The sequence below is a fragment of the Papaver somniferum genome, chromosome 4 (genome assembly GCF_003573695.1).
Source record: "Papaver somniferum cultivar HN1 chromosome 4, ASM357369v1, whole genome shotgun sequence".
NCBI lineage: Eukaryota > Viridiplantae > Streptophyta > Magnoliopsida > Ranunculales > Papaveraceae > Papaver > Papaver somniferum.
In genome coordinates, this window is record NC_039361.1 from 7,550,573 (window position 1) to 7,838,930 (window position 288,358).

Consider the following 288,358-nt stretch of genomic DNA (forward strand, 5'->3'; position numbering starts at 1 on the left):
ATGACCACGAGGTTTGGCGAGATGGATCAAAAAGTGGCCACAACTGCGATCCTTGGATGGTTGTGATCACGATCCTTGAAAGGGAGGGGTGTGGTGGCTACGGGAACGAAATTTGGAAGGAAGGAGTGTGGCGTTGAAGCGGCTTCGGCTCTTGGAGAGAACGTTGAAGCTTATGGAGCAAAACGCTAAAGCTTCGGCTTCGGATCCTGGGGCAGCTTATGGAGAGGATGCTGAAGCATATCGACATATGGCTCTGGAAGCGGAGAGGCTTCCCGAGAGAATGTTGAAGCGGAGCGGCTTCTGGATTTGAAAGCGGAGGCGGCTTCCCGAGAGAATTTTGAAGCGGTTTCTAGAGCGAAACATTGAAGCAGAGCGACTTCTGGCTCTGGAAGCGGAGGTGGCTTCCCGAGAGAATGTTGAAGCAGCTTCTGTAGAAAACTCCAGTGAGGGTGCCATTAACCCTTGACTTCGAAAAAACGAATTTATATGATATGGCATTGGAAGACGTCACATATAGTGCTGGTTTGCAAGTAGTGTTTTTCTCCTTATGGGAAAAAATACGCTTCTTCTGTTTGATTTTCCCTTGCAACTCTCATAGCCTTGACGACTACAATGTTGAAGTCGGAGGCCGCGTCAATCAGCGTGTTGTCAAACTCCACATCCTTCAAGTGAACAATGGTTAGGAGTCCTCAGTTTCGTCTATCAATCGTGCTTCCCAGGAGAGGTTGGGGTTTCGGAATGGTTTCCCTGGCTGCAAACAGCTGCTTTCCTGAAGCAGTGCGGTTGAGGGATGCAAGTATGTCTTGACGATGCGCCTTGTAGAAATACAGAATCTCACAAAAATGTTTCATCATGGATGATAAGCACGAAAGTGCGATGCTTTTTCACCCACAATTACATTAGCTAGGCCTTATTTTATTGTTAATAAACTTGTTTTAAGTCTTTTGAAGGGAATAAGCTCTTGTGGAGAAAGTTTCTCAAAAAGTGTTATTTGGTCCCATAAAAGTACTAAAGGCACCCAAAACTTGGATAAGGGCACTCCAGAAATGTGATAAAGGCACCCGGAGGAGTTGGTAAAGGCACCCCAGGAGTTTTCACTATTTACAGCCCAAAATTACGCTTTGTACCCCAAAAATTACTATTCGCACCCCAGGATTTACTATTTACACTCCAAATTGTTAAAGGGACGCTGGATATGGATAAGGGGCAGTCGTCTTCTTCATTTGAATTTTGAATTTTGGCGGGAATATGGTTGCAGAATTAGGGTTTGATAATTGAAGTGGTTTCACTGAGACTAAAGCGCTGAAATTTAATAGGCATCTTCCTTAAGCCTAAACAGGCCTGGTATGATCGCTAGATTGGATCAAAATTGTCTAGAATGGTGATTTGAAGCAAACAGATTGAAAAGCAAATTGGCGAGAAAACTGGTTTTTGAACTGCCGGAGTTAGGTTTTCGATTTTGGAGGTGTTTGAGTGAGACTAGATGGCTGAAATCCAATGGGTTTGTTCCTAGAGCCTAAGCAGAGATGGTAATATGCTCTGATTCAGTTATAAATGGATGGATAATCACCGATTGATGAAAACACAAAGAACAGAATTTCGCAGGAAAATAGTTCTTCATCTGCGATATACTCTGGATTGATTTCGGTTAGATTCTGTTGAGATTCTCTCATTTCTTTTGGTTAGAAATTAGTTGCCAAACAAGACTGGTAATCGCCTCTGGTTCGAAAAAAAGAAAGATTTTCTGACGCTTGGACGAAAACAGGGAAAATAAGGTCTGTAAGGATAGTCAAGGGAATTGTTATGCTATCCCGAGTATAACTGAAGTTGGTTTGGGTTTTAATCAGTCTTCGATGTGTTGGAAACGTGATGTAAGCATGAAGGAGATAAAAAAGGACATTATGGATGCTGCAGTTGCGTGACAAACTTAAACAAGGAATAAACATTTGCGAAAGATACGTGCAGTAAGAATATATATTGACTGGGATTCTATAATATTCATGAGGAGAGATTTTACAGATCATTCAAGCGTACAGAAGTGAAGAAAAAAAGGAATTATTCCATATCCTGCCTGTGAAAAATAATACCGAGTTATGGCGAGATTATGGGAGTTATTGCAAAAGATTTGAGAGAAGGGAGCTGGGATCACATAGAAAGGAGATCGAGTGATAGGGGTGAAGAACAGAGGGTTGCAGAGCAGATTTCTCTGCTGCTGCAGAGAAGAAGAATAAGAAGAACATTTGACGCCTACTGACTGTCGCAGAGAATTGTCGTTTATAAACAACACTCGTAACGGTCAGTTTGGCACGCTTGTTTTGTATTTGCAACATCTCTTGTAACAGTGACTTCTGTAACGCCAATACAACGTTGCAGATTCATTGTATTATTAGTTATTAGTTTTCTTCAATAAAAACACCATTTGAGCTATGAATTATATTTTTGAGTGTGTTTTCATCACGAAAAGCTAAACCCCAACACTGGGTTGACGGAGGAAGTCGAACTTCGTACATGGGTGAATTTATTTTATTTTCTATATGACTTTTTCACTAATTAAAATAGGATTATGATTTGAATTAATTAGTTATTCTTTTATTTGATGGGTCATGCTTGCTTAGATGTTTGATGTCCCATGCTTACGATTTAGAACTAATATTTTGAGAATCTACTTTGGCGATATAAGAGTCGGTGTTATTTTATTTACTAAGCGATAATTGTTGAAAATAATTATTAACCCTTATGATATGAATTCGGTGGAATCCTAGACCCAGTAACTCTCCCTTTTTTTTAATTAAATCTTTAAATTTAATCTTCACAAGTCTTAGAGTTCGAATCTTTATTACTACAACAATCAAAAATTATATCAATGGACAACATGATTTTGTGGATGGAGTCCCCAGAAATTATGCAGCTACTGATGGGAAGAGGGTCTCTGTGAACCCAGGAGGGTTGTTGATTTTCTTTTCCTTGATTTTGAAGAAGTCGTTCCTGATCTCCACATGTGATGAAATTGGATTGCTGATTTTTCTACTGGGCGTTTAGGAGCAACGCGAGCCTCTTCATTTTTAAAGGTGCGTCCTGCTAAAGTTCTTAGGCCGAATGTTAAAAGTATTCCTTTTCAGTTCCATGTGGGGTTGACGTGACTCTTGTGGTAACCGCTCCGTTAATGTTTTGAGGAAAATAGGTATCTCTTTCTGAGTTGTGGCCATGTCTGTCTGAGCCTTACGAGAACCTTTATCTTTCCATCAAATCAACAGTGGTAAGAGGATATCGGCTTCTTCTGGCTCCTCTAGTCTCTCGTCCTGATGGAGGAGTAGCAGCGGTTCTGGCGACGGTTGGAGCTGTCACACTTGAAGAAACGTTGGGAGCGGCGGCAGCGGCTCTGGTTCTGGTGATCGACGGTGGAACACCTGAAGGAACGTTTTCCGCGTCGTTGGTCTTGGCAGGTGGCGTATTAACACCACTAGAAGGAACGTTAACACCGGGAATAATTCCAGTGCCAGTGTTCTCAGGGTTTGTTGCTGATCCGGACCTGAGTTCTACCATCCTGAGATAAGGGTTGAAAAATGAAATTGGGATTTGGAAATCGATATTGTAACCGAGAGATTAATCTCCCACTGTGGTCGCCAATTGTTTGTGGGTGAAAACCGTTTCTGCTGATTTCGGTAATTTCGTGTGAGCGCGGATAATAAACAAATCTAAACCCAAAACAATGTACTGCACGTGAGTACATTTGATTCGAGAGATCAATTTATACAATCCTGGCCTAAACCAAGAAATGGTCGTTCCAGGCTTGCTTCGGTCACAAAGTGAAGGAGAAGGGTTGGTCTTAGGGAGGGAAGCGAAGAAAGTGTTGAGGTCAGAATAGTTGATTATGGAAGTGTGGGTGTTTTGCGAATTTTATCCGAAAGTTGAACTGGAGAGTTGAATGGAAAGCTACCAGGTTATTTCTGGATGTATATTGTTCTCCTGACCAAAACCTGTCGTCTGGTGGAAAATAGGCGAGATATACAAGTCGCAATGAAACGTACCCTGGCCTCGTAAGAAGTGGAAGCGATTGAGTGGTGGAAGAGAATGATAACGGTTAACGCCTGGAATTGATGTTTCCATAATGAGGATACGTTTCACAATTATCTCTTGTCATTACTAACCGCCTCACTATCATGACACTTTCTTGTAACGGGCGTTTTGCACACCGCACGCTGTAAACCGCCAGAGCAATACCCAGATGAGCATCCCCCATTTTGTGACATGTTTTGATCTCTCGAGTGTTTTCATGGAAAACGTGTAGGATGTTGTTGTTTTCTTGGTGGTGCGGCCAAGGATTTGGAGTTGTTGCCAAATTAGGGTTTGGCGCCGTGACCAAAGAATTGGCATCGTAGCCAAGTTGGTGTCGTGATCAAAGAGTTGGGATTGTAGCCAAGTTGGTACTGTGACCAAAGAGTTAGGTTTTGGCACAAACCGTGAAATTTGGCATTGCGGCCAAAAGTTGCCACAAGTTTGGTGGCGAACTTGTATGGCTGAGATCTGCATCTAAGGAGGAAGGGTAGCCGTTGAACGTGGCTACCTTTCGTTTAGCGTCCAGCGACATGGTGGCATGGCCAGCATGGCTCGTGCATGCTTTAGGCACGACCAAATTAGGGTTTGGCACAAACCGTGGAATTCGGCATTGCGGCCAAAAGTTGCCACAAGTTTGGTGGCGAACTATTACGGCTGAGATCTGCATCTCAGGAGGAAGGGTAGCTGTTGATCGTGGCTACCTTTCGTCGGTAACCTCGCAACTTTGTCTAAATTGGCATGCGGAAACCCTAATTAGCGTCTTTTACTAGAATCGTTGTAGAATTCTCGTATGGACTCGGATTTTGACGGTCCACCGTCCATTCTGATCGGAAACAAATTTCCTATCTCTCTACGAGTGAATATTTAGGTTTTGAGATCGTTCTGGAGGTGAAACTAGCCCGACAGTAAAACTCATGAAGAATTCAGGAGGAATGTCGCGGGCCCGAGGTGGCATAGCCGCGCCTGTATCATGGCGGCATGGCTTGCGCATGCCTTTGGGAACGGCCAAATTAGGGTTTGACGGCACAAACCAAAGGATTTGGCGTTGTGGCCAAAAGTTGCCACAAGTCTTGCGGTTTGGTGGCAAAATTGGACGACTGAGATTTGCACCTCAGGAGGAAGGGTAGCCATTGATTATGGATACCTTCCGTTGGTGGCCAGAGGCATGGCTCATGCGTGTACAACATGTGTGCCTGGCAAGCGCGTCTGGCGTGCGCGTCTTGGGAAGCTGGCGCGTTTTTGGAAGCTGGCGCGTTTTGGGCGCGTTTTGGGAAGTTGGCGTGTACTTGGAAGCCAACATAGTATGACGACCTCTTTTGAGGCTGTGGAAGGTTTGGAGCAACCTGATTGGTCGATGGGAAGAGGGCTGGCATTCTAGGGCGTGGCCGCACTTTTAGTGCTCTGTGGCGGGTTTGAAGCAACCTGATTGGTCGATGGAAAGGGGGGCCGGCAAGCAACATGGCGACGTCCTTGTTCGGAATGCGCGTGGAACATTTAGGGCGACCTGATTGGTCGATGGGAAGTGGGACCGGAAATCTAGGGTGTGGACACCCTTCCAGCGCGCTGTGACGAATTTAATTAATTTTGACAAGCATGGTCTGGTATATTGCGCGAGGCGGGAAACCCCAACTTCTGCAAGTTAGTCAGGTTGACTGAATTCTATGTGTCGACACAGAGCTCTTTTAAGTTCGTTGCCAGAGAGCAGCATGCTTTTCTGATTGAATACCTTATGAAATTATCTTATTCTTGATACTTGGAGATTCATGCTACTCTGCTGCGAGTGAACAAAAATCGTCATGTCGTATCAAAATTAAGAGTTCAGCCGGAGAACATAGCATAGAAGGCATCCAGAGGAAATTATATTAAGTGAATATACGTGTGGTGCTGAAATTCACAGAACATCTGGGATTCGCCAGTCTGGATAAATTTCATGTAAATATATTGAACGGCTCAATAATTTTGCCAGTGGAGAGGTTAGACACGTGGCTCTGTTTCCTTGCAGGGTGACGTCACATCCGATGCAAGTTTTTACGATTTTAACCCTAAGTTAAAAACCACCATCAACATGAAGATAATATGCCTTTTCTTTCAATCTCCATACTTGCGTCTTATTATTTTGCTGGAAAGAAACGTGAATTAATTTTGGATATCTCTTACATAACCTGCAAAATAATGTTAGCGCGAGTTTTTTTTTCCTCATGAGGTCTTATCGTGCCTTCCTAAGTAAATGTCTTATTTTGCCTAGTATATTATATTTTTGTTGTGCGACGAGATCGCATGACGTTTTTACGCTTTCACGCAATGACCCATTGATCTCCCCTTATCATCTTCTTGTATTATTGCCTCTTTAGGTTTTATTGTTGTGCAAATATGATAAGTCTTAATGCTCCCGTGAGTAAAGAGTCTTATGATATTTGCGTCTTTTGACACGATTCAGCTCCCTAATGGAGGGTGTCGTCCTTATATTTCCCCTGATTGCCCCTTCAAGGAGGCATACCCCTACCGGGTTAGGGTAGGCTCCTCCCATCCAATAATGCAACAATCAGTTGTTTTCGCGGACTCTTATCCCTCCACAGATATGGATTATGGTTACAAGACCGCACCCTAAGTGGGGTTTCTTCGGACCGAGTGCATCATAGTCAAGACTTGTCAAGAGCGGCCAGGTACGCTCCAGACGCCCCAGGAACCCTTGACTCAACCGTGTACCTCGGCACCTTGATCGAGTTTATGCACTATTTAGGAGAGACCTTGTCACCTTAATCTTTCGATTTAGGCGCCTCTCCTGGATGGGCTTTTATTTCACCCCAAATCTCCATGACTCAAGCTTCAGGGTCGGTGTAGCTTTCATTTGAACCATGCTAACTAGCATCCGAATTATGAGCGTGTTAGGTCTTATTGTTGCCTCTTGCTTTATGCGAACTAGGGTGCACGCCACAATCAGATAACTAGGCTCCTTAATTGGAATCTTTATTTTTGATGCATTATATGAAGGTCTTATTATAAGGTCTTAGTTTTGCCTTTTTCTTGTATAATATCATCATAACGAAATCTTCATATTCATTCATTTGAATAGTACTTCCTTATTGAATATTTAGGAATTCACAGCTTCATTTTCGCTCTCTTCACTTTCACATACATGTTTTTGCTTCTTATATGTATGCGATCATCATCGCATGATCTATGGTTAATATTTCTTCACATATAATCTGTTCCACGGACGTTCCAATTTTCAACCTGTGTTATTTCCCTCAAGATCCATCAATTCATAAGCTCCATTTCCAATTATTCTCTTAATTATGTAGGGTCCATCACATCTTTTCTCCAACTTTCCATCACTTCCTCTCTGATAAGGCGGTATCTCTCGCAACACTAATTCTCCTGGCTGAAAGTTTCTTATTTTTACGCGCTTGTTATATTCTCGAGCTATCCTCTGCTGGTAATTTTCCATAACACTACAAGAAAACATGGCTTTAGTGACGATAATTTTTGCGGCGAAGAAGATTTCATTGCTAAAGCTTAGTTATTGTGATCAAAATAATTTTTGCCACTATTGTTAAGTTTTCTGCGACAGGACTCGGGTTTCGTCACTCATACGTTTTTAGTGACCTCATTTAGAGACAAAATAATGTCTAGTCACTGATAAGTTTTTTGTGATTAGATATTTTTGTCACCATTTAATTTTATTGTGATGATGCTAAAAAATTGACATAGAATATTTTTGGTGATAATCTATATATTTCGTTGCAAAAGAAAAGTTTATACTAACAAAATTAATTTGTCACTAATTAATTTTATAGTGACGAAACTAAATATTTGACACTATATTTATTTTTAGTGACCACCAGCTTGTTTGTTTGCAAATATTTATATAGTAATAACTTCTAATCGTCACAGGAAAGAATATCTGCAACGAACTAGATTTTGCCGCTTTAGTCATTTTCAGTGACACTATAATTTCCCCGCAATTCGTGGTTTCAGTGATTACTGAAATACTGTCACAAAGAATTCTTTATGGTGGCGGAAGAATACATAGTTGCTAAAGAATAAGTTTTTGGTAACAATATCTTTTATCATGTAAAACATACTCCCTCCGTTACTTTTTAATATGCCAGTTTCTTTTTTTGAGAAAATTAAGGAAATTAAGAGAACTAATTATTGAAAGTGGTCCTCTAGACACTTGTCAATAAAAGAAGTGAAGTGAAATGGTCCCCATGACACTTGTCAGCCAAAGAAATACGTGAAATGGTCTACATAAAAGTTGTCATCAAAAGAAGTTAAAAGAAAAGTGGTACCAAAAAATTAAAGTAACATTTGACTTTCCAAATTAAGAAACTGACCTATTTTTTTGAAATTTTTATTTATAGAAACTGGCCTATTAAAAAATTATGGAGGGAGTAACATTTAACAATAACTTATAAATTAGAGAAAATCAATTTACTTGTCAACATAATTTATTTTTCGTAAAGGTTTGTTTACGTCATTTAAGGGGAAAAGAATGCTCTATAGACTTGGTGCTCGAGTAGTACCACATTTACACTACTCAAAATTTGATTTTATAAGGTTACTTCGGCGACCTTACATTTTTGCTCGGTTCACTCATTATATAATTTGTAAGTGATAGTTGCAATGCATTTCTTAAAATAACTGATTGTACCAAATATGATGTAGACTCATGATAATTAATCTTGAACTACACAACCCTGGAGTCAAAGAAAAACAAAAAAAATTATGGTGACAAAAAACTATATATTTGCTTAAGAATAGACTTCTGCTAAAATCCAATCCTTTGGAGTCGACGCAATTGCATGATTTGCATTAAATTGATTGAGTTTAGTATAGAGTTCATAATATGCGTCCTTTGTTGATTAACAGGCATGAGATGATAAATTGGTTCCCTGACAAAGCGACAACAACCGCCACTGCAAAGGATTCTTCTCAGCAAGTCCATCAAAACCAGGAGCCACAAACACCTCTGTGGATTCTAAGGTGATAGCCTGATAGGTGCTGGAATTCAGAATATGCCCGGACTTCACACCCTCAGGGTGTCTCTTTCTCGCATTGACTACGCACCTGGTGCAATAAATTTGGTTAAACACAGAGTTGTTTAATCCCTTCCCACCAGGTTATTGATGAGCTTGACATTTTCTGACATGTAGGGTGTAAGAAAAGAAAAAGAAACAAAGTGACTAACACAGTTACTATCCAAAGAATCTATCCACTATATAAGGGGAAAAGATGACCTCGTTAAAACATCTTACTACTATACTCTAAGATAACATTTCCTCTAACTATTACGATCATACATTTCAGCAAATCATTCCTATCGTTATTATTATTACTGATGAGTAGGTAAAACAGAACAACAACTAGCCTTACCAGAAACAGATTAAAGCCATTAAATCCATGTCGTTTCCCAAACTAAGCCTTGACCATCTCTGTACATAAGAAAGAGAATACTCAGCATCGACTTAGTTACAGTAAACTCAACATAGATCGACACAAAAGAACATAAACAACACTTCCGCAACAGATAAACATACATAACAGTTGATCAGAAATGATACTTCGACATGCATCAAGAACATTCATATCATTGTTCAACTCAAACTAGTATCACAAATCAGCCAAATGAGCTCTGGAATCATTCCAAATCCAATGTATCAAGAACAATCTAAGTAAGTTTTAAACCATCATCCCAATTCATGCAATAGAAAATCAAATACAGGTTAAACCATCATCCCATGTACCAATATTACTCAAATTAGCTTAGAGTACAGTTTGGCACAATAAAAAATCAACCCAAACCACAAGTATATACCTAACTGTTCAGTATAAATTTTTAAATCATCATCCCAACTATCAATTTACAAAAGCACCGGTCGTCATAACATAAGAAACACAAGCACACAGACTGGTTATTTGTTTACAGATCTCAGAGGTGACGTATGTGAAATGCTAACCAGCCAGACTGGTTTTGTAAACAGATCTCAGAGGTGACGTATGTGAAATGCTAACCACACGTACTACACTGAAGCAACTCGACGTTATTCTGAACACAGATAATCGTTCAGTCCTTATTGATACTTCCATATGATCTGATACAACATATCAGTTTTTGTGCCTAAAAGAAAGAGAATAAAACCCAAATATCAAAATACATGAAAGAACAAAAAAGGCAGTGTCACCAACTACTCACAGCATTGAAATACTGGCACCATAATGCATCTAAAACAACTCTAATCCGGAATATACTGGCAATTCAACCTTCTTTATTCTTTCATTATGTTTTCCCAGTCTATTGCATTCAAATTGAATTCAATATTATGCGCATTCTTTTTAAAGAGTGCTAATTTGACATTCTTGTTTAGTTAAGTAAATAGCCAACGACAAATTTCGATGCAGCATCCTGAGAGAATGTCGCATAAAATTAGATCAAATGACGAAATTAAGATGTTCAGTGAGCACTCGTTAGAGAGTGCACAAAATCAAACTCAAAGTAGCCAATGACTGGGCCAAGGTAATACAGAGGTATGCCCAACCGCGGGAGTGAGCAATTCGGTATATACAGATCCAATCGACGCACCAATGCAATAGCTCTAGATTCTCAAATCCTTCAATCAAATCAAATCAATGGGTTTGAACATATTAACAAATTAATTTAAATCAAAGAACTATACTTCAATTCAGTTTACAAAGTTTTTTCTTTCCTCAAATAGCGAAGTAATGACAGTAGAACTCACCATCAGTGCAGGAAGAAGGTGGATTTCTTTCGAGGTCCTTTAATTCCCTCCAAATTCATTTCATGCCGCGCGCAATCATGCCATAGTGCTTCGATGCATTGTATCGTTTTTTATATTTTGAGCCCATTATGATATTGGTACTTGATATGGTACATGAATCATGTTTGGCAATCGTTAAATTTGTTGTTTTTTTATTAAAACACCCATTTCAAAAAAATTGGCTGGCAATCGCTAAATTGAAATCACTGACAAGAGTGATCCCGTTTTAATTCAACATTTATGAAAGAATATATTAAAGCATATATTTACAATTTGATGCAACGGCCTCAACATTTATCTATAATTAAATTTTTTTCTGTGACTTGAAAATTACATCAAATTCAAAATTAAATACAAGAATAAATATAGTATTGTGCCAAAAATTTATCTTGTAACCCAAAAATATACATCCCAACTCCAATTTTTCCAATGTGACAAACACTGAGTAATTAACTAGGTTTGAAATATCCTTGTTATCTTCTCATGTCTTTCAATAATTCTACAATCTCACTATAATCGATCTTTTTCATAGGTCTCTCTGATTTATCAAAATTTCTCCTTGTTGAGAAGTTGGGTTCTTCATTGGCTTCCAACCATAAAAGTGGTCATACAATATACAAATAGAACAAAAAGATAATATATGCATAAAATTTCCTCAGATTTCACTCTAGTTTTTCCAAAGTTCTTTTGATTTAGAAATTGAGTACTTCATCTGCCTCTCATCATGAAAGTGTTCATTATGCATATATATGCACACAAAGTATATTCCTATTTATTTGTAATACTTTGTGACTCGATTGTTTTCATCAATATGATTACCTTGAAAGACTTGGATTCAATTTCACCTTAAGCCGTCCAGAGAAAAAAAAGATGTTACGAATTTGTGATTAAAGCATGCATATGCATACAAAATACTATTATTATCTATGAATAATTTTTCTCGGTGACTCGAAATTTTCATCAAGTTCAAATTAAGTTCAAGAATAAATGTATTATTGTACAAAATTTTTATCTTGTAAGTCAAGAATCTAAATCCCAATACATCCCAAGTCCAATGTTTCTAGTGAAGCAAAAACTTGTCAACTCTTTTTGAAATATCCTCGGTATCTTCTCGTCTCTTTCCATAAATTTACAACATCATTTTAATTAATGTTTTCCAAGCTCTCTTTAATTTTTTTTCCAAATTTCTTCCTATTAAGAAGTTGAGTTATTGGCTTCCAACTGTAAAAGTGATCATCAAGTAGATAAATTGTATATGTATATATAAACACCATTATATGGTAAAAAGAAAGTGAATTAGAAGAATGTTTACTGTGTAAAAAAGTTACCTTGTGACACAAAATTTTACATCTCAATTTTCTTTTGTGACAAAAATTTGTTTGCTCGGCTTGAAATTTGCTCCATATCTTTTTAGTTATTTGTATAATATCCTACATTCTCACTAGGATTTCCTCAAATTTCACTCTAATTTGTCCAAATTTCTTTTGATTGAGAAGTTGAGTACTTCATCAGCCTCCCATCGTTTAAGTGGTCATTATGCATATATACGAAGTATATTGTTATTTGTAATCAAAATTTATTTTGTGATTCGATTTTTCATCAAATTCAAATTTAAATACAAGCATAAATGTACTACTACGTTAAAAATTTATCTTGTGAACCAAGAACTTAAATACCAACCTTAAAATTTCCAATGTAACTAAAATTTGTTATCCCAACATTAAATTTGTGTGGTATCTTTTCATTTGTTTCAATAATCTTCCAACCTTACATTAAGTAACTGAGTTGTAAGGCTATAGAGGTTCATTTTTGCTTATCCTCTATACTTTACAAATAAAAAGGAATTAATGAAGGTAAAGACTGGATCTCAAGATTTCTTGAACAAATTTTCTTTTGTGATTTCGCCACTTAATTCAAATGTCAACCACAAGTGCAATATAATCTACTTGTGATTTAAAAATTTGCATTCCAACTCGAGATTTACCAATGCGCACTTGAAATTTGTTAGCACGTCCTAAAATACACCGGGTAACCTTAAAATCCTTGTACAAACTCATTTGCTCAGTATTAAAATGCATTCTCCTTAAGAGCTAGCGATCGTCGAGGTTACTTCGAGGATAAACTTAAATACATCTTCGACGGAGACGCTCCGAAGGCGCGCTGGCGGGTCCCAGGTACAATGCCGGGCGGGGTTTGACCTCTTTGGATGAACAAAGCCAGTCTTTACTACCAAAAACAAAATTATTTGCTTAAAAAAGGAACAAACATTGATATTTGGTTTTTGAATAATGCCTGTCAAGTTCCCATTGGATGAACATTTTGTTGTATCTTAATTTAGTACATCGTGAAGTATATGATAAAACTTCTCTAGAATATAGTTTCAGCTACGTATTGTACCTCTTTTCTATCGAAAATCTCAGAGAAATTTTCTTCTTCTTCCATAAAATAAAGAAGCCGAATTTTTTCTTTTTTGTTATTGATTACCTAAAATATAGAGATTGTGTAGAAGGGATATTTGACTAGAAATCAGGATTTGATTGGCTGAAGTTTTTCTCAGATTTTCTAGATACTTTTTTTTGAGGGATGAATGGTTGAATCATAGGTAGATGGGCAGATCATATGGTTGGCAGTGAATCTTAAATTCGTTCCATATATACAGGTAAATCTTCCCTGTTAAGAATTATTTTGGATGAGAATTTTCTATTTTTGAGGAGAAGAATATTCACCCATTTGGAAAGAAGATATGGATAAACAGAAAAACCCTAGTTTTATCTCAAAATCAGAGAAAATCAGAGAAAAAAAGCTAAGGAACCATTTCGATTTTGGTTAATCTTCAATTTTTTGGCGCCATGTAAATCAAAAGGGGAAAAAGCTGGGCGGGATATCTTTTTCTCTCGTATAAATACCCCCATAGTTATCAAGTTTTGCTCACAGGATACTGAGTGAAGGTATTTTCTCTCTAGATTACACATTACTCTTCAATTTCATATGTTAAATCATATATGCAAACCCTAATTTTGTAATTGTTTGATCTCCTAATTTCAGGCTGATTCTACCCCTTGGTTATCCTAACTTCAAGGATTTTAAGAACTCTAACTTAAAGTTTGTTCTTCCCCTTTATGTTCCTATCATGTTTTCGCCTGTCGTTTCTTAGTTGTTCTTTTAATCATGGTGTTGTTTCATTGCCCAGGTGGAAAATGTCTAACAAAAATGAACAACCAGCTCCAGCAACTTCATCTTCTAAGGGTACCTATCACATTTTCCTTTTCTTTTCTTTTTGGTATTTTACTTCTGTAGCATTTCTATTGCATCAATTGAGAATAATATTGTTTGTCTAGATTGAGAGAAAGTGGGTTGCGCACACGGTGTTTGAAAAATTGTCTTAATATGAATATGCTAATTGAAGTCACCATGAATGGGTGTAATGGATATTTGGGTTTTTCTCTAATTTTACATGATATGTATGAATTGGGGGTTTTGATTTATGAAAAGAATTTTCAAAATCTATAATCTGCTTTCAAAAGTTTTAATTCACAATCATTGTCTAGTGGATGTCCAATTTATGTAGTTTCTGAAATATAGTCTATGGATTGCACTTAACTATAGATGGGTCTTTGTTGTATTTCCTTTTAAATGACACTTTCGTGGTTATTTCTCCATTTTGTGCAAAGCTTGTTGATGCTTGTCCTTTGTTGTTTCATTTTGTAGGTATGACTCTTTACTGTGTGTTTGTTTGCGCCCATGGTTGGTTATGCAAAAGTGAAAATTAATTGTTTTATAAGTACTGGTATATATCATGAACAGGTTTACTTATATCATGCATTAAACTCTAAAAGTATATATGTAGCTGATGTTAATTAGGTGAGATTAGACCAATTAAACCTAGATAAGTTTCAATATGTGTCGTGCAAGCTAGTGCCAGTCTGTTCCCCTGGTATCTATGTATTGTTCTTGATAACATGAATATGTAGTACGCATCCCAGGAAAAATAAAAAAAAAAGTACAAAATGATCAGCAGTCACAAGTGACCATGCGTAGTTTAGAGTTAATGTAATATTTCTTTTTTCTGGCATTAGGGCTGTTTGACAACCATTAATATTGATCCTAAGGCATGTACTTTATATCAGTCTGTTCCCCTGGTATCATTTTGCTTTTCACCACCCTTCTGATTATTTATTAGTCGCTATCGTTTCAGTAATTCCTTGCTTGTTTGATATTTATTTAACTGAGTTAGTTTACATGAATATCGATGATCTGCATTGGAAATTAGTCTCTTAAAATCCATTGTTATCTGAGACTCTTCCTTCCAAATCTTGTGAACTCTAGTCTAGTGATTGGTGGGCACACTTCGATACTTTGTTGTTTTTTGGACTAAAATTATTTTGTCTTATAGTATACTGGATTCCGTTAAACCAATTGTATCATCTATAGGCTCTCACAGACACATGTGCTTCTTAGTGTTTGTTTCTGGAACTTCTTCAGCTTATGGATTGTTATGGCATCTCAGACCTATGGCGTTATACTCCCATGGACTTTCTGTTGGGCTAGTGTAGTATGCCTTGGACATTCAGTTCTGTTAAGTAGAAAACAAGCCTGTCTACCAACAGTGAAGGATAATTTGGATATTATTTATATTTATTTTAGCACAGTTAAGTAGAAACCGATGATGTCTAAAGTTGAAAGATAATTAGGAGGGTTATCTTTCTTTTTATATTTATTGTATTAACCAGGCACATCTATATTCTCTACATAAAAGATGTGGGCAGGCTGGATCATATATTTATTGAGGTTGGTTGTGTAATTTGAATGTACAATAGGTGTCTCCATTTAATTTGAGATAGGATGTTGCATTGGTAAATGGCTTCTAGGGGTTGTTGGTATATTAGTTGCTTCTGTCCTCATTGGTTCTGCTATGTGGATTTAAGATCCCAGTATGTATTTGAATTATTTATGAACTACCGCAATATAATTCCTTTGCATTAACTGTATTTTCTCATTCCTTCCTGATGTATGGTTTTTCTATGGCATATAAAGAGATGTTTGTTCACATGTATAAATATTTTAATAATATTAGAAGCCTAGGATATAACATGTGTTGTCTAATGTTTACTCTATTTCTGTTGCGACATCAACTCTCCTTTGCAAAACAGAAACGGAAATCTGGATCCGAGCAACCAATAAGATCCATAAACACATCCAATCAATATTGTAATCTTCTCTTAGTCATTCAATTTTATATCATTAGACTTAACCTACATGTTTGACATCCTGGTGCATTTGCTTATTATTCTCTCTATTATGTATCTCTGTACAGGACATAATAAATGAGCTAATGCAGCAAGGCAATGAATCAGGAGCTACACCATCGACTGAGGCATAAGTATTTGCTCAAGTTTTGAAGAAAAAGCAAAGACGACGTCGTGCTACAACCACTGATTCTAACACTGAAGGACTTCCTGCAAAGTTACAAGAGCAGGCTGATGATAGAGTTCAAGTTCAGGATGACCAAATATGCGCTCAGAATGAGGTTATCAAAACGTTGAAAGAACATAACAAAAAACTCACAAGAAACATGCAGATTTTGATGGGTACTCTCGGGCAAAACAACATTACCGCTAGCGGAACCAATGGAAGTTGAATGTTGCGCCACAAAGTCAATTGTTACATTACTGTATTAGTTTTAGTATTTTTTTAACTAGTAGCAGTGATTATCCTATTTATTGGTAGTTTATTTATCAATTTTTTTTGGTTTGGATCTTGTTTAAATAATTTATTTTAAAGGTTAATTATTTTTCATCCGACTAATATAACTTGTTTAAATGCTTATTTATATATATTTATTTTATGTGCAATAAATCTCTTTAGAATCATCGGTATATAACTTGTTTAAATGCTTATTTATATATATATTTATTTTATGTGCAATAAATCTCTTTAGAATCATCGGTGGTAATAAAGGATAGTCACTAAAGAAAATATCGTGACGAGATTGGCATGTTGAGAATAGTTACGGTGAGGGCAGTTTTGAGTCTCTAATAATTTTTGAGACGAATGACTTCGTTGGAAAAATTGATTCGGAGACGACTATATTTGCAGGTAAAGTGTTTTGGAGATGATGATATTCGTTATTGAAATGGCCATACAGAGACAATCCTAATTGGTCGTTATACATAATTTTAGAGACGACTAAATTTTGTTATTGATTTTTTATTTTGAGACGAAAGTTATTTCGCTGCTAAACTATTATTTTTTCTGAAATGAAAAAATTTTGTGGCTAAAACTATTTAGGTAACGAATTTGTTTCTTCACCATAAATATATTTTGAGATGAACAAATTTCGCGGCTGAAACTATTTAGGTGACGAATTTTTTCTTCACTATAAGTATATTTTGAGACGAACAAATTTCGCGACTAAAACTATTTTATGAGACGAATTTGTTTCTTCACTATAAATATATTTTGAGACGAACGAATTTCGCGGCTAAAACTATTTTAAGTGATAAAATATTTTCCTCACCAAAAATACCTTGAGTGGCAAAATTCTTCGTCACAAAAATTAGTAAACAACGTCAATTTTATTTGCTCACGAAAAGGTAGTTTTGGAGGCAAAAAGACTTATGTCGTTAATTAAAAAATTCGGTGGAGATTTCTAAAGGACGTCACAGAACACTTTCAACGACTCACTATAGGTGATGAAATTTTTTGTGCCGCTGAATTCTTTTTGCAACGAAGTAATTGGTTTTCGTGACACAATGTTTTGCCACTAAAAGCAACTTTTCTTGTAGTGTAAGTAGCAAAGCAACTTATCTTCGCTCTTCTAGATCATCCAGTTTTGTTAGGATTAAATCCGTAATTAAATTCTTTTCCCATGCTACTCGCTTAGTTGTAGGAATTATTACCTCAGTTGGCAATACCGCTTCAACTCCATATGTCAGGCAAAAAGGTGACATTCATGTAGCCTCTCTTCTAGTTGTTATGTATGCCCATACTGCATTGTGTACTTGTTCGCACCATATTTTATTATATCCCTACAATTTCTTTTTCAATATATCTGCAATTGTGTTATTGGTTGCTTCAGCTTGACCATTGCTTTGTGGATACAATGGAGTGAACTTCCCGCTCTGGATTTTGAAAGAATTAAGTAACATTTCTATATTTTCTCCTTCAAATTGTTTTCTATTGTCAGAAACCAGTTGTGCTTGGATTCCGAACCTGCAAATGATATTCTCAAATATGAATGTGAAAACATCTTTATCTCGAATGTGCTGCACCGCTTTCACTTCTGCCCACTTTGTAAAGTAGTCTGTCACTACTATTAAATATCTTTTTTGCCCTGTTCCTGGTATGAATGGACCCACAATATCTAGCCCCCATTTTCCAAATGGCCATTCACTTGTTGATGAGTTGAGCATCTCCCTGGGTGCGTGTATTTTCTTTCCATGACGCTGGCACTCTTCGCACCGCCTTGACACCTCTTTCGCGTCTTCATGAATGTATGCCAATAATAACCTTGTATTTTCATTATATACTCTAAAGAACTTCCTCCGCTATGATTTCCTGCATCTCCGTAGTGTAATTATTTCAAGATTTTTATTCCTTCTTTTCTCGTTAAACATCTAAGCGATGGTCCCATGAATGATCTTCGGTAAAGTACACCATCTCTCAAATCATAATTTGTTGCTCTGCTCTTTAACTTGTGTTCCTCCAACCTGTTTCTTGGGACTTCTCCTTTTTCTAAATACAAATGGAGTTGGGTTCTCCAATCTGCGGCTTTGTTCACCTGCTCTTCTTCTTCACTGTCTACTAGCATTACATCTACATCTTCACATTCTTCTTTATTAATGGAGGGTAAAAAGAGTGTTTGTATCTTTATGTCCCTCGCAGTCGGATCCACCATCATAGATGGAATAAAAGCAAGCGCGTCTGCGAACCGATTATCTTTCGTCGAAATGTGCCTCCAACTTATTTTTGGAATTTGTGCTGATAACTCTCCGACAAGCTTCTTGTATTTTTGCAAGGATGACTCATTTGTGCTATATACCCCTTCTATTTGGCGAATAACCAACTGTAAGTCACTAGTTATTCGCGCATCTTCTATTTTCATTTCAATGGCCAAACGTAATGCGTGCGCAACCGCTTCATACTCAGTTTCATTATTTGTGGATGTGATTCCAATCTAAATGAATATGCAATTCTTGTTCCTGCTGGTGAGATGAAAACTATTCCAATCCTATTACCCTCTCCATTTGATGATCCATCCACTAATATCTCCCATCTAGTGTTATCTATCAACAAGTCTTTAGGGATCCCACGCTCTTCATCTATATCCATCATCTCTTCCACACTTTCATCGTCTTCTAAAGGGAATTCTGCCAAGAAATCTGCGATTACTTGCGACTTTGGGTAAATATTATTTCATACTTGATCTCAAAATTCCCTATTTGTGCATTCCACCTCTCGATCCTTCCTGATCGTTTTGAATTTTTTATTGCTGACTCAATTGGTATTTTTGTTAACACTTTGATCTTGTGAGCTTGAAAATAAATACGAAGCTTTTGTGTTGCATACACCAGTGCGAGTATTAGTTTTTCTATCTTTGAATAATTCATCTCTACGGCATTGTAAGTTTTGCTTATGTAATATATCGGTTTTTCCACCCCTTCATCCAAACGTAGCAGTACGACACTTAATGCGTGCGGTGTTGATGCTAAATATATCAATAACTCCTCTCCTTTTTCTGCCTTTTGCAGGATGGAAAAATTCATTAGATGGTTCTTTATATTTTGCAGCGCTTTATCGCATTCATCCGTCCACTTGAACTTAGTTTCCCTTTTTCAGAATATTAAAGAAGTGTTTGTACTTGTCTGATGATCGCGAAATAAATTGCCCCAGTGAAGTTAGCAATCCATTTAGTTTTTGTACATCTTTTACAGTCGCGGGTGATAGCATTTCTCGAACCGCTTGTACCTTCTATGGGTCAACTTCTATTCCCTTATTTGATACAATATAGCCTAACAATTTTCCCGATGCTACCCCGAAAATGCACTTTTCAGGATTTACCTTAATATTGAATTGTCGCATCTGCTCAAAGATTTCCCTTAAGTTGTCTACATGATCTTCATATTTCTTATTATTCACTAGCATATCATCAACATACACTTCTAATGTGGTATGTATCCACTGTGCGAACTCCTTCTCCACCATTCTTTGATATGTCGCACCTACGTTTTTCAAACCGAAAGACATTTTTGTCTAACAATATAATCCTCTAGGAGTGAAAAAAATAGTATGCTCTTGGTATTCTTCAGCTAAAGGAATTTGATTGTAACCCTTGTATCCATCCATCAATGATACTCTGTCATTCCCTGCTGCCGACTTAACCATCTGTGGTATGTCTGGTAATGGAAAGCTGTCCTTTGGGCATGCTTTGTTTAAATCACTAAAGTCAATACAAATCCTTATTCCATTATTCTTCTTTGGCACCACCACCATGTTTTCCATCCACTCTGGGTATTTCACTGGTCTTATTATTCCGGCTTCAAGCATCTGATGTAGCTATGCTTCTATCTGATGTAGCTATGCTTCTATCTGAGGATGATATGTTGTTGTTGCTATCTTCCTTATCCTTTGCTTGAATGGTTTTGCGTTCTTGTTAATATCCAACTTATGACATGCAACATCGGGATCTATTCATGGCATTTCTTCCATGCTCCATGCGAAGATGTCTTTATATTCTCGTAAGAGGTTTATTGTTTTTTATTCTTCTTCTTTTCCCATCTTAGTTCCAATTTTTAGTATATTTGGTTCCTATGTTGTTCCAACATTTATTTCTTTTTTCGGTTTTGATGCGATAAAATTCGCTTTAGGTTCTCCTAGTGGTGTTGGCTCTTTTATTACATGCATTGGTTCGCCTTCTTTTTCTGGAACTTCGCTGGGTATCCCTCTTCCTGTTTGCGCTCTTATCATGTATATTCACAACACCTATCCTTTCCTTAATTATCTTGCTCTTCTCCAGCGATCGTTTCGCTTCTTTGGGCGACCTTCATAGTTTTTTACATCTATCTGGCTGAGGATCTTCGCACTCTCGATATCTCCTTTGATTTCTCCTATTCCACTTGGTATGGGGAATCAGATGCATTGGTGAAGAGTTGATGCTACGGCTTTTATCGCATGTATCCATGGTCGTCCGAAGAGATTATTGTATGGTGATTCCACATCAACCACGCACAATGTCACTTGTGTTTCTATTTCTCTCAACATTATTCGCGTTGTTACTTCTCCTTTTGGCTTTATTGTTGCTTTATTAAAACCATGAATATTGTAACTTGAGTGATCAATATCTGTATCCTTATATCCCAATCCTTTGAACATGGGATAAAATAAGATGTCCACCGAACTCCCTGTATCTACTAAGGTTCTATCCATCGCCCATTCATCTTGTACTTCCGCTCCTGCATTTTTTTCTTTGCACTCTACAGCCACTGTAACCACCAAAGGATCTGTTCGTCTTAAATTCTCTACAGGTATCTCTTCCGCCGTGAATGTTATACTCTGTTTTTCCCAATCTTTCAGTGGAGAATTTTTTTCTACCGTCATAATTTTCTTTCCTTCGAAATCACGCTTGTGTATTTTTCCTGTAATTCTTGCATGGAAGTCATCGATAGTAGTTTTGGTTATTAAGTTGCATTGTAATTTCCTACTGCCTTCTTTTGCTTCGATGATTCTTATCATTTTTTTCTTGTTTCAATTAAGAGAAGTACTTCTCTGTAAAGAACTAAAAATTTGAACAATGAAGATGAAATTTCTGAGGCTATCCTTCTGAACTTTTAGGTTTAACCTTCTAAACTTTCACCATCACAGTATATCACTCCAAGCTGATTTCTAGCGCCAAAATGTAGTTGCAGGAAATCCTACAACCACACCCTTAATGAAATCCTAATAACAATTCAAGTAATCATCTTAAAATTCATAAATTCATTCATAGAATCTTCAATATGGTTACAAGAGTTGAAATGAACTCTAACTTGGAGAATAAATAATATTTCTCTCTCCTAAATTCCAAGTCTAAGCTCTCAAAAAGATCTCTTCCTTTACATGGTCGCTCGGTCCCTTATATAAGGATTTTAAATAGTGGGTGACAGCTAATAAAATCCTTATTTTCGGATCTGGAGTGCGTCATTAACGCACGTTTACTTTGACTCTTCTCGCACGAACTCTATAACTTCGCACGATCATCACACTTTACTCGTGATCCTTCTGACGTCATCTGATGTGTCATACTTGATATACTGAACGCGATAATCTTCGCCCGTTTATTGAATCATTACTTCGCATGCTTAGTGGGTGTGCGGTATTTTGTATCTACAATATGAGTGAGTCTAGACCCATCGAAATTCTCACTTAAATTTCGACCGAGAGAGGATCGCACGGATAATACTCTGCGTGCTTAGCATCAAGATATGTGAGGATCGCCACCTGTGTTTGTATGTGATAGGGCCCATAGGGGCGAAGTCAATCTAGACTTATTGCTACAATATAACTAGATAAATCAATCCCATACAGGCCTCAGCATATGAATCTATGTGGGTTGAAGTATAGAATAGTAAGATAGAAAGCATAATCACAATATCGGGCATCAATATCGACAAGCCATAAACAATCACCAGGAACCAAGTAGATCAACAAATTAGGACGGTGAAAAAATAAATCATTTGATACTTGAGAGTCTTAACTAAATCTTATTAAATTTACTTCCACAAGGCAATATCATGAGTTCTAGTTTCATGTCAAATGATTAGGTTTTCATTCAATTGCAAGTTAAAATTATTCCTAAATATGATTTAATGAAGAGTCTAAAGAAAACTTGCCTTAGTTTCGTTCCCGCATCTCCGGTATCCAATTTTCTCAAGAAGAAACCATTATACGAGATTGATTCCTAAGCCATAGTAAGAATGAAATCACAAATTAAACCTTATTTAACAAATAGAAAATGAAAGACAAGGAAACCCCACCCATACTTACAATCCGTTGCTTTCCTATTCACCCTAATGTTTTAGGTATTGCTAAATCTCCAGTTCTGCGGCTCTGCCCCTTCTCTTTTTTTCTTTCAACTGGTACTTTTAAGAAGAGAGATCCCTTTTCTTATAAACCTAAGAGAAATACTATGTAGCCACGTATACTTGTTAAGGGACAACTACCTTCAAGGAATGGCCCATAGTTTCTTAGATTTTTTTTTTTTGTCTTTGTGTTTAAGTTGTAATTAAATTCTGAAAAAGGTATCATATTACATATTCCCACCCACCCCCACACCATCCCCGACCAGGTTGATCTTTCCGTAGCCAGGTCTTAGCTCAAACATTTCTGCTTGCCCAAATATGGCCTTACCTTACGAATGCTCAATGACCACTCTCAGAGGGCGCTGTTTTTCCATCATGCTTACGTCTTACGGCATAGAAGGAGGTAGTCATTGAGGTAGAAATCCATCCCTACCTTGAACCTTAGCTTTGAGATTTTTTATAAAGTCGTGCTTGTGTAAGTTGAATTGAATGGAACAATTAGATCACAACACATAATCATAGCTTAGGTAACCTTATTCGTTAACACAGAAGGAAACACCAAGCATACACATATGAAGTCTTTTCAGTTCATAATGTATTGCAGAAAATGCAAACCAATCGACATGTACAAGAATACAATGAACAATGGTTCTCTAGCTACTAGTTTATCGCCCGTGCTATGCACGGGCCTGTTTGTTCCTACTGAATCCATTTTTTTTTTTTTGCTCGGTAAATAAATTTATCAAGAAAAGAGAAAGATATTCACAAAGCATGAACACCAGATAAAAACTTACTCGATCAAAAGGAAAGAAACTACCCAAAAGCATGAACCAAAAGAAAAAATAAACCACGCACAACAACCACAAATTTCTCGCTACTAGACCAAATTGAACTGAACTAAACTAAAAAGGAAAGATCAGGGAGGTTCGAACACGACATCTTTTCACTTTAGCATGAAATGTTTCAGCGACACCCCTTTGAAAGCAGGTTGAAGGTACAACCAATAAGCAATGGTGAATCTGATTTTTTTCAATGACTTTAGGAATCACCCGCGACTTGTTTTTGAATACTCGATTGTTTCTTTCATTCCACACGGTCCAAATGATTGCAGCTGGAAAGCTTTCACTACAAGAGCTTTTCTTGACTTGTTGTTGGGTCTAGGCCAAGAGTTGAGAGCAATGTTAATCGAAGGGGGAAAATCCGTATGATCTTAAACTCAACTTTGAAAAAAATTCTATACATGACTGGCTATGTCGCAATGGAGGAGAAGATGTGTGGAGGTTTCCTCATCTCTGATGCACATATAACAGTGATTAGCCCACGGTCTCCACTTTCTCTTGCATAACTTGTCTTGAGTAAGGACCTTATCTTTAGAGGCCACCCAAAGAAAAAAGCTTACTTTCGAGGGCCACAACTTCGACCAAATTCTTTTGGGGTGGACAGTAATTACATCTGTAGAAGGTGGATTATTTTCGGAAACTAACCAATTATAGCAGTTTCTGACTGAAAAAGGACCCTCCAAGTTGTTGCTCATACACTCCCTATGATCGACGCCATTGTTGATGTTGGGATAAACATTGTTAGTATCCAGCAAAAATAAATAATAAGCCTGCGATGTCACTGATGACATGATCTTGCACTCTTCGAGATATACCCAAGTCCCAGTAGTTGTTTTGAATATTGTAAACTTGAGATACTGAGCTTGACTTTGCGGTTGGCGCCTGAAAAGCGTTTGGAAATTGATCTGCCAGTGGCGTTCTTCCCACCCAAATATCGGTCCAGAAATTGACCCTAGTGCCATCGCCCAACACAAATTTGCAGTTAGAATTAAAGTTTGTAGTGAGATTGTGAATACCTCTCCAGATGTTTCACCCGTATGCTTGTTTAGGAGGATTAGAATTCCAATCAAACTTAGCCAGACCATACTTTCCTGCAATGAGATTCTTCCACAGAGGGTTATCTTCTTCACCAAGTTTTCCAAAGCCATATTTTAATACTAACTTCAGCAAAAAGAATATTATCAAAAATGCTGATAAAAAAACCAATAAGCTAATATAATCCAAACTAGTACCCGAGTTAGTGTGCAAGAAGGTGACATAAAACAAAAAGGGTTAAAACAGATATGAACTACATGAACAATGCAATAGAAAAGGACTTCATGTTAGCATTCTTCCACATGCTCTCTGTCATGGTCGTAAAACATTCTTCCACCACCTCTCAGTGCTCGTAAATAGTACTCTTTGTCCTGGTTGTAAAGCATTCTTGCATTTGTCTCTGTCTTGGTGAATAACTACCTCCGTTCCGGTGCGCTGCATATATGCATGCTTATTAACCTTCAAAACCATGTACCAGTTCAGTCCATTTTCCATATTGGACCAAAAGAGCAACACATCGAAAAAATATAAATTGTCCATCAAATCGTCAAAAAGTTGAAAGTGTTTTCAGGATTATTCCCTCGACATAATTATGCAAGTGTAATAGTGTATCAGTATATTTTTTTTAAAATATTGAATAATTAATAATTGATATCGAATACTTTTTAACATAGCTCCTTGTATTTGCTTTCATGCAATTCAGTCTTTGTTCTTTGGCTGCTGACCTTGTATTTGCTTTCATCGCATCTGTGGGAAGCCAGCAACCAAGTCACAATAACTTAAATCTTGCCTATGAAAATTCCTTGAAACAATAACAGTATCGCCAAAGAAGAACTACTCACTACAAAGCTGGAATAGCTCAGCTGCAGGTTAGAGCGTGTGGCTGTTAACCACAAGGTCACAGGTTCAATTCTCCCTGTTTCTTCTGTCATATCTCACTTCTTTTTTACATCTACTACTAGTTCAATATAAATGGTCTCTGACTCTCTATCCCTTCTTTCCTTGTCTTCCTATCATCCAGTGAAGACTTTTTCTTGGGTTGACATTTGTAGTGACAGTTACTAGGACAGTACTAAATGAAACATGACTTTGACTATCAATCCAAGGCTACATCTGGCAATAATAATTCTCACCTGTCTTGTGAAGAGAGTTTACGCTGTGTCTCTGTTGACCCAAGCTGGAGTTCGAATACTTCTTTATAATATGAGTAAATTTTCCTAACCATATATGGTGAGGCTCAACAAGACTTGACTCATTCATCTGTGTGCAACTTGATGAAATAGAGAAATACAGGCTTAAAATATCCTAACTTCCAAGGGCCATATTTGTGCCCCAGGATTGGTCAGATATAGTGGTGTACAATTACATTCTTTCTTCTCTTCCCATCTCATCTCATTTCATTCCTCTTATGGAATAATATTCTCTTTATGCATCATTTTATCTCTATTCGCAGGCACTCTTCGTTTCCTAACTTGTCATTCTGCTAGTCGAAGGGTCCGAATCAACCAGGTTATGGTGGTACTGCATTGGTGTGATCAATTGATGCTGCTTTGTCAATATCATTGATAGAAATAATCATTTCCATGATAGTTTTGTCTACATGAATTTTAAAAATGCAGCTTCCAGTTTGAGTTTCGGTAATGACTATTACACCCAACAGATTACTGAGATTAACTAACAATACACATCAAATTGGTCATGCTTTTCGTTCTTGTCCACTGCGTTTCAAGAACAATACCAAACAAAATTCATCGTCGGAAACTAATAATAGTTTGGATAGAATATGGCGGTGTAGGAATGGAACTTAGCATAACGTTAGCTCCAATTACAATACCTAAACCAGATATTCTTCTCTATTCTCTTACAAGCACGATCTTTCTGAGATGCTCTTATTTTCGATGTACGCTGGCTTCTCATCATCCACATGATATGGCGCTCCCTAATTGGGCGGGACAGAACGAAATAGTCGCAAAGGATTACTTGCCTGTTTGGTTTTAGACGTCCGGTTGGATTTTATATTTTCCATATATATTGATCGAACTTAAAATGGAAAGAGTATATAGTGGAACCTCGATAAATGAATGTTCTCGGGACCAAGAAAAAATATTCGGGGTTATTTATTTATCGATAAATGAATATTCATTTAGCCAATATTTTCTTAATTAAGAAGTTCAATTATATAGGAGAAAATGTACAAGTATACCTAGGAAATATTGGTCAAAATTCCTATCAATAATTCAATTAACATTCATTTTCTTTTGAATTAAGTGGTGTCATTTCTAATTTACGTTATAAAAATGTGATGGACGTCGAACATCTTTTGAACTATCCTAACGAGAATGATGCAGTTATAGAGTCTCTAACAGACGAAGAAATTATTGAGCCAGTAATGAATAATGAGAATGATCCTGAACCAGATGATGGTAGCGTCGTACCAAATGTGTCATCTAAAGATGCTTTTCAAGCGATGGCCACTTTAAAAAATTACTTGCTACTACCCGAGCAAAATATTCTAGAAATTGTGCAAGCATTAAACTTAAGGATACGGTGCATTTTGGTTTGGGTGGAAGAAAAATACAATCAACCATAGATGAATTTTTTGAGTTCATTCCTACATATATTTTTATGTAAAATTTTCTGATTATGTATTTTGGCTTATTTTTATACATATTTTTTTATATATAATTCAGTGGTTATTCGTTTATATTTCTATAGGACTTTAAGGATCCAATTTTTTTATTCATTAATGCATTAAGCGAGGTTATTCATTTATCATCTTGGTCCAAGTCGGGATCGGAGAAATTTTTTCATTTGGCGAGGTTATTCATTTATCGAGGTTCGACTGTATATATGTAACTTATTCTTCTGCTTTCTTCAATAAATTGTTGTGTTTTTGTTCAAACTAATAGCATCCAAAACATAGAGATTAATGTCGATTAGACCTAATGTGCTCCGCTCTCTAATTGGGATTCTCGGAGATATGTGTGCGTTAGCTTTGTTTGTTTCTCATATACCTACTTCATATTGCGAAAAGCTTGTCAAGAGAAAAAGAAAAGCAACGGATGAATCTGATGAGAATTCATGGAGTTGCACTTCTTCCCACTTAGTTTCGTTATTCCGTTTCGCACTTTGGATTCTGTATGGTTTACCATTCATTACCAATGGAAGTTATCTGTTCGTCATAAGCATGGCAACTGGTGGTTTCCTTATGGAACTCACTTACATCATCGTATATCTCGTCTACGCTGACAAGAAACAGAGATTTTATGTGTATATAGTTTTGATGGGTGAAATTATTGCATACGCTGGTTTTGTGATTGGTCTCCCCGTCGGTGGTCTCCCACAAGCTTTTATTGCAGGTGCGTGCGTAGTTTTTGAGGTGCTCGCAAGTTCACTTTATTCCAAGTTTCAGTCATTGTGTAATTGGTTGACCGTACAAAGAGCTTCCAAGAGTATGCATCATCTTGGCCGCCTAAAACTAAAAGAAGACTGATTCTCATATGGTCTGTGATCAGTCTGTTGTTTGCACTGACAGTTTGGAAGAAAATCATCCCTTTGTTTTCTGGAAGGCAATGGGTGTTGCCTGCTACGTGCATTTACCTCTTTAGTGGAAGAATCGAATAAGTTGAAGTTGAAGGGTTTTGGTTGTTCATCTAGGGTTTTCCCGGTTTAAAGTTTCCTAACTGGATTGGGTTATCTTAATGTCTTCCTAATTTAGTGGATTTATATTTCTTTTATGAGCTGCATGTAGACATGTAGGCGTGGGTCAGTTCATATGCCCTAATTAGACCCTAAAGTTACGACCCCTTTAGGAAATATCTCATTTCATTACCAGCAAGAAGAAGAAGCAAAGGTTCTTTAAAATCTACAACAACGTAACGATTATGGTCTTCTCCGGCATTTAAAAGTCTCCGGATGCAACAAGTTGGATCATCTAGCTCTGCTACAATTCATATTATCGATCCAACACCCACAGCATGTCCCTTCTCATTCTCTCTCTCCCCCTCTGTATTATTTTTAATTTGTATTCATTAAATGAACTATTTAATTTAATTTTCCTAAATTTGGGTTTAATTCAGTATGTGCTTCGACCAAGTAATTACAAGTTCTTAGTTCAATAGTAATACTTTGCTTATGCTTGATATTAATCGTGGCTGGGATTTTCAAAAGTCAACAGAACTGGTGATGAATGCTTGAATGTATAAATGGCTGATTGGGAATTTTGAGAGGTAAAAGATGAGAGACCATAGAACAACATGAAGAAGCAGACATGCATATTGTCAGGCCTTTGACAAGATGGAAATATTATAATTTGACTATCAATACTTCTTAATATAAAGGAGAATGTTGCCGCTGATGTGTCCCAACCAAATTTGATGTTGAGTTTTCTTAAAATTTAGAACGCCACGTGAGCAGCATTGTCTGCAATTAACTCCACAAAAGGATATGTCTTTTCGTTACAAACTCATTATTACCTAACAGAATATATGAAGAGACTCGACCATATATAACTGTCAGTTTGCAGAGTATACGACTCTTCATAATGCATAACGCGACTCTTCATGGTGCATAAATATGCTTCCTGAACGAACACTAAACGATCAAACTGATACCATTCAATAAAAAATAAACAGTTCTTCTTCACTTCCACAGGGGAAGTACTACTTCAATGATTTGTTTTGTTGCAATAATAATCGAATGAATTGATGGAATCTTAAAGTTTCAAAGATCTCTGTGAAGAATATATTCAGAATAGATATCTTTTTGTTCTTTACATGTAATATATATAGAGAGTTATGAATACAGAATATCTAAAAGATATTTTTCCTAATCTAAACAAACTCTGACTAGAATACAGGGATGTTTTAACAACAACATAAGACTCGGACTGTGAGTTGAAGACTTGTTCTGGTGGTTGTGTTGCCACTGCCGTGGCACACAATGTGTACACGTCCAATACCCCCCCTCAAGTTGGAGCGGGAGGATCGTGAGGCCGAACGCCCAACTTGCTGACAAGATGTCTAAAATGATCCACACCAAGCGGTTTAGTAAAGAGATCGGATAATTTGGATGCAGAAGGAATGTGAGTTGGTTTGATAAGTCCAGAGATGACTTTTTCGCGAACAAAATAACAATCGATTTCAATACGTTTAGTCCGTTCATGAAATACCGGATTTTCAGAGATGTGAATAGCAGCCTGAATAGACTGGAATTAGCTTCGGAATATTGACACGAAGATCAGTGAATAAATAATGTAACCATTGTAACTCAGAAGTTACCCTAGCTAGAGCTCTATATTCTGCCTCAGCAGAAGAAAGGGAAATAGTGGGTTGTTTCTTGGATTTCCAAGAAAGAGGACTAGTACCCAACATAATGAAATAACCTGCCGTAGAGCGACGAGTGATTGGACAACCTGCCCAATCTGAATCAGTGTAACCAGCAAGAGAAAGTGAGCTAGTAGCAGAAAGAAAAATGTCGTGAGCAACCGTACCTTTTAGGTAACGAACAACGCGATAAGTAGCATCCAGGTGACCAGAACAAGGATGTTGCAAGAATTGACTTAAATAATTCACAGAACAAGTAATATCAAGACGAGTTACATGAAGATATAGAAGAAGACCAATTAAGCGACGATAAATACTTGGATCAGAGAGAGGATCACCTGAGTTTGGTAATAATTTTAGGTGTTGCTCCATAGGAGAGGCTGTAGGTTTAGCACCTAAAAGACCAGAATCCTGAATAATGTCTAGAATATATTTACGTTGTCCAAGAAAAATGCCATTTGGAGAACGAGAAACTTCAGTGCCCAGAAAATATTGCAAACGCCCTAGATTTTTGAGTGAAAATTTGGCTTCGAGTTTTTGTATGAGCTGCTGGATAGCCAAATGATTATTTCCTGTAATAATGATATCTTCGACATAGACCAAAAGATAAATAGAGATGGCGTCGGAATGAAAAAGAAAAAGTGAATAATCAGCACGAGACTGGATAAATCCTTCCTCCAGTAAAGCATTAGAAAATTTAGCAAACCATTGACGAGACGCTTGCTTAAGACCGTATAGAGATTTATTTAGTTTATAAACACGAGTTTCACCCTTTGTTTGAAAACCAGGGGGAAGTTTCATATATATTTCCTCATGAAGATCCCCTTGTAAAAAAGCATTATTGACATCGAGTTGATGGAGAGGCCAATTGAAAATGGCAGCAACAGATAATAAAACACGAACAATAACTAATTTAGCAACAGGAGCAAAAGTGTCATGATAGTCGATACCTTCCTGTTGTGTGTATCCTTTGGCAACGAGACGCGCCTTACGACGATCAATATCACCATTCGACTTATATTTAATCTTGAATACCCATTTACAGCCAATAGCAGATTTTCCAGGTGGAAGAGTGGTCATAGTAAAGGTATCATTATTAAGTAAAGCAGTATGCTCTTTGACGATGGCATCACGCCATTCTGGATGTTTAATGGCTTCCGTAAAAGAGCGTGGTTCATCATTAGAAATAACCGAAGATAGAAAGGCACGATGTTGCGGAGTAAATTTATCAAAAGAAATGTAATTTGTGAGAGGATACAGAGAATTAGACATACCTTTAGAAACAGAACAAACATAATCTTTCAGGTGAGATGGACGAGTATGTGTTCTAGTTGACCTTCGTAAATTAGTATCGATGGTAGAAGTCACTTCAGGAGAACAGATGTCCGGAGAAGTAGATTCAAGAGGAGGTCCAGTTGTATGAGAAGTATGATCATCCAGAATGTGCGTGGGAGAAGTCGAGTCAGCAACTTGCAAAGAAAGTAAATTAGGTGAATGAATATCAATGACAAAATTTGAAGGAGAAACAGACATGGAGTCTTCATAGAAAAAATCAGTATCTGTAGAGAGTGGAAGCACAGTGTCAGAAGTGAATTTAGCATCTTTGAAGGGAAACAAATGCTCATGAAAAACAACATCTCTAGATACAAAAGTTGTTTTTGTGGAAATACCCAAAATGATGTAACCCTTTTGGTTATGAGGATATCCTAAAAAAACACCAGGCTTAGCCTGCGGGTCAAATTTAGAATGAATCTTTGTGTTTCTAGCATAACAGAGACAACCAAAAACACGGAGATGACGATAATTAGGGACAGTACCAAGAAGAACTTCATGTGGAGTTTTATTTTTCAAAATAGGAGTTGGCATTTTATTAATAAGATAACATGCCGTGAGTAAACATTCGCCCCAATAAGTAAGTGGTAAATGAGATTGAAAACGAAGAGCACGAGCTACGCTGAGAAGATGACGATGTTTGCGTTCCACAACACCATTTTGTTGAGGGGTGGAAACACAACTTCGTTGGTGATGGATGCCATGGGCTTTGAACCAGGATTGCATGTCTTGAGATAAAAACTCAGAACCATTATCAGATTGTACTCTTTGCAATATGGAAAGAAATGGAATGGAATTACCAGTTGATATTGTATCTATTTTGTGAGAATATTGGGTGATAACAAAATTAAAAAAATATTTGAGAAATTTAAAAGTTTCACTCTTGATGTGCATGAGATAAACCCACGTACAACGGGAATAGTCATCGACTATTGTTAAAAAATACTTTGCACCAGTGAGTGAAGGTGTCATAAATGGACCCCAGATATCACAATGAATAAGTTCAAAACAGCGTTTTGAAGACACTGAATTTTTATTAAAAGACAAACGGCTTTGTTTAGCCAATGGACAGACATCACAAAAGGGAGTAGAACTAGATTTAATGTAATCAAAAGTACGACAAATAAATTTAAAACGATCAAAACTAGGATGACCTAGTCTGCAGTGCCAAACATCGGAAGTTGTTTTATTACATAAGACTCTATTGAATGACTTGTGCGGATGGGCTTGGAGATGATACAAGCCAGAGATAAAATCAGCCCGACCAATCACTACTTTCGTTACACGGTCCTGAAAGAAACAAACATGTTCGAAGAAATAAGCAATGCAATTAGTTTGGCGAGTTAATTGACTCACAGAGATGAGATTGAACTTGAAATTAGAAATGTGATGTACATTCGACAGTTTTAGTGTAGGCGAAAAAACAACCTCGCCAATATGCTTAACCACGGAGAATGAGCCATCCGGGAGTTGCATGAGAATGGATGATTGAACAGGTATGTAAGATGTAAAGTAATGCAGTGAGTTGCATATGTGGTGCGTTGCACCACTGTCCACAAACCATGGGTCAACAATGGAGGTGGATAGAATGTTACCTGCAAAATTGGCACGAGCATCAGGTTGTGTAGAGTCTGGTGCAGGGTTGATCAAGGACAAAAGGCGAGCATACTGATCAGCAGACAGGGAGGGAAGAGCGTGTGGTGCAGCAGATGTGTCAGTTGACAGAGCTGCAGCAGCAGCAGTCATGTGCATATTTGCATTAGCCAAAGGCTGCTGTGGAGAACTGTTGGAAGGGGGAAAACCATGGAGCCTATAGCACTTGTCTCGAACATGGCCTATTCTGTTACAATAGTCGCAAAAGGGACGCTGACGCTTGTTCTGATTGGATGGCGGACGAGAGATGGACTGGAAATTTCGAGTCGAAGCAAGAGCAGCAGCATCAACAGTTGGCAGAGGATTATGGGTTATATGCTGTTGTTCCTCTTCCTGCTGAACAAGATTGAAGATACGAAGTGCACTTGGGAAGGGATCCATAGTGAGTATCTGACTACGAAGGTTGGAAAACCTGTCGTGTAATCCCTGCAGAAACTCTATGGCACGTTCTCTTTCGAGTCTTTCAAGCATGTGCTTGCCAGCACCACAGATACATGCTTCCGTAGAAGCAACTAGGGAGTCATATTGATCCCAAAGAGTTTTTATTTTGGTATAATAAAGAGACACATGCATTGATTCCTGTTTGATTGAAGCAATTGAAGATTTTAAACGAAAAAGAATAGGGGCATTGGAGACACAAAACCTGATTTGCAGATCTTTCCATATAGCATGAGAGTTGGCAGCATAGAGGCAGCTAGCCCTGATATCTGGTTGACAAGAGTTTAGAAGCCAACTTCCCACGAGATCATCACATCTCTTCCAGCATTGAAACTGCAACGGATCTGTTGGAGGAGGAAGGGAGCCATCAACGAAACCAAGCTTGACCTTGGAATTCAGAGACTTGGTGATTCCCCTAACCCATGAACCGTAGTTTTCTCCTTGTAAAAGAGGAGAGGATAGCACAGTTGCAGGGTTATCACTGGGATGAATGATATAAGGGTCTAGAGTTCTAGGAAGAGCTGAAGAATTGAGAAGAGGTTCAGTGTTTTGGGAAGAGATGTTGTCATGCACTGGAGAGTTGGGAGAAGATGGATTAGAGCCAGACATGATGAAAAAAATATGAAGGATAAAAGGAGACGGCGACAGAGATGAAGCGGAAGGGAAGATATGTTTCCTAGGATCTACAAGGATACCATCTTAAAGTTTCAAAGATCTCTGTGAAGAATATATTCAGAATAGATATCTTTTTGTTCTTTACATGTGATATATATAGAGAGTTATGAATACAAAATATCTAAAAGATATGTTTCCTAATCTAAACAAACTCTGACTAGAATACAGGGAAGTTTTAACAACAACATAAAACTCGGACTGTGAGTTGAAGACTTGTTCTGGTGGTTTTTTTGCCACTGCCGTGACACACAATGTGTACACGTCCAATGTGGAATTCCAGAAGTAGGTGGTAGAAGAAAAAAATGCAACTTTGAAATGAAATTTCATGCACAGGCTCTTTTGAAGCGCTGATTCTCTCAAACACGGACATTTAAAAGTCATCATGATCAAAGAGGTAATAACTTCAAATTTAAGTCTCCTTTTGATCAGATTCTTTTCTTACCCCAAATTCGAAAACACGTTTTCTTTTGGCTTTTAGTTTTTGCTCTTTTAAAATGTCATTCCTGTTCACTCGCAGAATCATCCGTTGGAAAGACGAAAGTCAAATACGTGGTGTAAAACATAAGGAGTACCTTATGTAGCAGCAGCTACAAAAAAATAGCAGACACGACATTGTTGGGTCCTTGGTAGGCAAAACAACAGGTCTTCAGGAGAAAATTCAGATACCAATTCACGACATTGTTGCATTAACTATGGCTTTTGAACTGCTTTAGAAAGAACAGCACCATCGTGTATATTAGATACAATATCATGATTTGGCGCAAATATTTGTTTGTATTTTGTAATGATGAAGAATGCCCCAGTATGCTTAGAAGAACGGAATGTTCTTCATCTGTTTATTGAGATATCTGCAGAGACAGGTGAAAATTTTCAATGAACTCTTACAGGTGTAGTTCTTTATATGATCTGCATGGGTAAGTAAGAGTAATTTAAAGATGGCTGACGTTGTTTTCTCCATTGTTAGAACACGGGCATCCAACTCAAAACCAATTGGCAGGATCTTAATTGCTCATACAATATGGGACTAATAATCTCAACACGCCCCCTCACGTGTAGCCTCGTGGGGTCTAACACGTGGGCAATAAATCGGGTGACGCGGAGTATAGGTGCGGTCAATGACTCTACACAAATAGCCTGCTCTGATACCATGTTAAAGTTTGCGGGCATCCAACTCAAAACCAATTGGCAATAAGTGGAGCGGCCCTAAGAGATTATAAACCGCAGGATCTTAATTTCCCATACAATATGGGACTAATAATCTCAACATCCATTACCGTCTCTCTATTATTTCCGCAGGAAATCGCTAAGAATCTAACAAGGGTCACTTCAATTTCAGAGTTTCTGATGGCAAAGCAGTTGTTATTTGTAAAGGTACGTCTCTTGGTTAAAGGTTGTTACCTGATGAGAAGATGCGTCTTTTCAAACCTAGGTTGTGCAATAAAATTGAAAAATTTACAAAAAAAAAAAGAACAAAAAAGGCATTGATGGTTACTTTTGCGCCTCTCAGAGGAAGTTTATCTTCCAATAGGTTTCTTCAAGTTTGGCTAATTACGGGTGATTTACCGAATCAGGAAGAACAACACGAAATGATGCGTTTAAGGAAAGTGAACTAAGGAACTGAAGTTTGCGATGAACTATCTACAAACGTTTGCGTTTAAGGGAAGTCAAAAAATCAGGGTTTGGAATTGCACTCTGATACGTGGTTAAGCATTCGGTTATAGCTTTGTTTGTTTTTTTTTTTGCGTAAGTTTGAAGAAAATTCCTCTCAAGGTATAGATATTTTTCGCTCCTATGATTCCACGAGAGTATCTAAATTTCCGTTGGAATTAGTTCAAATGGGTAGGAAATTAGTGGTCACTGTTTGAGAAGCAAACAAATTGTTTCATCAAATTCTTAATTATCAAGCCATGCTTCACCAACAGTTGTCTCTGTTAAGCAAATGGCTCAGTCTTCCTAAGCGTCAGCTATCAGTTCAGTTCAGTCTTCCTCAAGACTAGCTACCAAGTCTCTTTGAATGCATGTAACTCGTTCCACTCTTTGTTAGCTATTTTATCGGTTGTTAAACTCTATCTCTGTAACATCTTCAAGTATAAATAATGAATGAGTCTCCACAGTTCAGGTGTGGAAGATATTAAACCAAAAACCTTGTTCTAACTTGGTATCAGCTTTTGATCCGAGCCACCTTGCGCTTATCAAACAAAAAAAAAACACAAGCAAAAAACAAAATCAGTTCTGCACCATCAACAATGGCAGATACTACAACCTCCCTTAGACAAGTACAAATTCACCATCTAGTTACCTTGAAACACACCGAAACAAATCATCTGCTGTGGAAGGCTCAATTTAAACCTATTCTTAAGGGTCATGATCTCACAGGTTTCATTGATGGAACTAAACCAAAACCAGCAAAAACACTTCCAGATGGTGAAACCATAAATCCTAGTTTTGTTGCATATGAATCTCAAGACTCACTGATAGTCGGATGACTGAATTCAACCTTGAATCCTGAAGTCTTGAGCAAGGTAGCAAGACTAGACACTGCTAAAGAAATATGGGACAAGCTAGAATCAGAATATGCACCCAAAACCTTTGTTCATCAAATGAATCTCAAGAAGCAGCTTCACAACCTCTCAAAAGGTAATAAGACTCTGAAATCTTATTTATCTGAAGCTAAAACTCTGTTTGCTCAGTTAGCAGAATCAGGTTATACAGTATCTAGTGATGAAAAGAATCAAGCCATCTGCAATGGCTTAAACCAAAGCTATGATCCGATTGTCACTTCTCTCACTACAATAGAGGGTATGGACATTGATCTCTTTTACTCCCATCTTTTAACTTATGATATGAGGCTAGAATCACATCTAGCCTTGCTGCAGTCACCAATAGCCAATGTTGCAGTGTCTACCTCAGCCACATCTGGCAATAGGCAGGACCAAAGGAGATATGCAGGTCCAACATCTCAGTATCAGCACAATCCAAATTTGTCATTCAGGAGGAACAACAACAACAATAATGCACAGCGCAATCACCAGCAGCAGCCACAAAATGATGCCGGCACAGGACCAAAGTGCCAAATCTGAAAAAAAAGAAATCATCTTGCAGACAGATGTTGGTTTCGTTATGAGAAACCTAATACCAATCAACAGCGTCAACCAGCTGCTTACATAGCTTTACCTGGTGGCCACCATGACACACAATGGGTTACAGACACAGGAGCTACAAATCATCTGACAGCAGACATGAGAAATCTGACTATTCCTCATGAGTATGATGGCACTGAACAAGTGCAGGTGGGTAATGGTAATTCATTGAGTATTTCTCACGTTGGTAACAGTTCTTTTACAAAAAATTCAATATATTTTTATTTGAATAATGTTTTTCATGTGCCTGAAATCAAGTGTAATTTATTGTCAGTATCTAAATTCTGTAAAGACAATGTAGTCTTCTTTGAATTTCACACTTCTTTTTTTGTTGTGAAGGACAAGCACACGGGGCTTCCACTGCTGAGGGGACTTGAAAGGAATGGTATGTATGTTCTAGATGGAGTCAGTTCGCAGAATTTTTCAATAAAACCGCAGGCACATGTTGCTTCTAGTTTACCATTATGGCACCAGAGACTAGGTCATCCCATGTTGCGCATAGTCTCCAGAATATGCCAACAATTTTCTCTTCCTATTGCTAATAAAAACTTTGATTTTTGTCACTCTTGCCATATCAGTAAGAGCAAGAAATTGTCTTTCTCTCCTAGTTCAACTGTTTATAACAAGCCCTTGAGCTTGGTTGTTTCTGATATTGGGGTCTCTCCGCACTTGTCAAGATCTGGTTTTCGTTATTTCCTATTGATAATGGATGTCTATTCTCATTTTACCTGGGTTTTTCCACTTGTGCAAAGGTCTGATGCTCTTAAAACTTTCATAATTTTTCACAAACAGGTTGAAAATCTAACTGACCACAAAATCAAAATATTTCAGTCAGATAATGCCTTAGAGTTTAAGAAGTTCACTTTTTATCTCAATGAATCATGCATTCAACATAGATTTTCTTGTCCTCACACGTCACCTCAAAATGGCCTGGCAGAACGTAGAATTCGTCATGTGACTGAATTTGGTTTGGTACTTTTGTTTCATGCACACATGCCTCATTCCTTCTAGGCTGATGCCTTTACCAAAGAATGGTTTTTTATCAACATGCTCCCAAAGTCTAACTCAGAGTCTATAACTCCTTTAGAACTTCTTTTTCAAAAGTCTCCAGACTACTCTTCCTTACGAGTTTTTGGTTGTCTAGCTTACCCCTGCCTTAGGCCTTATAATGCAAATAAACTTGAACCAAGGTCACTTCCATGTGTATTCATAGGATATAGCAGTGCACACAAAGGTTATTTGTGTTTGCATCAGAAAACAAACAGGCTTTACATATCTCGTCATGCTAGGTTTGAAGAAACGACATTTCCATTCAAGTCTTCTCGGCAGCGCCACACTCCATTGTCTTGTTCAGGTAATGAGCCATCAAGCAATAGTGTTTTACTTTCTCCTCCTTTTAATCAATGTAACTCACTAGTACATCAGGAGGCTGCTACATTATCTCCAATGGTCCTTGCTCCATCACCAACTGCATCTTATGCTCCAGATTCACCTGCTCTGGAGAATTCTCCTGCACAATCACAGGCTGCATCTGAACAGATTTCAGCTTCTGATTCAGAGTTATCTAACACTAGTGCAGCTTCATCAAGGGATATTTCTGCGGAAACGACAGTTGTGGCCCACCCTATGACGACTCGAGCTAAATCTGGTATTAGGAAACCCATTCAGAAGCTATGTTTGACCGCCACGAAACATCCTCTATTGGAAGAGGACTTCATGGAGCCGACTTGCTACTCTATGGCCTGCAAACATCCTAAGTGGAGAAAAGCTATGGACGTCCAGATTAATGCCCTGATTAAAAATGGTACATTCTCATTGGTGCCTTTAAAAGATGGTATGAATGTTGTAGGTTCGAAGTGTGTCTTTCGTGTAAAACAAAATCCAGATGGCAGTATCAGTCAGCATAAATCCCGTCTGGTTGCCAAAGGGTTCAATCAACAAGCCGGGATTGATTATGGTGAAACTTTAAGTCCTGTGATAAAACTATGTACTATATGTCTTGGCTTATCTATTGTTGTGATGCACAGTTGGCCACTAAAGCAATTGGATGTCGAAAATGCATTCCTACATAGGAATTTGGAGGAGGAGGTTTACATGAAGCAGCCTGCTGGGTATGTTGATCCAAACTATCCAAATCATGTCTGTAAGCTGCATATATCTTTATATAGTCTCAAACAAGCCCCCCGTGCTTGGTTTTCAAGGCTAAGCAACTATCTGGTTAAGCTTGGGTTCACAGGTTCTATTTCTGATAGCTCCTTGTTCATATTAAAAACTCCTGAGCATGTAACCTATGTTCTCATTTATGTGGATGACATCATTGTCACGGGTTCTAATGCCTTAAAGATACAGCAGCTGATTGAGTCCCTTGGTTATGAGTTTGCTCTGAAGGATATGGGGGATTTATCATTCTTCTTGGGTGTTGAGGTCATCAGGAGTTCCAATTCCCTGATACTTACTCAGAGAAAGTATGTAACTGATCTTTTGAGACGTACGAAAATGGATGGTGTGAAGCCTGTGTCCACTCCTCTAGCTGCAAATGAAAAGATTCAGAAAGGAGGTAGTGAGAGATTCAAGGATACTACTCTCTACCGTAGTGTAGTAGGTGCGCTGCAATACCTACATCTTACCAGACCTGACATTTCTGTTGCTGTCAACAAGGTGTGTCAGTATATGCATGACCCGTATATTGAGCATTGGGATATTTTCAAACGGATTCTTAGATATTTGAAAACCACCATAGACTATGGCCTTTATCTTGGTGGTTCTCGTGATTACTCTCTCCATGCGTATTCTGATGCAGACTGGGCTGGCAGTCTAGATGATCGACGTTCGACGAGTGGTTATTGTATTTATTTTGGTGGAAATCTTATCTCATGGAGTGCAAGGAAGCAGAAAACGGTCTCTAAGTCTAGTACAAAGGCAGAATATCGAGGCATGGCTATTGCCACTTCAGAAGTTATCTGGATCCAATCTTTGCTTCAGGAACTTGGCTTCAACATTGCACCACCATTGCTCTGGTGTGACAACCTAGGGGCAACATATCTTGCAGCAAATCCAGTTTTCCATGCCCGTACCAAACACATTGAGATTGATTACCATTTTGTCCGTGAAAGATTTGCTAGCAAGCAGTTGCTAGTTAGGTTCATCAGCTCAAAGGATCAGTTGGCAGATATTTTCACCAAGGGCCTTTCTGCGCCAAGGTTTAATCTTTTGCGAGCCAAGTTGCACATTCGTCAACTCACGTACAACTTGAGGGGAGGTGTTAAGCAAATGGCTCAGTCTTCCTAAGCGTCAGCTATCAGTTCAGTTCAGTTCAGTCTTCCTCAAGACTAGCTACCAAGTCTCGTTGAATGCATGTAACTCGTTCCACTCTTTGTTAGCTATTTTATCGGTTGTTAAACTCTATCTCTGTAACATCTTCAAGTATAAATAATGAATGAGTCTCCATAGTTCAGGTGTAGAATATATTAAACCAAAAACCTTGTTCTAACTGTCTCCATTATTTGGTGAACTAATTTGAGTTTCTTATACAGGAGAAACTGAGAGAAATGTGGGAATATATGTTCAGTAACAGATTAACATGAGATGATGTCAACGAAGGAGGGCCCTTTGAATTAGTTGAAATTCTTGGAAGTGGTTCCAGACTTTTGTACGTTTATTTTTGCATCGCGGGGGGTGGTCTCCTTTCTACTCCACCGAATTTACAAAAATCTTAGAAGTTCTTCTGCGTTGTTTTGTTAAAATAATTGTTTTATGCTTGATTTTCATCAGAAAAGACGAGACCAATGGATTGGATTTCATCAGCAGCCACAACTCTTAATTACAGAAATACTTTATTTCTCAAGGAAAATCGTTTCACAGATGTTGTTAAAATCTTAGAAGTTCTTCTGCTTTGTTTTGTTAAAATAATCGTTTTATGCTTGATTTTCATCAGAAAAGACGCGACCAATGGATTGGATTTCATCGGCAAACACAACTCTTAATTACATAAATACTTTATTTCTCAAGGAAAATCCTCTCACATATGTTGTGATTATTTGTTAACATTAATGCAGTTTTTTTTTTTTGTGCAACGTCAAAAGTTGGAATCGTTTTATGGAAATCACGTTTTCGGACGTGAGTCTCAAGAATGGGAAAAGTAAAATTTTATTTGAATGCACGCTAAGAATGTAAAGGGAGACAAAAATGGTGACTGACTGAGTATGTTCGAATTGTAATGAACTAAGAACGTCGGCTCTTGAAGCTTCTGAAAAGTGGTAAGAATTGGATCATAAACCGTATTATCTCTTCCTATTTCTTTTCCTTTCTTTCCCTTTCTTGGTGGTGGAAGCTATTGGTCGTCCATTTTCCAAAGTGATTGTTGATTTTATCTAATTTCTTCCAACAAAGAAAGTGAACTCATGCCTGACGGTAGTTTTCGTAATCTTCTTGATGGTTGTTGGCGGGTTGTGCTTTAAGCTATAAAGCTGACATGCACACCAAGTTACTTCCTTTTGATTATTGTCTATGTGTTACATTTCCATTATGGTCTCATTTCACACTTTTCAGAAGTCTTATTATTAGAAAGGCGGAGAGAAACAAAAGGCTCCGTAGCAATCTAAGAAAACATTAAGATATGATTTGTAAGTCAAGCCAACAATCTATTATAATTGGGCATCAATGTACATTAAGAAATATTTTACGAGTAACGTATAGTTTTCATCCTCTTTTAGCAATTGACATCAATCATATCTTCTTTTGATTCAGTTAATTAACTTTTTTGTTTCATTCCGTTAATGAACTAGCCCGTCCATTTGGACGGGTTTACAGAACTTGTTTTCTTGTATAATGGCAATTGTTCTCTTTCGCACACCTTATCTCCTTTTATGAAGCACGCTACTAATGAATAATGTAGATATTTTAACATTTATTCTGCGCACGCTGCAGTATCTTACAATTAATTGCCTACATGCACCATTTCTATATGGATTACATGCACCACTTTCGTGTGTCACAAATCAAGATTCAAACTTCAAACCTCGATCTCTTTCAATAGATGCTTCAATAAAATGCACATTCAGACCCAAGTTTCTATACCTGCCAAAAAGGATTGGCATTGCCATAACAAAGCAAACAATGGGTAACTGCCAGTGTACATATGTTGTCCTTGTTCTGGGACCTGATGTAGCAAATGAAAGTGTCGCCTTTTTTTTGATCTTAGGCCTTGCCGGCAGAACAATTTTTAGTAAAACCTGATTCAGTGCAAGAATATGAAAATTGTTTGGTTAATAAAAAGGAACGTCCTGTATCATGCACTCCAAGGTTTTAAAAGATTGTAATTTGCTATAAAAGCAGGAACACTGCATCTAAGAACAAGAACATTTGGAAGATCTTATATAAACTTATTCATAAATGTTGTTCCAAATCGTTTATAAGCTGCTGAGCTGCTGTAAATGCAGGAACACTGCTTCTAAGAAGAACAACATTTGGAAGATCTTGTATTTTCTGAAAATATTTGTGTTTAAGGTTCGAGTAAATTAATGAATGCAGGATTATGGAGTGATAGAATCTTGGACATAATGTTACACCACTACAGTTGATACATGCATCATATGTATCATTAATTAAACCGCGTGTAGCAACTTAATTTTCAAGATTTTTTAATTAAGAATCTGTACAATCACGTAAAGATTTTCCTACTCCCAAATTGAAATGGTTATTTATACGTCAATTCTTGTTTACATCGGAATGCAATCCGTCACTCCGTGCATCTTGGCATTTTAGTCGTTTACTATAGCATTACTTTCCGTTAGAGACTCTAATAGAAATACTACCTCTATAAATGTGGTCTCTAGAACCTAATCGCAACATGTTCAACATCACTCTGAAAACCTAGCCTCCTTCTGCTCAGCAAGTAAGAAGATGCAACTATGTCGAGCCTTCTGAAGGATATCCTCGAAGACATCTTTCAAAAGTGAAGAAATTATTAAGATGCAGGTGTATGCATCTCTTGGTATACTGTAATCCATATACTCCTAATTTTAGTTATAAACATATCAATATCAGTATCAAAGAATACAATAGCTTCCTCATGAACAATGTCATATGAATTGAGGCTGTTATTACTACCCATTAATTTCTGCAAATAGTATATTCATAGTTGAGACCATGAAATGGTTTGCTTTGCGTGCACACATGGATATGGTTTTGGCAATGGAAGGCTTGTAGGAGCAGCGAATAATGTGTGAGCACAAATGCTGGAATGAGTGAGGCGGAACGTAGAAATACCGGATGTGTGCTTGCAAGTTTTCGCGAGGTACTATATTCAAGATTTTGCTTATGTTAATTCCTGTGACTTGATTTGCAGAACACTTATTTCTATTCTTACATCAGTTAGATCTTTAATTTTATTTAAGTTGATAATTTGAGTCTAAATTAGATTCGTTCTGCCTTTCCTAGTTCTCTATCTTTTTTTTGCTATCTCTACTCAAAGACTAGTTTTAACAAGAAAAATGCAAACCATACCGTTACAACAACACAAAGCACGAGTACTCTCTCTTATTATTGAACCAAGGAATTATCAGTGTTGAAAAGAATGACACCGTTCTGAAAGTCACAAATTACCCTTAAATGTGAAACGTTTCGACAATAGAATAAAGGACGAAATGTTTCATATAGAAGAGTCTGTTGCCGAAACTAGTGCTTTGAGGGGAATACGACTTTCAAACTGCTACTCTTCTTTGGGGGGAATACGACTTTCAAACTGCTACTCTTCTTTGAGGGGAATAGGACTTTCAAACTGCTACTCTTCTTTCGAGCTTAACCAAACTATTGAAATACTAGAAGAACCCTTGTTACATGGGGAAGTCTATGACACTGGATAAGAAACTATAATGTAGGAGTATGGAGGGTCCCTAATTTATTACTTGATAAGACTTTACATAAGGCTAACAAGGTAATGCAGGAGTATGGAGTAAAAGAATCATGTAAGATACGTTTCACATTTATAAAGTTTCACATTTTGATAAGATCGTCCATCAATCTTTTACTCCGTAATCCTGCATTGCTCATATGCCAACTTTATCAAAAGTTTTAGCAAGTAAAATAAGGCACCCACTTAATCCTCCCACATTATTGTTTTCATATTTAGTGCCGGAAACTTCCCCATATAACAAGGGTTAACATTCTAGTATTGCAACATTTTGAATATGTCGTCCCTAAAATCGAAAAACATTGTGGTTTGCAACGGTCAGTTCAATGAATAGCCCATCAATGACGAGTGCCATTCACTACCACCCGATATTTTTGTTCACCAGGAAAATAGTATGACATTGGTTGACATTTTTTCCACGAATTGGAACTTAGTGAGTAGATCTCAAAAACAGAACATCATCTTCTTGTAGAGACCTCAGCTTGACTAGAATTTTGTTTGGATGTATAAGCCTCCTCAATTTCAAACCAATCACTAATATCACTATCAAAACGTGAATCAATTTCACTGACTCGTGCGACTTTGAAATCATTAATTTTATCATCATAATTGAGCCCGCCTCCGGATATGATGCTACATTTAGTGATTTCAGAATTGCACGAGGCGTTGAAATTGATTTATGTTTTGATAGTTTGAAATACTGGTATGAAATTGATCAGAGGAGGTTTACACATTCAGACTAAGTCCAAATCAAGCTGAGGTCTATACAAAAAAATCATGTTTTGTTTTTAAGATCTGCTCACTTAGGGCTATTCACCATAACCCCAGATTTTAATTCACTAGGAAAATAATATGGCATTGGTTGACATTTTTAATTATTAGTGATTATAACTCACCAAGAAGCTAACTGACTCACTGAACCATTTCAGCCGGTCGACTAAAGGTATCTATATCTGAAATTGATTCGTTGAGTTTGGTGAGTCAGGTAGCTTCTTTTATTTTCTGGTTGACGGGATTCCAAAGGCAAATGGAATCCTTATCAGCTGGTTCACTAGTTCGTAGGTACACTATACCATAATAGGATCCCAAAAGTTCCACATAATATGAAGGAACTGACAGGTAATCCATCTCAATAGAATCACGAAGATCGACGATGATGATGATCTTGAAGATAACGAAGTACAATTGACTACATTCCCTGACATTCTTGTAGGCATGTAATGCTGAAACATTAGAAAACTCGATGTTCCTTTCTAATAACAGATTCTCTATACATTTCACAAAGACAGGATAATGAAACAGACTATAAAGAAAAAGAATGATGGATACCTGTGAATGCACAGGGTTCATGGGGGGAAATTAACACTGATTCTGTTAGTGGTACATCCCACTATGGAAGCAAAAATTTATTTTCTCTTACAGTTACCATTGTGGAAAATCGGTTGTCTCTCCAAAATTAGACTTGCCATATTAAACAATTTATTGAACCTATAACCACCGCTTCAGATTTTTGAAATTTTGAATGGGCAGGAGAGAATCTTTATCTACTCTCATCTCAGATTCGTAATGATTTAAAATATAAATGGGTTGTTTAAACATTTAATGACTGTATTGTTTTCTTAAAATGACTTGTTTTCTCAAGGAGTATGTGCCGGCCGGCATTGGAGATGAGAGTCTCAACTGTTAGAAATTATTTTCGAAACAGTTGTGTTTTGCATGTTAGATTTAAATATCTGTCCAGGAACATATGTGCCTATTAGCAACCATTGGAACTGATTTACTTTAGTAACCACCTGATCATATTAAGCAGCATGAAGCTCTTAATGATTAGACCTGTCTTTTAAGTTCCAAATTCAAACTTGTTTAATCTAACATGCAAAACACAACTATTTACAACATAAATGGGTTGTTTACGCATTTAATGAGTGTATTGTTTTCTTCGATTACGAATCTGAGATAACAGTAGGTAAAGATTCTCTCCCGCCCATTTAAAATTTCAAAAATTTGGAGCCGTGGCTATAGGTTCATTGAATTGTTCAATATGGCAAGTCTAATTTTGGAGAGACAATAAATTTTCCACAATGATATTTGTAAGAGAAATAAAATTTTGTATTTGTGAATCTCTCTTATCACGTCTTTCTGTCTCAAAGTTAGGATTTCTCTATATTGTATTTGTGATAGTTCACGTCCTTGATGATATTAATTTGAGAATTTCTCTTACACCTCAGACTCAAAACCATTGTGTATACTGGTTTCGGTTCTGGTTCACCTACGTAACCGACCTGAACCAGACCCACTCACAACCTAACGTTCTTTTTACTGTATACACCCCAAGGTTGGTAAAGGGGGTTACCACATTCAGTTGGGTTTCCAAATGCCCGTCCAAGATGACGGCCTTTTCTTTGAGTTGTGGTGGTTTAGTTAACTACCAGGACATCGTACCTTGTTGATTTGTTTCCTAATATTCAATCTGCAAAGCTTTAAATCCAATGAAAACCCAGACTAAATCATTCAAAACAAATAAAAATAAAGAAGGAGACAGCGCAGCAACAATGGGTACAATTTTTCCCGAAAGCATACTCATGGATATCTTGATGAGGTTACCAGTGAAGCCTCTCTTAAGATTTAACTGTGTCAGTAAGTCTTTTGCTGCCTTAATTTCTAGTCCTTATTTCATTAGAACACATCTAAATTATGGCATACAGAAAAACAATTTGGGCATCATATTTTATGATTGTCAGAAAAAACAAGGAAGCTATGAGTATGATGTTAGGTCAATGTTATCTTGGTTATGGTTGTCTCTTTCATCATCAACTGTTTGTGAATTTGATAGGGTTCTTAACCGAACGGCTGATTCTTTTGTATACCCAAATTATTCGATTGGTTCATTGTGTTGTTGCCATGGTATGGTTTGCGTTTCTTTTGTTCAAACTAGTTTTGCTCATGCAGAAACTTTAGCTGGTGGTGCGAAAGAAGAACTATTTTTTATTTGGAATCCTGCAACCAATGAACATAAGAAAATTCCTTCTAGTGGATTTTTAAGCACTGATGTAGGTTTATTTGGGTTTGGTTATGGAGCGACAGCTGACGATTACAAATTGGTTAGAGTTGCTGACATTAACAATGACAAAACCTGCTCTGAAGGTGAGATCTATACATTAAAATCCAATTCATGGAAAACCATCCAAAACGTAACTTACCGGCCGTCTGAACGTGGAAAACAGCCTCCAGGGGTGCCTGTTAATGGAGCTCTTCATTGGATTGCAGATAATATATGGTACTCTAAAGTCATTGTCAGATTCCACATTGATGATGAAAGTTTTATGGAGGAACCATTGCCGAATGTCTGCATCCGACACAAAAAAGTATCTATGGAGGAGGATAATGATGAGTTTAGTGCCAGTTTGGGGGTGGTGGAAGGGCGTCTTTGTTTACTTGCTCATGTTTTTAATGTCCAGGCAGATCTATGGGTAATGGATGAATATGGAGTGAGCGATTCGTGGACCAAATATTTCTCCATTAACACAACGAGTGTAACAGCGAACTGGTCGTTGAGGCTAATAAGGAGTTTCAACAGCTATGAAATATTATTGCAGGGTGATGGGTGTTTAGTTATATATGACCCAAATAGCAAACAAGGTAGAAAAGTGAGCATCAATTGTAATGGTGAAAACAAAACTAGAGAGCTTGAAAGATTGATTGCAGCAGAGAGTTACGTTCCTAGCTTAGTATCACCAAATTGTAAGTCTTCATGATTTTGGTTATGTTCTTGCCGTTCCCTATAACTTTGAGAACCTTGTTGTTATTTATGCTTTTCCAGAACAATCGCAAGAAAACCACAATCGAATGTACGTAAGTACATATCAATTAGTTTGCATTTTCTTTTGTGTAATAAATTGGGAAGTGAGAAAATTTTGCCTATGCTTGGTGTTTCCTTCTGTGTCCAGAAACATTTCGATCTCACTCTCATCCAATCTCTTTTAACGGCAACCGCTGATGCCCATGTGGTATTGTTAGTAATACTTGTGTTACGCATGTTTTTCCGGTCCTTCAATTGTCTTTAACCTCTGCAACAGCACAACAACTTAACAATTTCATCAGAAAAAATCTTCAAAGTGAGTTGTGTGCCTTGTATTATACCAAGCAATAAGCAGACCAAAAAAATAAATAAATTGGCCTTTAGGTGTCTCCACCTGCCTATCTGGAACGTCATTAGCCAACAGCTTAATCGGACGCAACTGGGCTCCTGGGACAGCCTCCAAACCAATGCTCGATCGGTAACTGTTGTTGTATGCAAATTCCACTAAAGGTAGTTGTTCACTCCAATTTCCTTTGACTTAATGTTGCCGCTGGTGGATAGGCATACTAAGGCAATTTTCTATTCAGCTTTTCCACCACCAGGGGTCAGTTTGGGAGCTGGGATACGGGATAATATAACATATCCTCTTAGGCCGTGTTTGGGAACTAGGATATCACAACTCAGGTTGAGTTATCAACAAAAAGACGGTCGAAAATTCCATTATAGAGGATAGCTATCATTAGTTTTCGCATTAGATCAGGGATGGGCATGATGTGGAACCCACCTCTCCTCACACAGGTTAAGCTACGGGATTTTCTCCCGTTACAACAATCATTTTCGCATAAGTTGAGTCAAGGTTAATTTCTTGTTAGATTGAGTGTCAAACAAACAGAAGTTGAGTTAATCCAACACTAGATTGAATTTTGGACAAACAAATTTAAATCTGGTCGATTTCCGATTTCAAAGTTATCGTAAATTAAATTAAGACACGGGCCTAGACTATGTTATCCTATTTCAGTTTTAGTGATGTTGGTCTAAAATTTTATCCTATCATAGGTTATTTTAAAGGAATATTTAGACTTTGGATCCCAACTTTATGACCAGCTTTGAGTTTGGGTCTTGTGAAAATTTTAATTAGAGTTTGGGTCTTATGACTCGTGTTGACCGTGTTGACAGTTATGAAACTGGTTAAAAGAGGAAAAGACCAACTAAGTCTAACGTTTCCATTTTTTTATTAACTATACCTACCGTTTACACGTGTGTGGAGGAGAACTGCCCTAGAATTGACGGTTCAAGATTACAAAAAATTTGACCTAACTAAAAATCGAAGAGAAGATGAAAACTTACCATTTTTCTAGGGTTTTCTGGATGGGCTCAACACTGAGACGGTTTTCGTCCGAAAAATGGTGATTTACTAAAATCGATCACATAAATTAGTGTTTAAACCTGATTTGAGTTGAGTTGAGTTTGGTCTTATTATTGTCGTTGTACAAGATTCTGAAGCTGATTCGTTGTTTAGTTAATCTAATTTGAGGTAAGTTAAAAAGTTTTATTTCGGGGGTTTTGTAGACCCATTGATTTGGGGGTTTTGTCTGCGTTGTCTACCAATTTTATTTTATGACAGGAATACTAATTTAATTGATGAATTTTTTTTTAGGGTTTTTGTATGTTCAATATTTCTTTAGATTTTCTTTTTGATTATTTTCTGCTTTTGTCGATTGATGTTTAAATAAAAAAAGGGTATATAGAATAGTTAATTCACAGATGGAAGAGTTTTATTGTGGTCTTTGTTTTTCCTTCAATAATCCATGTGAATTGTAAAGAAAAGGTTATGTGTTGTTGTACTCATAGCAAGGTTTGAAAAACAGGTCACGACTCAGGTCACGGCCACTGAGCGTGACCGTTATAACGCGTTTTGACGGGTGTGAGCACGTTTCAGACAAAATTCACGTTATTTAGGTAAAAAACGCGTTTTTTATACGTTATTCTAAAATAACGGGAGTTATAACGGTTAAATAGAAAATGAAAAAGAATTATGGTTTGAAATTCCTATCTAACAATTACAACGTGCGTGAAAACAGTTATAACGGGTCTAATAACGTTGTTATAACGTTTTCTATATATTATTATTTTATTTTTAAAATATTAGTGTAATTTTTTGAACTTTAATTTAAAATATAAAGAATTGTAAGAAAATATTTTTATATTCTTTTTTATTAAAAAGCGGTTATAACTGACGTGAAAACGGGAAAAATGGTCTAAAAAACTTACGTTAAAATGTTATTTAGATGGAAAAACGTAAAATTCAATTTTAGAAAAACAGCTATAACGTGTGTGAAAACGGAAAAACGGTCCTAAAAAACTGCCGTTATTTCCTATTTATCGGCATTATATAGGCACGGGGTTCGGGGACCCTCACGACCACGATAGATGGGTGTGATCGTTTTAACGGGTGTTTTTTTGGAAAAAAACGAGTGTTTTTCAAACCTTGACTCATAGTATTGTGGTTGTGATTATTTTTTTTTTGAACAATTATTATGGTTGTGATTATTGTGTGTTGTTGAGTAACTAATGCAAGTATAGTGTGTATTAAAAATGCAGGTACCATGGTTGACTTGTTGAGATATTATCCCACTAGAAGTGGATATCTTGTTGGAAAATATAAAAGAGCTGAGCATCCTAATTTGGAAAAAATGCTTGACTATAGACTAGAAGAGGACTTGGACTTCCTTCCTATTTTGTACCCGAGTAAAACTTCAAAGCAAGGCAGCTGTCAAGTTGAGCCAATCTCCACAGGAAGTCAAGCATCTGGTGTTGTAGACCCATTGCAGAGTGATGAAGTTTTCTCACAGGTTGATGATGATGAACTATTTGCTAGTATATACAGTACTAATAAGACTGTCAATATAGAGGAACAAGATATACCTGATGAAGACTATGATAGTGAAGATGTAAAACTCTTACATGAATCAGAGATAAATGATGATGAAGAGATTGAGCTTACTGGTAAGATTCAACAAACCTTAAATTCAACCCTTGAATTCAAGGAGTTCGTTGAAAATGCACAGAAGATTGATTGCGACTTCAAGTTATCTGAAAAGCAAGAGTTTGTGGAGCTATTTGTTGGGCAGCAACGGTAGAGCAAACAACATTGCAGGGATTATTTGAAGGATCTAGCACTTGACATCAATTATTGTATGGTACAAAAGAAAAATAAGGAAAAGTGTCAATCATATAGATACAAGGATGAAACTTGTGAATGGAAGATTTATTGTTCTAGACTACCCGATGGGAAAACATTTGAATGCAAATCAGGTTAGTAACTCGAATTCGATTCTCTTTTATATTTATAAGCTTGACATACAACTACATTTCATGTTATCTTGTTCTGTCTCTAGTGGAATTGTAGTGGATTCTATATATTTCATATTACTTGTAGTTTTTGAACTTCATGAGTATCCTTTACTGACTTGTGGAGATGGTCCTACTTTTGAGATTGACTTTCTGGTGTTTGAAATTTCAGGTCATTTCATTCACACATGTGAGTCTATACATGGGGCTGAATCATCCATTAGCCAATACAAGATGGGTAGCCAAGGTGATGTTGGAATGCTACAAGGCCCATCCTAACTACAAACCCAGGGACTTTATAACTGAGGTGAAGAAAAATCATAAAGTTGATATTTCTTATTTTACTGCATGGCATGCTTTCCACCTGTTTAATGAGAAAATTATGGGTAGTTATGAAGAAGGTTATTCTTTACTTCCTGTTTTATGTGATCAAATCAAGGGAGAGAATAGCAGGAACATAGTTAAATTTAAAACAGACCTTGTAACCGGAGGATTTGTGTCATTATGTATCGCATATAGGGTGTCTTTAGATGAGTTTGCGAAAAATAGACCAATACTAGGACTAGATGGATGTCATCTAAATGGTAAATATGGTGGTACATTGTTGGAAATCACATCTCTTGATGGCAATAATGATTTATTTCCTATTGCGATATACATTTGTCAGTCAGAGTGTAAAGAAAGTTGGATAGATTTTCTGAGTATAATGGCTGAAGAGTTAAAGCATCATCCAATGGCTCTGACTTTCATTAGTGATAGAAAAAAGGGGTTGATTGAAGGTGTTTCAAGAAATTTTATTGATGTGAATCACAGTCATAGGTATTGTTTTAGACATCTTCACTAGAATTTTAAGAAATCACATCCTGGTAAGAACCTAGAGTTTATTGTATGGAGAGCAGCAAGGTCATTCTATGAAGTAGGTCATAAAATTTGGATGGACAGACTTAAAGAGGCAAAGCCTTCTGCACCAGAGTGGTTTGACAGAGAACCAGTAGAGACATGGGAAAGATGTTATTTTGATAGGTCATTAAAGTGTGAGCATGTTACGTCTAACTTCTGTAAAGCTTTCAACTCATAGATTCTGGATTTTAGGAAGATGCTTGTATTTAAGTTGGTTCAAAAATTTCATTTTCTTATGATGCGAATCTTTTTTGATAGAGAACAAGTGGGTAAGAAAATGCCTGATGGTGGTGTGGTCCCTAGAGTGACAAATACCATAAAGAAGTATTTGTACTTCAGCCACGAGTTCAGTAAACAACCATCAACTGTGCATCTTTGGTCGGTCTCTGATACAAAGAAGGACATATCGTGGGTGGTGAACCTGGAGGAGCACACTTGCACCTGCAATGCGTGGCAAGTATGTGTAATATCATGTGTACATGGTATATGTGCAAGTTTGTATCACAGGACAAAGAACCATGACAAGTAAGTGACAACTGAATTACTCCATACTGAATTACTTAAATCACTGAATTAAGTTGTTTTGCATTTAACTCTCAACTGTTTGAATACATTTAACTCTCAACTTCATTTATGTTTGCAGGTATGTCCATGAATACATGTTTGTTGACACCTACAGAAAAATATATGCTCCTTTTATTGAACCTCTATTGGGCAAAGCTTTATGGGCAGTGGTAACAATCTTAAACAATGTTGTTGTTCATTTGGTAACAATCTTAAACAATAATACATGTTTATTCTTTTGTATATAGAATCCTAGGGAGGTGAACCTCCTAAATGCTTTAGGCCACCAGGTAGACCTAGAAGTCAAAGAAGAAGGGACAGAGATGAGGGTGACAATAATAGGAAATATATGTGCGGGAAATGTTATGTGTAAGGTCATAATAGGGTAACTTGTAAAGGGGCTGCTGCTGAGGACCAACGTCAAGGTAATATATGTGTGGATATTGATTGTGTATAGTCTGAGTAACTTTGAGTTGGCCTTATGATCAAAATGCCTTGTGATGGGATTGTTTTTGCAGCTCCATCCACCTTCACAGGTCCTCATGTGAGGCCCAATCCAGCATTAAGTCCACCTCCACCTCCACCAGCCACTGCATGAACTTCAACTACAACATCAGCTCTAAGGAATGGACCAATGACTAGAGATGGTGGTACCAGAAAGAGGAGAGGTGGTGCAGCAACATCAGCTCCAACATCAACTACTGTTGAACCATCTTCAGTTGCCACTGCATCAACTTCAACTGCACCAGTAGAACAAGGTCCTGCAAAAAGAGGAAGAGGAGGTAGGGGTAGCAGAGGTGGAAGAGGAGCTGCTACTGTACCAGCTGAACCTGTTGTTCAAGTTCAAGCAACTACAATTGTTGCCTTCGGAAGAGGACTTGCTACTACCAATGCAATAGGTGGTAAACCTAGAGGAAGGGATCTAGATCCAATGCAAGGGGCAGGCTTGTGCATAGAAGAAATGGCGAGATTCTTGGTGTTGGTATATTACAAGTTGAGCTACCAACACTACGTAGAGAACCAACACTAGCTCAGGTAACATCCAGGCTCAATTTCTTGTCGCTTGTCATCCTTTATATATACCTTGTAGTTTCTTGTTGCTTGTCTTTTTACTCAATGCTATAGGTATTCAATACTGGCAGAGGGGGTGGCAGAGTGGGTGGCGGAGGAGGTGGCCTGGTGACAAGAGGTGGTGGTATATTTTCATCAACATCTGGAAGGGGAAGTAGGAGGTTGATGGACTGGTTTGGCACACCTGAGCAGTGGGACAATGATGAAAACTAAATGCATCAGGCTTGTTTAATCTCTTAGTAGTCTTTTATTTTGCAAACAAGTTAGTTTATTTTGCAGACATCTTACTATGGATAAAGGTGAAACATTGCCATGTTTCTTTTGAGAATATGAACAAGTTGTAGTGACAAACAAGTTGGGTATTGTTAGAGCATGGCTCGGTTGAACCCACCAAGCGTTGGTATGTCAAGTTTGGTTGTCATATTTTAGTGAATCAAAACTCATGTTAAGAGTCGCTGTACTAGAGTCACCTTCGTATAAGTTATCTTGAAAGTATTAGGATATGAGACATTACAAGTATTGCGAAGTCTTGAAGATGTGAAGAAGCAAGGAGCTACAACGACAACAATCATCCTTCTACTTGAGGTTAGTGATATTTGACTTGAACTGTTTCATTCCCTAACGTATCTTTCAAGTCGTGCATATTGAAAACATAACTGTGAAGCATGTTTGAACTCTAGAAAGACATAGTATTAAGGAATACAATACGAGGTTTATTGCTTAAGCATTAAACCTTGTAGATAAGACATCGCCATAATCATTTGAATGCTATTCTTATTATGTATGGGTATGAGGTGAGTATTTCATCCTAGGGAACAATGTTTACATGTGTTCTAAGGAAGTAAGTTCATAAACTTGTTTGTGGACCGAAAAGGAAATTGCCAGGTGTTATTGGTTTTGTTATTCATTGAATATCTTATGAACAACCAATATGTGTGGTAGAGTATAACCGCTCACAACTTGTTGTGTTCTTGGCAGAACTATTCACAAAGGCCTGACTCATGTATTGGTATAACTTTATTAGTAAAACCGATCTTAAGTACTCACTTGTGGTATGATCGGGTTTGTATGTCTCACAACTTTTGGGAAATGGGAACCGGTCTTAGTAAGGGGTGCAGTACATCAAGGGGAACCAATCCTTGTATGGGGTGCAACAAGGTTTATAGCAGAAAGGGGAACCGATCCTATGGACATGTGCAACACGTTTTTAGGCAAAGGGGAACCGATCCTATGGACATCTGCAGCACATATAAGTTGGATACCATATATATGTGGGGAACGGATCCTAGTACTTAGTCAACCGAATTTTTTGAAAGCTAGTGTGACTAAGCACAATACTCACATGGAGGTAGAACCGAAACTTGTTTTGGTAGAACCGTTAAACCCATGATTGTGATTGAATGTTGGTTTGGCCAATCACATAGTTCTTGAAAGTCAGATGAACCAATTCTGAACTTGTTTGGAAGTGTGGAAAATCAGTTTCAAGGTTGTAAGTGTGAAAGAGAACTTACAAAGTAAAGATGTCGACAAACTTTGAACACGTGTTATGAATGTTTATTTCTTTAATTGTTCAAGGATATTACATAACGGCTAAGGGAAGAGAATCCCAGGATCAAAAAATAAGTAAGTTAAGAATCTTTTAATTAAGGTTATTAATTTCATTTTGTAGGAAATTCCAGAATTAGTAATGTGCATTTACTAATTAGATTTTCCGAGAGATTTCGATCGTTATTTTTGGACAGAGCATTTCCAGGACAAAATCTTCAATTCTGGAACATATCAAACCTTGGCCAACGATCAATACTTCCAAAAAAAAATCTACTGCGAGATTTTCCCAAATCCTTATTGCAACAAACAACTAAGGCAGAATGAGTATGAATTCATCTTCAACTTATTCAACTTCAGGTTAAAGATAAACAATAATATAATCCAACTGATGACGATTGATAACCAAATTATTGTTTCCGTTGGTCTGGAACAATAATGAGACTTTGACATGCTTATGTTCCATCTTTACTTCCACAACACACAAACTAGTATTTGTATCCCAACTACAATACTCTTGCCTTCTTGTGTCTATTCAAGCAAACATCGATTAATAGAAAACCAATCCATGCAGGTCTTTCAAACAGTTCACTAGAATATGGTACGAAGTATAGAGAGTAAATAAACTTACTTGAAGCCATGCATAGGGTTTATGTTCCAATAAGTATCAATGTAAAATCTCCAATGTAGAGCACCACAAATATCAAGATCATCCATCTTGACCAAATCTAATGAAGATCACCTGATATAATCCCATTCCTTCAGAAGTACGTTTTACTTTGCTTTGTTTTCGAAACTTGTGAAATCAAATCCTACACATACTTGATAACATCAAACTCTGCATCTTTGGAAGATGTAACATCAAATTCTCACGTACTTGATGAAACCAAATCCTTCGTCTTCAAAAAAAAATTGCTACTGGAAAATCCAAAACCTCTCTCTTCAAATCTTCTATCCAACCTAGGGCTCTGATACCACTTACTAATATCAAATGACTACCTTGTGATCCAAAATCTATCTTGTGACCTGAAATTAACATCTTGTACCTTTATTTATTTTTGTTTTTGAAAAAGAAGGGAATGTTTCTAAAACTGCAAATTAAAAGTACTCCAAATATTTTCTAATCCTAAAAGGAAAAAACCAACAAAAAGGACATAAATTATAGGTTTTCATGCATTAAAAAAAAAGAAACGTAATCATCATTGTCATCAGCTACGAACATTATCTTCGTAGTACCATGGCATGCGCTAAAGCAGAATTGTAATTAAAATCAAATTTAATTCCATCCCAAATCAAATCGGTTTTTATGATTTTGTGAAAAATAATTACTTATTTGTTGTCATTGGTTTAATTTTCTTCCCAAAGAATTTAAAATAAGTTTTGATAACCAAACAAGCAAACATTATTTGCTGTTAATTAGAGAGAGATTAGTTAAACGTATGAAATGACTTAGACAAGTACTGAACAAAAATGAACAATGACAAATAAAAAGGAATATGAAGTTGAAGGATTGTCATCAAAGTGATTATACATATGTGGCATCAGTTACAAGATACCTTTTACCAATGTTCTGGCCATTTAAACATATAAAGCGCTACAAAAAAGAAAAATTAAACATTCAAATAAAAAACATATCAAGGCAACAAATGTCGATTACATTTAAATTTATTAGATAAAAATAACACCAAATTAGGTTCGACGTACATAAGCTCGGACAATGATAATGCACGGTATAGAATACTTTACCCGATCCTCAAATATGTCTTGATTTTCTCACAGTAAGTGCCAGAGTAAAGTGGCATCAGGCTGATCTCACATATCCCGGCACCGTATAAATTGTCTGTACCAGGTACCGTGAGTTTTCTAGTACGTTGTGTTTCATGATTTGGGTCATAATAAATCATGGAATCATCTGTTTTGAAAAGAACGGCGCTATTCGCAAAGTCGCATACTATCCTCAAGCTGGTGGTTTCCAAAACAGACTCTTCCGTAACGGTGAAATGTTTCATCCATGACTCATTTATGCCGTACTCATGCATGACCCAAACGTCAACCTTATCTAAGGTCTTGTGCAGTACACATAGGCACCCTCCTAATACTCCAACATTGTTATTTTCATATGCTTTGAAGCTACCTGGTGGATGCTTCATAGATCCTTCTATTATTGCAACCTCCCTGAATATCTCATCCGTGAAATCAAAAGAGATTATGGCTTCGTAGCCGTCACGTCGTTTAATAGCCCACCAGTGAAGAGCTCCATTCACCATCACCCCAGATTTTAGTTCACCGTGAAATTTGTATGCCATTGTTTGACATTTTTTCCAAGAGTTAGATCCTAATGTGTAGATCTGATAAACAGAATATGACCTTCCGAACTCGAGGACCTCAGTTTCAGACTCATCAACAGAATAATCAAAACATTCAGCACGTGAATCAACTTGGGCAACTCTCACCACTTTGAAATCGCCATTCTCCTCATCATAGCCCAGGCCATACAAACCGATATCCACACCGGTGCTAGAGCTTCTAAAATTATGTGGAGACTCAGGTACCGTCTTGTACTCTCTGGTACATGGGTTCCACAGACAAATGGCATCCTCATAACCAGGTTTTTTTGAGCGTAAGCACATCAAACCCTTGGAAGAACCCAAAATTATTTCAAATTCTTTTCTATAAGAACCCCAAAGTTGGCGACAATTTGCGGATCTTGGCGGAAAATCCATCTCACTAGAATCTCCAAGAGGGTTACATGTTGCTGAAGATAATAATTTTGAAGATAGTGACCTATAATCTATTGAATAAATTACGTTGCCTTTGTTTTTGAAGCAGCAGCGAAACATAATAAAACTTGATGATGTGCCTGTTTTGCTAGCATTGGCGCAATGTAGTTTCCCTAAAAGAGGGCTACGAATAAGACTATACCAAGGTTTGCAAACTGTTTTGAATCGCATGAGATTTTTGACGGGTACTCTAGATAGGATGTTTCTCCTGATATCATCTGGAAGATTTGCCATCGCTTTTTTCTTTGGTTTCTACTTTTTATGAATTGTGATGGAAAACTAAGCAGGTTTATTGTTGAAAGAATAAGAAAAGCAATACGGTACTTATAGACTCGTATTCGTATAGGTTCGATGAACATTCTCTATGGTATATGGCAAGTCCATTAACGGCAATAAATCCCTAAACTACTGGTAAAGTTCTCTCCCGCTCATTAAAATTTTCAAAAATCTTGACCAGCAGAGGTGGCTAGAGGCGCGCATTAAATACAAATTAATCACAAATTAGTGCGGCTCCATATCCTAGTTAGTAATTGTGCGAATCATTCCCGAATGATTCGCGAACGTATTCGAATTGGCCGAATCCGAATGATACTTCCGAACAATCTGAACTCCGAACTTAGTTCCCGGATTATATGGACCTCACGGTGATTCGAAACGTATCTGAATTGACCGTATTTGAATAATATTTCCGAACTAGAACTCCCATAGGTAACTAGCTCTTTGACCAGAGTTCTGTTGATTGGTTTTTGTTTGATTTTGTATATACTTTATATTTAAATACAGTTGTGCAGTTAAAATTTTCTATCGGTAGTTGTTTAACCAGTGTTTTATGTGTTTATTTTTGTTAATAGTCTATAAATTCGTTTTATAATACATTAATGCGATTAAATTGTTTACTTCTTGTTAAATAATCACGCTAAAATGTTTTTTTCCATCTTATAAATCATATTGAAATAAAATTAGTCTTCTAATAAGATCATAATACTTATCATTTTATCATAAACTCGTTTTATAATACATTAATGCGATTAATTTGTTTACTTCTTGTTAAATAATCACGCTAAAATGTTTTTTCCATCTTATAAATCAAATTCAAATAAAATTAGTCTCCTAATAAGGTCAAAATATTTTTCATTTTATCATGTATGTAAGCCGAATTTTAAGTGCCGAACTCACATTTATAAAACGAATATGCACGTACGTATGCCGTTCCGAACTATTGTCAGAACAACAAACCATTGACCGGATTTTTGACCGAATCCGACCTATCTGAATCCGTATAATTCTCGTACGTATGTCGTTCCGAACTACTACCCGTACCCCGAATTGCTAACTAGGCTCCATATTTCACCTTAATACACGGATTTCTGCCGTTCTCCGGAAGCCGAACTACTAACTAGGTTAGCAGAGGAACAAAAATGGATTCTGAACCAGTAGTTCTCCGTTTAAGAAATTAAGCTGGTACTTGCATGGTTTCTTTCAAAAGATGGTTGAAAACAAGAAAAGGAGACCAGAAGCCAAATTTCCTGAACTATCATTGTATCAATGTAATTATAAAGTTTCTCAAATCTCCAAAACAATATATATATAAGAAAAAGAAAACACCAACCAAAATACATATGATCATAGTATGGTCGACCATGCATGTGTGTAGACTGCAGACCACTTGTATCCTACTTGCTTTTATCCATGACGTGATCCTTTTCGTCCACTGCTATTTCTAGCAAGGTCTTATTAAATCTTCATTTTCTTTTTCGGGTTAATGTCCTCTACCTCTTGGGGTTTTACCGTTCGTTGACGCAAACACGATTTCTTAGATGAAATTCGAAATCTTCCCGTCGTACTTTCCATTTTTTCTGACTGATCAGCTGCTACTGACACGGAAACAGTGAACGGCATAGGCTTGTGATTAACCTGAATTGTAAAAGCATCACTTAATAGAGGTCCTTTGACCCTTAATTTAATGGCAGATAAGTTTAACCCAAATTTTGTGAAGTGTGAAACCTCCAGAAGACCTCCACATTGTGCTCCTATTGTTTCAAACATCTCTGAATTCCAAAGAGAAAAAGGAACTCCTTAAACTAAAACCCACTTTGCTGAAATCTCCACAATGTCAGCTGCGGAGAGTAGGTTCATGTTTGATGACCATGGGACAAATTGGAGATGAATGTACTCCAAAAACCATGGTTCTTGTTGAATCAAATATTCTCTTTCTTTAGTGTTCTCAATGAAGAATAGAGCCCGAGTAGACGAAACCGGTTGGAGATGGAAGTCACCTCCAAACTTGAATCTTTCACTCATGGATGCACCTACTCTTTTCCCATGACTGAATACGACCCTTAGCTTCGATAACAACCATTAGATTCCAATTTATTGTATCTACAGTTTTGTTTTCGAATTATAGCCGCGGATATCTCCTCGGGAATACCCAAACAGGACTTGCATCCGCAGGTGAGATGATGGAGAAGATAACCAACACTCTCATTCTTAATTTTATAATCACCTAGAGTTTTTCCATCTTCCTTTAACTGAGAACGAGCAAAAAACAAACGTTGTTGGGCTGCTGGAATTCCTTCCCTCCTCTGAACCTTAGCCTTAAGGCTCTTAACAGTATCTGAACTCTCAACCTCAAAAGCGATATTCTTGTCAGACAAGTTATTTATGAAGATCTTCATCTGCGCATGTATATTGAATTGAATTGAGCAAATTGTGATCAATACTATATAGAAAGGATAAACTTTTTCATACACATGCACACAGATAAGTATATATAGAAAAAAAATATTTGATTAATATAATCAACTCCTTACCCTAGATGCGGATATCTTCTTCTCAGGGGTAGTGTGGGTCGGACAAACCTTGCAGGAGAGTAGACGGCCTGTAAGATGAAGTGTAGACTCCCTAGTAATATTATAGTCGGCTAGAGTTTTTCCATCTTTCAACTGTTGACATGAATAAATTAAACGTTGATTTTCTGGCAGCATTCCTTCACTGTTTGAATCTTAGACTTTAGGCTCTCAACAGTGTGTGATCTCTCTACGTCGATGGTAATGGTCTTGCCAGTCAGGGTTTTTACAAAGATCTGCATCTGTATATATATGGAACTGAATGAAATAAACATTGATCAACAACATACAATCAAAGGATAAACATGTTCATACACATGCGCCCACATAGACGGATTTACTAAATATTATAACATATCATCTCCTAGTAGCTGCTTATATATATCTCTATACGAATCAACAATATATACAACCAAAGGATAAACTTCTTCATACACATGCACACAGATAAGTATACATAGAAAAAAATATTTTGATTAGTTAGTCAACTCCATACCGCTGCCTGCACATATATGAATCAACCAAACACAAAAAAGTAGTATATGAAAGCAGATAATAAGATTGAGAAGGGAACCCTAGCTTCTTACCCTAGATGCAGATATATTCTTCTCAGGAGCAGTGCAGGTGGGACAGATTTTGCAGGAGTGACGACCACCGAGAAGACGAACTGTACACTCCTTGGTAATATTACAGTCGGATAGAGTTTTTTCATCCTTCAACTGTTTACCAGCATAAATTAAAATTTGATTTTCTGGAAGCATTCCTTCACTGTCTTGAACCTTAGACTTTAGGCTGTCAACAGTGTCTGAACTCTCGACCTCAAAGGAAACGTTCTTGCCAGATAGGGTTTTTACAAAGATCGACATCTGCATGTATATTGAATTGAATGGAACAAATCGTACGTGATCAACAACATACAATCAAAGGATGCACGCACATAGAAGCACATAAGGTATCTACAAACAAGAAAATACGGATTTACTAATGAATATAATATATCATCTACTACTAGCTGCTTATATATATACGAATCAAGCAAAAGCAAAATAAGTACATGAAAGTAGATAACAAAGATTGAGAAGCTAGCCCTGATAGATTCTTACCCTAGATGCGGATATGTTCTTAGAAGTGCTGCCTGGACAGGGCTTACGGGACATTGCTCGAATTGCATGAGCTCGAATGACATGCTGAACTGTACAATCCTCCCTTATATTATATTGTAGTCGGCTAGTGTTTTTCCGTCTTCCAACTGTATACCAGAAAATATCAAACGTTGCATGTATTCCGGAATTCCAAACCTGCTTTCAACCTTAGACTTAAGGCTCTCAACAGTGTCTGAATTCTTAACCTCAAAGGTAAGGGTAACATTGTTGTCTCTTACAAAGATCAAATGACTACCTTGTGATCCAAAATCTATCTTGTGACCTGAAATTAACATCTTGTACCTTTATTTATTTTTGTTTTTGAAAAAGAAGGGAATGTTTCTAAAACTGCAAATTAAAAGTACTCCAAATATTTTCTAATCCTAAAAGGAAAAAACCAACAAAAAGGACATAAATTATAGGTTTTCATGCATTAAAAAAAAAGAAACGTAATCATCATTGTCATCAGCTACGAACATTATCTTCGTAGTACCATGGCATGCGCTAAAGCAGAATTGTAATTAAAATCAAATTTAATTCCATCCCAAATCAAATCGGTTTTTATGATTTTGTGAAAAATAATTACTTATTTGTTGTCATTGGTTTAATTTTCTTCCCAAAGAATTTAAAATAAGTTTTGATAACCAAACAAGCAAACATTATTTGCTGTTAATTAGAGAGAGATTAGTTAAACGTATGAAATGACTTAGACAAGTACTGAACAAAAATGAACAATGACAAATAAAAAGGAATATGAAGTTGAAGGATTGTCATCAAAGTGATTATACATATGTGGCATCAGTTACAAGATACCTTTTACCAATGTTCTGGCCATTTAAACATATAAAGCGCTACAAAAAAGAAAAATTAAACATTCAAATAAAAAACATATCAAGGCAACAAATGTCGATTACATTTAAATTTATTAGATAAAAATAACACCAAATTAGGTTCGACGTACATAAGCTCGGACAATGATAATGCACGGTATAGAATACTTTACCCGATCCTCAAATATGTCTTGATTTTCTCACAGTAAGTGCCAGAGTAAAGTGGCATCAGGCTGATCTCACATATCCCGGCACCGTATAAATTGTCTGTACCAGGTACCGTGAGTTTTCTAGTACGTTGTGTTTCATGATTTGGGTCATAATAAATCATGGAATCATCTGTTTTGAAAAGAACGGCGCTATTCGCAAAGTCGCATACTATCCTCAAGCTGGTGGTTTCCAAAACAGACTCTTCCGTAACGGTGAAATGTTTCATCCATGACTCATTTATGCCGTACTCATGCATGACCCAAACGTCAACCTTATCTAAGGTCTTGTGCAGTACACATAGGCACCCTCCTAATACTCCAACATTGTTATTTTCATATGCTTTGAAGCTACCTGGTGGATGCTTCATAGATCCTTCTATTATTGCAACCTCCCTGAATATCTCATCCGTGAAATCAAAAGAGATTATGGCTTCGTAGCCGTCACGTCGTTTAATAGCCCACCAGTGAAGAGCTCCATTCACCATCACCCCAGATTTTAGTTCACCGTGAAATTTGTATGCCATTGTTTGACATTTTTTCCAAGAGTTAGATCCTAATGTGTAGATCTGATAAACAGAATATGACCTTCCGAACTCGAGGACCTCAGTTTCAGACTCATCAACAGAATAATCAAAACATTCAGCACGTGAATCAACTTGGGCAACTCTCACCACTTTGAAATCGCCATTCTCCTCATCATAGCCCAGGCCATACAAACCGATATCCACACCGGTGCTAGAGCTTCTAAAATTATGTGGAGACTCAGGTACCGTCTTGTACTCTCTGGTACATGGGTTCCACAGACAAATGGCATCCTCATAACCAGGTTTTTTTGAGCGTAAGCACATCAAACCCTTGGAAGAACCCAAAATTATTTCAAATTCTTTTCTATAAGAACCCCAAAGTTGGCGACAATTTGCGGATCTTGGCGGAAAATCCATCTCACTAGAATCTCCAAGAGGGTTACATGTTGCTGAAGATAATAATTTTGAAGATAGTGACCTATAATCTATTGAATAAATTACGTTGCCTTTGTTTTTGAAGCAGCAGCGAAACATAATAAAACTTGATGATGTGCCTGTTTTGCTAGCATTGGCGCAATGTAGTTTCCCTAAAAGAGGGCTACGAATAAGACTATACCAAGGTTTGCAAACTGTTTTGAATCGCATGAGATTTTTGACGGGTACTCTAGATAGGATGTTTCTCCTGATATCATCTGGAAGATTTGCCATCGCTTTTTTCTTTGGTTTCTACTTTTTATGAATTGTGATGGAAAACTAAGCAGGTTTATTGTTGAAAGAATAAGAAAAGCAATACGGTACTTATAGACTCGTATTCGTATAGGTTCGATGAACATTCTCTATGGTATATGGCAAGTCCATTAACGGCAATAAATCCCTAAACTACTGGTAAAGTTCTCTCCCGCTCATTAAAATTTTCAAAAATCTTGACCAGCAGAGGTGGCTAGAGGCGCGCATTAAATACAAATTAATCACAAATTAGTGCGGCTCCATATCCTAGTTAGTAATTGTGCGAATCATTCCCGAATGATTCGCGAACGTATTCGAATTGGCCGAATCCGAATGATACTTCCGAACAATCTGAACTCCGAACTTAGTTCCCGGATTATATGGACCTCACGGTGATTCGAAACGTATCTGAATTGACCGTATTTGAATAATATTTCCGAACTAGAACTCCCATAGGTAACTAGCTCTTTGACCAGAGTTCTGTTGATTGGTTTTTGTTTGATTTTGTATATACTTTATATTTAAATACAGTTGTGCAGTTAAAATTTTCTATCGGTAGTTGTTTAACCAGTGTTTTATGTGTTTATTTTTGTTAATAGTCTATAAATTCGTTTTATAATACATTAATGCGATTAAATTGTTTACTTCTTGTTAAATAATCACGCTAAAGTTTTTTTCCATCTTATAATCATATTGAAATAAAATTAGCTCTAATAAATCATAATACTTATCATTTTATCATAAACTCGTTTTATAATACATTAATGCGATTAATTTGTTTACTTCTTGTTAAATAATCACGCTAAAATGTTTTTTCCATCTTATAAATCAAATTCAAATAAAATTAGTCTCCTAATAAGGTCAAAATATTTTTCATTTTATCATGTATGTAAGCCGAATTTTAAGTGCCGAACTCACATTTATAAAACGAATATGCACGTACGTATGCCGTTCCGAACTATTGTCAGAACAACAAACCATTGACCGGATTTTTGACCGAATCCGACCTATCTGAATCCGTATAATTCTCGTACGTATGTCGTTCCGAACTACTACCCGTACCCCGAATTGCTAACTAGCTCCATATTTCACCTTAATACACGGATTTCTGCCGTTCTCCGGAAGCCGAACTACTAACTAGGTTAGCAGAGGAACAAAAATGGATTCTGAACCAGTAGTTCTCCGTTTAAGAAATTAAGCTGGTACTTGCATGGTTTCTTTCAAAAGATGGTTGAAAACAAGGAGACCAGAAGCCAAATTTCCTGAACTATCATTGTATCAATGTAATTATAAAGTTTCTCAAATCTCCAAAACAATATATATATAAGAAAAAGAAAACACCAACCAAAATACATATGATCATAGTATGGTCGACCATGCATGTGTGTAGACTGCAGACCACTTGTATCCTACTTGCTTTTATCCATGACGTGATCCTTTTCGTCCACTGCTATTTCTAGCAAGGTCTTATTAAATCTTCATTTTCTTTTTCGGGTTAATGTCCTCTACCTCTTGGGGTTTTACCGTTCGTTGACGCAAACACGATTTCTTAGATGAAATTCGAAATCTTCCCGTCGTACTTTCCATTTTTTCTGACTGATCAGCTGCTACTGACACGGAAACAGTGAACGGCATAGGCTTGTGATTAACCTGAATTGTAAAAGCATCACTTAATAGAGGTCCTTTGACCCTTAATTTAATGGCAGATAAGTTTAACCCAAATTTTGTGAAGTGTGAAACCTCCAGAAGACCTCCACATTGTGCTCCTATTGTTTCAAACATCTCTGAATTCCAAAGAGAAAAAGGAACTCCTTAAACTAAAACCCACTTTGCTGAAATCTCCACAATGTCAGCTGCGGAGAGTAGGTTCATGTTTGATGACCATGGGACAAATTGGAGATGAATGTACTCCAAAAACCATGGTTCTTGTTGAATCAAATATTCTCTTTCTTTAGTGTTCTCAATGAAGAATAGAGCCCGAGTAGACGAAACCGGTTGGAGATGGAAGTCACCTCCAAACTTGAATCTTTCACTCATGGATGCACCTACTCTTTTCCCATGACTGAATACGACCCTTAGCTTCGATAACAACCATTAGATTCCAATTTATTGTATCTACAGTTTTGTTTTCGAATTATAGCCGCGGATATCTCCTCGGGAATACCCAAACAGGACTTGCATCCGCAGGTGAGATGATGGAGAAGATAACCAACACTCTCATTCTTAATTTTATAATCACCTAGAGTTTTTCCATCTTCCTTTAACTGAGAACGAGCAAAAAACAAACGTTGTTGGGCTGCTGGAATTCCTTCCCTCCTCTGAACCTTAGCCTTAAGGCTCTTAACAGTATCTGAACTCTCAACCTCAAAAGCGATATTCTTGTCAGACAAGTTATTTATGAAGATCTTCATCTGCGCATGTATATTGAATTGAATTGAGCAAATTGTGATCAATACTATATAGAAAGGATAAACTTTTTCATACACATGCACACAGATAAGTATATATAGAAAAAAAATATTGATTAATATAATCAACTCCTTACCCTAGATGCGGATATCTTCTTCTCAGGGGTAGTGTGGGTCGGACAAACCTTGCAGGAGAGTAGACGGCCTGTAAGATGAAGTGTAGACTCCCTAGTAATATTATAGTCGGCTAGAGTTTTTCCATCTTTCAACTGTTGACATGAATAAATTAAACGTTGATTTTCTGGCAGCATTCCTTCACTGTTTGAATCTTAGACTTTAGGCTCTCAACAGTGTGTGATCTCTCTACGTCGATGGTAATGGTCTTGCCAGTCAGGGTTTTTACAAAGATCTGCATCTGTATATATATGGAACTGAATGAAATAAACATTGATCAACAACATACAATCAAAGGATAAACATGTTCATACACATGCGCCCACATAGACGGATTTACTAAATATTATAACATATCATCTCCTAGTAGCTGCTTATATATATCTCTATACGAATCAACAATATATACAACCAAAGGATAAACTTCTTCATACACATGCACACAGATAAGTATACATAGAAAAAAATATTTTGATTAGTATAGTCAACTCCATACCGCTGCCTGCACATATATGAATCAACCAAACACAAAAAAAGTAGTATATGAAAGCAGATAATAAGATTGAGAAGGGAACCCTAGCTTCTTACCCTAGATGCAGATATATTCTTCTCAGGAGCAGTGCAGGTGGGACAGATTTTGCAGGAGTGACGACCACCGAGAAGACGAACTGTACACTCCTTGGTAATATTACAGTCGGATAGAGTTTTTTCATCCTTCAACTGTTTACCAGCATAAATTAAAATTTGATTTTCTGGAAGCATTCCTTCACTGTCTTGAACCTTAGACTTTAGGCTGTCAACAGTGTCTGAACTCTCGACCTCAAAGGAAACGTTCTTGCCAGATAGGGTTTTTACAAAGATCGACATCTGCATGTATATTGAATTGAATGGAACAAATCGTACGTGATCAACAACATACAATCAAAGGATGCACGCACATAGAAGCACATAAGGTATCTACAAACAAGAAAATACGGATTTACTAATGAATATAATATATCATCTACTACTAGCTGCTTATATATATACGAATCAAGCAAAAGCAAAATAAGTACATGAAAGTAGATAACAAAGATTGAGAAGCTAGCCCTGATAGATTCTTACCCTAGATGCGGATATGTTCTTAGAAGTGCTGCCTGGACAGGGCTTACGGGACATTGCTCGAATTGCATGAGCTCGAATGACATGCTGAACTGTACAATCCTCCCTTATATTATATTGTAGTCGGCTAGTGTTTTTCCGTCTTCCAACTGTATACCAGAAAATATCAAACGTTGCATGTATTCCGGAATTCCAAACCTGCTTTCAACCTTAGACTTAAGGCTCTCAACAGTGTCTGAATTCTTAACCTCAAAGGTAAGGGTAACATTGTTGTCTCTTACAAAGATCTGCATCTATAAAAATAAACATGAATTAATGTTCATTCACTATTTAGTATAACTCCTAATCCATGCATACTTGAATCAACCAAAAATACAAAAAATAGATTAATATTATTGTATTAAAGAGATGCTATTTAGTATAACTCCTAAACCCTAGTTTACCTTGAATGCGAGTTGCGAGATACTCGTTGCCGAGGTGAATTCTGAAAAACCAAACTCTGGTCCTGTCACTCGACTCGTCTGTCTTAAATCCAACCACTTAAAATCTATATTATAAAAAGAAGTGGTGTGTAGCCTTACAAATCCCACCATCGATTTCGTCATCCCATGATGGAGATTGATCGGTCATATGTTCTATATAGACGTCCGTCCGATCCCTTGGCTTCCTAATAAAAATATGATTCAAAAGATTATTTAATGGCGTCGGATCCTTGGATTTCTTAATTTGACTGCAGCGTTAATATAGGCTAATACTAAGTAGATGTATTTATAGAACAGAAGATCGTCATTCTTTAATGGTTTCACCAACAGATGGTCTTCTATCTATAGTTCTTCCCCTCCATTAACCACTTCTAATTCTTAACTTCGTCTCTCTATATCATAATAATACTGAGTTATTAATACTAAGTTATTATTATGGATGATTTAAAGGATGGATATGGTGAAATAAAAGAAAACAGAGCTGATGATTTAAAAAAAAAATTGGTCTAAAGAGGAAAGGAGAAGAAAGAAAACCTAATAGAGGAAGAGGAGTGAATTGGGTAAGAGGTTTTATGTTTAATGTAACCAAATATCTCCTTACTAATACATCTTCACGGTGAACATATGGCTAAGGGTCTGTTTGGATTATGTTTGGTGGATGACCCTCCATGAAGATTATTCGTGTACACCAGATATACTTTGGTCCATCGAATAAGTCATTTGAACGTTCAATCATCCAATAAGCATAATGATTTGTACCATAACTTTCTTAAGAAAATTTAAGTTAGCCTCAACTAATATAAAAGTTATTTTTAAAAAATAAATAAAATAAAATACATGGTAAAGATTTATGTGCGAGATTTAAGTGTCACAACCCCGACCAAGAAAACATTAGGGAATGTTTAAGGGCCACGGTCGGGGCTGTAAGCCCCTGCTAATTTGACCTGACCAACAAAATACTATAGTATTCTCAAGGGACCACGGCCCCGGCTAATTTGACCCGATCAACAAAATACTATGGTATCCTCAAGGGACCACGGCCGGGGCTGTAAGCCCCGACTAATTTGACACAACCACAAATACTAGGGACGCAAGTCCGAACTAACTTATAAGCTCGATGTTTGGCCGTTATAATCTAATTAGTTATGCGAATGACTAAAAAAGATTTTGGTAGAATACGGACCAACCGATCAAACAACAAAACGAAAATGAAAAAGGTTGAGCCCTGGCCGTAAACCGGAATGATACCTAGTTCCACCTATAAAAAGGGCAAAACCAGAGACCGATTTCTATAACGAGTATGCCTGAGAAATTTCAACCTCGCCCTTTAATTATGGAAGTTATGTATGACACTTTTAACACCTTTGGTATCGAGGCCATCATTTAACTACTTCACTAGTTAAATGGGCTATCACCCGATCCTGTTAAAATGTGGCACGCACTCAGACGAATCAGCAGAAACCACACCTTCTGACTGAGTACAGTATCCTTATTCTTTTATCTTCAAACTGATATTCAAACTGAAGACATGCGCTAAATTCGAGAGGTGAGGGAAAAATATAATAAACCAAACTTGAAGTAAAAGACAGTAAGACTTTTAAACCATATATAGATAGAAATAGAATAATCCCTCCTGCGACACGCTTTGACAATGTTTCAACCAGCACAGTAATTTGATCCACCAACCTTTACATTTTCTAGGTATTGTTTGCTCCTCTTAAGACACGTGCTTTGTTAGGCATCACTTGTGAAACAAGTCCAAGTTCAGTCTCACCAATACGCTTCAGGTCACCCATTTATTGTGTCAGGCAAAATGACAATGAGCAAGACGGTAATCAGCAGTTTACACTGCCAAATACCAACTGCCGTAAGCGACATAAATTTCTAGCTCTTTCTGTGAGTTGTTTACCGAATGAGAAAAATCGGCGTCAGCCTCGTCCATCTAGTCCTGATAAGAACAGTGTATCAACTCTTAAAACATCACGCTCTAACCAGTTGAGCCATTCGATCCCTGTTCTCTACTATGTATGGTCTTTAATTTTTCTAGCCGACTCATTTTATATTCAAATTAAACACCATCAGCTTAAGGGATGATTTTCTCAAATTATACGCCAAACAGTAAAGAAAAAGCTTAAGATGCTCACTCCTCTTTAATAATTTTTTTTTTCTTTTTCGCAAGGAGAATTTTATTAAAAAAGACAAAGAAAAAAACGAGGGGACTAGGCTGAAACCTCGAAAGAGAAAAAAGCAAGAAAAAAAAAGATACAAAGGCATAAAAGAAATGTACAGTTATCTAAAACGGTAAGCAGATAAATTTTTTTTTTTGGAAAAAATAAAATTCATTGAAGAAAGTGCTGAGAAAGCACTAAAAACTTACAACAACAGCATGCTAGAAACTAAAAAGACACATAAAAGTTTTTCCCTATTACAAGATACCATCCATTATCGTTTAAAAGCCCGCCAATCATGGATGAAATCTGCAAACTTGAAATGCTTAAAGGAAATATGAACACTTGCCCAACTGAATAGAGAAGCTATCACCTGAAGGATAATCCGCTCCACTGATTTTTCTTTGTTACGGAAGATTCTTTCGTTCCTTTCTTTCCAAATTTGTTGCCATAAAGCAAAAGGCAGGCAAAATTTTAGGAATTCAATAGGTTCAATGTTGAGTTTCAACTGCCATGAGATAAGAAGCTCCATACATGAATCCGGCGGTCGCCATCTTGACTCCAATAGGTTTAGGAAATGCTCCCACAATTTCTTTGCAAATACACAATGGATAAATATGTGTGAAATTGTTTCGGGTTCTTGGTGACACAGACAACAATTGATGTTTGTAATTGCCATACCTCTTCGAAGAAGACGATCAACAGTTGGTAAACCATTCATTGCTGCAGCCCAAACTAGGAATGACACTTTTGGTGGGATGGCTGAATTCCATACATACTTTGACGGAATTTTTCTTTGTCTCTCTTGAGCTTGTCCTTGTTGTTGTAGTTGTACGTCAATCATTTCATAGCATGAAGAAACTGAGAAGTCCCCATTAGTCCCTCCAATCCATGACCTCGTGTCCTCTTCATCCCCAAAATTCGCAGGATCCCCAATTGTTTCAATGAAGGCAGCAACACTACTCATTTCTTCTTCTCTAAAACTAGATTTAAAACCCAAATCCCATGCTGGAGGTTGAGACCCATTGTTGATCACCATTTTTCTTATCACCGAAAAGAGCTGCTATTGTGTGGAAATTACTTCATAATAGAGTGGCTACAGATGATAATGTTTTGTTTTTTGGGACTAGTACAGCTCGTTGTTGTAACCTTTGCGACATCCAATGTTGCTACGAGTCCCAACAGCATCTTTTCTTTGAATGCTTTTATGCCACAGTGAATTCCTCGCAAGATGTTGCTGATAAGGGAACTCTAGTTGCTATACCTCCAATTATTGTGGAGGGTTTCAATACTGCTTCCGGAGCTGTTTCACCTGATAACAAGGAGACTGAGAAGTATCCAGCAGTGACTTCTCTTTAATAATCAGATAAAGAGAAGTAATAAAAAAAACATGGTTTATAACAACCTACATCTAGCAAATATGAAACCCAACTCTCAAAGTAGATCAAAACACAAGAAACAACAACTGACTACCACACAAAAAAAGAAAAAAAAAAACACTTTTTATAACATTCGTCCATCCAAATTGAAAACCATATCTATACCATCCAAATTGAATGTATCAACAAAATTGAATGTTTCAACAACATAATGTTATGAATATTAGTATCGAACAACCTTATTAACTGACTACCACACACAAAATACAAAAAAAACTTTTTATAACATTCGTCCATCCAAATTAAAAACTAAATCTATACCACCAAAATGAAAACCAAGTCTATACCATCCAAATTGAATGTATCAACAACATAATGTTATGAATATTAGAATCAGAAAATGGGTCATTTGTCCAAATATTTTTAAATCACGGTTCAATTGGACGAGTAAAAAATATTTTGGGTGAAACGGCCAAAAAAAAATAGCAAGGATGAAATTGGATTCATCCTAGCTTAATTTTAAAAAATAGTAAGGATGAAACTGGATACATCCTATGTAAATTAAAAATAAGAAAAAATATTTGAAAATGAGTACGATGAAACTGGTTACATCCTGCCTATTTTTACATTTTTGTCCATTTAAACAGTATCAAAATCTAATTGTCCATTTCACCCAGAAATTATTAATTTTGGTCTTTTTAACCAATTTTGTGTATTAGAATCCAATAGGTGATTAACAACCTTATCACTAATAATATTATTGGATACATAATGTTATGAATATTAGTATAAGTCTGCGGGCATCCAATTCAAAACCAATTAATAGTAAGTGGAGCAGCCTTTCCATATCATATTTAAGTTAATTAAGCGGATACTGGTGATGTGAGACTATTGTCCTTTCACAGATAAATTTGAAATTACTTTAAACCCAAATAACTGGTATCATAACCCAACATCTTAACTAATGTATTGCAGAGGCGGACTTGCACGGGGTCAAGTGGGTTCATTTGACCCCACTCAATTTTGATTATTAGAGTACTGGGTAGTGATAGTTGTAGGTGTCGATCCCCGATATGTTTCATAGAAAGCTCAATTTCCTTGAAAATTAACTTTTATTAACTTTTCAGAATTTTATTTGTGAAATTATAAATTCCTTGGAAGCTAAATTTTACTCTCTTTTTAGAGTTTATTTTGTGAATACCATTATTAAGATCATGTATCAGACTCCGTTACCTGATGTGTACGGTATATATTTTGAATCGTGATTTAGGGGGGAAGGAATTACGTTGGGGGAACAATTAAAACCCAACCATACCAGTTCGATAGGGGATAACCTCATAAGCAGAATCACGGCGCACGCTTCTATTTATATTGAAAGTTAATGTCGATAGGGTATCATTTCCTCATAATAAACTGTTCTTGCTAGATACGTACAATACCGAAAAAGCTAGTGGAATATAGACATTGATTTCAAAAACTATAAGACTTTAGCACGGGACAATAATACTTCCATTTGATACAAACACAATACCAGTGTCTTGTCTATACTGTACATCATCATTTTAAGATTTCAATGTCTTGTCCAACCATCAAGGCCAATCCCTGTTGTGGAAGGCATTCCGTCCTCGCTCCTGTACATTTAAGAAAGTAACTCCATACCTGGTAAACAAAAGAGCAGCGGACTACAGTATGATTGCTGGTTTCTTCTTCTTCCATGAAACACATCTTACATCTCGTATCGGCTGTTGATGGTAGCACTGCGCGCCTAACCAGATAATGGTGCCAGATACTTCAACTAAAATGGGGCCAGTTACTTGAACTAAAATATCCCTTACGTGGATGATCCCATGGGTCAGAGAATTCCAGTACTAAGAACCATGAAAAATGATAAATATGTAAGTGTCACAAGTCTGAAAAAGGCACTGTCGTCGGCACTGAATCAACATTAACAGTAATGCAAAAATTTTATTAAAAATATCTATAATCTCCTTAAGAAACAAGTTTAAATTCATCTAAGAAACAGTTATCAGAACTACTATATCAAATGGAAAATAACACCTGCAAATGGATTGGTGTCTGCAAGATTCCGGCTACAGGTTTTTATGCAGTAAACAATGTCAACCTCATTAACAATCACAAAGTACAGAAATACTACACCTTTTATTGCAGGTTCTCTTCGTGATATAATCATCAAGATTCACCTGTGTAGCACTTTCCCTCGCGGTAAAAGTCTCTCTATTTCTCTGCTAATTCACATCTTCATTCTATTCTCAATTTGACCATACCATTCGGTGGAATATTCACTCGTAATAATTTTCCAAAACCATAGGTTATCAGTTTACGGAGACAACGGACAATTCTCCTTCGGTTAATACTAAATTACCACTGTTTTTACATAATTATTTCCCAACATCTTTAGAATTACTCATTGTAACATGTTGATGGATTCAAAACAATTGTCGATTACCAGGGATTCAACATGCAGTTAATGTGATCGAAACTGTAAGTGCCCTTTTTATTTTACTGGCCGGTATTTCAATTGCATCCAGGTAATAGTTTTCTTCTTAAGTTTTCATAAAACTAATCTAGGGCTTTTTATTTTGTTTCTTTATGAAACTAATCTATGGCTTCTCATAATGGTTGTTTTTCATTTAGTGGAACCAATTTTAGTATTTAACGTTTCGGGTTATAAGGGATAGCTTCATTTTATCTCATAACCATGCTGAGTCACCTATCTTTCCCCCCAACGTAACTCCTCCCCCACCACCCCCAAAATCACGATTCATATATTTAGAACTTGTAGAAATTTATAATCCTAAAATTTTGGGTAACCTTCGGCCGTAATAATGTTACTACTTTGACCCCAGTGAAATAGATTTCTAGGTCCCCACTGATGTATTGTTGTGTAGTCGTCTATGGTGCATACGGCATATCACTTTGTCTGTTCACAAAAACAATTGTGGGAGGGAGATCTTAACCTTAATATCAATGCCTAAATAGCAAATTGTGTTGGGAAGCATCAAAATTTTGAATATGAGAGCAGGTAAAAGATTATTTGATACGTATTGATCTATATACATTGGTAACTATTATTATCAAGGCGAAATTCAGAATAATAATAGACGAGTGGTAATTTCTGCCGATTTTGGTAATTTCGGTAGGTGTGTGAGAAACAAATCTAAACCCTAAACAAATGTACTGCACGGGAGTATTTTAGATTCGAGAGATCAATCTGTACAACTCCGGCCTAAACCAAGAAATGGCCGTTCCGGATTTCCTTCGAGCACAAAGAGGAGGAGAAGTGATGGTTTAGGGAGGGAAGCGAAGAGAGTGTTGAGACCAGAACAGTTCTGGAAGAGTAGTACTTGACTTGTATCATAAGGTGAAAGCTTTTGGGAAATCTAGCAAAGTTGCCTTTATGAGTATTGTATTTCTCCCTGACCAAAACTTGTTGTCTTGGGGGAAATAGGTAAGACCTATTTATACAAGTCTAAGTGAAACGTACTCTGGCCTCGTAAGAAAAAGAAACAGATGAGTTAAATGGGAAGAGGTGGTAACGCCTGGTATTGATGGAATTGATGTTCCATAATGAAAGATCGTTTCACCATTACTTCCTGCATTTACTAACCGTTTTATTCTTAATACACTGTCTTGAAACGGGCATTTGTGTATGTCGCACGCTGTAAACCGCCAAACCAAAACCCTAAAGAGCATCCCCCAGTTTGTGACATGTATTGATGTCTCGAGTGTTTTCGTGGAAAGCGTGTAGCATGTCGCTGGTGTTTGATAAGTTGAGCTTGAGAGATGTGTCGGCTCAGTGGCGACATTCGACGGTCGAGATTTTGCATCTTAAGAGAAATTGTGGCCTTTGATGTAGGCGCGGCATGCCAAAGTGCAAGGGTTGCACGGCATGTGCCAATGGCATGTGCGGAATGCCTTGGTTGTAGGTTGCACATCGGGTGCAAGTGGTAATGCCAAAATGCAAGTGTTGCATGGAATGTGCCAATGGCGCGCATAGCGTCTTTGGCCCTAGGTTTGTACGACTTGGCATGATAGGTTGCAAGCAGTCGTTTGGCATGTGCCAATGGCGCGTGTGGTGGCTTGGCCCTAGGTTTGTACGACTTGCCATGCTAGGGCGCAAGCGTCGCTTGGCATGTGCCAATGGCGCGTGTGGCGGCTTGGCCCTAGATGTGCACGTCTTAGCATACTAGGTCGGAAGCGTCGCTTGGCATGTGCCAATGGCGCGTGTGGCGGCTTGGCCCTAGGTTTGCACGGCTTGGCATGTTAGGTCGCAATCGTCGCTTGGCATGTGCCAATGGCGCGTGTGGCGGCTTGGCCCTAGGTTTGCACGGCTTGGCATGCTAGGTCGCAAGCGTCGCTTGGCATGTGCCAATGGCGCGTGTGGTGGCTTGGCCCTACGTTTTCATGGCTTGGCATGCTAGGTAGCAAGCGTCGCTTGGCATGTGCCAATGGTGCGTGTGGCGGCATGGCCCTAGGTTTGCACGACTTAGCATCCTAGGTCGCAAGCGTCGCTTGGCATGTGCCAATGACGCGTGTGGCGGCTTGGCCCTAGGTTTGCACGGCTTGGCATGCTAGGTCGCAAGCGTCGCTTGGCATGTGCCAATGGGCCAATGATTTTGCAGCTCGAATTTGGCACGGTTGCCGTGAAGCGCAATGATTGTGCAGCTCGAATTTGGCACGGTTGCCGTGAAGCGCAATGATTGTGCGGCTTGGTTTTGGCATGGTTGCCATGATGCGCAGCGATTTTGCGGCTTTGGTTTGGGCATCGTTGCCATGATGCGCAGCGATTGTGCGTCTTTGGTTATGGCATAGTTGCCATGATGCGGAGGGATTGTGCGTCTTTGGTTTTGGCATAGTTGCCATGATGCGCAGCGATTGTGCGGCTTTGGTTTTGGCATAGTTGTCATGATGCGCAGTGATTGCGCAGCTTTGGTTTTGGCATAGTTTCCATGATGCGCAACGATTGTGCGACTTAGGGTTTTGTGTCTTGAAACCCTAGTTTAGCATTTGAAAAAAGATACACTGGTAATGTTTTAAATAAGTGCATTAAATGTTCTAATAAATGTGTTTAGCGTCACCGGTGACATCATGCTATGCGTGAGGTTTTACGATTTTACCCCTTGTCTAAAAACCACCATCAACAACGAGAAACTTAGAAAACGGAACACAAGTAGTGATTCGAAGAAATTTATCTTCTCTTGATTATGAACAAGAAAACGATTTACAATTCTCTCTTTGTTAAGCTCACAATCTCTCTAAACAGTAGTTAACCTCCACTGTTTGCTAAGCTTGCTTTTACAATAAATAATTGTTTCACAAACTTCTCTAGGTTTTTTGTCCTAGTACATGTGTTTAGGTGCGTCAATATCAAGAACACACTAACTAGATGTGTTTAATTATGAGCTAAACATCCCTATTTATAGGCTTAGTTTGGTTTCCCAAACCTCTTAGGAATCTATTTCCTTGTGTAGGACTAATTCCTTTTCTAGGTATATTACCTAAACTAAGAATACTACTCAAAACAATACTCATTCCTAAACTAGGAATTTATCCTAAACAAAGAATCCTTCCTAATATAGGATTCAATCCTCAATTCGTCTTGAGGCTTACTAGTTTCCGGGGAAAGAAATATACACATGTATCATGCGCCCTCCCTCAAGAACTTGAACTCATGTGAAAGTTATATTTGTAGGTTAGGGAACTCGCGAGTTCCTTTCACCCTGCTGAACTATCTCTCCTTGCCTGGAACTCGACCTTGACATCTACTTAGGAAAGTCTCATTCTCTTCCTTGCGTGTCTCAGTCGCTCTTCGCTCCAGATTGTAATCTTCTTCGAGTGATTCTTCTCTATCGAACCACAAGTCTTCCACATGTGGTAAGATCATCTTGTCATCTCCAACATCATCTGGTAATGGTGGTTCAAACATACTTAACCTTCTTAGGTATTCTTCTTGTTGTTTGGTAATGTCTACTAACTCTACTCGGCTTCTCGTCAAGAGAACGGATCACAAGGAGAATGAACTTTGTACTAGAATCCACCAACCGCTTAGCCCGAGTTGTTGTAATCAAGATTCCTCCCTCTAGAAGAGAGCCAATAGCTCGTATCACAAAAGTTTTCCTTTCTTTGGTAAAGGTATACTTTTGCTCCCTCCTATGTAAAACCGCATCTTGGTCCCACAAGTAAGGACTACCAAGTACAACTTGACAAACATCCAATGGAACCACGTCGCATGTAACCTCGTCAATGTATGACTCATCAAATGCAAACTTGAACGTGAATTGCTCTGCAACCTGTAGACCACCTTCCTTTTGAATCCACCCTAAAGGATGGGGTTTCGGATGTTTGAAAGTTTTCAAACCCAACTTCTGTACCAAAGAATGTGAAATTAAATTCTTTTGACTTCCCGGGTCAATAACAACATCTATCAGGGTTGTCTTAACCTGCATCTTAACCATGAAGAGTCGTTCCCTAGTATAGTCTTTCGTAAGTTATTTTATGCCTCCTGCCATTAGAGAGAGCTTTTGATTAGGTTCTGTTAGTCCTTGAACTTCTTTTGGAACATGTGCGACTAGTGTTTCCATCATGGCTTCTTTCTTCTGCAACCCTTTTGGTTTTAGATTAGGATACTTCATCCAACACTTGTCAGCAACATGCCCTGTTTGTTTGCGGTGTTTACAAACTAAACCTTCTTGATCGTTAGACTTCCCTTTATCTTTGCTCCTTTCATCTCCTTTAGTGACGAAACTTCCTGAATTTCCCTTGATGTTTCCCTCAACATCAGTTTTCTTCAGCCTTTCTTCGATGACATTAGCTTTTATGTTTGCTTCGGAGATAGTATCCACCGAAAACATCTTCAAATCCTTCTGTATATACTCATGGAACCCGGAAATATACTTCATATAGATAGCATGATTTTCCAAGTCTAAATCCAAAATCATAGCTTGATTATGAAATTCCGAAGTATATTCTTGCACGGTTCGGTTGTAAGTCTGCTTCAAGTTGTACCACTTGAACCATCTCTCCTCAAGATAACCAACCAGATAAAACTGTTTCCTTACAACTGCCTTGAATCTTTTCCACGCCAATACTCATTTTCCTAGGTTTTGCCTTTGATAAGCTTTCCACCAGGTTAGAGCATGCTTTTGTAGCTTCAATGCCACGAAAGCAATCTTTTCCTTTGAACCATATTCAAAGAAAGAAAAATACGTCTCTAAACGTTCAATCCAGTCATCCAATTTTTCTACATCGACACTCCCATCATAAAGTGGAATATCAACACGAAAATAAATTTTCAGACTCTTACCATGAGGTTTAGTTGATGTAGGACTTTTAAGAAAATCACATTTCTTCTTCTCATCCTCATCTTCTTCTTCTTCTTCTTCTTCTGAATCGTCTTCTTCCGATTCATCTTTTTCCGAAGCTACAGGTGAAGGTGTAATCATTTTCTTCGTCTTCGACTTGGGTGTATGAGAACAAATACATTCAGTCAATTCTGTAAGGATGGTGTGAATCGACTTCATGTCTGTTTGCAGCGTAGCCACCTTTTCTTCCATAGTTTGTGGTTCGTTTTTCTTAGGATCATCATATGACTTTGTCATCCTTGATCCCCTTGTTTTCTTAGGTCTTCTAGCTTCTCGAGTACCTGATCACCAAGCTTTATGTAGAGAGATCTAGTGAAAACCATAAACCACAGGGATTTATCCTAGAAACTAACCTTGATCGTGATGCCAACTTGATACGTATTGATCTCTATACTTTGGTAACTATTACTATAAAGGCGGAATTTCAGAATAATAATATACGAGAAACTTAGAAAACGGAACACAAGTAGTGATTCGAAGAAAATTATCTTCTCTTGATTATGAACAAGAAAACGATTTACAATTCTTTCTTTGTTACGCTCACAATCTCTCTAAACAGTAGTTAACCTCCACTGTTTGCTAATCTTGCGTTTACAATAAATAATTGTCTCACAAACTTCTCTAGGTTTTCTTTCCTAGTATCTGTGTGTATGTGCGTCAATATCAAGAACACACTAACTAGATGTGTTTAGTTATGAGCTAAACATCCCTATTTATATGCTTAGTTTGGTTTCCCAAACCTCTTAGGAATCTATTTCCCTTTGTAGGACTAATTCCTTTTCTAGGTATATTACCTAAACTAAGAATACTGCTCAAAGTAATACTCCTTCCTAAACTAGGAATTTATCCTAAACAATGAATCCTTCCTAATATAGGATTCTATCCTCAATTCTTCTTGAGGATTACTAGTTTCCGGGGAAAGGAAGATTCACATGTATCATTATTTCCATCCGATTAAAAATTTCAAGGCCAAACAAGTCCGCGGTGGTTATAAGCTCTAGGAATCATTCTATATGACAAGTCCAACTATGGTAAGCAATAAATTGTTGACAATGTCAATCTGCAATTTCGTAAGACAGGCTCCAACTACTATAAACAACCGCAAAAAGGAAAAAAGATCTCTTTCCATTAAAGAGACTATGGGATGCGGAATAGAGAATCAACATTGACCTCAGCCTCTTACGGTATGATCTTCACAAAACAAAAAAAGCTTTAAAGAGGGGTCTTTTTGTGGCCTCTTCTGGTTAACCCTGATAACTATGCAAACAAAAAGAGTTCATGCGATCTGGTGGTTAACAGCCTCACTAATGCTGGTAGTCCAGCTGCAAATGAAGTAGCTTATGTTATGAGTAAAGGCTTGGGAGTAACTTTGTTCACTTTTCCGGTTTTCAAACTTATGTATTTCCAGAAACGAGAGATATTAGAGTAAAGGAGGTGTAATTCTTTTTATTTCTTTATTTATTATTGGGTGTCTTCCTTACAGGGTGCATTTAACTTTTATCTTTTCAGACACATTAACACTATATTTAGAGTTAACTCCTCTGTGTAATAAACTAGAAAATTAATAGGGGAAAGCCATTTTTACCAAAGGAAAATCGGACTAGGTCTAGGATATCTGACTCTGGCTCAATATTGGGTTGATTTAAAACTAAGCTTTCCCCTATCAATTTTTTTTTTTTTTCTTTCGTTCTGGAGTTGAATTTCCCATCCTTTCTCCTCGTAAAAGTGGCTTTCCCCCTAACAATTACGATGGCGCTGGGCGGATCGTTATTTTCACGCTCCTTACCCGAACTCTGAGTTGGTCAAGTGATTTGGAGTTGTGATGTGGTTTTCTTTATTCCACGTCAATGTCTGAAGAGAGAAAAATAAGACAAACCTCCTTCTCTTACTAACTTTATCTTCATCTACCAATTTCTCACATCTTAATCAAATTGATTGTTTATGTCGGGTTGGATGTTCTGGTTGTGTTTGATTTTTGAAGATCTATCAATTTTGAACACTAAATCGAAAGAGAGAACACTAAATTTTGTTGAAAATTTGAAATTTAGGGTTTTATTCTATCAATTCCAAGAGGTAAATTTGTTTATGTTTTTGATGTTGTTCATGTTGGTGGTTTTATTTTATCAATTCCAAGAAAAAAGGTATATACAGTACCACCAAATCTGAGTTTAAAGGAAAATTGATGAATGGTGCTTAAATTCAATTATTTGCAAAAACCTCCATTCCAAATATTTTCTAGAACTTCATATGTAGTACCACCTTCACACTCATCTTTCAATTCCATCATAACACACTTTGTAACTTCCACTTGAAACTTACGAAATATTTCAGAAGTGTACAACTGTTGCATTTGCTTTTCAAATGGATTTCCAGTAATGGCTTCGATTGTTCTTGAGAATGAATTGGCATCAGCCATCAACTCCTATTCAATTTTTTTCCTTAATGCTTGTTCATGCTACTCTACAAATTGCTTCAAACTTGTTTTTGCGTTGACAAATCCATCAAAGAAAGCATTCATGCTTTCGCTACGCTGCGTTGACGACATCCCAGCCCAAAATGTTATCTTTAGGAAACACGGTATCCATTTCTGTTTATCATCATATAGTGTGTTTAACCACTCGTTTTCCTCCAAACTATACGTTTTCAACATCTTTTCCCATGCTTCTTCAAACTGGGCAGGAGTTTGTGTATCATGAATTATTTCTTGCGAATCAAGTATTATATCATCCTTTTCTTTATATCTCCCAAACTTTTATGGAGCCTTTTTCAGAATGTGCCACAAACACCACCTATGCCTAGCTCTTGGAAACACAGTCTTTATCGCCTTTTTCATCGCCCCATCTTGATTGGTTATAATTGCTTGTGGAGCAACCCCGGACATGCACTTTAACCATTCTGTGAACAACCATTCATATGTTTCTTCTGGTTCATTTGCAAGTAACCCACAACCAAGCAATATAGATTGTCTGTGGTGATTGATACCAATAAAAGGAGTAAATGGCATGTTGTACTTGTTTACTAGATAAGTGGCATCAAATGAAACAACGTCACCAAATTCTTTATATGCTTCTACACTCCAAGTGAAAAAATGGTGTAGGTAAAGAAAAGAAGATAAGTTCTTGATTAACCGACACAAACTGTTTACAGACAGTATTAATACAGAGAGAGAGGAAAGGACTAATACAACTAGAACAACTGTCACTGACAGATAGGACATGACTAAAGTCAAGGTTACTAGGACCAGCTTTGACCACATTATTTCTAACACACCCCTGCAAACTGATACAGGCAGACAGTCTGTAAAGTATGAAAAATAACAGCACATAAAGGAAGAAAAAGAATCACTCTCTCTCTCAGAAGTAAAAAACAACTACTAAGTAATTGGGAACTCCAGAAGCAAGTGAAGCATCCTTGAGAATGTAAGAAAACATAAGCCTTTAGTAAACAAGTCTGCTAGCTGATCTGCACTTCAAATATGAGAAACAAGTAGAAAACCATCCTCCGCTAGCTCTCAAACAGTATGAAAATTGATCTTTATATGCTTGTCCCTGGCATGAAACACAGGAGTAGCAGAGAGAGCTATGGCACTGGTATTATCACAATACAATTTAGCAGGAAAATTAACAGGCACATGCAAATCTGTCAAGATATAATAAATCCACTTCAATTCAGCAGAAGCCACAGAAAGATCCTTGTATTCAGCCTCAGCTGAGGATTTTGAAACAGTACTTTGCTTCTTAGAAGACCAAGATATGAGAGAAGAACCTAGAAATATAACATATCTAGTAGTCGATCTTCTAGTGTCAAGGAAGCCAGCCCAATCTGAGTCAGTATAAGCTTTAAGTAGAGAAACATCACCAGCTCTAAGTGTTAAACCCTGACCAATTGTCCCCTTTAAATACCGAAGAATCCTTTTAACCAAAAGAACATGGCATTCTTTAGGATCATGCATGAACTGGCTCACATAGTTCACTCCAAAACAAATATCAGGTCGAGTATGGGTTAAGTATTTAAGCCCTCCTACTAAAGTCTTATACTCAAGTGGATCTGACAACAAGGTTTCATCATGTATGGATGCTCTAGAAGTTTTTGCCACTGGAGTATCACATAGTCTACAATCCAAGATATTATCTTTCTCTAATAGTTCTAGAGTATATTTATTCTGAGACAAAGTTAAGGAATATGATTTTCTAGTAGCCTCAATACCTGAGAAATAACTCAAATCCCCTAACTCTTTCATAGCAAAAGAAGACTTTAGAGAAGCAATCAACTTGTTCAGTAAAGATGCATAATTTCCAGTTAGGATAATATCATCGACATAAAGAAGTAAGACCAGAATATCTTTAGCAGTGTGAAGAATAAAAATGGAATGATCATTCACAGATTTAACAAAACCAACAGATAGAAGAAAAGCACTAAGCTTAGAAAACCATTGTCTTGGTGCTTGTTTCAAGCCATAAAGACTCTTTTTCAAGTGACAAACATGATTTGGGAACTATGGATCAACAAAACCTGGAGGTTGTTGCATGTAGACATCTTCTTTCAAATCTCCATGAAGGAACGCATTATATACATCTAACTGTTTGATATGCCAATTACAGGTAACTGCTAAAGTAAGAACAATCCTGATAGTTGTCGATTTAACTATTGGACTAAAGGTTTCCGAAAAATCAATACCATCTAACTGATTAAAACCGTTTGCAACAAGTCGAGATTTACATCTACCCACATTACCATCTGCATTTAACTTAACCTTGTAGACCCATTTGCATCCAAGAATATTCATTTCAGGAGTAGGAGACACCAAGTCCAAAGTTCCATTTTCATCTAAAGCAGTCTTTTCCTTTTTCATAGAGTCTAACCAATCAGGGAGCTGAACAGCTTCTTGAAGAAGATACAAATGCAGAGCAAAGAGGAGGCTTAACAGAGAGAATTGTAATGTGATCAAGAAATTTTGTTGGCTTTGAAAACCCATTACTGGATCTAGTAACAATAGAGGTAGTAGGATAAAGAGTAGAAACAATTACACATTCCTCAACAGTAGATGGTGATAAGGAATTAAAATATAGTTGAGTTTCATCAAAGATCACATGGTGTGAAATATGAGTTTTCTTAGAGAGTGGATTATAGCACTTATAACATTTATGAAGAACACTATAGCCAATGAAAACACATTTGACAGATCTGGGAGACAATTTATCAGTTCTAAAATATCCTAAAAAAGGATAACAAGTCGAGCCAAAAAGCTTAATGAAAGAATAGTCAGTAGTTGTCTTGAAAAGAACCTCAAAAGGAGATTTAAAATTTAACAATTTTGTGGGAGTTCTGTTGATAAGATAGGAGGCAGTAGCAAAAGCATCAAACCAAAATCCTTGGGACATGAAGCTTTAAACAATAAAGAATTTCCCATTTTTGTAACATGCCGATGTTTTCGTTCAGTAATACCATTATTCTCAGCTGTCTTAGGACATGAAATCCTAAGTTGAACGTCATGTGTGACAAGAAAAGTTTTAAAAGGACCTTTTACTAATTCTGAAGCACCATCAGTTTGAAAAGAAATGATTTTAGTAGAAAACATATTCTCAGTAAGATTTTTAAAATGAGTAAAACATTGAAGAGCATCTGATTTCAAATGCATTGGATAAATCCAATTGAATATCCTAAAGTCATAAATGAAAATGATGTAATATTGATATCCTAAAAGAGAAGTTACAGGGGATGAACCCTATACATCACAATTAATAAGCGACAAAGGTGCAAGAGAATGTGTCGAAGAAAATGAAAAAGGTAACCTTTTGCTTTTAGCAAGTTGACAAGAATCACACACAGCTGAAGATAAAGGAGAGTCTAAGACAATCTGATTTGATTTATGCAATAATTGAACAATTTTGGTAGAGGGATGACCTAATCTATCATGCCAAAGAGATGGTGAAGCAGACACAACATAAACATAGCCATGATGAGCAGAGCCATTTTGAGCACCAGAATTACCACCTTGTGATGAAGAACCAGGGTGAAAATGACTATGCATAAAATTGTGTGATGTGTTATGCGAAGCACCGGCAATACCATCTTGTGATGAAGAACCAGAATAAAATTCACTATGCACAAAGTTATGTGATGAATTTCTTGGTTTTCCTTTGCTACCACCAGAATGATGAACATTCCTACTATAAAAGGCTGAAGGACGCTGTGAATCCAAAGTCATTGAATTATTTTGTTCTTGTTCAAGTAACCACTGCTCATGATTGAGTAATCTCGGTTTCAATTCAGTAAAAGTAAACGGTGTTTCTCGATTATTTGCAGATATAACAAAGTTATCATAAGATCTTCCTAATCCATTAAGCACATACATTGTAAGATCTGTTTCACTAACTCGTTCACCAATAGCAGATAATGAATCAGCAATATTCTTGAAATTATGTGGATAAACAAGAATAGAGAGATTTCCCTTACGAATTCCATGTAACTGATTTCGAAGCATACTTCGACGAGCAGTAAATTGATTACAGAAACTTGTCTGTAAAAATAACCAAATATCACGAGCAGAATAAAGGCTAAGAAGATCACCTGAAATAGTCTCAGTAAACGTAGCTTTGAGACAGCTAGCTACAAGTCGATCAACTTTGCGCCAATGTAACCATATTGGATTGACAGAAGCAGATCCATCAGTAAAAACTTCTTGAGGCGGTTCTTGAATTTCCCCATCAACATAACCATAAAAATCAGTGGAAATAAGAATTGACTAAAATTGATCTCACCGAAGAAGGTAATTATCACCAGTAAGTTTAGAGGAGACAAAATTAGAGATGTTGGTGAAAGGTAAAGAAAAATTCAATGAAGAATCAGATGTAGAAGCAGCAACAGAAGAATTTGAAATAGATCCCCAAGGATTTTGAGTGAAATCGTGATTTTGTTGTTGATTCGCCATACTTCTTGTTGTCGCCAGTGAAGAATCAACCAAGAAAATAGATCTGAAAACAAGATATTGAAGAACAAAAGACTGATATTGATTTGATGAAAAAGACCTAAAAAAAATCAATGTTTAATTGATGTAAATTTGATATTGAATTGATATTTAATGTTTAATTGATCGGTGTTATTGAATTGTTGAAAGGATTGGATCGAGTCAAGCGACTAATACCATGAAAGAATGGTGTAGGTAAAGAAAAGAAGATAAGTTCTTGGTTAACCAACACAAACTGTTTACGGACATTATTAATACAGAGAGAGGAAAGGACTAATACAGTTAGAACAACTGTCACTGACAGATAGGACATGACTAAAGTCAAGGTTACTAGGACCAGCGTTGACCACATTATTTCTAACACCAAGCATCTGCCCAAAATACATTTTTCAACTTCCCATCTTCATCTACGTCCACCTTGAAATAAAAGTTAGAATTCTCTTCGCTCTTCCTAGAAAAATAATTCCACATAGCTTGTGCATCTCCATCCCCAAGTCTCAGTTTCCTTAGTTCTTTAACTGCATTTCTTATATCCCTTTCACTACACCTGACATTAGGAATTCCTCCATGCTCGTTTGACACAGACTGAAAGGTTTTAGCAACCTTAATCCCTGATTGATCATTGTAATTAGTATCTTATGTTTAACATGTGGACTAATAAACCTATGACAATGATAATGTCGAGCATTCTCAACGTTAATAGGGTGATTGTGCATAACAATTAATTGAGATACCTCCCATTTGTCGTCATTATTCAATCTTGCAGTAACTGAAGCTAAGCACCCAAACCGGTACGTCTTGCTAGGTCTTGCAGGTTTGAAAGATCTGGATTTGAACTTTCCTTGTCGATTACAACAATAAGTGACACATCTAAGAATTCCCTGAGTATTCTTTCGTTGGGTTTTCTTCCTCATAGCAAAACCAAATGATTTTGCATATTTTCTATATGCTTCAGCTACCTCAAGAGGTGTATCAAAAATCTTACCAATGCAGATTTCAGGATTCTCATCGTATTCCTCATCCGCATACTCCGCATCATTCTCACTACTCTCATCGAGCTCATCTGCATTATAATCAGCATCCTCATCATCCTCCTCATACAAATCAGTGTTAATGTCATCGACATTTACTTCTCTATTTTCCATAACCATCTATCAACAACCACTAAAATTAAGACAAATTAGTATTGCTCTTTTCCCTCTTAATACAATAAGAAGCAACACAAAGATTTTCAGACAAATTTAAAACCAAAATCCAAAAAGATTTTAACAAATCAAGTAAAAATCTCAGATTCAACAGTATAAATACGCAAACAAAATGTTACAGTTGCGAAAATTAGGGTAAAAAACATATGATATGAGTAACTTACATGATTGTTCGTATCAAATTGGAGAAAATTTAGAGAGATCTGCTACTGAATTTGCTGTATGTTATGTTTTTGGTGTTCTAACTCTCTAAGTTTTGAGGAGAAGATTAGGGTCAATTATTTTCGCGGTATTTGATGTTGTCGAGGGAGGGAAAGAAAGATTCACTTTAATTTCAATTTTCAATGAACGGCTCAGATTTAGATTTACTTTTTCTCTCTCTAACCTACTCATCAGTGACGTGTAAAACAGAAAAACTCCACATCGTTGCTGCCACGATGGAAGGCGTGAAGCCGCGTGAATTAAGCGCGTTTTCTAGCATTTCCCTAACAATAATCATAAACTACTGATTTTCTGATACCTTAGTACAACTCTGAATCTGTTTCAATACCTTATCGCACACATACTTTTTTTTTGTGTACGATGATGATTTCAGTGATTTCAATGATGCATAACTTACGTTTGCATGGTACATATAGTTTTCGTAACTCAAATTCTGGAAGATAACTCTAGTAGTTTTGTTTATTTTATGGGAAGATTGAGATGTTTATAAATGAAATCAGGATTATGGATTAGTGCGCACCAAGGTTTGCGTACACACTAATATAGTGACAGAGACTGTACATACAACCAAACATTTATTCTAGTTATATCAGTCCACGTAAGCGTTATTTAACTTCTAATTAAAAGTCCAGAAAACCATGGCGATTTTAACGGTCGGCATTAAAAGACCATGCCGACATGAACAATATTAATATCAGAAATCCCACAGTCACTCGTTCTAAATAAAGATCACTACAATGTTAACATCTTGAATATACATGCTGCAAAACGAAAATTTTAGTGTAGGTATTTCCCAATTGCAGCCTAAAAGCTACCATTTACTGTCGGAAAGTAACCTTTTTCCATACAACTTTAACAATAATATAAAAAGAGTGTGCGGCAAATCAGTAACTCTTGCCATAGTAATAAAGACCAAGTGCTGAGATGGAATTCTTGCCTTACAGGTTGTTGCGGCTCTAGTAGACAAAAAAATTGAGGGACAAATTGGGGCTTGTGCCATAATCATTGGCTGCTACAATAGGCTAAGTTTCTTGTAGTGGATGGAGTAATACAAGTACGCTTCTCTTGATAACTGAGGGCATGCCGAAAATGACAGCGATGACCATATCGACAGGTACCTCCGGATAGAACCATTCTGCAAACCTTGGTTTTATATCTAGGATGACGAATTACAGGACGAAGTTCATGAATTCCATGCACAAATCGGCAGTGGTTCCCATATTGGCATACACCTGTTTGATACTGTTAAATAGTACCACATCGTCTAGGGCAACCTAGATTTCATGCTTAATAAGCCATGGGCAATCCTAACCTTGCAAGCCGGTTTTCGAGGTTAATTAGGTCCATGGATTTCTAACATGGTATCAGAGCCAGACCCCTCTCAACGTACCAATGTCCATCCTATAGCCCAGTCAGTGGCTTTCGTATCATACCCGTCAGTGTAGCCCAGTCAGCGGCTGTCATACCCATCAATTCAGTGTAGTCCTAGTCGTTGAGGGAGGGTGTTAAATAGTACCACATCGTCTAGGGAAACATAGATTCCATGCTTAATAAGCCATGGGCAACCCTAACCTTGCAAGCCGGTTTTCGAGGTTAGTTAGGCCCATGAATTTCTAACATGGTATCAGAGCCAGACCCCTCTCAACGCATCCATGTCCATCCGTGTGTCCCTGGTTTCCGTACCACCCATCAGTGTAGCCCAGTCAGCGGCTTTCATATCATACCCGTCTGTGTAGCCCAGTCAGCGACTGTCATACCCATCAGTTCAGTGTAGCCCTAGTCGTTGAGGGAGGGTGTTAAATAGTACCACATCGTCTAGAAAAACCTAGATTCCATGCTTAATAAGCCATGGACAACCCTAACCTTGCAAGCCGATTTTCGAGGTTAGTTAGGCCCATGAATTTCTAACAGATACCATTTATTGCATAACTCCGTTTTCAACATTCCTCGATAGTACACATCCAATTCCAGTGGGTTCTTCTGCTTCTTCTTGTTTTCATCATCAACTCCCCTTTTGATCTCATCAGCAACAGGAAGAGTAGGCAACGGCTGATTCATAAAACAAAAAGAAAAATACTTATCAAATCTAAATATTGATAAATACTTCAAATTAGAATTTTAAAAACTTCTTCTAATCCCAAAATATAGATACATTTATCAATAAAATCCAAAAATGAATTGTATTTAATCCGAGAAATCATTTAATAAATAATTAGTATGACGTAATTCAAAATCAAACCAATTAAATCATTTGATTGTTGACGAGGATAATTAGATAATTCTAAGTGGAACCCGGACTTAAGTCAATTGAATTCTGACTTTTTTGGTGAGCTTAGATGGAAGTATTAATGGTAATGGTATGTTATGAAAATTCCAAAAGTTGATGGTATTTTATGAAACTTTAACAGTAAGGGATATTTTGACTTTGGGTCCCATAAAATGGTATACCTTTGCATTTGGAGCCTAACTTTGTCCAGCTTTGAGTTTGGGTCCCGATCAAAGGTTGACTATTCTTGACCATCCAACAATCAGTTAAATATGAGTTATTTTAACGAAAATATTACTTTTTATTTATTTACTAACTCTACCAAGTTATCCAAGACAGTGAAATGACTAACGAAAACGTTTTATTTTTGTTAAAATATCTCATATTTAACTGATTGTTGGATGGTCAAGAATAGTCAATCTTTGACCGGGACCCAAACTCAAAGCTGGACAAAGTTAGGCTCCAAATGCAAAGGTATACCATTTTATGGGACCCAAAGTCAAAATGTGGTATTTTAAAATAATTCCCATAAAATCTATTTATAAAGATCTTCATCTGCGCATTTAAATTGAATGGAACAAATTGTGATCAACAACATAGAACCAAAGGCATGCACATAGATAAAAATCTGGAAACAACAAAAAATTGATTAGTATAATCAACTTCGTATCACTGGCTGCATATTTATATGTATGAATCAACCAAATGCAAAAAAGTATACGAAAGCAGATAATAAAGATCGAGAAGGTAACCCAAGCTTCTTACCCTAGATGCGGATATCTTCTTCTCAGGGGTAGTGCGGGTCGGACAGACCTTTCAGAGAGCAGACGAAGGACAGGATGAACTGTACAATTATTCCTAATATTATAATCAGCTAGTGATTTTCCATTTTTCAACTGTTTACCAGCATATAGCAATCGTTGCTCGTCTGGCGGAATTCCTTCCCTGTCTTGAACCTTGACTTAAGGCTCTCAACAGTGTCTGAGCTCTCAACATCAAAGGCAAGGTAATTGCCAGGTAGGTTTCTTACAAAGATCTGCATCTGCATGTATATTGAATTCAAGGGAACAAATAACGATCAACAGCATACAATCAAAGGATAAACATGTTCAAACACATGCACATATAGAAACAAGAAAACATTCATGAACTAGTATTCAGTATAATCAAGTCCTAATAGCTATATATATATATATGAATGAACCAAAAGCAAAATAGCTATACGAAAGAATATAATAAGGATTAAGAAGCTAACCCTAGCTTCTTACCCTAGATGCGGATACCTTCTTGGCAGGAGTAGTAGCCCAGGTCGGACAGACCTTGCAGGAGCGCAGACGAAGGGAAAGATGAAGTGTACAATGATTCTCAATATTATATTCAGCTAGAGATTTTCCATTTTCAACTGTTCACCAGCATAAATCAAACGTTGCTCGTCTGGCGGAATTCAATCCCTGTTTTCAACCTTAGACTTAAGGCTCCTAACAGTGTCTGAACTCTCAACATCAAAGATAAGGGTCTTGCCAGATAAGCTCCTTACAAAGATCTGCATCTGCATGTATGTTGAATTCGATGGAACAAATAACGATTAACAACATACAATCAAAGGATAAACATACGGTATCTAGAAACAAGGACACATTCATGAACTAATATTTAGTATAATCAAGTCCTAATAGCTACATATATATGAATCAACCAAAAGCAAAATAACTATACGAAAGCATATAGTAAAGGTTAAGAAGCTAATCCTATCTTCTTTCTTACCCTAGATGCCGATATCTTCTTCTCACGGGTAGTGCAGACCGTACAGGGCCCGCAGGAGACTACACCAAGAAGAAGCTGTACTTCACAGTGCCTCCTAATATTATAGTCGGCTAGAGTTTTTCCTTTTTGAAACTGCTCACACGAATAAATCAAACGCTGCAAGTGTGCCGGAAGTCCTACCCTGTCTTCAACCTTTGACATAAGGCTCTCAACAGTGTCTGAACTCTCTACATCAAAGGACAAAGGTCGCGCCAGCAGACTGCCGGGTAGCCATGTCTCTTATAAAGATCTGCATCTGTAAAAACGAACAGTAACTAATATTATAATCGATGCATACTTGAATCAACCAAATGCGCAAGAAGTAGATTAATATTCAAGCGGATCGAGTAGGTAAACCCTAGCTTACCTTGAACTGGAGTTGCGGAATATTCGTTGTGGAGGTGTGTTCTGATTCCTGAAAAACAAACAGATCTCGGTTTTTGTCGCACACTCGCATGACTCGTGTTTCCTAAAAAGGGCATAGTCCGATTTCTATAACGAGTATGCACCCGACACTTCAATATCGCCTTTTAATTTCCGTTTAATTTTTAAATGGGCTATAGCCCGATTCTATTAAGAATATGGCACTCGTCACGAGCGGTAATCAGATGGTGGAAATCGATCCTGCACTTTTTTCTTTTCTTGAGTGTAGGTGTAAATAATCCACGGGGCTAGGTTGCAAGATCCTAAGCTATGATACACCGAAGAGGAAAGAGCGGCGAAGCACAGGATAGAACCAAATAGCGCAAAGAGCGAGGTGTCACGTGGGTCTGACGTGATGGCCCTACAGTTGTCAGATGGGACGTGATCCTTATCCTCTGACAAGTCGGACGGACGATCAGAAAGCACTCGGTCTGACAAAGGGAGCTGGTCAAACAATGGGACGATAAGAAAGAAGGGCGACATCGTGTCAACCAGACGATCAGGACTCGGCCTCGGGTGAAGAACTATCAAAGACCAAGACTCTATCAGCCATACCAGAAAGATGCGCGAGCGCCAACACAGGCCCGATAGGGAACATCTAAACTGATGTAATGTGACCAACACTGTAATTCTGTTATGTTTCGACCTTGGCCTATTAATACAAGGGCTGATCGAGAGAGAAGAGGAAAGGGACAGAAACTAGACACTACATTTGAGAGTTTGAGAGTTACAACGTTGGAGAAGGAGAGAACACCTTGTAATCAAAGAAAAGAAATCATAACATTCATCGTTTCACCCCGTGGACGTAGCTTATCATACCGAACCACGTATATCTTTGTGTCTATGTTTGTTTGTGCATCTTTACGTAGTGTCAATTCATCTTCTACACCATTGGATGTAGTGTGTGGTTTTATGCCACTACACTGAGTGTGAGTCTGTGACCTTGTTGTTAACAGCCACATGACTTGAGAATCGTTACGAAGCAGCAGAAGAAGAACGACATTCAGACGAGTCAGCAGAAACCACGCTATCTGACTTGGTACGTTGTCCTTTTTCATTTTCTTCAAATTGGAGACAGCTGAATTCCAGAGAAAGTAAAACAGACTTACAAATCGTATATAGAACAATCCCACCTGCGACATGCCTTGAGTCCTTGACAATGCATCAACAAGCGCAGTATTTCATCCACCAACCTTCACATTTATCTTAAGGGCTACATTTGCTGGGTATTGTTTGCTCATATTAAAAGAATGCTTTCTTAGGCATCACTTGGAACAATAACTCCAAGGTCAGTCTCACAAATACGCTTCAAGTCATCGTAGAGGGAACCATTTATTGGTGTCGGGTAAAATCACAATGAGTAAGTCCAATTTTCGCAACAATAAATGACAATGGTAATCAGCAGTTTGCTTTTCCAAATACAACCTGCTATAAGCGTCATAAATTTCTAGCTCTTCTGTAAGTGGTATACCGATGAGAAAATCAATCAGCCTCGGCCATCTAGTCCTGCTACAGAAGAACAGTGTAGAAACTCTTAAAATGACACGGTGCAACCAGCTTTTTTTTTTTTTTTTTTTTTAAATAGGAAAGGAAGCTTCTATTGAGAATCAAAATTACAAATTGTTTTTATCCTGTTGGATAAGCTGATTGATCGATCCATGAATGTTATTTAGCCAGCAAAAACAAATAACTTGGGTTCTTGCGTATTTAGCTACAGAGTCTGCAATGTGATTTGCATCTCTGTGTACATAAGTGCATACCCAGTAATCAAAAGAATTTAATAAAACCAAAGTATCTTGTACTAGATTAGTTGTTGTCCATTTTATTCTCGTGGAAATTCCATTAACTGCCGCTATCACATTCTGACAATCTCCCTCTAAGTGAATCCTTCTCCAACCATTCCTTAACGCCCATTGTACTGCTTCTAGAAGAGATTGTGCTTCAGCCTGTTCTGGATCAATGGCTATATGTGCACCTCCTCGCAGTCCATAACTGTTCCCTGCAAAATCTCTGCATATTAGACCCCATCATGACAGTACTGATTTATCAATATGGGAGGCATCAAAATTTATTTTGAGTGTTCCATTCACCGGTGCTTTCCAAATCTTTTCTACTATGCTTACAGAGCTACTACTAGTTGCTTGTAAAGTTTTAGCTCTTGTCCATTCTCCAATTTGCATGATAATGTTGTTAGCCACAGAAGTACTATGAAAATCTTTATTATCGAAGATTTTATCACATCCGGTTTTCCAGGTCAGCCAGAGGATAAAACTATAAATTTCATACAAGCTAAAATCCTTATGCATAGACATGTTTGCTTTCAAGAAAAAACTACAAATCCATATATGTATCTCTTTATTTTGAAGATTTCTAGATAAGCTCAGATTAACAGTGTCCCAAACCTGTCTGACAATCGTAAAACAGATGTTGTAAGGTTTCAGTGCTACCATTGCAGAGAGCACAACTACTGTTCTGATGTCTAGTGAACCTAGAAAGTCTAGACTTAGTAGCAATACAACCATGGATAAATTTCCACATAAAATGTTGCGTTCTTGGGGGAAGTTTATATCTCCAGAATGATTTCCAACATATATTAAGATTGTTCTTAGTAGGCTTTTAGCTAGGCTATCCTTCAGAATAGAGTTGTAAGCAGACTTAATAGTAAAAGATCCATTACTAGATGGCTCCCACCTTAACTTATCCTTACCTGCAATAAGGATTCTAATGTTAGTAATCTATTTCACGGTGTTTTCATCAAACAGGACATTCATTCAAAGTTTCAGATTTCCAGGTTTTAGAATCATGGTCTATAAGCTGACTCACAGTTGTCATATTAGAAGAGTAAAACTGGCTAGATGGTGGTTTATGCATATTAGGAATCCAAGTGTCCTTCCATATGTTCACTGATGAGCCATCTCCTATTTCCCATATGTAATTTTTCCTAATTATATTCAAACCTGTACAAATACCTTGCCAAATCCAAGAGCCTTGTTTGCTAACTGCACCAGTTAAAGGATTAGTATCATGGAACTATTTTTCGCTCATAATAACAGCCCAGGGTTGATCAGGATTAGTAATCAACCTCCAAGCTAGCTTAGTCAACAAGGACAAGTTTAGCAGATCAGTTCTTCTAATATTGAGACCCCCTAACTCTTTGGGTAAAGCAATATCCCTCCAACCCTTAGGATAATAACCATTTCCAGACTCTTTTTTCCCCCACCAAAAATTCATCTGAATGCTATCCATTTTATTTGTAAGATCTTTAGGCATTGTGAAAACAGCTAAACGGTACAACCAGCTGGGATATTCTAGCTCTGATACTCTCAAAACACCATCACTGATAATGAGTTAAATAAATTACACGCCACAATAGTAAAAAAAACAAAAACTGTTTGATTTATAACAACTCTGTAGTAAATATGAAACCCCACTCTCAAGGTAAATCAAAAAACAAGAAACACAAGAAAGAACATTGTAAATCAGAACACAAGAAACGCATGAAGGAAATGAGGAGCCTACTTTCTGTTATTTTGATTACCAATTCTCTTTCTTAAACACGACAAATCTGTTTCTGCACTTGTCTATGGTTGTTCCTACTTCCTACTGTTAGCTAAATGGAATTAATAATCTTGATTCTGTGATGAAATGTATTTGTTATTCTTGTTTCACTTTTTTTTTCTTTTTTGCTGCCTCCACTAGCCTAAGACCAGAAAAGAACGACAAGAAAACTCTTACTTCTCTCATTTCTGCTCTCCCACCAAAGGCTACCATTCGAGCCTAATAAAATTGTAGTGGAAAATTATAATTTTCGCTTTCATGGACACGAAAAATAGAAAAAATTTGTAGTTCTCGCCAGAACCATAGACAAAAATTATAGTGCTAGCTGAAAACAGGGATTGAACCTGTGAGTGTGAATCTGTGACCTTATGGTTAACAACCACACGCCTTAACCTGCCGAGCTATTACCAGCTTGTTGTCATTGACTCTGCTTTCGCCCAAAATCTATTTTAAAAAGAGGGAGATCCATGAACACTCTTAGATGAACAAGATCGGACCAAATTTGCGCCATTTTCTCTCCAAAACACAACGAATCTGGTTGCGGACTACTTTTTCTTTTTCCAATTATATTTTCGGAAGACAACGCCCAGACTCACTCAGACTAGTACATAATAGGGATTTTTAGAAGAGGAGGGAGGATCCATGGACAATCTTAGATGGACAAGGTCGGACAAGATTTGTGCCATTTTTTCCGGCAAACTCAAATGACAATAAATTGAAGTCTAATATTTTAGTGATATGTTCCTATTATAAGACTTTATATTCCTACCAAAAATGAATGCAATTCGAGATGGCAAACCTGACCATCTACTGATCTTAATTCAACGTTAATTTTGAGTCTTATAAGAAGAATATACCATCAAAATATTAGACTTAAATTCATTATCGTTTGGGTTTGGCGGAGAAAATTGCGCAAATCTTGTCCGACCTTGTCCATCTAAGAGTGTTCATGGATCTTCCCTCCACTTCTAAAAATCCCTATTATGTACTAGTCTGGGTGAGTCTGGGTGCTGTCTTCCAAAAATATGATTGGAAAAAGAAAAAGTAGTCGGCAGCAATGCCAAAAACTACACCAGCCAACTAACGAAAGCAATGCACGGCACAGGCCTGTGGTTAACTTGAATTGTAAAAGCATCACTCAGTAGAGGTCCTTTGACCCTTAGTTTAATGGCAGATAAGTTTATCCCGGATTTTGTGAAATGGGAAACCTCAAGCAGGCCGCCACACACTAGTCCAGAAGGGCTTATAAATGACACATGAAATCTGTTATAAAAAATAGTTTATCACGGTTTTCATCTGTCATTCGAACCGTTATTTATTTGGTGTGACTCTTTATAAATAACGAATCGAAAACGTCATTTAACTATCACAAATAAAGTATGTGACTTTAACTCACGGACATACTTTATTATTTAGTATCACAGTTATCATATGTTAAATTTAATAACAGTTGATGTCTGTCCTATGTAAATGCTCTGTCATCATTCAGTCTACTGATTCAAACATTAGTATTCAGATATAGCGATTTAGAAATTAGTATTCAGATCGGGTGATTCAGAAGTTGGTTGAATCTGAGACAAAATTTTCCCCTAGTTCTGAAAACAAAATATTAAATGCAACGGTTTAAATTCTAGTTGCAATTTAAAGAACTTTATATTAATATTAAAAAAAACATTCAACACATAGAATCTCTAAATACAAACTGAAAGACAAATTATAGAAACCTAGAATTGCATACTAAACATTAAAACTGAAATCCATCTACTAAGATTGTCACCTAATCTTTCCACTCTAATTTGGTAGCTCTCCTACAAGATTTACATAAGTTTTTGGCCACTTAGTCTTGTCATCTCTTGCAATATCTCCAAGTACTCCTTCCATTTCGCATAACATAGCACTTGCATTCATAATTTTATCAAACTTATGATCACGACCTTCCTAATGAACACATTCTGCAATGGGTAAATGCTTGATGTAGCCTTCCCAATATCCTTTCCAATCATCTCAGGGATAAATTTTGCCACCAATTCTTTAAGATCACATGAAGAGGCCAGGTTTACCATGATTTCATCCATCTTGTGAAGAATCTGACAACACAAAGTACAGATGATACAATCAGGAAATAATAAGAAAATGTTGGTTTACCATGATTTCCCTATTCTTCCAATAGGGTTACAAAAGAATCTTACACACATGAATCACATGAAATGATAAGAAAATGTTGAATTCGAAAGACCCAACTTCACCTCTCGAATCTGGCTAGATTGAGCATAACAGATTCTCTTGACCTGTTTGTCTGACTGCTTGGTGAATATACGGCAGAACGATGAAACAATCTTGAGAAAACGTTGAAATCGAAAGACATAACTTCACCTCTCGAATCTGGCTAGATTGGGCATAACAGGTTCTCTTGACTTGTTTGTCTCGCTGCTTGGTGAATCTAATGCAGAATGTCCTCGAGGTGAAGTTGTCTGTTGTCTTGACATCAATATGCATTTCAATCAATGTCTGCCACTTTCTTACAAGAGATCTCAACTTGTCTGTGGTAAAATCCATTCCCTGAATCAAACAATTATAAATATATGTATCAAAATAAATCATTAATAAGAGACGGAATTGTAGATTGTTACTTACCGAGAAATTGGTAAGAACATTCTTTCTTTTAACATCCTCAACGCTAAGTCTGAACTTCTTGCACACTTGATCCTCATTGCCTCAAAGATCATCCAATGAAACCTCACAGTTGGCGAGTGAGTCCTTAGGAAGCACTCTGGAAAACAAGGAGAACAGGCAATCCATTAATGTACATTGTTAAGATTATGAAGCAAATGAGGCTGATACTTGAAACACTGGCTTTGTAACCGTTAGCTAAGATCATAAATCATTGGCAGACTCAATACTAAAACATGAAACAAAGAGATGAGTCAGGTGAAAACAATGAAGCTATGTCTTATAGTCATCATGGGTATATCTGAAAGAACAAGTGCCTCAACAAAATCACAAAGCAAGTTTGCAGCAGGAATTGGTGCCAAAGCTTGTAAGAATCACCTACGATCATAGTTGTGCTACATCAGTATACCAAAAGATGGGCACCTAAGTTTCAATCAGCTGCTAGCTATGAATAAGAGACATAATCTACAAACATCCAAGATTGTTCTCTTAGGCAGTTCAAAGGGACATAACATCAATGAGATTAAATTCCTTAATACCACCAACGGCAGCATTACTGCATCACCCCCACATCACCACCGCCACATACCAAAAGATGGCGTCTAAGTTTCTAAGTTAATAACATTTCTGCAGTGGTGGTGTTGATGTTTTGGACAGGTGGTTAGTGATATGGTAGTGGTCGTGGTGCTGTTGTATTATGGTAAAGGTGGTTGCCATGGTATTGGTATTGTGGTGTCATGGTGGTGGTGCTAGATTAAGTGGCTATGAACTCGAATTTGAGAGGCATAACCAGTCGATTACCACTCATGTTCTAACAGTAAGAGTTCTCAAAACTGTAATGTTGTCTTTCACAAGATCACTGACTAATATCAGCCAAGTTGTCCTACTTGTGTAAAGATGATTACAAAACTGAGAAGAATAAAAAAAAATATGCTTTGTAATTTAAAATACAGGTGCTCATAAAATAATTCCATTTTGTTGATGCATTTCACCAAACACTTTGCACATATTCATCAGTTTATTCATAACCAAATCAGATAACATGAGTTCTACATCGGACTTTTACATAGAAAACAGAACAGATGATGAAATTAACCTTTAAAGAAGCTTGATGTATTATTCCTTGTCAATGAGTAAAGAGGAGGAATGCAAGTAAGTGATGGAATATATAAAGTGGTAACAACAGATTTGAACAAATCTGAGTAAAAAAAAAACAGATTTGAGCAAAAACAAGGAAAATAAACCCCATCAATTGGTTCTCTATAGATGGAATCCTAGTCACTGTTAAATAAAGAATATGAAGATCAAATAAGAAATTTGGACACCTTATCATAGTTCTTCAAATAACCCATTTAGACTATCACCTTATCATCGTACATTTCAGAAACCCTAACTCCGAAATTTAACAAACTTGAGTTTTAAAGATAAAACAGACCAATTACACATCGAGCACACACAAATTGATAAGGTTTAATGAGATTTCCTTCTATCAGTTGATGATTGAAGTGGCGAGAGAAGATTTAATTTGGGTTTTTTCTTTTCGGAGGAACCGAAGACGAGACTTTTCAGGATCTAAGTTTGTTTTTTTTTTTTGAAGAAAAGGCTAGAGTTTAGTTGAATCATCATCAAGTATATAGGGCTTGATGGAATCGGGCCCATACCAAACCATGTGAAACGTGAGTTGTGTACGACACATAAGCCAGTGGCTACCCAGTTCTGGACTTATAGGAATATGGCCTTACAAAGTGGCTAGCCACTTTTGGGGTGCAAAAAAATGCGGAACTGGGTGTATATAACGTGTAATATATTTCGGATTCGAACTGTTATTTTATAAATCACGCATTCTAGTAATTATTACATCTTTAAATGACGGTTATTATGTGTTAAGTAATGGATCCTACTCTTTTCTTTTTATATCCCAGGATTTATTAGTGATAATTTGTTCACGTACTTAATCTGTCATATAAAAACGTGATTAATAACCTCTTTTGGACTAGTGACTTGTGCTCCTATTGTTTCAAAGATATCTGAATTCCAAAGAGAGAAAGGAACTCCCTTCACTAACACCCACTTTGCTGTCATCTCCACTATCTCTGCTGGAGAGAGTAGGTTCATGCTAGATGACCATGGGAAAAATTGGAATTGAACGTACTAAAAAAACCAAGGTTCTTGCTTTAGGAAATACTCTCTTTCTTTAGTGTTCTCAATGCCGAATAGAGCTCTAGTAGCCGAAAGTGGATGGAGATGGAAATCATCTGCAAACTTGAATCTTTTACCCATGGCTGCGCCTACGCCTTCCCATGAATGAATATGACTCTTAGCTTCAATAACAACCATCATATTCCAATTTATAGAATCTACAGTTTTGTTTTCCTGAATTATAGGTGTGGCTATCTGCTTCTCGGGATTGATATTGCACGGACAGACCTTGCAGGAGAGTAGACGAAGGACAAGATCAACAGTAGAATGATTTTCAATTTTAGAGTCGGCTAGAGTTTTTCCATCTTCCAATTGTTTACCAGCAAAAATCAAACGTTGTTGGTCTGGTGGAACTCCTTCACTCTCTTCAACCTTAGACTTAAGGCTCTGAACGGTATCTGAACTATCAACCTCATATCTGATGAGCTTGCCTGACAAGTTACGCAGATGGATCAGCATATGTATACTGAATTGAATGGAACAAATAGTACGTGATCAACAACATACTGTATTATATAAAAAAAAAACAAACAAAAACATGCAGATAAAGTGTCTAGAAACAAGAAAACAGTCATTAATTAAGATTTAGTCCAATAAACTCCAAATCGCTGCATGTATATATGAATCAACCAAAAGCAAAATAAGTATATGAACGCATGTAAGGATCGAGAAGATAACCCTAGCTTTTACCTTGAAACAGAGTTGACAAATAATCCTCTAGCCGGCCAAAAAGAGAACACAACGAGATTGTAAAGTTGAGTTCTCAAAGGCTCAAAGCCAACTTTTATTGGAATATCTCGTTCATATATTTACGCATGAACGGTTACCGTGAAGACTGAACAGATGAGGAAGATAAAGTCAATGAGATATTATCTAGCTAAATATGTAATCTGTTTTCTAGATAGTAATACCTAGTCAAACAAGATATGAGATACTATCTCCATATAGTAATTATTGACGATCATGAATAATATATTGTTCAAGAAAATCAAATTGTTCAAAAACGGTTAATGAGTAACGATACGTAAAACTTGGTTGAACATTAAGGTTTCGAATATTGAACAAAGCATCACATACAGCCATAGAAAAATCGTAATCATTAGTGCACGTAAAAGGTGATTAAAGTACATAAAACATTTTACCATTTCCTGCTTTCCTCCAGCTTTCAATTGATTTCTTTTAATTCATCCTTGTTTGAACAGAACTACGGGAGTTGAGTGAAATAAGACTAGGCACAGAAATTTCCGCTTCTCTAAACAACTTGACCCAAATAGTTCTATGCATATCCTGTAGTTGTAAGAAATCTTACGACCATACTCCACTATAACTGATTCAATCTCTAGATTATCATTATGAATTCTTATTTTATTAATTAAAGATTAAGAATGTTTATAAGAATGATTCAAGCATTACGACAATTCTACTTAAATCCTAAACTCACTTTCTCTCTCTTTCTATTTCCTTTCCCTATAACTGATTCAATCTCTAGGTTATCATTATGAATTCTTGTTTTATTAATTAAAGATTAAGAATGTTTATAAGAATGATTCAAGCATTACAACAATTCTACTTGAAACCTAAACTCACTTTCTCTCTCTTCCTATTTCCTTTGCAAGACTTGTCCTCGAATCCTCTTAGAAAAAATGACCTCTCCCCTTTATATAGAATTTTACATAGTGGATGACAGCTAAGAATCCCATTATTTTTCGGGATCACTATGCGACATATTCGCTCATATACAATCGCTCATCTTCGCATAGCATACTTCTTCGCATGATTCTTCACACTTTACTCGTGACTTTGTTGACATGATCTGATGTGTCATCTCAACTTTTCCGTATGCGATGCCCTTCGCTTAGGTTGTATTCTTTACTTCGCGTAGTTATTAACTTGTGCGATATTTAACTCCTACAGTTGCCTCTTCTCATGGTGCTTATTCTTCAGAGTGAGCGATATGAGAAATTATCCTCTTGTAATTCACACATGCTTTATCTTTTTTTCATTTTACTTTGCCGACAATTTTCCCTATTTTAAGCTCTCCTCATGTACGCGTGTCCTTTTTACCACTCATCTTTCGACACATCCTTTCATTTCTTCGCATTAATGAGAATAAATCTTGAAAAACGGTCGCTCTTTCCTATATATTCTCTTCTACCTTTCTCCTTTTATTTATTTTCATTCTTATTCACCTTCTCAGCAATTTTATATTCTTAATTCCCATTCTTCAATGGCTCCTGCTGGTAAAAAGATGGAAATCGAATTTAACAGAGTGAAAACTGACTTCAATTAGAGGGGTTATGAACTATCTCTTCCACGTTCATGTAATTTCGCATCCAAACTTAATCTTGATCTAATCAAATCTGAGCAATGGAATTACCGAAAAATCATCATTTCGTTAGGTCAACTTCAATTTCTACCAATTCCAATAATCCTTTGATTCCTCTTTTCTATAGAATTCTTGCTGATGAAATATTCGCACGAGGAATATTTCAGTTGAGTGGTGATGCCATCAGGATACCATTAGAGTATGCTCGCCGCGCAGCTGGTCTTGGAAATTCTTATCCTGATGAAGTGCGAAAAGAGGATCATCGTGATAAAATTATAGATCTTGCTGAGTATACTCTTGATAATTTCTTTAAGAATTATTACATCGCTATTGTGAAAAGTAACGTGACTAAGTGGGTTGTCTGCATAAGGAGAGTAGATGGTATCATTGAAGATGAAAAAATTATGCGAGACGTTGATTGGAATTCAAACTCTAATCGTGCTGCTCGCAGATCCAATGATTCTAGTTGGCTTAATTGCCCTGTCATCTTGGAAGGATCCTTTGTATCTGGTAAAGCTGCGGATGGTTCTGATAATCCTCTGCCCGAAGATTTTCCTCTTTACCAACCTTGGGAATTTAAATTATTTGAAAATAAGGAAAAGAAAGTAGCGGTATGTGGTCCTCTTAATTCAATTTGTAAATTCTCATAACTTTCCTGCTTATATCTTATTTCTTCTCAATCACAAGATGCCAAAAAGTCAGTACTTCGCGCAAAGTATCATCTTCGCAGAATAAGGAAGTAAGAAACACACTTTTTTATTTTTAACAATATTGTTTCCTCTGTTTCTTATCTTGATTATTCGCGTAGGTGAATCCTTTAAACGACAAAACTTCAGACAAAAGCAAGAGCACTCTGAAGAAACGCGCATCAAAATCTGAATCCAAGAAAACCTCGTTAAAAGCGTGCGAGGTATGATTCTTATTCAAGTTCAAAATATTAAAATAGAGATACTTTTGTTTCTGAGGAAGAGGTATCAATTGATTCGTATCGAAAGAAGTTGTCTGATATTTTTTCTGGAGATGTTCTTGCTACTCTTGGGGATGATGAAACGAATCGTGCCTTCAAGATGGTCTCAAGGATCTGTACTGCTTCTGATTGGGGGGATCGATCTCTTCGTGGAGATTCCTCTGCGATAAACTCAGATTTTCGATTTGCAATGAATGGCTTGGTAATATTCTGCAACATTTGCCTTTTATATTTTCTTTATTATTTATTCTTTTGCTTACGATGCTTCTTTTACATTTCACAGAGTGATCGCATATCTTATGCGATTTCATTAGATAATGAAAGAAAGCTTCGCAAGTTGCGAGATGAGAATGCCACACTGAAACAGGAGAAATCTATTCTTTCGGATGCGAATGCGGTTCTTACAAGTGAGAATACGAAACTTAGAAAAGAGAATTTAACAAATTCTCAATTGCTTCTCCGTACTCGAGAAAGAAATAGGGAACTCATTAATTAAGTAACTTATATTCTCGTACTCCTTTTCTTTTATGCGATCGTTCACATTTCTTACTTAATTATCTTCGTAGACTTGTATGACCTTTCAGATGAAGCGACTAATCTTCCAGATGCTGAAATTATTTTAGAGCATCTCAACTCCTCTTTAAATAATTATCCTACTCGAGGATTTGAAAACCTCAGCTTAGAAGAGTTAAGATTAAAATATACTAATCTTAGAGAACGCTATAAAAGTGCATTATCCACTGCCAATAATTTTAAAAGACGTTTTTATGAGGAGAGAGAAGCAATTTAAGTATTGGAGGCGAAGAAGAACAAGCTTATTATTGAAAAAGATGAGATCACTCTTAGGGGTGCGAAAAAACTAGAACAATTTCAAGAATCCCTTATTGAGGTTAAGATAGAACGTGATTCATCTTGTCGTGAGAGGGACATTCTTATTGAGGAAATAAATTTAATTCGATCTCAACTCCTTATAGAAAGTGAAGCTGAGTTTAACGGGGCTGCTAGAGTTCTGAACGATGCTAGAAATAATCTAGGTGTAAATGTTAGCCTTCACACTAAACATTCTACACTGGTCGCAGACATTATTTCCAATTATGAAGGTCATTTGTTGTTCTTTGATCTTCATTTATATTCTTTAGGAATAATTGTCTGTTATCTTAACTATTTTGTTGATGCTTCGCAGAGAAAGAAAAGGAATATCAAAAGAGAGTTGCAGAGCTAGAAACTCGCTTGGCTGCTAAAGAAGAAGAATCATCTGCTCGTAACTCAAGGAAAACTGGTTTAGTTTAGTCCAAAAAAATAGTAACGATGCTAATCGTTCTCGTGAGGCTGTTGTTAAAAGAGTTTATCTTGAGAATGGTATTCCTTTGTCAAAATACAACTTTCCAGCTATTCCTGAAAATGTACCCATTCCTGATATCCAAGTTATTGATGGAGAAGAATATTCTGAAGAAGAAATTAGTGATTCTGAGACTGAGCGAAATGAGGGAGATGAAAATTGATTGCTTCTTCTTGTTGTAATAATTCTTGTAAATTCAGATTTCATCTTTTTAATATGATTCTTTTATTCTTCGCTTCATATTTATGACTTCTTCATATGCACATAAGACTATCAAAATGGGGCAAATAACACTTCTTTTGCATTCCCATTCTTGCCTCTTGTTATTTGCAGATCTTGATAGACCAAATATGATTGGTATCCTTTATCATGAACTTTTCTTGGTGCGAGCATATTTTAAACGTTATGAATAATTTCTTTTCTTGTATTATCTATGAGGTCTTATTTTTTCCTTCCTATGTAAAGGTCTTATGTTGCCTCTGTTTATGTGCGACGAAATCGCATGAAGTCTTTGTATTTTAGTACATCGACCCATTGATCTCGTCTTATCTTTTTCGCTTTTATTATTTCCTCTTCAGGTTAATTCGCGTAAATACCACAAGTCTTAATACTCGTATGAGTTAAAAGTCTTGTGATATTTACGACTTTTGACACAATTCAGCTCCCTAATGGAGGGTGTCGTCCTTATCTTCCCCCTGGCTGCGCCTTCAAGGAAGCTTACCTCTATCGTGTTAAGATTATGGCTCTTCCCATCCGTATTTTCAACAACCAGTTGATTTCGCAATCTCGCATACGCTACCTATAGGGTTTATGGCAGCAAGATCGCACCCTAAGTGGGGTATCTTCGGACCGATGCATCATAGTCAGGACTTGTCAAGAGTGGCAAGGTACGCTGCAGATGTCCCGGGCACTCTTGACAGAACCGTCTCGGCGCCCTGATCGAGTTTCTGCACTCCTTGGGAGAGCATTTCTCACCTTAGGCTCTCAATCTAAGATTTCTATTTTAGACTGAAATTTTAAGGTATCTCTCCCGGATGGGCATTATCTTTTAATTCTCACCCAAATTCTCCACAACTCAAGTTCCAGGGTTGGTGTAGCCTTCCCTTGAGTCATGCCTTCTAGGTATTTCCGATTATGACGTGCGATGGGTCTTACTATATTGCCCCTTGCATATGAGCAAACTAGGGTGCACGCCACATTCGGATTCCTAGCCAATCTGATAATAAATATCATTTTCTGTAGCCTTTTATAAAGGTATTATTATAAATATTTATCTTTTTGTTTTCTTATTATGGATTTACCATATGAAACTAAAGTTTCTCATTCCAATCTTTTAACTCGTACATAAATGCTTTTATTGAATTTTCTTAAGTTCGCATATATTTTTCAGAATATTCATTCGCATAACCATTCAATCGGTATTGTGCGAAAGTCATTGTGCCCTCCACCTTTTGATATTCTTGGTTAAAATTTTATTTGCATAAGAATCTATTCCAGTACCTCGCATAATTGTTTCCCCAACTTTGTACACCGCATCAAACATCAACCATTAATCTCTCTTCTCTTCGACTATCTGTTGCATATTTTTTGAAATTTCTTCACTTGAATTCTCTTGCTTCGCATTTGTAAACATCAATTTCTTGGCAATTTTTACTTTCAATTTTCCTCTTATAATGCCAACACCCTGGGGTAGAGGAAACTTGATGCATTGATGAAATGTTGATGCAACAGCTAATATTCCATGCAGCCATGGTCTTCCAATGGGAGCATTATAGGGCGAATCGACATCCACTACACAGAATGTGATATCTATTAGTAAATTTTGTAAAAGAATTCCATGCAGCCATGGTTTATTTGCAGAACCATTAAAGCCATAGATTTTGTATGTTGAAGGGACTAACTCATCATTTCTTCCACCCATGGTTTTATATGTATTATAAAACAGAATATCTACAGAACTTTCAGTATCTATAAGTATTCTATTTATCGCCCAGGTGTTTCTCTCATTTTCTTCCTCATCTTCTTCAGATGGCTTCAGATTAATTCCCAATCGCACCACCAATGAACATTCATGTGATTCTCCTCCTCCTGGTGTTTCATCTGCTTTTGCCATTCTTTCAAGGGTGATATTTTTGCCAGGTTAAGAATTTTCCTTCCGTCAGCATCTCTCGCATATACTCGACGTAAGACATTATCATGAAAATCTTCTATGTTTCTGAACGAGTGTATGTCGAGTTACAATATAAATTATTTGCCTTCGTACCCACTTTAATAAAAAATGTACTCCTTTCCTTCTCCTTTGGATATGTATTTCCTTGAGGTGGAGGTGGTTGTGGTAAATTCCTTGGCTGTTTTAGTAAAAAATGGTCAACTTTCCTTGCTCAATCATTCGCAATATAATCTTCCTCACATTTCTACAGTTGCTTGTTGTGTGACCATGGAATCTATGATAGACACAAAATTCTTTACTCCTCCTTCCTTGTGGTGGCTCTTCACCTACATTATGTGTTTCTGGAATATCATCCATTAGGAGAGCATATTCCCATACTTCATCCACTGTAGTGTTCAACTTCGGAAAATTTATTTGTTCCTACACTATTCTTCCAGCTTTCTTGTTATAATGTGTTTGTTGTCCTACAGAACTTCCTGGTTGAACTGTATAAGCACCTCCATAATTTTGAAGTTGCTTGTCTCTGTACTCTTTATTAAACTCTGCTTGATCTGCACTGCCCATATCCACTAACTTTTGTTCCATCTCTGCATTATTCCTTCCATGAGTTCCCTGCGGTGTACTCGCAACAGCATTTGTCAACCTCGGAAGTAGACTTGTATTTCCACCTTTCAAATCAGATATTGCAACTGGGTAAGATTCCATATCTCTTTGCTTTTCCTCAAGTGCTATGTATTCTTCTTGAAATTCGCGCAGCTCCGACATTGTTATTGTATCCTTTATTCTGAAGATTTGTATATAATAAATCTGTTGCAAAGAGAGCATTAATGAATGCAATAATAAGATGTCGCTCATCCACCCGTCTTCCCATTTCATTGCACATTGTTCTCCAACGAGCCGTTAGATGACGCAAACTCTCATTTGTTCTTCTGCGAAGTCCGGATGCAGTCTCAATCCCTGGTCTTGATAGATTGTTACTTATGTATTTCCCCAAAAATACATGTTGTAGATGATGAAATGAACCAATGGATTCTATAGGTAGGCCTTCAAACCATTTCAAAGCTTCTCCTGCTAGACTTGCAGCAAAATATTTGCACATGACTGCATCATAATTTTCCCACTGCAATAAATATCTAGAATAAGCTTTTATATGTTGTATCGCACATGCGCTTCTATCAAATATACTTGTAAATGCCGGTAAACTGCACTTAGATGGTATCGGTGCTCTTTGAATTTCTTTTGTAAATGGAGTTTTTCCAGCTTCCTCTACTTCTTCCTCTAGTTGTCTTCTTCCATCATTTCTCTTTGTATTCATCATTTCTCTAAATTCTGCCATCTCCTTAAGAATTTCTTCGCTTAATGATTGATCCAAATCTTCTCGCATGGGTATTATTAATCTTGCTTGTATCAATCTATTCTCATGATTTTTTTGGCGTATTGCCTCTTGTATCTCCTGTTGTTCAGTTTCCTCTCTTATTCGCCTACTCCTTTCAGTATTTTCTTCAATATGTACTCTATCATGTCTTTCTTCATTGCCCGTGCGATTATATCGACGTTTTGATATTTCTCTTTCTTGTGGTGTAACTCGCCTTGATCTATATCATCTATGCGATGACGCTCGCGTCCCCTTACTCGATTATCAATATGACGCAATCCACTTTGTAATTCTCTTTCTTCTAATCCTTCCCTTCTTCTCTATCTATCTCTCGCACGTGCAATCTCTCGGTCGCGCTCATATTCGTCTCTCAACATTTCTCTACCATTTAATATCATTTGTCCTTGCCTTGGATCCTCTTCTTCCCTTTCACAATTAGTATTTGCACGACGAAGAGGTTCGCGTGGGTGTTCATATCGATTAGTTGCTGAGTCAATTACACGTCTCCTTTCCCTTTGATCTTCCAAATTTTCATCTTCTTGCGAGTTTTCTTCAATGACTTACATATGTTGCCTTCGCCTATCATTTCTTCGATTAGATTCGCTCTGTCGGGAAGAACTTCTACATGATTTTGACCTTGAGCGCGTAGCACTCCTTGACCTTTGTTCTTGTAATCGAAGATTCTCTTCTCGTAAATCATCATTTTGACGGATTAAATTCGTACGCTCTTCTTCTTCTCTTTTTATTTCAATTATTAATCTTTGCCTAAGCTCTGCAATCGTCATATTTCCTTCACTCGCTGTAACTGGTTCTTCGTTCCCAATTCTCTGTCCTTCCCCTGTGGAATTCGTCATCGCAGTATGGACACTCACTCTATCATAATCTATATCATTATTCTGTCCTTGTTCTCGGTGTGATCCAATTGGAGTTTATGTTCTTTGATGTTCTTCCATTCTTTCCTCTTGATGTTCAAGATTTGTAATTCGTCTTCGTTCAACAAGTCTGTGACTTCTTCTAATTGTCATTCCTTGTTCAACAACAGACTCGATCCTTACCATTTCTAAATTTTTAGATCTCACTTTTTTCCTTAAAATCTATGATATACTATCAGGAATTATTATCCAGAGCTGTTTCTAGCGCCAAAAATGTAGTTGTAAGAAATCTTACAACCACACTCCACTATAACTGATTCAATCTCTAGGTTATCATTATGAATTCTTGTTTTATTAATTAAAGATTAAGAATGTTTATAAGAATGATTCAAGCATTACAACAATTCTACTTGAAACCTAAACTCACTTTCTCTCTCTTCCTATTTCCTTTCCAAGACTTGTCCTAAAATCCTCATAGAAACAATGACCTCTCCCCTTTATATAAATGACCTCTCCCCTTTATATAGAATTTTACATAGTGGATGACAGCTAAGAATCCCATTATTTTCGGGATCACTATGCGACATATTCGCTCAGATACAATCGCTCATCTTCGCATAGCATACTTCTTCGCATGATTCTTCACACTTTACTCGTGACTTTGCCGACATCATCTAATGCGTCATCTCAACTTTGCCGTGTGCGATGCCCTTCTCTTAGGTAGTATTCTTTACTTCGCGTAGTTATTAACATGTGGATGTTTAACTCCTACATATCCCGTTTAGAGTCATGATAAACAAACAAATTTTTACCATCCGATATTAGAATCACAGAATCCTCAAATCCGACAATAGATTCCAAAAACAGCTTCTGATGATATTCTCTTGTGTAATGGTGAAAAGTCTAGTTCAAGACTCTATTACACTGTAGTCTTGCATAACCCAAGCATCAACCCGAACATTGCATTTGTTAAAACTCATTGTATGAGGAAATTTCTTTTAGCTCGTTAGAGAAAATCAGGTATTAAAGAAATTTGACAACTGAAAGAACTTCCAATCAAAGGTCTCAGTGGCAGATATTCAAGTTGGCCTATTTTTTCAATTTCACTGATTTTTTAGGCTAAAATGAAAAGGTGATATATCTTTAAGATATAAGATATTAAAGGAGGTGAACAGCCAAATTTCCTAACTTATCAATGTAATTGTAAAGTTTCTCTAATCTTTTGGAAGAAAACAACACCAGCCAATTAGTAGTTGAGGTGGAATTCAGAAGCCACTTATTATATCCTACTTTTGCTCGCATCTACGACGTGACGACTGTTCAGATATCCAGTCTTGAGTCGAAATATCATTTTCTTCCCCAATTGAGCGTGCACCACCTCTAGGGAAAAAAGAAAAGAAAAAAACCGCACCAAGCAAAAAACCCAGAAAAAAGTAAAAACACGAGCCAAAAGAAACTACTTCTTGGCATTCCAAATGCCTTGAAGTACAATCATCGGACTTCAAATATTCCTTAGCTGAAATTTGTATTCTTCCGGTTGTACTTTCCATACTTTCTGATTGATCAGATGCTACTGACACGGAAGCCGTGAACGTCACATGATTGTGATTAACTTGAATTGTAAAAGCATCACTGAGTAGAGGTCCTTTGACCCTTATTTTAATGGCAGATAAGTTTAGCCGGAATTTTGTGAAGTGGGAAACCTGAAGAAGACCGCCACATTTTGCTCCTATTGTTTCAAACATCTCTGAATTCCAAAGAGAGAAAGGAACTCCCCTAATTAAAACCCACTTTGCTGTTATCTCCACTATCTCAGCTGGAGAGAGTAGGTTCATGCTAGATGACCATCGGACAAATTAGAACTGATTGTTTTCAAAAACCCATGGTTTTTGCTTAAACAAATACTCTCCTTCGTTACTGTTTTTTATGCAGAATAAACCTTGAGTAGAAGAAATAGGTTGGAGATGGAAATCACTTGCAAACTTGAATCTTTCACTCATAGCTGCTCCTACTCGTTCCCATGAATGAATATGACTCTTAGCTTCAATAACAACCATCATATTCCAATTTATAAAGTCTACAGTGTTGTTTTCATGAATTGTAGCTGAGGATATCTTCTGAGGACTGTAGGTCGGACAGATCGTGCAGGAGAGTAGACGGCCTGTAAGATGAAGTGTACACCAGCTGGTAATATTATTGTCGGCTAGAGTTTCTCCATCTTTCAACTCTCTACTAGCATAAATCAAACGTTGATCGCCTGGCAACATTCCTACCTTGTCTTGAACCTTAGACTTAAGGCTCTCAACAGTGTCTGAAGTCTCTACGTCGATGGTAATGGTCTTGCGCAGTCAAGGTTTTTACAAAGATCTGCATCTGTATGTATATTGAATTGAATGAAATAAACATTGATCAACAACATACAATCAAAGGATAAACATTATTGTCCATACACATGCACATAAAATCACATGGTATCTAGAAACAAGAAATATTGATTAACTAATTAGAATCACCCAAACGAAAAATAAGTTAAGCAGGTAACAATTGAGAAGCAAAATAGTTAGGTTAATCAACTCCAGCATATAATCACCTCCTAATCGCTGCCTGCATATATCAAGATATCTGAATCAACCTAAACAAGAAGAAAAAGCGTACGAAAGCAGATAGATGATCGAGATAATAAACCCCAGATTACCTTGAAAGGGAGTTGAAAAATATTCGTTGACTGCTGAAAACCAAGTTTGATGCGTTTTGAACTCTCCGGCCGAGGGTCTTACATACAACTACTATTTAACCAGTAAACCACAAATTGTGAGGTCTTTGGAGTTTCATTATATGGTATTCTGGTTAGATAAGATATACATGGACTGCTAACAATTTGATGATAAGGGAAAGACTAAGTCTAGATAAGTATACAAATGTGATACAGTTAATCGAAAGCTAATCTAGAAAATAAAGAAGCTATGTACATATTGTACTGAATAAGAGGAGAATATATGAGAATATACACTAAGATATGGTTCAATTATAAGTTGAAAGGGAGTAAACCCTAGATTACCTTGAAAGGAGTTCGAAAAATATTCGTTGAGTTCTGAAATGAAAACCAAGTTTATTGCGTTTTGAACTCTCAGGCCGAGGGTCTTAAATACAACTACTACACTAAACCACTCTCCCAGGGACAGGCCTATGAAAGTGCTGAACCAAGCTATAGACCAACCCTGCCGAATATTATACAGTGATATGCAATAGACATTGTCACACAAAAGTAGATGTAGCGACCTAACCCGACAATCTGTTTCTGCACTTGTCTCTGTTTCTTGTTAGTGTGATGAAATGTATTTGTAAACTGTTAACTGAGTTGCACGATATATCTGAACAGATTATGTGCACTAGTAATGTAAACAACTAGGTTAACGAGTAAGAGACAAAAAAGTTAAAGTCTTTCCTCACGGTCGGATCACTCAAATGGTACCCCTGCTAATCCCGGTATCCTTAGGCAATCATGCTAAAAAAACAAGAAAAAAAATCGCAATAAATTAACAACAAAGCAACAGTACTAGAGAATCCAGCCAACCCTAAAAAAGAATCACTAGAAACAGGGATTGATTGAACCTGTGACCTTGTGGTTAACTAGCTGAGCTATTCCAGCTTCGTGGTTCTAATTTCTATTGTTCAGAGTTGCCTTCAGAGTTCAGACGGAATCAGCAAGAATGAGGTTATAGGTTATTTACAGGTTCAGAGTTCATGATTCAGGGTTCATTGTCGATATTGTCATCTAACACGATTAATCTGTGCCTACAATTTTCTTTGTTTGTTCCTCTGGCTAGCAAAATGGAATTAAATCTTTTTACATGGTCGATTTGTAAACTTGTAACACCACTTTCCACAGTTACAAGCGCAAGACATTTAATCATGTATAGAATTTGAAGGGAGTTGGACAATATGTCAAAACAGATTTTGCACACTACTGACGGAAACAATACGTCAACCAATAAAGCAACAACGGATAATTCGAATTTCTAAGTGAATGAAAATAAACATAATAAAGCACACAGTTACTCCTGTTTTCGATCAAAGCAAAAGAAATCGATTCTGAAAAAGAATAAAAAAATCCCAAGCACACAGTTTTACTCCTGGTTTCCATTAGGGATTGAACCTGTGAAACCAGCTGAGCTATTCCAGCTTCGTTGACACTGGTTCTGCTCATAATACAAAATTAGAAGCTCTACATCTGTTTATCAAAAATAGCAAGGTCGGCAGAGTCACGGAGTTGCATTCACAGTCACACTAAGAAATTTCATTGAATGTTACTTGGTTGCTGTTTCCCAAAATATGATTGAAAACAAGAAAGTTACTCAAGTCTCTCCCAAAATAAATATAAATATACCCGACAACGAACAGTTGAACTGTTGAGATCTCCAACAAGGTATCCTAACAACATCCGAGCTATCCTAACAAGGTATATTTCTATTTTGCAGTCCTTTATCTTTTGGGGCTTAACTTCCGTTTTGTTTTAGTGCTGATTCCCCAATCCTGGTGGTCCTAACCAAGCCTCTTTCAATTTTGCTTTTCTTCCCTAGTGGTCCTAACCAAGCATTCCGTGTACTGCAGAGACTAGTATGTTCCGATGATGTTGTAGAATTGCATGTTGACCAAAGAATGCCTTGAAGTATACTAATCGGATTTTGGATTTTTTAGCTGAAATTTTTGTTCTTCCGGTTGTATTTTCCATTCTGTCTGATTGATCAGCTGCTACTGACACGGAAGCAATGAACGGCACAGGCCTGTGATTAACTTGAATTGTAAAACAGTAACTCCACAGAGGTCCTTTGACCCTTAGTATGATGGTAGATAAGTTCATTCCGACTTTTGTGAAATGGGAAACCTCCAGCAGACCGCCACATTGTGTTCCTATTGTTTCAAACATCTCCAAACTCCAGAAAGAAAGGAACCACTTTGCTGTTATCTCCATTATCTCAGCCTCAGAGAATAGATTCATGATAAATGATGATGGGACAAATTGGAACTGATTGTTTTCAAAAACCGGATACTCTCATTCTTTTTTATTCTCAATGCAGAATAAAACTCTAGTAGACAGCAAATTGGTTAGGGATGGAAGTTACCTAGAACTTGAGTCTTTTACTCTTGGCGGAACCTACTCCTTCCCATGAATGAATATTACGTCTCTTAAAAGTAGTAGCGCAGCTAGTCGGACAGGACTTATAGGAGAGCACACGAGGATGGAGAAAAATAGAAGAGTGGTTCTGAATATTATAGTCGGCTAGAGTTTTTCCATCTTGCAACTGAAAAGTATATATAAATCAAACGTTGCTGGTCTGCCGGAATTCCTTCCTTGTCATGAATCTTAAACTTAAGGCTCTCAACGGTGTCTGAACTTTCAACTTCGAAAGTAAGGGTCTTCATAAACAGGATAAATATCTGCATCTGTATATTGAATTGAACGGAACAAATAGTACGTGATCAACAACATAAATATAACAATTGAACTTGTATAAACATGCACATTGAGTATCTAGAAAGAAGAAAACTTTAATTGACTAACTAGTACTCCATAATCAACTCCTTATAGTTGCATGCGTTCGTGAATCAACCAAAAGTAAAAAACAACAACAACAAGGTATAGTCACATTTAAAGATTGAAAAGGTAACCCTAGCTTACCTTGGAAGCAAGTTTATCGATATTCCTTTAGTCGGCCAAAAAAGAGATCGAGCTCAGTAAAAAAAACCGGGGGAATAGAAGAAAGGGATATATATATTAAGAAACACAACCATATATATATTGATGGAAAGTTCAAAGTTGAGTTCTGAATTCCAATGACTGACACGTGGTACAATTTGTTAACTAATACAATCAGTTACCTATTAAAGAGTGAGATTAATGATCTTTTGAAGGAGGCAGTAATTCTTAGGTCAAAAGTTCTGGTAATTTGATGAAGAATAAACTAAGAATAGAAACACTTTTTTTTTTTGAAATTAGGATCAGTGTACAACATGAGCTTCATTCTGATTTATTTTTTTTTGCAACGGTATTTGTAGGAGTGAAATATCGCACATTCATTATGTATGCGAGATAAAGGTAATCTAAGGTAGGGGAAGACCATCGCACATGCTAAAATTAGGATGACGTATTTAATGATGTCAGCATAGTCACGAGTAAAGTGTGATGATCTGTGCGAAGGTGCAAATTGTGCGAAGTTGAGTGAATGTACATGAGCGATTGTAACGCACAACGATCCCGAAAATAGGGATCTATTAGCTGTCATCCACTATGCAATACCCTATATAAGGGGATTGAATGTGTGTATTGAGGGAGATCTCTAAAATGAGTGTTAGACAAGAAATTAGGAGAGAGAAAGTTTATTTTGAGAACAAGTAAAATCTTTGTAATATTTTGTATTCAATCCCAAAATCTTGATTAATAAACGAGTGATTTGCATTATGATTACTTAGAAAATTACATAATATTGAATGGGGATAGACAAACCCTTTCGATGAAAATTGAAAAGATACGTACAATTAGTCCTATAAATATTGGCAGTCTACGAATTGTGATTCACTTATCTTTGATTGATTAGTTAACTTCCGATCAAAGAGAAGCAGTATATAGAGATTTCTCTAGCAAACGATCTCATCCAGTCACAATTCCAAACTGCTCGTAATCCCGTCACGACATATACGTACACACCATTTTGCAATTTACCTTATTCTGGTTCTTATCGCTCATCGATTTAAATTTGACAACTGGGGATCACCAACCAGGGAAGAACATTCTTTATAAAGAAATGGACGATACAAAAGAAAAGAAAGAAGATTTAATCATAGTTATGGTCGATAGGATTATATCTGTTCTTTCTTGATATTTTTTTTTTTTTTTTTTTTTGAAAAAGATAAGATGGAATTAGAAAAGAAAGTGCCAAGACAGCACCCTCGAAAGATACATGAGAGAAAAAAGAACTTACAACTGACTATTCTCTAAATAAGATTTTCCAATCAAAAACGAAGTCATCTAACTTCATGTTTTTGAATGAATCAACATTAACAGACCAACTAAGCAACAACAACTTTATATCTATAATAAAGAGTTTAAAGTTTTTCTCTTTCTTCCTTCTTCGCTATTTGAATGTCATTTCTTCCAACCACACCACCCACCACAAAGAAAACGGAAAGACAATATCGCAAGAACACAGCAGGTGGTCGAAAACTCGAAAACTCAATTCCACTTCCATAGAGAATCAATAATGGTTGTGGGATGAACCCCAGGCAAAACCCAGCTGTTGAAGAAATGTTCCCAATCTTCCAAATGAGGAAGGGCCAGTGGAGAAACAAATGTTCAACCGATTCCTCATTATTATCACAGAACCCACATAAATTCACCACTATCATACCCCTTCTCGACAACATAGAAAGAGTGGGAACAACTCTATTTGCAGCAGCCCAAACCAAGAAACTAACCTTAGGAGGGATTGTCTTGTTCCAAATGTATTTAGATGGAAATTTTGGAGGAGTGATATGTCCTTGATCATGCATAAGCCAAGCATAGCAAGAACTAACAGAGAACATACCTTTGGGGTTGTAAGTCCACTCCCGTTTATCATCGGTTGCAACAGGAGCTCTTCGATCGTCTAAAAGTCTAGAGAATTCTGTAACATCTTTAATTTCCTGATCCTTAAGCCTTCTACAAGGGTCAATGTTCCAAGACGGTCCAGCCCCGTCATCGATGTACATATCTTCAACTGTAGCTTCCTTCTTTCTGCTGATTTTTCATAGCTTTGGAAATAACTCTCTAAGAGTTTTTTCATGACACCAAACATCATCCCAAAAATTCGTCTTATTTCCTCTACCTATTGAAATTTTGGACCCATTTTTAAGGAAAGCAGACTGATTGAGAATACCCCGCCATAACCCCCACCCATACGTTCTTTTTGAGTCTTTAGGTAACCAAACTTCTTCAATGCCGCCGAATTTCTCAAAAATGATTTTCCTCCACAAACTCATCTTCTCCTCTCCATATCTCCACAACCATTTTGTTAACAAAGCGTCATTGGTAACCTTTAAATTTCTGATGCCCAGACCGCCTTCACTCTTAGGGACAGAAACTTTTTTCCACGACCTCCAATGAAGGCTTTTCTTGTTAATAGTATCTCCCCAAAGAAAATTCCGCATCAGTTTTTCTAATTTCTTCGCTACTGAAATAGGCATTTGAAAAAGTGAAAGATAATACAAAGGGATGGATGCTACCGCGCTATTGATGAGCTCAACCCTTCCGGCTTTCGAGAGGTACCTTCTCTTCCAAGGAGCTAGCTTCAGAATCATTCTTTCAATCACAACATTCCAAACAGATCTTAGTCTAGTAGACGCCCCAATAGGAATCCCAAGATAAGAAATTGGAAACTCTCCAACTGCACACCCTGCTAATCCTGCACATTCTTGAATACATTCCTGCTGAACCCCAATACCCATCATGGCACTCTTAGCGAGGTTAATTTTCAGACCTGTTTTGGCCTTGAAACTCTCTAACACCTCCATAAGCTTTTGAACTTCTTCTACCTTCGCATCTAGGAATACAATTGTGTCATCCGCGAATTGAAGATGAGAGACTTCCATACCATTTTCTTTCACATAAAAACCTTTTAGACAACCTTCAGACTTCGCATTATTCATAAGTTTATTAAAAACTTCAGCCACCAATAGGAATAATAACGGAGATAGAGGATCTCCCTGCCGGAGACCCTGAGAAGATTTAAAGAACCCTTTCGCTGCTCCATTGATGATAACTGAAAACCTAGCATTTGAAATGCAATTTCTAACCCATCTTCTCCATTTCAAACCGAACCCCATCTTCTTAAGCACACCTTCTACGGATCCCCAGAGAACATGGTCGTAAGCCTTTTCCATATCCAACTTGCACAAAATCCCTTCTTTTCCCTGCATCTTTCTAGAGTCAATAAGCTCATTTGCAATTAAGATTCCGTCTAATATCTGTCTCTCGGCTAGAAAGGCACCTTGAGATTGAGAAATCAGATTTGGGATAACCACCTTTAATCTATTGGCGAGAACTTTTGAAAAGATCTTATAGATAGTACTGACCAGGCTAATAGGCCGAAAATCCTTCAACTGAAAAGCGTCTTTCTTCTTCGGAATCAATGAAAGAAAAGTGCAGTTTAAGCGCCAATTGACACCCCCAATCTTATTAAATTCCTTCACCACTTTCATAAAATCGTTTTTAATAACTTCCCAAGAAACTTTGTAAAACTCAATCGGAAACCCGTCGGGCCCTGGAGACTTATTCAGCTTGAATGATTTGATAGTCGACATGATCTCGTCTTCAGAAATTTCTCTTTCAAGCCAAGTGCTCTGCATCTCTGAAATAGTTGAAAAAGACAGCTCTTCCAGGTCAACATCCTCCTCCTGATCTCTAGTATACAACTTCTCATAAAACTCAGTCACCTCTTTGATAATTCGATCTTGACACACAACCTCCTCTGTACCAATCATCAACTTAAATGATGAGTGCCAAATATTGTATATATTTATCCCTTTTTGTTGGCATTTTAACTCATCTTTTGTGCATTAATTCTACATTTTATCCCATATTCTGTATTTTCATTGTTTTCAAGAATAAATATTTTTATTAATTAATTTTGCATTTTTAGGTAATAAATAAAGTTCGGATGAGTCGCGGAGCGAAAAGAGCAGAAAAGTAGTGAAAAGCCGGGAGAAATCACGCAAGGAAGCCGCGAAGAATGGTGCGCACAACCTCATTTTCCACACACAAAAACGCCTCCGTTCTCAGCCATCAGATCAGTTCTCAGAAGCATCCGACGGTCGCTCCTTCATAGAGCATCAAAATCTGAAGTCTCTGCCAAGCACCACAGCGCTGAAATTCCAAGCCTTCAGATTAGATGGTAGTTGAATCCAACGGTTGCTCCCTTGCTGTTCATCAAAGTTTGATATCCCCGCCTTACACTATAGCACCTAACCTAATCTAGCACCGTTCGTTTCGTTGTATCCCTTCATCCGACGGTCGCTCCCCGCTTGCCTCCGCATCACCGTCCGATCTACCTACCAGCTCCACATCCCACGGCTCATCCTCGCTGTTCATCCAATTTGATGAAGCCGCCTAACACCCTAGCAACCAAACCCTATACCAGCTACCCAAACGCACCCTTCTCCCAAACCATCGACTTCACCTCCCCCATTCCTCTCTGCAACTTCACCACCCTCTTCAACAGAACCGTACCACCACCTTCTTCACCTCCACTGCCACCACCACACCTCCACCATCATCACCCTATCGACCAACAACCAAAACCCATCTCCCCCCTAGCCCTCTAGTTCCCTATTTTCTCACTTTTTCACGCTTCTTTGCCTGAATCCCTAGGCGTGAAAAACTGATGAATTAGGTAACCTAGAGTTGCAATTGGCGCATGAGAAGAGGTCAGGGAGCAATTACAAAGCATGGGTCGACGATTTCAAGGATCAATTTCAAAAAAATTAGGTAACCCTAATTCAACTGATTTTTGGGGAAGAACCCTAATTTTGTAGTTTTGGGAAATTGGGTCTGTGGGTATAAATATGTATTGTTGGGTTGTGTTAAAGACATGCTGGACTAGCCAGTGTCCAGAACTTTCAAGTTCTGTTAAATTTTCAAGCTCAATTCAATTTCAGTTATGTTCATTGTTAGTGTTTACCCTGTTAATGTGTTCATTGTTAATTTCTGTTAATGTGTTCATTGTTAGTGTTTATCCTGTTAAAATTTGTACTCCTGTTTAATCATGTGTTCTGTTAATGTGTGATGTTCCTGTTGATGTTTATCCTCATTGTTTTGTCACTGTTAGTGCCATGTTTAGTTTAGTGTTAAGTTTGTGCACTTTGAAGTGATGGAATGCTAGGCTAGAAGCCTTTGAAGCTTTGATTTGATTGTGTAATGGAAGAAATCAGTGCTCATAGCAAGCTGATTATCTTGCCATTCCTTTTGTATGCTTAGGTGCATTGTGTTGATTGAGTAGTTGGGAGAAACTAGTGCTCATAGCAAGCTAGTTTTCTTCCCATTCTATAGAATGCCTTAGTTTTGCTCCATTTCAGTTTCATTATCATCCCTGCCCTTGGCTTAGGCCTTGGTTCATCTTGCACTGTTTTATGCTTGTAGTTGCTGTGTTCTTTCCCTTTGCTATATTGCCTTGTTTTGCTTCTTGAGTCATTGTCTTGTTAAACTTTCTTCACTGTTTTCTTCATTGTCATCTTTGCTTGCTGTTATCTTGTTGTTTACTGCATTGCTTGTGCAGCTGTCTAGTTTTCTTTTGCTGTTTAGTTTTTCCATTGCTTTTGCCCTGTTGTTGCTTCCCTACCCTGCTACTCAGTGTTTGTGCAGCTGCCTTCTTTACACTGCTGCTGCTGTTGCTGCTGTTTTCTCCAGTTTGTTGCTGCAGTACTGCTGCTTTCTTTCTTTCCTGCCTTGCAAACTGCTAGTGCTGCTGTGCACTTGCCTCTGCCCTGCAGTACTGCTGCTGCTGGTGCCTTCTCTGTGTTGCCTCTGCCAAGCTGCTGCTGCTGCTGTTGCTGCTGTCAAGCTGCTGCTGCTGTTGCTGCTGTCAAGTTGCCTCTGCTGTTGTTGCTGCCAAGCCTGCAGCCAAGCAAAAGCCCATCAGTCCAGTTCAAAGCTCAAGTTCAGTTCCTCAAAGGCCCAGATCCTTGACTGAAACCAAAGCCCAAGGTTTAGTTCATTGAGGCCCAGTTCAGCCCAAGCCTAAGTTTAAGGCCAAAGCCTAGTGTACTGATAGGCTAGATTCAATCAATTGTGGGCTTAACCCAAAAGCCTGAACTCACTATAAGGCCAAAGCCCAGTTACACTTCAAAGACCAACTGAGCCCAAGCTCAGTTCATTTTATTGTTATCAAACCCATTAGTACTCAAAGCCCAATTTAAGACAACAGGCTTCATAGCCCAATAGCAACTAGAACCCAAAATAGTTAGAACACTCCAAAACACACCCGATCTCTGTGGATCGACCCGTACTTGCACGAGCTACAACTGACGACCGTGCACTTGCGGTATTACTGTAGGCCCCTCTTTTATTGCGCTTAATTTTATACATATCTCCGGGCCCACTAAGTTTTTGGCCGGGGATAATTTTTAGGACCTTTTAGAAGCCTAACAAGTTTTTGGCGCCGCTGCCGGGGATTGGTGCTGTGTTTTATCTGTGTTTTTCTTAGCTATTTTGCATTTCATTGCATAGCATTTGCATCTGCATCTGCTTCCCTTCATTTGCTGTTGGACCTGCTGTTCTGAACCTGTTTTTCCTCTGCTGGGACGCCACTAAGGAAAAGAACCAAAACCCAACTGGGTTTTTGCAACAATATCAGAGCAGCTGGGCTGTGCTAAAAAGTAAGCCTAAACCCATTCCATTGAGAGAACCCAACCTGTGGGCTTCCAAATTTCTTTAATTGTGGGCTTGTAATAATTAACCCAATTTTTTGGGCTTTTTATTTTTCTATTTTGGGTTTGTAATTAATTATTTTTGGGCTTGTTTGTTTAATTTGTGGGCTTGTATTTATTTTGTGTGGGCTTGTTTAAATTCTTTCATTGGACTTGTATTTTGGACTCTGGATTTAAACCCAGCTGAGCTTATAACCGATTGTGGGCCGCAGCCTTCCTTCCATTCCATTAGAGGACAAACAGTGGGCTTGCTCCCATTTCAAAAACCAAATTTTATTTTTTTTTTTATTAAAAAAAAAAAAAAAAAAAAAAAAAATTTCTTGCTCCCATTTTTAAACCAAATTTTCTTTTTCAAATCCCATCAAAACCAAAATTTTCCCAAAAATCCAAACCCATTAAAACCAAATAGTGGGCTTTGTGTCTTTTCAAAATGGGCCAACCTCATGCTCTCCATGAATACATGTATCCGTCAATAAAATTCCATTATCATGTATTGTATTACCTCAAACCAATAACCCTTTTAAAATAAATGCAAGCATGATACAAATACTTCCTATATTTCGAGGGTTCGATTCTGAGAACCCCTATACTCATGTGAGAGTTTGAACAAATTTGTCGGACTATGCAACCTGATCAATGTCCGAAGACTCTCTGAAATTGCGTTTGTTTACATTTTCTTTAAAGGAAAGGGCCAAAACATGGTTTTACGGTTTGAGACCACAATCAATCACCACTTGGGAACAACTCACTAATCAATTTTTCCAAAATTTTTTCCACATCATAGGACCATCGCTATTCGTCAAAATATCAATTGTTTTGTCCAATTGGATGAGGAAACTGTTTTTCACTATTTTGAACGTTTTAATGATTTGTTGAGTGAATGTCCGCACCATGGAATTGAGAAGTGGAGACTTGTCGTCATCCTCTATGAGGGACTAGACTTTAAATCTCGAACCATGGTTGAATCTATGTGTAATGGTGAGTTTATTGATAAATCTGTGGATGATGCATGGAATTTTTTAGCCGAGATTGCAGAGAAAACCCATCAATGGGAATCCGTTAGGGAAACAGGAACAACACCACATGATATGAGTCACCCCATGAATTAGAGTTTTATTCTTGTAATAGCTCCGACCTTAGGATTGAAAATTATCCTAGATTGCAAAATGCCTATCATGATGATGATGATTATGATGTTATGTTAGAAGAACATGTCTATACTGAAAATGTTATGGAACCTTTGGGTTCAAATACATTAGGCTTCTCTGCCCCGACCTTAATGCATGATATTTCTTCTAGTATTCCATGTGATGTTTCCCCTGATGTGCCGATACATGAAAATCAATCTGTTGATGATGTTGATAATTCTGATTGTGATCTTGCCAATTTGATTGATGATTGTGAGCATGATGTGACATGTGTAGATGAGTTAGAAGATTTTGATTTGATTGATAATGATATGCCTATTCTTCTACCTAAGTCACAATCTGATGGCCTTCCACCCAACCTAGATTTGGTTTGTAACAAAAATTTAAACCAACTTTTCTGAAAATTCCTAATCTAGGATTGGAACTGTGTGCCTCCCAAGTCCTCTTGGACTATTTTGCTTCAAAATATAACACTTTTAAAGAGCCACAGTTGGAAATTGCATGTTTGCCCATCCCGAAAACAGTCCATTATGAGTTAGACCTTTTGAATCCTGAACCCCTAAAATTGTTAGATTTTGTGCTTAAAAGTAACCTGTTGAAAAATTTTGGTTTAGGGGTGATTCATTCGGTTTTTCACTCTCCTCCCATTTAAGTCCAATTTTAGTGTTTTGAAACTTTCTATGTCTCTACACTTTTTCTTTTGGGTTGATCCTCAACTCTTTAGATTGTTAGTGTATGGTGAATTTTTTGTATATAATCCAGTAGATAAATTTTAAAAACCCTTTTGTTCCTTTTGTATATATTTTGCTAATCCAATATGATCTCGGCTGAAATATGTTGGATTTTTGCCTTGAATAACGGAGTTTTAATTCTGCTTTCGCCGAAATCGGGTATTCTCTCTCCTTTTACTCTACTCAGCATGTCCCTTTCCATATGTTGCATTTTAATCTTTCCATATTTTGAAACATTGAGGACAATGTTTAGTTTAGGTTTGGGGGTATAGAGTAGATACCATGATAATTTGCTATAATTGAAAACGAACTCCTTCTTTTTTGAAAAAAATTGAAAAATTCCAAAAAAATTGAAAAATCAAAATTCAAAAAAATTAAAAAATGAAAAATCATAAAAATGGAGCTCATTTACCTTGAAATGTTGACTCTTGTGCAAATATGTAATTATTAGGAGTCTTAGTCTAGATATTTAGGCACCCTGATTCTAGCACAATTCACATAGTGATAAGAAATTTGCACGCGCACGATCTACCAATACATGTATGGCCTCGATCTTCAAGGTGTTTGATAGGAAGTTACGATTGCCAATCACTTTAGAATACTGAACGAAACTTGACTAGCTTGTTCTTTGGTTGGTTGGGATAGAAGGTGGAGGTTACATTAAGAAAGACAACCATCGAATTTAACTGGGTGCATCAAAAAGGGCTACCTCTTGCAAAGTGTCATGTAATCTTTTGTTTCCTTTTGTATATGTATCAAAAGTGTCTCCTTCAAAAAAAAAAATATATATATATATATATATCAGAAAAATACAAAAAAATCAAGTACTTATCAATTCCATCATCTCTTGTTCCAAAAATAAAATGAGAATAGTCAATGTAAATAAGAGTCATGTAAAGAGTCATCTTTTGTTGTTTCATTGTAATAAGCAAGGAGGGTGTATGCCATTGATGTACAACGCGAGTAATTGTGAAATACCTCCAACTCATTCACAATTCTCGTAAAGTCCGGACAGCTAGCTAGATTTCGACCTCAGTTCTTAGCCTGAGAAACTATCTCTTGGTGATTAGTAGTCATAACTTCAGATCTTTCTTTACACATGTGTAGATACACTTTACACTCTTATCACATGTCTTTTTTTGTTATCAGTGCTAGGATTGTGCCTTCGATAGCTAGATTGACATCTCCATTTTGCTGTGAGCTTAAACTGTTTTGCACATGTCACATTTGATGGAATATGAGCTTATATTTTTTCCTTAGGTTTTGTAGGCACACCTCTGGTAAACCTTCACGAGACTTCACTCGTCCACTAGGGACACTTAGTGGTTTAAAAGGCTTAGTGCATACGCTAAATGCATTCGAGAGACCAGCGACAGTGGTATAGTTAGGATTTCCCTAGTTTTGTTTTACTTGAGGACAAGTAAAATTCAGGTTTGGGGGTATTTGATGAGTGCCAAATATTGTATATATTTATCCCTTTTTGTTGGCATTTTAACTCATCTTTTGTGCATTAATTCTACATTTTATCCCATATTCTGTATTTTCATTGTTTTCAAGAATAAATATTTTTATTAATTAATTTTGCATTTTTAGGTAATAAATAAAGTTCGGATGAGTCGCGGAGCGAAAAGAGCAGAAAAGTAGTGAAAAGCCGGGAGAAATCACGCAAGGAAGCCGCGAAGAATGGTGCGCACAACCTCATTTTCCACACACAAAAACGCCTCCGTTCTCAGCCATCAGATCAGTTCTCAGAAGCATCCGACGGTCGCTCCTTCATAGAGCATCAAAATCTGAAGTCTCTGCCAAGCACCACAGCGCTGAAATTCCAAGCCTTCAGATTAGATGGTAGTTGAATCCAACGGTTGCTCCCTTGCTGTTCATCAAAGTTTGATATCCCCGCCTTACACTATAGAACCTAACCTAATCTAGCACCGTTCGTTTCGTTGTATCCCTTCATCCGACGGTCGCTCCCCGCTTGCCTCCGCATCACCGTCCGATCTACCTACCAGCTCCACATCCCACGGCTCATCCTCGCTGTTCATCCAATTTGATGAAGCCGCCTAACACCCTAGCAACCAAACCCTATACCAGCTACCCAAACGCACCCTTCTCCCAAACCATCGACTTCACCTCCCCCATTCCTCTCTGCAACTTCACCACCTTCTTCAACAGAACCGTACCACCAACTTCTTCACCTCCACTGCCACCACCACACCTCCACCATCATCACCCTATCGACCAACAACCAAAACCCATCTCCCCCCTAGCCCTCTAGTTCCCTATTTTCTCACTTTTTCACGCTTCTTTGCCTGAATCCCTAGGCGTGAAAAACTGATGAATTAGGTAACCTAGAGTTGCAATTGGCGCATGAGAAGAGGTCAGGGAGCAATTACAAAGCATGGGTCGACGATTTCAAGGATCAATTTCAAAAAAATTAGGTAACCCTAATTCAACTGATTTTTGGGGAAGAACCCTAATTTTGTAGTTTTGGGAAATTGGGTCTGTGGGTATAAATATGTATTGTTGGGTTGTGTTAAAGACATGCTGGACTAGCCAGTGTCCAGAACTTTCAAGTTCTGTTAAATTTTCAAGCTCAATTCAATTTCAGTTATGTTCATTGTTAGTGTTTACCCTGTTAATGTGTTCATTGTTAATTTCTGTTAATGTGTTCATTGTTAGTGTTTATCCTGTTAAAATTTGTACTCCTGTTTAATCATGTGTTCTGTTAATGTGTGATTTTCTTGTTGATGTTTATCCTCATTGTTTTGTCACTGTTAGTGCCATGTTTAGTTTAGTGTTAAGTTTGTGCACTGTGAAGTGATGGAATGCTAGGCTAGAAGCCTTTGAAGCTTTGATTTGATTGTGTAATGGAAGAAATCAGTGCTCATAGCAAGCTGATTATCTTGCCATTCCTTTTGTATGCTTAGGTGCATTGTGTTGATTGAGTAGTTGGGAGAAACTAGTGCTCATAGCAAGCTAGTTTTCTTCCCATTCTATAGAATGCCTTAGTTTTGCTCCATTTCAGTTTCATTATCATCCCTGCCCTTGGCTTAGGCCTTGGTTCATCTTGCACTGTTTTATGCTTGTAGTTGCTGTGTTCTTTCCCTTTGCTATATTGCCTTGTTTTGCTTGTTGAGTCATTGTCTTGTTAAACTTTCTTCACTGTTTTCTTCATTGTCATCTTTGCTTGCTGTTATCTTGTTGTTTACTGCATTGCTTGTGCAGCTGTCTAGTTTTCTTTTGCTGTTTAGTTTTTCCATTGCTTTTGCCCTGTTGTTGCTTCCCTACCCTGCTACTCAGTGTTTGTGCAGCTGCCTTCTTTGCACTGCTGCTGCTGTTGCTGCTATTTTCTCCAGTTTGCTGCTGCAGTACTGCTGCTTTCTTTCTTTCCTGCCTTGCAAACTGCTAGTGCTGCTGTGCACTTGCCTCTGCCCTGCAGTACTGCTGCTGCTGGTGCCTTCTCTGTGTTGCCTCTGCCAAGCTGCTGCTGCTGCTGTTGCTGCTGTCAAGCTGCTGCTGCTGTTGCTGCTGTCAAGTTGCCTCTGTTGTTGTTGCTGCCAAGCCTGCAGCCAAGCAAAAGCCCATCAGTCCAGTTCAAAGCTCAAGTTCAGTTCCTCAAAGGCCCAAAGGCCCAGATCCTTGACTGAAACCAAAGCCCAAGGTTTAGTTCATTGAGGCCCAGTTCAGCCCAAGCCTAAGTTTAAGGCCAAAGCCTAGTGTACTGATAGGCTAGATTCAATCAATTGTGGGCTTAACCCAAAAGCCTGAACTCACTATAAGGCCAAAGCCCAGTTACACTTCAAAGACCAACTGAGCCCAAGCTCAGTTCATTTTATTGTTATCAAACCCATTAGTACTCAAAGCCCAATTTAAGCCAAAAGGCTTCATAGCCCAATAGCAACTAGAACCCAAAATAGTTAGAACACTCCAAAACACACCCGATCTCTGTGGATCGACCCGTACTTGCACGAGCTACAACTGACGACCGTGCACTTGCGGTATTACTGTAGGCCCCCCTTTTATTGCGCTTAATTTTATACATATCTCCGGGCCCACCAAGTTTTTGGCCGGGGATAATTTTTAGGACCTTTTAGAAGCCTAACATTAAACATCGCTTTTTTCCTTCTGTTCCCATTCGCTATTTTGTGAAACATCTTTGTATTCCTTTCCCCATCCTCATGCCAACGGATTTTAGCCCTTAATTTCTACTTCTTCGCTATCAAGACAAGCACTTCATTATAATGTCGACGATGACTAGCCCTCTCCAAAATCTCCACATCTGAAATAGGAGCTGATACCTCTTCCTTCTTGTCCAGAATGTCAATTAGTACTTCCAGTTCCCTTAACTTCTTATCCAAATTCCCAAAAGTCTCTTTACTCCAGCCCTTTAATATTGACTTCAACATTTGCAATTTCTTAGCAAAGATGAAACTTGAAGAACCCTCAAAACACATGCTATTCCACCAAAAGAACATCAGATCTTTGAAACTAGGATGCTCTAACCAGAAAATTTCAACCTTAAAAGGAAAGGGACCAAATAAGATACCACCACTTCGTAGAGACAATGGAGAATGATCTGATACCGTCCGTGTGAGAACACATTGAGCCATCAAAGGGAACTTTTCCTCCCACTCCCCACTAACAACAAATCTATCCAATCTGCATAAAATAGGTGGAATTTGCATATTTGACCAGGTAAATAGCCCTCCATTCAGTGGTAAGTCGCATAACTCATGTCTTCGCAAAAAGGAATCAAACGCCTCATATTCAAATCTGAAGCACTTGGTGTATTTTTTTTCAGACGAGACCCTAATAACATTGTAGTCCCCACCTATACACCAAGGTAATTCCGGCCACTTTGCTCTCACCTCATCTAACTCAGACCAAATTCTAGTTCTATCTGCAACCCCTGTTGGACCATACACATTAGTAAGAACACATTCAAAACCATCACAAATTTTGCTGCCTCTGATGGAAAGACAATGAGTTTGTGGAAACACCTCCTCACAATTAAAAATAGCATCGTTCCACACTGTTAAGATCCCCCCAGACGCACCAATCGAATTTATTGCAGCCCATTGATTGCCCATAGTACCCCATAGACTCCTTACTGTAAAATCATCCATGTGGTCCATTTTTGTTTCTTGAATAAAAACCACAGCTGCCTTTTCAAGATTCACCACAGAGCTAATTGCAGTATCTCTACCTTCAGTCCCCAAACCTCTAATATTGTAACTTAGAATGTTAAAATCCATTAAAACATTCAACCCCCTTCTTTGAAACTAAATTTACATCCTCCACAAAATACTTCAAATTAAATTGAACAATTTCATTCGTTACATGCTCTGCTATATAAGATTCAAGTTGAGAAGATAATGGGTTTGAATCACAATGCTTATCGTCCAACCAAGCAGTACCAAAAAATTGTGAACAAAAAACCCTAGAATTTTGATTTTCCTGAATAGAATTCTTACCAGCAGAAATTGAATCCACCAAACGAGCACCCATGTGAACATCCGTGATTGTCTCAGCTTCCAATCTTCGTCTCTCATCGTCTTGGTCGCAAACACAAAATTCCTTCTTCTTGAAATTCTCTTCATGAATAGAAGACCTCGCCTCAGGGGAAAATCCATGAAGCAGAAACCTCAGAAACCTTTTCTGTTTAAATCTTCTATGATTGACAACCTTATGAATTTTCAACTTTCCTTTTACTCTCCAATTGATGGTCTCACTAAAACAGATCCCTAATTTATCTCTAGCAGGTTCGTCTTCTTTTAGCTCAATTTCTTCGATAGACAGAGAATTATTACTAATAGCACCCGTTAAACTCACTTCAAGAGGAATTGCTGGACTGGTCGTAGTTAATGGCCCGTTTCCTAAGCCCAGGTGTAAGCCCAACGATTCATGCTCCATTGGTTCCAAATTCAAATCGCAAAATATCTTCTTGTTATCTCCCGTTGAAGTGACTGCAGCACATGCACCCAACCCGAGACTCAAATCAAACAAAAGTCCTTTCCTCTCTAACTCACCCTCCAAGACAGCAAACGGACCAGAAGATACTTGAAAAGGATATTCACTTAGCTCCTTCGACTGTACAAAAAAAACCTTTAGGAAAGCCACAATCCGTGATCACTCTATTTCCAAGTAACCCTACTTCAGACCCAGTGTTGCTTTGCAGTCCTAGATTGCTGGAGCTTGAAGGCTTTTCTGAAATGTCAACACCTACGACCGACTTCAAAGCCAAGACACTTTTCCCCATGTCAGTTGTTGCTTTCTTATCAACTAACGACAAGTCTTCACACGCTAACCCATAATTGATATTGTTTCTTACCGAGCGTACATCATTCTCATTAATGCCCTGATCTTTTACGGATTTTTTAGGTACTTTTGTTTCCTCTCTCACCTCTGATGCGACCTTTTCCCCGACTTCTGATAATTTCCGCAATGTACTGTTCCCTTGAATTGAATTCAAAAACTCAAATTGACTACTCAAATTTACCCCTGACGTGGTTGCTTCTCCTCCCTTCTTTCTGCTGAGAGGAGTTACCGTTATAGTTGTTGCCGGAGATAAATTATCGAGAATCAGATGATCTTTACCCTTTTCCTTATCTTTAACCATATGATTAGAACAAGGGGTCTAAAATTGCTCGCGAGATTCAGCTTCCTTTGATTCATCATCATTACGGCCCACTACGATGCACATGATCTTATCTAAGTTGCCTGTCGGAATTACCTGAAGTAACAAACAGATTTCTCTATTATCTATCCACTTTGTAATGGCTGCTGGAATATCTTGTAACTTAGCCTCCACACAAATTGTAGCCTCTGTAAGCTTGAAAAAGCCAGATGTTGCCATTGAAATTGCCACCAACCTTCCCCAGTCTTTAGTTATGCTCATAAATGAAGATTCATTCCATAAATCCAAGGGTAATCCTTTAATTATTAACCAGACTTTAGTTTGAAAAAAGATGTTTTTAGTATCCACCCGCCACATAGGGGACCATTTCTGGAATCGGAAATTACTGAACTGAATGCCCATGTCTTTAATGTTGAGAATTTGATCCATTTGAGAATCATTCTCAGCAATAAATAGTGCATGAGTTGCATCCACCTGCCTCAGACTCATATTCCTCGACCAACCCATCTTCTTCTTAATTGTACTTGCAACAAATCTCCAACCCGGATTCCATCTGCCAGTAGAAACAATAATTCCATAGTCTCTTATCTTCTGAGCTTCAAAACCTGGATTCCATGTTGTTGAGAAAATCTTCGACTGCTTGTCTTCCTTGATTGTAGACACAATCCTTGCGTAGCTTGTCTTATCTGAACTGACCTTGATGCTTTTGGAATTTCGCCATTGAGGAAATTCATTAAGTTTTGGTGGTTGTTGAACCGAAAGAGTCTTTTTTGAAAGCACCCCTTCTAACTGAGAAGCCCACATATCCCATCCCCATCTATCATGACCTGCCGGAAAGCAAAAACTATTCTTCTTTCCAATGTTGTTCGAGTAAAAGAATCGAGTAGCCCTAATAAACTCGCCTTTGACGTTGTGTTGTCTTTCAAATATCCATCTGCACTCTTTCTCCAAGCATTTACACAAATCATATTGAACCTGGGGTCTATTAAAATGGTGTCTTAGAAAACCCACTAGCACATAGATGGATTCAAACGTCAATGAAGCTATCCATGAGAAACCATGGCCTTTTTCCGATATCTCAACCAGAGAATTGTCGACTCTAGTACATGAAAAAGATTTTTGCTCAATATCTAGCCTTCTGATCAAAGCAGCCATTGCAAACAAAGAACTAAAAAAAAAAAAGAACCCAACAAAGAACAGCAGCAGTCTATCTAAGGTCTGTTTTCAATCACAAGTTCAAACCACCAAACATGGCCTAAGCAGCTTGGGACTAGAGTGAACTCAAAATCAAAACCAGAACCCAGAAAGAGACTCAAAGCTAATCTAACACGAGACGGAAAAACTGAATCAAAAATCAAAAGATCTAGAGCAAAAACAAGAACACACCCCACTAACCAAACAGACTCGGACCCAAGGGGAAAGATCAGCACTGCTAATCCGTCCTTGGACGTCGGAGAATATCAATTAGCACACTCCCAAGAAGTTTCAGACCCAAGGGGAAAGATCAGCCGAGCTGATCCGTCCTTGGACGCCGGAAAAGTTCAGGAGGCTGGGTTGTTCAACCATTAATATTTGGAGCTTTCAACCAAAACTGAGACTAAAAAATACGTTTGACCAACTAGAATGCACTACCGTATTTATTCTTTCTTGATATTCGGATGGCGATCATATCTAATTTCCATGGCTTCACATCTCTACAGTCTATACACTCTTACTTTGTGTGTAGTACATCCACAAAACTCCAGAACTTGCCCCAATGCCTACTTATGTTAACAGTGGTATCTCTTTATATCTGGTACACAACTACAATCAAAATCTGATGGCGATGAAATAAAAGAGGGTAGATGACGATGAAATAGAGGAGGGTGGATCAAAAATTCGTTGGCCAAAGCAAAAATAAACATTACGAGTTGTATGAGGAACAATACAATCTTAGGGACTTACTACAGTATTAGCCAAAATCCGATACAAAATGGCTTGCACATTCCAACTGTTAGAATACGGGCATCCAACTCAAAACCAATTGGCAATGAGTGGAGAGGCCCTAAAGGGTTATAAGCCGCGGATCTTAGATTTCCCAACAATGTGGGACTAATAATCTCAACACGCCCCCTCACGTGTAGCCTCGTTGGGTCTAACACGTGGACAAATAAAATCGGGTGACGTGGAGTAAAGGCGCGGTCAAAGACTCGTCGGAAATATCCTACTCCGATACAATGTTAGAATACGGGCATCCAACTCAAAACCAATTGGCAATGAGTTAAGAGGCCCTAAAGGGTTATAAGCCGCAGGATCTTAGATTGCCCAACAATGTGGGACTAATAATCTCAACACCAACGAGCCGTTCGTTATTACTGTGTGAGTAAAAGACCCGACGGCCACGTGTCAGCATCTTAAGGGATGAATACATGATTAGATAATAAGATATAAGCATCGAATCATCCTCTAAAAAGGAGAGTTTGTCTGCATCAAGGCAACTGCACAAGCGTCACATGAATGACGCGTGTAAGGAGAGGTCTAATCTTCTTATACGGACAAGTCTAAAAAGCAGAACCGCATCTAATGAAGGATAAGAACAAGACATGGGAAGACCTGCATCGTGACGGAAGACTCGGACGATCTATACTACGACCCAGAGGTGATAGAGCACGAGGTTCTCCAAATAAGAGCAGCACGAGGCGAAGGAGAGCGAGACTACTCGGAGGAAGAACCAGACTAGCCATCACGAGGGATAGTATAGATCCATTCCGAGGCAGCCAAGACGATGGAAGACACCTCACCAAACTCGGACGATCAGGCCATCACGAGTTTATTCCGCCTATAAATACCAGTTCATGTAGAAGGAGATGGAAAACTTATGGAATCTTAGATGGTATTTATACAGAGAATTCCTGAGAGAGATCTAGATAGAGAGAAAGTGAGAAATCTAGAAGAGATTTATAACTCATTCAAGAGTAAGACCTTAAAATCAATAAGAAAACATCTTGTTTCCCGTAGATGTAGGTCTTCATGGCCGAAGCACGTTATATTCTTGTGTCAATCTTTACATTTCATTCTCTTTACATCTTGTTCATAATTGAATCTTGTATGCTTTAGTAGTTTTTAGTCTTTCATTTCATTTGGATGTAGTCATCAGAAAAGATGCAACTACATTTTGGCGCTAGAAACAGGGAGGTATGAAGATCTAATCTACCTCCCTAATAACAACTCTATATTGTTTTCATAATATTCATGAGAGAAGTGTTTTTTCACACTACAAAGTAGATTTCTGTTGAGATGAATGAGTAGAGATCGGACTCAAACATGATCTTCACGATCTGAGAAGTCCAAAAGAACCTCAAGATTAACAGATCTGTGTTTTTTACTAATTTTCTTTAAGATTTCTTGTTATTTCAAAGATTTTTTATACCTTCATCAAGGAGCTCAGAAGAGTTGTAGATCGGAGTAAAAATGAAGTCTCAAAAACTTCGGTGCTTAAACGATCTCCTCCATGAGCGAGCTGGGAAGAGACACTAGTCAGTAAGCTACATAAGGGAGATATCACCTTATGAGAGTTGAAAAAAGACAAATTTTTCACGATGTTCTTCATTAAACTCAACAAAGTCCAAGATCTCCTTCTTAAGAACCTAAATCTAAGTCAAGGGGAAGGATTAATGAGTACATTAGCATTCATCAAACTCAAAGTTTGTTCAAAATCAAAAGTTAAAAGATGATGAGAGATAGTTCCTAGAATGGGAAAATATGCTCAATCGTCATAATTTGATTTTTTTCCCTAAAGAGGTATAACGTGTCGAAAGAGGTATTTCTCTCGAAAAGTGGGAACTGATAAAACACCTTTTCTTCATCATTAACATCTCGTGCAAAGAGGGAGTGTTTTGAAATTTTTACATGTCTCCAAAATTTACTGCAAAGTCTTCCTGTACAAACTGTCCAGTCTGAACTATAACTTAGTGATTGCACATGACCTGCAAATTTAGGGTCCCACTTTTCTGAAGAAAAGACAAATTAAATGTTATTGAATATATTGCAGGGAAGGTAATGGTGACGCGACGATCTACTCGCAGGAGCCAAGGTGAAAACGGTGGAGCCCAATCAGAAGGACTCGACGATATGGAGCCAGGCGAGGCTCTGATGAATGGAGAAGTCCTAGGAGAGGGACAACCCGATGACCAGTACCATTATCGGGAAGGTATAACTGACAATTATAGCTCCGAAGGCGAGGGAAACCCCTTCGAGATGCATGATGACGTCCATCTGACTCATCCAGGAGGGTTGAACCGTTTGCCAATTAATGCACAAGAGATGAGTTAAATGCCAAGAAAAATATATAGAAATATGCACTTTTTAGCACTCATCAAATACCCCCAAACCTGAATTTTACTTGTCCTCAAGTAAAACAAAACTAAGGAAATCCTACTTATACCACTGTCTCTGGTCTCTCGAATGCATTTAGCGTATGCACTAAGCCTTTTAAACCACTAAGTGTCCCTAGTTGACGAGTGAAGTCTCGTGAAGGTTTGCTTAGAACGTACCTACAAAGTTCTAGGACAAAATATAAGCTCAGATTCCATCAAATGTGACATGCGCAAGTCAGTAGAAGCTCACAGCAAAATGGAGATGTCAATCTAGCTATCAAAGGCACAATCCTAGCACTGATAACAAATAAAGACATGTGATAAGAGTGTAAAGTGTATCTACACATGTGTAAAGAAATATCGGATGTTATGACTACTAATCACCAAGAGATATTTTCTCAGGCTAAGAACCAAGGTAGAAATCTAGCTAGCTGTCCGGACTTTACGAGAATTGTGAATGAGTTGGAGGTATTTCACAATTACTCGCGGTGTACATCAATGGCATACACCCTTCCTTGCTTATTACAATAAAACACAAAAGATGACTCTTTACATGACTCTTATTTACATTGACTACTCTCTTTTATTTTTGGAACAAGAGAGGATGGAATTGAAAAATACTTGATTTTTTTGTATTTTTCTTTTTTTTTCTGAAAATATACATCATTTTTTTTTTTTTTTTTTTTTTTTTTGATAAGGAAACACTTTTGATACATAAGCAAAAAGAAACAAAAAATTACATGACATTTTGCAAGAGGTAGCCCTTTTTGATGCACCCAGTTAAATTCGATGGTTGTTTTTCTTAATGTAACCTCCACCTTCTATCCCAACCAACCAAAGAACAAGCTAGTCAAGTTTCGTTCAGTATTCTAAAGTGATTGGCAATCGTGACTTCCTATCAAACACCTTGAAGATCGAGGCTATACATGTATTGGTAGATCATGCGCGTGCAAATTTCTTATCACTATGTGAATTGTGCTAGAATCAGGGTGCCTAAATATCTAGACTAAGACTCCTAATAATTACATATTTGCACAAGAGTCAACATTTCAAGGTAAATGAGCTCCATTTTTATGTTTTTTCAATTTTTAATTTTTTATTTTGATTTTTTCATTTTTTTCAAAAAGAAGGAGTTCTTGTTTTCAATTATGGCATATTATCAAAGTATCTAGTTTTCACCCCCAAACCTAAACTGAACATTGTCCTCAATGTTTCAAAATATGAACAAAATTATAATACAACATATGAAGAGGATCATGTTGAGTAGAGAAAAAGGAAAGAGAATACCCGATTTCGGCGAAAGCAATATTAGAACTCCGTTATTCAAGGCAAGAATCCAACATATGTCAGCCGAGATCATATTGGATTAGCAAAATATATACAAAAGGAACAAAAAGGTTTTTAAGAAATTTTATCTACTGGATTATATACAAAAATTCACCATACACTAACAATCTAAAGAGTTGAGGATCAACCCAAAAGACAAAGTGTAGAGGTTTCAACAGCTTCACACAAATATAACAGGAAAGAAACGCAAGTGAAACTGTGAAACAAAATGAGCTACCCCCAAACCTGGATTTTTCAACGGATAAAATTTTGGAAACAAAATGTCGCAGTTTTGGGGGTTCATCATGTACAAGGTCTAACTCAAAGTGAACTTTGCTAGGGACGGGCAAACATGCATATCCTAACTGTGGCTCCTCGAAAGTATTGTATTTAGATGCATAATAGTCCAAAAGGACTTGGGAAGCACACAGTTCCAAACCTAGATTAGGGACTCTCAGAAAAATTGGTTTGACAATATGGGTACAAACCAACTCTAGGTAGGATGCAAGGGTATCAGATTGTGACTTAGGCAAGAAAGTGACATCTAAGCGTCTCACATGCATGAGATCAAGAGTATCAATATTATCAGTCACATCAGCTATGTTTTCATGCATAGGATCATTAGTGTCAACAGAAGATTTACCTAAGTCATGCTCTTCACAGGATAATTGCACAATATCTAAATCAGTATCAACATCACATGCATATGTAATACTAGAAGAAATATCATTCATGAAGGACGGGGCAGAAAAGCCTAATGTATTTGAAACCAAAGGTTCCACAACATTTTAAGCATAGACATGTTCTTCTAACATAACATTATCATCATCATCATCATAGTAGTATGCATACTTGTCCCTATTAGCAGTTGTGGTGTCATTAGTCAACTCATGTTCCTCTAGATTAGGTTCATATTCAATATCATACACATGAGAAGGACTAGACATGCTATTTTCAAAGTTCAAGTCATTACCACCTATATCATGTGATAGTGTCTCAGTTTCCCTAATGGATTCCCATTGACGGGTTTTCTTCGCAATCTCAGCTAAAAATTTCCATGCATCATCCACAGTTTTATCAAGAAATTCACCATTACACATACACTCAACCATGGCTCGAGATTTAAAGTCTAGTCCCTCATAGAGGATAGCGACAAGTCTCCACTTCTCAAATCCATGGTGTGGACATTCGCTCAACAAATCATTAAAACGTTCAAAATAGTCAAAAACAGTTTCCTCATCCAACTGGACAAAACAATTGATATTTTGACGAATAGCGATGGTCCTATGATGTGGAAAAAATCTTTGGAAAAATTGATTAGTGAGTTGTTCCCAAGTGGTGATTGATTGTGGTCTCAAACCGTAAAACCATGTTTTGTCCCTTTCCTTTAGAGAAAATGTAAACAAACGCAATTTCAGAGAGTCTTCGGACATATGATCAGGTTGCATATTCCGACAAATTTGTTCAAACTCTCTTACATGAAACCTAAACTAAACATTGTCCTCAATGTTTCAAAATATGGAAAGGATTAAAATGCAACATATGGAAAGGGACATGCTGAGTAGAGTAAAAGGAGAGAGAATACCCGATTTCGGCGAAAGCAGAATTAAAACTCCGTTATTCAAGGCAAAAATCCAACATATTTCAGCCGAGATCATATTGGATTAGCAAAATATATACAAAAGGAACAAAAGTTTTTAAAATTTATCTACTTGATTATATACAAAAAATTCACCATACACTAACAATCTAAAGAGTTGAGGATCAACCCAAAAGAAAAAGTGTAGAGACATAGAAAGTTTCAAAACACTAAAATTGGACTTAAATGGGAGGGAGAGTGAAAAACCGAATGAATCATCCCTAAACCAAAATTTTTCAACAGGTTCACTTTTAAGCACAAAATCTAACAATTTTAGGGGTTCAGGATTCAAAAGGTCTAACTCATAATGGACTGTTTTCGGGATGGGCAAACATGCAATTTCCAACTGTGGCTCTTTAAAAGTGTTATATTTTGAAGCAAAATAGTCCAAGAGGACTTGGGAGGCACACAGTTCCAATCCTAGATTAGGAATTTTCAGAAAAGTTGGTTTAAATTTTTTGTTACAAACCAAATCTAGGTTGGGTGGAAGGCCATCAGATTGTGACTTAGGTAGAAGAATAGGCATATCATTATCAATCAAATCAAAATCTTCTAACTCATCTACACATGTCACATCATGCTCACAATCATCAATCAAATTGGCAAGATCACAATCAGAATTATCAACATCATCAACAGATTGATTTTCATGTATCGGCACATCAGGGGAAACATCACATGGAATACTAGAAGAAATATCATGCATTAAGGTCGGGGCAGAGAAGCCTAATGTATTTGAACCCAAAGGTTCCATAACATTTTTAGTATAGACATGTTCTTCTAACATAACATCATAATCATCATCATCATCATGATAGGCATTTTGCAATCTAGGATAATTTTCAATCCTAAGGTCGGAGCTATTACAAGAATAAAACTCTAATTCATGAGGGTGACTCATATCATGTGGTGTTGTTCCTGTTTCCCTAACGGATTCCCATTGATGGGTTTTCTCTGCAATCTCGGCTAAAAAATTCCATGCATCATCCACAGATTTATCAATAAACGCACCATTACACATAGATTCAACCATGGTTCGAGATTTAAAGTCTAGTCCCTCATAGAGGATGACGACAAGTCTCCACTTCTCAATTCCATGGTGCGGACATTCACTCAACAAATCATTAAAACGTTCAAAATAGTGAAAAACAGTTTCCTCATCCAATTGGACAAAACAATTGATATTTTGACGAATAGCGATGGTCCTATGATGTGGAAAAAATCTTTGGAAAAATTGATTAGTGAGTTGTTCCCAAGTGGTGATTGATTGTGGTCTCAAACCGTAAAACCATGTTTTGGCCCTTTCCTTTAAAGAAAATGTAAACAAACGCAATTTCAGAGAGTCTTCGGACATGTGATCAGGTTGCATAGTCCGACAAATTTGCTCAAACTCTCTCACATGAGTATAGGGGTTTTCAGAATCGAACCCTCGAAATAAAGGAAGTATTTGTATCATGCTTGCATTTATTTTAAAAGGGTTATTGGTTTGAGGTAAGACAATACATGATAATGGAATTTTTATTGTGGGATACATGTATTCATGAAGAGCATTAGGTTGGCCCATATTGAAAAGACACAAAGCCCACTATTTGGTTTTAAAGGGTTTTCAAAAATTTGGTTTTTTATGGGCAAATTTTGGTTTTTATGGGTTTTGAAAACTTTGGTTTTTATGGTATTAAAAATTTGGTTTTCGAAATTAGGAGCAGATTTTTTTTTTTTTTTTTTTTTTTTGAACTTAGCCTAGCATAAATTATCACACCCCACAAAAGAAAATAAAAACAACAATAAATAATTACAAGCCCATAAAAGAAAAATAAAAGAAAAAGAAAATAAAAATAAAAATAATTATTACAAGCCCAAATTAAAAATAAATTAATTATTACATACCCAAATTGAATATTTAATGGGGCCCAAGTGGGTTACTCATGGTTTAGGCTTACTTGGTTAAGGAGGGAAGCCTAGTTAGGCTTTTGTTCCCTTTGGTTGCACTAGCCCAGTTGGGCTTTAGGATCGTCCTAAGCAGCTCACGCCCAAGCCCAACAACAGTTGGAGTTGGTTCAGCAACACGAGCCCAGGAGGATCAGCTGCGAATCCCAGGAGCAGAAGATCACGAGCCCAGCAACAGAAAAAGGCAGAGCCCAGCAGCAGCAGGTGGCTAAGCCCAGTTGCAAAGTTTGGCGAAGCCCAGCAGACCACCACCAGAGAAGCCCAGCAGTGAAACGCAGCTTCAGTTGGCAGCCCAGTTACTTTGGCTTGGCAGCAGCAGGCTTGGTTCACCAGCTCCAGCAATAGCAACAGCAGCAGCCAAGGTTCCAGCAGCAGCAGCAGCTCAGGTGGCCAGCAACACAGCTCTGCAGCAACTCAGTGGCACCTGCAATGATAGTGATGAAGCTCAGACAACTCAGTGCAATGATTGCAGGTCAGGACAGCAAAGAAAATCAGCAGCAGCAAGCACCACTCCCCGGCAGCGGCGCCAAAAACTTGGTGTGGTTAGAAAAGACACACAAAAACTTGCAAGTATACAAGGCCAAGTTTTAGTATAGAAGGTAAGAGAGGGATCAGTCCACAGGGAGTGGGAGCATACAAGAAGTTTTCCTAAGCTAGCAATGGAGACAAGGCACTACGGCAGTGAGCAAGGCAAGGTAATATGGCAGATGCAAAGAACCAAAACAGTTAACAAAGCAAAGATGACAAAACAACATGGAACCAAGGCTGTGAGCCAAGGGCAGGGGTGAGTTTGTGCACTGATTTCAGTGCACAACAGCTACAAATTGCAAGAAATTAAACAAGCAAAACAGGTAAGGAGATAAACTGAACAGGAAGCAAAACAAGACTGAAATTGTAAGTGACTGAAATAAGGTATTGTGGTCTAAGCTAAGGCTTAGAGTCCACCTTTGTGTCCTAGCCAAACAATATGATCCTAGGTTGAGTTGAAAATCCTATGCATACATCTAGAATGAGAGGAAAACTAATTTGCTCACTAGTTTACCCCTAGTATTGACTGTCTTTTGACAGAACAATCAATCACAGGCACTATGAGTATTAGTCTCTTCCCATTGCTCAATCAAAACAATGCACTAAGGCTCTAACCTAGCATTTCACTATCAGACAGTGCACTGAGGTTTCATCTAAACCTTAACACAATGAATTAGAACATAATGCAACTACTACTGAATTTAAACATAAACTTGAAATAAACTGAACTGAAATTGAAATTTGAATATAAACAGGACATGGAAAATAACATTGAACTTGGAACAAAACAGGACAATTGAGGTCCTGGCTAGTCCAGACCTCTAGAGAGTGAAGCTGGCTAATCCAGACATCCCCAAAACATTACACCCTCCCTTTCTATTTATAATCAGAACACCCAATTAGGGTTTTTACACCAAACCCCCAAATTTAACAAAATTAGGGTTTATAGGAATTTGGGAAAAAAACTCACCATACCCTCTGAATTTGTTGTCCCCTCTGCAATTGAGCGCTGACCCATGCTTCAACTTGCTTTTGCTACTCGAACGTTGCTCCAATTTCCTTCTTCTCTCCACTGTGAAACCCTAGTTATGTTTGTCTTCTTGGTAGCATCAAAACTCAATGCTAAGAACAAGACAGACACGACTAGGGAAGAGGTAGGTGATGGTGGTGGTGTCCTTGTGGTCGTGGTGGAGACGGAGACGACGGAGCAGACATGGCAGTGTCTTCCATGGTCGGGGGAAGAGGAGAAATTTGGGGGAAGTGTATTTGGGGAAGAAGAGAGTGGGTGTTTGTTTTGGGTCGATGGGTTTGATGCTTAGGTGTTGAGCAGGTGAAGCGGAGTTTGATGAACAACGAGTGGAAGGCGTTGGATCATCAACTTCAGATTGAATCTAACGGCAAGATAGAAGAAGGCTCTGAGCGACCGTTGGATTAAGTGATACAACGAAGCTGACAGCTTCAGATGGAGTTAGGTACTGTAGTGTTAGACAGGAGCTTCAGACTTTTATGTATTGGCGATGTTGCGACCATTGGATTCAGATGTGATCCAATCTGACGGATAACGATGGAGACGGGTATGGATATTGGAAATGGGTTTGGGTAAGGGTTTTGGGCCTTGGGTATGCCAATCCCATATCTTAAGAACAATTCTTCCTCTTCAAGACCACTTCTAGTTGATCCTGCTCTTGCAAACATCATTCTTCGCTTCCTCCTAGCGAGAGTCTTTGCCGTTCCTTTGCTCTTTTCGCTCCGTGAGTTAACCAGGCTTTATTTAGTACCTAAAAATGCAAAATTAATTAAGAAAAGTATTTATTCTTGAAAACAACGAAAACACAGAATATGGGATAAAATGTAGAATTAATGCACAAGAGATGAGTTAAATGCCAAGAAAAATATATAAAAATATGCACTTTTTAGCAATCATCATAGTTCAGTTGATATTTTTTTCTATGAAACATTCAAACAAATGGGTCTTAGGGACGAGTGTCTCATACCCTCCACTTATAACATATTTGGCTTCAACGGGTCATCAACCCGCCCAAGGGGCGAGGTAACATTAGAAATGCGGGTGGGAAAAATCCTCACCTTAACCACTTTCTGTGTGGTAGATGTATTATCACCCTATACAGGCATTGTCGGGCGATCCTGGGTCCACGGGATCAAAGGGGTAGCCTATACTTACCATCAAAGGCTCAGATTCCCTACGCCTGATGGAGTGGCAGAAATCATTGGAGACTCGGGCGAGGCGAAATATTGTTACAAAATGGAGGTTCAGAATGGTGAGAACAAAGTAAACTCCACCAGAGCAAAAAAGAAGAGAGATAAGAATGCCAAGAACCAGGCAGAGATTGATGCCTATGTAGTTACAGGAAATCCTACAACACACCCCTTGTACTATCATGACTATGATTTCTAGATCTAAACTTATTTGATATGAAAATAAAGATAAAAGTGTTAAAATTATAAAGAGAGACGCAAGATTTACGTGGTTCGATCAATATAATCTACATCCACGGGGTTAGGGATCTTCACTATGAACAATGAATTACATATGAATTACATTGAGGCTCAATTAATGAGTATTTGGAGCTCTCTCTCTCTCTGGTTTTTGGGAAAGAATAAGAAGATAATAATAATACCAGTTACTTTTCTCTCTTCTACCTTTCTCTTTATATAGGATGCTACCTAGTGGATGACAGCTCATAGACAACTAAGATTTCCCCTAATTTCGGATCTGGCTTGCGATGATATCGCAATCTTACAAATGTTAATTTCGCAGATCTTCAAATCTTCGCAAAGTTATTACATTTTTCTTATGTTTAAGCTAATATCACCTATTGTGTCGTTTCTCAAAGTGCTCTGCGACATTTTTGTAATGCGTTGTTAACAATTTCACGAGCGTATCGTTGTCGCGAAATTATGATCCTACATCTTGCCTCTTTTTTCTTGAATATTGCTTGAAGAGCGATCTTCAGGAAAAAATCCATTGTTGTAGTTGTTGGAGAGAGATACGTGTTGTTGGAGTAGTCTTTGATCTTTGTTGATGAAGGAACGAGCGAAAGAATACTGGACTTGGAAAGTACGTACTTGCCTCTATTCTTTTGTGAAGTTCCTGAGCGTTGCGAAGTAAATAAGAAGTATGATCTCTTGAAGTATGCGAAGTATGAAGTATCCTTGAAGAAGTATAAGAAGTACTCAATCCTCAAAATATATAAGAAGTATGAAGTATCCTTTGAGAAGTATAAGAAGTATTCAATCTTCGAAATATAAGAAGTATCCGTCCTTGAATGAGAATAATAAGTATTTCCTCTAATCATGCGAAATTATTACTCCATTTTTGGTGATTTTTGCCGAGAAGATAAAGAACATAAAATGTTTTCTTGGTAACCCATAGTTGCCTCTGTTCTTTATCTATGAGGGTAGAATCCTTGAGAAAATGTTGAATGTGCGAATTTTTTCTTCATTCTTATCTTGGCTCTGTCTCATGTTTTGTGCTCATGCGATAGTATAATCTCTTCAAGTTGCTTATAATTGTGCGAAATAATTAAGCGAGATAATCACATCATTCGGAAGAATCATATTCTGCGAAATTCTGATACATTTTACGAAATTTTGAATCATTCTGCGAAATTCTGAATCATTTTGTGAAGTTTTGAATAATCTTGCGAAATTATGAATAATCCTGTGAAATTCTGAGTAATCCTGAATAATTCTGCTAAATTCTGCGATATTATTGCGAAATTCTGCAATATTATTCCATATAGATTTGTAAAGTACTTATGCGAATATAATGCTTACGTGATGATTATGTTATGAAATGTGTATGCGATGTTTATGCCATGAAATGCTTATGCAATACTTTTATGATGCGAGTATGATGCTTGTATGATGAGAATGCTTATCTATTGCAATGTATAGTTAATGTTTGTGTTACTTAGCACATTTTGCACGCTAAAATTGATGTAGCTTTAAATTTACTCCATTTTCCATTTCTCTGGCTTTTTCTTTAGTGTATGCATTCCTCTTCGTGTAGTTATTGTTCCTCACAAGTTCTTACTTGTGTTTCATCTTTCCTCTTTCCTGCACTATTAGTATCTCATAACAGTATGATCATAGTATCAAGTCTGCGGCATATTCACTGCCTCAGTTTTATTTCCATATACATATTCTCAAGCTTAAGCGCTTACATATAATCATCTTCAAAAGTTTATTTGCATACCCTCTTATGTGGTCTTATTTTGCCTTCCTAGTTAAAGGTCTTATTTTGCCACCTCTTGTCGTTGCGACAAAATCGCAGGACGTCTTTGCACTTTCATGCAAAAACCCATTGATCTTGCCTTAACTTTTTCTTTTGTATTATTGCCTCTTCAGGATTGTTGCGGCAATATAACAGGCCTAAATATTCTTGCGAAAATAAATCCCCATGACATTGCCATCTTGCGACGAACTCGCAGGACGTCCTTACACTTTCATGTACTGACCCATTGATCTCGTCTTATCTTTTTCTCTAGTATTATTGCCCCTTCAGGATTGTCGCACAAATATGACAAGCCTTAATACCCTTGCGAGTAAAAATCCTCATGACATTTGCGTCTTAAGACACTTATCAGCTCCCTAATGGAGGGTGCCTCCCTTATCTCCCCCATGGTTTCCCCTTCAAGGAGGCGTACTTCTACCATACAAGGTTAGATTCTCCCATCCGGTCTTAACAACAACCAGTTGTTTTCGCAGCCTCTTGTCCCTTTTACCTATATGGCTTATGGTTACGAGACTGCATCCTAAGTGGGGTTTTCTTCGGGTCGAGTGCAGTATAAGCCAAGACTTGTCAAGAATGGAAAGGTACGCTTCAGACGCCCCTGGCACTCTTGACTCAACTGTGTACCTCGGCGCCTTGATCAGATTCCTCACTCCTTGGGAGAGTTCTTATTACCTTAGTCGCCCAACCTAAGTCATAAGCTTAAGCTGAGAATCCAAGGTTCCTCTCCCGGATAGGCTTTATTGACCCCAAATCTCCATGACTCAGGTTCCGGGGGCGGTGTAACCTTTCCTCTGAGCCATGCAATAGGTACCCCCTTATATGACGTACTTTAGGTCTTACATTTTCCTCTTGCGAAATTGTATTCGCGAACTAGGGTGTTGCCATAAAGGTTCGCCCCTTTCTCTTTTTGTTTCTGCGAAATTTCCGCGTCTCTTTGTTTCTGCGAAATGTTCGCGTTTCTTTATTCTCTCATTCATCTTTTCATTTCTGTCATCTCTTTCATTCATTCTTTCATTTCTGTCGTCTCTTTCATTCATTCTTTCATTCTCATAATATCATATCATTTGAATCAAAATAAATATTCAAGAGTAATTCTAATACATGGTAACTCTGAAATCTTTGTAGTTTTGAAATCTTTGTAATTTTACGATTCTATCGCGTTTTGTAAATCAAATCAAAAATCTTTTTATTCTCTGCAAAAGAAATATTCTAGAGAAACATATAAATTGAATTTTCTCAGTTTTCTGTAATTTTGAAATCTCGAAATCTCTGTAATTTTGAAGTCTTTGTAATCTTGAAATCTTAGTAATCTTTATAATCTTTGAAATCTTGAAATCTTTGTAATCGTGCGATTGAATCGCTTTTTGTAAATCAAATCAAAAATCTTTTATTTTCTGTAAAAGTAAAATGTTCATGGAAAGTGGTACTTGGCTTAGAAAAATACGTTGCATGAAGATTTCAATCAAAAATATTTATACTTCGTTGTTGTTGTCAATCTCGCGCGAAAAATACGTTGCATGAAGTATAAATATCGCTTAGAAAAAATAGATGCGAGAGGCAAGAATTGAACCCGCGACCTTATACTTGCATATTCTCATACCATACCAACTGTGTTAAGCCTCTCTTGCGAAATAATCAAAGTTCTTGCGAAGTAAAATCAATTCCCAACTGTGTGAGAGGAAATTCTGTATAAATTTCGCGTAACAAAAATAATCATGCGAGAAGCAAGAATTGATCTCGCGACCTGCTGCTTGCATTCATGCCCCTGACCAACTGTGCAAGCTTCTTCTTTGCGAAATTATCATCGACTCTCTTCTGTGCGAAATAATCAAAGAAATATATGTGCGAAAAAATGCGCAGGTGTTGGGACTTGATCACACGACCATGAACTCATTAACTTCGCAGATGACCAATTGTGATGCCTCTTGTTTGCGAAATAATGAAACAATATTGCGAAATTATCATTTTTTCGCTCCCTGTAAAAAAGAAGAAAACTATGTTCGCAAGCAAATTCGAACTTGCGACCACGAACACACATACTTCCCTCTGGACCAATTTTGCAAGAACCTCTTTGCGAAATTAACGCATAACTTTTTTCCTTATTATTTTATTCTCCCATGCAAATGATAAGAAAATGAAAAATATGTGTCTCTGCGAATTCGAAACCGCGACCTATTTATTGTTCTCTACGAAAATGAAAAATATGTGTCTCTGTGCGAAGTTCTGTTTGTGATAGAAATTGCAGCATCTGCCTCTTATCTTTTCTTCTTCCTTCCTTAACTTCTTTCACATTTTCCTTCATCTCTTGAACATGAAAATCTTCCACTGAAACTTCCATTTTTTCCTTAAATTTCAACACAACAACTAATTTTTTTCACTCTTTTCATGTCTTTGAATTGTTGATGATGTTTACTCCCTGAAAGTGTGATTTCTTCCATAAAATTTCCATTTTTGAACCTAAACTTTGTAGATCTAAAAAAATATGAACAATAACTAATCTTCATGGAAATTTTTTGAACCAACAAGACACAGGAGGGATAAATACTTTACTCCTCCCTGTTTCTAGCGCCAAAATGTAGTTGCACGAAATCCTACAACACACCCCTTGTACTATCATGACTATGATTTCTAGATCTAAACTTATTTGATATGAAAAGAAAGATAAAAGTGCTAAAATTATAAAGAGAGACGCAAGATTTACGTGGTTCGATCAATATGATCTACATCCACGGGGTTAGGGAACTTCACTATGATCATTGAATTACATATGAATTACATTGAGGCTCCATTAATGAGTATTTGGAGCTCTCTCTCTCTCTCTCTGGTTTTTGGGAAAGAATAAGAAGATAATAATAATACCAGTTACTTTTCTCTCTCCTACCTTTCTCTTTATATAGGATGCTACCTAGTGGATGACAACTCATATACAGCTAAGATTTCGCCTAATTTCGGATCTGGCTTGCGATGATATCGCAAGCTTACAAATGTTAATTTTGCAGATCTTCTAATCTTCGCAAAGTTATTACATTTTCTTCTGTTTAAGCTAATATCACCTATTGTGTCGTTTCTCAAAGTGCTCCGAGACATTTTTGTAATGCGTTGTTAACAATTTCGCGAGCGTATCGTTGTCGCGAAATTCTGATCCTACAGCCTATATAGCTAGCACCAATGAGGCAAGAAGCTCAAACAACGAACCCATAATGCAGGAAAATCCGCCATCGAACTCACACATGGGACCCATACAGAACCTTTCCGACATAGGAGAACTCAAATTAAACTTCCCAGCCTCGGAGCCGACCAAAGAGGTAAACATCCGAACACCCGAAAATCCGGGTATGGTAAAAATAGGAACACTCCTCATCAAGGAAGAGGAATAAAAGCTAATACAAGTACTAAAGGAATATTCCGATGTCTTTGCGTGGCGCATGGAAGACATGTTAGGGATGGATCCAGAAGTATGCTTTCATCACCTCAAAATCGACCCAAAGCACAAGCCCATGCGGAAAAAGATGCGCAAGGTGGCATCAGAATACCATGAATATCCAAAAGGAGCTAAAGAAGATGGAGGCCTCAGGGGTAATACGTGAAGTACAGTATCCAACATGGATATTTAACATGGTAATAGTGCCTAAAAAGAATGTGGGAGTAACTCGTAGGAGAACTCAAATTTTTATCGACTTTAGCGATCTTAATAAGGCTTGTCCTAAGGACAGCTTCCCACTCCCTAACATTGACCAACTCGTAGAGGAAACCTATGGATACGGATTGCTATCTCTCATGGACGGATACTTTGGATATAACCAGATCCCCCTCGCCGAGGAAGATCAAGAGCACACTGCCTTCTTCACTCCTCGTGGTCTATACTGCTACAATAAAATGCCATTTGGGTTAAAAAACGCAGGGGCCACGTACCAAAGAATGGTGGAAAAGATGTTTGACGGCTGGATACATAAAACCCTTGAGGTATACGTAGACGACATGCTTGTCAAAAGTAAACCCCCACAAGATCATACAAGCGATCTTAAGGAAATCTTCGCACAAATGAGGAAATTCAACATGAAAATCAATCCTACAAAATGCGCCTTCGGAGTAACCTCAGGGAAATTCTTGGAATATTTGGTCACTAAAAGAGGAATCGAGGTTGACCTCGAGAAGGTGCGAGCCATACTAGAGATGCCCTCCCCAGCAACGGTCAAAGACGTGCAAAGACTAAATGGTCGACTGGCAGCCTTGGGAAGGTTCATCGCTAGATCGTCCGACAAATGAAAGGACTTCTTTAATACCTTAAAAATGGGTGAGAAATTTTCATGGACCGGTGACTGTGAAAAAGCTTTTCAAAAAATCAAAGAACATTTGGCAACCTTGCCAATCCTTCAGAAGCCAGACCCAGGAGAAAACCTTTATATCTATCTATCAGCGACCAATACTTTGATCAGTGCAGTACTTACTCGCATAGACAAAGAAGTAGAACAACCAATTTACTTCATCAGCAAAACTCTGATGTCAGCAGTCAGGAACTATTCTAAAATCGAAAAGATGGTGTTGTCTCTGGTCTATGCAACACAGAAGTTGCGCACTTACTTCCGTGCACACACTGTGAGAGTCATCACGAAGGCCCCAATAGAGTCTGTACTCGATCATGCCGACAGAGCAGGTGGGATCTCTAAATGGGGAGCCCAAACCAACCAATTTGGTGTGAAGTATCAAGCCCAAACGGCAATTAATACGCAAGCGGTTGCAGATTTCCTGGAAGATTTCCCATTAGATAACACCGACGAAATCGAGGAAATCCCTGGAATGGAAGACGAGATCGAAGACCCACCCGAGCTGCTTCGCTCAGAAGATCCAAGCCGGTGGGAAGTCTTTGTAGACGGGTCATGTAACTCGGAAGGATCTGGAATCGGAATGGTTTTCACAACCCCAACTGGCCGAAGAATTGTCTACAACTTGAGACTTGAATTCCCACTGCAAATAATATAACCGAGTACGAGGCAGTGATACACGTTCAACTCACAAGTGACTCGAAACTCATCATCCGCCAGATAGATGGAGCGTACCAAGCCTTAGATCCATGTTTGCAGCGATATCTCCAACTCGCCAGACATTACATCCAGCAAATACCTAACATCATGTTCCACCATCTAAACAGAACTAATAACAGATATGCTGATTCCTTAGCATTCAGAGGCTCTACAGCAAGAGAGCCCGAGGCACAAATGTCAGAATCGAAAGGGTTCTCCTCCCTTCTATCCCCATAGAAGGAACCATGGACATCCTCGTTGTTGACTCAGTAGCACAAGAAGAGAGTCTACCTGAGGATGACTGGAGGACACCAATCATAAAATATCTAACTAATGGGCATCTCCCCAGCGACCAATTGTTGCACATAAGATAATATCAAGGTCTGGGAATTATCATCTCCGAGATGGTGTTTTATACAAACAGTCCTACCTAGGACCTCTTCTTAGGTGTCTCTCATTCACATAAGGCCATAGCATATATACTAAAAGAAATACACTATGGATACGCATGAAATCATAGTGGAGGACGATCTCTCGCTCATAAAGCGAGAATCCAAGGATACTTTTGGGCTCGCATGAACGAAGATTCGAAACAAATGGCAAAAACCTGTATCGAATGCCAAAATTTTGGCAAAAGAAGGCACGCACCCTCAATGGACTTAAAGTCTGTCCTAAGCCTTTGGCCATTGGCCAAATGGGGGGTCGATATTGTTGGACCCCTAATAGCCGGTACCGGACAAAGAAAATATTGAAGGGGATTTTAATAAAGTGCCACACTTCCTATTTCATGTTTAAGAAAATGCCACCGTTTTTTTCAAAGTTTATTAAATGCCACACTCTTGACTTTTCCCGTCACGATTTTTTTGAGAAAACAGTTAACTGGCGTTAGTATCTGTTAGTGCATATGTGGCATTAAATCAGCAGCGTAAAATGATATTAAAGCCCCTGAATCAATAACTGGAACGAGTTAGCCAGTGATTGAGCAGAGAGTTAACTCGCGACTCGGTGCAGTGAAGAAAACGAGCTAACCTGAATCCTATTCCTATTTCTCCTTACTTTTCTGCCATTCATCCACTCAAATCCAAGATCATCATGCTATTTAAAGAGAACTGTTTCTGCACTTTTGAAGAAGAGAGCCATTCCTACAATGAATGTCCACTGCATAAACAAGAATGCTACAAAGAACAATGCAAATCAGAAATGCATCTAAGAATATGTAAAAATTAACTTGAAAAGACAATTAACATGTAATCTGAAAATTAGTTCTAACTAATATCATTTTCATTCATAAAACAAGATTATCTCATCAAAATAAAACTGATTTCTGGTACATATACATGTCCATACCAGAATCAGTGTCTAAAGCAACCAAAAAAACTAACCATCAATTAGATACTTGTCCACAACATATCTAAAGCAAACAATAAAGCACACGCACTTCTACTTCCTAGTCTTCTTAGCCTTGGTTTTCTTTCCCTTTGTGACAGAAATATGTTGACTTCCAGATCCAATACCAGCAAAATTCTGACTGAAATTTTGATTATCTTGTGTAGATCGATGAGTGTTACGTCCTGCTACTGGTCTTCCTTGAATGCTAGGTCCTGCAGATGACTCACCAACAAAAAATGATGTACCTCTGGATCTGTTCACCTTGGCTTTACCCCTTGCAGTGCTACTTTCAGGCTGATCTCTCTGTGTGAAGGTGCAGTTTGCAGCATCATACTCGGTGCTTGGCTTGAATCCAGTTTGGTTTTTATCAATATCACCACCAGCACAGGTTCTCTTGTTGTGGCCAGCAGTAGATCCACATTTTCCACACTTCCTTTTCTTCACCACAGTTTCAGGTTCATCATAACTTCTCTTCCTCTTCTTTGCTGGTCTTCCAGTTTTTCTATGATAAGGAGGAGGGTTTACGTTGATGTTCATGGTTTCCTGCCAGAAGAAGAGAAAACAAATGAGAAAGTTAAAGTACTGAAACCCTAAAGGGTTTGATTCTTAAATAGGGAAAACAGAAAAATAAATAACTAATATCTTGAAAAGTAAATGCACCACATTCAATAAAGTTTATAAATCTACCTTATCTTCCCATACCCATTCAGTTATGTCTTCTAAGGGTGTGACAGCATTTGCATATGTGGTCCTATAATACTCCACTGAATAGTAAGGAGCACAATAATTGTTCAACCAATAAAACAAAGGTGTGTCAGTGTACAAGGAACAATAAATAATACAAACCACTTACAAAAACAAAAGTAAATAAATAATAAAAAAAAAGTAATTGAATAATACAAACCACTTACTCTTTCCAGTTTGGCCTCAGCAGTTTCAATGCACATACAACATGTTGACAAGGGAATCCCCTTAGCTGCCATTGCAAACAAGTGCATTGTTTGTCTACAATATTCACTGTGAATATTTTCTTGGAGATCACATTAGTTACCAAATAAACTTGTCCAACCACACTGCCTTCTGTATCAAACTTTCCAACCAAGTCAAGCATCTTACTTATCAATTTAACAGCAGCAGGGACCAAACCATTTTCATTCCACTTAGCAGATTCTTCCCTTCTCTTAAATAACAAACCCATGACTAACTGACCATACATCATGCCTAGTTGGATTATAGGTTTATCTCTCATATTAGAAGCCATGGAATTAAAAGATTCAGAGAAATTGTTATTCATATGCTCACAATAGCTAAGGGGATCAAAATAGGCCCTAGACCAAGTACTTGTATCTTATTTCCTAAGATATTCACCAGCATCATCATGTTCTTTGCATATACTTTCAAGGTGATCCTACATTGCAAAACAATCACAATTTTATATATAACCTACAAACAAACAATCAAGAAACATAGGGAATTTTAACAAAAGAGGCACAAACCTGAAAATGCTTTACTTTGTAAGCTTTGCATGCAATCCACAATGAGTTGTGCAAGGTTGGTTCCTTGTAGTATTTCTTGAAGTTCTTGTATAAGTGCCTGCATATGCAAATAAAGAGTTAGTACTTATTCAAGTTCTTGAACCAATAGAAAAACACATACATAATGTAAACTACTGTAAAAAAACAAGGGACTAAACTTAATTACCTGAAACAATATCTAACTCTTGCACCAGGGAAAACCTTAGGAACAGCTTCCAACAAGCCTTTCTGCCTATCGGAAATAAAGGTAATTCTGCCATCATGATGTGCATTGATTTCTAGAGCCAAATCCTTGAGGAACCCAGTCCAGTTCTCCTTAGTTTCACTCTGACAGACCTTAATGCCTAAAGGCACAAGGTTATTCTGACCATCAAGTGTTGTTGCATCCATTAGAATACCACCACACTTTCCAGTTAGATGGCATGAATCTAACCCTATGACTGGTCTTCCTGCTTTCTGAAATCCTCTCATTGGTGCAGCAAATGAAATAGTCATGCTCATGAATGCCTTATCTGCACATTAAGTAACCAAACTATGTAACTAACTAAGCATAACTTACAAATAAATAAAGGGAAGAGCATAAATAAGATGTACTTAACATAATGTTACCTTTTTTTCGATAACTGTATTTAGCAACTAACCCTGGATTAGTATGAGCCACCATTGCACAAAAGATGGGTACATCCTTGTAGTTGTCATCATAATTACCAAACAGATCTTCTAAAAGAAGATTTCTTGCCTTCCATGCACAAATATATGGTATATCTATGTTATGAGTAATATTGTTATATGTCTAGGATTTGGAATTAAGGCCCCAGCTGTCTCATTTAACTTCTCATGTACCACTTCTTTTACAAACTCAGGATTGGCAGATCTGTTAAAACTCTTTGGATTTCCAACACAAGTATGTTCTAGATTAACCTTCCTAACAATAAAAGTAGTATTATGCCTTTTTATGCTAGCATTTACAAACCATTGACATTCATACTCTTCCCTAAACCTACATCTGACTCTTAATCTTGTTTTGTCACTCTTGTAAACAGTGTACTGATAATTATTTTTTACACAGTACCCCTAAGATATTTCTTAAATGCCTTCTTGTTATTAAAAGCATACTTTACCTCAATCTTTGTAGGATCAACAGGAGCCACCTCTTCTTCTACAGGGAATAAGGGTTCTTCTTCTTCATCACTGTGCATATTGAAGTCTTCTTTCCAGTTCTTGTGATCAAACTTCGCTTTCACATCTTTATCATCTATTGCGTCAAGACAATCATTATTATCATTACTCCCACCATCATTAGAAACTGCAATTAACAAACAACAACAAAGTGTTAGTACATTTAAAGAAAGGGGAAATAGAAAATAAGTTATAAACATCAAAGGGTTAATACTTCAATACCTTCTTCATTATCTTCTTCACTGCTGCTTGAATCACTACTTTCATCTCCAACTTTATATGTCTTGACAATATCTTCATAATCAATATCATCCTCTTCATCACTGTCATATATTGGTGGAGAATTTGGGTCTTCAATGGGTGAATTTCATCCACAGTAGTGTTCTCTAACACCACATTCTCCTCCTCATCATCACTGTTGACCCCTGCATCATTGTTGTTCACTGCATCAGTATTCTTGACTGCATCAACCCAGTAATCATGGTTAAAGTTTTCAGCCACTTGAATTGGTACACTGCTAGAACCCACAACACTGGCTTGACTAACGCAAGAATAACCCTGAGATTCCATTTCATTTAACATATCCACAAACAATTTCCTAGATACTCCTCCATTTGAGTTTTCAAACTTTGACTGAGCTAGCAACCTTGGTGATCTCCTTACAGTCTTTTCTGGTGATCTCCTTACATACTTTTCCTTTGAAACTGGCTTTTTAGCAATCCTCTTATGGGACTTCTTTGGAGTCTCATCAATTACTGTCACTGGTTGTTCCGTTACAGCCTCAATGAATTCATTGTCATTAGCGAATTCAGAATTTAATATCTTCAAATGTAAACATATAAATCCTTTATCATCAGGTACTGCATGCTCCCAAAACTTAACCAAGTCCTCATTACTATCCATAATCTCAGGCAAACATGGTTCTATCATCTAATATAAACTAGGAATTTCATTTTCAGTTAGGCGCAACTTAACACGCAACATCTGCTCAAATTCCTTGAGGTCAATTTTTTCTCAATCCATGTGAGGGAAGAAAAAAGTCATATTACTGTCCATAACCAACACGCTGATGTCTCTATATGGGTAATATGTTTCATCACTTCATCATAAGTAAACAAATGAACTTCAGTAAACTTCAGAAATTGAACTCATGCTTCGATTCACTATGAACTTTACTGAAACAATCAAACCCTAATTAAAAATTACAGAAAAATTTCATAGAAAATTTAACCCTAACTAAATCAGAAAACAAACCAAACATCAACTCACGCTTAGATTCAAAAACCTAACATGCAACAACATCGATTTAAGTAACAAAATGAAAAGAAGACAAAAAAAGATTAAAAAAGAGATGGGTTTCTTCAGAAATTGAAAAAAACGAAGTTAGGGTTTTAGTAAAACATACAACTGGTTGTTCTTCCCGTTCTTTTTCTTCTTCATCTTGAACTTAACAAAAACCTTCACTCAGATTCACAAACTAAACCAAATCCCTCTGTAGAACCCTAGTTTTCTCTAACCTAAGTTTCTCCGCTGGAAAAGAGAGACACGGAGCGAACGAAATGAATGAGAAAGTAAAAGCCTTGTTGTGGTTTCATTCCGTGAAGGATAGGATAGTAAATTAACACACTTCCACGTGTAATAATATCGTGATGATATTCTTGAGCCGTCGATATATAGACTGGTGTAAGAATCTTGACCTGGTCAGCGAACTTTTGACCAATTAGGTGGGTCCGGACGGAAACACTAACAGTTGTGGCATTTAATAAACTTTGAAAAAAACGGTGGTAGTTTTTGAAACATGAAATTGGAAGTGTGGCAGTTTGTTAATATTCCCAATATTTAATTGTGGCCACGGATTACTTCACTAAATGGGTATAAGCATCGGCTCTAAGACACATCAGAGACCACGATGTCTATAAACTTCGAGCATATAATATTCCGCTTCGGTATCCCAGCCGTCATTGTATCAGACAACGGGGCCCAACTCTACGGGAAAAACATTGATCTTCTCTTCAATTGTTTCAAAATTAGAAAAAATAAATCTACGCCCATATATCCTGAAAGAAATGGTCAGGCAGAGGCCACAAATAAAACCATCGCCGACATACTCAAAAAGAAACTGGATGGATATGGAGAAAGCTGGTGTGAACAATTACACAATGTCTTGTGGGCCTATCGGACCACCAGGAGGGAAGCAACAGGGATGTATCCCTTCTCCCTCACATACGGCACAAAGGCGATCATACCAACAGAAGCCATGATCCCCACAACCAAGACTGAGGCATGGGAGAAAAACCTGACCTCATACATGCTACTCGCTAAGTTGGACGATTTGGAAGAAAACAGAGAGATCGCTCTCTAAACAATAGAAAACTATCACAGAAAATTGGCTCGGGAATACAACAAGCGTGTTCACCAGAGACAATTCAGCCCAGGAGATAAGGTCTGGCGCGAGATCCCTCCCTACCAACGCGAGTCAGGAAAATTTGCACCCGTATGGGAAGGCCCACTAACAGTCCTAGCTAAGCCAGGAAATGGAGCATACAGATTGCTCAAAGCCGATGGCGAAGAACTTGAACGCCCATGGAACATCGAATACCTAAAAGCTTATAATGCTTAACAGGACCACTCAAAAAGTCCTAGAATAGGGAACGATCCCTACTTGTACGCAGGTCATAGAACTTTTCCAGAATGTACCAAGAGTTTATCAAACTTTCTTTTAAAGATAATAAAATTCCTCCTTTTGTGTTATTTTTTCTTTTTCTCGTTTCTTTTATTTATTGTTATTATTCTAACGTATTTCCTTGGTTTTCTCTGTTATTTTGTCTTCACTTTAGTTTCTTTTGTATGTTTTTATTTTTTGTATGTGCATATAGATTAAGAATATCATAAAAGTCCGTAAACAACTATGGCACAGTGCTAGACACACCTTCCAGTCTCTCTAAGAATGATGCGGGTAATCTACCTAAGCTACCTGACACAGACAAAGACCTAAGGTAATGCCATCACGATCATGAAATTGGGTGATGTCCTCTATAGCAGGAGATGCCCAGAATCGGGATACTCGCCTCTGGACGGGGAAAGCATCACTCGACCGAGGTATCACCCCTTAAACACAAACATAAAATACGCTCACTAAACCAGGAAGTGTAGCGCACGAGCCACCAGAACTCAGACACAACAATGTCATAAAACAAACAAACAATTCTTTATTAAAACAAAGCAATCACAGCTACATAGCAATATAACACCATCCTTCGGACAGGAGAATCTCACCACACCTCGCTGGGAGCAGCGGGAGCACCAACCATCAGTTCATCTTCCGAAGAAAAAGCCGTCAACTGGGGCACGAACGAACCCCTCTATACACACACACCTTGGACCGGAGCAAACCACCGGGTTGTTCCGCTCAACTAATTCACCATCCCCTCGCTTACATCGCTAGCCTACAGTGCTACGGCATAAAACAGGGGAAAGTTATATATATGTACGTTTAAATACCGAAGCAATATTTTATACCCCAGCACCTCTAGCAGCAGATTTTTTAATCCAAAACGTGCAAACACATGCACAGCGTAAAGCGTTCCGAAGTCCAATCGCAAGAAGAAACACAATACACAAAGTGTTTCCAAGCTTGTCGGTAAAAGGAAACACATTGGTAAATACGAGATCCCATAACAGAAAGTTCAGTCACTTGACAAACAGAAGAGGCTAAAGACGTTATGCGAAAAGATGGGTCTTTCCGAGAAGACGTTGGTGATAATATAGAATCAGGAGCAAGAAAAACCGAAGTAATACATAAATGAGAGGACATACCATCAGGATAGAGAAAACATGAACAAACACATCTCCACCACGAGGGACGAGGAGGAAAAGGGCCCACATACATGAGAGCCTTCTATTAAAGCGACTTGAAGGAAAGAAGGGAGCAAAATGAAGCTCATACGCACATCACAAAAGAACCTTTCTTAAATAGGGGGGGGGGAATCCTTGAAAAACCAACCGGTTTCTTTGAACCCAAAAAGGTCAAAGGCATGGCAAACTAGACGATAAGAATCCTGGAGGAAAAGTACAAATGAAAAGATATCTTTCCCCCGAATATCCTAAGAAAACCGACAATAATCTTAGAGTTATCCAACAAATATACACGTGGCAAAAAAGGCGGGACGGTTACATAGTTTTCTTCCCATCATGCCCTCGGCAAGTTGCAAAGAAAATGAGCAAAATGTATGGGTAAAATACCCGACGGCGACGTGTCAGCATCTTAATGGATGAATACATGATGAGATGATAAGATAGAAGCATCGAATTATCCTCTAAAAAGGTGAGTTTGTCTGAATCAAGGCAACAACACAAACTTCACATGAATGACGCGTGTAAGGAGAGGTCTAATCTGCTCAGACGGACAAGTCTAAAAAGTAGGACCGCGGTTAATGAAGGATAAGAACAAGACATGGGAAGACCTGCATCGTGACGGAAGACTCGGACGATCTATAAAACGACCCAGAGGTGATAGTGCACGAGGTTCTCTATATAAGAGCAGCAAGAGGCGAATGAGAGAGAGACTACTCGAAGGAAGAACCAGACTATCCATCACGAGGGATAGCATAGAGCCATTCCGAGGCATCCAGGACGATAAAAGATAACTCACCAAACTCGGACGATCAGGCCACCACGAGTTTATTCCGCTTATAAATACATGTCCATGTAGAAGGAGATGGACAACTTATGTAATCTTAGATGGTCTTTCTACAGAAAATTCCCGAGAAAGATCTAGATAGAGAGAAAGTGAGAAATAAAGAAGAGATTTGTAACTCTTTTAAGGGTAAGACCTTATAATCAATAAGAAAACATATTCTTTCCCGTGGATGTAGGTCTTCATGTCCGAACCACGTTATATGCTTGTGTCAATCTTTACATTTCATGATCTTTACATCTTGTTCATAATTGAATCTTGTATGTTTTAGTAGTTTTTAGTCTTTCATTTCATTGCCAAATAAAAGATTGAAAGGTTCAAAATACTAATTTTACGATCTCAATTCCAGTTATAGTTGTTTATTAAAATAAAATAAACTGTTTTCGTTTTCTGAATTTGCACCTTCAAAATTACAGTTTAGGATGTCTTCACAAAGACATCTCTTCGATTTATTTACTAATAACCACTTATTTTAGATTAGTTTTGTTATGAATAATGTTGTCTTTGGTAGAAATAATCGAAGTTCTGACAATTAAATTGAAAGAGAAGGAAAATACAATATGGATGATGTGCAATCCATGAGTAATTATTTATGACTAAGCAGGAACTTGTAGTTGATATCAAAAAAAAACAAGGAAAAGACTTCATGTGGTTAAGATGAATCAGCTGGGTGCGTGGCCGCGGCTGCCAGTAGTAACAGGTAAACTGAAAGAACCTTTGATTGTAGTAATCACTCTAAAATATAGGCCTCATTGATTCAATATTTTACACTAATGATATTGTTCTCTCTAGAACACCATTGTGGTCTAAAATTATAAGTAATGAAATATTCTTTTATTTGAGAAATGATTAACAACATATGATTAAGTTCAAATCCACATGAATCATTTCGGTGCGTATGCACCGGGTTAGGGGCTTGTATTGATTATATTAGTTAACTATTCAGAACACACTGTCAATCAATGGTTTGTCGGCACAGGAGCACAGGGGATTCTCGGCACAGATGATCCGGAGATTTTGTGTTTGGGACAGGCCTATATAAAAAGGGGATAAAACAAGATAAAACTCGAGACCTAGTAAAAGTGACGGGACCTAAGGGAAGAAGGGGTTAACCTCCCTACACATGAACCTTTATTTTTATAAATACATATTATTATTTTTATTTTTTATGGTGTTGAATTTGGTACTGATAAGTTTCGAACTAAGTCACTGGGATCCCATCCAAAACCGTTAAGTAGTTAATGTTCGCGCATACTTGAGGTTACATATGCGAATTAAAGAACATATTCAGGCAGAAAAAACCTCGAAAAAATTAGAGAGAAAGTTCAGACACAATGACGATAAATTGACGATTTAACGGTTTCTTGACCGAAACTGTTACTTTCGGGCATATTTCTGGAAACTGGAATCCAAGAGCATGTCCCCAAGATGACAGTCTATTTTGGGGCATATCCCCAATTTTCCCTAAAATCAAATGATATAACACGCCATAAAGTCTATTGTATGCATCAACCATGGAGTCTATATATTGTCAAATGATATAGCACGCCATAGAATCTGTTGTTTTGTATTTACTGCTGAAAACTTAGATATCGGGATTGTTGGCAGTTAACCAAGATATGGTGATTTGGTTTGTGGATCAACATATGATGCTGATCCATTCCAAGTGGATCAACTGCTGCAGTTGACGCAGTCAAGTTGGATCAACACACGCTGTTGACACACTGTGCCATATTTGAAAGTTCGGGTTAACTAGAAGATCAAGTTGTGTCGGTTGCTTGTTTTATAGTTTTACTATGTTTAGAGTTTCTTTGTGTTTCTAGAAGTATGCTTTATTTAGAGTTTGATTTTATTAGGTAAGTACTTTGAGTGATCATCAAGTTTGTGAGACTATAAGTAGGTTGTTAAGCCATGAGTTAATGTACATTGAATTTGATTATCAATGTAGTATATTATTTGCTTTCGTTTGTGCTCTCCTCTCTCTTGCTCGATCCTACATTTGCCGACTCATATTGTAACACCAGCAGGCGCTGCTATTTAAGTGAAAAGACAAGACTAATGATGGAATTAAGTTCTATGCATTTTTTGTCATTCATTTTGACACCAATATATTAATATTCGTTCTGGTTTCCTAGTGACCAGAGAAACCATTTTAAGAAAAATACGATAATTTTCACCATACTTCTTTGACAAAATACGTTGGACAACATCCTTGAATACTCCGCTTCCGCTGATCAGCATTTCCACACACTAATTCAGAATCGTTGCGTGCAGTGGAGAAGGGATGTTATTGATGATAGTTTGTCATCTGGTGCTGTCGAAGGAAATGAAAATAGCTTATGGAAACCTTCATAGGTATGACAAAATATACACTCGGGTTGGAATTTAAAATCTTGAACATTTGGAACCACAGTTCATAAGTTCGTAATAATAACGAATACTTGGATATGTTGTCTAGCTATTAGATATTTATTCTTTTCTGACAGGTCCAAGAAGTGATGGATGAGATGGGCCAACAAACAATTCCATTGAGTGTAATCTCAAAGGTTGCAGAACTACAACTCCGTCATGTTGTAGACAAAGTAATGTTGCATCAACCATGGACTCGCGTTCTTTATGGCTTATTGACAAATTGAAGATACACCAGTGGAAAATGGGTTTTTAACCACTTCCTAGGCTTCACAAAACAACTGCCGTTAGGATGTAGTTACTTATAGTGTTGTGGCACACAGTTGTTTTATTGAAATAAAAAGTGAAAAACTTAAACTTGTTTCTGTCACAGTGGTTTTATAGATCTGTGAGGGTTAGAGTTATCTACGGAAAGAGAAAAATAAATCAACCTTATCCCATTATTCCATGTTTCTCTTCCTTTTCCATCATAACGATCTGTTTGTGAATCAAAACTTTATTTTAGGTTTTTCGAACTCTTTTTCTCTATCATAACAACATCAACTTTATACTAGTTTATGAAGAATTGTTGTGAATTGGTGAAAAAGAGGCGATGAAGATCATCAACTAAAACGAAGACTCATCTCCAGAAACTGAATCGAAAGGCAATTATCATCTCTATCATTTAGAAAATCTAAAGGCAATTATCATCTCCAAATTGAAATTTCAGAAGAAAAAAGACTCGATGTTAGTAAATCTAAAAGCTTCGTTATCATTTAGAAAAAAGACTCGATTTCATCTCAGTCGTAACCCCTATCTCACAATCAAAACGCATGTATCAATAGAAATCTAAAGAAAACCATGTAACCCTAGATTCATTTTCTGCTCCTGAAATCATCAGGTATTATCAATCTTGTCCTGTTTGCTAAATATGATAGAATTTTAATATCATTAATGATTTAATTTCTCTTCATCTTTTCTCGATTTTGCAGAATGATGTTTCCTTATGTATTTTTCCCTGTAAAAAAAGTCATCAACTCTTCAAGTGGGTTGAAGATCTCTTCTCCTAGTGCAAGAAATAAAACCCTAAATCTGAAATTGAATCTTCTCTTACTGCTGTTAATGATAATCTCAAAAACCCTTCACTTTATTTGATGGTTTGAGTCTGTTTTTAGTATTTGAAAACCTTGGTGTACTTTGTTTTATTGAAGCTTTGAGTGCTCATGATCGAACAAATATTGTTGGTACTCGTAAGGTAGTACTTGCTATAGATTTGATTAAAGGATTTTGATTATATTTCGTGATCTTATTGTTTTTTTTCCGCAGTATAAGCTAATGTCATGTCCTAAAGAGGATAACCTGAATTTATTGATCCCCATTTAACATATGTTAGTAAACGTGTTGAAGCTTTGCAAGAGATTTAGGTTTATTTTAATTTTTAATTTGTGTTTGTATTTGTAGTAATCTCAAATTCTCTTTATCAATTTTGAATATTTTTCGTTTTATGTCTTAGTTTGGGATTTGTTTTTAGTTGTATGTCCCTAACTTGGTGAAGATCATTGATGGTATTAGGTTGTTTAGCTTTATAAAGTTTTAATTTTTCTCATTTTAATTCTTTAGAGACACTACATGTTTGTTTAAATGTCATGGCCAAGTTCTTCACAGCGTCGAAGGAGACCAATGTTTTTTGTTGTCCTTAGTGTGCACCTACTGTAGGTTCTGTATTGAGTTATGATTCACTTATAATGCTTCAATATTTGCTCTTATATGATCACATAGACTGTATAATATTTATTAGACTCTGAGTTCGAACTCTTCATGACATGGTTACTAGGAGAAGAGGTGCTCATATGCGGTTTTGCGTACATATGTTTTCAGTTTTATGAGGATATGATGGTCAGGGATTTGAATTCATTTACGTGATGATGTGCAAGAGAACAAGAAGTTGAAGGGGAAGAACAAGAGGCTGCAGCTTACAACGTAACTAGTAAAGGGATTGCACTAATTCGTTTTATTTATTTTGTTGGATTCAAGTATCACACCATGTCTGCCTTATGTAATTTAACCGTATCTTTTCTTTTCTTTGTGAAGATGGTGAACCCTTGAGCTTGGTTCTACTAGTCACTACGAGTTTCAATTAGTCGTATGATGATAAGGGAATAGTATTTTCTAGCTTATCCCTGATTATGCATTAGCGGCACATTGTTGCTTGAAATGAGTGGGGTAAGTTCTCTCGCAGGGATGTAATTTGTTGTTAGAACAAAGTAGTGTCTCATTGATTTGTTTCCATTATAACCGTGTCGTTATATATCATCGCGTCAACTATAATTTTAATTTATTGTTGGAACAGAGGTCGTCAATGATATTATTTCGCAAAGTACGATTACTAAAGTTCTCCAGAACTACCACCTTGAACAATTATCAGAGCTTTTATCTCATCTGTACAAATTTATTTTTGAAAATTTGTGCTGATAAAGCAAAATGCACCGTTGATTCATTTGATTTTGCAAATAGTGGTGACAACTTTGTGGGTTACTCCACATTTAAACTTGCTAGATCATCCGCGATTTAAGTTGTCGTATGACAGCTTATTTCAACTGTACCAAGCCATTGATGGTGGACATGACAAAGGATTTGGTTTTACTGCTGACCTTATGCTGAGGGCCATTCTTACAAGTGCCCCGCCTATTTTCAACCGCAGGGTATCATCTCTTTTCTCTTTATGCACTGTCATCTACAAAGTTCCTTTAGTTTTTTCCTTATGTGCTGAATCATTGTCATTTGTTGATAACTAATGTGTAGCTTTCAAAAGGAAGAACTTTCAACTGTGAAATTGAATTTGATGTTCAATTACTAGATATATCAAAACTCACAAGGTTTGTCCAATCGACAACCTTTTCCGGGGAACAACAATCTAAAAATACTTTACTTTCAACACTTTTACTATGGGTGGAAGCTTCTGTGATTCTAAGAAGGATATCTAGAACTTCATGAAAAATCGATACCTTCGCTCCGGAAAGTAGAACGAAAAGTATAAAGGAGTATACAAAGGAAGAAAGTCTTAAGTCGCTATTGGACAACCTAAGGGAAACGCATGACAAGGGAATTGACGATGATCATGTTGAAGGGTGGGAATATGATCATAGTAACATTGTGGGGTTAGCAGTAACAATTTTGTATCTTCAGCAAATCGTTGGAATGAATGACAAAGTAATCCAACCAGTTGTTTCGGCTTTAAGTTTATTACTCCTACCTGATGACTCTGAAAGTGCTGGTAAAAAAAAATCTGTATTTCAACTTTTTATGAAATTTAACATTTAAGGATGGTTACTAATTAGGGTCTTGGATGATATATTTTTAGGACACTAATTCTTTTTTATGTATGTATATTGAATTAGGAGGAGCAGTTTCTTTGATTGGTGACCAAGGTAGATACTTGGAATCGCTGTGTGCAGATATTAGTTGTCCGGCTGAAGCTACTCTTGCTTGGAGATGGTACAAAAATCCTTCCTCTTCTTAATTTTTGTTTTCCCTTTCAATTTTGTGAAAATACTCTTGCTAGAACAAAATACTTGGGTCTGATTTTTATGAAAAGCAGCAGGAAATCCCAAAAGAAGTAAGAATTTGAGTATTCTAAACTTTATGCAATAGAAGAGAGGACGTCCTAGACGTCTGGACCATAATAAATTCTTTCTTTTGAAGTATCAACTACTCATTTTACATTTGTTTGGACAGGTCATTTGATCGACCATGGGAGGACTCATCTTCGGAGCTTGATTTGAAATGGATTGCACGAGTTATTTGCATTTTCAGCCAAGTTCAAGCTGTGGTGTGCTAATGTTTCCTTTTTGAAATTAACACAGTGAATGACATTCTTTGATTGGTGGAGCTATAACAGATACAACAATGGATTTGGTGCAGATAGAAACGCTACAGTCTTGCAGTTCTGATTATAAAACTTAGCACTCCAAAAAATAGGTATTAGCTTACATAACTCATTCTCGACTTGTTTATGATGTTTACAAATAGATAGTAGCTTACATACTTCACTCATCTCTGAATATATCTTGCTGCTTGTAAGCTCTGGAAGGATGCTTACTGTCTCCTAAGAGCATCCACATTGGGCGAGTATAACCAAAAATTTGGGATGAGATCGTGACGCAGTGGGACGGAGTAAAGATCAAATCCCAGTCAAAGATCAAATTCCAGACCATATTTGGTCGCGACCAAATACCAAATCCTAATATAGTCGGGCGTAAATTTAAAGTACGCTTGTTGCTGGGCGTAAATTTAAAGTACGCTTGTTAACGGACGGAGATTTAAATTACGCCCGATGAAAATTCAAATTAAAAAAAAAAAAAAAAATGAGGCGTAAACTTAAAGTACGCCTGTTGACAGGCGTAAACTTAAAGTCCGCCTGGTGATTGATTGGGCGGACATTTGAGATACGCCCGATGAAATTTTTTTGGGGCGGATCTTTAAATTACGCCCGACCAAATTTTAATCGCCACCGTTACGTGACAACACGGACTAAACCCAAAATTTGATCTTTTTTTTGATCTTTGATCTTTGGTTTTGATCGCACCACTGCAGTTGCTCTAAGTAACAAAGTCAGGCTCTTGCAGACATTTTACATGTCAATTTCAACATCAATTTCTCCCAGCTTTAAACTGTTAGCCAACCTAACTACATCCTGATCTGTAGCCTAATGTATGGTTGATGGTTATTTTCAGTGATCACTCAAAGAATTATAATGCAAAGCATGTTATATGGAATCAACCAGAAAGGGACAAGAGTAGTTGTAGACATTGGTGAAGAATAACTATAGCTACAACAGTCAAATCTTGGTGCAAGACAAGCTACATAGAGTCGTGGTGGTTAGCTGCAGAGTGGAACTTCACACCATTATCCAATTTCACAAGTCTTTTGGGTATCTATCTTTTGTTTTAGTTCTATCATATTACTTGGTATAGATGGCACAGTCTTGCGGGTTAAATGCTAAACTATGTACGAGTCTATGAGATAGATTGTTGAAGTTTTTGGTGGTTAGGTTTGTCAAAGAGACTCAGGTTTAGCATTGTTCTTAGTATTGAAATTTTCACATTTTAAACTTGGGTGATTTTAAGTGGTTGAATTTGTACATTGAATCTATCTTTCAATATAAATTTTTATGTGGTTTCCTTTTTAATTTAGTTTTGTTGTTACTTCTGATTCCAGTTTAGATTCAGCTGAATCAGCTTAAGAATCAGTTGAATCAAATCCTTTTTTTTATTAAATATAATCGAAATAAACTACTTGTTTCATCAGTACTACAGTGTAACTGCCAGGAGAACTAGTATTTTTAAAGAATTCCATGTTTGTGAGACACGGTCGTTTTGGAAAAAACCACTTTTAAATTAGAGCCGATGAACACAGTCGTTTTTGGCGATATTACCTCATGTCCTGGCAGTGGTTTAGCTTCCATTTTCCACTAGTGATAGTAAAGGTCTAAAGAGCATATGTATATATGTATCTGTACTGGCATGAGCCCCTATTGCTATTACTGTAAGATTGAACTAGGTGTTGATCGATTGAGCACTCCACGGTCTTTTGTTGGGAAACAGGTGGCTAAGGAAAGCTATGGTATTTAACCAAAATTCCCTTACATGACTTGACTCTTAGCAACCCACGAAGAGACGATTAACTTCTTTGTCTACTTAATTTTCTTCTTACCGGATACTCCATCCCAGTTCATAATATTAGCTTATTTGTCGGACTTAGATCCTCTGATCAGTATTACATAAAAATGTTCTCTACCACAATCTCTTTTCCTACTACAATTCCTAAGCTTACTGATGTGTTTTTTTCTCTCGCTCAATCTTGTTATCATATCCCAACCCCCCAAAAACCGTCATAAGAACCCGAACAAGGAAAACAATTGGGAGATACGAATGGGGATTCCATTTTAACAACTTCACCAAGAGGAGTGCTCGTTGATGATGACGAATTGGGATGCTAATGAACCACTCCAGTGACTACAATCCATCACCATGGCTACTTCTGTACCAGTAACGAAGCATAAGAAAAGTGTTACTTTTTCCTGTACCAGAATCATATCTATCTGGATCGTTTCTGGGAGACTTTGGCATCTCTTTTTCTTCTCAGATTTGTACTTTTGTAAACTGTGACAGGAAAATTTATTTTAGGAAACCAGGAATATAACTTTGCTAAGGAGTTTAGGCAATAAGTTAGAGAAATCATCACTTCTTAACTTGTAGAGATGAGGAAATGCATCACAAACTGAGATTAGGATTAGGAATTTGAAATAATGTATACGATCGGAAGTTCATTACACACTTACTGGCTTCTTCTTCCTCCTCGAGATATTGAATGGCGCAAGCTCTACAATTTCGTCCTCCTCATTCATTTCAAACATTGTGCTTCACCACCATTCTCCAACCTATAAAAGTAAGGCAAACAACTTGAAACTATTTTTTTCAGTTGTACAAAACCTAATCAAACGAGAGAAAAAAAAAATCATTTAAATCACTTTGATTCTGACACAGATCATTACAAGTGTGAAACAAAACCATCTATTGATTTTCGTAAATAATATCCGGTATTTAAGTAAATTAGCAGGGTAAACTGTTTAAAAATTGGGAAAAGGTATTTGAGAAATCCTTATTGGGAAAGGTAAGTGTATAATAACTCTTCCTCCCATGGTAAGCAAGGAGGAATCGTCCAAGATGAGACTCTCTGTATAATTTTTCAAGCTGCGCATGAAATGTGATCTTCTTGTAGATTAGACCTCAGCTTTTATGAAGTAGCTTGTGAAATTATATAGAGAGTCGCATCATGGAAGCTCTTGCAACTGTTGGATTGTATCGATCAACAATTCAAGCAGCTGGATCTTTGTCTCAACCTGAGGACTATTGTTGGGAAAAGTAACATTTCCCAAGTCGAGGAGATCGACTAGAGCAGCATATTTGATAGAAGTAACCCATGAAAACTCCATCAAATATGCTGCTCGAGCCGATCTCAACAAAACTGACCAGGACTACTGCTTGAAAGAAGTAACCCATGAGAACTTAAGATTTTTTTTTATCTTGTGAAGAGGAATAAGCAATGAGTCCCATCTCCGAGTTGTATAGCTCTTATAGGCTGTCTACGTTGTAAATTAGGAATCTGAGAGTAGGTAAAGTTTCTATTCCCGCTCATTCAAGTTTTGAAAATAATATGTTTGTAGGTTCAATGAATCATTTTTTATAGCAAGTCCAATTCCGGCAAAACAATAAATTTTTCACAAAATTGGTTAAAAAGACTAAAATCAACAGTTCCTGTGTGAACGGGACACTTAGATTTTGATATTGTTTAAATGGAAAAAAATGTAGAAATAGCAATGATGTAAACAGTTTCATCCTAACCATTTTAAAATACTTTTTTTTTAATTTACATCAGGAGGCATCCAGTTTCATCCTTGCTATTTTTTAAGTTTAAGTCAGGATGAATCCAGTTTCATCTTGCTATTTTTTTGGTGTCCATTTCACCCATAATAATTTTTACTCGTCCATTTGAACTATATTTTAAAAATATTTGGACAAATGACCCATTTTCCGCAAATTTTTCACAAAATAAATTCTTGTTTCCGAATATAGTGGGATACCGCTGAGAGTATCATCAGTTTCGTAGCAACAACAGCCATACTTCTGTTCTGTCAATGCGTCTGCAGAAGTGCAGCCTTAAAGACAAAAACAAGTGATTTTGGGTGATTTTAGGGCTTTAGCAGCTAATAAACTTCACCGTTGTGGACTTTAGTACTAGTATATGCCATGCTAAATAAAGACTGAATTATATGATCAAATCTAATTGAATCTAATCCGGTTTTTATGATTTGATGAAAATCTCTTTTACTGGTTTATTTATTTTTTCGGAAAATGAGTCATATGACCATAACCCATAAAGTATCGGAGTAATGGACTTGTAAAATATAGGTCTCGGTGAAAAAGAAATAGGAAATATTAGCCATATATATCTTTTGCTTTACAATTTATTATTTTTCTTAACCTTTTCTCTCTCTTATTTGATTTCTCTCTTTAATTAAAATTAATTACGAAAAATGTCTTAACTTCCGTAATATAGGTCATATTTTAATAAAATTTATATTTTTGGAAAGGGTTCGAAAATCTCTACAAAAAAAGATCCATTGTTGATATGAAATTCAAAAAAAAATTATATTATTTTAACCCAAGCCAAGTATACATTATGCACCCAGGTGTAACTTACCATTTATTTCATATAAAAATATCATTATACACCCAGGTGCAACTTGGCCAAAATTTATTTCATATAAAAATACCATTATGCACCCAGGTGCAACCTGGCAAAAATTTATTTTTTATAGAAAAATCAATTATGCACCCAGGTGCAACCTGGCCAAAACATTTTTCTATAAGAATAAAAAAAATATCACGATGCACCCAGGTGCAACCTGGCCAAAACATTTTTTCAATAAAAATCAAAAGAATATCATGATGCACCCTGATGCAAAATAGTCTAAAACCTATTTCTTCTATGAATATGCATTATGCACTCAGGTGCATCTTGTGTACTTCGTGGATAAATATAGATTTATCCTAAAAATCACTTGCAATATACTATAGACGACCAAAATCAGTAGCTCATGATCTCGAGCAATAAGTTCAATGTCATTATCATCATATTCAGCATTAAAACATCAACCAAACAAGTATTAAAGAAGAAAAATAAAAAGAACAACATTTCTTAAAAGGATATATACATTATGCACTCGGGTGCAACCAGATCAAAATCTATTTTTTTATGTCAGAATATATATTATGCATCCAGGTACGACCTGCCCAAAATCTGTTTCTATAAAAATATGCATTATGCACTCGGAAGGAACTAGAGTAACCAATAGACGGAAGGAAGACAATGTAAACACAATCACCAGACAAAAATCTCACATTTTTTTCTCTTTTTCGTCTTCTTCAATTTGATGACTTCCAATCCTTCTTATTAGTGACAAGCACGGATACATTCCAGAACTTTCCAGAAGTATCTTTGTTATCTTCTGTAATTGATTTGGTTTATTTTCTTACTAGAATTAGTTACTTGATTTATGCTAGGATTAGTCAAATATCAATCACCATTTAATGCAATATATTATACAATTGTATGTCTTCATAATCAATATATAAAGATGTCTTGTATCCTTGAAGGATCAAGAAAAGCTAAACCAAATTCTGTTATGGTATACTAGAGCAAAAAAAAAAAAACGATCCAATGGCCTCTTCCGCTGAAAACATCTCCAATCTCCCATCTATGAAAAATGTCACAAGCCTAGTGTCCATTAAGCTTGATAAATCCAACCACCTATTGTGGAAAAGCCAGATGCTTCCCCTTCTTCATAGTCAAGACCTATATCAAATTGTTGATCCAAAAATTCCCCTTCCAATATCCACCCTCACAGATCCTACAACCAATAAAGAAACAGAAAACCCAATTTACACTCAATGGCACAAAACTGATCAGCTCCTCTTGTCATGGATTAATGCTACCTTGACAGAACCAATCCTTGCTCAAGTTGTTGATAAGACAACTGCTAGAGATGTATGGAATTTTCTTGAATCAATCTTTGCTTCCAACAATACTGCTCGTACTTTGCAGTTGCGTATCCAATTACATCATATGCAAAAAGGGAACTCCACCATTACTGATTATCTCTCTAAAATCAAAAATATTTCTGACTCGCTTGCCGCAGCCGCTCAACCAGTTTCTGATGTTGATCTAGTCCTCAATGCCTTAAGAGGTCTTGGTCCAGAGTATGATGGTTTTACTATTGCAGTCACGGCTCGTCCTCCACTTCCCACCTTCACTGAGTTATATGTTCTTCTCCTGCAACAAGAAATCCGAGTTGAACACGATAATCTTCATCGCCTTCCTCCAGAAAACAATGTTGCTTCCTTTGTTGCTCGACAATTTAACCCATACCGCAACAACAACAACAACTCCAACCAACGTGGTGGTCGCTCATATCAACACCCAGCTAATGGTCGTGGTCGAGGTAATGGCTCTAGTGGTCGCGGTCGCTCATTCAACCAGCATCCATCATCCTCCTCTCGTTCTATCCTTGGTGCTCCGCCTACGGATAAACCAGTTCGAGTCTCCTGTCAAGTATGCAACAAACCTGGACATACTGCACTCCAGTGTCATAATCGATTCAATCAAGCTTATCAACCTAATGACTTGCCTCAGTCCTTCGCTGCTATGCAACTCGCTTCCACTCCGTATGATCAACATTGGTACCCCGACACAGGTGCTACAAACCATATGACTGCAGAATTCTCTGAGATGGATAATCGAATTGATTATAATGGTAATGATAAAATCATTGTAGGTAATGGACATGAATTACCTATTACGGGTGTTGGAGATATCCATTTGCGCACTTCCAGATCTCCCATTTGCTTAACTAACGTTTTTCATGTTCCAAACATTACCAAAAATCTTATTTATGTTGCTCAACTCACTAGAGACCTCGACTGTGTATTTGTTTTTGACAAATTTGGTTTCCTGATACAGGACAGGCAAACGGGGAGGCTGCTGCTTCAAGGGCCGAGTAAGGGTGGACTCTATCCGATCCAGCCACTTCCAAATCAAACACCAAGCCAAGACATGTAGCTCATCTTTCTGCTCGTATTAATATAGATCTTTGGCATATGCGCCTAGGTCATCCTAATCCTAAAATATTTAGAATGATTAATAAAAATAATTGGCTTCAATTAAATCCTAAATTATCGACTACTGTTTTCTGCTCAAGTTGTGTCCATGCAAAACTTCACAAGTCTCCTTTTCCTCCTTCTTTTCATCGTGCAACTCATATATTAGATCGTATTCATGCTGATCTATGGGGTCCAGCTCCAGTAACGTCTAATAATGGTTTTCGCTATTTTCTCATTCTAGTGGATGATTTTACTCGATTCTCTTGGATTTATTTCCTACACAGTAAAGATCAAACCTTCAAATGTTTTCAAAATTTCCAAAAACTAGTTCAAAATAGGTTTTCTACAACTATAAAAATCCTGCAGAGTGATGGTGGTGGTGAATTTGTATCCAACCAACTGTTAAATTTCTTTGCGGCCAATGGTATATCTCCTCAAAGATCTTGTCCACATACACCGCAACAAAATGGTATGGCTGAACGAAAAATTCGTCATATCGTTGAGACTGGTCTTGCTCTCTTGCACCATAGCGGATTACCCCCTACATTTTGGGCCGAATCCTTTGCAACTGCTATTTATCTCATCAATATAATGCCCTCTACCATCCTTCAAAACTTGTCTCCCTATCAAAAGGCATATAACAAGGTACCTGATTATAAATTCTTCAGGGTCTTTGGTTGTCAATGTTACCCATTACTTGTCCCATACAATAAACACAAACTACAATACAAGACTAGACCCTGCATATTCATTGGCTACAGCGACATACACAAAGGATACAAGTGTTTAGATCCAGAAACACAACGTGTATATATATCGCGTAATGTGGCCTTTAATGAACATCATTTTCCTTTTCTTACTGTTCAGCAAAAAGATGCTCTAAAAAGTCCAAATTCTTCTCCTATACTAAGCTTCACACGTCCCCACCAGTCCCTCTCTTTTAGCAATCCAACATTCAGTCAGACAACTCAACCTTTATCTCCTTCACTTACATCAAATTCTTTCAATTCCACATCTTTATCCCCATATGTGACTGCTCCTTCTAGTCGTCTTACTACTAATGATACATATACATCTTTAAATCCTAATGTGGTTGTATCGAATGAGTCTCCCTCACAAATCTCTACGAATGTGGTAGTTTCACCACCGCCTTTCATGCCCACTCATTCCATGGTGACACGTACTCGAGACGGAACTCGGAAACCAAAGGTTTTACCTTCTCTTCTTGCGACAAAACATCATGTTGTTGAGTGTTATGTGAGTCTTGCTTGTGATCAACTCACGGAGCCAACTTGCTATTCTGTAGCTTCTAAAGATCCTAAGTGGAATGACTCTATGCACGAGGAATATACTGCTCTTATGCAAAACGGAACTTGGACTCTCGTACCGTGGCATCCGGGTATGAACTTGGTAGGGTGTAAATGGGTATATAAAATTAAACGCAAGCCTGACGGAACCGTTCACAGATTCAAATCTTGACTTGTGGCAAAAGGGTACAACCAACAATATGGGATTGATTACGACGAGACTTTTAGTCCTGTGGTTAAACCGGTTACGGTACGTCTCGTTCTTAGTCTTGTAGTTACTTCCTCTTGGTCTATTCGCCAATTAGATGTTAAAAATGCATTCTTACATGGTAGATTATATGATGTTGTCTATATGGTACAACCACCGGGGTTCATCACGCCATGTCTGTCAACTTCATAAAGCCTTGTATGGACTAAAACAGGCGCCTCGTGCTTGGTTTCATCGTTTTACAAGTTATTTGCAAGAACTTGGTTTTGTTCAATCTAAATCTGATACTTCAATGTTTATTCATCAAAGCTCTCTTGATATTATAGTATTATTACTCTATGTCGATGACATAATTGTTACTGGTTCTGACAAAGAAGGTATTCAATCACTTCTTAAGAGTCTGAGTTGTGAATTTGCAATGAAAGACTTGGGTGAGTTACATTATTTTTTAGGCATGGAGGTTAATAGAAATGAATCGGGTCTTCATCTCACTCAGACAAAGTATACACTAGATCTTCTTCAAAAGTCTGATTTACTTCAGTCCAAGCCTATCAACACTCCGGTTTCTCATGGAAAGAAAATGTCAGCTTCGGGTGGTAAGTTATTTGGTGATGTAACTAAGTATAGAAGCCTCGTTGGGGCTTTGCAGTATCTTAGTATGACCAGGCCTGATATTACCTATGATGTGAATCAAGTTAGTCGTTTCATGCACTCACCAACTGAAGATCATTTCATGGCTGTCAAACGCATATTACGTTATCTTAAAGGTACGCTCGGTAAAGGTTTATTTCTTCCGAGTACTGCAGCACCAACATTATTGGCATACTCCGACGCTGATTGGGGTGGTACACCGGATGACTCTACTTCTACATCTGGTAGTTGTGTCTTTCTGGGGACAAACCTAATTTCATGGTCCAGTAAGAAGCAACCTACAGTATCAAAATCATCTACCAAATCCGAGTATAGAGCTATGTCTATTGCAACTTCTGAAGTCGCGTGGATACAATACTTGCTTACTGATCTGGGAGTATATTTGAAACACTCTCCAATCCTCCTTTGCGATAATATAAGTGCCACATACATGGCAGTCAATCCGATTTAGCATTCCAGGAGTAAACATATTCACATCGACTATCATTTTGTACGGGAGCGACTTGCAAGGGGCTCACTTCAAATCCGATATATCCCAACTAGAGTACAAGTTGCCGACATCTTCACCAAGGGGTTGTTATATAACCGATTTCGTTTACTTCGATCCAAGATTTCACTTAAGGATACTCTGCGCTCATCTTGAGGGGGGATGACAAGCACGGATACATTCCAGAACTTTCCAGAAGTATCTTTGTTATCTTCTGTAATTGATTTGGTTTATTTTCTTACTAGAATTAGTTACTTGATTTATGCTAGGATTAGTCAAATATCAATCACCATTTAATGCAATATATTATACAATTGTATGTCTTCATAATCAATATATAAAGATGTCTTGTATCCTTGAAGGATCAAGAAAAGCTTAAACCAAATTCTGTTAATTAGACTATCGACCACCACGGTGAACATTGGCAGTAGCAATTTAATAAGGAAATCTCTTTTTGTATATATAAGAAAAATTGGTTGTAGCAAAACAATGGCTTTGGCTTCAAGTCAAAAGTTCTATCAGTGTACTCGATTTTTCATCAATTAGTTAGGTCCACTTAACGAAGGCAATATCACTAAATTGACACCGCCATCAAATTTGGTTCTGTTTCAGACGATTTTGATTTTGATTTTTTTTTTTGGTTCTAAACATCCAACAACTGGGATCGAATTTGCTGCTTAGGAAAAGAACTATCACACCATCAGTTGGTGAAGTTGCGTTAGTGACGGAGCTGGATGATTACATGTGTGGTTGTGTGTCGACGGTGGTTACCGTGAACGTCGTGGTAACGAAGAAGAAGACGAGGAAAAAACTCTGGAATTTTTATAGCAGTTCCGTAGAGAAAAAGGGCAGTGTAGTCAGTTAAACTTATTAGAAAACAAATTCTTGGGTCAAATAATCATTTTTGGATATTTAAACAGTATATTTAGACTTTCGAATATTAGAACATTAGTCATATTTTGATTTCTTTTTGACCCAGGAATTCGAATCCAAGACCTATTCAACCAAAAAAAAATTTATTTTTTAATTGATTTTCCAAAATTAAGATGGCCAAACAAGGATATATTATTATTCATTGATATTGATAGATTAGGTTAAGGATTTGAATGTTGATATTGATCAGATGATAGAAGATTCTAGGAAAATAGCGAAGTTAGCTCGCAAAAATACCCTGAACCACCTGGTCTCTCTTCAACAACTTCTGCGACGAGTAAGGCATTCCTCATCCTACTTTTCCTCTATAAGTCTTTTCTGACGACGAGCAACCAGTCAACCGCGGAATTATCTCAGGTGGAGAAGAAAGGCTTATTGAAGGTGACGAGAAGCAAAAAACCAGTGATACGAAGGTCGAGGAGGAAGAGTCCCAGGATGACTTTGCTTCCACGAGTTCTCTGGGACAACCTTCAAATCTTGATGCAGATACTGGTGGTGTTCTTGGCGGGGCTGGTGGTGAAATCCCTGGGGCACCAACCACTGATGGCGTTCCTCTTCAGCAACAATCTTAGTTTCCCTTCTCCCATGTTTTCAACTTTAGTTATTATAACAATTTCTTTATCTGGGCGCTCCCAAGCTTGGGGGGCAAAACACCTTGACTCCTTTCATATATTCTTAATGCTTTTGTTGACTATATCGATATTATGATTTTTCATTTCGCCAAGTATATACTCGCCGAGGAAATACTCAAAAGAAATAACAAAATTTAAAGTATATACTTTCCTCTTATTTTTTTGTGTATTTCTAAGGTATGAAATGAAAGGTTGGCATCTCTCTATGTTGACTTCGCGCACAAGCTTTAACCTTGTTACTTGCCTCATTGCGTATTGTTTCTTTAATTTTTCGCCTATGCTTCTCATGTTGTCCTTACTTTCGATGCTTAACCCTTTTGTATTGTCCTTTGCCTGCCTTTGTCTTTTTACTCATTTCATGATAATTTTGCTTTATATATCGTTCTAGTGTTACTCATTCATGTGTTTCTTTCCAAGGTCTTATTGTGCCTCCTAATTAAGGCCTCATCCTTTTTGAAGGATCTTAATTCGACGAAGTGTCAGGCGCTTATTATCCTTTTTGAACGATCATACTAAATCTTCTTCTGATAGCCTTCCCTTTAGTTCTTCGCAAATCGTATCCCACCTTGCCACAATACTTCGTAAGCTTTCGTTTTCCCTTTGTTTCAACGAAAATAGTGTTGTTATTTCTGGTTTACATGGCTCACTTCTCGCACATTTGTTCATCATTTCTGGTTCTTCCCGTGTTCCATATTTTCTCCCTGTCACTGGGTCATTGCTCGATGCGCCTTTTCTCCTTGTCACCATTAATTGCGTCATATAATATTCCTTTTCCCTGAACTCCCTCCTGCTGCTTTCTATGGCTCTTTTCAAATATTCTCGTTCATTTTTTTCCCCTCGCCCCTTTTTATCTCGCCAATACTCATGACGTCCTTCAGGTGCCAATTTATTTCCTGAAGCATTTTCTCCCCTTTGGATGGTATGTTCCGTTTGTTTTCTTTTTAGGTGACTGTTCTTAATCCAGAGCTTCTCGTTTTTCCTTTCTAGCTTTATTTATTCTTTTACCAAGTCTTCCTTCCTTCGTCTTTCTTGGTAGAGCTTCTCCTTGAACTGCTCCATCTCCTTGTCTTTGTCGCATGCCTCATTTTCCTTACCAAAATGACCGGACAATTCCACACTTTTCCCAATCTCTTGTATTGATACCTTCTTGCGCTTGGAGTTGTTTGCCTTTGCTCCGCCTTGCGGGGTTCGTTTTTCCTTGGCGATGGGGATTTGTTTCTCGCTTCTCACTACTTCGCTTCCTTGACCTATTTTTCCCTTCTTCGTTTTTCCACTTTTATTTATCTCCACTTGGGTTTCCTTCTCCGGAGCTTTCTTGCTATCCCTCTCATTGACAATCGTCATCTTATCTGTCTCCTCCATGCTTTTATACGTTGTAATCTGCTCCTCGCTTATCCCAATGGTGAACACCATTAGTTTCTCCGCTCTTTTTGCTTCGCATACTTTCCTTTTTTGTTCTATCTTCCTTCTCAGTTTCTCATCATAGTTGTGCACATCCTTTTCGATACAATCTCGCGCATCCTTTAGATCTCCCTTGATCTCTCCTATTGCGCTTGGCATGGGAAAACGTATGGTCTGATGATATGTAGATGCAACCCCTTTTATCCCATGTATCCACGGCCGACCTATGAGAGAGTTATAAGGTGAGTCTATATCTATCACACAAACAGTAACTTTTGTTTCCAACTTGCCCGCGAAAATCTTTACGACTAATTCTCCCTTCGGCCTTGACTCAACCCCGTTGAACCCATATATATTATATGTCGATGGTACAAGGTATGAATCTTTGTACCCCGTGGTTCTAAATGCATGAGAAAAGACTATGTAAACCGAGCTCCCCGTATCCACCAGGATTCTGTCTATTGCCCAAATTTTCTCTTTCTTGACTTCGTCATCCTCCCACTTTGAGTATTCCCCAAAATTTAAGGTTATGACCAATGGCTCTGTGTGTGAAGTTCCTCCCTCTAGTGCGTCCTTTGCTGAGAATGTCGTCTCCCTCTTTTGTCATTCTTTTAATGTCTCCTTCTTCGCCACACTGAATATCCCATTCCTTCTGTAGTCCCTCTTATGCACTCTTTTGAGTATATTATCATGGAAATTTTGAATGTTCTTGGCTGAATGTATTATCGAATTACAATTCAGTTTGTGGGTTCCCCGATCTATTTCGATTTTGTACATGATTGTCCCGAGATGGGGGTGGGGGCGGTTGTGCATATCCCTCCAGAAAATGAACGAGCTTCCCATGTTCCACTATACGAAGTATAATCCTTCGGATGTTTCGGAAGTCATTCGTATGATGTCCATGAAACCGATGATATCTGCAAAATTCATGACTCCTAGTACTCGATGGTGGTTCTCTTCCCAGATTTGGTGGGGGAGGAATCTCTTCTGTCAGTACTATCGCTTCCCATACCTTCTCCACTGTTGTATTGAGTCTTGGAAGCTTTACATCTTCAAAGGCCGGTGCATTTGGTCTTTGCTCTCGAAACCTAGGTCCTTGATTGCTTCTGTGCTGATATCCTGAGCTATGGCTTCGGGGCTCATAATTCCTTCGTCTTGACTCCTCGATCGATCCACTCCTGATCTCCGCTTGACATAGCTACAAGTTTCGCCGGAACTGGAGTTGAAGGTTCCCCTTTCTCATATTTCGGATCATCCTCCACGACATGTATTGTTCTTGGTAATAGCCTTGAATTTCCTTCCTTTGCTGGAATTGGTGTTACTTCGCTGACCTGCCTCTGCTGCTCTTCCAACGCTACGTATTCCTCTTGGTTCTCCCTTATTCATTCATTGTCATGGAGTTCCGGATTATGAATATTTGGGTGTACAACAGGTCGGTCGGGAATAAGGCGTTCACGAAGGATAGGATAAAAAATTTCTCATCAACTCGTCCCGCGAGTTCGCTACACACTGTCCTCCATCTAGTTACTAGTCCTCGCAAACTTTCCGTTGGTCTTCGCCTTAGGTTGAACAAGATCTCGATTAATGGCCTCAGCAGGTTGTTACTTATGTACGTTGTTAGGAATATTCTATGCAGGTCTTAAATGACGGAATCGACCTTTCTGGTAGCCCTCGAACCATGCCAACGCTTCGCCGGTCAAACTCGCCAGGAAATATTTACAGAGTACTGCTTCGTTTCGTCCCTACTGCATCAATGATAAAGTATATTTTTTCAAGTGATGCGCAGCACTTTCCGATCCGCTGAATATGCTTGAAAATGTCGGTAGCACGCAATTATCAGGAATGTCTGCATACATTATCTCATAGGTGAATGGATATTTATCGTCCTCCTATATCGCCTCTGCCAGTTGCACCCTGCCACCTCTTCGCGAATTGTTTATCAACTTCCTCATATCTCGTATCTCATTCAAGACCTCTTGGTTCAGGTTGCCTCCATTTCCTTCGTGATGGTCGCCTCTCATCACGCTAAGCGTTCCTTCCCCACGCCTGATTGCTTCCTCGTGTCTTTGTTTTACATCATGTTTCATTTCCTCTTCTCGCCTCCTCTCTTTTTCGTTCCTTCTTTCTTCCTCATACCTTCGTCTTTGATCTTCCCATCTCGTTTCCTCCAACGTCCTTCTCAGATTTCTTTCTTCACTGCTTTATTTTCGTTGTCACCTTCATCGCTCTTCTCCGTCATCCTCTCGGGCGTACTTCCTTTGTCGTGACTCTTCTTCTCCTGATGATATCATGTTTCCTTCCGAGTCCATGGCGTCTGCCACTGCTTCCTCGTTAAGTTTCCGATTTTGTAGTGCCAACATAGCGTTTTACCTCATCAGTCGAGCATGATGCTCCGCTAGATCCCTGTCTCTTTACCGTTCAAGGCGAAGTGTCTCCGTTAGCTGCTCCAACGTCATGTTTTCTTCATCAATGTTTTCTTCCAACTCTTCATGGGTCATTTCTTCCTCTGCAGCGCTGTCCATGTCAGAAGTGTGTATCGAGCCTTCCCTAAAGTCATCTTCACCGGTCTGATTATTCCGTCGTTGGTTCACGCCTTGTCTTTCCACTGCAATCGATGTTTCTCCCCTTTCCATTCTTCCTCTTCTCTTCACTTCAAAACGTTTTCTTCTTCTTTTCGCTATCAACTGCCTCGCTCGATCTGGTGTTCTGGACATCAACTGATCCTTGGCTCGGTATCTCCAAATCTACTTCCGCCTGCGATGCAACACCCAATGATTACTCCATCTCCTAGATTTCTAATCTTAATTTCGGATGAATCATTTAAGATCTACAAAAACCCTAATTTTAAAACAACTCGCTAAAATCTCTAACTTCTACGATTTCGAATAATTTCAGTAGCACACCCAAGTAAGAAAAGAAACAGATCTAAGACATGATAAAGGTTTTGGATAAGAAATTCTTTATTGATTAACCACGCCAAGTAGTGAAAAATACAAGTTCTTGAATACAAGAAAATCCTAATTTCTCACTCTAAGCAAAGCTCTCCCCTCTCCCAAGAATCCGACCCCTCTATACATTTCCCAAGGACCCCTATTTATAGATAAATCGGCCCTAATGGCGTACATCTTATTTTATTTCATCTGGATCTCGTGGAGATACTTTATAATTCGCCCAGATCATTTTCCATAAAGTTTTCCCCTTTCTTTCGCTGAAAACTTTGGGTGTTTTTCGGGACAGCTGTCTTTTTTCTTGCTCCATAATCTACTGACTTCGCCAATTATCTTCTCAGGCAAGTAACCTTATTTCGCCAACCTTTATTTCATGGCTGGTGTCTTGTTGGGTACTCCAATTTGATTCGTTTGTGTTTTAGATTCCTTATGCGAGATACTTCGTTTTAGGATGCTTCCTCTTCGTGCTTCGTGTTACTAGTTGGTGGCGAGGTAATTCTGACGTTTGATTTGACAAGTCACTAACTAGGATCTTTGAGTGAGATTCTTCAGTCCTATTTCATGCCTTCCTGTGCGGCCACGAGGCGAGCATATTTTGTGTACCTACAGGACAAGTTGGAAGTGATTATTTTCAAAAACCCATGGTTCTTGCTTAAACAAATACATCCCTTCGTTAGTGTTTTAGATGCAGAATTAAGCTCGAGTAGACGAAACTGGTTGGAGATGTAAATAACCTGCAAACTTGAATCTTTCACTCATGGCTGCTCGTACTCCTTCCCATGAATGAATATGACTCTTAGCTTCAATAACAACCATTCTATTCCAATTTATATAATTTACGGCTTTGTTTTCATGAAATATAGATGCAGATATCATCTCAGTAATGCAGGTGGGACAGATCTTGCAGGAGCTAAGACGGCCTGTAGGATGAAATGTACAATGCTTGATAATATTATAGTCGACAAGGTTTTTTCCATCTTCCAACTGTTTACCAGCATAAATCAAACGTTGATTTTCTAGCAGTATTCCTTCATGGTCTTGAACCTTAGACTTAAGGCTCTCAACAATGTCTGCACTCTCTACATCGAAGGTTTTGGTCTTGCCAGTCAGGGTTTTTACAAAGATCAGCATCTGTATATGGAATCGAATGGAGCAAATTGTACCCCATCAGCACCATACAATCAAAGGATAAACTTGTTCATAAACATTACTATTCATTAACAGTAGTTATATGCTAGGATAATTACCTCGTAATCGCTAGTACACTCCCACATTTTTGTGTTGTACTTTTACCATGACCGATATTTAAGTTTCCTACTGCGTATGAAATTGTAGATTCAGAAAATATCGCATTGCCATAATTGGGCGATTCAAGAAGACTAGTCAAACGCAAAGATAGGATCGCTTCAAAGCGCGATGTCAAAACCATAATGAGCCAGTATAAAGTTAAGGATGACGTCATAGTAAAGCTAAGCGAAGAAAAGGTGTACTTCCCCATATCAGCGCGAAGACAATTGCATGAAGATTAAAAGAACTAATGAGTGAAAAGTAGGGTTTTACTAGTTGTTTTCCACTATGTAATTTTAATTGTACTCCACTATGTAAAGTCTTATATAAAGACCAAGAGGGCGTTGTAAAGAAGGTTAAGATCTTTTCTAGTCCAAGAATTGTCTAGAAGAGAAGGTTGAGTGAGTTCTAAAACTAGGATTTTCACATAACCTCCATTGGAACAACATCATCTTCTTGGTAATAATAATAGATATACCTGTGTTCTTATCTTCCATGTATTGATTCTTTACATAATATCATAAGGGTGTAGTTGCCGGTTTTACGGTAGCTACATTTTGTAAATAGAAAACATCTTGGGGGAGTAAGAGGATTTATCCTCACCCGTTAAGTTGTTGAGAAAATGGTTTAAGTTTGTTACCATCCCGTTTTCACAACAACAGTGTTGATTAACCATTTATTTTCAAGTTTTATCATATTTCAAGGTCTCTATCATCTTTGAATTTTAGATATGTACTTTCGGTGAAGTTTAGTAGTATTTTCAAGTTTTCTTAAATGTTGATAACGCAAATACCCCGAGATATCTACTGATTTTGAAATTATATGAAATAGTATCAAGTTTTAAGAGCTCTTGAATCACTGTTTTTGATGAGATTTGTTTTGCTTTGATAACTCATATATTTTTGTGTTAAAAGGCGGTACCAATAACTTGATCGTAAAGAAGTGGCGAAAATAGCATCAGGACATCAAAATATGGCAGTGAAGCAAAGAAGCTTGCGGATGGAGAAAAGGATATGACGGTTGAACTACAAAAACATAAGCAAAGGAGAGGAATGTCAAAGGCGAGATCAACACAAGAAACGTGATGATGATGAGGAACATCAAAGATGAAACCACTAGAAGGAAAATGTTGAAGAAGGAAAAAAAAATATACATGAAGAGATGAAAACAGAATTACTCGCACCATTTGAAAAACAGGAAAACCATGTCATGACGCGACAAAAAAAAATGGAAAGAGACGCTAAATATTTACATTGCAACTCAATCATACACTCAACAATAAGTATCACAGAATTTCATGAGAGCATGCTAAACAGGATTCATAAACACGATTACAATAACAAAGAAATGCACATTGTAGAGAAAAGTTTGCATATCGAGGAGTGGAAAAAACAAATTATTACATTCACTGCAGAATAATCTCCTGGTGGAGGGAAATCACATACAAAACCTTTAGTCGTTACCTTAACCATTGGAGCACATTCAGAGAAGGCGAAAAATAACACCTCAAAGTCGACAAACTGAGCGGTAAATAAAATTTAGTTGATACAGGAAGTTCCGTGGACATACTCTTCTACCACCCGTTCAAGAGTATGGGATATATTATTTAGACCCCATCCCATCACCTTATCACATTCATGGTTCCGATGGAGTCGCATCAAAATTGAAGGGAGAAATTACCGTATCCACAAGATCTTCAGAGAAAATATCCTCATTGAGAACATCACGGATATGATATTTCATGAGAACAAGGTCAGCAGAAAGCTTTTTCAACTCAGTTCGTAACATGTCCAGAACTTTTAGCGTTTCAACAAGTTCCAGCTTTGCTTCCTCAAAATGTTTAAGAAATCATAAACAACATTAGCAGAAATCATCTATTCAGGATCAACATTTTGATGATCATATGTGATTCTATATCCCTCACTTGCTTTTTATGGCTTAGTTTTATTACCATCAAAGAAAACTCAAGAGATAAGATTGAGACATCACTGACTTACTAGAAAATTCTAGCTGGCATGCCAGAATTCTCTGGATGTGGATTAGAAGTGGCAACGAATCACCTATTAGCTCACTCCTTGTTTTTCAGGGCTAATGGGCCACAAAAGTATAACATTCTCCCACTTGAAAATTCAATTAACAATGGTTATGCTCCTCAACAAAATGATGTTTTCGGGAGAAAGAACAAAACCTTGATGGAGATGGAAATATCCATGCTTCATGAGAAGGGTATGCCTAAAGATTTTTGGGACGAAGCGACGAATCCGTTTACACCACCGTCTATTGATGAATAGGTGTCTAACAAAAACCGTATTGGATAAGTGGGAGAAAACCATCGGTAAGGCATCTCAAAGTTTCTGGTAGAACAACCCAGACCGTATTGAAGAGGTTCTTAAGATGCGGTATAGAAGAGTGACAATATTCAGAAGCAAAGTACAAGAATTCAGAAGTGGTAGAATGACTAAATGAATACAAGTTGTGGATAAGTGTTTTATCCTCCAATTCCAAAGGTGAAGAGAACAAAACTTTATAAATCAAGTGAGAAATGTGTATTTATTGGTTATAGCCTCCAGTCAAAAGGTTATAGGTTGTTTAGTTTCTAGAACAACACAATGATCACAAACCTTGATGTATAGTTTGATGGAGGTGTTTCATGGAATTAGGAAGAAGGTATAAAATTTGAAAATGAGGTGGTAACAAAATACGTCACCAACTTTTTCTTAGGAAACCTGTATCGACTAAACTCAAATAAAATTTTGAGAGTTACAACTGATTCATTCTCAATTATCAATTATATGAAGAGTTTATATCTCCTTCTCTCACAATCAATATGTAAACTGACACAAGTCTGTGAACCTGATTATACCGTGAGAGTACTTGGACGATTCCAAAGATCAATATCCAAGATCAATCAAGTCGTATCCACTTTGATTGATTTACGCGCAACCTGATATTTCAAGTATAATGATAAGCAATATAATGCGAAAAAATAAATAACAAAGACACCAGATGTTTTTGTTAACGAGGAAACTGCAAATGCATTAAAAACCATGGTATGTAGGCCATATTTGAGCACCAAAATGTATTACGCCGCTACAGATTCTATCCTACTAAAAACTAACTTCAGACTCGAATATAGTTGAGACCGAATTAAAACGTCACAGTAATTTAGTTACAGTGGCGCTCCTTACGCCTCTTGAATCTCGCAAGACTCTGCGTAATTGATTACCTTAGCTGACGTCCTTTCCTAACTAAGAGTTACTTCAACTCAATTGAAGACTTTGACCCAATCTGCCAGCCACAGATAATCCTAAATGTGATTTCATTTTTGATCAAAGATAAGGGTGATATAGAAAATCGTTTTCAATAGACAAAGTCTAGCAAATATCAAAATCCGGTACTTACGACTCTAAAGAGAATCCTAGATTATTATTCACCTCACAAGTAATTCTTACTCCGATTTCAACAAAGAAGCGTTACAAGGAATATACCCATAGAATTACGAAGTTTGGGACGAAGAAACTTTGGCGATTTTTATGTATCTTTCTTGTTGGATATAAAGGCTCAACAATCAATAGAAAAATCAAGATACAAGAACTATTAAGATAAATATAGTTGGACCTTGCTTCACAAATCCCTAAGCTAAGTCTTTTAGTCGCTAAATCCTAGAAGGGTTTAAAGGAAAGGACGACTTTAGTTTACAACTAGGACACACAAGAATATTGTCGGGGATTCAAAGATCCCAGCTGCTTGAGATTTCCTTATATAGACTGTCAAGATCAAGGTTTCTTTAGATTTAAGCTACAGTAGCTTTGGAACCAGGCAATCAATATTCACCGTTAGATGAGAACTTCACTTGAGATTAACATAACAGAATCTACACTCTGGTTATGATGAACCGCAACCGAACCGTGTACAAATACTTATTCATGAAAGGTTAGCCGAAACTGGCCAGACGAACTATAACAATGTCTAATAGAAATAATTATTAATCTTGAGTCACAACCATAGGTTATAATGTAATCAAATATGTCTAATAGAAATAATTCTAATGCATCTAAAAATATTCGATAGGTTTCACGAGATAATATATCTTTTCCGGTTTGCATATTAGGTATGTGTAGCATCCTGGTTAACGATTCAACTTTTTAAGGGGTGTATATCGGGTATGCGTACCAAAAGTCGTTGCCGAACTATAACTACGCCGGTATGTGCACTGGTACATGTACTGTGCGTCCGGACTTATAATTGTTGCGCCAGTATGTAAGATGGTATGAATACTATCCTGTATTCAGATTTACAATAGTTTTATATCTCTTTAATAATCAATTTGAAACATTCCTGAATAACGTTAATGAAGCATATCATTGTTCCAGGCTATTTTCAAATGATAATCTTGAATCACAATTTAGGTCATAAACAATAAATTGTTCTTAACGAAATTCATCAAGTGTGGACAAATGTTCTTAAGCTTAGTCATACATATTTCGAAAATAACTATAAAGATAAATTTGACTCGAAATTTCTGTTGTGCATGTAATAGTCCAATTAGTCATGCGACATAGTCTCATAGATAGAAGGTGAAAACTTGAGTAATAGGTGGTTTAGTCTTCACTTACCTCTTGTTGAAGAAGTTCTCCAAAAGCTTCGGTTGATCTTCACCTTCAAACGGTAGAACGTTGTGATGTATGGTACTGAATTACACACTTTTATCCTAATGCGAGACTTGAATAAATGTAGACTAGATTGATTGATCAACTAAATTTGACAACATACTGGAGATAGTAACACTTGTGAGTTCGACCGAGCAATGCTATTACAATCTTTGTCAAAACTATCAATACATATGGATTAAAAAACAAAGCTTCAAAATCTGGAATCCATCATGCTTGATTTGCTTGGTTCTCCAACTCCTTGAATTTTTCGTTACTTCAAGTTGCCAATGATTCTGAACGTGTTCAACTCAGCATCGTTGTTGTTGAATATCCGTAGAGATAAAAACTTTGAAAACAAATATTTTAATCTCCGTTACACAGAAACATAATATTATTATGTTCTCCAAACTTCAAGTGTATCACAACTTCGAAGTAATACTACGGTGATATGTTTCTCCCCCTTGGTAAATACTTACATCTTTTGCATACAGGGTGAAACTCATAGATATTGATTCTATATCCCTCACTTTCTTTTTATAACTTAGTTTTATTAACATCAAAGAAAAATCAAGAGGTAAGATTGAGACATTACCGACTTATTAGAAAATTCTAGCCGGCATGCCAAATTTCTCTGGAGGTGATTAGCGCTGGCAACGAATCACCTATTAGTTCACTCCTTGTTTTTCAGGGCTAATGGGCCACAAAATTCTAACATTCTCCCACCGGGTTTTATCACAGTTGCGTATATCACAGTTTGTGATAAAGGGAGAAAGAGAAAAGGGAGGCAGTGAAGATTTTTGTGCGCCATCATTCGGGACTTCAGTTTTGGTTTGGTAAGATCTCTATCTACCGTCTACTGCTGAATAGGTGTCTAACAAAAACCGTATGGGATAAGTGGGAGAAAACCATCGGTAAGTCATCTCAAAAATTTTGGTAGAGCAACCCAGACCGTATTGAATAGGTTCCTAAGACGCGGGATAGAAGAGTGACAATATTCAGAAGCAAAGTAAAAGGATTCAGAAGTGGTAGGATGACTAAACTGATGCTCAAATCTTTTGGAAAAAACAACACCAGCCAATTGTTGTGGTGATCCCTTACACTCAAAATTCAGAAAAACCATTAGAAAAAACTATCACCTTGAAAGAGTGAAAGCCACTTATTGTATCCTACTCTTGCTCGCACCTATGACCTGACGAATGTTTAGATATCCTACAGCCTGTTTTGGTTTTGAGGCCAAATATCATTTTTTATAGCTGCTATCCTAGCAAAGTATTTTTCACTTTTGCTTTTCATCACCAAGTTAGTGTCCACAACCCCTTGGAAAAAAGAAAAAAAAACAAACTGCACCAAGCAAAAAACCTAGAAAAAAGTAAAAACACGAGCCAAAAAAAACAACTTTTTGCGGTTCTAAATGCCTTGAAGTACGATTATCGGACTTCACACGTTTCTTAGCTAAAATTTGTATTCTTCCGGTTGTACGTTCCATACTTTCTGATTGATCAGCTGCTACTGACACAGAAGCAGTGAACGGCACATGATTGTGATTAACTTGAATTGTAAAAGCATCACTGGGTAGAGGTCCTTTGACCCTTAATTTAATGGCAGATAAGTTTAGCAGGAATTTTGTGAAGTGGGAAACCAGAAGCAGACCGCCACATTGTGCTCCTATTGTTTCAAACATCTCGGAATTCCAAAGAGAGAAAGGAACTCCAATCACCAAAACCCACTTTGCTGATATATCCACTATCTCATCTGGAGACAGTAGGTTCATGCTAGATGACCATGGGACAAATTGGAACTGATTGTTTTCAAAATCCCATGGTTCTTGCTTGAACAAATTCTGTCTTTCGTTAGTGTTTCTGATGCAGAATAAAGCTCGAGTAGAAGAAACTGGTTGGAGATGGAAATCACTTTCAAACTTGAATCTTTCGCTCATGGCTGCTCCTACTCCTTCCCATGAATAAATATGACTCTTGGATTTAATAACAACCATCATTAAAGAGTCTGCAGTTTTCGTTTTCATGAATTGTAGATGATGATACTTTCTGAGGACTGTATGTCGGACAGATCTTGCAGGAGCGTAGACGGCCTGTAAGATGAAGTGTACACTCCCTGGTAATATTATAGTCGGCTAGAATTTTTCCATCTTCCAACTGTTTACCAGCATATATCAAACGTTGATTTTCTGGCAGCATTCCTTCCCTGTCTTGAACCTTAGACTTAAGGCTCTCAACAGTGTCTGAACTCTCAACCCTCAAGGTAATGGTCTTGCCAGTCAGGGTATTAACAAAGATCTGCATCTGTATGTATATCGAATTGAATGAAAAAGCATCTATATGTATATCACTATATTGAATTGAATGAAAAAAATATTGATCAACAACATACAATCAAAGGATAACATACATATGCACATAAAATCACATGATATCTAGAAACAAGAAATATTGATCTAATGAGTTTAATCAACTCCTGCATATATATATCATCCAAAAGCAAAATAAGTTAACCAGATAAGTTTTGAATCAACCAAAAGAAAGAAAAAAAATTACACGAAAGCAGATAAAGGATCGAGATAGTAAACCATAGATGATTACCTTGAAAGGGAGTTGAGAAGTATTCGTTGATTTCTGAAAACCAAGTTTGATGCGTTTTGAACTCTCAGGCCGAGAGTCTTAAATAAAACTGCTATTTAACCGCTAAACAACTCCACCAGGGACAGGCATATAGCTAACCCTGCCAAATATGAAACGAATGAAGAAACAGAGCAAAACATACAATGAGACAAGTTTTTGTTTCTATTTTTCAGATTGGAGTTATATGTTTCTCAGAGTTATTTCCTTATGATGCAGGGTTACAGGATTAAACATAAACTAAGCACAAAAACTCTATCATTTTCATCGTTTTCTTCTTCGTTTAATCAACTGTCCTGTAAAACATAAATCGAAACCTTAAATATAGAACCCTAAACTGGCAAACTAAGAAAAGAAAAGATAAACATGATCAGAGAAGATAACCCTTATCTAAATACGACGTAAATTCTAAAACTAACTGTAAACGTGAAACGAAAGTCCACAAACTTCAAATAAATAAAACACTCTACTTGGGCGTCTACTTGCACACTCGAGCCACTTTTGGATCTCGGGCCTCCAACAAGGTCAAGACCAATTGTTCTACTTCATCACCTTTAGACCGAGTCAGCATGAATGAGGTAATTTGTTACCTACAGGTAGTAATTAAAGAAAATTCGAAGGTAAATTGTTTAAAAATTGGGAAATGGTATTTGAGAAATCTTTTAGAAAGGTAAGTGTATAAAAACTCTTCCTCCCATGGTAAGCAAGGAGGAATCGTCCAAGATGAGACTCTCTGTATAATTTTTCAAGCTGCGCATGAAATGTGATCTTCTTATAGATTAGACCTCAGCTTTTATGAAGTAGCTTGTGAAATTATATAGAGAGTCGCATCATGGAAGCTCTTGCAACTGTTGGATTGTATCGATCAACAATTCAAGCAGCTGGATTTCTGTCTCAACCTGAGGACTATTGTTGGGAAAAAGTAACATTTCCCAAGTCGAGGAGATCGACTAGAGCAGCATATTTGATAGAAGTAACCCATGAAAACTCTATCAAATATGCTGCTCGAGCCGATCTCAACAAAACTGATCAGGACTACTGCTTGAAAGAAGTAACCCATGAGAACTTAAAAAAAAATTTATCTTGTGAAGAGGAATAAGCAATGAGTCCCATCTCCGAGTTGTATAGCTCTTATAGGCTGTCTACGCTGTAAATTAGGAATCTGAGAGTAGGTAAAGTTTCTATTCCCGCTCATTCAAGTTTTGAAAATAATATGTTTGTAGGTTCAATGAATAATTTTTTATAGCAAGTCCAATTCCGGCAAAACAATAAATTTTTCACAAAATAAATTCCTGTTTCCGAATATAGTGGGATACCGATGATAGAATCATCCGTGTCGTAGCAACAACAGCCATACTTCTGTTCTGTCAATGCGTCTGCGAATGAAGTGCAGCCTTAAAGACAAAAACAAATGATTTTGGTTGATTTTAGGGCTTTAGTTTCCAAGTCATCACCTAATAAACTTCACCGTTGTGGACTTTAGTACTGGTATATTCCATGCTAAATAAAGACGAATTATATGATCAAATCTAATTGAATCTAATCGGGTTTTTAAAATTTGATGAAAATCTCTTTTACTGGATTTATTTTTTTAATTGACTTTCCAAAATTAAGATGGCCAAACAAGGATATATTATTCATTGATATTGATAGACTAGGGTGGTTCATTATTGTTTTTTCTGATCAGTTCCTCTTTATTCTTTGGTTTCCAAAGATATGAATGACTTGGACAAATGGAAAGAAAAAAATAATCACAAATACATAAGCCCTAACAATGACCGATTGTACACTCCCACATTTTTGTATTGGACTTTTATCATGCTAATAAAACTATTCTAGCATGTATAACAAGATTCAGGATATTCAAGTTTGCTACTGCATATGAAACTGTAGATACAGAAATATTACCATAATTAGGCGATACATAAATATCGCATTACCATAATTGCGCGATTCAAGAAGACTAGTCAAACGCGAAAGATAGGATCGCTTCAAGGGGGTCGGCAGAAAACCCTAATGAGTCAATATAGAGGTAAGCGATGACGTCATAGTAAAGCTATGCGAAGAAAAGGTTGACTTCCCCGTATCAGAGCGAACACAATTGCATGAAGATTAAAAGAAGGGAAATTATGTGCATGCCCAGAAAAAATAATATTCTCATTGTCAGGCCCACAATTAATTTTTAGTTCTGTGACACCCATAATTATATGAAATTATTAAAAATGTCTGCATGACGGATTATGCATCCCCATGACGGGTTATGCATCAGGGGTATAATTGACAACGCAACTTGGATATAACATATCTAAAAATCCGCGCCTTGGAATTTTATAAATTTTACATCGTTGGAAATATTTTTAAAAGAGTTACGCAACGAGTACAAACAAGAATATCAAAATTTTGTTTTTCACGAAAAAATCGGAAATGATCATCATTTTAGGCAAAATTTTCGAAAATTTGATACATAACCATTATACAGCCACCAAAAAAAGATGCATAATACATTCTGCAGACGCATAACGAATTATGCAACCATTTTCTCGACTAACATAACATATTATGCATCTATAACAAGTTATGTAGCCATTTTTTTTGTTGATTTTAGTGCGTACATAAAAAGATGGATGCATAATGCATTATGCATCCATATTTACGGATGCATAACAGATTATGCATCCATTTTCATGACTGCATAACTGTTATGTAGATATTATTGTAGGTGCATGACAAGTTATGCAACCTTATTTTTTGTTGGTTTCAATACTAACAAAATATTATCTGCACAGCGTGTTATGCAACCGTTTTCTGGACTGCATAACAAGTTATGCAAAAAAAAAAAACTGCATAACGTGTTATCCAACTATTTTCGGGATTGCATAACAAGTTATATATGCAACAAATTTACCCGAACAGCTAGCTTCGTTGTTGCCATTTCCTTTCATTCTCTATCGGCTATTGAACATCACCACAGCCTGCACAGCTCGAGCCTGTATTTAACCATGATCCGCAGACACTAAACAGACCAACACCAGCAACGGCCCCTTATTTGTCTCTCAATTTCTAGTAAACATCGTCCACCATTTCTTTAGCCTCTGTGTACAGCATCACATCCCACTCATTTGTATAATCCTAGTGGACCTGACGTGCTTGATCTCAGCTCTTTATATTTAGTTCCTTTTTTTTGAAATCAAGTATTTTTTTGCCAAAAAAAAGTGAATACCCATGAAAGTTTAGTCCTTTTTTTCTTTGTTTCAGACTTTGATGAAAAAAACAGAAAGAAAAAGACCAGTTTTTTTTCAAGTACTTTGAATGAATGGAACCTAGAGAAGGAGGAGGAGGAATAAACATAAACCCACATTCAAAATCAAGATGAAAACAGACCCAGATTGTTGAAATGGAAGAAAACCATAATCATAAAGCAGCATCAAAAGTTAAAGATCTCAATATAGTAGTAGCAGGGGATCAGAAGATGATCAGCAGCAAGGAAGTTTAAAGAAACAATTAACACCAAAAAGAAGTTCAAATAAAGATAGACATACTAAAGTTGATGGTAGAGGCAGAAGAATAAGGATGTCATCTTTGATATTAGCTCCAAAAGTACCTTACTGGTAGCGATTCTTTGTTCTTCATCTTCATCCAAAGAGGGTAACCCAAATTAGGCTAAAACCACCATGTTTCTGTTTTTCAGAGAAAATCCTTAAATGGGTTTGTAAAACAAGGTTTGATAATCATAGATCTAGCTAAAACTTGTTTTCCAATGAAGTAATTTCGTATTTTATGAAATCAGATCGGATTCGGAGATCGAGGAGAAAGAGAGAAGAAGGAGTACGATAACATATAAAATCTCACGATTAAATTTAATTTCAATAATTTTGGGTCCGGGAATAATTTTTTCCTAGAAAATGGGTGAGCGCCTTTAAATTTCAGGACGTGGGTTTCACAGTGGAAGAAATTGGAAAAATGGGTCTCCCTGTAGTTTTCACTTAAAAGAATTAATGGGTGAAGAGTAGGTTTTACTGGTTGTCTTTTCACTATGTAATACTCCCTCCCTTTCTGAAAAAGTGTTACTTTTACTTTTCATTTTAACCTAAAAATAAGTCAAATTAAAAAATAAAATTAACACTTTTCCAGACGGAGGTAGTATTAGTTGTACTCCACTACCTAAAGTCCTACATAAGGACCAAGAGGGCGTTGTAAACAAGGTTAAGATCTTTTCTAGCCCAAGGATTGTCTAGAAGAGAAGGTCGTGTGAGTTCCTAAACTAGGGATTTCACATAGCCTACATTGTAACAACATCATGTTCCTGATAATAATAATAGGTATACCTATGTTCTAATCACTACAAGGAAGCCGTCCTTTGACAACACGGAAAAACCGTTGTCGAAACCGTACGACAATGTTTTCCAGAGGTTGTTGAATAGGGGGTTGTTAAAAGTTTCTTGGCTTCGACAACAGCTGTTCTCCATTGCAAGAAACGTTGTCATACATGACCCAATGACAACAGCTTTTTTCCACTGTAAGATCTTGTCTCAACAACATTAACAAAACGTTGTCGAAATATTTTTAGATTGAAAAAAAAAATCACAATATATCAAACATGAAATTTTTATATATAAATTTTCTTCCTCAAAATGAAATTCACTTCTTTACATTAAATCAGTATTCGTAATAGATCACAAACAATAGACAAGGTCAACGAATCCCAGCAGCGTAAGATGACTTCCAGACAACGAATATTCAGAAGACGATCACTCAAGGCTTGAAAGCAAGGGACAATCTGAACCTGGGAGCCTTATCCAAGGCCTTGGTGTCAAACTCACCAGTGAGTGTCACGAGGACTTGAGTTTGAGCTCGTGTAGCATGAGAGCAGCAAACTTCCCACGGTTGCTGAGCCTGTACTTCGCAGATGTGAAGGGATCAACTGCATACAAACCTCCTACTGTGATGGTATTCTCATTAGTGGAGAACTTCCTGCAGACCTCTGCCACACCAGAAGTCCTCTTCAAAGCATCAAGACGGCACATATGAGCAGTTATAGTATGTCCCTTATCAGACCTAAAAATAAAAACCAAAGAAAAGGTCATGCAAAGTGCTACAGAGTAAACATTCCCATAATCCAATAACCCAAACGACCAAAACCCAAATGATCATGGAAGTAATGCACCTCTACATACAACAGAACAAAAATACATGGCAGATGTAGTATATGTATATCAGATAATGACATAGATTTTGCGCACATAATTGTTTTAAAGAAAGTTAACTTGGTACCTTGCCAGAGTTGAAGTGGGCAGCTTAAATGAAGCAATTGCTTTTGTTGCAGGCATAATCTCCACTGACATGGTTCTTACAGTTACTCACTAAGTGCACTAACTCCCTTGGCGGCACCCTTAACAATAACCGGATGAGCTTCTGCAACTTCAGCAACGGCTTGAGCTTGAAAGGAAGCATCTTTTCCAATCCTTCTACCCAGAACAAACACAACATGTTCTGGCTTATGTATCGTACAATTTGCAAAGCTCACTGAATAATGTCTGGCAAGAACAAGCAAAATAGGATGACACAATGTTTATCAGAAAATCCAGAAACATAGGCAGAAAGCCCAAGAGCTAAAATTCAAATACCAACAAACTTTAACTCCACAGAAAAAAAAAGTTTGTGTAGACTATAATTCCTAAATAAAAGCACAAACACAAAAAGGTTGGAACAAAGTGTTCAAAATAAAAACATACCTCTGTTCCTAGGCCTGTCAAGGCTATTGCCATGTTATTCTTTGCGATATCAAAGTTCGGAGACACAACCAAACACCTAATCACAGAACACAAAAAGTGAGTCGCATCTTAAGTGATACATGCTACACGTAACATACTAGCAGGTGCACACACTTAGATATATAAACTACCTTTCATAGCAAGGAATAGCCAACTCCAGATTTCCACGGTTCTTATAAATTACACCCATGTTACAATATGCTTCAGCATACATAGGACGTTGTTGTGCAGCATTGTTGTGACAGCTTAGAGCATAAGTACAAACCAATAGAAAGAGAACACGTGCTACAGAGGAAAGAGATAATACAGCATAGTGAGGGTCTATGTTAAGAGCTTCAAAATACTTCTGCCTTCCCCAATGAGTGCTGCCAGCAATCTTTAAACCAGTACCAGGATCTGTTAAAATTTTTCTCTTCTTTTCAGAAATAGAACTTGATCTCCATCTGCAGCGTGCCTGCACCACTGCCAGCATCTTCCATTCTGCTATACAGTTCAACGACCACATCTCCTATTTTTCCTGGTCATCTAATTTATTCACCCACTGTATGCAATCACATTTGAGGTCCACAGCAACCTCCAACTCATCACCGTTTTACTCTCCTTGTACATCTGAAGTCACATTGCAGATGAGAACCCCCAAAACACCATCGTTGTTGCTGTAAGAATCTTGACGAAATCCAAGTTTAGTTTCTCCCGATTGAATTCCAAAATGATAAGAAGCCAAGGCACTTAGTGTACTCCCAAGCAGCCTGTACTCCCTTGGTCATTAAACGCACAAATGAGCTTAGAAATTCAATCATCTCGTGTGTACTCTTCTCTTGAGATGGAAACAGAGAAGATGCTAATACACCACAAATGAAATGTGGTTGAGACTGCCACGTTCATTCACCTAGTAGTGGGCCTTCAGGTGCATGTGCTCACAAAGAAAATTCAGTCTTCGGCGATTTCCTGTTTTACGAGATACGAAATATAAACGAAACTCGCTTCTTAGATTTGGAATTTTGGATCTATGCATTTTGTTTACTTGGTTGTCTGGGTAGAGAGATTGAGAGAGAGAAACTGAGAGGAAGTGGTGGAGAGGAGATAGAATGAAAGATAAAGTGAAATTTGGGAAGGGTAATAAAATGGGTTTTATTTCTGATAGAAAATCTCAAGGAATATTAACGGCAGAAGATCTATGGAAGAAGTAGTGTGTCGAGATGAAAACCGTTGTTTTGAGGGCATTAGGATTCAACAATGGTTTTTAAGACTTACAGTGCGTTTGGATACACATCCAGAAGTAATTTTTTGACTTATAGAAGTCAAAAAGCAAGAAGTCAGTTTGGGTGTAGAATTTCATAATGACTTTCAGAAGTAGAAAACTCGACTTTTTGTGAAGCAAAAAATCTGGACTTCTGACTTCTGCTTCTGGAGAAACACTTCTGACTTCTACTTCTGCATCCAAACTGGCTAGCATCTCCAACATGACTCTCTTCACCTCCTATTTTGAAGGCCACATAGGATTTTATCACATTTTGAGAAAAAAACGGCTCCAATGGAATCCTCTAGAGATAATATGAAGCTGATGTGGGAAGCGGTTATCATTACATCCTTTACATGATCCTCAGGATTTAAAGGATCTCTTCTAGGATGAAGAATCCTAATCAGCAATTTCATTCTAAAATACATAGTAAAACGGTTAAGCTTTAAAAGTACAAAATATTTTGACAAATATTCTTGATACATGTGTACTAATTATTCACTTAAAACCTAACCCGTTGGAGAAGGTATCTTTCCCCCTCCTAAAATTAGGGAATTTCAATGTTAAAAATATCTTCAAGAGAAAAACACGTAGGAAAGACCCTGAGGACCCGTTGGAGATGCTCTTAGAGTTGTCGAAAGCCCACGTTTCGACAACGTTTTGCAAAACATTGTCTTGTGTCGGTTGTCAATGGCCAATTTTCTTGTAGTGAATCTTCCATGTCTTGATTATTCATAATAATAATAATATCATAAGGGTGTAGTTATGGCTTTTACGGTAGCTACATTTTGGTACTAGAAAACCACTTGGGGGAGTAAGAGGATTTATGCTCACCCGTTGAGTTGTTGAGAAAATGGTTCAAGTTTGTTATCTTTATTGTTTGTTTGCTCCTGAAAACTTCTTACCATCCCGTTTTCTCAACAACAGTGTTGAATGACCATCTATCTTCCAGTTTTATCACATTTCAAGCTCTCTATCATCTTTGAATTTTAGATTTGGACCTTGGGTGAAGATTTCTAGTATTTTCAAGTTTCTTTAAATGTTGATAACGCAAATATCGAGATATCTACTGATTTTAAAATTAAATGAAATGGTATCAAGATGTAAGATTTCCTAAATCACTGTTGTTGATAAGCTTTGTTTTGCTTTGATAACTCATAAAGTTTTGTTTTAAAAGGTGGTACCAATAACTTGATAGTAAAGCAGTGGCGGGAACGACATCACGAGCTCAAAATATGGCAGTGAAGCAAAGAAGCAGAAAGATGGAGGAAAGGAGAAGACGGCTGAACTACAGAAACATAAGCGAGGGAGAGGAATGTCAAGTGCGAGATCAATCGAAGAAACACGATGATGAGGAGCATCAAAGACGAAACCACCAGAGGGAAAATGTTGAAGAGCGAAGAAAGCAAAATATACAGGAAGAGATGAAAACATAACTACTCGCACCATTCGCAAAACAGGAAAACCACGTTATGACGCGAAAAAACTCTTCTATATCCCGAGAGCATGCTAAATATTTACACTGCAACTCAATCACATACACTCAACAAGAAGTATCACAGAATTTCATGAGAGCATGTTGGACATGATTCATAAGCGCGATTACAAACAAAGAAATGCACATTGTAGAGAAAAGTTCGCATATCGAGGAGTGGGAAAAACAGATTATTGCATTCACTACAGCAGAAGCTCCTGGTGGAGGGGAATCACATACAGAACCTTTAGTCGTTACCTTAACCATTGGACCACATTCAGAGGCAAAAAATAACAACTAAAAGGCGACAAATTGAGTGATAGATTAAATTTAGTAGATACATGAAGTTCTGTGGACATATTCTTCTACCACACGTTCAAGAGTATTGGATAACTGATTCAGACCCCATCCCATCAGCTTATCACATTCATGGTTCCAGTGGAGTCGCATCAAAACCTAAGGGAGAAATTACAGTATGTGTTTTGGTTAGGCAGCTGAAGACGGAGATAATTTTCAATGTTGTATGGCGCACCAAGGTTTGCATAAACACTAACATCGTGATAGAGACTTCACATCTAACCTCAATAAGATGTTCACAATGGTAGCTTCTTCAGAAATGCTGGACATTGATATTTCTGCCTCTTCTCCGTCTTCTCCAGCGAAGGGAACGTTGAACTTGACTAACTAACTTGAAATGATAGACGAAATACCCTTTAAGATACAAAAACTTCTCTTTATTTTAGACATCTATAGGACCAACTGCTAGGAACATGCCACCACGTATTTTTTTTGTTAAATCCTTACATAATTTGGGTCAAAGCTCATTGTACGACGAAATTTCATTAACTTGTTAGAGATATTAAGGTCCTAAACGACTTTTGACAATCAAAAGAACTTCGAATTGAAGGTCACGGTTGCATCAACAACATTTCATTAAGATCGCTAGACGGTGGAGTTTGGTATCTAGGATCATGCTCATTTTTTTGTAGGAATATAGAATCTTATAAGAATAACTTGTCACCAAAATATTAGCTTTGTATTCATTGTCTTTTGAATTTTTGGTGAAAAACAGCTCAGCTCATGTGAGATAATGTACATATAAGAGTGCATGGCTCCTCCCTCATTCATTAAGTAGATATATTAATTAGAGGAGGTCAACAACCAAATTCTCGAACGAATCAAATGTAATTGTAAAGTTTTTAATAACACAAATTTTTCAACAATAAAAAAAAATAATAATTCTGTCCCTTAAAAGGCCTTGATAAAATTTGCTCTCACATTAAACGGTGATGAAAGTCTCGTTTTTTATTGGTCGAAATAGACCTTTTCTAATGTAGAAGCTATGGTGAGGACACTTGGCGAAACTCTATTGGTTGCAATATTTAAAATTGGATTACACTTGTTTACATCAGGTACTTAACTGTTCGTTAGTAACGCGCGTCTACAAAAAAGTAGGTGGACAACACTTCTGTCAAAGTCTTAGCCTAAATTATTTAGTTACACCAAGTTTACACTAATACTTAACTGTACCTTAGTAAATATGGACAATACTTAGGTCAAAACTTTGAAAAATTTAACCAAAACATCGAGTTTCGAGTTATAACTCCGAGTTTCTTTAGATTTAATTTTCACAATCGCGATTTCATAAAAATATTCACTTGAGCGGAGCAGAGAAACCAAGGAAGTGAGTTGCTGCTATCGTTTACGGATGATCAAAGGAGTCGAATGAAGAGATAAAGGAGTTGAATGAAGATATTTTACAAAATTTATTCAGGTATTGGCTGTGTGTTGGATTTGGAGGTGCAAAAAACCTTTTCTTGAAGATCTTTCGAGCGAATTCAGGTAGAATTCAACTCCATTACGGAAAACTAAACTTTATTTTAAGTATCTTTAATTTGTTCTTTTTTTGAGAAAAACCAAATAGTAATTCAGATCACAATTCCTCCTACTACTGGACTAAAACCTAAATTTTGAATTTTGATTTGTTTTTTTTCAGAAAAAACCAAAATTTACTATTTGGGTTTGTAATTTTAGGGTTTTGAAATTCTGGGTTTGTTTGTTTCATGTGGGTGTGTATTTGATTTATTTTTTGTCTCAATAATCCTGTTAATCTTGTGGGTGTGTATTTGATGAATCTCACATGTGAATTTTGCAATACACTAGTACAAAAAAGCTCTTTTAGTCACGGTATCACCGTGACCAAAGGTATACGGTCACGGTATTTCATTTCTGAAAAACCGTGACCAAAGCCTGCGAGGCCAAAAGTGTGTTTATATGGTCTCGTTAATTCACCGTGACCAAAATTCCTTCAAGCCGTGTCCAAATTTGTTCATTGTTCCCGGATTACATCTCACACCGTGTCCAAATTTGCTCATTGGTCTCGTTTTAGATTTTAACCCGTGACAAGTTCTTATGTTGGTCAGGCATCTGATGTACATTAAAAAAGAAATTTGACAAAGCAATAGCCAACAATAAACTGAACATAGATTCCAAATCAAACAATATATTTATAAAGTGAAATTTCCCGTCTGAAATTACAAAGTAAATAGATTTTGAGTGCAATTTAAGAGCCTTCCAGTTCCTCAATATTCCATAAATACGTACAATATACTATTAGCACAAACAAACAAGAAATAGATGAAAATATCTCTATAAAATGCTGAAAGTACTTGAATTAGTAAGATATCCAAAAACTCTAGTTTGAATTCAAGTTTGTTGCTGGTGAGATGTGGAAGACATCAAAAGATCGTAAACTCTTTACTTCTGCCACCTGAAATTCACAGCAATATGTCATCAAGCTAGAGCAAAACTACGACCACTCAAAATTTAAGATGAACTAAGAGCAGTCGAAATTAAAGATGAACTACATGATCTAGAATGCAAACATTACTGCAGTAGCAGTGAACTATCACTCCGAGCAAAATTAAAGGTGAACTACATGACCGAGAATGCAAACATAACTGCAGTAGAAGTGAACTATCACTCGTGGCATCCACAAAGAACCAAGTTAGGAAAAAACAGAAAATTCTTAAAATTGAATGTCGAATAAATACATCTTGGATGTGTGTGTATGTATATATATATGCCCTCACTTTTTGAAAGCAAAAACTTCTTTCTTTTATTGGGTCAATTCAAAATGAAAACCGTACTATTAATGAAACTAGCAGGTAATCGGACGGATGACCTACCTACCACCTAGTGTCATTAAGAGATATCTGTCATATCATTGAAAACAGTCAAGTGCATGACAAACTTACTTAAATTCCCGAGGATATTATCCCCACATTGCACTGAGAAAAATTTACTAGTTTATTACCAACTAAATAGAGAACAAGAGAAGACTAAAGGTACCAGATGCAATATCGAAAGAAGCAGTGAGTAATGAAATGATTAACAGTTATCCTAAATTTCTAAAATGAACACCAAATTTGCTTTAAAAATGAGATGAGAAAACAACAAATCGGGATATACCTGTGAGCCTGTGGCACTCCAACTAGGTACTTCACAAGCGTCTTATAAACACCAGTTGCACTGCCAAGCTGGGCTAGTTGTCTTCGTCTTCTTCAGTAACTCTTACATTTTCTGAGAAATAATGTTGAACTGCTAGATCTGTAGCTTATTTTCCTATAAAATTTGAAGGAATTTTTTCTTCTGTAGATCGACCAAATAGTTCTAAAACTATTAAACAAAAATGTACCAGTGAGCTTCATATGCTTATGCTTCAAATGTATCACAATGAGAAGAGAAAGGGGTAAGTTAGCACGTAAAAAATGTTCAAATACCCATAAACTTTCAAGAAAAATGGGAAGAAAAGTCACCTCTGCAAAGAACAGGGATAGGCTTATTTAGGCTATTCCCTGAAGTACTAAGAGTAGAATCAAGCAAGATGTGTCAACCACCAACTGCCTTTGAAAATTAATAGTAACAACTGTCGAGTGCTAGTTCTGATACTATATCGAAGGAAGGACCATAATCCATCTCAATGCGAGTACTGACAGGCAAAGTCCACGATATTCAAATAGCTCATCCCAAGATATAACCATAAATAAATGAACAAACATATTAAGAACTAACAACATCTACTATTAAACAAAAGAGGTCACGATAAATCAACCCACGAATTCGAATTAGTTTCTGCGACATGGTCTAATAATGCAGACTTGCTTGCTGAATGTTAAAGAAATTAGGAAGTATTGTGAGGGAAAAATATCAACTCGCTACGTGGCGCAAGATTAGGAGTCGAAGTACCCTACTAAAATGTAACAAAATACACTATGTATACCCAACCATTTAGTCTTATCCCATCTAGTCATCCTTAGGGGCATATATGTAATTTAATGTAACCACCTACCCTATAAAACAGAAAGAGAAATAGGTTAGTAGGGATGGTCGGATAGCCAAGGCTATTCCCCTCTATCTCATCTGGCCTCCATAGGTCTTCTTCTTCCCAAGAGATCCATGAGAGCCTCTCCAATGGAGATCTTGTAAACACCTCACAACATAGTGAAATCCGTGGATGTAGGTCACAATTGACCGAACCACGTAAAAAGATCTATCTCCCTTTACATTTCTGCACTTTATCTTCTTTCATGTGTGTTAATGTATGTTTTGATGGTGAAGATCATCATGGGTGTAGGCATCAGAAAAGATGCAGCTACAAGTATTAGAGTTGAATTAGTTTCTGGGACATGGTCTAATTATGCAGAAAATAGGTAGTCTTGATGTTGAAAGCAACAAAATTATCATGAATTTTTTTCCAATAACAAGTCTAAAGTATTTTACTTCAAAAGAGCACCAGTTTCATGGCCTGTATCCAAGATTGCTGGTCAAAGCCTGCTCCAATCCCGAAAATGCTAATAATATTTTGTCCTCTCTGTGCTCATTATTTTACTTGGTTCTCCTGCAACTTTGGTGATTTTACAAGCCTGTGTTCCTTCGTGTACATGTTACAAAATAGAAAATTATGAGCTGAAGGATTGTTAATATAGTTCGTTTTTCGATAGTTGTAGAATGCTACTGTCTGTCATGTATGTTCTTTTAGGGATAAAAATTAAGACCGTACCAGTCATGAAAGTATAGACGAAAAAATCTATATCCAATATATTAAAAACTATTTCCCCATATTTTAGTCAGGAGCATTATCTATAGTATGCTATGAAATATAAGTGACTTATTTTCAAACTCATGAGTTGATCTATGAGTTTCAAAACAGGCAATACTACTACTAGCATGAGAATTATCTCCATGGGAAGTTCAACAAGTATAGTTCTGAATCTTCTGATCAATACCATAAAGTTTCAAAATTACCTAACCTAAATTTTACGGCAAAGGTTTACACAAATTTCATATGGACGAAAGATTCCTTAGATCCCTTCTCTGTGCACTCTGACTAGCAACTTCAAGATAATTCTAAACCCCTGCTTCGAATCCAGGTGAGAATAACCTATCCATTAAGTTAGATAAACAGAAACTCAAATATCAAATTTAACGAAAGTGAATCTTTAAAGGTTAGACATATGTCAGACCTAAAAGAAAAAGATGGGCTGGATTGAAGATTCAGAGCTTACCGTGTTACAAGAAGTTACGATCAAGAAGACTCCACTGAGTAACCAACGATATCCTTTGAATAAAATAAATAGAAACGATTCAATCCCAACAATTTGAATGCAAAAATTCAATCGTTAATGATAATTGAGCGATCCTAAAATAAGTTCAATAGTTTCTAAATAAAATAAATTAACAATCCGAAATTCACTGATAATGAAAATGCAAAATCAACATTAACCACCCAAATACAGTAAATCACAGCAGAAACAGGAGGAACGACATGCTTTACATATATTCAACGTTGATAAACATATATTCCCAATAATTCTCTATCAAAAAATCTTCGGACTTTAGTGATTCCTAATAATTCCCTACCAACAAATCATACAATGTTGCCAGGAGAATCCAATATTCCCATTCCACCATGTACAGCCTAAATTATAATGTCATGATATGCAGCAGGTAACCAAAACCCTAAGAAAACAAACAATCTTGGTTTGCTAGATTCATAAATCAAGGATAAAAATCGAACTTACCACCATGAAACTGTACCCCTTTCTCTGATAGGGTTTCTCTGTTAGGAAACTAATTTCTCCGGAACAAATAAAAATGGGGAAATCAGGGGAAGAGGAAGAGGAAATAGAAAATGGGGAATCGGAAGAAAAAAGAAAAAAAAAACGGAATTGGTGGGGAAACTGGGGTGTGCTTTCTCCAATCTTCACTCCCACAATTACAGGACGCAGTCGGGAATACGGGGATTGAGATTAACCAACCACCAGATTCACCCCGATTTTTTCTCCTACATGATCGTAAAGGGGAAAGAAGGAGATAAAGATTTACATCGTAGTTTCAGTTAGATCGTGTATTTTATGTACACCAGGAAGGTCAAGTTTATACTTGTAATGATTTAGCCACGCGTCCCTTTATATTCCGAGACCATTGAATCTCTACAATCCGGAGACACGTTCACACAGATCCCGAGACGAAAGACATGATGAATGGTTACGGTATCTCCAAACACCGTATCAAAAAGACCTTTAGTCACATTTCTAGCTTAAACCGTGACAACGTCAACCGAGACCATAACCCCTTATTCTACTGGTGATATCTGATAGGCTAGGTGTGACTAACTTGGATCCAGTGAGGTCCACCCATCATTATTTTTTCCTTGGTAGGTTGTTATATCTCCTTCTCTCACAATCAATATGTAAACTGAGACAAGTCTGTGAACCTGATTATACCGTGAGAGTACTTGGACGATTCCAAAGATCAATATCCAAGATCAATCAAGTCGTATCCACTTTGATTGATTTACGCGCAACCTGATATTTCAAGTATAATGATAAGCAATATAATGCGAAAAAATAAATAACAAAGACACCAGATGTTTTTGTTAACGAGGAAACTGCAAATGCATTAAAAACCATGGTATGTAGGCCAGATTTGAGCACCAAAATGTATTACGCCGCTACAAATTCTATCCTACTAAAAACTAACTTCAGACTCGAATATAGTTGAGACCGAATTAAAACGTCACAGTAATTTAGTTACAGTGGCGCTCCTTACGCCTCTTGAATCTCGCAAGACTCCGCGCAATTGATTACCTTAGCTGACGTCCTTTACTAACTAAGAGTTACTTCAACTCAATTGAAGACTTTGACCCAATCTGCCAGCCACAGATAATCCTAAATGTGATTTCATTTTTGATAAAAGATAAGGGTGATATAGAAAATCGTTTTCAATAGACAAAGTCTAGCAAATATCAAAATCCGGTACTTACGACTCTAAAGAGAATCCTAGATTATTATTCACCTCACAAGTAATTCTTACTCCGATTTCAACAAAGAAGCGTTACAAGGAATATACCCGTAGAATTACGAAGTTTGCGACGAAGAAACTTTGGCGATTTTTATGTATCTTTCCTGTTGGAGCTAAAGGCTCAACAATCAATAGCAAAATCAAGATACAAGAACTATTAAGATAAATATAGTTGGACCTTGCTTCACAAATCCCTAAGCTAAGTCTTTTAGTCGCTAAATCCTAGAAGGGTTTAAAGGAAAGGACGACTTTAGTTTACAACTAGGACACACAAGAATATTGTCGGGGATTCAAAGATCCCAGTTGCTTGAGATTTCCTTATATAGACTTCCAAGATCAAGGTTTCTTTAGATTTAAGCTACAGTAGATTTGTAACCAGGAAATCAATATTCACTGTTAGATGAGAACTTCACTTGAGATTAACATAACAAAATCTACACTCTGGTTATGATGAACCGCAACCGAACCGTGTACAAAGACTTATTCATGAAAGGTTAGCCGAAACTGGCCAGACGAACTATAACAATGTCTAATAGAAATAATTATTAATCTTGAGTCACAACCATAGGTTATAATGTAATCAAATATGTCTAATAGAAATAATTCTAATGCATCTAAAAATATTCGATAGGGTTCACGAGATAATATATCTTTTCCGGTTTGCATATTAGGTATGTGTACCATCATGGTTAACGATTCAACTTTTTAAGGGGTGTATACGGGGTATGAGTACCAAAAGTCGTTGTCGAACTATAACTACGCCGGTATGTGCACTGGTACATGTACTGCGCGTCCGGACTTATAATTGTTGCGCCAGTATGTAAGATGGTATGAATACTATCCTGTATTCAGATTTACAATAGTTTTATATCTCTTTAATAATCAATTTGAAACATTCCTGAATAACGTTAATGACGCATATCATTGTTCTAGGCTATTTTCAAATGACAATCTTGAATCACAATTTAGGTCATAAACAATAAATTGTTCTTAACGAAATTCATCAAGTGTGGACAAATGTTCTTAAGCTTAGTCATACATATTTCAAAAATAACTATAAAGATAAATTTGACTCGAAATTTTTGTTGTGCATGTAATAGTCCAATTAGTCATGCGACATAGTCTCATAGATAGAAGGTGAAAACTTGAGTAATAGGTGGTTTAGTCTTCACTTACCTCTTGTTGAAGAAGTTCTCCAAAAGCTTCGGTTGATCTTCATCTTCAAACGGTAGAACGTAGTAATGTATGGTACTGAATTACATACTTTTATCCTAATCCGAGACTTGAATAAATGTAGACTAGATTGATTGATCAACTAAATTTGACAACATACTGGAGATAATAACACTTGTGAGTTAGACCGAGCAATGCTATTACAATCTCCCCCTTTGTCAAAACTATCAATACATATGGATTAAAAAACAAAGCTTCAAATCTGGAATCCATCATGTTGTGGTGATCCCTTACACTCAAAATTCAGAAAAACCATTAGAAAAAACTATCACCTTGAAAGAGTGAAAGCCACTTATTGTATCCTACTCTTGCTGGCACCTATGACCTGACGAATGTTTAGATATCCTACAGCCTGTTTTGGTTTGGATTATAAACAGATGTACCCCTATGTTTTCACCCGATTTAAGTAAGTACCCCCGTTTTTTTCACATTTACAAATATGCCTCTGTTGGATGTTTTCCATCCAAAAACGTTAGAAAAGTCAATTTCTCGTCACATGGTCAATTTATCGTGAGAAATTGATCCCACGTGTTTGTTTCCGAGATCAGAAAATCAGGCCACGTATATGTTTACCACGTGTACCACGTGCAAAGATCTCGGTCACACATCTGGGTCTAGGAGATCTCGTTGAAAATCAAGGGTTCAGATTTAGTGAAAACCAAACTCAGTCTCTTATTTTCTTCTTCTCTTTCTTTTATCCTATGTTCTTCTTCTTTTTTTCTCTGTCGAACTCTGTTCTTAAGAAGTGAGTTGTTTTCGTGTGAGTTATTTATAGAAACTTGTTAGTAAGTTGTTATGAAAGGGGAGATGTTTATTCTGTCGTTGAATTAGATCGGGAAGAAAAGAAAAAGATGATTTAGATATTGAATTGAGGTTAGGGTTTCTGGAATTAGGGTTCTTGTAGAACTGATGATGATAAAGTGACATTCTTGGATGAAGAGAAGAGGGGTTGTTGTTGATTTGATGAAATGAAGCTATTCTGATGCTGAATCGAAATCAGGTAACTTTGAGTTTTATTAATTCGGGAGTTTATTGTTTGATTTGATTGATTGGTGAGATGGGTTTCAGTAAAATTGGTTGTACTGAAAACGAAACTATGAATTGAAGATGAACCCGGATTTCATTTTAGTTGAATTTCAGTTTAATCGTGTTTGATTAGTAGTTCATTCAAGTAAGGGTTATCACTGAAACTTTGAAAATTTCTTGGATCATAGGATTTTTTTAATTCCCATTTTACCCCTATAAAAATAAGAAATCTTTGTAGGTTGATCCATAGGTGTTTTAAGATTCAGATTAGCAGTGATCTAGTACTTGTTCTGGGGCAGTGGCCAGTGAATTTTGATCTGGCATGCTGCAAAGGATGCACCATCATGAGGATTTAAGGTGTCTAAATGGGTGTGGCGTGGCTGGCACGACTCTTCAGCGTCATGTAAACTTATTTGACATCTATTTTGATGCCCGATATGCTTTTTGTTATTGTTAGGTGATTGCGGAAGTAGCAGAAGCGTCGATTGAAGATTATGAGACTGGCATGCAAGGTTGCAATGAAGCTGCAAAGATATGGATGCAGGTTAGATTATTGTTTTTTGTTGCTTAGAAGTTTAGATTTAATTGAGCTTTCAAAAATCATGTGTCGTACATGCTTCCCTGTTCTGCAAGAACCATGTGCTGCAATGTTGAACTGCATGACATCTTAACCTCAGTTGCACGTGGTTAAGATGTCATTTTGTTTGCTTGGTGGAGGTGTTGGAGCCCAAATATCAATAGTTGAGAAAAGTTTAAGGTTTTTTTATTTTTTTGTAGCATGCAAGTGAATGCTGCTTTCGGATATCATTTCTGCCAATTTTTGTAATACTACTATTATTCTACTGATTTGTCATATTTTTATGCTACTTTACTTCTATTAATCTCTACCTCTGATTTTGTTAAATCGCACCTTCATTTTACTGTCCGGAAAAACAACCATATTCTCAGGCTTGAAGGTTCTTCTAATAGGGGTCTTTACCTCGAGGTACTTTACTCCGTTGATTATGATTCATTAACATCGCCAGTCTGTGAAATTAAAGATGGTGATATTGAAATGGATTACCCAGCCACGTGGACAAAGCTTACGTGGCAGAATAGACGAGTTGGATAGTGAAGTGGACGATTTAATTGCTGACATGGAGGTTAACTATCCGTTAGCCGTTTTTTCAAAATAACGGTCAAAACAGGAGTACATTTATAAAAGTGAAAAAAACGGGGTACATTTGTATGCGCACAAAAAAATAGGTGTACATCTGCATTTCACCCTTTTGGTTTTGAGGCCAAATATCATTTTTTATAGCTGCTATCCTAGCAAAGTATTTTTCACTTTTGCTTTTCTTCACCAAGTTAGTGTCCACAACCTCTTGGAAAAAAGAAAAAAAAACAAACTGCACCAAGCAAAAAACCTAGAAAAAAGTAAAAACACGAGCCAAAAAAAACAACTTTTTGCGGTTCTAAATGCCTTGAAGTACTATTATCGGACTTCACACGTTTCTTAGCTAAAATTTGTATTCTTCCGATTGTACATTCCATACTTTCTGATTGATCAGCTGCTACTGACACAGAAGCAGTGAACGGCACATGATTGTGATTAACTTGAATTGTAAAAGCATCACTGGGTAGAGGTCCTTTGACCCTTAATTTAATGGCAGATAAGTTTAGCAGGAATTTTGTGAAGTGGGAAACCAGAAGTAGACCGCCACATTGTGCTCCTATTGTTTCAAACATCTCGGAATTCCAAAGAGAGAAAGGAACTCCAATCACTAAAACCCACTTTGCTGATATATCCACTATCTCATCTGGAGACAGTAGGTTCATGCTAGATGACCATGGGACAAATTGGAACTGATTGTTTTCAAAATCCCATGGTTCTTGCTTGAACAAATTCTGTCTTTCGTTAGTGTTTCTGATGCAGAATAAAGCTCGAGTAGAAGAAACTGGTTGGAGATGGAAATCACTTTCAAACTTGAATCTTTCGCTCATGGCTTCCTACTCCTTCCCATGAATAAATATGACTCTTGGATTTAATAACAACCATCATTAAAGAGTCTGCAGTTTTCGTTTTCATGAATTGTAGATGATGATACTTTCTGAGGACTGTATGTCGGACAGATCTTGCAGGAGCGTAGACGGCCTGTAAGATGAAGTGTACACTCCCTGGTAATATTATAGTCGGCTAGAATTTTTCCATCTTCCAACTGTTTACCAGCATATATCAAACGTTGATTTTCTGGCAGCATTCCTTCCCTGTCTTGAACCTTAGACTTAAGGCTCTCAACAGTGTCTGAACTCTCAACCCTCAAGGTAATGGTCTTGCCAGTCAGGGTATTAACAAAGATCTGCATCTGTATGTATATCGAATTGAATGAAAAAGCATCTATATGTAATCACTATATTGAATTGAATGAAAAAAATATTGATCAACAACATACAATCAAAGGATAACATACATATGCACATAAAATCACATGATATCTAGAAACAAGAAATATTGATCTAATGAGTTTAATCAACTCCTGCATATATATCATCCAAAAGCAAAATAAGTTAACCAGATAAGTTTTGAATCAACCAAAAGAAAGAAAAAAAATTACACGAAAGCAGATAAAGGATCGAGATAGTAAACCATAGATGATTACCTTGAAAGGGAGTTGAGAAGTATTCGTTGATTTCTGAAAACCAAGTTTGATGCGTTTTGAACTCTCAGGCCGAGAGTCTTAAATAAAACTGCTATTTAACCGCTAAACAACTCCACCAGGGACAGGCATATAGCTAACCCTGCCAAATATGAAACGAATGAAGAAACAGAGCAAAACATACAATGAGACAAGTTTTTGTTTCTATTTTTCAGATTGGAGTTATATGTTTCTCAGAGTTATTTCCTTATGATGCAGGGTTACAGGATTAAACATAAACTAAGCACAAAAACTCTATCATTTTCATCGTTTTCTTCTTCGTTTAATCAACTGTCCTGTAAAACATCGAAACCTTAAATATAGAACCCTAAACTGGCAAACTAAGAAAAGAAAAGATAAACATGATCAGAGAAGATAACCCTTATCTAAATACGACGTAAATTCTAAAACTAACTGTAAACGTGAAACGAAAGTCCACAAACTTCAAATAAATAAAACACTCTACTTGGGCGTCTACTTGCACACTCGAGCCACTTTTGGATCTCGGGCCTCCAACAAGGTCAAGACCAATTGTTCTACTTCATCACCTTTAGACCGAGTCAGCATGAATGAGGTAATTTGTTACCTACAGGTAGTAATTAAAGAAAATTCGAAGGTAAATTGTTTAAAAATTGGGAAATGGTATTTGAGAAATCTTTTAGAAAGGTAAGTGTATAAAAACTCTTCCTCCCATGGTAAGCAAGGAGGAATCGTCCAAGATGAGACTCTCTGTATAATTTTTCAAGCTGCGCATGAAATGTGATCTTCTTATAGATTAGACCTCAGCTTTTATGAAGTAGCTTGTGAAATTATATAGAGAGTCGCATCATGGAAGCTCTTGCAACTGTTGGATTGTATCGATCAACAATTCAAGCAGCTGGATTTCTGTCTCAACCTGAGGACTATTGTTGGGAAAAAGTAACATTTCCCAAGTCGAGGAGATCGACTAGAGCAGCATATTTGATAGAAGTAACCCATGAAAACTCTATCAAATATGCTGCTCGAGCCGATCTCAACAAAACTGATCAGGACTACTGCTTGAAAGAAGTAACCCATGAGAACTTAAAAAAAAATTTATCTTGTGAAGAGGAATAAGCAATGAGTCCCATCTCCGAGTTGTATAGCTCTTATAGGCTGTCTACGCTGTAAATTAGGAATCTGAGAGTAGGTAAAGTTTCTATTCCCGCTCATTCAAGTTTTGAAAATAATATGTTTGTAGGTTCAATGAATAATTTTTTATAGCAAGTCCAATTCCGGCAAAACAATAAATTTTTCACAAAATAAATTCCTGTTTCCGAATATAGTGGGATACCGATGATAGAATCATCCGTGTCGTAGCAACAACAGCCATACTTCTGTTCTGTCAATGCGTCTGCGAATGAAGTGCAGCCTTAAAGACAAAAACAAATGATTTTGGTTGATTTTAGGGCTTTAGTTTCCAAGTCATCACCTAATAAACTTCACCGTTGTGGACTTTAGTACTGGTATATTCCATGCTAAATAAAGACGAATTATATGATCAAATCTAATTGAATCTAATCGGGTTTTTAAAATTTGATGAAAATCTCTTTTACTGGATTATTTATTTTTTTAATTGACTTTCCAAAATTAAGATGGCCAAACAAGGATATATTATTATTCATTGATATTGATAGACTAGGGTGGTTCATTATTGTTTTTTCTGATCAGTTCCTCTTTATTCTTTGGTTTCCAAAGATATGAATGACTTGGACAAATGGAAAGAAAAAAATAATCACAAATACATAAGCCCTAACAATGACCGATTGTACACTCCCACATTTTTGTATTGGACTTTTATCATGCTAATAAAACTATTCTAGCATGTATAACAAGATTCAGGATATTCAAGTTTGCTACTGCATATGAAACTGTAGATACAGAAATATTACCATAATTAGGCGATACATAAATATCGCATTACCATAATTGCGCGATTCAAGAAGACTAGTCAAACGCGAAAGATAGGATCGCTTCAAGGGGGTCGGCAGAAAACCCTAATGAGTCAATATAGAGGTAAGCGATGACGTCATAGTAAAGCTATGCGAAGAAAAGGTTGACTTCCCCGTATCAGAGCGAACACAATTGCATGAAGATTAAAAGAAGGGAAATTATGTGCATGCCCAGAAAAAATAATATTCTCATTGTCAGGCCCACAATTAATTTTTAGTTCTGTGACACCCATAATTATATGAAATTATTAAAAATGTCTGCATGACGGATTATGCATCCCCATGACGGGTTATGCATCAGGGGTATTGACAACGCAACTTGGATATAACATATCTAAAAATCCGCGCCTTGGAATTTTATAAATTTTACATCGTTGGAAATATTTTTAAAAGAGTTACGCAACGAGTACAAACAAGAATATCAAAATTTTGTTTTTCAACGAAAAATCGGAAATGATCATCATTTTAGGCAAAATTTTCGAAAATTTGATACATAACCATTATACAGCCACCAAAAAAAGATGCATAATACATTCTGCAGACGCATAACGAATTATGCAACCATTTTCTCGACTAACATAACATATTATGCATCTATAACAAGTTATGTAGCCATTTTTTTTGTTGATTTTAGTGCGTACATAAAAAGATGGATGCATAATGCATTATGCATCCATATTTACGGATGCATAACAGATTATGCATCCATTTTCATGACTGCATAACCTGTTATGTAGATATTATTGTAGGTGCATGACAAGTTATGCAACCTTATTTTTGTTGGTTTCAATACTAACAAATATTATCTGCACAGCGTGTTATGCAACCGTTTTCTGGACTGCATAACAAGTTATGCAAAAAAAAAAAAACTGCATAACGTGTTATCCAACTATTTTCGGGATTGCATAACAAGTTATATATGCAACAAATTTACCCGAACAGCTAGCTTCGTTGTTGCCATTTCCTTTCATTCTCTATCGGCTATTGAACATCACCACAGCCTGCACAGCTCGAGCCTGTATTTAACCATGATCCGCAGACACTAAACAGACCAACACCAGCAACGGCCCCTTATTTGTCTCTCAATTTCTAGTAAACATCGTCCACCATTTCTTTAGCCTCTGTGTACAGCATCACATCCCACTCATTTGTATAATCCTAGTGGACCTGACGTGCTTGATCTCAGCTCTTTATATTTAGTTCCTTTTTTTTGAAATCAAGTATTTTTTTGCCAAAAAAAAAGTGAATACCCATGAAAGTTTAGTCCTTTTTTTCTTTGTTTCAGACTTTGATGAAAAAAACAGAAAGAAAAAGACCAGTTTTTTTTCAAGTACTTTGAATGAATGGAACCTAGAGAAGGAGGAGGAGGAATAAACATAAACCCACATTCAAAATCAAGATGAAAACAGACCCAGATTGTTGAAATGGAAGAAAACCATAATCATAAAGCAGCATCAAAAGTTAAAGATCTCAATATAGTAGTAGCAGGGGATCAGAAGATGATCAGCAGCAAGGAAGTTTAAAGAAACAATTAGCACCAAAAAGAAGTTCAAATAAAGATAGACATACTAAAGTTGATGGTAGAGGCAGAAGAATAAGGATGTCATCTTTGATATTAGCTCCAAAAGTACCTTACTGGTAGCGATTCTTTGTTCTTCATCTTCATCCAAAGAGGGTAACCCAAATTAGGCTAAAACCACCATGTTTCTGTTTTTCAGAGAAAATCCTTAAATGGGTTTGTAAAACAAGGTTTGATAATCATAGATCTACAGCTAAAACTTGTTTTCCAATGAAGTAATTTCGTATTTTATGAAATCAGATCGGATTCGGAGATCGAGGAGAAAGAGAGAAGAAGAAGAGTACGATAAACATATAAAATCTCACGATTAAATTTAATTTCAATAATTTTGGGTCCGGGAATAATTTTTTCCTAGAAAATGGGTGAGCGCCTTTAAATTTCAGGACGTGGGTTTCACAGTGGAAGAAATTGGAAAAATGGGTCTCCCTGTAGTTTTCACTTAAAAGAATTAATGGGTGAAGAGTAGGTTTTACTGGTTGTCTTTTCACTATGTAATACTCCCTCCCTTTCTGAAAAAGTGTTACTTTTACCTTTTCATTTTAACCTAAAAATAAGTCAAATTAAAAATATAAAATTAACACTTTTCCAGAAACGGAGGTAGTATTAGTTGTACTCCACTACCTAAAGTCCTACATAAGGACCAAGAGGGCGTTGTAAACAAGGTTAAGATCTTTTCTAGCCCGAGGATTGTCTAGAAGAGAAGGTCGTGTGAGTTCCAAAACTAGGGATTTCACATAGCCTACATTGTAACAACATCATGTTCCTGATAATAATAATAGGTATACCTATGTTCTAATCACTACAAGGAAGCCGTCCTTTGACAACACGGAAAAACCGTTGTCGAAACCGTACGACAATGTTTTCCAGAGGTTGTTGAATAGGGGGTTGTTAAAAGTTTCTTGGCTTCGACAACAGCTGTTCTCCATTGCAAGAAACGTTGTCATACATGACCCAATGACAACAGCTTTTTTCCACTGTAAGATCTTGTCTCAACAACATTAACAAAACGTTGTCGAAATATTTTTAGATTGAAAAAAAAAATCACAATATATCAAACATGAAATTTTTATATATAAATTTTCTTCCTCAAAATGAAATTCACTTCTTTACATTAAATCAGTATTCGTAATAGATCACAAACAATAGACAAGGTCAACGAATCCCAGCAGCGTAAGATGACTTCCAGACAACGAATATTCAGAAGACGATCACTCAAGGCTTGAAAGCAAGGGACAATCTGAACCTGGGAGCCTTATCCAAGGCCTTGGTGTCAAACTCACCAGTGAGTGTCACGAGGACTTGAGTTTGAGCTCGTGTAGCATGAGAGCAGCAAACTTCCCACGGTTGCTGAGCCTGTACTTCGCAGATGTGAAGGGATCAACTGCATACAAACCTCCTACTGTGATGGTATTCTCATTAGTGGAGAACTTCCTGCAGACCTCTGCCACACCAGAAGTCCTCTTCAAAGCATCAAGACGGCACATATGAGCAGTTATAGTATGTCCCTTATCAGACCTAAAAATAAAAACCAAAGAAAAGGTCATGCAAAGTGCTACAGAGTAAAACATTCCCATAATCCAATAACCCAAACGACCAAAACCCAAATGATCATGGAAGTAATGCACCTCTACATACAACAGAACAAAAATACATGGCAGATGTAGTATATGTATATCAGATAATGACATAGATTTTGCGCACATAATTGTTTTAAAGAAAGTTAACTTGGTACCTTGCCAGAGTTGAAGTGGGCAGCTTAAATGAAGCAATTGCTTTTGTTGCAGGCATAATCTCCACTGACATGGTTCTTACAGTTACTCACTAAGTGCACTAACTCCCTTGGCGGCACCCTTAACAATAACCGGATGAGCTTCTGCAACTTCAGCAACGGCTTGAGCTTGAAAGGAAGCATCTTTTCCAATCCTTCTACCCAGAACAAACACAACATGTTCTGGCTTATGTATCGTACAATTTGCAAAGCTCACTGAATAATGTCTGGCAAGAACAAGCAAAATAGGATGACACAATGTTTATCAGAAAATCCAGAAACATAGGCAGAAAGCCCAAGAGCTAAAATTCAAATACCAACAAACTTTAACTCCACAGAAAAAAAAAGTTTGTGTAGACTATAATTCCTAAATAAAAGCACAAACACAAAAAGGTTGGAACAAAGTGTTCAAAATAAAAACATACCTCTGTTCCTAGGCCTGTCAAGGCTATTGCCATGTTATTCTTTGCGATATCAAAGTTCGGAGACACAACCAAACACCTAATCACAGAACACAAAAAGTGAGTCGCATCTTAAGTGATACATGCTACACGTAACATACTAGCAGGTGCACACACTTAGATATATAAACTACCTTTCATAGCAAGGAATAGCCAACTCCAGATTTCCACGGTTCTTATAAATTACACCCATGTTACAATATGCTTCAGCATACATAGGACGTTGTTGTCAGCATTGTTGTGACAGCTTAGAGCATAAGTACAAACCAATAGAAAGAGAACACGTGCTACAGAGGAAGAGATAATACAGCATAGTGAGGGTCTATGTTAAGAGCTTCAAAATACTTCTGCCTTCCCCAATGAGTGCTGCCAGCAATCTTTAAACCAGTACCAGGATCTGTTAAAATTTTTCTCTTCTTTTCAGAAATAGAACTTGATCTCCATCTGCAGCGTGCCTGCACCACTGCCAGCATCTTCCATTCTGCTATACAGTTCAACGACCACATCTCCTATTTTTCCTGGTCATCTAATTTATTCACCCACTGTATGCAATCACATTTGAGGTCCACAGCAACCTCCAACTCATCACCGTTTTACTCTCCTTGTACATCTGAAGTCACATTGCAGATGAGAACCCCCAAAACACCATCGTTGTTGCTGTAAGAATCTTGACGAAATCCAAGTTTAGTTTCTCCCGATTGAATTCCAAAATGATAAGAAGCCAAGGCACTTAGTGTACTCCCAAGCAGCCTGTACTCCCTTGGTCATTAAACGCACAAATGAGCTTAGAAATTCAATCATCTCGTGTGTACTCTTCTCTTGAGATGGAAACAGAGAAGATGCTAATACACCACAAATGAAATGTGGTTGAGACTGCCACGTTCATTCACCTAGTAGTGGGCCTTCAGGTGCATGTGCTCACAAAGAAAATTCAGTCTTCGGCGATTTCCTGTTTTACGAGATACGAAATATAAACGAAACTCGCTTCTTAGATTTGGAATTTTGGATCTATGCATTTTGTTTACTTGGTTGTCTGGGTAGAGAGATTGAGAGAGAAACTGAGAGGAAGTGGTGGAGAGGAGATAGAATGAAAGATAAAGTGAAATTTGGGAAGGGTAATAAAATGGGTTTTATTTCTGATAGAAAATCTCAAGGAATATTAACGGCAGAAGATCTATGGAAGAGTAGTGTGTCGAGATGAAAACCGTTGTTTTGAGGGCATTAGGATTCAACAATGGTTTTTAAGACTTACAGTGCGTTTGGATACACATCCAGAAGTAATTTTTTGACTTATAGAAGTCAAAAAGCAAGAAGTCAGTTTGGGTGTAGAATTTCATAATGACTTTCAGAAGTAGAAAACTCGACTTTTGTGAAGCAAAAAATCTGGACTTCTGACTTCTGCTTCTGGAGAAACACTTCTGACTTCTACTTCTGCATCCAAACTGGCTAGCATCTCCAACATGACTCTCTTCACCTCCTATTTTGAAGGCCACATAGGATTTTATCACATTTTGAGAAAAAAACGGCTCCAATGGAATCCTCTAGAGATAATATGAAGCTGATGTGGGAAGCGGTTATCATTACATCCTTTACATGATCCTCAGGATTTAAAGGATCTCTTCTAGGATGAAGAATCCTAATCAGCAATTTCATTCTAAAATACATAGTAAAACGGTTAAGCTTTAAAAGTACAAAATTTTGACAAATATTCTTGATACATGTGTACTAATTATTCACTTAAAACCTAACCCGTTGGAGAAGGTATCTTTCCCCCTCCTAAAATTAGGGAATTTCAATGTTAAAATATCTTCAAGAGAAAAACACGTAGGAAAGACCCTGAGGACCCGTTGGAGATGCTCTTAGAGTTGTCGAAAGCCCACGTTTCGACAACGTTTTGCAAAACATTGTCTTGTGTCGGTTGTCAATGGCCAATTTTCTTGTAGTGAATCTTCCATGTCTTGATTATTCATAATAATAATAATAATAGGGTGTAGTTATGGCTTTTACGGTAGCTACATTTTGGTACTAGAAAACCACTTGGGGGAGTAAGAGGATTTATGCTCACCCGTTGAGTTGTTGAGAAAATGGTTCAAGTTTGTTATCTTTATTGTTTGTTTGCTCCTGAAAACTTCTTACCATCCCGTTTTCTCAACAACAGTGTTGAATGACCATCTATCTTCCAGTTTTATCACATTTCAAGCTCTCTATCATCTTTGAATTTTAGATTTGGACCTTGGGTGAAGATTTCTAGTATTTTCAAGTTTCTTTAAATGTTGATAACGCAAATATCGAGATATCTACTGATTTTAAAATTAAATGAAATGGTATCAAGATGTAAGATTTCCTAAATCACTGTTGTTGATAAGCTTTGTTTTGCTTTGATAACTCATAAAGTTTTGTTTTAAAAGGTGGTACCAATAACTTGATAGTAAAGCAGTGGCGGGAACGACATCACGAGCTCAAAATATGGCAGTGAAGCAAAGAAGCAGAAAGATGGAGGAAAGGAGAAGACGGCTGAACTACAGAAACATAAGCGAGGGAGAGGAATGTCAAGTGCGAGATCAATCGAAGAAACACGATGATGAGGAGCATCAAAGACGAAACCACCAGAGGGAAAATGTTGAAGAGCGAAGAAAGCAAAATATACAGGAAGAGATGAAAACATAACTACTCGCACCATTCGCAAAACAGGAAAACCACGTTATGACGCGAAAAAACTCTTCTATATCCCGAGAGCATGCTAAATATTTACACTGCAACTCAATCACATACACTCAACAAGAAGTATCACAGAATTTCATGAGAGCATGTTGGACATGATTCATAAGCGCGATTACAATAACAAAGAAATGCACATTGTAGAGAAAAGTTCGCATATCGAGGAGTGGGAAAAACAGATTATTGCATTCACTACAGCAGAAGCTCCTGGTGGAGGGGAATCACATACAGAACCTTTAGTCGTTACCTTAACCATTGGACCACATTCAGAGAAGGCAAAAAATAACAACTAAAAGGCGACAAATTGAGTGATAGATTAAATTTAGTAGATACATGAAGTTCTGTGGACATATTCTTCTACCACACGTTCAAGAGTATTGGATATACTGATTCAGACCCCATCCCATCAGCTTATCACATTCATGGTTCCAGTGGAGTCGCATCAAAACCTAAGGGAGAAATTACAGTATGTGTTTTGGTTAGGCAGCTGAAGACGGAGATAATTTTCAATGTTGTATGGCGCACCAAGGTTTGCATAAACACTAACATCGTGATAGAGACTTCACATCTAACCTCAATAAGATGTTCACAATGGTAGCTTCTTCAGAAATGCTGGACATTGATATTTCTGCCTCTTCTCCGTCTTCTCCAGCGAAGGGAACGTTGAACTTGACTAACTAACTTGAAATGATAGACGAAATACCCTTTAAGATACAAAAACTTCTCTTTATTTTAGACATCTATAGGACCAACTGCTAGGAACATGCCACCACGTATTTTCTTTGTTAAATCCTTACATAATTTGGGTCAAAGCTCATTGTACGACGAAATTTCATTAACTTGTTAGAGATATTAAGGTCCTAAACGACTTTTGACAATCAAAAGAACTTCGAATTGAAGGTCACGGTTGCATCAACAACATTTCATTAAGATCGCTAGACGGTGGAGTTTGGTATCTAGGATCATGCTCATTTTTTTTGTAGGAATATAGAATCTTATAAGAATAACTTGTCACCAAAATATTAGCTTTGTATTCATTGTCTTTTGAATTTTTGGTGAAAAACAGCTCAGCTCATGTGAGATAATGTACATATAAGAGTGCATGGCTCCTCCCTCATTCATTAAGTAGATATATTAATTAGAGGAGGTCAACAACCAAATTCTCGAACGAATCAAATGTAATTGTAAAGTTTTTAATAACACAAATTTTTCAACAATAAAAAAAAAATAATAATTCTGTCCCTTAAAAGGCCTTGATAAAATTTGCTCTCACATTAAACGGTGATGAAAGTCTCGTTTTTTATTGGTCGAAATAGACCTTTTCTAATGTAGAAGCTATGGTGAGGACACTTGGCGAAACTCTATTGGTTGCAATATTTAAAATTGGATTACACTTGTTTACATCAGGTACTTAACTGTTCGTTAGTAACGCGCGTCTACAAAAAAGTAGGTGGACAACACTTCTGTCAAAGTCTTAGCCTAAATTATTTAGTTACACCAAGTTTACACTAATACTTAACTGTACCTTAGTAAATATGGACAATACTTAGGTCAAAACTTTGAAAAATTTAACCAAAACATCGAGTTTCGAGTTATAACTCCGAGTTTCTTTAGATTTAATTTTCACAATCGCGATTTCATAAAAATATTCACTTGAGCGGAGAAACCAAGGAAGTGAGTTGCTGCTATCGTTTACGGATGATCAAAGGAGTCGAATGAAGAGATAAAGGAGTTGAATGAAGATATTTTACAAAATTTATTCAGGTATTGGCTGTGTGTTGGATTTGGAGGTGCAAATAAACCTTTTCTTGAAGATCTTTCGAGCGAATTCAGGTAGAATTCAACTCCATTACGGAAAAAAAAACTAAACTTTGTATTTTAATTTGTTCTTTTTTTGAGAAAAACCAAAATAGTAATTCAGATACAATTCAATTTCTCCTACTGGACTAAAACCTAAATTTTGAATTTTGATTTGTTTTTTTTCAGAAAAAACCAAAATTTACTATTTGGGTTTGTAATTTTAGGGTTTTGAAATTCTGGGTTTGTTTGTTTCATGTGGGTGTGTATTTGATTTATTTTTTGTCTCAATAATCCTGTTAATCTTGTGGGTGTGTATTTGATGAATCTCACATGTGAATTTTGCAATACACTAGTACAAAAAGCTCTTTTAGTCACGGTATATCACCGTGACCAAAGGTATACGGTCACGGTATTTCATTTCTGAAAAACCGTGACCAAAGCCTGCGAGGCCAAAAGTGTGTTTATATGGTCTCGTTAATTCACCGTGACCAAAATTCCTTCAAGCCGTGTCCAAATTTGTTCATTGTTCCCGGATTACATCTCACACCGTGTCCAAATTTGCTCATTGGTCTCGTTTTAGATTTTAACCCGTGACAAGTTCTTATGTTGGTCAGGCATCTGATGTACATTAAAAAAGAAATTTGACAAAGCAATAGCCAACAATAAACTGAACATAGATTCCAAATCAAACAATATATTTATAAAGTGAAATTTCCCGTCTGAAATTACAAAGTAAATAGATTTTGAGTGCAATTTAAGAGCCTTCCAGTTCCTCAATATTCCATAAATACGTACAATATACTATTAGCACAAACAAACAAGAAATAGATGAAAATATCTCTATAAAATGCTGAAAGTACTTGAATTAGTAAGATATCCAAAAACTCTAGTTTGAATTCAAGTTTGTTGCTGGTGAGATGTGGAAGACATCAAAAGATCGTAAACTCTTTACTTCTGCCACCTGAAATTCACAGCAATATGTCATCAAGCTAGAGCAAAACTACGACCACTCAAAATTTAAGATGAACTAAGAGCAGTCGAAATTAAAGATGAACTACATGATCTAGAATGCAAACATTACTGCAGTAGCAGTGAACTATCACTCCGAGCAAAATTAAAGGTGAACTACATGACCGAGAATGCAAACATAACTGCAGTAGAAGTGAACTATCACTCGTGGCATCCACAAAGAACCAAGTTAGGAAAAAACAGAAAATTCTTAAAATTGAATGTCGAATAAATACATCTTGGATGTGTGTGTATGTATATATATATGCCCTCACTTTTTGAAAGCAAAAACTTCTTTCTTTTATTGGGTCAATTCAAAATGAAAACCGTACTATTAATGAAACTAGCAGGTAATCGGACGGATGACCTACCTACCACCTAGTGTCATTAAGAGATATCTGTCATATCATTGAAAACAGTCAAGTGCATGACAAACTTACTTAAATTCCCGAGGATATTATCCCCACATTGCACTGAGAAAAATTTACTAGTTTATTACCAACTAAATAGAGAACAAGAGAAGACTAAAGGTACCAGATGCAATATCGAAAGAAGCAGTGAGTAATGAAATGATTAACAGTTATCCTAAATTTCTAAAATGAACACCAAATTTGCTTTAAAAATGAGATGAGAAAACAACAAATCGGGATATACCTGTGAGCCTGTGGCACTCCAACTAGGTACTTCACAAGCGTCTTATAAACACCAGTTGCACTGCCAAGCTGGGCTAGTTGTCTTCGTCTTCTTCAGTAACTCTTACATTTTCTGAGAAATAATGTTGAACTGCTAGATCTGTAGCTTATTTTCCTATAAAATTTGAAGGAATTTTTTCTTCTGTAGATCGACCAAATAGTTCTAAAACTATTAAACAAAAATGTACCAGTGAGCTTCATATGCTTATGCTTCAAATGTATCACAATGATAGAAGAGAAAGGGGTAAGTTAGCACGTAAAAAATGTTCAAATACCCATAAACTTTCAAGAAAAATGGGAAGAAAAGTCACCTCTGCAAAGAACAGGGATAGGCTTATTTAGGCTATTCCCTGAAGTACTAAGAGTAGAATCAAGCAAGATGTGTCAACCACCAACTGCCTTTGAAAATTAATAGTAACAACTGTCGAGTGCTAGTTCTGATACTATATCGAAGGAAGGACCATAATCCATCTCAATGCGAGTACTGACAGGCAAAGTCCACGATATTCAAATAGCTCATCCCAAGTATATAACCATAAATAAATGAACAAACATATTAAGAACTAACAACATCTACTATTAACACAAAAGAGGTCACGATAAATCAACCCACGAATTCGAATTAGTTTCTGCGACATGGTCTAATAATGCAGACTTGCTTGCTGAATGTTAAAGAAATTAGGAAGTATTGTGAGGGAAAAATATCAACTCGCTACGTGGCGCAAGATTAGGAGTCGAAGTACCCTACTAAAATGTAACAAAATACACTATGTATACCCAACCATTTAGTCTTATCCCATCTAGTCATCCTTAGGGGCATATATGTAATTTAATGTAACCACCTACCCTATAAAACAGAAAGAGAAATAGGTTAGTAGGGATGGTCGGATAGCCAAGGCTATTCCCCTCTATCTCATCTGGCCTCCATAGGTCTTCTTCTTCCCAAGAGATCCATGAGAGCCTCTCCAATGGAGATCTTGTAAACACCTCACAACATAGTGAAATCCGTGGATGTAGGTCACAATTGACCGAACCACGTAAAAAGATCTATCTCCCTTTACATTTCTGCACTTTATCTTCTTTCATGTGTGTTAATGTATGTTTTGATGGTGAAGATCATCATGGGTGTAGGCATCAGAAAAGATGCAGCTACAAGTATTAGAGTTGAATTAGTTTCTGGGACATGGTCTAATTATGCAGAAAATAGGTAGTCTTGATGTTGAAAGCAACAAAATTATCATGAATTTTTTTCCATAACAAGTCTAAGTATTTTACTTCAAAAGAGCACCAGTTTCATGGCCTGTATCCAAGATTGCTGGTCAAAGCCGTGCTCCAATCCCGAAAATGCTAATAATATTTTGTCCTCTCTGTGCTCATTATTTTACTTGGTTCTCCTGCAACTTTGGTGATTTTACAAGCCTGTGTTCCTTCGTGTACATGTTACAAAATAGAAAATTATGAGCTGAAGGATTGTTAATATAGTTCGTTTTTCGATAGTTGTAGAATGCTACTGTCTGTCATGTATGTTCTTTTAGGGATAAAAATTAAGACCGTACCAGTCATGAAAGTATAGACGAAAAAATCTATATCCAATATATTAAAAACTATTTCCCCATATTTTAGTCAGGAGCATTATCTATAGTATGCTATGAAATATAAGTGACTTATTTTCAAACTCATGAGTTGATCTATGAGTTTCAAAACAGGCAATACTACTACTAGCATGAGAATTATCTCCATGGGAAGTTCAACAAGTATAGTTCTGAATCTTCTGATCAATACCAAAGTTTCAAAATTACCTAACCTAAATTTTACGGCAAAGGTTTACACAAATTTCATATGGACGAAAGATTCCTTAGATCCCTTCTCTGTGCACTCTGACTAGCAACTTCAAGATAATTCTAACCCCTGCTTCGAATCCAGGTGAGAATAACCTATCCATTAAGTTAGATAAACAGAAACTCAAATATCAAATTTAACGAAAGTGAATCTTTAAAGGTTAGACATATGTCAGACCTAAAAGAAAAAGATGGGCTGGATTGAAGATTCAGAGCTTACCGTGTTACAAGAAGTTACGATCAAGAAGACTCCACTGAGTAACCAACGATATCCTTTGAATAAAATAAATAGAAACGATTCAATCCCAACAATTTGAATGCAAAAATTCAATCGTTAATGATAATTGAGCGATCCTAAAATAAGTTCAATAGTTTCTAAATAAATAAATTAACAATCCGAAATTCACTGATAATGAAAATGCAAAATCAACATTAACCACCCAAATACAGTAAATCACAGCAGAAACAGGAGGAACGACATGCTTTACATATATTCAACGTTGATAAACATATATTCCCAATAATTCTCTATCAAAAAATCTTCGGACTTTAGTGATTCCTAATAATTCCCTACCAACAAATCATACAATGTTGCCAGGAGAATCCAATATTCCCATTCCACCATGTACAGCCTAAATTATAATGTCATGATATGCAGCAGGTAACCAAAACCCTAAGAAAACAAACAATCTTGGTTTGCTAGATTCATAAATCAAGGATAAAAATCGAACTTACCACCATGAAACTGTACCCCTTTCTCTGATAGGGTTTCTCTGTTAGGAAACTAATTTCTCCGGAACAAATAAAAATGGGGAAATCAGGGGAAGAGGAAGAGGAAATAGAAAATGGGGAATCGGAAGAAAAAAAAAAAAAAAAAACGGAATTGGTGGGGAAACTGGGGTGTGCTTTCTCCAATCTTCACTCCCACAATTACAGGACGCAGTCGGGAATACGGGGATTGAGATTAACCAACCACCAGATTCACCCCGATTTTTTCTCCTACATGATCGTAAAGGGGAAAGAAGGAGATAAAGATTTACATCGTAGTTTCAGTTAGATCGTGTATTTTATGTACACCAGGAAGGTCAAGTTTATACTTGTAATGATTTAGCCACGCGTCCCTTATATTCCGAGACCATTGAATCTCTACAATCCGGAGACACGTTCACACAGATCCCGAGACGAAAGACATGATGAATGGTTACGGTATCTCCAAACACCGTATCAAAAAGACCTTTAGTCACATTTCTAGCTTAAACCGTGACAACGTCAACCGAGACCATAACCCCTTATTCTACTGGTGATATCTGATAGGCTAGGTGTGACTAACTTGGATCCAGTGAGGTCCACCCATCATTATTTTTTCCTTGGTAGGTTGTTATATCTCCTTCTCTCACAATCAATATGTAAACTGAGACAAGTCTGTGAACCTGATTATACCGTGAGAGTACTTGGACGATTCCAAAGATCAATATCCAAGATCAATCAAGTCGTATCCACTTTGATTGATTTACGCGCAACCTGATATTTCAAGTATAATGATAAGCAATATAATGCGAAAAAATAAATAACAAAGACACCAGATGTTTTTGTTAACGAGGAAACTGCAAATGCATTAAAAACCATGGTATGTAGGCCAGATTTGAGCACCAAAATGTATTACGCCGCTACAAATTCTATCCTACAAAACTAACTTCAGACTCGAATATAGTTGAGACCGAATTAAAACGTCACAGTAATTTAGTTACAGTGGCGCTCCTTACGCCTCTTGAATCTCGCAAGACTCCGCGCAATTGATTACCTTAGCTGACGTCCTTTACTAACTAAGAGTTACTTCAACTCAATTGAAGACTTTGACCCAATCTGCCAGCCACAGATAATCCTAAATGTGATTTCATTTTTGATAAAAGATAAGGGTGATATAGAAAATCGTTTTCAATAGACAAAGTCTAGCAAATATCAAAATCCGGTACTTACGACTCTAAAGAGAATCCTAGATTATTATTCACCTCACAAGTAATTCTTACTCCGATTTCAACAAAGAAGCGTTACAAGGAATATACCCGTAGAATTACGAAGTTTGCGAGAAGAAACTTTGGCGATTTTTATGTATCTTTCCTGTTGGAGCTAAAGGCTCAACAATCAATAGCAAAATCAAGATACAAGAACTATTAAGATAAATATAGTTGGACCTTGCTTCACAAATCCCTAAGCTAAGTCTTTTAGTCGCTAAATCCTAGAAGGGTTTAAAGGAAAGGACGACTTTAGTTTACAACTAGGACACACAAGAATATTGTCGGGGATTCAAAGATCCCAGTTGCTTGAGATTTCCTTATATAGACTTCCAAGATCAAGGTTTCTTTAGATTTAAGCTACAGTAGATTTGTAACCAGGAAATCAATATTCACTGTTAGATGAGAACTTCACTTGAGATTAACATAACAAAATCTACACTCTGGTTATGATGAACCGCAACCGAACCGTGTACAAAGACTTATTCATGAAAGGTTAGCCGAAACTGGCCAGACGAACTATAACAATGTCTAATAGAAATAATTATTAATCTTGAGTCACAACCATAGGTTATAATGTAATCAAATATGTCTAATAGAAATAATTCTAATGCATCTAAAAATATTCGATAGGGTTCACGAGATAATATATCTTTTCCGGTTTGCATATTAGGTATGTGTACCATCATGGTTAACGATTCAACTTTTTAAGGGGTGTATACGGGGTATGAGTACCAAAAGTCGTTGTCGAACTATAACTACGCCGGTATGTGCACTGGTACATGTACTGCGCGTCCGGACTTATAATTGTTGCGCCAGTATGTAAGATGGTATGAATACTATCCTGTATTCAGATTTACAATAGTTTTATATCTCTTTAATAATCAATTTGAAACATTCCTGAATAACGTTAATGACGCATATCATTGTTCTAGGCTATTTTCAAATGACAATCTTGAATCACAATTTAGGTCATAAACAATAAATTGTTCTTAACGAAATTCATCAAGTGTGGACAAATGTTCTTAAGCTTAGTCATACATATTTCAAAAATAACTATAAAGATAAATTTGACTCGAAATTTTTGTTGTGCATGTAATAGTCCAATTAGTCATGCGACATAGTCTCATAGATAGAAGGTGAAAACTTGAGTAATAGGTGGTTTAGTCTTCACTTACCTCTTGTTGAAGAAGTTCTCCAAAAGCTTCGGTTGATCTTCATCTTCAAACGGTAGAACGTAGTAATGTATGGTACTGAATTACATACTTTTATCCTAATCCGAGACTTGAATAAATGTAGACTAGATTGATTGATCAACTAAATTTGACAACATACTGGAGATAATAACACTTGTGAGTTAGACCGAGCAATGCTATTACAATCTCCCCCTTTGTCAAAACTATCAATACATATGGATTAAAAAACAAAGCTTCAAATCTGGAATCCATCATGTTGTGGTGATCCCTTACACTCAAAATTCAGAAAAACCATTAGAAAAAACTATCACCTTGAAAGAGTGAAAGCCACTTATTGTATCCTACTCTGCTGGCACCTATGACTGACGAATGTTTAGATATCCTACAGCCTGTTTTGGTTTGGATTATAAACAGATGTACCCCTATGTTTTCACCGATTTAAGTAAGTACCCCCGTTTTTTCACATTTACAAATATGCCTCTGTTGGATGTTTTCCATCCAAAAACGTTAGAAAAGTCAATTTCTCGTCACATGGTCAATTTATCGTGAGAAATTGATCCCACGTGTTTGTTTCCGAGATCAGAAAATCAGGCCACGTATATGTTTACCACGTGTACCACGTGCAAAGATCTCGGTCACACATCTGGGTCTAGGAGATCTCGTTGAAAATCAAGGGTTCAGATTTAGTGAAAACCAAACTCAGTCTCTTATTTTCTTCTTCTCTTTCTTTTATCCTATGTTCTTCTTCTTTTTTTCTCTGTCGAACTCTGTTCTTAAGAAGTGAGTTGTTTTCGTGTGAGTTATTTATAGAAACTTGTTAGTAAGTTGTTATGAAAGGGGAGATGTTTATTCTGTCGTTGAATTAGATCGGGAAGAAAAGAAAAAGATGATTTAGATATTGAATTGAGGTTAGGGTTTCTGGAATTAGGGTTCTTGTAGAACTGATGATGATAAAGTGACATTCTTGGATGAAGAGAAGAGGGGTTGTTGTTGATTTGATGAAATGAAGCTATTCTGATGCTGAATCGAAATCAGGTAACTTTGAGTTTTATTAATTCGGGAGTTTATTGTTTGATTTGATTGATTGGTGAGATGGGTTTCAGTAAAATTGGTTGTACTGAAAACGAAACTATGAATTGAAGATGAACCCGGATTTCATTTTAGTTGAATTTCAGTTTAATCGTGTTTGATTAGTAGTTCATTCAAGTAAGGGTTATCACTGAAACTTTGAAAATTTCTTGGATCATAGGATTTTTTTAATTCCCATTTTACCCCTATAAAAATAAGAAATCTTTGTAGGTTGATCCATAGGTGTTTTAAGATTCAGATTAGCAGTGATCTAGTACTTGTTCTGGGGCAGTGGCCAGTGAATTTTGATCTGGCATGCTGCAAAGGATGCACCATCATGAGGATTTAAGGTGTCTAAATGGGTGTGGCGTGGCTGGCACGACTCTTCAGCGTCATGTAAACTTATTTGACATCTATTTTGATGCCCGATATGCTTTTTGTTATTGTTAGGTGATTGCGGAAGTAGCAGAAGCGTCGATTGAAGATTATGAGACTGGCATGCAAGGTTGCAATGAAGCTGCAAAGATATGGATGCAGGTTAGATTATTGTTTTTTGTTGCTTAGAAGTTTAGATTTAATTGAGCTTTCAAAAATCATGTGTCGTACATGCTTCCCTGTTCTGCAAGAACCATGTGCTGCAATGTTGAACTGCATGACATCTTAACCTCAGTTGCACGTGGTTAAGATGTCATTTTGTTTGCTTGGTGGAGGTGTTGGAGCCCAAATATCAATAGTTGAGAAAAGTTTAAGGTTTTTTTATTTTTTTGTAGCATGCAAGTGAATGCTGCTTTCGGATATCATTTCTGCCAATTTTTGTAATACTACTATTATTCTACTGATTTGTCATATTTTTATGCTACTTTACTTCTATTAATCTCTACCTCTGATTTTGTTAAATCGCACCTTCATTTTACTGTCCGGAAAAACAACCATATTCTCAGGCTTGAAGGTTCTTCTAATAGGGGTCTTTACCTCGAGGTACTTTACTCCGTTGATTATGATTCATTAACATCGCCAGTCTGTGAAATTAAAGATGGTGATATTGAAATGGATTACCCAGCCACGTGGACAAAGCTTACGTGGCAGAATAGACGAGTTGGATAGTGAAGTGGACGATTTAATTGCTGACATGGAGGTTAACTATCCGTTAGCCGTTTTTTCAAAATAACGGTCAAAACAGGAGTACATTTATAAAAGTGAAAAAAACGGGGTACATTTGTATGCGCACAAAAAAATAGGTGTACATCTGCATTTCACCCTTTTGGTTTTGAGGCCAAATATCATTTTTTATAGCTGCTATCCTAGCAAAGTATTTTTCACTTTTGCTTTTTCATCACCAAGTTAGTGTCCACAACCTCTTGGAAAAAAGAAAAAAAAACAAACTGCACCAAGCAAAAAACCTAGAAAAAAAAAAAACACGAGCCAAAAAAAACAACTTTTTGCGGTTCTAAATGCCTTGAAGTACTTTATCGGACTTCACACGTTTCTTAGCTAAAATTTGTATTCTTCCGATTGTACATTCCATACTTTCTGATTGATCAGCTGCTACTGACACAGAAGCAGTGAACGGCACATGATTGTGATTAACTTGAATTGTAAAAGCATCACTGGGTAGAGGTCCTTTGACCCTTAATTTAATGGCAGATAAGTTTAGCAGGAATTTTGTGAAGTGGGAAACCAGAAGTAGACCGCCACATTGTGCTCCTATTGTTTCAAACATCTCGGAATTCCAAAGAGAGAAAGGAACTCCAATCACTAAAACCCACTTTGCTGATATATCCACTATCTCATCTGGAGACAGTAGGTTCATGCTAGATGACCATGGGACAAATTGGAACTGATTGTTTTCAAAATCCCATGGTTCTTGCTTGAACAAATTCTGTCTTTCGTTAGTGTTTCTGATGCAGAATAAAGCTCGAGTAGAAGAAACTGGTTGGAGATGGAAATCACTTTCAAACTTGAATCTTTCGCTCATGGCTGCTCCTACTCCTTCCCATGAATAAATATGACTCTTGGATTTAATAACAACCATCATTAAAGAGTCTGCAGTTTTGTTTTCATGAATTGTAGATGATGATACTTTCTGAGGACTGTATGTCGGACAGATCTTGCAGGAGCGTAGACGGCCTGTAAGATGAAGTGTACACTCCCTGGTAATATTATAGTCGGCTAGAATTTTTCCATCTTCCAACTGTTTACCAGCATATATCAAACGTTGATTTTCTGGCAGCATTCCTTCCCTGTCTTGAACCTTAGACTTAAGGCTCTCAACAGTGTCTGAACTCTCAACCCTCAAGGTAATGATCTTGCCAGTCAGGGTATTAACAAAGATCTGCATCTGTATGTATATCGAATTGAATGAAAAAGCATCTATATGTGTATCACTATATTGAATTGAATGAAAAAAATATTGATCAACAACATACAATCAAAGGATAACATACATATGCACATAAAATCACATGATATCTAGAAACAAGAAATATTGATCTAATGAGTTTAATCAACTCCTGCATATATATATCATCCAAAAGCAAAATAAGTTAACCAGATAAGTTTTGAATCAACCAAAAAAAAAAAAATTACACGAAAGCAGATAAGGATCGAGATAGTAAACCATAGATGATTACCTTGAAAGGGAGTTGAGAAGTATTCGTTGATTTCTGAAAACCAAGTTTGATGCGTTTTGAACTCTCAGGCCGAGAGTCTTAAATAAAACTGCTATTTAACCGCTAAACAACTCCACCAGGGACAGGCATATAGCTAACCCTGCCAAATATGAAACGAATGAAGAAACAGAGCAAAACATACAATGAGACAAGTTTTTGTTTCTATTTTTCAGATTGGAGTTATATGTTTCTCAGAGTTATTTCCTTATGATGCAGGGTTACAGGATTAAACATAAACTAAGCACAAAAACTCTATCATTTTCATCGTTTTCTTCTTCGTTTAATCAACTGTCCTGTAAAACATAAATCGAAACCTTAAATATAGAACCCTAAACTGGCAAACTAAGAAAAGAAAAGATAAACATGATCAGAGAAGATAACCCTTATCTAAATACGACGTAAATTCTAAAACTAACTGTAAACGTGAAACGAAAGTCCACAAACTTCAAATAAATAAAACACTCTACTTGGGCGTCTACTTGCACACTCGAGCCACTTTTGGATCTCGGGCCTCCAAGAAGGTCAAGACCAATTGTTCTACTTCATCACCTTTAGACCGAGTCAGCATGAATGAGGTAATTTGTTACCTACAGGTAGTAATTAAAGAAAATTCGAAGGGTAAATTGTTTAAAAATTGGGAAATGGTATTTGAGAAATCTTTTAGAAAGGTAAGTGTATAAAAACTCTTCCTCCCATGGTAAGCAAGGAGGAATCGTCCAAGATGAGACTCTCTGTATAATTTTTCAAGCTGCGCATGAAATGTGATCTTCTTATAGATTAGACCTCAGCTTTTATGAAGTAGCTTGTGAAATTATATAGAGAGTCGCATCATGGAAGCTCTTGCAACTGTTGGATTGTATCGATCAACAATTCAAGCAGCTGGATTTCTGTCTCAACCTGAGGACTATTGTTGGGAAAAAGTAACATTTCCCAAGTCGAGGAGATCGACTAGAGCAGCATATTTGATAGAAGTAACCCATGAAAACTCTATCAAATATGCTGCTCGAGCCGATCTCAACAAAACTGATCAGGACTACTGCTTGAAAGAAGTAACCCATGAGAACTTAAAAAAAAATTTATCTTGTGAAGAGGAATAAGCAATGAGTCCCATCTCCGAGTTGTATAGCTCTTATAGGCTGTCTACGCTGTAAATTAGGAATCTGAGAGTAGGTAAAGTTTCTATTCCCGCTCATTCAAGTTTTGAAAATAATATGTTTGTAGGTTCAATGAATAATTTTTTATAGCAAGTCCAATTCCGGCAAAACAATAAATTTTTCACAAAATAAATTCCTGTTTCCGAATATAGTGGGATACCGATGATAGAATCATCCGTGTCGTAGCAACAACAGCCATACTTCTGTTCTGTCAATGCGTCTGCGAATGAAGTGCAGCCTTAAAGACAAAAACAAATGATTTTGGTTGATTTTAGGGCTTTAGTTTCCAAGTCATCACCTAATAAACTTCACCGTTGTGGACTTTAGTACTGGTATATTCCATGCTAAATAAAGACGAATTATATGATCAAATCTAATTGAATCTAATCGGGTTTTTAAAATTTGATGAAAATCTCTTTTACTGGATTATTTATTTTTTTAATTGACTTTCCAAAATTAAGATGGCCAAACAAGGATATATTATTATTCATTGATATTGATAGACTAGGGTGGTTCATTATTGTTTTTTCTGATCAGTTCCTCTTTATTCTTTGGTTTCCAAAGATATGAATGACTTGGACAAATGGAAAGAAAAAAATAATCACAAATACATAAGCCCTAACAATGACCGATTGTACACTCCCACATTTTTGTATTGGACTTTTATCATGCTAATAAAACTATTCTAGCATGTATAACAAGATTCAGGATATTCAAGTTTGCTACTGCATATGAAACTGTAGATACAGAAATATTACCATAATTAGGCGATACATAAATATCGCATTACCATAATTGCGCGATTCAAGAAGACTAGTCAAACGCGAAAGATAGGATCGCTTCAAGGGGGTCGGCAGAAAACCCTAATGAGTCAATATAGAGGTAAGCGATGACGTCATAGTAAAGCTATGCGAAGAAAAGGTTGACTTCCCCGTATCAGAGCGAACACAATTGCATGAAGATTAAAAGAAGGGAAATTTATGTGCATGCCCAGAAAAAATAATATTCTCATTGTCAGGCCCACAATTAATTTTTAGTTCTGTGACACCCATAATTATATGAAATTATTAAAAATGTCTGCATGACGGATTATGCATCCCCATGACGGGTTATGCATCAGGGGTATAATTGACAACGCAACTTGGATATAACATATCTAAAAATCCGCGCCTTGGAATTTTATAAATTTTACATCGTTGGAAATATTTTTAAAAGAGTTACGCAACGAGTACAAACAAGAATATCAAAATTTTGTTTTTCACGAAAAAATCGGAAATGATCATCATTTTAGGCAAAATTTTCGAAAATTTGATACATAACCATTATACAGCCACCAAAAAAAGATGCATAATACATTCTGCAGACGCATAACGAATTATGCAACCATTTTCTCGACTAACATAACATATTATGCATCTATAACAAGTTATGTAGCCATTTTTTTTGTTGATTTTAGTGCGTACATAAAAAGATGGATGCATAATGCATTATGCATCCATATTTACGGATGCATAACAGATTATGCATCCATTTTCATGACTGCATAACATGTTATGTAGATATTATTGTAGGTGCATGACAAGTTATGCAACCTTATTTTTTGTTGGTTTCAATACTAACGAAATATTATCTGCACAGCGTGTTATGCAACCGTTTTCTGGACTGCATAACAAGTTATGCAAAAAAAAAAAAAACTGCATAACGTGTTATCCAACTATTTTCGGGATTGCATAACAAGTTATATATGCAACAAATTTACCCGAACAGCTAGCTTCGTTGTTGCCATTTCCTTTCATTCTCTATCGGCTATTGAACATCACCACAGCCTGCACAGCTCGAGCCTGTATTTAACCATGATCCGCAGACACTAAACAGACCAACACCAGCAACGGCCCCTTATTTGTCTCTCAATTTCTAGTAAACATCGTCCACCATTTCTTTAGCCTCTGTGTACAGCATCACATCCCACTCATTTGTATAATCCTAGTGGACCTGACGTGCTTGATCTCAGCTCTTTATATTTAGTTCCTTTTTTTTGAAATCAAGTATTTTTTTGCCAAAAAAAAGTGAATACCCATGAAAGTTTAGTCCTTTTTTTCTTTGTTTCAGACTTTGATGAAAAAAACAGAAAGAAAAAGACCAGTTTTTTTTCAAGTACTTTGAATGAATGGAACCTAGAGAAGGAGGAGGAGGAATAAACATAAACTCACATTCAAAATCAAGATGAAAACAGACCCAGATTGTTGAAATGGAAGAAAACCATAATCATAAAGCAGCATCAAAAGTTAAAGATCTCAATATAGTAGTAGCAGGGGATCAGAAAGATGATCAGCAGCAAGGAAGTTTAAAGAAACAATTAACACCAAAAAGAAGTTCAAATAAAGATAGACATACTAAAGTTGATGGTAGAGGCAGAAGAATAAGGATGTCAGCTTTGATATTAGCTCCAAAAGTACCTTACTGGTAGCGATTCTTTGTTCTTCATCTTCATCCAAAGAGGGTAACCCAAATTAGGCTAAAACCACCATGTTTCTGTTTTTCAGAGAAAATCCTTAAATGGGTTTGTAAAACAAGGTTTGATAATCATAGATCTAAAGCTAAAACTTGTTTTTCAATGAAGTAATTTCGTATTTTATGAAATCAGATCAGATTCGGAGATCGAGGAGAAAGAGAGAAGAAGAAGAGTATGATGAACATATAAAATCTCACGATTAAATTTAATTTCAATAATTTTGGGTCCGGGAATAATTTTTTCCTACAAAATGGGTGAGCGCCTTTAAATTTCTGGGCGTGGGTTTCACAGTGGAAGAAATTGGAAAAATGGGTCTCCCTGTAGTTTTCACTTAAAAGAATTAATGGGTGAAGAGTAGGTTTTACTAGTTGTCTTTTCACTATGTAGTACTCCCTCCCTTTCTGAAAAAGTGTTACTTTTACTTTTTCATTTTAGCCTAAAAATAAGTCAAATTAAAAAAGTAAAATTAACACTTTTTCCAGAAACGGAGGTAGTATTAGTTGTACTCCACTACCTAAAGTCCTACATAAGGACCAAGAGGGCGTTGTAAACAAGGTTAAGATCTTTTCTAGCCCAAGGATTGTCTAGAAGAGAAGGTCGTGTGAGTTCCAAAACTAGGGATTTCACATAGCCTCCATTGTAACAACATCATGTTCCTGATAATAATAATAGGTATACCTATGTTCTAATCACTACAAGGAAGCCGTCCTTTGACAACACGGAAAAACCGTTGTCGAAACCGTACGACAATGTTTTCCAGAGGTTGTTGAATAGGGGGTTGTTAAAAGTTTCTTGGCTTCGACAACAGCTGTTCTCCATTGCAAGAAACGTTGTCATACATGACCCAATGACAACAGCTTTTTTCCACTGTAAGATCTTGTCTCAACAACATTAACAAAACATTGTCGAAATATTTTTAGATTGAAAAAAAAAATCACAATATATCAAACATGAAATTTTTATATATAAATTTTCTTCCTCGAAATGGAATTCACTTCTTTACATTAAATCAGTATTCGTAATAGATCACAAACAATAGACAAGGTCAACGAATCCCAGCAGCGTAAGATGACTTCCGGACAACGAATATTCAGAAGACGATCACTCAAGGCTTGAAAGCAAGGGACAATCTGAACCTGGGAGCCTTATCCAAGGCCTTGGTGTCAAACTCACCAGTGAGTGTCACGAGGACTTGAGTTTGAGCTCGTGTAGCATGAGAGCAGCAAACTTCCCACGGTTGCTGAGCCTGTACTTCGCAGATGTGAAGGGATCAACTGCATACAAACCTCCTACTGTGATGGTATTCTCATTAGTGGAGAACTTCCTGCAGACCTCTGCCACACCAGAAGTCCTCTTCAAAGCATCAAGACGGCACATATGAGCAGTTATAGTATGTCCCTTATCAGACCTAAAAATAAAAACCAAAGAAAAGGTCATGCAAAGTGCTACAGAGTAAAACATTCCCATAATCCAATAACCCAAACGACCAAAACCCAAATGATCATGGAAGTAATGCACCTCTACATACAACAGAACAAAAATACATGGCAGATGTAGTATATGTATATCAGATAATGACATAGATTTTGCGCACATAATTGTTTTAAAGAAAGTTAACTTGGTACCTTGCCAGAGTTGAAGTGGGCAGCTTAAATGAAGCAATTGCTTTTGTTGCAGGCATAATCTCCACTGACATGGTTCTTACAGTTACTCACTAAGTGCACTAACTCCCTTGGCTGCACCCTTAACAATAACCGGATGAGCTTCTGCAACTTCAGCAACGGCTTGAGCTTGAAAAGAAGCATCTTTTCCAATCCTTCTATCCAGAACAAACACAACAAGTTCTGGCTTATGTATCGTACAATTTGCAAAGCTCACTGAATAATGTCTGGCAAGAACAAGCAAAATAGGATGACACAATGTTTATCAGAAAATCCAGAAACATAGGCAGAAAGCCCAAGAGCTAAAATTCAAATACCAACAAACTTTAACTCCACAGAAAAAAAAGTTTGTGTAGATTATAATTCCTAAATAAAAGCACAAACACAAAAAGGTTGGAACAAAGTGTTCAAAATAAAAACATACCTCTGTTCCTAGGCCTGTCAAGGCTATTGCCATGTTATTCTTTGCAATATCAAAGTTCGGAGACACAACCAAACACCTAATCACAGAACACAAAAAGTGAGTCGCATCTTAAGTGATACATGCTACACGTAACATACTAGCAGGTGCACACACTTAGATATATAAACTACCTTTCATAGCAAGGAATAGCCAACTCCAGATTTCCACGGTTCTTATAAATTACACCCATGTTACAATATGCTTCAGCATACATAGGACGTTGTTGTCCAGCATTGTTGCGACAGCTTAGAGCATAAATACAAACCAATAGAAAGAGAACACGTGCTACAGAGGAAAGAGATAATACAGCATAGTGAGGGTCTATGTTAAGAGCTTCAAAATACTTCTGCCTTCCCCAATGAGTGCTGCCAGCAATCTTTAAACCAGTACCAGGATCTGTTAATATAACGGCACGGCATTCAGCAGCTGGTTCGAAAGAAGGATATGCGTTTACGTCCTGTTGATGTGACTGCAGTACATAAATTTGTCAAGTTTATGAAAATATGCTAAAAAAGATCCAATAAGCACAATGAAAATATAGATAACAAACAATTGTACAGGTAAAATACTGCTGAACTAGCATTGCATCAGAGTAACCCTTGCCTCTAGTATGCAAACAAGAACAAACAAAACGAGCATTATCTGTAACATTTTTCTAAAGCTACTTGACAAAACGTATCTCTTATCATCATAACCCCTATACCTTAATTCACAAATGAGCAAATAGTCAATCAATTTTGATTAGGTTCTTGCCCAAAAGGTGTTGATTAAAATCCCATGTCTCAAATATTATTAATCCTCCATATAAAAGGGCATTTTCACAGCTTACAAATTGCAGGCATTTTTCAGAGTTCTGTTTATACAGATGGTGGTCAATGAATTCAACAAACTTGCAAGAAATCTTAAAATGAATCAAAAGTCCCATAAAAATTAATTGAATTCAATCTACTAATAAAAAAAATCATAGAAATTAATTAAAAACTAACAAACCCTTAAATCAATTACTTTTAACAAAAAATGAAAACAAAAATTGGGTTTTTTTCTTCTTTTACGATAAAGAAAATTCAGTCTTCGGCGATTTCCTCTTTTACGAGATACCAAATATAAGCGAAACTCGCTTCTTAGATTTGGAATTTTGGATCTATGCATTTTGTTTACTTGGTTGTCTGGGTAGAGAGATTGAGAGAGAGAAACTGAGAGGAAGTGGTGGAGAGGAGATAGAATGAAAGATAAACTGAAATTTGGGAAGGGTAATAAAATGGGTTTTATTTCTGATAGAAAATCTCAAGGAATTTTAACGGCATAAGATCTATGGAAGAAGTAGTGTGTCGAGATGAAAACCGTTGTTTGGAGGGCATTAGGATTCAACAATGGTTTTTAAGACTTATAGTGCGTTTGGATACACATCCAGAAATAATTTTTTGATTTATAGAGGTTAAAAAAAAAAAAGTCAGTTTGGGTGTAGAATTTCATAATGACTTTCAGAAGTAGAAAACTCAGACTTTTTGTGAAGCAAAAAATCTGGACTTCTGACTTCTGCTTCTGGAGAAACACTTCTGACTTCTACTTCTGCATCCAAACTGGCTAGCATCTCCAACATGACTCTCTTCACCTCCTATTTTGAAGGCCACATAGGATTTTATCACATTTTGAGAAAAAAACGGCTCCAATGGAATCTTCTAAAGATAATATGAAGCTGATGTGGGAAGCGGCTATCATTACATCCTTTACATGATCCTCAGGATTTAAAGGATCTCTTCTTGGATGAAGAATCCTAATCAGCAATTTCATTCTAAAATACATAGTAAAACGGTTAAGCTTTAAAAGTACAAAATATTTTGACAAATATTCTTGATACATGTGTGCTAATTATTCACTTAAAGCCTAACCCGTTGGAGAAGGTATCTCTCCCCCTCCTAAAATTAGGGAATTTCAATGTTAAAAATATCTTCAAGAGAATAACACGTAGTAAAGACCCTGAGGACCCGTTGGAGATGCTCTTAGAGTTGTCGAAAACCCACGTTTCGACAACGTTTTGCAAAACATTGTCTTGTGTCGGTTGTCAATGGCCAATTTTCTTGTAGTGAATCTTCCATGTCTTGATTATTTATAATAATAATAATATCATAAGGGTGTAGTTATGGTTATTACGGTAGCTACATTTTGGTACTAGAAAACCACTCGCGGGAGTAAGAGGATTTATGCTCACCGGTTGAGTTGTTGAGAAAATGGTTCAAGTTTGTTATCTTTATTGTTTGTTTGCTCATGAAAACTTCTTACCATCCCGTTTTCTCAACAACAGTGTTGAATGACCTTGGGTGAAGATTTCTAGTATTTTCAAGTTTCTTTAAATGTTGATAACGCAAATATCGAGATATCTACTGAATTTAAAATTAAATGAAATGGTATCAAGATGTAAGATCTCCTAAATCACTGTTGTTGATAAGATTTGTTTTGCTTTGATAACTCATAAAGTTTTGTTTTAAAAGGTGGTACCAATAACTTGATAGTAAAGCAGTGACGGGAACGACATCACGAGCTCAAAATATGGCAGTGAAGCAAAGAAGCAGAAAGATGGAGGAAAGGAGAAGACGGCTGAACTACAGAAACATAAGCGAGGGAGAGGAATGTCAAGTGCGAGATCAATAGAAGAAACACGATGATGAGGAGCATCAAAGACGAAACCACCAGAGGGAAAATGTTGAAGAGCGAAGAAAGCAAAATATACAGGAAGAGATGAAAACAGCTAAACAGGAAAACCACGTTATGACGCGAAAAAACTCTTCTATATCCCGAGAGCATGCTAAATATTTACACAGCAACTCAATCACATACACTCAACAAGAAGTATCACAGAATTTCATGAGAGCATGTTGGACATGATTCATAAGCGCGATTGCAATAGCAAAGAAATGCACATTGTAGAGAAAAGTTCGCATATCGAGGAGTGGAAAAAACAGATTATTGCATTCACTACAGCAGAAGCTCCTGGTGGAGGGGAATCACATACAGAACCTTTAGTCGTTACCTTAACCATTGGACCACATTCAGATAAGGCAAAAAATAACAACTAAAAGGCGACAAATTGAGTGATAGATTAAATTTAGTAGATACAGGAAGTTCTGTGGACATATTCTTCTACCACACGTTCAAGAGTATTGGATATGCTGATTCAGACCCCATCCCATCAGCTTATCACATTCATGGTTCCAGTGGAGTCGCATCAAAACCTAAGGGAGAAATTACAGTATGTGTTTTGGTTAGGCAGCTGAAGACGGAGATAATTTTCAATGTTGTATGGCGCACCAAGGTTTGCATAAACACTAACATCGTGATAGAGACTTCACATCTAACCTCAATAAGATGTTCACAATGGTAGCTTTTTCAGAAATGCTGGACATTGATATTTCTGCCTCTTCTCCGTCTTCTCCAGCGAAGGGAACGTGGAACTTGACTAACTAACTTGAAATGATAGACGAAATACCCTTTAAGATACAAAAACTTCTCTTTATTTTAGACATCTATAGGACCAACTGTTAGGAACATGCCACCACGTATTTTCTTTGTTAAATCCTTACACAATTTGGGTCAAAGCTCATTGTACGACGAAATTTCATTAACTTGTTAGAGATATTCAGGTCCTAAACGACTTTTGACAATCAAAAGAACTTCGAATTGAAGGTCACGGTTGCATCAACAACATTTCATTAAGATCGCTAGACGGTGGAGTTTGGTATCTAGGATCATGCTCATTTTCTTTGTAGGAATATAGAATCTTATAAGAATAACTTGTCACCAAAATAAATATTAGCTTTGTATTCATTGTCTTTTGAATTTTTGGTGAAAAACAGCTCAGATCATGTGAGATAATGTACATACAAGAGTGCATGGCTCCTCCCTCATTCATTAAATAGATATATTAATCAGAGGAGCTCAACAACCAAATTCTCGAACGAATCAAATGTAATTGTAAAGTTTTTAATAACACAAATTTTTCAACAATAAAAAAAAGTAATAATAATTCTGCCCCTTAAAAGGCCTTGATAAAATTTGCTCTCACATTAAACGGTGATGAAAGTCTCGTTTTTTATTGGTCGAAATAGACCTTTTCTAATGTAGAAGCTATGGTGAGGACACTTGACGAAACTTTATTGGTTGCAATATTTAAAATTGGATTACACTTGTTTACATCAGGTACTTAACTGTTCGTTAGTAACGCGCGTCTACAAAAAAGTAGGTGGACAACACTTCTGTCAAAGTCTTAGCCTAAATTATTTAGTTACACCAAGTTTACACTAATACTTAACTGTAGCTTAGTAAATGTGGACAATACTTAGGTCAAAACTTTGAAAAATTTAACCAAAACATCGAGTTTCGTGTTATAACTCCGAGTTTCTTTAGATTTAATTTTCACAATCGCGATTTCATAAAAATATTCACTTGAGCGGAGAAACCAAGGAAGTGAGTTGCTGTTATCGCTTACGGATGATCAAAGGAGTCGAATGAAGAGATAAAGGAGTTGAATGAAGATATTTTACAAAAGTTATTCAGGTACTGGCTGTGTGTTAGATTTGGAGGTGCAAATAAACCTTTTCTCGAAGATCTTTCGAGCGAATTCAGGTAGAATTCAACTCCATTACGGCAAAAAAAACTAAACTTTGTATTTTAATTTGTTGTTTTTGAGAAAAATCAAAATAGTAATTCAGATACAATTCAATTTCTCCTACTGGACTAAGACCTAAATTTTGAATTTTGATTTGTTGTTTTCAGAAAAAAACCAAAATTTACTATTTGGGTTTGTAATTTTAGGGTTTTGAAATTCTGGGTTTGTTTGTTTCATATGGGTGTGTATTTGATTTATTTTTTGTCTCAATAATCCTGTTAATCTTGTGGGTGTGTATTTGATGAATCTCACATGTGAATTTTGCAATGATAGGATAGGTGTGACTAACTTGGATCCAGTGAGGTCCACCCATCATTGTTTTGTCCTTGGTAGGTTGTTATTTGGTAGGTTGTTATATGGTTGGTTTGCATAAAGCATTAAGGGACTCTCCCAAGAGACCCAACTGTCAAGAATGTTGCGCTATTGTTGATAATCGTGTTACATAAGAGTTATTTACAATAATTGAAAGGTTTTTGATGTTCTCAGGTAGCATTGATCCATGTGGTTACAAGCCCAATATATATAATAACTGTATCTCAATTCTATGTCGAGGATTCAGGGATTCTGCGTTAACGTAGTAATTTTGTTCATCGCCAAAAATATTTCCTTTCGTATACTTTGAATCTTTGTTATACGGGGCCTGGGTTTTTACTGTTGCTTACCAATCCCAGAATATAAGTAATGTTCATTTTCTCATGCCTTCATTTCATGTGTTTGTTTTTGATGCTTAGGGGAGACTCAAAGAATAACTGGTGAATGAAAATCTCCTCTCCTCTCTCCTCTCTGAAATCTCCCGAGAAAGAAAACGCCGTCACCATTTGCCTGCTCGGATCTAGTCCAACGACTAGATCCGAGCAGGACTTCAACTATTTCTCTCTTCTATCACTGTAGTTTTAGTTGTTAATCATCTGGAATGTCTGGATTGTTAAAAAATAAAATAAAAATAAAGGTCAAGTAGACAAGGTTGATTGAAGTTCTCTCTCCCTTTATCTCACTTGAAATCCCTGGATCGATGTTGTCCCCTGCCAATCTCACCTCATCTTAGTTCCCATCTTACTACTTTTTCATCAGTGAAATCCTTGACTAATTTTCATCAATCAAAGCCAATAGAACCACACTTAATCTCAACCTAAACGAAACCTCCATCAACCACTTCTTTATACACCCCATCTCACATCCCTTAAAGACTTCTCATACATCCCCTATCAGCAATCTCTTACATCGGTTCTTAACCAAGAAAGGTCTTGGTTTCCGATGATGATCTGGCTCCCGATCTTCAATTCATAATCAGCAAATGTGCTGGTTTCTGTTGACCACATAATCAAGTGGCTCATACATCCCCTACCACCAATCTCTCACATCAATTCTTAACCAACCAAGGTGATGATATGGATTCCGATCTTGAGTTCTTAATCAGCAATGGTGCTGGTCTCTGACGATCACAAAAGCAAGCGGCGGTGCTGCAATTGTAGTGGTGGTGCAAAATGTGACTGGCGGTTTTGGAAAAGATGATTTTAGTTAGGGTTTCATCTGTCTTGGGCCTTCTAACTTTATGGGAGATATCTTGTTTGGTTTCTTGGGCTTCGTTGTGTCTTTTGGGTCTCTTTGACTCCTTACTCTCAGTTGAGGGTATCCCTTGTAATTTTTATTTTCTGGTCTGTTTGTAAACAATTCATAATTCTCTAATACAATCTCTTTTCACGATCAAAAAAAAAAAACTGGTGAATGAAAGTGATTGAGAGTGGCATTAAAATTCCGTACCGAGGCTTTTACCCATCGTCGTTTATCGGAAATATTATATTGTGATTGAAGCCTGCGGAAATTGCAGAAGCTAGATCCTTAAATTTATGAATATCCGACTCTATTTGAGTTTTTTTCCGGTCATAAATATTATATCTGCACTATTTCATCTACCAAGTTTAAATATATTTCTTTGTAGCAATGGACTCTTAACTTAGCATCATATTCTCCTCCAATTATCTATATCTCAAGTTGGTGGCCTTAAATAAAAAGGTTTAACATAATTATTTTGTTGACATATGCGTTTGCATGAAACTCAGCTTTGTTGCTTTGTTGTTTTCTTTCCAGTGACTATTGACTTGATCTTCTTTGTGCAGTTGCAAGTGGAATGGACTTGAAGATGTAAGAACGGATGTAAATTAAGTAAAAAAACCTTCCTGTTTTTATGTCCACTTTTGTTATTTGTCTTTACATGTTTAAGGTCTTTTGGTAATTGGTACACTCTTATTGATCTAATCTTATTTCTATCTCTACTTTGGTCTTCGATCTGGGACAGTTGTTTAACTAGGAGTACTGGTTGATTCTTTTTGTGCAGGCCATCCGAATGAAATTTGCTAGATTTAGGTTAGTGTTGATCAGTGTTGAATGACCGATTCCAAAGGCAATGCGGGTGTTCCCATGAAGGTTGAAAATTGTGTTTTTCTACCACCTTAGATGACTAACTATAGACGATTTGAAGATAGCAAAGAGAAGAAACCAATTGCAGCAGTGCTCTAAAAAAAAGTTGAGATTGATTAAAGCAATATGAACGAGATAGGAAAAAAGAGGCCAACAGTGAAAGACAGCAGCAAATGAACTATGTGTAAAAACTATGTGTAAGGCCTGTTCTGAATTGATGCAAGAAAAGACAACTGAAAATTTGTTTCGAAAAACTTGGGTGAAGCTAGCGTCCTCAGAACCAATTTCCGGAATGCCGTCAAACAATTTGATGCCCCTGCATATAAGCACGTCCATGCTCACTAACAGTTGACACCATAATTAGATCTTCTTCCTTAATTCCATTATGCGCATAACATTTTCAATTGCAGAATAATAAGGAAGAAGTTCTTAATTATCTGATTTCTCAAGTGTAACTGATGTAGTAATAGTATTTCTCTTGTCTTTATGGCATCCATGTCGTGGGGGTGGTATATTGGGTACCATCAAAATAAACAATAGGTGATGGGTCGAGATCGTCTGTGCCATTGCTTGTGTGTGCCCTATGTGCCATACCAATAGAAACACGCCACATCATTCCTCTCATTAACTGGTAATCTCTTTTTTAGTCCATAATTGATTATCTTTCCTAAATGACTGATGTTATATATAGAAAATCTAGTTAGTTAGTTAGTTATCGTTAATGGGAGGAAATATGTGGCGTCATTCTATTGGTGTGGCACATAGGGCACACCCAAGCAGTGACACAGACGATCTGGACCCATTGGTGATTCGAATGTGTGAGTTTGTAATCAGATTAGTTGCAAATGTTAATTAGTTGCTTAATCATTATTTGTTTCCTTTTGATGTGAATATTAATTTGGGTGCTTGATTATTTATTTTTTTGTTTTTCCGATGAATAAACATAACTAAAATCCAGAATTGATATTTTCTGTAAAAAAAAGAAAAAATCGCACATATTTCGTATTTTTTTTCCACCTGTTTAATGTAGTGAAAATCAATATATTCGCACCACCACACAAAATAGTGGAAATTTCTGAGAAATCCAAATTTGATTCCTCTCTCTTCTATAAACCCATAATTAAGATGATATATATATGAAGCCTAGCCATAAGATCCACCGTTAAAAGCAGTAATTTTAGATTAAATTAATTCTTTCATAAATTTAGAAGGACGAAATTAACCTTATTTAGTTACGTTTTATTAATTAAAATATTTATAAATTATTATGTTTAGGTCAATTGCGTTTTTTATGGCCGCATAATTGACTCCCTTATTTGTAGCTTATTTATTCGGATAACCGATATCATCTAGATAAATCTGAGCCGTCTTTAAATCTCCCCGATTTCGCCATCTAACGGCCCAAATGAGGTTGTTAAACCTTGTCAAAAGAGGTCCTGTGAAGGGATCCCTCCTCTAAAAATAAGACGCTTCCACGTTTAACACACTCTCTCTCTCTCAAAACTTCACCCTATCTTTCTCCATCATAGATTCATAATTAAGAGCAAGAACGCCAATAACTAAAATTGATAATCAACCACTTATCTCTGGATCCATGTCAACCCTTCACACGGCTAAACTATCTTTTTAACTTTTGGTGTAGATCCTTTTATTAGTAAAAGTGGTGATTTGAGTTGTCTCTTCTTTCAGTTCATCACAAATCCACATTTTTTTACAAAGTAAAAAGTTTATTTGATTTCTAGTTTATATGATTTTATAGATTTCTTGATTTATTGTTTGCCTTAGGTATAAATTAGTGAAAATTGCATTGTTCAAGTGAAACTATACCAACTAGAGTTAAGTTAAGCAAATATAAACCTGGTATAGATCCAATTTGTCCACGTTGTTCCCAAGCCGAAGAAACTCTGCAACATCGGCATATTCAATGCGATCATTTTAAATGTATATGGCTTGCGATGAATGTGAATACTGCTAGTTTAGAAAGTCGGAATATTGAAGTGGATGATTGGATATCTTGCTGGTTTAACTTCACTAGTGATATTTAAATTTGCTTGGAATCATTGGGTCATAACTCTTATGTCTACTGCATGGTTTATCTGGAAGAATAGATGCGCTAAAGTTTTTGAGAACAAAAATCTGAATCTTCTCTTTACGCTTCATTCAATCATGCACATGGTAAAAATCAATGTGTAACTGTTACTTCTTTAGAAAAACAGAAAAAGAAGCAAGTGTGGATTCCACCATCCAGTGGTGTTCTTAAAACAATATTGATGCTTCTTTTGATAATGACACTTCTGAATATGCTATTGGGCTAATCATTCGCGATTCAACAGGTAGTTGCAGAGCCATCAGAGGGAGATACTTCAATGGAGGAATAGATCCAGAAAATGCATAATGTCTTGCCATGAAGGAAGGTATACCGTGGGCTAGACATTGTAATCTTCAACAAGTTATTTTGGAAAGTGACAATCTGAATGTAATTAACTCTATCAACAACACAAAATCTTCAGTTCAGTGGAACAATTTTGGTATCATTGAAGATATACGGCATCTACTCTCCATCTTTTCTTGGATTTCAGTAAGTCATGTAAAGAGAAAAACTAATAATGTTGCTCATCTAATAGTTAAAACTTCTAAAACTGATAGATCCTCTTTTGAATACTCTTGTAATATCCCAGAAAATTTCAGAAATGTTGTCTTGGAGGATCAACAATCTATCAATTTAAGTTATGCAAATTAAGTTTATTTAATTTTCGTATTATTAAAAAAAAAAGTGAAACTGAAGTATCCATGAATTTGGCGTGAAGTTGTTTTGGTGAAAATCGCAATTTTATTTTTATTTGATCAAGTGAAAAACATAATTCTCTCAACCTTTCCCAGGTGAAAGATTAAATTTTCACTTTATTCTTATGTGACATCCTAAAAAAAATTCATTAAGTAAAATATATAATTATCATCTTCCTTTCTCGTGTGAAATATCCAATTTTCACACCTAAATTGTAGTGTGATAGTTAATTTTTTCCTAAAATAAAAATAGGCTTTTGTTGAACAAACACATACGATTTCAGTTTTATAAGAGTTACTTTAGGGATTGAGATTTATCATAAAAGCATTAATTATTGATTTAATCTTTTAGTTAATGAAAAGGTTATTCTTGTAATCACATCACATCGTAAACTAATTTTGGGCTCCACGTATATGAAAACTTAATGGTGTGTTTTGAACGTACAAAAAAACAAATTGGGCTAGAAATAATTTTCCACTCAAATCAAAAAATGCATAGCCACGGAACGGGACAAAGCCCCGCGCACACCAAGTTGAAAGACAAAAATGCCGGTGCATTGTACAGGCACAAATCAAGTGATAATAATAATAGATTAACTATTGTTGGGTGTGATTTCTCTTGCATTCGGAATTGAGAAAAACAATAAAAAAAAAACAGTATTGGATCACCTTGGAAGAGTTGCAGCCAATATTATATCCTACTTACTGGCACCGCGGCTGACTGAATAGGTCTCTAAAAGTTTGTTTTCATTCTTACCCAAATTATAGTTTTCTTCCAATGCAATCTAGCAAAGTCTTTTCAATTGTGCTTTTCTTCCCCGAGTTAGCGTCCATTACCCGTCTACCTCTTGCAAAAAAAAGACAAAAACCAAACTGCAGCAAGCAAAAAAGAAGAGACAGATAAAAAAACCAAAAGGAAAAACTAGTTCTTGCCGTTATAAATGCCTTGGAGTACAACCATCAGAATCCACGTCCACATTTCTTAGCTGAAATTTTTAATCTTCCGGTCGTACTATCCATTCATTCAGATTGATCAGCTGCTAATTGTAAAAGCATTTAATGGAAGGTAAGTTTAGCCCGATTAGGCGATTATAGATTTCTTCTGCTGCTATCCTAGGACTGTTTAGGTAACTTGAAAAGATAAACCAAACTACACCAAGCGGATAAAAAATAAAAAATAAAAAGAACCAAGAAAGAAGAAGCTACTACATACCACTCTAAATGCCTCGAGGTACACTGATCGGACTTCACACATTTCTTAGCTGAAAGTTTTATTCTCCCGATTGTATTTTCCATGCTCTCTGATTGATCAGCTGCTACTGACACGGAAGCAGTGAACGGCACATGCTTGTGATTAACTTGAATTCTAAAAGCATCACTCAGTAGAGGTCCTTTTACGCTAATTTTAATGGCAAATAAGTTTAGCCCGAATTTTGTGAAGTGGGAAACTTGAAGCAGACCTCCACATTGTGCTCCTATTGTTTCAAACATCTCCGGATTCCAAAGAGAGAAAGGAACTCCAATCACTAAAACCCACTTTGCTGATATATCCACTATCTCATCTGGAGAGAGTAGGTTCATGCTAGATGACCACGGGACAAATTGGAATTGATTGTTTTCAGAAAACCATGGTTCTAGCTTAAACAAATACTCTCTTTCGTCAGTGTTTTCGATGCAGAATAAAGCTCCAGTAAACGAAACTGGTTGGAGATGGAAATCACCTGCAAACTTGAATCTTTCACTCGTGGCTGCTCCTACTCCTTCCCATGAATGAATATGACTTTTAGCTTTAATAATAATTGTTGGAACAATTGCCGAATTATGCCTGCACAACAAATAAAATCAAACAAGAAACAAACAACGTTATGGCTGAGTCGCGGACTAAGTCGCTATCTTTAAGACGTTTCGTGGCCCTGTCTAAGATTGTGCAAGCAGTTTTTAATGGCGTGTCGTCCCCAGGATAAAACAACCGAGATCAATCTTTTACACAATCATTCTTACACGGTGAGAGGATGTGAAACTTGTACACCTCATTATTGCTCAGAAACTCATTTAGAAAAATAAGAGATGTTCACACACTTATTTTTTCTTTCTTTAAAATTCATTTATTATGTAAACTCAAGTCATAAAAAAGAAAAAGTCTCTAACTAAAAAAAGATTTCAACAACTCTCCAAGTTCATTTTTTAACGTCAAAACATAAAAGAAAAATCTCTCTCTTATTACTTTTCCAACCAAAATTCTGATTTATGGTTAAGAGTTTCAAAACAATGAAATGTTCATGAAAATGTTATTATGGTTGAGTTAACACCATTAAAAACCACAAAATGAAACTCTCAAAGTTATAATGGTGTAGTTAACACCATTAAAACTAAAAATATGAAACGGTCAAATTAATTATAACAAAAATTAATTTCTTTCAATAAAGGCTATAAAAAATATTGATTAGGAATAAATTTATATTTTGAAAATATATTCCCAACAATCTTCCACTTATATTTTTAAAACATTGAGCAAGAACGTACAGAGTTGTGCATAAGCAAAGGTGTCTCGCGACTTGAACCTTTACGTAGTGTTAATAAGCTCTCTTAAAATCTGACCATAGAGTGAACATAAGTCTTGAACTCTAAGAGATAAAAATATTACTCAACACACACGACTATACTAGTGTAAAGTCTAAAGCCAGCACATTACGGCCATGCGCTTGTATCCCAGTTTAATGAATGATCTAGAGAACTGCCCATATTCTCATAGAAAGCGACCACACATTCACATTCATATAGGTGAGTCCATCAAGAGTACTCCTGATTGTACCCCACTCTAAATAGAGATATAAACATCATTAAGAGTTTAAAATTTTAAAATTAAAAATTAAACTCAACCTTTAATCGTTTCAGGATGTCATGTCGTGGGATGAATTCTTCAAAAGCATGATTATTGCATCTCCATATCACCTATGACTTCGTCTAGTCCCTTTGAACCTATTTCTAAGTTGGGTATCCATCATAGATGACTCAATCTCAATGGGCATCAACCTCATCCCTAAGATGTATTCACATCTTTTTATCAATCCTTTCGTCAAAGGACTAATAGAAACTCGTTTCAGACACTATATAATTCATATTCTCATAAAATCAACTCTTATAGTTGTCGTTACATTTTCAATTCATGCAATATCCGCGGTACTATCACATTGGATTAATATGTTTGTTCCTCTATCTATTAGAGGATCGAATCACTCCATCCCTTAAAGGATTCAACTGAAAGGATGTCCAATCAGCTTCGCAATATCCTTAAAGGATTGCGGTAACCATTTATATGGTGTATTTCTAGGGTATGATGTGTTTTAAACACCTCATAACCTTCTCAATATTTTACCAATTTTCCATACTAGGATTGACAAATCTGAATATAAAACCCCCACTATGGAAGCAATATATTACACCCCCACTACAAAAAAATACTTATATATATAGTCAATCACGTAGCAAAGAAGCATACTGAGCTACCATACTCATGTCTAGTGCAATCACACACAATCTCAAAAGCATTAGCACTAAACCAAATGATTGAAAACTTGTTTACAGTCAGACTATATATATTTCTGTCTCTTTTAAAAATTCTATTTTCATTGAAATGAAAATGATCCAAAGAAAAAAAAAATTCATTTCAAAAATATACACCATCTTCACTCAAGTCTTTCATGTCAAATAGCAAACTAAGCATGTTCTCAATTTCATTTTCATCCTATAAGTTAGAATAAAAATTCAAAAAATCACTTATGCATACAAAACAAAGAGTATTGTGCATTTCGCTTTCATCAATTCTGAAATCATTCGAATGAATCAAGTAAACAATTTTTATTTTATAAATTGTTTTAAAGTTGTTTTTCAGAATATAAAGGATAACTTATCTAACTTATATGATTTCTTTTATTATAGAAACTACACAGTTTTCCATGCTTGGTTTACATAGATTCTCATCCTTCACTTACACAAAAGTATATATTTCTACTTATGACTATAACAAATCATACATTGTAGAAACAACATCAACAAAACAAGCATGTAAGTTATTTAGCGACATGAATGTAAGAGTCAACAATTTTCTGTTTGCTTGTCTAAAATAAATAGGCTCATAAAAACTTTTTGCTAAAGATTTAATAGTTTGAAGAAGAAAGTTACTCTCTATAAGAAGTTATCTTTCAAATTATAAGCAACAAAATATTCATGAATAAAATTTAGTCTCACTATATATGCTTTTCTAGGTTCATTCTTAGTGAATTACTTGTCACCTTCATTTTTCTAGTTCCTCTGATTTAAATCAAATGTGTTAAAGCATAGGATATGGAATCCCCACTATTTTTGACTCAAACATGAATTTCAAAACAATATCCAAAGACCCCAAAAATTGTGAAAAACTAATAAACCAATGATCTAAACCCAAAACATTTTGCACAATATAGATAAAATTTCAAACAATTTTCTTGAAAGCAACATTGCTTAATATTCACTACTCAAAAATCATGTTTGATATCAGGACAAGTTACTCGAAGCATCTTTATAAAATTCTCAAATATTTTATTTCATCCAATATCATTGCAAGTTGCGTAAGATTTGAAAATGTACATGCTTTTATGAGTTAGGTAAGATTATTACATACATGTTACTCAAAATTCACCAAGTTCATAAGAAAACATAACATGCTCATATTTATCACTAACTCATTGAATTCTTAAAAGCATAACAAAAACTCATATTTCAATTATTCAAAATTCAATTCGTGTTATGATTAAATTGTAATATTATATTCAAACATTTTATCCATAACCTATCATTTGTAGTAGTGCAATGATGAAACTCTATAAATTTCTAATATCAATCTTGTTAATAACAAGATAGGAGGAAACTAGAATTCTTTCTCATTTCGGAAGTATGAAAATCTTTAACAAGATTGTTCTACCCATAGTAAACTTTGAGATCGTTCCAATACCGAAAATCCTAGTGATGTGAGTATATCTCAACACCCCTTTCTTTCAAACGATTTGGTTCAAATTTTGAACCATAACCTATCAAAACAAACATGGTGTAAAACACTAATATATACCAACCTCTCACCGTATCCACAATTCACATTAACTTAGCTTGAAAAGCGTTGTTAATAACATTTGATATCCTTGCAATGCCGTTCAAGAATAGGAAATAAATTCATAATCAATATTGTGTTCATTTCTAATTATTTCGGAAGTATGACTAGGTTTCTAATTATTTCGGTTTTGGGTTTGTATATAATTCCATCTCATTAGTTCCAAACTTATATGAGTCACATCTTTATTGTCATACACAATAATTATCAATATCTTGTTTCCCTAAAATTCATTCTAAGATTCAACAATCAATTTAGAATGTCATTATTTGATCACTACAATAACTACAAATAGTTTATCAAACATACCTCAATTGCTTTTAAAGCTCAATTGGTTATAAACCTTTTTCCATTCCTTGCGCACCAACATAGAAATCAACAAAAATGTTGCTCCACTCATTGATTAATCTCCCGCAATTTTATTTCATTGGAAAATAAAAATTTGCTCAAGTAAGTGAATTTTCACCTGTCACAATCATTCACATATGAGCATTTCAAACCAAAAAATAATTAAGGTATATGCACTCACATAATTACTTGAAAATCAAATAATATAGTACTCCAAGTTTCTTTTAGTTGTCAAACAAAGATACAAAGTTATAGAATCGAATGTCATTAAGGTATATGCACTCACATAATTAAGGTATATGCACTCACTATAACATCATACATATACTTATAACTTTCTATTAAACATATTATCAAACATATGGGGTGCATTAGTTTGATTGCTATCAATGGTATTATTTTTCATTACCAAAACAATAGTATGAAGTATAAAATCAAAACATGATTTTTAATATAGTTTCATACATTTCTAATCTCAAGTATCACGTCTACTATTTTGGACAAACATACACAACGATTTGAAATCACCACATCTCTCAAAATAAAAACCCAAATTGAAAACTTGAAAATGGGTTTTAAGATAAGTTCCTGATCTACAAGTTTCATGTAGTATGCGGATTCAAATTTTCTACACAAAGATTAGGAAAAGCGGATTTAATAAGGATTATTTTTCTGCCCGTCTGAATTTTTCAGATACGTTGTGTAGTTTTCTAAAATACTTTTAAAATACTTTCCAGCATCCAAAAATTCTGAAATTTGACATGGATGATTCTCATGATGTCTAATACAGCATGTTAAAAACATTCGTTTAACATCAACAAAATTTGTCTATGTCAATTGTTCACAAAGAGAAAATATTTAACCATGTTATTCCTAGTCCATCAATATTAGACATAAAATTAACTTTAGGTATCAGGTTACCTAAAATCTCAAGCATCATGTTCAATCGCTAAAGAAAAAATATTCCGGTTATAATTCTATCAAACAAAATAAAACAATGATACTTATCGCGTTTGAGCAATTGTTTTTTTTTGGTATCCATGGCAGAATAAAACGTCTTAAAATTGTTGGAACAAATGCCGAATTATGCCTGCACAACAAATAAAATCAAACACGAAACAAACAACGTTATGGCTGAGTCGCGGACTAAGTCGCTATTTTTAAGACGTTTCGCGGCTCTGCCCAAGATTGTGCAAGCAGTTCTTCAATGGCGCGTCGTCCCCGGGATAAAACAGCCGAGATCAATCTCTTACACAATCACTCTTGCACGGTGAGAGGATGTGAAACTTGTACACTTCATTCTTGCTCAGAAACTCATTTAGAAAAATAAGAGATGTTCACACACTTATTTTTCTTTCTCTAAAATTCATTTATTATGTAAACTCAAGTCATAAAAAAGAAAAACTCTCTCACTAAAAAAAAGATTTCAGCAACTCTCCAACTTCTTTTTTTAACGTCAAAACATAAAAGAAAAATTCTGATTTATGGTCAAGAGTTTCAAAACAATTAAATGTTCATGAAAATGTTATTATGGTTGAGTTAACATCATTAAAAACCACAAAATGAAACTCTCAAAGTTATAATGGTGTAGTTAACACCATTAAAACTAAAAATATGAAACGGCCAAATTAATTATAACAAAAATTAATTTCTTTCAATAAAGGCTATAAAAAATATTGATTGGGAATAAATTTATGTTTTGAAAATATATTCCCAACAACAACCATTATATTCCAATTTATAGAATCTAGAGTTTTATTTTCATGAAATATAGATGTGGATATCATCTCAGGAATGCAGGTGGGACAGATCTTGCAGGAGCGAAGATGGCCTGTAAGATAAAATGTACAATGCTTGCTAATATTATACTCTCTCCGTTAGTTTTTAATAGGCTGGTTTCTATAAATAAATGTTTCAAAAATATAGGCTGGTTTCCTAATTGGGAAAGTCAAATGCTACTTTGGTTTTGTGGGACCACTTTTCTCTTAATTTCTTTTTATGACAAGTGTCATGTGGAATATTTCACTTTACTTCTTTTGCTGACAAGTGTCATGGGGACCATTTCACTTCACTTCTTTTATTGACAAATGTCATGAGGACCACTTTCAATGATTGGTTCTCTTAATTTCCTTAATTTTCTCTAAAAACCAAACCAGCCTATTAAAAAGTAATGAGGGAGTAGTCGGCAAGGTTTTTTCCATCTTCCAACTGTTTACCAGCATAAATCAAACGTTGATTTTCCGGCAGTATTCCTACACGGTCTTGAACCTTAGACTTAAGGCTCTCAACAGTGTCTGCACTCTCTACGTCGAAGATTTTGGTCTTGCCGGTCAGGGTTTTTACAAAGATCAGCATCTGTATATGGAATCGAATGGAGCAAATTGTACGTGATCAGCACCATACAATCGAAGGATAAACTTGTTCATAAACATTACTACTCATTAACAGTAGTAATATGCTAGGATAATTACCTCGTAATCGCTGCATATATATATATAAGAATCAAACAAAACAAAAAACACATATATATGAATCAGATAAAGATAAACCCTAGCTAGATTACCTTGAAAGGGAGTTGAACAATAATCCTTGTTTCTGAAAACCAAGTTTGAAGCGTTTTGGCTTACATAGAACTACTTGTCTAATTGATCCACTTTTAGGGCAGGCCTGTGAACGGGCTGAACCAAGCTGTAGCCAGATCCGGCCTTAAGTTATAATATGCGGTGAAGAAACAGAGAAAAACATACACTATGAGACATATTTGAGCTTCTGTTGTTCAGGTTGGAGACTTGGAGTTATATTTTCCTCGACGTTACCTTCAGACCCAATCAGCATGAGCGAGGAGATTGGCTTAACACCAACTATCCGCAATCACAAGCCTTATGCTTCAACTAGAAACAAATACAAGCCTTAAATATGTACCAATTGTAACGTAAGCACTACATTAGCCAATCAAGCAACAATGGATAATTCTAAATGAATGAAAATAACATAACCAATCACACAGTTACTCCTGTTTTATGTTAAAAACTAGAAAAAAAGAATCAGTAGAAAAAAACAATGGATAATTTTAAGTGAATGAAAGTAACATAATCAATCACACAGTTACCGTGTAAAAGAAAAGACATGATCAAGCAGACAGTTACCCAGTAAAAGACTAAGGAAAAAAAAAACAAAAAAAACGAACCGCTAGAAACAGGGATTGAACCTGTGACCTTGTGGTTAACAGCCACACGCTCTAACCAGCTGAGCTATTCCAGCTTTTTTACTTGAAGTTCTTCATTTTCTCTAATATTCTTTCTACAAAGTTTCATAGAAGAAAATAAGCTATTTCTGTCACTTGGTTGCTGGCTTTCAGCAGCCAAATTATTTAGCTTCTCAGTCAATTTGTAAAGTTACTCATATCTTTTGTAAAAAACAACACCAGCCAACTAGTATCCGTTCAGAACTGATAAGAATATAAAAGTTAAAATCAGTCTGGTACGACCTTGACAATGATTCTGCTCAAACAGTAAAAATCAGTATAACTACATCCCTCTACCAAAAATAAGCATAGGTTGGCAGAGGCATAGTGCTGGATTCACACTAAGAAATTTCATTAAGAAATTAAGATAATATATATGGTTGTTGTCTTCCAAAATATGATTGAAACCAAGAAATAGAGGTTAGCAATCAAATCTGCTAACGATTTGTAAGGTTTCTCAAATCTCTCTCTCCCAAAAAAAAGAAAAAGAAAAAATACAACCCAAGAATTAACAGTTGAACTGTTGAGGAGATATCCACATTTGGAATTGGAAATTTTTTTGACAAAATTAAAACCGCAGTCTGGAAGGTTGGAGGCCGCTTGCGTCCTACTTAGTCACACGCTGACATGACCTCCACTTAGATATCCTAAAGCCATGTTTTATGTTTATGCCTGATTTCCGTTTTCAGCAATGACCGACTTCTTCAATAAATCCAGGTCATCCTCGCAAGTTATCTTTCAATTTTGAACTCCTTTTTCTTTACCCGGTTGTCCTAACCAAGTCTCTCTTCCATAGGTTAGTGCCCACGATCCTTTAACCCTTAGTACAATGACAGATAAGTTTATCCCAAATTTGAGAAACGAGAAATCTCCAGCAGACCGCCACTTTGCTGTTTTACCTCTGTAAGAATATTTATACACATAAATATATTCTTGGTCCATGCAATAACTTGGTTAATTATGAATTATGCTAAATATGTAATGTGAGAAAATTTATACATATATAAATATATTCTTGATGCTAAATATTAATGTAAGAATATTTTGGGATCCTTTCAAATTACCTCTTCCTTGATGGACGGATGAGATTGAATGTTAATTTTAATCCTGTGAACCTTGGTCCTCTTTCTACCTATAAAAGGAACTCTATTACCATCAGAATAGAGTTTTTATGAATTATTATTATTTCATTACACAAAAGGGTCAAGAAGGAGAAACCAAAAGTTCTACAAACTATTCTCTGCTAGGGGTGTTCTTGGAGGACATATTGGATTCAATCAATGGCATCCTCAGGTACTCTTAATTTTTAACACAACTATGCTTATGATGTGATTATCATGTTTGTTCATGATCTAACCATTATATATAGTTATGTATATATATAAAATATAATACTTATATTTGGCATCGAGAGCCTGGTTTAGAACTCCATGATTTTTCATGATGTTGTGTGTATAATTGTGTTGATATGAATACATCATCATGTTTATTTTGGTTAACATGAAAATAACATATATGTTGTTTTAATCGTTTATGAATACCATGGTTTTACTGATTTGGCACAATATCAAAGTTGTATGTATGCTTGTTGATTGTCTTCTCCTTTACTGTATTAGAAATTCATTGATACAGCTAAGTTTTATTAAAATGAATAAAAGGCATTTATGTTGTTTGATCTGTTTGAAATATATAACATGATTTTGTATGGATTTTTTGCTTAACATGATATGATGTAATTAATTCATGATCAAAAGTCTCTTTTGTATGATTAATGGGTAAAGTACTCGAAACGTTTTTATGATACTTGTAACGTATGCGGCTAGGGTTTAATGATACGTTAATTAGTTTCATTTCCTTTTTTTTCCCATTTTTTTACGATCTAAAATTATGTATGGGCTCACTGTAAAGTGTTGTTATTTTTTGTTGGGCTTGGCCCAATAGGATGATGTACGCATGTTTTCGAAGGTCGGACATTAGATGTTCGTCTGACATGAAGAGGAAACTTGAAGTGTCTGTTTGACTTCCTTATGTTTGACTTTGAAGTGTCTGTTTGACTTTGAAGTGTCTGTTTGACTTTCTTTGTTGACTTTGAAGTGTCCGTTTGATTTTAAATGTGATCTGATATGAGCATGTAATTCATGAATTTGAATGTTGTTGTGTGACAATAAATATAACATGCGTAAGTTATTGAAATGTTTGAATTGTTTTCTCTTTAACTATCGCCACAGTGATACTAAAGTATTATGCTATATTAACATGTCATTGTAAGTCAACATCGTTTTGTGCAATCACATAAGAATAACTATCACCCACAGGAGATGTTTGTTCAAGTGTTTGTATATATAAACATAAATAAATTAGCTATTTAGTCATACATATTAGAATGAAAAGTTACCCACAGGTAACTCTAATTCACATGTTTGAATAAATATTATGATTATGTATGTAACCATGCATAATGTCCACAGATGTTTGTCTTTGCTTGCTTATATATGTGCTAATGTTTTATGACTTTATGACATTATTGTTGTTTTATTTAAGATTCTAACCACAGGAGTTTCTTAATTTGTATATGTGTGAATTTGACTTTGTGTATCTTTGTCATGTTTTACAGCTTCTAGTTGCATTCGTATACTTCTTATATCCCATTCTTCAATGACACCAACTTCTCAGAATGGAAAGAGAATGTTGAGTTCACTTTGGGTGTGCAGGATATTGACCTTGCTCTCCTAATTGAAAAGCCAATTATGAATGATAAGAGTACCCTTGAAGATAAGGATCTCTTGAAAAAGTGGGAGAGAAGTGACAGGCTGAGCATACAACTGATGCGAATGCACATTGATGCAAACATTAAAGGATCGCTTCCCGAACCTAAAAATGCTAAGGACTTTATGGAAATCGTAAAGGAACGCTTTAAGACAGCGGACAAGTCTCTAGCTGGGAAGTTGATGGCTGATCTGACAACCATGAAGTATACCGGTGTCAGGTCAATGCACCAGCACGTGATATAAATGCGTAACATTACTGCTAAGCTTACTGAGATGAAATTAACTGTGGATGAGAACTTTCTTGTCCAATTCATTCTCAACTCGCTCACACCCTAATATGCTGCTTTTCAAGTGCATTACAACACTATTAAGGAAAAGTGGACTGCAAATGAATTGACAAACATGTTGGTTCAAGAGGAAGCTAGGCTAAACCAGCAAGGTCTTAATCAAGCGCATTTTGTTAACCGAGGAGTGAACAATAAGCGTAAGCCTGCAAAGGGCAATAAGGGAGCACCACAGAGTAATTCTGGTCAACCTGAAAAGAAGAAGGCAAAACAAGATGACAATAAGTGTCGTTTCTGTAAGAAACCTGGTCATTTTCAGAAAGATTGCACTAAGCGTCAAAAACGGTTCGAAAAGAAAGGTAATCCTTTGGGATTCGTAAGTTATTTTGAAACAAATTTGACTATTAAAGAATCTTCTTTATCATGGTGGTTTGATTCTGGTGCTAATGTTCATGTTTCTAATTCGATGCAGGGATACCTTTCAACCCAAATCACAAACCAGAATGAAAACTTCCTTTTTATGGGCAATGGCAATAAAGCCCCAGTTAATGCTATAGGCACTTATCGTTTGATTCTAGATCATGGATACTTTCTTGATTTGGAAAACACTCTTTATGTTCCCACTATTTCTCGCAATTTAATTTCAGTTTCTCAACTATATAGACAAGTTTTTCAATTTCAAATTGCCAATGAATGTTTTAGTTTGTTTAAAGATTTTAAAGTTATTGGTTCTGGTTATCTTTCTCATGGTCTTTATAAGTTAAATTTATCTTCATCATCAATACCTGGAACCTATTTAACCTTGCATCATAATGATAGAACTGAACATGTTGAGGGTAATTCCTCATTCTTGTAGCATAAGAAGTTGGGACATATTTTATCACCTTTATTGATGATTTTTCACGTTACTGTTATCTTTACTTATTGCATGATAAATCTCAAGCTGTGAATGTTGTAGAGCAATTCATTACCAAAGTTGAGAGGCAATTAAAAAAGAAGGTGAAAATCATTAGGTCTGATAGGGGTGGAGAATATTATGGAAGGTATGACGAAACAGGACAACATCCTGGACCTTTCGCTTTACTTCTTCAAAAGCTTGGAATTGTTGCTCAATACACAACGCCAGGTTCAACTTGGAAGAATGGTGTAGCAGAAAGGCGAAATCGTACTATAATGGAAATGGTTAGAAACATGATTAGTCATGCGAGTTTACCCTTAAGTTTGTGGATGTATGCTCTTCGTTATGCTGTGTATATTTTAAATAGAGTTCCAAGCAAAGCAGTTCCAAAGACTCCTTTTGAAATGTGGAAGGGCTGGAAACCTAGTTTAAAACACCTGCAAGTTTGGGGTTGTTCAGCAGAAGCGAAAGTTTATAATCCCAAATAAAAGAAATTGGATATGAAAACTGTTAGCGGTCACTTTATTGGTTTACCTGAAAAATCCAAGGGGTATATTATTTATTGTCCTAACCATAGTATGAGAATTATTGAAATTGAAAATGCAAAATTCATTAAGGATGGCGAAGTTAGTGTGAGTACACCGGTGCAAGAAAAATCTGTTCAAGAAATCAGAGTAATAATCCCTTTACCTCAGGTTTCTACAAATATTGTGACTCCTCCGGTTGTTGAACCGATTAATGATGGAGCAACACAAATAACGGTACCGGAGCTTCATGATGAAACTATTGCCAATGAAGATATTGTAGAACAATCAGAAGAACCAGCCTTAAGAAGATCTCATAGAGAACGGAAAAGGGCCATTTCTGATGATTATGTGATTTATCTACAAGAATCGGATTTTGATTTAGGGATTATGAAAGATCCAGTTTCTTATTCACAAGATATCAAGTGTAGTAATTATGATAAATGTATTAATGCTACGAAAGTAGAGAAAAAATCGATGGATGATAACGGAGTCTGGGAATACGTTGAATTGCCTGAAGGGCACAAAGCAATCGGCTGTAAATGGGTCTTTAAGACCAAACACGATGCTAATGGAAATATTCAATGTTATAAAGCTAGACTTGTATCCAAAGGTTTCACTCAGAAAGATGGCATTGATTACAAAGAAACTTTTTCTCTCGTGTCAAAGAAAGACTCTCTCAGAATTATTCTGGCATTAGTAGCTCAATATGACCTTGAGTTACATCAAATGGATGTGAAAACAACTTTTCTTAATGGTGAGCTTGAGGAAGATATTTACATGTGTCAACCTGAAGGTTTTGTCTTAGAAGGACAGGAACACATGGTCTGCAAACTTAAGAAATCAATTTATGGACTTAACCAAGCCTCCAGGCAGTGTTATCTAAAATTCAACGAAACCATTCGAAAATTTGGTTTTGAAGAAAATGCTGTAGATCCATGTATATACCTCAAGATCAGTGGGAGGAAGTTCATATTTTTGGTATTGTATGTAGATGACATACTACTTGCGAGTAGTGATCTTGGCCTTATGCATGAAACTAAGGAAAATCTATCAAAGAATTTTGAAATGAAAGATATGGGTGAAGCTTCTTATGTGATTGGGATAGAAATATCTCGTGATAGATCACTTGGAACATTATCAATCTCACAGAAAGCATATATTGAAAGAATTCTAGAGAGATTTGAGATGAGTGCATGTAAGCCAAGTATAGTTCCGGTTTCTAAAGGAGACAAGTTTGTCCTCAATCTTTGTCCTAAGAATGAACGGGAACGTAAGAAAATGGATAAAATCCATTATGCTTCAGTGGTGGGAAGTTTAATGTATGCTCAAGTTTGCACACGACCAGATATCAACTATATAGTTGGTATGCTGGGAAGATACCTTGTGAATCCTGGAATGGAACACTGGAAAGCTGCAAAGAAAGTTTTAAGGTACCTACAAGGAAAGAAAGATCATCGTCTCACATTTACGAAGTCAGATCAGTTTGAGTTGGTTGGCTATTCAGATTCCGATTTCATGGGATGTAATGATAATCGAAAGAGCACTTTTGGATATCTTTTTCTATTAGCTGGAGGAGCAATATCATGGAAAAGTGCAAAAGAGTCTATTCTCACTGGCTCAACAATAGAAGCTGAATTTGTAGCATGTTATGAGGCTACAAATCACTGTTCATGGCTGCGGAATTTCATCTCAATGTTTGGAGACCTAAATTTTGTCTCCGCACCTGTGAAACTTTACTATGATAATGCCGCAGCAGTATTTTTTTCAAAGCACGCTAGATATACTAAGGGTTCAAGACACATGGATCTAAAGTACCTATGCGTGAAGGAAGCTGTTCAGATAAAAAAGTTGTTCATTGAACACATAGGCACAAAACTTATGATTGCAGATGCATTTACGAAGGTGTTACCTCCCAAGACATTTCTGGAACATGTTGGAAACATGGGTCTTGATGGAGTAACAAATGATTAGTTTCACTTAGACTTTTGCTTATGTTTGAACACTTATTGAGATCTTATTATTGTTATTATTGTGAACTTATTTCTGTATCCATTTTAGTATACTTTTATGTTATTGGATGAATGTTACAGAAATTGTTTTCTTTTGAAGACATTACTGGACCATTATGATATCCCTATTTAAGGCCTGATTAAGTAATTTTCTTGTGTTGTGGTACATGGAAGGGAACATGTTGATAACAAGACAACGTGCCACCGCCATGACTCGCATAAGTAATTTACTTGGTTGAGGTATTACGTTTAGCCATTATATTTGTTTAGCAATTATGCGCGCTTATGTTTTTCTACGATTACCCGTTAAATAGATTATCACATGGACCAGTGGGAGAATGTAAGAATATTTATACACATATAAATATACTCTTGGTCCATGCAATAACTTGGTTAATTATGAATTATGCTAAATATGTAATGTGAGAATATTTATACATATATAAATATATTCTTGATGCTAAATATTAATGTACGGATCCTTTCAAATTCCCTCTTCCTTGATTGACGGATGAGATTGAATGTTAATTTTAATCCTATGAACCTTGGTCCTCCTTCTACCTATAAAAGGAACTCTATTACCATCAGAATAGAGTTTTTATGAATTATTATTATTTCATTACACAAAAGGGTCAAGAAGGAGAAACCAAAAGTTCTACAAACTATTCTCTGCTAGGGGTGTTCTTGGAGGACATATTGGATTCAATCAATGGCATCCTCAGGTACTCTTAATTTTTAACACAACTATGTTTATGATGTGATTATCATGTTTGTTCAAGATCTAACCATTATATATAGTTATGTATATATATAAAATATAATACTTATAACCTCAGCTGCACAAAATGAGTTCATACTAAATGATCATGGGACAAATTGGAACTGAATCTAGTCAAAAAACCTCATGGTTCTTGCTTAAACAAATACTCTCTTTCTTTTGTATTCTCAATGCAGAATAAAACTCTAGCAGACAAAATTGGTTAGAGATAGAAATTACCTAGAACTTGAGTCTTTTGCTCATGGAGGCACCTACTCCTTCCCATGAATGAATATTACGTCTCTTAAGAGTAGTAGCGCAGCTAGCCGGACATGACCTATAGGAGAGCACACGAGGATGGAGAAAAATAGAAGAGTGGTTCTGAATATTATAGTCGGCTAGTGTTTTCCCATCTTGCAACTGAAAAGTATAAATCAAACGTTGCTGGTCCGCCGGAATTCCTTCCTTGTCTTGAATCTTAAACTTAAGGCTCTCAACGGTGTCTGAACTCTCAACTTCGAACGTAAGGGTGTTGTTAAACAGGATAAAAATCTGCATCTGTATATTGAATTGAATGGAACAGTCAGTACGTGATCAACAACATAAATCAACCAATTGAACTTGTATAAACATGCACATTGAATATCTAGAAACAAGAAAACCTTGATTGACTAACTAGTACTCCATAATCAACTCCTTATCGTTGCATGCGTTTGTGAATCAACCAAAAGTAAATAAAAGGGTATAGAAGGATTGAGAAGGTAACCCTAGCTTAGCTTGAAAGCAAGTTTATCGATATTCCTTTAGTCGGCCAAAAAAGAGATCTAGATCAGTAAAAAAAACCTAGAAGAAAGGGATATATATTGTGAGAAACACACCGATATTTAGTGCGTTTGGGACAGGGGTATATTAAGCGGCTGAACCAGTCAACCAGGAAAAAACCCCATACCCAGTGGAAGTGGTGGGGCTCAAGGGAAGGGGCTAACCTCCCTACACCTGAACTTTTATTAATTTTTTATTACAGGGCCTATGGCTCAAGATGTGCGGTCCAAAACGGAAGTTTTTTGGTCTTCCATTCTCCATGTATATAAAGAGTATCTATCCATGAAACTAAGACTGATTTCTAATCAATGGAAAATACTTCTCTCTATGTTCTTTATCTTCGCCTAATATCCACTGCAACACGTTATTAGCACGAAGCTACACCGTAGAACTTTGGGTGATTATTTTTGTTTTTTGAGCAGTGTTACGCTCGATGATCCAATCCTCGTAGTCAGATTATAAGGAAATAGTTCAACAACTAGTTTAAATTCCTTAAGATAGTGGAAGAAAAACAACTATGAGTTAGACATTTGGTTCTTGAGAGTTTTAATAAGTGGTGTGGCCTTATTACGTAATAAAAGTGAGATTCAATTCAAGTACTTTAGACTGAATATATATTACGTTTCACCAAATATATCTCAAGTGCTTTAGAGAATTTATGTCTCGCTTTTTCATTCCATAGGTGCAGATATTGGATCTAGTTCAACTGAATAAGATAGTCAATTGGCTCGGCAAAGTTCTTGTCGCCATTAAAGTTGATGTGAAAATTGGTTGCTACTATGATACACAGATTACATTGTATATATCAACACCTATGACTAGGTGCATTTCCAACTTTTTCATTTATGATGAGAGTTAGAATTACATCTTAGCTTCATCCTATATTCAGATGATACCTGTACTTTGGTATCATTACTACTGGGAAAAAAATAATCGGACTCATAACACTTTTTGTGAGTTCTTCCACAAAAATTAAAATACATGTAATTTTTTTTTTTGAGAGAATAATGAAATCTTGACGGATTATGAGAATGCACATGAGTCAATGGAAGGATCATGCGTGCACAATGATGATATAATCCATAAATAGTTGCTCCAGAATTAGAGCACAATGAGATCGAACCATGCTTTATTTTGATTAATTTCAAATAAATAGCATATTTGGCCTATGCAATCTAGGTAGAACTTAGTTCTTTGACAAATATACGGGTATTTGACGTGGTAGTGCTAACCAACCTAGTGTAAAGCTTGTGGGACATATGTGGCTATTTGTCACAAAGTGTAGTGAGAAGAATGGGGTTATTTGTCACAAAGTGTAGTGCAAAAGGCCATCATGCAAATAAACACAAAGTGCATGATGGACTTTTGCTTCCTAAGTCGAATGACTCTAAACCACAGAGTGTGTTTGCAGTTACACTGGAACACTCACTTATTGATTTAAACAATCAGGCGGATGTGATATACCCGTCTAAGTGACTATTTTTATTGGGAAGGGATAAACAAGTAAGGTTTCGTGCCATGCGTATTAAATAAGTTCTTGATTCAAAATTATGGCTATATATGTCGACGGTATGGACATGATAAGTACTCTTAATGGAATAACAAGCTATTTAAAATCTGAATTTGAGATGAAAATCCTGGGAAATATCGATCTTATCTATGTTCTAAACTAGAAGACCGAGCTTGTGGTATATTATTCCACCAGTTTGCATATGTCCATTGTCAGGCAACTTAACAAGGACGTGCATGCTGCTAGCACTCCCATGATTAGTCGAGTTTCAAATGTACATAAATGACCAATTCGTCTAAAGAAAGATGAGGAAGTTGGGTCGGGAGATGAACTTTCCTTATCTAAGTAAAATAGAAGCATTATTGTACTTAGCATAATGTACTCGACCAAATGTTACATCCTCAATGAACTTGTTAGCTAGATATAACTCAGCGCCAACGCAACGTCATTGGAATGGTATAGTGAATGTAATCATGTGCTTAAAAGTAACCATTGACATAAATTTGTTTTATCCCTGCAAAAACATAAAAGGAATGCTAATGAAAGTTTAATCCAAAAGTTGTTGATTATGAAGGAAAAATAATCTCTTTTCCAACTAAAGTAGTCATGGGGAGATATGTTAGACTATTTTCTAAGTCATCACCGATATTCAGTTTTGAAAAATACATAACTAAAGGAAATGTATGGAACAACTCTGAAAGTAATCAGGGGGAGATGCCGACATCAGGGGGAGGATCCAAGGATATGATATCGACATATTTTACTTCGTAATTCAAGCTGTGTTGTACTCTTTTTCCCTTCGATAGAGAATAGTTTTTCCCAAAGGGTTTGGTTACTCGACAAGGTTTTTAGCGATACAACACTAAAGACATCAAGTATGTTGAACGTTGAAGACATAAAGATCGCGTTGATATTATTGAAAATTTCTGAATCAAAGAAATGAAACACGATAGTACGTTAAGCAACGTAACTTCCAGAATCAACAACATCGTCCTATAAACATTCAAGTAACCAAAGTAAAGTGTGATAAACTCCTTTTGACTGCATTCGACTAATGAAATTTGTCTGACATCAGGGGGGCATCTAATGGTGTTTTGAACTATTTTCCTTCACCGAGGTGGCTTTTTCCCACAGGGTTTTGTTACTCGGCAAGGTTTTTAATGCGACAACAACAAACACTAGGAATGTAATTTTCCATCTAAGGCTATTGTCTTTCTCATGAGGATTTTCTACCTTAGGAGTTGTGAAGCAACTAATCAACTTCAACTAAGAAAAGTGACTTTCTGTCACGTTGTACTCTTTCCCATTCACCAAGGTTTTATCTCACTGGGTTTTTCCTTGTCAAGATTTTAACGAGACAACATATGCGAATCCAATTCTGCTCCAAGTCTTCTCAATAATTGTACTCTTTTTCCTTAGCTCAGGTTTTGTCCAACTGTATTTTCCTGACAAGGTTTTAACGAGGCAATTAACTTAGACTCGCCGATCTTTTAAGATCGTATTTCATGTGATGAACTACATGTAAAGTACGAGAAGACATGTGAAGTACTGCATGTGAAGAGTCAAGGTTTTATCCCACTGGGTTTTTCCTTGTCAAAGTTTTAGTAAGGCAATTGATTTCGGCACAACTCATCAAGGAGAGAACAACATTTGAAGAAGCACTATGTATATAGTTTTGTTATTGAACCGCACAAGGGGGAGTGTTACAAGGCCAACGGCCCATATTTTTGCGGTCCAAAACGGAAGTCTTTTGGTCTTCCATTCTCCATGTATATAAAGAATATCTATCCATGTAACTAAGACTAATTTCTAATCAATGGAAAATCCTTCTCTCTATGTTCTTCATCTTCCCCTATTATCCACCGAAACATTTTTTTTACTTTTCTTATGGGGTTGAATTTGGTACTAATAAGTTTGGAATGGAGTCAGGTGTTATCACCGGTGAGTTTATCGTAATAGAAAAGGGAAAATTAGGAAGGCGCGATGGGGATATTGAAACTAACTAGGGATATAAATTACTTCCCCCAACCCATAGTGTCTGCTAAGGGGTGATCTTTGGGTATGAAAATACTAAAATACCCTTTGGTTAATTAATAATCATTATGAAAAGACTATAATACCCTTTCTACTAAAACTTAAAATATAAAAACCAAATCATTTATCCCTCATTTTTGTTTTGGATATTCTTAGGGTTAGGGTTTTCGATTTTTTTTCTTCATCTTCTTCATGCGTTCTTCATCGACGATTAATCGTCGATCAAAAATTTCTTCGTCGATTAACCTACAGAATCATAACCATGCCTCCACAAAAGAAACCAAATGCCCAGTCGAGTCAAAATTGATTGCTCAACAAAAATTAGAACAACGGTTTGCTTTGATTGCTCAAGAGTAAGAGGAAGAATAACAAGATAACTCGGACAATCAACCTCTCGTAAACATGGCTTCTGTGAGAAGGTAAGTGCTTCTGAACTAGTTTGTAAGTGTTTTAATCGATTTAAGGCAGGGGTTTAGGTTAGAATCGCGAACCCTAACTCAAACATTTGAGTTTGAGTGAGTACCGACATTCAATTTAGTATGAACACAATGTCGGTATTGGATTACGACATTCAATCTAGAATGAAGACAATGCCGGTAGACTGTTACGACGTTGAATTTGGTATGAAACTGTTTGTATGGTAAAAAATACTTCTACCCCAAACACGAATTTGATGATGATTTGTTGAAGATCGATCTTGCTTTAATCTCCAATAGAACAATGTAGGGGGGGTACCTGCAAAAAACCCTCTGATACTTAAGTTAGCTAAGGTTTTTCACAGATAATTTTTTGGGAAAGATTGCATACCTTTGTGAGATATGAACCTCTGTATTTATATGGTCTGAATTAGGTCATCAACCTAATTTCGAGCTAAGCATGAATTGCATTAATCGGCCCCTGCATACCTCCTGGCATAAATTGCATTCATTGACCCTTGCATGCCTCCTTGCATGAATTGCATTGACTGGCCCTTGCATGTCTCATGTCATGAATTGCATAACTGGCCCTTGCATGCCTCCTAGAAATTTCCAGAAACTTCCCCTGTGGCTATGGAATTGCAAAGGGTTATCCCAAAAAATTAAGGGTACACATGCCAAGCCCAAAGTGAGAAGTGTGCATAAGCCTACAGTGGGGCATAAATATCCGCTGGGCAAACTAGTATGGGTTGAAATATCAGCTAGCCAATGGTTCAGCTAGGATAACTCAGTGAGTCAACTTTGCTAGGCTCGGCGGGCGTAAACATCCAGCAGTATGAAGTAGCAGGGCGGAAAAATCCAGGGACCATGGTAATAAGTTTGAGCGCGAAGCACTGTGACACGCCCGACAGAGTAACGCCGCCGGCAATGGACGCCGAGACAGGTCGCTGGTGATCTGCTGCTGTCGCTGGAGAAGATGAAGACGCCGCCCACCTGCTGCTGCTGACGATGATGACGTCATGATGACGTCATAACGGAAATGCTAACGGCGTATCAAATCCGTTAACGATAACGAAATATTCTCAACATATGCTAACGTCGTCACTGGTTCTAACGACACTGTTTGCTGACGTCATGCTAGTGTGACAGCTGCTGACTGGTCATTATGTTGACGTGGCAGTCCAATGCTGACGTGTCATCCCCTAACTGGTCAATACAGCTGATGTGGCAGTGAGCGTACTGACGTGGCGCCTACCAGTTAGCCCACTTTCCTGACGTGTAGAGGTGACGTGGCTCCTTCTTGCCTTGACTTGGATATTTTCATATGGTCTTTTATATATAGTGTTTGTGAGGCCTAGTTTGCCATGCTTGGATAACTAGATGAGCATATTAGGCCCAATGAACCATATTTAGCTAAAGAAAGGATCTTTCTAGGCCTAAGTAAGCCCATTTTTGGGTGTGAAATATTTGGGTACAAACAGAAACTAATGCCGGTACTGATGCTAAAATCACCTGAAACTGAATGTTATATATCGGCATTGAACTTAGGTTCAATACTATGCCGGTAGTATGTTACGGCATTGTTTTACATTTACTCGAGTATGACGGTAGTGCACTTTAAATATACAGGAACACCCTAGGAATCTCTACCGGCAATGATTTTAGGTTGCATTCTGTGCCGGTACCCGGTTACGTCATGGAGTTGAATTTTTACATGTGTGCCGGTAGTGCTCTTTTGATATCCAGGAACAAGCTAGAATTTACCGGCATTATCGATAGTTATTGTTCACTGCCGGAACGATGTACCGGCATGACGTATTTTCTACATTACTATGCCGTGTTTGGTCCCGGCATGGTTTGTTTTTCGTTAATCTATCCGGTATTAGGAATGAAAGTGAGCTGTCTTATATTCATTTCGTATGTCTTTTGTTATGGGGCTAAAGCCAAGGAAGCTAACAAAGGAAAAACTAAAGATGCTGGCATTAAGAAAATAAGGAAGGATGGTCTTAGTACTCCTCACTCTCTTCCTCCTCGAGGGAAAGATCAAGGTCGCAACAAGCGTTTGGGGGAAAATACAAGAGGTGAAGTTCGGGATAGTGGTCGTGACCGTAAAATAATCAGAATCCGTGAACCTACTGGAACAGTAGAGCACGATGAACAAGATGAATAGAAACATGAGGAGGAAGATAATGAGGTTGATGCAAGTCAATTAGCAACCCAAAACCAAGTTTTAGTGGAAGATGGTGGACCAAGTCAACAACCGACTCAAGGCAAGGGCAATGGAAAAGTTAAAGTTATGACATGATACCCGATCTTCCTCGTGGTAAAATTTGGGGTGAAGCTCATGATCCGAAAATACTATTTGGTTACAAGGACACGTGGGCTCGTACTATCTATCAAACCTATGTAAAATTTTTTTATCTTTTGCGTATGCATTATTGTGTATTTATGTAAAATCTCTTAATTGTATTGTCTCCTAATTGCAGGATCATAAGAAGGTTGTGCGTGTTTGCCGAAACCAAGCCGCGGCTAATTGGGATTTGTCTAAGGAATGTAAAGAGGTCCAAACAATAGTAAGGGATCTGGTCTATATGCTTTGGTTGAAAATTATGTGAAACCTGATTATATGACAGTCAATTGCTTCATTGAAAGGTATCATGGTGAAACTGATACCATCCACTTACCATTTGGTGAGATGACCTTGATCCCTGATGATGCTCAGAACATTCAAGGCTTGAGTGTTACCGACAAATCAGTTGCAGAAGGAGATAACTGCCCAGACCTAGAATGGTCGAAGTTGCACGCTCTGACTAACAAGCTGTTGGGTTGAGACTAAAGAATTTCCCTCTCAAATTTTCTTTCCCTCCTTCTACTCCCACCTCATTTACCCAAACACAAATAATAATACACACTAATCATTTATCAAAAATCTTATGATTTTACTAATTATTATTAATCACTAATCAGGATTAGTGAGGGGTAGATTAGGAATTACTTAAAATGCTTAGATAAGGGGTGACCCTGATTGGATATTTGGATTCCATTTTTGTCCTTTTCTTATATCCCCAATTAGTGTCAATATACCCCAGTCGCACGTTCAAAATGAGGCTAAGACCGCAAAATATTATTATTCTTATTGTCAGACCCAAAATTTTTGTAGATTTGATACCTAAAATCGAAACTTAGAATCGAAATCTAAAATGGAAACCTAAAATTGAAGCCTAAAATCGAAGCCCAAAAATAAAAATGCTTAGAAATTGAAACCTAAAGTCGATGTCGATTTGATTATTTTGTCTGAAATCGAACAAGTCGTTCCAGATTTGGAAGAACATGAATCTATAATTTGATTATTTAGCTTGAAACATACAATTCTTTCCAGATCAGAAATAATACGAATTGATCTCGATGGTAACCTTTTGTTTCTATCTTTCAACTGCTCCGAAACTTCAAAAAAAAATGCACTTTAGCCTTAAAGAACAAAGAAAACACAATTTCAGAAATTGTAGATGTCTAAGGAATTTTTAACGAGATTTAAGGAGATAATGGGTGCGAGCATGAAGTTTTTTTTGCTGTGGGTTTAACAGTGAAAAAACTGAAAAATGGACTTGACAGTAGTTTTCACAATATAGAAAAATCATGCTTTTTAATTTTCAGCAATGGGCGAATTCATTTTTTTTTATTTTGGAAAGGTTGATATCATAAAATCAAATGATAGAGCAATGTGCGAATTCATTTTGTTGTTGTGTAAACACACTACATAAAATTAAAACACAAAATTGGTTAAAAAGACCAAAATCAACAATTCATGGGTGAAAAGGACATTTAGATTTTGATACTGTTTAAATGGACAAAAATGTAAAAATAGCCAGGATGTAAACAGTTTCATCCTATCCATTTTCAAATACTTTTTCTTATTTTTAATTTACATCAGGATGCATCCAGTTTCATCCTTGCTATTTTTTAAGTTTAAGTCAGGATGAATCCAGTTTCATACTTGCTATTTTTTTGGTGTCCTTTTCACCCATAATAATTTTTACTCGTCCATTGGAACCTTGTTTTAAAAATATTTGGACAATGACCCATTTTCCGAAAGTAAAATAGATGACTTGAGTACTTTTTGTCGTAGATGCATAACAATATGTTGTAGGCTTTGAACTCTTGGTATCTTTGTTCTGTTGTGTTTTTTGTTTATGGATTTGCTTGTGCTTGTGAGTAATATTTTCCAAATCACTGTCGCCTGGTTAATAGTATTTTCGGCTCGCCAAGAAGACTAATTTGTTTCTCTGTTGGCAACTATATACGATAATAATTTGCAGTCTGTTGCAACTGTGATGCTGGAGAGGTTGTCAATGTTAAGCCAGTTGCTTGCATCCAATCAACAAGTTTAACACCCGATTCAAATCTTCATCGACCCAGCCGCACTACTTGTATCAATCTAGGTCGAGAGCATTCAAATTAGAAGTAAAATAAAAAACTCAAATAAGCCAGACCAAACGAGTACGAGGTGCTAATTGAGCCGGGCCAGCACGCTTATGACATAACACGTTAAAATTTGAGCATAACACGGGCACAACACGTTATTTTTGTGTGTTGTGTTGTGCCAGACAAATAAGCACATCAACACGACACAACACATCACGACACGTGAAAAAAGCACACCAGATCATGCATAAAATACAACACAATACATCACATTTCATGCATATTTCACAAATAAGTCTTTATTTTATCAGTTTTACCATTTTATTTTCTTATCCTGATTAATTTTTATAATAAAACATATACAAATTAGAATATAAGATAAATATTTACTTTGGAAAACATAAAATAAATGGGCAAGCGCACAACACGACACAACACGATTATTTTCTGACACATGATAACACATCACGCCATTTAACACGGCACGATACAACCCGTCTAAACCGATAGCACAACCCTAAACAACACGTAGCACGCTAAGCACGTGTCTCTGTGGCTGGACTGCGGCGGGCCGGGACGTTTTACACCCCTGTGACCCGTGAAATTCTCACTCGGAGGAGTCAGCAAACACCCACCATCTGACTGAGAGCATTATCCTTTTTCTTTCTTCTCCTAAATTGAAGACAGAAATAAAAATTTCCAGAGAAAGCGAGGAGTGAGGAAGGAAAATTAGCTAAATAAATTCCTCCTCCGTTTTTATTCAATTCGTCGATACTTCTTCTTTCAGGGTTCATTGATTAATGGATTCTTCATCTTCAACTAATAATTTCTCAAAGTTTATACACTCAACTTCATCAGCTCTTCACTCTATCTTAAACCAATGGACTCTAATAGATCGTCCAGACTCACCACGATCCGACCGTCCCCAAACCTTAAACCCTACTACATCATCATCAATTTGTGTTCCTTTATTGTTTTCTTCATCTTCGTTTCACAATTTTGATTCTGATAATAACATCAATTCATCAGTACCACCACCATCATCATCATCAATGAAGAGACTGAATTCGAATCCGAATTCCAATTCAAATTCCAATTCTGGGTTTCCGTCGACAGTTAGAATTACAAGGACTATGAATGAGAAAGGCGGAGGAGGACCTGCTTTTGTTGGGCAAGTTTTTAGTATGTGTGATGTTTCTGGTACTGGTCTCATGGCGGTTTCTACTCATTTCCAAATCCCCTTTCTTTCTAAAAGGTTTCAATTTTCTATCTTTTTAACTCTTTTTTGAATTTGGGTTCTTTTTAATTTTCAGTTTTGAATTGCAATTTTTTTACAATTTAGGGTAAACACTGTTTTTTTTAGGTTATCTGCAGATTACTGTTGAAATTTCATTAATGAGCTACACCATTACTCAGTATTGCTTTATTGGTGTGTCTGCAAATGCGTCATGTTGCAATTGATGTGAGCCTATGTTTAATTTTGATTAATCTTTGTGTAGAACACCGGAGTGGCTTAAAAAGATGTTTGCAGCTGTTACCAAGAATGGCAGAGATGGCCCCATGTTTCGATTCTTCATGGATATAGGTGATGCAGGTATGCGTTTAATGGATAATGTTCTTTAAGATATTAAGATAATGTTTACCAGCTTCTCCTATGTTGGGTCTGTCTTATTGATCTCTATGGGTAATGAGCGGATGCATATAACGCCACTAATGAAAAGAATACAATTCCCAAATGGAACCCGTTTTCCTGCTTTGCTTTTCTGTATTAAACATGTTGTTCTCTGCTCCTGGAATTATAGGCCCTATTCATTGATTAGTTAATAACGGATTGGAAGATTTTCATTCTCAGATTGCAATCTTTCCTCTCATGGACAATAGAAGTCTTTCCGAAAGTACTATAGTAACTTACATTTCCATTCTCAAGCCAAGATATCGATTGTTTTCTGTATACTACTAGTAGTTATTACTGTTTTCATTTCAGTAGATGGCATTTATGTAACAGCATCTATCTCGGTAAGTAACGCCGTGCTGCTATTTTTTGGCTTTGATAAAATTGTTATTGTCATATTTAAAAGACTTTTTTACAGAACATTGCCTGATATTTAACTTATGATGCTTGTGCTAGTTTCATATGTTAAACAGCTGAATGTTCCTTCTGGGGTTGTAGGCGCTTGCCGCCTTGATCTGGCATATGAACATTTCAAGGTCTGATTCTTCAAAATCTGAATTTCTTTCCCTAGACTTCCTTTTTACCTTCTAGAAGTATGAACATATCAGCTTCTTCCTTCTTATGTTATTCCATGGAATTATTATTATTGGATTTCTATTGGTCTGCTGATGAACATTTTCTTGATGCCCTGCAGGAAAAACCACATATGTTCCAGTTTGTTCCAAATGAAAAACAGGTACTATTGGGTTGTTATCTCTTCTCCTTTCATACACATATACTATTTCTTGACACCAATTTGCTCGTTATGTAGGTCAAGGAAGCTAAAAAACTTTTGATGGAAAATCCACACAACAATGGAGTGAAAACCATAGATGGCGTTCCTGTATTTACTGCTGAAAACTTAGATATAGCGATTGCTACTAATGATGGAATTAAGTGGTATGCATTTCTTGTCATTCATTTTGACACCAAGTAGATTAATGTTCGTTCTAGTTTCACTTTCCTTTATCCTAGAGAAAGCATTTCAGGCGAAATATTATAACTATTCCTTGGTTCAGGTATACACCATATTTCTTTGACAAAAAGACATTAGACAACATCCTTGAAGACTCTGTTGATCAGCATTTCCATACACTAATTCAGAACCGCCGCGTGCAACGGAGAAGGGATATTATTGATGATAGCTTTTCAGCGGATGCGGTCGAAGACAACGCAGAGAGCCCATGGGAACCTCCAGAGGTAAAGAAAAATACTTTATGCATGCAGCTTGCGGTTTAAAATCTTGACCATTTAAAGAACAGTTCATAACTTCTTAATGTTACTGAATACTTGGATATGCCGTCTACTTGATGCTTAATCTTTTCTGACAGGTCCAAGAAGTGATGGATGAGATGGGCCAACCAACAATTCCATTGAGTGTAATCTCAAAGGTTGCAGAACTGCAGCTCCATCATGCCGTAGACAAAGTAATGTTGGGAAACAGGTGGCTAAGGAAAGCCACTGGTATTCAACCAAAATTCCCTTATATGGTTGACTCTTTCGAGAGAAGGTACTGCTACACCATATTACCTTATTTTAATGATTAAAGGAATGTACATAGGTCAGAATACTATGAACTTTGGCCATTTGGTAGATGCATTGCCTCATTGGTAATCCTGATACGTTAGTATCCATAAAACATATTTGATAAAAGAAAGTTAGCGTGAGTAGAATTAGTTTATTGATTTAAATGAAACTACACACTTTATAGAAGGGGCCAAATGGTTACTTCCATCTGGTTGAAGAGTTTGGTTTAGCTGACCTAGGAGCTGATTTTGACATTGGCCGAGGCCCGAGATACCCGCAAAAGTAGTTTGAGATCAAGAGTTAGTGCAATGTGGAGTTAAAACATGTTTGGGTCTGGTTGTGATAGCCTACTTGGTGAGTCGACTTTTTTGGATCATCTTTCCTCCTAGGAATCACCAAAATGTATTACCAATTTACCAGTGGTGGTGTATCCACTTTTCCCATCATTCGTAAGTGTAACAAGATTTTTGTTTCAGTAAAGGTATAAGATGCGAATATGCTGACTGAAATCCTGTTGTTTAACTATGGATTTCAAGATTTCTTGAAATGGCTGAGGTCTATACATTAGCTACTTCCATCTAATAATGACTTGAACGGCAAATAAATTAAACTAAAGCTGGCATGATCTTTCTTGGGTTATTCTTTTGGTGTTGGTAGAATAAAAAGTTAAAAACCACAACCCAAGATACTCACAAACACAACTGTTAGCTGAAAAAATTGATCTACAGTGTGCATTGCTGCTGTCTCTTACTTCGTGAAATTTATTATTTACTCTTTTTGGTTTTACCCCTAGAATATGACCTCTATAATATTTTTTAATTAAAATGGAACTGATGCAGGACTGCAGCTTCTTTTATGAAGGATGCCAAGTCAACTAGTGCTGCTGCCACCTTAGATTCTGATTGTGAGAACACTAATCATGAATTGGAATTTAAATCTGGAAAATCTAAATTAAGAGAGAGTGCTCCAGTGGACAAGAAACCAGATCACACAGATTTCCGGTTTCCATTTGGATGCTGGTTTACCAATCCATGGTCAATGCAAGAGCAGAAAACTTATAATCAGATTACCTCTGACACAAGGTAACCCCAAACCACTGAAATATTATTTGGGGTATTATCAGATGATGTTCGATATGAGTTTAATATTCCGTCATTTAAACCTTAATTTTCTTTTCCTCATCCCTGACAACTAGTTCAAAAAGGACAAACACTGTAGAAGAAGTCCAATCCAATCCTCTTCTACCAAAGATTACAATGGTCGGTATCTCCACTGGTGAGACGGGGCAAGTGAGTAGATCTAGTTTGAAGAAAACCATGGATGATCTAACAAAGAAGTTGGAGGAGACAAGTAAGAACAACGACAACAGCAATAAACATATTGAAGTCAAAGAGGAAGAAAGAGATCCTCTCTTTGTTGCCAATGTGGGAGATTACTATTCAGGGTTGGCAAAGACCGGCTCCTCACGCTGGGTACGTCCAAGAAATAATTGAAATTTAGGTTCGCGGATTAGTAATCTGTAGGTAGAATTTAGTATGTAAATTAACATATCATGTATGAGTGACTAATTTATTTATCGATCATCACCTATTGTTGTATGTCTTTTGCTTGGAAATTACAGGTTATCAAATTTGCCAAAGTCTTTAAAACTAGGCTTTCACTGTCTTTTCCACAATTGATGTAGCGCATATTAAAAATTATTTATTAACAGTTACTTGCAATAATTGAAAATTAAGCACTTCGGTTTTTTTTTTTTTTTTTTTTTTTTTTGAGCATAAATATATTTCATTCTAAAAAGAAACAGAACAGAAGCTTAACACCAGAATCCTGGATGTCATTATCTGATGCTAAAACTCAGTTCACCAGGAAACTCAAACTTCGGTTAATTTCTAGCCGTTTTCTTTGTCTCCTAGCTCTTCAACGGTCTTATCCTACCGGTTGTTTCCCGGATTCCCACCGGATACCACCGGAATCCTTCTTTCTTCTTCCTCTATTCTCTCTTTTGCTTCCATGATCATCCTTCCTCATCTATGAATTATCAATAGATTGATTTCCTTCTCTCTCCCTTTGTTTTCTCCTTTGGTTTCCCTCAGGAAAAGCATCTTACAAATCACTGTTATCACTGGAAATTCTAAAATCACTAAGAACACCAGCCTCACCAGAATCACAAGAACCATCAGAATCACCAGCATTATCACCAGTACCATCATCCGGATCACCAACATCCAACAAAAAACTTATATCACAAAAATTACAGGAATCACTAAAATCATAGGTTTCACCAACAATCCAGGCAAGTCCAACATTCAAAACTTTCTAAGTATCTCAAAAACCAACATGGAAAAACACTCATCCTGGTTCAGGTAATATAATTTTCCAAAATCCATACCAATCACCAACCTCTTCTTCTTAAATTCTCCAGTAGACCATCTTTCATCCTCAATACTAACCTCAACCCCCTTATGCGTCTCCCCACTAATTCTCAGAAAACCTATGTTCTTAAACTAAGCAATGGTATGCACCTAATTGAGCTGAATTCTAGACTGAAACTCCTAGAAGAAACTCATATTCAAAGGTCTCATGATATTATTCAATCAGAAGCTACTCTAGCAAATCATATCAGTTCTCAATTGAAGGTCAAAAAAACCAAAATTCGGAGCAAAAATACCATACTCAACCAAAAATTCAAAAAAGAAAACACCCATTCCAACAAATTCATAAAAACATACATATACCAAGTATCCATATCAATACCAGAATTCATAAAACCAAAAGCAAGCAAACTATGTTTCAAACAAATCCAAAATGTAAATTTCAGTTCCCTCACAGACTGATAACCGACAACCCCTTAATCAAAATCAAAATTTTCCTTACTTGAAATTTGATTATAGGAAACTGGTAAACCAAGACGATCACCACCTACCACTTTCGCTGAGTTCGACTCCGAGTTCCTTGACTAACACTGCGAGTCTGTCTTCGAATCAATCGCCTGGTTGGCCTTGGAATCTGAACGCTGTTCGAAGTGCCTCCCTACTCCTCATGGTCATTCTCGAAATAAGATTGGTCAGACTCTACACTGATAGGACTCACCGGCTGCATTGAATCGGCAGCTGGATCGGAGGTTGGAACGGTGGCGGGTTGACTAGTTCCGGCAAAGACGACACGACCAATTTTCTCAGTAGCAAGGCAGAGAGCATCCAAAAATGGAAAATGCATGGGCTCATCATCACCACAAGGCTGCGCCGCCAACTGACAAACCATGAATTGTGCAGCTGTAGGCAAAGTGATCGACTGAAACCCAATCCTACTCGAGCCAGATACGAAAAATCGAACAGCAACAACTGCAACTCCCTCATGCACTTCAAAAGGCCCGTATTTCGGAAGATAAGCGTACAAGACCCAATCATCATCACCAGAATCGTATCGCTTTGGCTTATTTACTTGCTCTGGTTCTTTTGCAGAAGCACTCATCTCACTATGATGGGTAGCACTAGGCATTCTACAGCCACCCTGCTCAACAAACAAATCAGGCCTAACAAAAGGATTACATGTATCTTGATTCACGGGAGAAGGTTTGGGCTCCTTGAAGAACTGAATCAACCTCTCAACTGGTGAATCGATAAACATTTCGTGCACATCGCCTGGTGGACAAAAGTGCAACAACCTCTCAGTCTCAATCTTCACATCAATGTTATGTTGCATATCCCTCAAATACCAGTCGAAGTTTTCTCTAAAGTTGAGAGATTCACATCCTTGTGGAAAATCTATTCCATGAGGCAGACGATAAACCAAATGCTCATATGGATACCAGTGGATACAGGGCTCCGTCTCTACTTCATTCAATTTGCGTTTGCCTTTACGATCGACGGGTCCTGGTCCTCCATCCATGATGAATCTCTCAGAAAGTTCTTAGAAGGAAAAATTGCAAAGGATAAACAACTGTTTCCTCTCCCAGCAAGAGCAAAATCCCTTTTAAAGGGGCTCATTCTAGAAACCTCGATCGTTTCGCCAATAAATTTCGTCGATTCCCGACGCCCCTTCTTGCACACTCAACCTTTCTCTTCCTCTAATATCTCTGTCATTTCAATTCTCCCGCAAATAGGGTAATTAAAAAATACAAATAATTAAAAATAATGATAGAAACAGGAATTGAACTTGTGACCTTGGGGTTAAGGGCCACACGCTCTAACCAGCTGAGCTATTCCAGCTTTGTTGTTCTAACATCTGCTTATGATAAATCGCTAAAATCTGGATTCTGCATTAAACCATTTTCTTCTCAAGCTTCTTCTGCTCATATTACCGCTGACTTTTCTGCCCCCTTGTGTACCTTCATTAATTAAGTGAAACTAGGCTAGGAATATACTTCCCAATTACGATAAAGGTTCTTCCCTTTAATATGTCAGGTAGCATCAGTTCCTTGTATCTTTTAATCTTCGTGTCATATATCAATAAACTCGAATTACCTTTTATTAAAATCTCATTGTTCTTGAAACTCCAAAATGATGCAGAATAACAATCAATAGAAACCTGGACGCTCTCTTGGGCGATGGAAAAACTTTTGGTCCAAGATTCTCTTACTCTATAGTCTTGCATCATCCATACATCAATCCAAGCATCATAAAAATGAAAAAGTACACCAAGGCAACCTCCTAACACTCTAGTACATACATCATCGTACTTATTCTCTTTCAGAGGTTCTTTCGATAGTGCAACTTCCCCGAAACTCTCACTGGCGATATCAAAAGCGATTAGAACTTTTGAGTGTTCATCAATGGTACGTGCATGCTAATGAAGAGCTCCTTTGTAGAGTACCCCTTGAAGATATGTGTGGTGATACTCAAAATAGTAAGGTGTGTTTTGAATGCTTTTCCATGAGTTTGATCCTAATGTATATATATCAACTTTAGAACTATTTGAACGAGAATTACCATTAAAATCCGTAACCCTTACCAATTTGAAAGTGTCAATATTGTTATCATAACTCCTCAAACACAAGATGAGTCGAAAACTAGTTGGGTTGTAACTATTTGCAACATATTTGTCGAGCCCATTACTACTTGGCGGCATCCTAACATGAATCCAAAAGGGAAACCAAAGTCGATTACACTCCCTCTACACCAGTTATAGACACAGTAGCTAGTCTAACTACAGAAGTAAGTATGCACCCAGCATTCTTTGATTCAAAGTCTACTAACTTCATAGTACATAGTGTTGTCAATGATAACAGGTCTCGATCCAAGCTGCCATTAGCCATGGAAGACCAATGCAACAACTTTATTGAGGATTACAACAGATACAAGTACAAATTTATCAGTCGCATTTTAAAACTTCGTTTCTACTTCACTTACGACAAGGCTCAATGTATACCCGTGAACAAAATTCAAATTAAAGTTAGTCATATCAACATCACTCTCTCAGGTATATGCCTCTCTCTCTTTGCCCCTAGTGAACATAACCCCCTTTCATACCTTCTTCTCTGGTACCACAGTTTCAGTTTCATGGCCTCCTCCTCTAATTCAAACCCACAATCCATTGATAACCTGATCAAATAAATGAACTCTGCCCTAACCATCCCTGAGGACTAGTTCCCAAAAGTTTTCATCAACTCTGAAAACATCAAATTTAAACAAACCCAAGGCTGGAAATGGTGTTTCATAGGAAAACTTTGTACCAACATTTGTTTCCAAACCTCCAGAGCCAGTAATTTTATCAACACAAACTGGAAAATGTTTAGCAGAATTGAGGTTGAATTTTGGAACAGAAGAAGAAATTTTTTCATCCTCAGAACCACTCATGAAGAAGACTGTTTAACTTTAAGAAATGGAGGCACTAGAGGTGTATTTGACAAACTGATGGTTCTAGTTGGAGTTCCTGCTAATGGCCCTGAGCTCATTGATGAAAATTTATTCTCCAAAGTTATGATATGGCTCTTAGTGAAGAGAATCCCAACTTATATAATCCCAGATATACAAAACATTATCAGACCCATTTGAGTCTTTCAGGGAGCCAGAAAACCTTATGCAAGAGACAAATTTGAAAAAAATTGGAAATTAAAGTGACAATCAATGTTACCAGATATCTCAAGTTTGGCATAGAAGCTTTTGAAACTCCTACTGTGTCTCACTGGCTGGAATGTGCTTATTATGCTCTCAATAGCATCAAATTTTGTAAAGTTTGCAGAGTGCTTGATCATCCTAGCCCTCCCTATCTCTCACCTCCTAATCAAAACAACCCAGATTACTATCATTTACCAACTCCTCAATCAGCACCTCCACCACTAACCCCTAGACAAAAAATTGTGCAAGCACGAAAGGATATCATCCACAGACCTTACTCTGATGCAGATGTTGCTGCTGAATTTGAAGCAAAACTGAAGGCTGTTAAAAGATTGGAGCTCGAAAAGTCCATATCTAAAATTGCTTCTACCTCAAATTCCCCTATCATCTTTAGAGCTCAGTCCTTGAACTCTGACTCAACACCCCCTCCACACCCTGATGTTTTAGCCTGTCAAATTAGAAACAAAAGAATGGAATTAGCTAAAAAGATAGTTGGCCCTTACAAGAAAAAACTTTCAAAGTGAAAAACTGCTGCAAGAAATAATACCAACAACAACAATGATACAAGAAAGATTGATGAGGAAACAAATGATGCTGAACAAATTTTTCCAGTCACTAACAATCCAAAACACTTCCCTTTCAATACCCTACCTAACTTAGCTCAAATCAAAGCTAACATGGAAGCTGAAGCTAATAAGAAGAAAAAAGCTGCATGAAAAGCAAAGAAAAAAGATCATACCTTTGAGAATCTTGATGATATCTCTCTTCACACCTCATCCACACCTACCATAGATATCAAGAGAAAGTAGGTCACCCCCACTGAAGCTAATACTTCCCTCAACAGTATGGACATGATAAGTGTTAAAAGATTCAAAGACCTAAATGTTATATCTCAAGAGCAACTGGACAACATCCATTTACTCATGGCTAATGACAATTTGGACTCCTCCTATGCTGGAACAATGGTATTTGATTTGACCACCTCCCATTACTTTCTCTTTAGAACTCATGCTTTATCCTTTATTTTGCACTGCCAGTTTTTTGGTCATTATTACAATATAATTAGAAGACTTATCTCCAAGTATCCAGCTGTGTCCTATATTTGGCAATTATTTACTTCTCTAGCATGGAATTGTCAAGTACTAGGCACCATAGATGCTAAGAGATATCTTAATGATATGCTTAATAAACTGAATCCTGAAATTATATTCTTATCTGTAACTAAACAAAAGCATGATAAACTAAAGAAAACAATGCATGACTTAGGGGTCAACAACTTCTGGTCAGTTAATCCAAGAGGGGAAAGTGGCACTGCTGGTGGCTTAGCATTGATATGGAAAAGCAATATCTCCATAGAAATCTTGGATTATTCTATAAACCACATCAATGCAATAATCAGCACTGCCAATATCCCCCCTTGGTTATTTACAGGATACTATGGCAATCCTTATGACACTCAATCCAAGTTAAACTCTTGGAAAATTCTTGAGAAATCTGCAGTTTCCAATAAATTTCCATGGATGGTTATTGGGGATTTCAACTTTATTCTCCATGATACATAAAAGTTTAGTACTCACCCCATAGATGCCAATGAAGCATCCATTTTCAATGAAAAAAATCCTTAATTTGGATCTCATTGACCTTGGTTTTTCTGGTTTCCCTTTTACTTGGTCAAACAAAATAAAATGGTATGGTCTTACTGAACAAAGATTGGATAGATGGCATGGATTTCCATCTATCCAAACACCACTATCACAAACATGCTAGCCATTGGTTATGATCATCACCCTATCTTACTAAAATCTAACCCTCACGGGAAGAATGGTAAGATTCCATTCAAATTCTTTGGTTCCTGGTTAGATCATGTTGATTGCAAAAAAATCATTGCTGAATGTTGGGAAAAGATTACTCCTGGTTCAAGTGCTTTTTCTATTGCCAGAAAACTTAAAGACATTAAGCTACAAATCAGAGTCTGAAACAAGGAATTTATGGAAACATCAAAACCAATATTGATGATGCAAGAAACACTTAAATTGGATACATACTCACTACTTCAAAGCAGACAGGGGACATGCCCTAGATGATCCTAGAAAACAACTCAAAAATTGGCAAGACATAGAAGAAAAATTCTGGAAAACTAAGAGCAGGGATCAACTCATCAAGATGGGATATCATAACACAAGTTACTTCCACAGAGCCACTAAAAGTAGAACAAGAAGGAATAAAATAAAATCTATCCAAAATGAGGAAGGCAACTGGATTAGTGAGTATCAAGAGGTTAAGGAATGCTTTACCAATCACTTCTTTCAGATGGCAACTGCTGAAACAATAAACCCCTCCTCTGAAATCATCAAACTTATACCCCTAGCCATAACCTTTGAGGACAACACAACCCTCAATAGAAAACTCGAACCTGAAGAAATTAAAGCTATCTTATTTAGTACGGCAAATGATAAAGCTCCAGGGCCAGATGGGTTCCCACCAAACTTCTTCAAACTCAACCGGGACATCATTGGCAATGATATTGTCACAATGGTTCAACACTTTTTCCTCTCTGGTCACCTTCTTAAGGAGTTGAATGCCACCCTTTTAGCTCTCATCCCCAAAATTGAAAACCCAACTTCTCCTAGTCATTTCAGACCACTCATCTTTTGCAACACCACCTACAAAATCATATCCAAACTTCTAGCTCAGAGAATGAATCCCTTTCTAAACAAAATCATATCCCCCTACTAATCTGCTTTCATCCCCGGAAGGCAAATATCTGACAACATAGCTATTGCTCATGAAATTATACACACTATGAGATCTAAAAGAGGAAAAAAGGGGAATTCTGGTACAATGGAAACAAAAATAGATATGGAAAAAGCTTTTGACAGAGTGGACTGGGGTTTCTTAATGACCATTATGAAGAAAATTGGGTTGATGATCAATGGTGCAACAAGATCTATCAATGCATTTCAACCTCCACTTCATATGTCCTCATCAATGGTTCCCTTGACAAATTCTTCAAACCTTATAGAGGTATAAGGCAAGGTGATCCTATATAACCTTATGTCTTTTTACTATGCATGGAATCACTTTTAAGGACTATTCTGCATGCTGAGGAGATGGGAATTATCAATGGTATCAAGATCTGCAAAGCTGCACCATCTATCAGCCACCTTGTCTTTGCTGATGATTGCATGATATTCTGCAAAGCAAACATTACTGAAGCTCAAAATATAATGCAGCTGCTGCAGATATTTGGCAGAGCATCTGGAAAACTAATTAATTTTCACAAATCTCGAGTCTTCTTCAGCAAAACACTAATCTTGACCTCATTCCTCAAATCAACAATTCTATGGGAGTTCAAGTGCTTCAGTTGGATGATAAATATCTAGGCTCACCCCTCTTCACACATAGAAGCAAAATCAATTCTTTCAAACTGGAGCAGAAAAATTGAAGCTGATACTTACTGGCTGGAAGAATACACCTCTAAATCCTGCTGAAAGAGAGGTAATCATCAAATCTGTAACATCCTCTGCTTGTATTTACCAAATGAACTGTTTCAAGGTGCCTAAGAAAACCTGCAAAGACATCAACAATCTTCAAAGAGATTTTTTCTGGGGAAAAAATATAGAAAATTCTTCTGGTTGTTATCCTAAAGCCTACACAGCAGTGTGCAAGCCGAAAGAAATGGGGGGTCTAGGATTCATGAATATGAAATTATTCAACAACTCTATGATAACAAAAATTGGATGGATACTCGAGAAGGATAAAGACTCCTTATGGTACAAGCTCATGGATGCCAAATATCTTTTAGGAAGAAATTTCCTTAGCATGGATACAAAATCAAAGGATGGGAACTCATGGATATGGAAAGGAATCCTGGAAGGCATAGGCAACATACAACAACACTGCTCTTGGAGGATTGGTAATGGTCGAAAGGTAAAAATCTGGGAAGATATATGGATTCCAAATACCACCTCAAGACTTCCAAAACCCCATAACCGCCCACAGTACATTGAGAAGATAGAATCTCTGCTTCTTCCAGATGGAACTTGGGATGAAGCTCAAGTTTATACCTATTACAACATTGATAAGGTTGTTGTGATTGTTACACTACAAACAAACCCAAATGAAGAAGACAGAATAATATGGAACCTGAATGATACAGGAGTGTTTTCTGTCAAGGAGCTGTACAAGGCAAAAATTGTTCACCTATACAGAAATGATACTCTAACTGGAAACTGGGAAGCCATTTAGAACATGGAAGTGGCTCCAGTCATCGAAATCTTTATCTGGAAATGTGCACATGGAATTCTTCCCACTAACGCTAAAACAGCTAGCATACTTCATTACATGAATCCTACATGCACTGTTTACCATAGTGGAGAAGAAGAAACCATGTCTAACTTGTTCCTGAATTTTCCTGCTGCTACTTTGGTGTGGCAAGAAATTCTTAGATACTCTCATACTCTCTTTGATAACAATACCATTTTCATTGACTGGTTGAATTCCTGGTTCCACCCTGGAAACACTAGTACTAACTGGAACATTTACGCCACTACTTGTTGGTATATCTGGAAAGCTAGATGTGATTTTACATTCAAACAAATTCAGCCTAATGTGGGAGTTACTACTCTCCGGATTAAGAAGCATCTGTGAAATCATAATAGAATACATGCTATGCAGGATCATATTATGAACAGTTTCCCACTCTTACCTGAGGAAACTGACACTACTTTGCAACAAAATGTTACTCCTTATACTTGGAATGCAGAAGCATGGTTTGGGAATAATATCAGTAGATGCACACTACAAGACGCTAATAACTCATTATATTACACTGCTCTAACTATAACGGATTTTGCAGGAAACATCATTGGCACTAGAGGACATCAAGGACACTTTGGAGAATAGGGAGCCACAGGAGGGGCAGACCTAGCTTTCCAGTGGGCCAAAGAAATACAACACACAAACATCGCAATATCTACTGAATGAATGGATATTCTAGTTCGCTTTAAGTTTCTCTACCATGAAGCCGCTCAAGGAAGATTTCACCTTAATTATTATGAAAGAAGACACAGTCAAGAAGAAAGTAGTAGAAATATGGTCATAAACCCCATATCTTTTGTTTTACTAAATCTTAGTATCATTCATCGTAGTCGAAACATGAATGCCTTTAATTTATCTCTTTTTTGTAATAACAATGTTGGCACGCTGAGTGGTGCATCCACAGCCAATGCCGATGCAACTCCTTTGTACTGGTCTTAGTGCCTTTCTAGGCCTAAGCTTTTCCTATATAAAAAAAAATGCTAGAATGTCATCCCTTGTAAATACCTCTTCTATGTCTGTCCTAAATAGGGAGGATATTTTTCTAGATGCTATATTGTCTCAAAGTTCTCACAATGAAACTGTGGAGAGTGATTTGTTAGAGATTATACCTCATACCCAAGAAAATTTTGCTCCGGATAAGAGGTTATTCGATGAAATACTGAAGTACTACATTAAGTATACTAGATGACCGCTATCACGCTGGGACGCCCGACCGAAAACATTGACGCAAAGCTAAATTTTATGCCCACAATTTAGTTCCGCTATAAGGGCACGGAGTCGTACTTATAAATTTTTAAAGCAAAGAGATGTAACACTTTTCCTGAACGGGGCGAAAGTATCACTTTTCCTAAAACAGAGTGAAAATATCTCTTTTCCTAAAACTGGGTAAAAGTATTTCTTTTTCTAAAACGAGGTGAGAGTATCACTTTCCTGAAAAGTAGTGAAAGTATCATTTTTCAGGAAACAGAGAATTAGTTAATGCTTAAACCAAAATATGGTTGCATAATGTGTTATGCAACCTTTATGGTGGTTTGCATAATGGATATGCGTTCAATTGTGCCTAAAATGAGAGTACTAGTTTTCCTTAAATGGAGGGAGCACATCGTTCTATTAGTTGCAATGTAAACATAGTGAAAGTATCATTTTTCATGAAACAGAGAATTAGTTAATGCATCAACCAAAATATGGTTGCATAATGTGTTATGAAACCTTTATGGTGGTCTGCATAATGGATTTGCATTCAACTGTGCCTAAAATGAAACTATTAGTATTCCTTAAACGGAGGGAGCACGTCGTTTTATAAAACTTCTCGTGTTCAGAGAACGCAACATCCATGCTAACATAATACTTTTGAGTTGAAGGATGATAATACCTGTAAACCTTTTGATATGGATGATAACCAATAAATACACACTTTAGAGCACATGGATCAAGCTTTCCACGTAGATGTTTTTGTATGTGGACATAAGAAACACATCCAAATACTCGTGGAGCAAGTTTAAGCTGAGACGGAATAGTCACGAACGAAGCTAATTTATCCATGGGTGTTTGAAATTTCAAGACACTAGTAGGTACTAGATTAAGAAAATATACCGCATTAGTAATAGTTTCTTCCCAAAAATGCGCCCTCATGTTTGCTCCAATTAAACATGCTCTAGTGATTTCGAGTAATTGTCGGTTCTTCCTCTCTGCAACACCATTTTGCTGTGGCGTAAAGGGACACGTAGTTTCATGAATTAGACCATGCTCCTGGAAATAACCTCGTAAAACCTCATTAACATATTCACCACCATTATCAGAACGAAGGACCTTTAAAGTAGTGGAAAATTGTGTTTGAATCATCTTATGAAATGTTTGGAAACGACCGACTACATCGCTTTCATTTTTCATCAAATAGAGCCAAGTCATACGAGTGCAATCATCAACAAATAGAACAAACCAACGGAAACCTATATTATGAGAAATACAACAACGGCCCCAAACATCAGAGTGTACCAAAGCAAAAGGAAAAATCTTCTACAGTAACTATCAGGATAAGGAAAACGATGACTTTTTTGGCTAAGATGCAAGTTTCACAATTAAAATCAGAAGGTTTGGAAGCAGAAAATAACGTTAGAAAAAAATGTTCTAAATAACCGAAAGAAACATGACCCAAGCGATGATGCCATAATAATATCTGGTCTTTGTAAGCGCGTGAAGATCAGTTTGCTGACAGAGAATGGCATGCACATACATCATCTACATAATACATCCCCTCGCTCTTAGTACCACACCCAATTTTCTCCCAGTGCTGAGACCCTGAAGTAGACAAAAAGTCGAATAGATTACTTGTGATACTGGTAAAAGATTATTAGAGAGAGATGGAATTAACAGAGCATGTTCCAAGGTCAAAGAAGAGTTTAAATCCACTCTCCCAGCTCCTGTTACCAGATACGGAACTCTATTGGCATTAGAAACAGTTGAGCAATCAAGGACGCACATATCTTTTAATATAGAGGCATCAAAAGTAATATTATTAGTCGCACCCGAATCAAGAATCCAACCGTGATCCTTAGATGAGTTAGAAGCTAACAAGGCATTCCCATGTTACCTGACTGCTGAAGAATGATAGGGTATGTAGCTGAAGAATGGTCTTCGGTCATATTCGTAGTAGCAGTTATTGGTACGGTCTCCATGGTGGTACATAAAGCCACTTTTCCCTTTCCTTTCTCAGTTTTGGAGCGAGTTTTCCACCAGTCTGGGTACCCAATCTTCTTGAAGCAGTTTTCGA

The 288,358-nt window shown here is 36.9% G+C and overlaps 6 protein-coding genes, 6 long non-coding RNA genes, 3 other non-coding genes and 1 pseudogene across 17 annotated transcripts; 5 read left to right on the forward strand and 11 right to left on the reverse strand.

The window, feature by feature from the left end:
- Nucleotides 1–18,411: 18,411 nt before the first annotated feature.
- LOC113271922 lies at nt 18,412–18,939 on the reverse strand. Its single transcript, XM_026521845.1, has one exon. It carries the CDS (start codon nt 18,937–18,939, stop codon nt 18,412–18,414), a length of 528 nt encoding a protein of 175 aa, XP_026377630.1.
- An 8,755-nt stretch (nt 18,940–27,694) lies between these two features.
- LOC113271923 (bidirectional sugar transporter SWEET5-like) lies at nt 27,695–28,389 on the forward strand. Its single transcript, XM_026521846.1, has 2 exons — nt 27,695–28,124; nt 28,301–28,389. Exons 1-2 carry the CDS (start codon nt 27,695–27,697, stop codon nt 28,387–28,389), a joined length of 519 nt encoding a protein of 172 aa, XP_026377631.1.
- A 22,893-nt stretch (nt 28,390–51,282) lies between these two features.
- Nucleotides 51,283–53,449, forward strand: LOC113271924. The gene is made up of 7 exons (XM_026521848.1): nt 51,283–51,351; nt 51,560–52,206; nt 52,330–52,410; nt 52,546–52,812; nt 52,931–53,054; nt 53,100–53,220; nt 53,370–53,449. Exons 1-7 carry the CDS (start codon nt 51,283–51,285, stop codon nt 53,447–53,449), a joined length of 1,389 nt encoding a protein of 462 aa, XP_026377633.1.
- A 36-nt stretch (nt 53,450–53,485) lies between these two features.
- On the forward strand, nt 53,486–54,135 carry LOC113271925. Its single transcript, XM_026521849.1, has 2 exons — nt 53,486–53,833; nt 53,977–54,135. Exons 1-2 carry the CDS (start codon nt 53,486–53,488, stop codon nt 54,133–54,135), a joined length of 507 nt encoding a protein of 168 aa, XP_026377634.1.
- Nucleotides 54,136–57,209: 3,074 nt separating this feature from the next.
- LOC113271926 (F-box/kelch-repeat protein At3g06240-like) lies at nt 57,210–58,481 on the reverse strand. Its single transcript, XM_026521850.1, has one exon. It carries the CDS (start codon nt 58,479–58,481, stop codon nt 57,210–57,212), a length of 1,272 nt encoding a protein of 423 aa, XP_026377635.1.
- A 1,500-nt stretch (nt 58,482–59,981) lies between these two features.
- Nucleotides 59,982–230,305, reverse strand: LOC113271927 (annotated as a pseudogene).
- LOC113276828 lies at nt 137,804–137,907 on the forward strand. The gene has a single exon (XR_003324616.1). It is a non-coding gene; the product is annotated as a small nucleolar RNA R71 (small nucleolar RNA).
- Nucleotides 193,808–195,232, reverse strand: LOC113274692. The gene is made up of 4 exons (XR_003323156.1): nt 194,976–195,232; nt 194,806–194,881; nt 194,345–194,607; nt 193,808–194,128 (listed from the first exon to the last, which is right to left on the reverse strand). It is a non-coding gene; the product is annotated as an uncharacterized LOC113274692 (long non-coding RNA).
- LOC113274687 lies at nt 200,069–203,901 on the reverse strand. Of its 2 annotated transcripts, none has more exons than XR_003323151.1 (6): nt 203,642–203,901; nt 203,126–203,178; nt 202,341–203,001; nt 201,377–201,549; nt 201,030–201,236; nt 200,069–200,328 (listed from the first exon to the last, which is right to left on the reverse strand). It is a non-coding gene; the product is annotated as an uncharacterized LOC113274687 (long non-coding RNA). The 2 variants fall into 2 exon arrangements; XR_003323150.1 differs by having other exon boundaries at nt 201,030–201,277.
- Nucleotides 214,601–215,858, reverse strand: LOC113274690. The gene is made up of 4 exons (XR_003323155.1): nt 215,770–215,858; nt 215,600–215,675; nt 215,139–215,401; nt 214,601–214,921 (listed from the first exon to the last, which is right to left on the reverse strand). It is a non-coding gene; the product is annotated as an uncharacterized LOC113274690 (long non-coding RNA).
- Nucleotides 220,855–223,180, reverse strand: LOC113274689. Of its 2 annotated transcripts, XR_003323154.1 has the most exons (3): nt 223,129–223,180; nt 221,816–223,002; nt 220,855–221,114 (listed from the first exon to the last, which is right to left on the reverse strand). It is a non-coding gene; the product is annotated as an uncharacterized LOC113274689 (long non-coding RNA). The 2 variants fall into 2 exon arrangements; XR_003323153.1 differs by lacking the exon at nt 223,129–223,180 and having other exon boundaries at nt 221,816–223,098.
- On the reverse strand, nt 223,759–224,591 carry LOC113274693. Its single transcript, XR_003323157.1, has 3 exons — nt 224,427–224,591; nt 223,912–223,964; nt 223,759–223,787 (listed from the first exon to the last, which is right to left on the reverse strand). It is a non-coding gene; the product is annotated as an uncharacterized LOC113274693 (long non-coding RNA).
- Nucleotides 230,306–235,261: 4,956 nt separating the features above from the next.
- On the reverse strand, nt 235,262–237,636 carry LOC113274688. The gene is made up of 4 exons (XR_003323152.1): nt 236,558–237,636; nt 236,388–236,463; nt 235,928–236,190; nt 235,262–235,710 (listed from the first exon to the last, which is right to left on the reverse strand). It is a non-coding gene; the product is annotated as an uncharacterized LOC113274688 (long non-coding RNA).
- A 17,333-nt stretch (nt 237,637–254,969) lies between these two features.
- On the reverse strand, nt 254,970–255,043 carry TRNAN-GUU. The gene has a single exon. It is a non-coding gene; the product is annotated as a tRNA-Asn (tRNA).
- Nucleotides 255,044–272,145: 17,102 nt separating this feature from the next.
- LOC113274694 lies at nt 272,146–276,432 on the forward strand. The gene is made up of 9 exons (XM_026524082.1): nt 272,146–272,728; nt 272,973–273,067; nt 273,602–273,681; nt 273,840–273,881; nt 273,957–274,084; nt 274,204–274,384; nt 274,516–274,694; nt 275,551–275,793; nt 275,907–276,432. The coding sequence occupies exons 1-9, from the start codon at nt 272,274–272,276 to the stop codon at nt 276,202–276,204; spliced, it is 1,701 nt and encodes a 566-aa protein (XP_026379867.1). The 5' UTR covers nt 272,146–272,273; the 3' UTR covers nt 276,205–276,432.
- Nucleotides 276,433–278,845: 2,413 nt separating this feature from the next.
- On the reverse strand, nt 278,846–278,919 carry TRNAK-CUU. Its single transcript has one exon. It is a non-coding gene; the product is annotated as a tRNA-Lys (tRNA).
- Between the last annotated feature and the right edge of the window lie 9,439 nt (nt 278,920–288,358).

Bases quoted from the DNA above. Each gene is read 5' to 3' on its own strand.
- LOC113271924 (XM_026521848.1), top strand. From the start codon at position 51,283: ATGAAACTTGTGAATGGAAGATTTATTGTTCTAGACTACCCGATGGGA. The intron at 52,411-52,545 runs GTCATTAAAGTG...CTTTTTTGATAG, and splicing joins GAAAGATGTTATTTTGATAG to AGAACAAGTGGGTAAGAAAA. The intron at 53,221-53,369 runs GTAAGGTCATAA...TTGTTTTTGCAG, and splicing joins ATGTGCGGGAAATGTTATGT to CTCCATCCACCTTCACAGGT.
- LOC113271926 (XM_026521850.1), bottom strand. From the start codon at position 58,481: ATGGCAAATCTTCCAGATGATATCAGGAGAAACATCCTATCTAGAGTA.
- LOC113271923 (XM_026521846.1), top strand. From the start codon at position 27,695: ATGTCGATTAGACCTAATGTGCTCCGCTCTCTAATTGGGATTCTCGGA. The intron at 28,125-28,300 runs GTGCGTGCGTAG...TTGCACTGACAG, and splicing joins CCCACAAGCTTTTATTGCAG to TTTGGAAGAAAATCATCCCT.
- LOC113274694 (XM_026524082.1), top strand. From the start codon at position 272,274: ATGGATTCTTCATCTTCAACTAATAATTTCTCAAAGTTTATACACTCA. The intron at 273,068-273,601 runs GTATGCGTTTAA...TGCTTGTGCTAG, and splicing joins CATGGATATAGGTGATGCAG to TTTCATATGTTAAACAGCTG. The intron at 273,682-273,839 runs GTCTGATTCTTC...GATGCCCTGCAG, and splicing joins TGGCATATGAACATTTCAAG to GAAAAACCACATATGTTCCA.
- LOC113271925 (XM_026521849.1), top strand. From the start codon at position 53,486: ATGACTAGAGATGGTGGTACCAGAAAGAGGAGAGGTGGTGCAGCAACA. The intron at 53,834-53,976 runs GTATATTACAAG...TCAATGCTATAG, and splicing joins TGGCGAGATTCTTGGTGTTG to GTATTCAATACTGGCAGAGG.
- LOC113271922 (XM_026521845.1), bottom strand. From the start codon at position 18,939: ATGAAAATAGAAGATGCGCGAATAACTAGTGACTTACAGTTGGTTATT.